The sequence below is a fragment of the Pseudorca crassidens genome, chromosome 18 (genome assembly GCF_039906515.1).
Source record: "Pseudorca crassidens isolate mPseCra1 chromosome 18, mPseCra1.hap1, whole genome shotgun sequence".
Lineage (NCBI taxonomy): Eukaryota > Metazoa > Chordata > Mammalia > Artiodactyla > Delphinidae > Pseudorca > Pseudorca crassidens.
Window position 1 is genome coordinate 30,337,058 of NC_090313.1, and position 243,799 is coordinate 30,580,856.

Genomic DNA, 243,799 nt, shown 5'->3' on the forward strand with positions numbered 1-243,799 from the left:
AAATAATCCGTTCTTCTGCCTCACTTATTCTGCTATTGATTCCTTCTAGCGTAGTTTTTATTTCATTTATTGTGTTGTTCATCATTGTTTGTTTGCTCTTTAGTTCTTCTAGGTCCTTGTTAAACGTTTCTTGTATTTTCTCCATTCTATTTCTGAGACTTTGGATCATGTCTACTATCATTACTCTGAATTCTTTTTCAGGTAGACTGCCTATTTCCTCTTCATTTGTTTGGTGGGTTTTTACCTTGCTTTTTCATCTGCTGCATATTACTCTGTCTTCCCATTTTGTTTAACTTTTGGGTCTCCTTTTTGCAGGCTGCAGGTTCATAGTCCCTTTTACTTCTGGTGTCTGCCCCCAGTGGGTGAGGTTAATTCGGTGGCTTGTGTAGCCTTCCTGGTGGGCGAGGACTGGTGCCTGTGTTCTGGTGGGTGGGGCTGGATTTTGTCCCTCTGGTCGGCAGGACTGCATCTGGTGGTGTGTTTTGGGGTGTCTGTGACCTTAGTTTGAGTTTAGGCAGCCTGTCTGTTAATGGGTGGGATTGTGTTCCTGGTTTGCTAGTTGTTTGGCATGGTGCATCCAGCACTGGAGCTTGCTGTCCATTAGGTGGTGTTGGGTCTTAGTGTTGAGATGGAGATCTCTGGGAGAGCTCTCACTGATTAATACTACATGGGGCCAGGAGGTCTCTGGTTGTCCAAAATCCTGGACTTGGCTCTCCCACCTTGGAGGCTCAGGCCCAACATTTGGCCAGAGTACCTAGACCCTGCCAGCCACATGGCACAGAAGAAAAGGAAGAAAAAAATAAAAGAAAAAACGAACAGACAGAACCCCAAGACAAAGGGTAAAAGCAAAACGAAACAAAGTCACACAAGAAACATACGCACACTCACAAAAAGAGGGAGAAAAGGGAAAAGAGAAAGGAAGAGAGCACCAAACCAATAAACAAACCCACAAGTGAAAACAAACACTAAAAACCAAACTAAGATAAACATAAAACTCAAAACAAATCAAACACAGAAAGCAAACCCCAAGTCCACAGTTGCCCCCAAAGTCCACTGCCTCAGTTTTGGGAACACTCATTGTCTAGTCAGGTATTCCACAGATGCAGGGTTTACCAAGCTGATTGCAGGGATTTAATGCACTGCTTCTGAGGCTGTGCAGAGAAATTTCCCTTTCTCTTCTTTGCACAGCTCCTGGGGTTCAGCTTTGGATTGGCCCCACCTCTGCATGTAGGTCGCCCTCAGGCATCTGTTCCCCACCAGACAGGAGGGGGTTAAAGCAGCAGCTGATTAGGGCTCTCTTGCCCACTCAGGCTGAGGAGAGGGAAGGGTACGGTAGTCATAATTGGGATGCAGGGAGTGTCTGCAGCAGTAGAGGCCGGCGTGACATTCCAACAGCCTGAGGCACGCCGTGTGTTCTCCCGGGGAAGCTGGCCCTGGATCACAGGACCCTGGAAGTGGTGTGCTGCAAAGGCTCCTGGGAGGCTGTGGGTAGTGATCTGTGCTTGCACACAGGACCTGTGGTGGCAGTGGTGGCAGTGGTAGCAGTCCATGCCTGCCTCTGGGATCCAAGATGATAGCCACAGCTTGTGCCTGTGTCTGGAGCTTGCTTAGGCGGTGCTCTGCCATCTATGGGCACACAGAGCAGGAATTCCCTCTCCTCTTGCACCCTGAAACAATGGTCTCTTTCCTCTCCGGCAGGTCCATACTTTCCAGGACTCCCTCCCAGCTAGCTCTGGTGCACTAGCCCCCTTCAGTCTGTCTTCACACAGCCAACCCAGTCCTCTCCCTGGGGTTTGATCTCTGAAGCCCAAGCCTCAGGTCCCAGCACCCACCTGCCCCAGCAGGTGAGCAGACAAGCGCCTCAGGCTGGTGAGTGCTGGTCAGCACCCATCTTCTGTGCAGGAATCTCTCCACTTTGCCCTCTGCGCCGCTGTTGCTGTGCTCTCCTCTGTGTCTCCGAAGCTCCCCGCACCATCCCCGCCAGTGAGGGGGCTTCCTAGTGTGTGAAAACTTTTCCTCCTTCATAGCTCCCTCCCAGAGGTGCAGGTCCCATCCCTATTGCTTTGTCTCTTTTTCTTCTTTTTTTTCTTTTGCCCTACCCACTTTCATGGGGATTTTCTTGCCTTTTTGGAAGTCTGAGGTCTTCTGTCAGCGTTCAGTAGGTGTTCTGTAGCAGTTGTTCCACATGTAAATGTATTTTTGATGTATTTGTGGGGAGGAAGGTGATCTCCACGTCTTACTCCTTCACCATCTTGTAGGTCACCCTCAAATGTAGTGACTTTTATTTTAAAATAAAATTATAAAGTGAGAACATAGAATTATTCAACAGGGCACAAGAACTAACTGAGGCCCATTAAGAGTGAACTTTTTTAAATTTGTAGGTGGCAGGAACACTAGTGAGACAAGAGAATTTTCACCGCTGAAATCATCACAAAAATAGCTGTCACACTTGACATTAATGTTAATTGTGGACAAACTGAATCTTCTGACAGATTTTCTGCAGCTAATAATTTAGTAAAAGTGCTCTGCTTTGCAAAGCCAAAAATGTCAGCTAAAGGTCAGCTCCCAGGGCTTTGAAATGCCCCCTTTCTGTAATAAGAAGTTAAAATTCGACCATTTCTGCCTCAGTCTAAAATTGGAGAAAGTAAACAATAGGTACTAAGTACCCTACATTACAAAGTGTAGGGCAACACCACCTCTGCAGAGCTTCCAAAGCAAATGATAATAAATCCGTGTTGCCGTGAATCGCTCAGCAACCCTCCTGAGGATATAAAAGGATTGAGGTTTAAAGGGATTGCAAAGCAGAATTACTGCGGCCAGTTCTAGAGGACTATAATATTTTCTCTTCCCATCATAGAGGAGGGGAAGAGGGCAAGTAAGAGAAGCATCTGGTGAATGGCTCAGAGCAGTTGACCTTGACTGCCTGGCATATCTGGGGTCCAAGACTGATGTCAGAACCATGCTTGAAAAGGCCTGAGGCAAGAAGCTGAAGCCCATGGCTAAAGACGAAAGCCCTGCACTGGGAACAAACTGCAGTTCTTGGTGGGACAAATATTTCTGAGCATTTTCATTGGTGAGATGTGGACCACATGGGGAAGAAAGCTGACCTGGAGCTGCCTTAAAGTAAACTTTACTCAGGAGATGCCCTGAATGTATGATGGAACCCTAAAGAGAGACTTAGCATGAGATGGGTCACTGCATATACAAAGGCTGAGACTCAAATCATGACAATTACAATTAGAGAGCCCCAGCAGGAGTGTTTCTGTGGAAGTCACAAAAGCACCTAAAAGAAAAATAATCAGTGTTAGGGACCTGCCATAAACAGAGGGAACCAGTGCCAGAATTTCATCCCTTCTGCAGAGGCAACTACTGTTCAATATCACTGTAGATTACCTGTCCTAGAACTTTATATAAATAAATTCACATAATACGTACTCTTTCACATCTGGCTTATTTTACTCAAGGTAATGTTGTTGAGATACATCCCTGATGTTGCATGTATCAGTGAGTTATTTTTCTTCCTTTTTGCTGAGTATATTCCATTACATGAATATAGTTTGATGTGTTTATCTAGAAGCTCTACATATTTTGTTCTTTCATTTGAGTCGATCCTCCAATTTGAACTGTCTTATGTACAGTACAAAGTATGTGTTGAAGTTCTTTTTTTCCATACAGATATCCAGTTTTCCTTGCACCATTTCTTGAAAGGAGTCTCATTTACCCACTAAATTATCCAATTACTTTTGCTGCATAACAAACTACCACCAGAATGACTGGCTTAGAACAAGGATTTTACTTTGCTATTTTATGGGTCAGCAATCTGAGAAAGGCTCTGCTGGAGTTTGTTCATGGAGCTTCTCATGTGGATACGCTTAGGTGTTGCATGGGGCTGTAGAATTCTGAAGGTTCAGTTAGGCTCAGGGTCAAATATGGCTCATTCACATGACTGGCATGCTGGCTGGCTGCCAGGGGCTCAGCTGAGAGTGTCAATCAAAATATCTACACATGGGCTTCCCTGGTGGCGCAGTGGTTGAGAGTCCGCCTGCCGATGCAGGGGACGCGTGTTCGTGCCCCGGTCTGGGAGGATCCCGCGTGCCGCGGAGCGGCTGGGCTCGTGACCCATGGCCGCTGAGCCTGCGCGTCCGGAGCCTGTGCTCCGCAACGGGAGAGGCCACCACAGCAGTGAGAGGCCCGCGTACCGCAAAAAAAAAAAAAAAAAAAAATATCTACACATGACCTCTCCAGCATAGTAGCCACAGGGTAGTCAAACTTTTTACATAAGCCTGGCTTCCCACAGAAGGAGTGTCCCAAGAGAACCTGGCAGAAGGTGTTTTGCCTCCTACAACTTACTCTCAGGAATTATACAGTTTCATTTCCATCATATTCTTTTGGACAAAGTAGTCGCAGTCCCATCTAGATTCAAGGGATCCCCACATCCTGATGGGAGGTGTATCTAAGAATTTGTAGTCATCTTTAAAACCATAACAACATACACCTGTGGGTCTATTTATGGACTCTTTTATTCCATCCTATTGGCCTATTTGCCTACCCTTACATCAATAATAATGTTTGATTATAATAATTTAAGGTAAATCTTGAAATCAAGTAGTCTAAGTTCTTTATCTTTCAAATTGTTTCGGCTATTCTAAGTCCTTGGCATTTCCATATAAATCAGCTTGTCAGTTTCTATTCTTTAAAAACTGCTTGGATTTCAATTGTCATTGTCTGAATCTATAGAACAATTTGGAAAGAAATGATTTCTTAACAATATTAAATCTTGCGATCCATAAATGGTATATTTCACCATGAATTTAGGTCTTTTATTCCTTTTTGCAATCTTTTTTGGTGTTTTGTATAGAGGTCTTACACTTCTTCCGTTAAATTTATTCCTATGTATTTTATATTTTTTGATGCTATTGACAATAGAATTGACCTTTAATTTCATTTTCCAATTATTTCTTGCTTGTATATAGAGATGCAATTGTCTTTGTATATTGATCTTGAATCCTACAACCTTTCTAAATTCACTTACTAGTTCTAATACATCCAGTACAATTTTGAAAAGAAGTTTTAAGAGTGAACTTCCTTCCCCTGTTCCAAAATTTAAAGATCAAATTTAAAATTTTTGCTAATTATTTCATTCTTGTTTTTCTGCCTCAGTCTCACTCTTGCTTCTTCTGGGAACTCCAGTTACACATAAGTTAGACCGATTAATGTTGCCTCACAGATCTCTGAGACTGTTCCTTCTCTCAGGCTCTTTTCCTTTCATTCAATTTGGATAGTTTACTGATATTTTCTTCTAAAGTGTTCAATCTTCTGTTAAGCTAGTCCAGTGAATTTTTCATTTCCTTTTTTTTTTTCAGTTCTAATGCTTCATTTGCTTCTTGTTTTATAATTCCAATTTCTCTACTGAAATTATCCATCTGTTCATCACTAAGTATGACAATATTTTCCTTTAAGTTATTGAATATATTTATAATAGCTGTTCAAGTTCTTTCCTGCTAATTCCAATATCTCTGCCATCTCTGGGTCTGCTTCCATTGATCATTTTTTTTCTACAGGTATAAGGCACACTTTCCTACTTCCTTCTCTAAGGCCAGAGTAGGCCAACATCTGAGATGTGGCCTTTATGGGGTTTCAATTGAACACTTGAAGTTTCAGCAAGACCTCTCTACTTTGGTTGGTCAGAATTCTAATGCTCCCTTGAACTCTGTGATCTCAAAAATCTCAGGTCAGCTCACAGCTCCCTAAGTAACTGCTTGCTGTCAAGCCTTGCCGTGTCTCTCCCTGTACATGTCGATTAGTATTTGGCCAACGATTCGAGGGGACCCCTAGGCAGATTTCTGAAGCTTATTTTCTGACCAGCTGCCTTCTTTCAGATATCCATTCCTACAAATCCAGCCTCAGCAGCCCCAAACTCTGGCTACTCCATTCAGTGAGACTGTCATACTTTGCTAGGGTTTCAAATTCCTGTGGCATGGTCTCAAAGTGCCTTCAGTCAAAAATCTGGGGTAATCATAAGGATCATGTGTTTTCCTTTTCTAGGGATTACAGTCCATTGCTGCCTGTCGTCCATCATCTGAAAACAGCTGTTCCATATATATTTGCCTAGCTTTATAGTTGTTTACGTTGCTAGAGCTAGTCAAGTACCAATTACCATCATGGCTGGAAGGTCAATTGAAATTTTATTATCTAAGATTGCCTGGAAACATCAGTGGCTGGCTGAGATTTTATCCCAGTTACAGGAGTGAAATGTCCACAATGTTTGAGATAATGAGATAAAATTGTTTTCTACTTGCACCCTATAGTGTTCAACTAATTCAATATACCAGTTATGTTACCACTTCAAGTATATATATAAAATAAGAAATAGAGTATGTTTGTGGAGCACTGATACAGCACTTTAATTAGGGAATGGAGGAAATGGCAAGCCATGAAACATCGATTATAAAGGAGCAAATCTGGAATGGTTCAGGGTAGGGGAAGACCCGAGTTTGGACTCAGTCCCAACTCTATTCCTTATTAGTATTATTGAGCAAGTCATTTAACCTAAAGTTAAAAGTCAATGTTCCCTATAGCTGGATTGTAATACTGGCCCCTCCATTTAGTCATGAGTAGCAGATGTGAAAGTGTTTGCAAACTCTCCATGAGTGCTAGTTTTCATTGATAGAAACTTGATTTATGAGCTCTATGAGGTAGAAAAACAAAAGCTGTATCCTACAATGTTGATATAGATTCTATTCCCAAATCTGTCTTCTCTCAGCATATATAATAATACTAGCAGTCTCCCTTTGTTCAGAGCCTACTACATGCCTATAACTGTTTTGGAGATTTTAGCTTATTTATTTTTTCCAATAAACTTGAATGACAGGGATTAACATCTTGATTTTACAAATCAGGGTACTAAGACTAAGCAAAGTTAAGAAACTTGCTCAAGGTCAAATGGAAGTCAAGAAATCAAGCTCAGACTGTTGTGTCTCCAAAGCCTAAGTTTTTGCCATTACACCACTGTGACCATGGACAATCATGATTTCTCTAGGCCTCAGAACTCTCCTCCGTGAAATGAGGATTTTGAGCCACATGGTAAGTATTACTATCCCTTCTCATCTAAACATGCAAAATTGCAACATGATTTTCTAATCTTATTAAACCTGAGGCATAAAGAAGCCTAATCTAATTCTAAGTCCATATACATAGAAATGTTGAATTCTACAAGTATATTTGGTCTGATTTTCATACTCAGATTCTGATCTGCTATCAATAAAGACTGCAACCTGAACAAAGATTTTCTTATCTTATTCTAATCAATCACACAGGATTTGGTGCTCAACTTTTTTCTCCTCTATGCTGGTCATATACACAGTGCATTTCTAGCTGTCTCATCTGTCATTGCTTGTCACAGAGGAGATGTATCCTTGGTAAGTATATTTGAAGAAGAGTCCCCCAATTTATTCTGACATGCCCTCTGTCCACTGTTAATCTGAAAAATATCATTGTGCATTTGTTTGTGCACAGCTCAAGTCATATTGCAGACATATATTATTCTACCCTATGCTCATTAGTACTAAGTATCATTTTATCTCTTTGTTTTTATATCTATACACTTCATGTCAATAATGTTACTAGTTTGCAGAGCTGGCCTGAGAAGGGAGGAAAGGACAAATATTCATCTCGATGTCTGCTTTGACAAGACTTGAAATGGGTGGGAGGAAGAACACACTTCTACCTCCCATGCAGAAATAAGAGAGGCCAGCCTTTGAGACAACAAGAGGTCATTCCACAAGCATCAGTGGACAGAGGGCACATTTAAACAAGCACATCAAAACACCCATCAAAGAGACATTTACCCCCCCTTGCTGACAATCACCAAAGTCAGTGACAGTTGGTTCTGTTGGATCTGCACTGTTCATGTGAAAGACATTGAAGAAAAAAAAGCATTGAGCAGTAAGGCCAGTGAAATTGAGTTCAGGGAGAGGATGGAGTTGTTTCCAAATATTTCTGCTATATGTAGGGAGATGAAAAAGCACTGTCTCCTCACAGAACACATTCCCATTCTCCTGGCATAATCTGGAGACCCAGTGGGGTCCTAACGAACCAGGTTCTTCTGGTCCAAACAGTTCCCGATATTCTCTACCTTTATTCTCCAAAGATGATGAGAAACTGACCAGCAGTGAGGCACTATCTTGGCTCTCACCTCCAAAGCAGTAATTTCTTTCTTTGAATATCAGCCACACAGGTCACTCATAAATCATCTGGTTGAAATGCAGGCTTTTAAGGTGCTCTGCCTGCTAGAGAAATTCAGTCAATCTCTAGATCCAAGTTGACCTCCTTTTCAATCTCCCTCTTTTTCAATCTCTTGAATTTAAAATTAATGCAGCATCAGTGTTTACTGCATGATTAAAGATTCCAAACCCTGAAATGTAATAGTGTGTAAAATGTTAGCAGGGTAAAAGATCAAGGACGTGTATAAGACAATTTGACACAGGCACAGGCCAAGTCAAAAGGCCACGTCACAAAATACATTGCAACTAGCAAGGGCATGAAAGAACAGCAGGGCCATGCTTTATAAATGCATTAGCAGTGTGGGCAAAGTATAGAAGCCTCAACTATTGTGGTGAGAAGGGAAATAAAACAAGAGACAGCAGCAAAATGATGGAGTTATTAAGCATTGTCACCATCATAAGGTATATATCAAATGCCTGGAAAGTATTAGTTTAACTTCAGTTTTGAAAAAAAAAAAAAAAAAAAAGACTCCAATGATCAGAAGCCTAGTTTTTACTATACTTGAAAGAAAAAGAAAAGTCAGCCTGATTAGAAAGTAATTTATCAACTGCTTACTGGACATTTCTAAATGTCTCAGTCACTGAAACTCTACATACACACACACAAAAAAATCATCACATTTCCATCAAAAATTATTCTTCTCCTGGAATCTGGAACAAAATGGTGGTGCAGGAATATCCTGAGGCTACCTCCTCCCACGGACACACCAAGTTACAACTGCTTACAGAACAGCTATATTTGAGAGTGACTTATAGACTAGCAGAAAGGATTTTCCATAACAAAAGATATAAAGAAGGAGTAACAACAAAAGGGGCGTCTAGTCTGGACCCCCGCCCCCAGCAAGGTGACCCAAAAGTGGGAGGAAAATCACAACTGCAGAGTTCTCCTAAAGGAGCCAGGAATCTGATTCCCACATCGAGCTCCCCAGCCTGGGGGTGCTGCACAGGGAAGACGAGCCCAATGTCTGGCTTTGAAAACCCGAAGGGTTAAAATCCAATTAAAAAATGGGCAGAGGACCTGAATATACATTTTCCAAAGAAGACGTACAGATGACCAACAGACACATGAAAAGATGCTCCAATATCAATAAGCCTCAGGGAAATGCAAATCAAAAACACAATGAGACATCACCTCACACCTTTCAGATGGCCATCATCAAAAGACAACAAAAGTGTTGGTGAGGATGTAAAGAAAGGGGACCCCTTCTTGCACTGTTGGTGGGATAGTAAATTGGTGCAGCCACTATGGAAAACAGTATAAAGTTTCCTCAAAAAATTAAAACTAGAACTATTATACAATCCAGAAATTCCATACCTGGGTAAATACCTGAAGAAAACAAAAATGCTAATTCAAAAAGATATATGAACCCATATGTTCATTGCAGCATTATTTGCAATAGCCAAGATACGGAAGCAGCCTAAGTGTCCAAGGATAGATTAATGGATAAAGAAGATATGGTAAATATATGCAAAGGAATATTAGTCTTTAAAAAGAATGAAAGCTTGCCAACAACATGGATGGATTTAGAAATTATTATGCTAAGTGAAATAAGTCAGACAGAGAAAGACAATTACAGTATGATTTCACTTATACGTGGAATCTAAAAACCAAAACAAACAAAACAGAAACAGGGTTAGAGATACAGAGAACAAACTGGTGGCTGCCAGAGGAGAAGGGGGTGGGGAAATGAACAAAATAGGTGAAGGGGATTAAGAGGTACAAACTTTCGTTCATGCAATAAATAAGTCATGGAGATGTAATGTACAGGATAGGGGATAGTGTCACCAATATTGTAATAGCAACTGTATGGTGACAGATGGTTTCTAACTTATTGTGGAGATCATTTGGTAATGTATAGAAATATCAAACCACTATGTTGTACACCTGAAACCAACATCGTAGGTCAACTAAATGGCAATAAAAAAACTATGCCTCTTCCAAATATTTGCTGTCACTGCCAATGGCACTACCATTTATTTTCCCAAATCTTCAAGCCTTGAAACTTTTAGGTTATCTTTGACTCACCTCCCTCCCATCTTTAATGCTTATCGTCACCAACTTTGTTTTATTTCCTTCAAAGCATCTCTTTACCTATTCCTTTCCTTTTATCTATTCACTGCTTTCTTTTGATCTTTCAACTCACAATTTAATTCTTCCATTGTCTGTACTTGTGTCTCAGGGTCCACTCATTTTATACACCACATTTATTGTGGCCGTTCTTTTCCAAAAGTACAAAAGTTCCCTCCTTTCTATCTCATCAATTCTTCACCCACCAGCATAGTTCAACACAAGATATGAAATCTTTTTTTTTTTTTTTTTTTTCGCGGTACATGGGCCTCTTACTGCTGTGGCCTCTCCCATTGCGGAGCACAGGCTCCAGACGCGCAGGCTCAGAGGCCATGGCTCATGGGCCCAGCTGCTCCGTGGCACGTGGGATCTTCCCGGACCGGGGCACGAACCCATGTCCCCTGCATCGGCTGGCAGACTCTCAACCACTGCGCCACCAGGGAAGCCCAAGTTATGAAATCTTATGTGACGTGATTTGCAACCTCTCAGAATTTACAATCCTCTTTCCCATCAAAGGCCTGCTATTTTTTTCAAGGACCCAAGCAGACACAAATGCTGACTACGAGCTTTGCTTTGACCTAGACTCAGGGAGCCTGTGCTTTAGCTCCTGGTTCTGGCATCTAAGGTCTGGTTATCATTAGGCGCTTGGACACCTTTGAGTTCTGGTATTGAAAGTAATAGGAGAGAACAGGCAGAAAATCCAGTAGCAGCACTGATACTTCAAGGAGAAGTGAGCTTGAGCCATTGGGCATGCTCTTCTTACAGAATAAATAACAGTGGCTTATATAACCAAAAGTCCACGTTCTCAGTGGCTTAACTCAACAAAAGTTCATTTCTCTCTCATGCCACAGTCCAACGTAAGTCAGTGAGGCAGGGTGAAGAGTGGAGAGCGAGAAGCAGTGAATAATAGGGGGACCCAGGCTTCCAGACTCCTTTATTCTTAAAGTACATTTACTTTAAAGTGACTTCTGGGGCTTCCCTTGTGGCTCAGTGGTTAAGAATCTGTCTGCCAATGCAGGGGACATGGGTTTGAGCCCTGGTTCAGGAAGATCCCACACAACGCAGAGCAACTAAGCCCGTGCGCCACAACTACTGAGCCTGTGCTCTAGAGCCCGTGGGCCACAACTACTGAGCCCGCGTGCCACAACTACTGAAGCCCGAGCACCTAGAGCCCGTGCTCCACAACAAGAGACGCCACCACAATGAGAAGCCCGTGCACCACAACGAAGAGTAGCCCCCGCTCGCCACAACTAGAGAAAGCCCGTGCACAGCAACAAAGACACAATGCAGCCAAAAATAAACAAATAAATAAATTTATTTTTTAAAATTTTTTAAAAATAAAGTGACTTCTGAGGATACAGCAGTACAGAAAGAAGAGATGAGGGTCATGCATAGAGCTTTTTATGAGTCAGGCAGGGAAGTGACAGGCTTCACTTTACCCATATTTCATTAGGCAGAACTTGGTCAAATGGCCCCAGAGTCACTGCTAAGGATCTGGGAAATGGAGTTCAGCTATGTGCCTGGGAAAGAGAGGAAAAACATAGATATTGAAGATGTGCAATTTCTACCCATCATCCAAGAGTCCATTCATTAAGGGCTGCCTAGAACCTAGATTTGCTGTCAAATCCATATTAACTTGTTCCCGCTTAAATCAATAATTCCTGTCAGGGACCAATCCTTTGAACCATTTTTATTGATTTTATTTGATCACATGTGTTACATTAGTCCATCTTCTGGATTTTGCCACCCGTTTGGTTTTAACTACTTTAGCTTTAGATCAATACAATGCAATGACCAGCAGGTTCTCATCCTGCCTCACACTGTAGAATACTAGACCCAGACACCGGTGGCTGATTCCCACTTCTCAAAAGGATAACAGTGATCTCAGTTAGTCCAACATTTATACTATAATTACCCACATATAGAGTTTAATAGAACAAACTTCTCAATCAATGAGACCTGGGTCCAAATCCTGCAGGGCTCTGTTACTAACTATGTGACCTCACTGGGGTATTAACCTCCCTAAGCCTCAGTTTCCTTATCTGTAAAATGGAGATAATAACATCTACTTTCAGAGTTGTTGTGAGGACTAACTAAATGAAGTATTTGTTAGACACTTAGCACAAAATTGTCACATTGTGACAATGAGGAGGTCATCTGAACATTGTCAAATTGGTGACGAATTCTTAATAACACCAAGGAAAGAATCAGTAATATTATTTTAGACAGTAGCAAGAGGCTGATGGGGGAGATATATGGAAATTAGGTAACAATCTAGAAAGATTCTGTTACAAATCACATATCTGAATCTGCTCTGTTGAGAAGAAAAAAATAATTGCTTTCATGGAGCAAATAAATATATAGCACAATGTTAGGTACTATAGATACCGTGATGGCTTTGTAACATGTCAGTTTGGCTGGGCTGAATTACATTTTCTAGAATTCCATTTCTTGTGTCTTTCTGATTAGACCACAGGAAGATTCCGGGAGATGTAGAGAGCAGAGGGAAGCAGCTGCCTATTTGTAGCTCACACCCACTGTTGCTGATCTGCTGAGATACCCCAGGGGCATAGAGCAGTAGCTGGACTGCCTTTCCCTATCCTCCTGCAGCTTCTTTAACACCTGAGCCAGTGACTCCTGGGCCAGGTGCGTGTGTTTAGCTCCCTGATGAAGTGCCTTGGCTTCTGCAGGATACCCTTGTCAGCAAGGCCAGTGGCAAAAAAAAAAAAAAAAAAAAATGGATAGTTTTATTTAGTCCATCCCCATGGTGTTCCAGGTCATGTTTGTGGGTTCCAGCCAACTCTTGATCTCCCCACTCCACATCCATCTTCCCCTCCTGACCAGATGCAAATACTATATATATATTATATCTATATAATATATATATGTAATTCTGTGCTTAAACCCTGACTGATACAGGTACCATGATTTTTTAAAAGTCAGACAAGTACATAGCAAGAGGTTATTTTAGATAGGGTAGTCAGGTAAGTCTCTTTGAGGAGGTACCATTTGATCAGAAACCTGAATGAGGTAGCAAATGAGTCCTGAGAATATCTAAAGGGAAATTATTCCAGCGGAGGGAATATCCAGGGCCCAGGGCCTTTGCACTTGCTAACTCTCTCCAGGCCCTGGGAAGAGTTAGATGAAATAGGAAATCTGCACAGGGGTTTGGACTATGTGGTATTGGTAGAAGTGATAAGAAGTGTGTAGATTCGATACATATTTTGAATGTGAAGCTGATGGGAATTGTTGATGAAATGGATGTGAGTGTGAAGAAAAAGAAAAATCAAGAATGAGTCTTGATGTTTTCCATTGAGGAAACATATGCTAAGCCTAGGAGGCTCTAAAAATAGGGCATTCACTATCCTCAAGGATTAACAGTCTGTGCCTTTTGCACAGAAACCATACTCAGCATCTCCTCCTTCTTCAAACACTCTTCCCAACTCCTCATTTGAGTAACTGCGAGTCTCCCATCTTCACTCAGTTGTGTGCTCCACAGGAGCAGGGATTAGCCTTCTTCATCTTTTTTTTTTGCCCCAGTCCATCTAGTGCAGTGATTTGTGGAGAATAGGGTTTATTTAAATTTCTTTGTGTTGACTCTTCTTGAAAAAGATTTGAAATATGCAATCAGTCATAAGCTTCCCTAATTCCTTCAAATCACATCACAATGTGGCTTTAAGGCTTCTTTATTACAAAGCCAAGATGTGGATTTGTTTGCATGTGCTGATTTTTTTTTTTTTTGGCAAATTTCAGTAATTTCATTATTTCAATAACATACCAGGAATCAAAGATTACAGAAAAGGAAATCCTTTTATTCCTGCCATTTACTTCACAAAAGAATTAGAATGTCCTTTAACAAAGAACATTTATATATTAGACAGATTTTAAGCAACTAAATTCTAATCGAGCCAACCAAAGCCAATTCAATATCTTACACATGCTGGATATTAATTAACACAGTTAATTACAGCAATTTAAAATCTCTCCTTTCCTGATTCCATTAGCATTGGCTTTTTCAACTAATAAAGAACCTTTCTTAGGTATTATGAATTGCCATGGAAATCACAAACTGCAGGGGCATTTATGAAAGAGAAATAATTTATTCATTCATTACTAAAATTCACTGACCATAAATTTGTCACTGAAATAAAACTGTGGCATTTATGCCCAGATGCACTCATAAATAACTAAATAATTAAACCCATAGCCTCAGAACAAAAGCCACACAATGGGCACAATGAACCTCAAATAAGTATCTCACAGGACAAAAATAGAACAAAAATTACGCTAATCTGCATGTGACCCTGCCAGAGATTTTGCACCAGCAGTTTACAGAAATTCTACTTCACTTTCCATGACTTACTTCCTACTCACTGTCCCTTAAGAGTGAGAAAGTATTTGGAGCACCCCAAGGCAGATGTTATCCCTGTCAACACTGTATGGGTCGTGGCAATGAGGACTGTGGTCTTCCAGCTCCCAAAGCACATCTCCCAACTTCTCATTTTACCAGCGTGGCCTAAGCCTCCTCCACTGGGCATGAAGCCAGGGGAAAGGAAGAGGGAGAGAGGAGAACCAGCATTTACTGAGCATCTAGTATTCAGTAACAACTGCCCAACGCCTGTTCCAAATACATTCACCTATGTAGCCCCACGATAATTGTCTCCTCCATTTTCAAACAACAAAAGTGATAGTGAAGGTTTAATTAGATTGCCCTGGCCACCCAGGACAAGATGCTTTGTACCCAACTCTTTCTGACTCTGAAGCCTATATTTTGCCACCTGAACTGGCTATAAGGATAGCTCTTCATGTCTGTGATGTGTACCCATGCTCTGAGGCATCCTACACAGTCAGCCCTACTGAGGTCTGCAGCTCTGCACTGGATCCACCCTGGATTGACCAGCCTGCTCCGATGACAGCAGCGACCTTTTGCATCAAGCTATGTTCCTCAGCAATTTCTTCTTGTCTTTGTAGAGCAAATCAATATATTGAAAGCAGCCCAGAGACTTCTGACAAATCAGAAGCATGTTGACTAGAGGATATTACACACACATACTGTGTTCTTTAATGTTGTACAAAAATATGGGGAAAGGGCAACCAAAGTCAGTGGAGGAGCCCTTGGATGATGAGTTAGATATGAGAAGAGAGAGTAAATCTCAAAGTAAATAGCAATTTCTGCCCCTTCCTACTCTACTAGTTTTTTACAAAAATAACTGGGCTTGGGTCCACAGAACTTCAAGTTCTTATTCTTGCTTTCCCAGTTACTCGCTGAGTTACTTTGCCCAAGACTTTTACCTCACAGAGCCTCTGTTTCCTCTTTTGCAAAATGGTGTCTAGAGTCAACTTTGAACAGTTGCTAGAGGCTCAAAAGAGATTGTGCGTATCTGAAAAGAAGTCAACAGGGTAAATGTAGCCCACGTATATGTTTCATTTGAATAGCAGAGCAGTTTTCTTTAAATGTGACTTTGAACTTGAGGGTAATGCATCTCCCAGTTGGCCACAGTCCCTACCACACCCTACTGTCTTATACCAGGCAGCACCACACATTGACGCTATCTGCCTGGCCCCTGAGGCATTTAAGTTTGCATCTTATATGTTTATATGTCTTCTGTGAACTCTCAGGAATTATATGAATATTGTAAATATTATGTGTTTCTTTGAAGACAAGAAATCATACCTCAATACCTTCATGATGTGATAATATACAACAGAATGCCAGGCAGATATTGAACTCTAAATAGAAGCATCTGGAAATGAAATCATATTGGTGGTGTCTTGATAGAAGTTGTGGCGTTCTTTATAGAGGATCTATCCTCAAAAACTCACTTATACTGCAAAACACTGGTTTCCAGGGCCCAAGATACTAATTAGCCTTCCTTTGTCTTTCCAGAGAACACTCGGATTCTTTTCAAGAAAGAATCTTAATGTGTGGCTTAGATTGAAAACCTGTATTTGTATTCTGCAGCAATGGTTCAGGTCGTGGACGTTTTACAGGAAAAGCAAATAAGTACATCAACAGTACAGAAATTGTTTACCCCCGGGCCCATATGCTACCTTGCGCTCATTACAGTACTTAATATTGCCATGATTAGTGTTTCTCCCTTGTGAATTCAAGGAATAAGAGGTATTGTGAATGTATGAAAAGTTATTATGTATTCATCTAAAAAACTTCCAAAGAATCTTTATACTGCACTGAGTATTAGGCATTGCAATGCCCTGGGCGGTTCAGCCAGACCCTGAAGCATGACTGCATGAAGCTAGCTCCCGGGAAGGGAAAATAACAAGAATAGCCATTTCAGTCCCACTGTTCCCAACTTTCTCTTGCTGGCTGGGCGCCTTTATTTCTATCTACTAGTGAAGGAATAAAATATACATAAGAAAATTGTATGTTCTAGACCTCTTACCACTAATTTACGTAAATGGAAAAAACCCACAAGTTCACATCCGTACTACTTTCTTATCCATAATTGGACAGTTTTCTCCAGTGGCTTACATAATACCCTTCAGCCAAAGCTTTCAGATTGTTCCTTCGTATTAACTTTATTCCTCTAGGTCCCCTGTGAGCTGGGTTAATAACAGGAGCATTGGAGTCTTTATGTTGCATATAAAAAGGGAGTCAAAATGATTAACCCCAAGTCCCAACCCAGCGCTAGAATCTGGACGCTCTCCCTTAGTTCTTTTTTTCTAGTCCCACACCATATTGTTGAGACACAGGCTAAAATTGCCAAGGATCACAGTCAGCAAGTTGGGTACCACCAGATGTGAATGGTGGTCAGCACAGACAGAAGTAGGAAAGAATACATTTCAGGCAAAAGTCTTTCAAGACAGTGTATCTGAGGGAGAGTTTAAACCATGCACTGTTCTTGTTTTCACTCGATAAATTAGTGATCCCAAATATGTGGACCGTGGATCACCTAGAGATTTGGAGAGCTAATATAAAGAGGGGTGGAAGAATCTGTATTTTCAAGTGTATGTCCTCAAACATTGTCTGTAGATGACATACATTTCTTGCACATATAGCTGCTACTTTTTAAAAATCTTATATAGTTTATATGTGCTGCTCTGATTTATGAAATACCATGTATATAAAAAGCTATTTATTGTGGTCTTGTAATTATGAATCACCACAATTACTATAAGATAAATTTACAAATAATATTGTGCTGAGTGTATCAGGGAAAAAATGAGCTTGGGGCATTTAAGAAGTTGGGGTCCACTATCCTCAATGATATGTTCAAGTCTATCATAAAATGCAATTAGATCCAAGGAACCCAGTTTCTTTTTGAATAATGAACACCTTGAAGCAAACTTTTCACCATTTTTAACCTTTCTACATTTACTATTTCCATTTATACCTTTATGTGCCCAATCTTTAAAAGTTTTGTTTCCCAAGAAATATCCACCAAATAATGTGGTCTTTGTGTGGTAGACATATGCTTTTCATTAGAATTTTTTAATTAAAAGTCTCTTTCCCCATTCATTATTTAGTTTAGAGACACCTGATTGAGAATTGCAGCTTTGAATTCTTTAATTTATTTTGAGTTTATTTTTATAGTGATCACAGAATTTCCAACAATGGTTTTTCTGCTTTGGAGTTCCTGATAAACATAATGTGTATCTAATCACCATATTTATTTTTATCACTTTCTGACAATGAAGAACATTCTGTATCACTTAGTTTAGAAACAGGACTATATCCAGTGAGATAGCCCTTTGTTTCGGAACTGGCTCCAAGCCAGGTAAGTATGATCGATTCTTCTGCAGAAAGGGTTTTATTTCCCAGAGTTTATTGAAGTAATCCCCAAGCAAACTTATAGGCATGATGTTGATTTCAGTATAGACTTCCCACTGGCCAATCTATTGACTCAAAAACTGCTTCCCTACATTAGGAAACCTGAGAAAAGGGCAACTGTCATTAAGGGAATTGTACTAGTCTTTTTCTATCATTGGGAAGTCTATGAGAGACTAAAAGTTTAGGGAGAGAAGAAATCATAACTCTCTTAACCTAGAAGAAAACAAAACAAAAAAAACCCTGAGGCTGATTGTGGGATTAGCAAAACTCTACCTGCAACAGCCATGTACTAGGCAGAGATGCACAACCGATGCCATTGAGATGGTTTACATAGATCATCATTTTTATTATAATCATTATTATTTTACATATAATGAAACCAAGGCTTAAAATATCACATTTTCATTGGGCTTAATTATAGACTAAAAGTCATATTTCAAATGCATTATATGCACACACACACACACACACACGGATGGCATAAATCCTTCTGAATGCCCTATCCACATATCACTTTGCTCAGATAATTGACCTTCGTAACCAGAGAAAGAGTTCTGGATCTCAATCAGGAAATAAGGGAGGCGTCTCAAGAAAAAATAAATAACAATAATGGAATGTTCCCTCCAATAAGTTATTGATCAAACTGATTATCAGAAATTACCTGGGGAATTTTTATTTTATGAATGTAGCCTTGTGGCTAAAAGTTCAACAGGCCTTAAGCAAAACCTGGGATCTGTATATTTTTTACCTCACAAAGTAACTCCAGTAATCAGCCAGGTTTGGGTACCACTTACCTGACCTTCTGTCTTGCGATGCCACGTAAAATTTCATCACCCCCTAGTATTTTCCTGAACACCCACCAGAGTCGCCGATGGCGACAGCCAATCCCAACCTTCTCTGCCCCCTGAAGTCCAGGCAAGAGCTAATTTTACCACCTCCTCCTTGTTTGCCTGCAATCAGAGAAACAGTAAAGCCCATGTTTAGGCTCACCATATCTAATATTTAATTGACACCACCTACCTACGTGAGTTGTTTATAATTATCATCTGTTCTGAGGGTCGCTGCCTGCGCCAGTCCAGGTGTTCAATATTTTCAATGTTAACACCAATACTAACAAATGAGTAAGGGACTTGGGGCCATTTTGAGTGATGGGATTGCTATTCTGCAGCAACTGTAACAGATGCAAAGAAACAAAAGAAAGGGTAAGGGAGTCTTTGCTTTCCCCCTCTTGACTGCACCCAAGGCGGTCCCCACAGTGACCCAGCAGCAGTGCTGGAAGCCTAGTGACGATCAGCTGGGAACTCTCTCTCAATTGACAGAGATGTGGCCTCTTGTTGAGTCATTTTAGTTCAAGGTGATACATAGTTCTTGTTGTTTGGTTTGTTTTTGTTTTAGAGACTAGTGCCAAAATAGTAATTTTTTTTTTTTTTTTTGCGGTACGCGGGCCTCTCACTGTTGTGGCCTCTCCCGTTGCGGAGCACAGGCTCCGGACGCGCAGGCTCAGCGGCCACGGCTCACGGGCCAAGCCGCTCCGCGGCACGTGGGATCTTCCCGGACCGGGGCACGAACTCGCGTCCCCTGCAATGGCAGGCGGACTCTCAACCACTGCGCCACCAGAGAAGCCCCCAAAATAGTAATTTTTGTTCAGCTGAGGTGCCCACTTCTTTTAGAGATCTAGATAAAATCAGCATTCTCACCATGATGCCTGAATCTTGTCAAGCTACTTTGCCTCTTCCCAGGGTTTCTGCAAGAACTCTGGTCTCAAACGTTTCATGAATTTTAGTAGAGTTTACTCAAGATGTTCGGGGTCACAGGGAGAGTCACACTGTGGAATAGAGACTTCCACCAGCTACCTTGTTCCGCTTTCATCATAGTTCCTGTCCGCCCTCTCACAACTCGGCTCTGAAGGCCAAACGGGACCAAAGTCTGGATATGAGGCAGATAGAGCAGTGGTTAAAGGCGTGACCTTCGGAGTCAGATTGCCTGGATTCAAATCCTGCCCCGGTCAGCACTCTGCCTCTGGACAAGACTACTGACCATGAGAGGTGTCATTTGTTAACCAGGAATGATAATGGTGGCTACCTCACTGGGTTTTTGAGTAAATGATACCAGACCATGGCTTAAAGCACAAAACACAGACTTGGGAACATTGTAGGTGCTCGTAAATATCCCCCAGCGGGCATACTGATGATCCCCTGAGCTACTGAAATGATGCACCTTAATCCCTGCCTCATAAATGAGGATAAGGGATGGAATCCAGCTCAGTATTAATTATTATTAACACTCAGTTAAATCCTGAGAGAAATCAAATTCCAGCGACTTCAAGGAACTTACAGTGCAGTTAGAAATATACTACCAACTCATGAACGGGGAGATCTGAGAAGCAACGTACAAGGTGACAAAATTAACAAAATGGAAACTGAAAGCTAAGCAAAGCCATGTTCAGGGTGGAGTAGTGATACTCAAGGAAAGCATTTGGAAGCAGACATTCTGAAATTGATGTTAAAATGAAAACACACACACACACACACAAAACCCCGATAGCGAGCAAGTAAGAGAGAAGGTATCTGAAATGCTGGGTGGTTTTAGGAAACATGCATTGATTTGCATAGTTGGAAGTAGCAGATCCTAAGCTAAGGTGAGAGAGGAGGGCCGGAAGGAGGACATTGATGGCTGACGGAAGACTGTGTAATGAATCCTTCAGCATTTGCCTCTATAGGATCCCAACAGAGAGCGTACAGAGCCACAAGCTGTCACCTCCTGTTGGGCACCACAAGGAGAGAGGACAGGAGGGGAGCTGGAGAAGGAAGGCCTCCAGGGATCAGGCTGTGTGGGAATGTGGAGTGTGGGCCTCAGAGCTCTGTGGGACCGATGGAAACAGAACAGGTGAATCCAATGATGTTCCAGCAATAATGTCATGATTTAACCTTTTCCACAGCGATTTCTGTGGTTTTATGAAATCAGAGTCACTCATTCAAAGAGAGAAATATTGAATATTTCCATGACATCACTGTGCCTCTGGATGACTGCAGGGCTGGATGGATCAGGCCACGTGCACACACTCATGCAGCTGTGGAAGGAGGTTAACTGTGGGAATAAAAGCAGGGTCTGGCTGAGGGGAAATCAGACCTACATCTGAATCCTAGCTTTGCCAGTTGCTGGCTGCTTGACCTTGGGCAAGCCACCTAACCTTGCTGAGATTTAGGGTCCTTCTGGGTAAAGCATGAATAATGCCCACCTTGCACAGTTTGTTGTGTGGATTACAGGTAACATGTACAACACAGCACCTTGCACACAGCAAGCACTCAATAAATGTTAGCCATTACTGCAACGTACAATACAGGCAACTAAACCCAAACAACATGGAAGGTGTAACTACAGTTGAGAGTCCTCAAACACCCTATCATAAAATCATATTATTGTACCAATTTTTTTAAACTCCTACAAATTTATTTGTATTATAACTTTTCATTGTATACTCCTGCGTGTGAGAGATATGCAAGAACTTCACGGGTTGTATTTGCCTGCCCCCTCGTGGTAAGATAAGCCCACTTCAGGTATGAGGCAAAATACCTCATTTTATTCTTTACCTAGAAACCAGAGGCTGCAGAGGTAAAGCGACCTCCCCAAGGTCACTAAGTACTAAAAGGCAGAATTGGAATCCAGGTCTCGTCACTCCTCTCCATGTTTTTTTCTATCCACCGCAGGGCTGGAGAGGGCTGAGGGAAGTTTAAGCTGGACGTTTAATGAATACAACATAGTGGTCTCCCTTCGCTTTACCTCTCTTAGGCAATAAGGCTATTTTCCTTTGGTAATGAAGGGGTTTAAGTTGCCAGGCCCTCCGGCCACCTGGCTAACCTTCCATGGAGTCAGGCACGATTGTTGTTAAAAAAAAAAAAAAAAAAGGAAGCCTGCAGGGCTTCAGGTGGGGCTGGACTCCCAGGGGCAGAAGCAGCCAAGTCAAAGCATATTAAGAAAATTCTGGGCTTCCCTGGTGGCGCAGTGGTTGAGGGTCCGCCTGCCGATGCAGGGGACGCAGGTTCGTTCCCCGATCCGGGAGGATCCCACATGCCGCGGAGCGGCTGGGCCCGTGAGCCATGGCCGCTGAGCCTGTGCAAAACTTCACGTGAAATCAGCATAATTTATAGATGGGATTTACATATTTTTAAAAATATTTCAAAATTAAAATGACTAGTAACTTATCAGTGAAACTACCAAACCCACCTCCCCTTCACTCTTCACCACCAGACATCTAATAAAGTCACCATCCCAGACTCTGCCGTGTGCATCCCATGGTCTCATGTCACCCCTGTTTGGGGAAATACAACTGCCCAAGATGGGAAATCTGTCTGCCATGGCTTATTGGGTATGCTTTGGAACTCTGTTCTATTAAGGTATTCTCCCAAACAAATCCCACACTGCTGGACCTCCTTTCCCTTCAATGAACTAAGGGTAGGGCAGAGATATCTTCGCATTCTAGGAGAGGTGGGTTTTCCATGGAGTTTATGGAGCTTAAGGTTCAGGACCCTTACTTGTACAGTAATGTGTCAATGTCGTCATAAGATTTGTAAAGCTTGCAAAAGAAAAATCGTTCAACCCCAATCAGTTAAGGCCTCTGTCTCCTTTCCAGTCCTAATTTCCCTCTGATACATCTCCCCTCTTGTCAGAGGGCAGTGGCGTGGCCGTGGGCATTTGGGGTCTGGCTAAGGGGAGGTGGATCGAAGGGCATGTGACCTGTGTGAGGTGTATCCCTGCGGCTTGCAGTCACTTCTGTGCGTGGTAGTTGCTGTGGTTCACGAAGGGCTTCCAGGAAATGCCCAGCCCTCTCCACGCTGACCCACCCTCCAGCGTCGGGGTGTGAAGACGGGAGGGCAAAAGTCCAACGAGATATGCATGTGGTTCCACAGCAACCAGTTTTTAAAGTATTCATAGTGGAAATGAACAAAACCAGCATTTTCTCTGTGGAAAATTCTTCCAAATCTTAAAGTTCATATTCCAAAGAAATTTTTGAGATTTTTTCAACTCTGAGAATCTTGAAAATTTACATGGCATAACCAAAAAGAACCAAAAAGAAATTTATAAACTGTCAATAATATTCTGCTCAACGATGTTAAAGGAAAGACTAAATTATCTATTATCTCTATAAAAATATATTATACCACCAGAGTCGTATGAAGAAGTAATCAAAGAGTATGTAGCCAAAACTACAGGAAAAAACTATTTCATAGGTGTGTCGGGCAGTTAATGATGTCTTTATTGGACTTTGATGCTTACACAATTTGTCAACTTTTACAATTTTGTCATTTCTTGGGATTTTTATTCACATATTCACTTTTGTATCTAATTTTATATTCTCTCTTAAAGCGGGTGGCTAATTTTCATAAACTTCAGACCCCATCAGTCTGCATCTGCCCCTGATTGTCTCAGTGTCTTATCACCCAATTTCCTCAGAGCATTTATATGCCCTTTCCTCTGGAATAGTCTTACCCTAGAACGTTGCCTGTTTCACTCCCTCACTTCATTCATATCTCAGCTGCTCGAGCTGCTATAACAGAATAACATAGGCTGGTGACTTCTAGTCAACAGAAACTTATTGTTCACAGTTCTGGAAGCTGAGAAATCCAAGATCAAGGTGCTAGTAGATTTGGTGTCTGGGGAGGACCCACTTCCTGGTTCTTACATGGCCGTCTTTTCACTGTGTCCTCACATGGTAGAAAAGACAAGGGATCTCTACGGAGTCTCTTTTATAAGGGCATTAATTCCATTCGTGGGGGGCTCCACTCTCACGACATAATTACCTCCCAAAAGCCCCATCTCCAAATATCATGACGTCGGGCATTAGGATTTAACATAATGAATTTGGGGGAGACAGGAACAATCTATGGTAATTCAGGTGCTTGCTCAGACGTCACCACACTCAGGAATCCTTTCCGGGCCACCGTACCTAAAATAGAATCCCCTTCATTTCCCACCTCTCTCTATCACTTCACACCACTTATTTCACAGCACTTACCACCTGCCACATTTGTGTGTAGGATAATAAAGCGCCACAAGAGGGCTGACATGTGTTTCGTTCACTGCTTTATCTGCATTGTTGATATCAGTGCTGTGGATGAAAAATGTCACCTGCCATATCAATAAACAAAGGATGTTGTGGTCATCAAGCAAGCAGCCACTGCAGTCACCACCAATTGTGCACCCGGAGGGGATTCTGGATGGAGAAAAGCAGGCTACTGGCCCTAGTAGTTAGGGTGCATATCAAAGGGATGATTTCAGTGAGCCCAAACTCTTGCATCTTCCCATCCAGAGAAAAGCACTAAATTCATTAACTTAAGATGTCTGGTTTTCCTTCAATTAACAGTAATCTTGCTTTTTTTTTTTCTTTTTTTTGGTCATGCTGCACGTCTTGCAGGATCTCAGTTCCCTGACCAGGGATTGAACCCAGGCCACCATGGCAGTGAAAGCCCAGAATCCTAACGTCTAGGCCACCAGGGAGCTCACAATCTTCTGATGTTCTGACTACTTGGTTTTTGTGGCAACACTTCTGTAACCCTGGCTCCTCCCTTACCTCTTCAGAGAAATCCCTCAGAGCTATCTGAGAGGCTGCCATCCAGGGTTAAGTCCTCAATTTTGTCCACCAAATAAAACAATTCTCACCTTTTAGGTCATATACTGCTTTTCAGTAAACAACGCCTAGCTCATAGTGGGCAATCAAAACATATGTGTGGGTTGAATGAATAAAAATTGTGTGTGTGTGTGGATATAAAGACAGAGATATATGCCCAAATCCACTAAAGAGTTCATCTGCCTGATGGGAAATCTTTGGGCTCAATTAACATTGTAAAAATCCAATTCAAAGGAGGAAGAGGAATCCTCATCTTTCTGTGGGCCCCATGCCTTTGCCCAGTTGTGTCAGTTGCTTTTTTTTTTTTTCCATTTTAACAGGTGATAATCTACCTTCACCCTTCTCAGAGAAGCTCCAGGTGAAAAATCTTAAAACAATAAGAGAATTATTTTAAAAACTGGTAATTTTTAAAGGCAAGACCCAAATGTCTTGGCAGTCACTCGCCTCTCCCACAAAGAGAGTCAGTAATCGTTGCAACGAAATCCCCCAGGCAGATAGTAGGTGGCTCATTAGCTGAGGAAACGTGGAGATGCCTGAGACAGGACAGCTTCTCTAAGCGGGCAGCGCAATCCGGGACAGTCTCCAGGCCGCCGGTTAGTGAGCTGAAGCGTTCCTAAATCTACTCCCGCGCAGAAAAAAAAGCCCTAAAATAGGGTGTAATCATCTGATAGAGAAATAAGGACCTAGATTCTCCACATGGCAACAGCCCGGATTTTCTCCTTATGAAGCAATGATCATTTAAATTTCCTGTTAATCCTTCAGCCGCTCTCCTGTTGGACTTAGCATTGGGGTGTGCCCAGACTGCTAATACTGGACTGATCGGTGATTTAAAAATTAATCAGAAAGTTATCAAACATGAAGGGGAAAGAAAAAAACAAAACAAAAAAACCTGGTGGATTTTTTTTTCCCCATCTTGTGCCAACACTGCCACCTATTGTTAAAAATACATAAAAGGAACGCTGCAAGTAAATCCTTCCAAAGAAATGGGGAATTAGGAACATAGTTGCACTCTCAGCTGTTATTTATTGTTGATTTTCTAAAATTGTGTCAACCCTGTATCATCTCAAAAGCCGAAATCGAGTTTTTAGAAGATTGATTATTTATTCTTTCTTCCAACACTCAGCGTTTGCCATTCAGCTGAAGAGCTAACGTGCATTATCTGTTTCTATTGGCAAAAGCCACTTTCCTAAGGGCATTACGTGAATTGACTTGGGACTGTTCTTGGTCACAAGAAGCTCATGAGATATAGATTATTAGTAATACCCATATTAACTTTGTTTTACACATAACTGAGGCACGGAGAGGGAAAGTAAGTCACTCAAGGTTACACCTCTGGTAAGCAGGGAGCCACAGACCCTGTGACTCGGCACTGTTGTTTTAACCATCACAGCGTCCTGCCCCTCATTCTAAGTGCTAATTGCCATGAAGGTGATACAAAATATTTAGAACACTTGGATCCAACCATCAACAAGTTGGAGGACAAGTAAATACAGCTCTTAATGGAAAAATGCAAAATTCAGGATGAGACCGAGCGCTTTATTTGATCACTAAAGGCTTTTCACAGGGAGATTTGTGTCTCTGAAAGTTCAAGTTTCTACCCCATGTGTATTATAACCAAACAATAGAGTGAGTCCCACTGCTAATGCTCCAATTCTCCAACAGATGTGTGTTTTAGTGCAATTCCCTTCACCTGGAGTAATTTTAAAAATGCATTTAATGTAAAATAGATAGCTAGTGGGAAGCAGCCACATAGCACAGGGAGATCTGTGCTTTGTGACCACCTAGAGGGGTGGGATAGGGCGGGTGGGAGGGAGATGCAAGAGGGAGGAGATATGGGGATGTATGTATATGTATAACTGATTCACTTTGTTATACAGCAGAAACTAACACAGCATTGTAAAGCAGTTACGCTCCAATAAAGATGTTTAAAAAAAAAAGATTTAACATGGGAAAACCCCAAACAGGACAAGACCTAAGTTCCAGTTCTGGTCTGAGATACTTTACTTCTTTCGGTTTTAGTTGCCAGAACTGTAAACATGTTTATTTTATTTTATTTATTTTTAAATAAATTTAGCTAGTTTTGGCTACGTTGGGTCTTCGTTGCTGCACAAAAATAAAGCCTTTCCTCCCTCAAAATGTTTATTTTTCTAGATATTTTTATGAACACAATATGACTGAATATTCTGATCTTACAAAATATCTTGATTGGTGATACAAAGATTGGAAGATTTTGTTGTGGACTAATGTACAGGCATCCTTGGTGTGCATGGCTGGCACAAAGGGACGGGGTGGAAGGAGTTTGACCTTGGCTGGTTTACTGAGTCACACTAAGCAGCTACTCATTGCTCAATGGCATCTACCATTTAGGCAGACGTTTTGTTAAAGATGAGCTTGGGGCTTCCCTGGTGGCGCAGTGGTTGAGAATCTGCCTGCCAATGCAGGGGACACGGGTTCGAGTCCTAGTCTAGGAGGATCCCACGTGCCGCGGAGCAACTAGGCTCGTGCGCCATAGCTACTGAGCCTGTGCGTCTGGAGCCTGTGCTCCGCAATGAGAGGCCGCGACAGAGTGGCCCCTGCTCACTGCAACCAGAGAAAGCCCTCGCACAGAAACAAAGACCCAACACAGTGGGAAAAAAAAAAAAAAAAAAAAAAATATATATATATATATATATATTTTTTTTTTTTTTGCGGTACTTGGGCCTCTCACTGTTGTGGCCCCTCCCGCTGCGGAGCACAGGCTCCAGACGCGCAGGCTCAGCGGCCATGGCCTACGGGCCCAGCCACAGCAAAAAAAAAAAAAAAAAAAGATGAGCTAGTTAATTTCCATCCCACTACTTCCACTCACTGAGTCCTCTGCCTTTTGTGTATATTTAAACAAATTGGTTCAAATTCTGCTAAAAATATATCACTTGAAAATACTGTTAAACATTTTAGTTTCTGATGAGAAATGTGTGTAATATTTAGGGGTTTTTTTTGCAACAAAACCATATAATAATGGAAACTTTTTACACATTTAATTTTCAAACTGTTCTCTCATAGCATATGTTTCTTTCAAAAGGGGTTATGCATTGTATTTGTTTTTATCACCTTTATTGTACAAGAAGATTATTAAGCTTGTTTTTGTATTTTAAATATATACTAGGAAAACTACCGGCAGCCACCTTGGGAAAAGGTCAACAAATTTGAAACCCCCCCCTTTTTTTTTTTTGCAAAGGAAAATCTGCAGAATATCTTCAACCACTGCCGAAGTAATGAAAACAAAGCCATCAAACGTTGTTGCCATCAAGTAGCAAAAAAATATTTTCATGGTCATTCCCTATCTCATTACAAAATGTTATTTTATTCTAGTAAAGATCTTGTTCTGTTTTTTTTTTTTTTTTAACAAGTCTTTAATTAAAAAGCTCAACAAGGGGCTTCCCTGGTGGCGCAGTGGTTGAGAGTCCGCCTGCCGATGCAGGGGACACGGGTTCGTGCCCCGGTCCGGGAAGATCCCACATGCCGCGGAGCGGCTGGGCCCGTGAGCCACGGTCGCTGGGCCTGCGCGTCCGGAGCCTGTGCTCCGCAACGGGAGAGGCCACAGCAGTGAGAGGTCCGCGTACCGCAAAAAAAAAAAAAAAAAAGCTCAACAAAAATATATAATCAAGCATTTTACATAATGCATACATTCTTAATATCTGCAGGTAAGATAAATAACAGAAGGCAAAAACAGATATACTGATTGTATTGCTTCTCTTTGGCAAGTCACCAATATTATCCCCTGCAGAAACATAGGATATGTGTAAAAAATAAACAAAAAGCAAAAATACCCACTACAGTCATAAAATAATTGTCCCTTAGTAGAAACAACAAAATATTTAGCAATAATGCAGTAGACAGATTTTTCAAATTGACTAAAATTTATTGTAATACTTTATTTATACCACAGGGGTAAAAGTAGCCAGCTGCTTTCCAAAATTAAGGCCCACAAGCAGTAGTTAGGGAAAAAAAAAAAAAAAAAGACACCCTTTTTTCCTGGTTGTATCCTGGCTACTTTTCATTTAATAATGTCACATTCAAATTCTACCTCTCAGCTGCCACTCCTAAGGAAAACAAAATCCTTCCCTAGACAAAAGCTGTTTTACTTGAAGGTCAGTTGTCTGACCACCCCCCAACCAAATACACATTTTGTTATGAGGCATTCAGCTTTCTTAAGTCAGTATTTGCCATCTAACTCAGTGTCCCAGAATGAAAACATTCCTTCCACTTTACAGCAAAGATACATATTGTGGCTCTACTGAAGCAATGTATACATGTTGGAACTAAAAATTAGAAAAGCAAAAGGGTCCATTCAACACACAGCAGCTTATATCGAAATATATACATGTATGTATATGTTCTCACAGTTACATTTTAGAAAAATATTTACATTTGATATGTTCAGAAATATTTCTCCTAAGGTCTATAAATAATATTTTAAAAGCTCAACTGATGAAAATGCAATACAAGAATGTATCAAATTAAATAAATCTCCTAAACCTTGAAGTCAGTAAAGCTTGAGGTTTGTGTAAAGTGTGTTGTCAGTCCCTAATACTAGGGAAGACAGCATCCTCTAAACACGGTAGGAGAGGAACTCTAAAACTTTGCAAGGAATCGGCAGCTCCTGGACTTCTTGGGTGGGCATCACTCTTCGGATTGATATGCGACATAAATGTTGAAGGTTAGGGACTTGCCTTGGAGTGGCCCCCAAATACACACTTCCATCATGTGTCCCAGCAGCTAAAACACTGCCATCAGTAGAAAAGGCACAGCAAAGACCATTGCTCAAAGGTGTAACTTGTACTGGATAATCCTCATCAATTCTCCAGAACCTCACCATTTTATCATCAGCAAGGCTTGCAACATGCAGTCCATCATGACTAAACGAGACAGATCGTACCCATCGGTCATTTGCTCCTCCAGCAAGTATTGGAGTGGGTGGGGAAAACAGGTGCCCAAATTCCATCAGAATGTCTCCAGTGTGTGGATCCCCGATATAAACTCGAGTATCGTAAGAGGCCATAGCCAGTAATGCTCCATCAGGAGAAAAGTCACAAGCTACAACATCATGGTGATGTCCTTCTAGTTTCCGTATCATGGTATATTTATCCATATTCCAAAGGAAAACTGCCTTACTGGCTCCCACTGAACACAGCATAGAAGAGTCAGGAGAGAATGCACAGCTGTACACCCAGTTCTGATGGCCCCTCAATACTTTCATCATGTTTCCGTCATCTTTCAGGTCCCACACTCTCAGAGTTTTGTCTCTTGAAGCTGACACCAGGATCAAGCTCCCATCTGGAGCAAAAGTTAAATCTCTGACCACTTCAGTATGACCTACCAAGTTAAGGAGGAGTTTTCCTGTATATACATCCCATATTTTGATACACCCATTGTTTAACCCTGTGGCAAGGAGTAGCTGATCTTGTCCAAATCTGAATCGATGCCATTCTATGTTTACACAGCGACTCTGTTTTTCTGGAACTGAAGATCCAAAAGCAAGACTCCAGACTATATCGCCACAGTCTATAATATGTTCACGAGGCTTATTTTTTTGACCACCATCACTGTTTTGTCCTGACAATCTTAAGCTGCTTGAATTGGTGATATTCTTGGTGCCATGCAAGAGAAAGTTCTTAAGGCAAAAGCAACAGTCCAATTTTCACGACCACATTTCTTGTCAAAAGGAGCTGCAGGAGCTAAGAGTTCACCTGTAGTACGTGATCTCACGACCTCTTACTCGTTGACCATCGGGGGAAAGCTGGCAATCTATGGGGCACCGTCTGATTCCGGGGGCGCGATGCGGCGTGACGCGGGCTGGGTCCCTCCCGGTCCCGGGGACGGAGGGGAGGGGCGGGGCGGGGCGGTCGCGGCGTTTTCTGCTGACCGCCCCGGGAAAGCTCCGGGAGGCCTAGGACCAAACTACGGAGTCAAACACAGACAATAGATGCTGTTCCCTTCCTCGCGCCTACGGACCAAGACGCTTCCCTCCACACAACCGACTGCAGACGAGACACTGGAGCAAGATCTTGTTTTTAAAGAGTAGAAAAGTGGTTGCCCAGGGCTGTGGGTGGAGGAAATAGGGAGATGTTGGTAAAAGGGTATAAATTTTCAATTATAAGATGAGTAAGGTCTGAGGATCTAATGTATAATATAGTGACTATAGTTGATAACACTGTATTGTATAGTTGAGATTTGCTAAGGGAGTAGAACTTAAATGTTCTCACCAAATAAAAAGGATAACTGTGTGAGGTGATGGAGGTGTTAATTGACTCCATGGGGGAAATCCTTTCACAATGTACATGTGTATCAAATCAGCCCGTTGTATACTTTAAATATCTGGCAATTTTATGCGTCAATTATACCTCAATAAAGCTGAAAAAAAAATCCTGTTTTTTATAAAATGAACCACATTTGCTAATTTCTGACTACAATTTGAGACTAAAACTTGCAATAAATGATGCAGTAAAAATAATATAGTAATATTATAGAGACTCTGTAACTATATTCTGGAATCTCTTTTTTATTCCAAAATAGTCATTCCATCAATGGGTAAATGTACCCAGTTTTACCATAAATTGTTTTTAAATTTATTTATTTTTATTTATTTATTTTTGGCTGCATTGTGTCTTCGTTACTGCACGCGGGCTTTCTCTAGTTGCGGCACACCGGGTCTAGGCACTCGGGCTTCAGTAGCTGTGGCTCGTGGGCTCTAGAGCGCAGGCTCAGTAGTTGTGGCGTATGGGCTTAGTTGCTCCACGGCATGTGGGATCTTCCCAGACCAGGGCTCGAACCCGTGTCCCCTGCATTGGCAGGCGGATTCTTAACCACTGTGCCACCAGGGAAGTCCCTTGTTTTTAATAAACAAGTAACTTACTGTTGAGTATCGGTCTCCTAAAACATTTTACTGGCTCATAAATAGTTCTTTTTGTATTTCATCATTGAAACAATTTAGCAAATATCATAAGCTGAGATATGATGGAGACACCTGTATTATGGAGCAAACGTCTCACACCGAATTATTTGTTCTCATTCTTGTTTCTTCTCTACTTCGGTGATGTTTTCTGTGCCTCTTCCAGCAATATTTGCTGACAAAGGAATATACTTGTGTCAGTTTCCATGTTATTTCCAGTATTTTATTTCAGCCATTTTAACCTCAGTAAGAAGAGCAAGGGGATTTGCCGTTATATGCATCTGCTATTATGTAAGCTCAGAAGATGCTTGTAAACATTTATTACTGTATGTAGTATGTCAAGGAGAGATTAAATCTTACTTGACTTTAAGCATCACTGGAAAATTTGTAGATGTTCTTCTTCGTGTTCCTCATGTTTCTAAAAATCTTGCTTGCAAAGTGATGACATAAATAAATTGTAATATATCACAACATGCCAAATGAAGAAACCATTGCGGGGTGGGGTGCTCATTCAGCCCTCAGGACATCTACGTACTACACTACGCGTTCTGCACTGCATGTGACTAACAGCCATAACGACAAGCGGGTCTGTGCCAACCCTTCTATGAAATACCAGAAATGCTTAAAATGTTTCTTTTCAAATATAAAAACACATACAAATAAATTTTCTAATATGTTCTTCATACAGCACAATGGATCATCTTGCCCATCATTGTAGAGACTGCTCCCAAAGAAATGAGGCAAAACGGGCAACGCAGAGGTCACTGGAACCACCACTATCCCACTGAAAATTAAGCCTACTGAGTCGACAAATGTCATTTTATTACACCTTTTAGTGATGAGCACACATTTATAAATATTATTTGAGAAAAAACTTTAACATTTTTAGTCAGAATCATCCTAATGATCTCTTTTTAAATAGTGGCAAAAGGGGAGAATACTAACTCCTGGTTTTAGTTGGTAAATATCAAAGTGACTGTGGTATGCCAAATAATGTTCCCATCCTAATCCCTGGAAGCTGTATGTTTCCTTATGTGAAAGAGGGACTTTGCAGATTTGATTCAGGATCTAGGGGCAGAGAGGACCTTTGGTTGACAGAGCAGACCTGTTGACCCAAAGAGATGACCTGCCTGAGATGAAGGGATGAGGGCTGAAGCTGAACACTGGGTGACCTGTGCTGCATGGTCCTTCAAGCCATGGATCAGGTGGGAAAGTTGACACCCCAGTGGATGCCATCGTGAAGGGCTAACCAGGTAGAAAGACCAGACAGGATGCTAGGTGCTGCAGTGATCACTGGCATAGCAACGAGGTGCATAGAACAAGGTGCTTCCACAGGTCCACCACGGGGCCATGACTCTGTCACCATGTAAACCAAGCCAAGGTCAGATAACAACTGTGGGGCAGAAGAGGGGTTAGGGAATATCCTGATTTGATTGGACTTAAATCTGAAAAAGCTGGAGAGAAGAAATGGGCAAGATTAGATTTAAGTTTTCTTGCCTTCAGGTGGAATGGGGCTCTAAGTATATATTAATTTTGACGATAAAATTGTTTGTAAATAAGTTTAATTATAAAAATGTTAATTTTCATAGCTGAATTCATAGTTATTTTATAGTATGAAAATACCACACTTGTACCGTGTCCCTAATACACCTGGCACACAATGAATACTCAATAAAGACTTGTTAAGGTGAACTCAGGTCAGGGAGAGGCTCTTTCTTGGTTTCTCTCTGCACTTCCATTGGCCTCCTCTTCAGCTGTGAGCTATATTCCTGACCCTAGAACTTAAATGTATTCAGAAAGAAGGCAACATGGATATCCTAAACCTCATTATACATCCGAACTTGAAACTGACACAAAGTCAGTATTTTACGACTAAGGGCTCCCAGGAAGCTAGTCTGATTTGGAGGTAGAAATGGATTTAAGAACACAGAGGACTTGCAAGCTTGACCCAGGAGCTCTCTTGGCCATCTGTGATGGATGTTTTCCTGCTGCCGTAGAACAGGTTGAAAGGGCAAATGAGCTTCTGACAAATGTAAGAAGAACTCTCTATTTAGCCTGAAATGGCAACAGGCAGACCAACGCTTCCCATGCAGGTCTGTGACAATGAATTCATTACAGATCTAACAAAGCACTTTAGCTATCAAAAATACAAAAAAAAAAATTTAAGTAACAGCAAGTAGCACACAAAAATATGTGAGTTAAAAGCCTGGATGTAACCTAGAAAGCACTGCTCCATCCTTTTCCTGATTCTAATAGGTCTCTCCTAGGGAATTTTCAATAAATCCTATTTTCCCCAATCTAATTTTAACAGCAAGGAGTTTTGATAATCTTTCACAGGATTGTGTTATAAAACTGGTGTTGAAAAATACTCTCCATGACGAGCTTTGAGGATCTTTACAGTGTAAGCATTAAAGAGCTTCACACAGAATCGTCAAACAGAATCATCAAGAGAATTACTGGGTCACCTAAATGTATTAAACGATCTCATGGGATTACAGTACCTAAAACCCACAATCTTAAGTTTCAAATTTAATCATAAGAAGATGAGCATTGAACCCACCATTCCCTTTCATGAATTTTTACAGAAAAAACCTGAAAAAGTATGAGACTATTTTTCACACTTTATATTCATAAAGTAGTCACAAGTATTTACAAATTATCCAGGTTACCAATTTTTCACCTCATCACCACCATGATCTCTTCATGATTGCTTGAACAGAACAAATTTTCTCAAGTACTCTCTCACATGATCCTTGGTGGCTACGACAGAGGAAATATTCTTGTCCTCTCCCCTGTGCTCTCTATATCGTTCCTTAAGAAACTCGCCGACTTACAAGGTTCTAATTTTGAAAGACAGGGTCTCACATCATATTGATACAAGTAAGCAATTTTTAAGAGAATTCATAAAGGTTAACTATGGTACATGTTGGGGTTAACCCCCAACATTTACTCCACCAAACTCCCATCAGTCAGCATCACCAGGTGATTCTCACTTAAGGGGGCCCCCTGGTTCAAAACTAGGCAAATAACCCAAGGCTGGCCTATGAGAAGACAGAAGTTTGGCCAATGGCTTCTGGAAAAGGTCCCTTATACGCTGAAGAGCAAATGAGGGCTCAGCATCTCTTCCAGTGAATATGAAAAAAGAAGCATGGAGCCTGTCTGCCATCTTGCAACCGTGGTAATAAGCAGCCTTAGGAGCAGCCAGTGTTGTGATGGCCAAACAGCCCGAGATGAATGATAGGGGCCTTTGATGACATTATTAAACTGCTGGATGAACTGACCTTCTCGACTTTCTCTCAGGTGAGGAAATAAACTTATATCTAAGTCAATTTGAGCTTGCAAATGAACCAACTCTAATGGATGTCATTTCTTTCTAGTTAAACCCAAACCCCTATTTCCAGCTACCTTCACCTACTTCTTCTCTATGTATGTCAACCCTGTAGTACTGTGGCATGTCCAAAACAGAACTCATTTCCTTTTTCAACAATATCAGTCTCTACACTACCCAGGCTTGGGGTCCTACAGTTATTCTTTTGCTTCTCTTTAGGTTGTGTCATGTCTTTGAGTCATGATCTCTCATCCATTGAACTTATTCCTTTTTGCGGTCTCACCACCCTACGTCAGATCTTCACCACTCCATGGAGACATGATCCCACATAGTGTAACTAGGGATCTCCTCATTCCTCTGCGAAAGAGGCCCAAGTGTGTATGCTTTTGATCGAATACAACGTAAGGGAGGCACTTCTGGGGATTTGATCCCAACTCAGAAATGGTATTTTGTTCCTTCTGCATGCTCTATCTGCTAAGATTATGTCTGCTCTTAAAGATGTAGTTCAAATATCAACTTGGCTGTGAAGTTGCTTCACAACTGAGTAAATGTAAATGGAAATGTCTCATGGATTCTCACACACTGGATTTCTCTCATAGCCCTGGTCTTTACTACCAGGCACTAGAATCCTTTGGGTATGTGCCTTTCCCCTCCATGAGAATAAGGATTGCTTTGTATTCATCAAATATTCCCTCCATGTTTTATAACATTAATCTGAAAATGGCTTTTTTCCTGTCCTGTACACATGGATTTTAAACACATACTAGGGTTTTTAAATGCCATTTTTAACGTCTTTATTGGAGTATAATTGCTTCACAATATTGCATTAGTTTCTGCTGTATAACAAAGTGATTCAGCTATATGTATACATATATCCCCATATCCCCTCCCTTTTGCGTCTCCCTCCCTCCCACCCTCCCTATCCCACCCCTCTAGGTGGTCACAAATCACCAAGCTGATCTCCCTGTGTTACGCGGCTGCTTCCCACTAGCTGTCTATTTTACATTTGGTAGTGCATATATGTCCACGCCACTCTCTCACTTCGTCCCAGCTTACCCTTCCCCCTCCCCGTGTCCTCAAGTCCATTCTCTACATCTGCATCTTTATTCCTGTCCTGCTCCTAGGTTCATTAGAACCGCTTTTTTTTTAGATTCCATATATATGTGTTAGCAGACGGTATTTGTTTTTCTCTTTCTGACTTACTTCACTCTGTATGACAGACTCTAGGTCCATCCACCTCACTACAAACAGTTCAAATTCTTTTTATGCCATTTTTACTGGTATAAACTGGGACTTGCATTAGCATACCTTAACACCTCTTCCAGATTGCAAGGATTGATGTTAGAGCAGTAAATAAAATGAGTAAACTCCCAGCCCTGGCCTATACACTATTAGAGATGTCTCTCAACTAACAATCAGGCAGTAGTTTTTATTCCAGGCCTATTCCTTGGAACCCAGCTAGTTTCTTTCTTTCTTTCTTTCTTTTTTTTTTTTTTTTGCTACTTCTCACACCGTGATAGAAATGAAAATTAAGTATTGAATAAAATGCCTAGATTACATTCTTGAATAGAACAAATTTAATTTTCACGCTACTTTCCTTTCTGAATCTAGCACTGCAGAGGCTCCGGGTTTTAATGACTACAGGGGATAAAAGCATCCTCTTCCCTCCTCTACCAGTCATGCCTACCCATAAAATAAAAACTTTTGATTTCTCAAAAATATTGAAGAAATCATCCCTTCCTTCTACTCCTCTCACTCACTCACTCCTCCCCACTACCTCTTTGGGACAGACTGGATGTTAGAATTAGCCACTCACAAATGGCCTGGCCCTTCAATCCTTTATTGGCCTTGTCTTATGAAGCTGCCTGTCCACAGGCCATGTGCCGTCTTCTCCCCCCATGTCGTTCTCCCACAAACACAGAGGACAGAGAGCTCTCCTCTTGGCTACTCAATTGCTAAGCTCAATTCAAGTAGGAGGAAGCAGGAAGTGTGCCAGCAGAAATGACGGTGATATTTTTTGATCCCTGCCTCTTATAAAGATTCCCAATGGACCCAGCACTCTGATTATTCCTCCCCATACACACACAGATAATTCTCATGTGTAAACAAAACAAATGAAAGGCTAGAGAATACACATGTACCTACTGCCTCTTTAAGTCAAGATTATAAAGGGTAACTTTAAAGAATATTTACGAAATTTTAAAACGTAGAACTTTCTTATGTCTTAATATGGCATCTAGGACTTCCCTGGTGGCACAGTGGTTAAGAATCCGCCTGCCAATGCAGGGGACACGGGTTTGAGCCCTGGTCCAGGATGATCCCATGTGCTGCGGAGCAACTAAGCCCATGCGCCACAGCTACTGAACCTGTGCTCCAGAGCCCGCGAGCCACAACTACTGAGCCGGCGTGCCACAACTACTGAAGCCGGTGCGCCTAGAGCCCGTGCTCCGCAACGAGAAGCCACCATAATGAGAAACACGCACGCCACAAAGAAGAGTAGCCCCCGCTCACCATAACTAGAGAAAGCCTGTGCGCAGCGATGAAGACCCAATGCAGCCAAAAATTAATTAATTAAAAAAATATATGGCCCCTAGACGGCAGTTTCTGACTTGGCCTCTCCCTGCTTCCCACAAAGCACACATGGAGACATTGAAAGTGATGAAAAGCCTTAACACTGAGATCTACCACTGGCAATGCTAGACTCCGGGGGTGGAAGGGTACAGAATTTCAATCAACTACCATGAAACTCAACTGTGAATCATAATTTAAGGACCAAAGCTTGTCTGTAGCTTGAAGTAAGGCAGAGCGACCAAGTCCGGGGCCTCAGCCGAGAGACCCAAAGTTTGCGTCTCAGAACACCGCAGAACAGAACCCAGCTGGCTGTCTCTGCCTCTGGAAGCAGCCAATGCACTCCAACCCCAGTACCTCTGTTTCCAGGACATTCTGAGAGTCCCCCAAAACTACAGGGCAAGTGGTGAAGGGGAAGCAGCACACGTGTCAAGGGAACTCACTCACAGCACACTGGGAAGTGCAGCTCTGATTCCTAACATATCATGGGCGCGGGGCGGGCGGTACAGACAGAACGTGGCCTGGAGATGGCTTTCCAAGCTCTCCCTCAGTTCATCTCACTGGGTAAATAGACAACACATCAGGACATTCAGAGGTTGCTAGGCACTGGAAATTGGGCTGGGTGCTGTGTACGTGAAAGACCGCCCAACTGAACATCTGAGGTGGTCAATCCACGAACACCAAAATGTACATGATCTCCAGTCATCGACTGGGTTCTCATCTTACTGCATCACTGGGTAGCCTTTGACACAGCAGGTCCCTTCCGCCTTGAAATATGCTATTGACTTGATTTCCAGAACACCAGTGTGTGGGTTCTTCTCCTGCCTCTGCATCTCTGATCTCCAATGCTGGAGGACCCCAGGAATTGGTCCTTCTGAGATATTCTTTGCTCTAATTACAGTCAGAATCCAGGTGATATCCTCTTGATTCTCAGCTTAAATTCCATCCATATACTGATGACCCTACACTTACATCCCCAGCCTGGACTTCTGCCTTGAACTCCAGATTTGCACAGCCAGCTGCCCACTCGACACTGTCATTTAGTTTATCTAATACTGTTCAGACCTTACCATGTTTAAAATCCAAACCCTGATCTCCCTGCCCCACCAACCCCAACTGGGCTCCACCTACCACCTTATCCATTTTAGAAAGTGGTGGTTCCATGTTCAGCTCCTTAAGACAACACTTGAGACTTGGACTCTTCCCTTCCTCTTATGCTACATCCAACCCATCCCCAAAATCTGTCACTTCATCTTCGAGATACATATGCACACTGTGTAATCTGTCACCTCCTTCCTCATCACCTCCCCTGCTCCCGCCCTGCTGAAGAGAACATCTTTCACCTGGACAATTTCAATAGATTACGAACTCGCCTCCCTGCTTTTACCTTTACTCTTCTGCAACCTATTGTTTATGTGGTGGTCTGCAGTCATTTTAAAACATAAGTCAGTTCATTTCACGCCTCAGCTCAACCCTCCAATATCTCTGTCCTGCTCAGCAGACCTGCGTCTTCCTGCCCACACCTCCTTGCTCACATCACTCTCACTTGATCCGTCCTAACCACATGGTCGCTTTCTGAGCACACCATATATTCTCCTGCCTCAGGACACTTGAACTTGCTATTCTCTATATCCGGAATGCATTCCCCTCAGATATCTGTAAGGTCTGCTCCCTCAATCCTTCAGGCTTTGGCTCAAATATCAGAGAGGATGTCTCTACAACCCATATAAAAAGGCACCACGGAACTTTCACTTCCAACACTCATGGAGCCTCCTCGCCCCGCTCATTTGTGCTTCAACACCCTTATCTCCACATGCATGTTACATTTTATTGCGTTTATCACTGTCTCCCCCAACTGGAAATCTAAGCCCAGTAAGAGACAAGACTTTGTATTTCTTCATTGCACTATCTACAGTGCCTAAAACTATGCCTGGCGCATACCGCTTGAATAAAGAATGTTGAATGACTGAATCTTTCCTTGTTCCTAAATGAAGTTACAAATTCTCATGGACATATACAAAGGTGCTATAACACCGGTGTCTCAGAAGAAAATCTCTGAAAGCTGTCCTAACAACTTGTACTAACAAAATTATTATCACTTAACAAGATAATATGAGAGATGAGGAAAAAAGTCATAAGAATGTACAGAGAAGAAGAAAAACAGTATACAAGGTTAAGATGAAAAGATACAGGATTTAGATGAAAAGGAGTACTGATCAGTAGAGATGTTGGATGAGAAAACTAAAACTGTGAGGTAAGAAATAAAGCTTGTACTAGAGGTAGGAACAAGCAGAATTAACAAGACAGAAATTGGAGCAGTGGTTTATTTATTGATTTATTCAGCTACTGCATACTGAGGGCTACTATATGTCAGGCAGAGAACAAGGCAACGGAAATTCCTGTGTGGTGCTACTGGGAGTCTAAGTTGGTAGCATCTTTCTGGAAACCACCGTGGCAATATGCATCGTGACAGCCTTAAGATGCATAACTTCTGAGCCAATAATCTCATGTCTATGAAAATAATATAAAGAAATAGATATGATCATGGAGAGTCCATCACAGACTTTATACTAGAAATATATGCATACATATAGTATATATAACCATGTTATATATATCACAGGGAGCTCAGCTCGGTGCTCTGTGGTGACCTAGACGGGAGGGGGAGGGGGGAGGGAGGTCCAAGAGGGAGGGTATACAGGTATACAGACAGCTGACTCACTTCATTGTACAGCAGAAACTAACACAACATTGTAAAGCAATTTTACTCCAATAAAAGATAAAAATAATGGGGAAAAAATAAAAGTAACTTATATCACTTTAAAGAGAATAAAATCTATTTGTTTCAAAAAAGTGTTAAATATTAGAAACAATTGAGATGCACGCAGTAGAGGAACTATCAGGTAAGTATTAACAGCACCAAACAATGGAGCATTATGCAACCATTAATAAAAATATATAGAAATGGTTTTAAGAACATGGAAAACTCACAAGCCAATGCTAACCAGGAACACAGGATAATAACTGTGTACGGACTGAGTTTAAACACAGAGCTCTTGTCTTCGAAGTTTGGAATTTTGGAATTCCAAAGTTTGGACATTGGAAGTTTGGAATTCCTTACGCTTTAGGTACTTGATAAATTTTCATCAAAAAACACACATTACTCTAATAATCAGAAATAAAGAATACTAAACAAAAATAAAAACTGGAACTAAATTTTTTATGTTCTCCCACATTACAGCTTCTTATATACTTCTAACCTATCCCAGTACAGTTCTCATATCCTAGAATTAACCACTCCAGTTTCCTTATTATAAAGGATTCAAGCAAGCTTATATTTTTGCTCAAAACATGCTAAAGTCTTGCGTTCTTGCACTCTCACTCCAGATTTCTAAAACATTATAGATTTTTTTATCCTATAGATTTTCTAAACTTATCACTGAGGAAGTAAAAGAATATGTAAAGATTCTATGCACATCATCCAACAATTCACCATTCACTTCACCTCTCACCATAAAAACGTATTGCATTCAAAAACAACTTTCCATCAAAAATAAAGTTTCTTGTTAAAATTTTTCAGGAAAAATGATATCAAGATTGCAGTCATAGTTTCATAGGTATATACACATGTCAAAACCTGTCACTGTACAGTTTAAATATGTGCATTTTATTGTATGTCAATTTATTCCTCAGTAAATATGCTAAATAAAACATAGTATCAAGAAAAGCCACACACTGAAACATAATTAAAAGGCTTGGAAGGCAGACAAACACAGACACACACAGAAGAAAAAGAACCACTCTTTAAATGCATCAGCAAGTTTATTTACAAATGCAGTTGAACAGAAAGGCTCACTAGTTTCTGGAGAAAACTTCTGGCATACAAACCATGATGATTTTCCATGAATGAAAAGAAGCAATTTCTACTGGGAATTGCTTAGTGACAATTCTGGTGAAGAAAATAGAGCTCCCCTCATCAAGCAAATAAAATGTCATATAAGCTAAAAAAAAATTTAATAATATTACATAAATGAAAAGAAGGATACAGAAAGCAAATTTGGGGGTGGATTTTAGTGAAATTTTCCGTATTGTTCTGCATTAATTTAGAATACATTATAATAAACGGAGCAAATGCAATTACATATTTATATTAACTATTTGAAATAATGTTTCCAAAACTTAAAAAAAAAAACAATAAAATAACCCTCCTCAAAACACCATTAGAAAGTCAAACTAGATCATTATCAGCATCAAAAAAATATTTTGAAGTTCTTATTTTTCCCCTGTGCTTTTATAATGCTGAATTCAAAAAGGAAATACTGCACTTTTCCCCACACATAATTACCTTCTTATAAATAAACAACAAAAATACAGGTTCTACCAAGACTATAATGCTCTGATGTAATCTAAAGAGGCCAGAAAAAGTATTATTCTTTTTAAAAAAGAGAGCAAAAGGACATACAACGTGTATTTATAGATCTATACCAGCAGCAACCACCTCTTCTTCTATCTGCAACAGTGCTTTCGTGTGGAGGCTTACATCACATGGCGGTTGGCCGTCCAGCTGATCAGGCAAGGAGAGAAGAAAGAAAAGCGCTTAGATTCAGAGACACTCGAATATCGCCACCTGGGATACATAGCAGGAATCGTTCAGAGAATGACCCCATGAGGTAGAAAGAGTTACCCTGTTACTCACTTAGGATAAAGCTGGGCAAATCACACCTCTGGGTTCTACAAGTCTTTCTTTGCAAAAAAAATGGAGTAAAAATTAACTGCTGATATAGAAACAAGTTACACTCAACTCTCTATTATTTGTACTGGAGGAGAGAAAAGGCATGGGCAATTTTTCCATGATGATTCCAAAAATCAATTATATTTGGCTTTGGAATTTTGACTAAAGAGAGAAAAGCTCACACACATACACACACTCCCTCCCCATTCCATGCCCAGCCTTGACACTCTCCCACCTCAGTGCTGGCATCCAGGAAAGGTCTGGACCAACGGGGTGAGAAGGCTCAAAACACGGTGACAGATAAGAGAGAGTTGACTGGGCTGAAGCCATTTCCAAAGCACTCTTCACATAAAGGCCATATAAATACCTCAGAGCTCAAAAGCATATGGTTTGGCTGATACCACTTGTAACAAACACCCTTTCACAATAAGGAAGAAACACATGTTACCAGCAACAAGGCTCAAAATATAAAAAGGAGGAATGGTTGTCTTTATGTAGCTATAAACGATATGCAATCTACTTACGCTACCCTATGTTTATAACACACTTACAGGCAAAAACAGGCTTAGACACAGAATAGCATGTGAAGTTTTCGAAAAACGCAATTTTTCCAAAAATGACACTGAAACACTATGTCATCAGAATTAATGCTTAAATTATTGTATAATTTGATAGCATATGATTATAGAGTAACAAAGCATACGCTGACTATTCTTTATTACCTTTTTAAACCACAGTTTTTAAAGTTGGTCATATTCTAAATCACATAATCAGACCCCATTAGTAAATAATAGAAATCAGCTAAAATGATGAGAGTTTCTTAGCCAAGAAACTGATGAGAGTCTATACAGAAGATTCATTTTGACTGTTGGTCTTGGTTGGTTTTTATGCTTGAGTCATCAGAAGTTTCTCCAGACTCAGCAGACTGCACAGCACACGGTCCTGACTCCTGGCACGCATCCCTCTCTGGTTCCTTGGTCCTACACCCACCCTTGTGCGGTTGGAATCCTGAGCACTGACCCACTGACCCGCTCACCGGACCCTCTTTGAAGGGGATACTCTGAGATTCCTGAAGCCTGGAGCTCTGGGGCAGGGAGCTTGAAGGGGAGCTGGTGGCAGGTTCAGGGAAATGCATGGGAACCCGTGGTCTCCGTAAAAGACAAGAAATTTTCTCCCTGATTTGCTCTCTTACATTTGAATCTGAGATAGCAGTCGTTGCAATACAGTTGGTTGTTTCGGATTCTGACTTCGGTTCCTGAGGAAGAGCCTCCGAGGTCACGATCACAGGCCACACACTGGGAGACAAACAAAAAAAAGCAAAAACAGGAAACGTCCACACTTAGCTCAAGAAAGCTTGGGGCACTCCCAGAAAAAAAAAAAAAAAAAAAAAATTTGAGCAAAACGCAGCTTCTAAGCTCTTAGATACATTTCAGCAAAGGAAGAAAAAAAAAAAAAAGGCCCAAAGATAATTAGATGAAAAGGAAACCTGCCAGATGAGACATTAAAGAATTCATAAAGCCAATTTTAAGAGCCAAGATATCATTCTAAATATACCAAAAGAATGGAAATGATTCGTTGATTGGTTTAAAGAAATTGCATCTTCCTTTCTCCCAGCGGAATGGAGAGGATAAAGCACCACAGGAAGGAACGGGTGAAGGGCACCAAGACTGGGTGCCTGGCTCTCTGCCCTGGGGTGGGTCACCACAGGCATTCCCCCCAGCACCAATTCGGTGAGGTTCACTCACAGTGCTTTCCCTTCAAGGCTGGGTATTTTGGTTCCCTGTGCTCAAACACTAATAATTTTGACTCATTCTGCTATGCCTAGGAACAACCCAAGCCAGAGATAGACAAGCTTAAACAAGCTGAGCTCTAAAGGACTCCAGGATCAACCACCGGAATCTCTCTCTCTGGCCCAACGCAAGTTCAAGAATCAAACAGATGTGTCTCTAAAGACATACTGCAAACTAAGGGAGTCATAGAGCCCTACTTCTTTCTTATGTGCAAGAGCCCCTTAGGTACAAGCAGACTGTGCAACTGTAAAAATACATTATTTTTCCTTTCATACTCTCCCTGTTCAAAGCTAGGGTTTGGACACTGTTATAATTCATGTCCCCATGCTGTTAATAACCGTGGCAGCATGTCAGAGAAAGCATTTACGCACGGTAAATTTTACTTATAGAATCTTAGATTGGAAATAGGAAGTGCATAGTGCTTCCGGCTTTAAGTTTTGAAGCCAGGTTCAAGGTTTGAGAACCTAGTAGCAGTAGCAGGCCATTTGTGATTCAAAGTGCAGCACAGACCAACCAACAGAGGCAGCACCTAGCTTGTTAGTGGCAGGTCCACACCCAGCGCTGCAAGAAGCCATGCTCTCTCCAAGCAAAGCAATGCGGGCCTGTAGGCTGTCTGGCTCAGTCTCACCTTAAAACAATGCAAATGATAACAAAGACCCAGGGACTCGATGATCATGGCGGCTCCTTTGCCCAGAATGTTATGACAATAGGAGCACATGCGCTTCCCACTGACCGACCTAGACGTAGAACGAGAATGGAAGGGTGGCTTTCATCCGAGTAGCTCAAAGCTCTTATCTAAAAATCACACTCTGGTATTAACGTGAATCATAGTTTACGAAGCTCTTTATTTTATAAACCTGTGGCAGGAAAACGTTCACCAGCCAACCAAAGTATGCCTTGATTATACTGTACCTTGATGGACCTCCACGACGGCTCTGGAACCCTTGACACCTAGTCACATACATGAAGGATTTCCGTGTAACCAGTCCATGCTGCACTTCGCGGTGCTATCACCCTCAGACCACATCTGTACTCGGCAACAGTCCCCCCTCCTCTAATGCAGCCGACATCATCTTGCCAGGTAAACCCTCCAAGGCACAGCTCTAATCATGTCTTCTGCTCGTCGAACACCGAAAGGGCAGCCCCGCTTCGGAGAGGTGTTGCAAGTCTATTCAACCTACCGCCTCAACCTTATTTTCTCAACCTCTTTCTCATTCACCCGATATTCTAGGTCAACAGAAGTATCAGTGCTTTCCTGACTGTACCTCTGGTTTACAGGGCTGCCTCTGCGGAGAATGACATGAAAACTGCCTGACAGCTACCATTTAGATAGGTAAGGCAAGTTTCTACTTCGCTTTATTTACAAGGCTTATCTCTTCTCCCAGGCCGAAAGGTGAAGGCTACTTCTTATCTTTGCATCCCACTGGACTGGCACAGCACTTCAGTGACATTGGAAAGGGCATAGCTGTTGAGTGCCTCACGTTAGAGCACCACGTGCTCTAGATAGAGACCTTTTCAGGGCAGAGAAGTCCACAGCCCCGTCTCCTTTCTGCTTTCCGAGGGCAGGGTTCTCAGTAAGGAAACAGGTACTCTCTCCTCTGGCTTCTCCCCGACTCTGCAGTCCCTATCTTCCCTCCAAATTTACCAAAAATCCTCATCTCTTCTTCTCTTAATTTAAGCTCCCTGATACACATTTTATAAATCCTGGCACAAGCAACATTTTTAGCTAGATAAAAATATCTTCTCCGAATGAAATCCTTTAGTTGATAGCTTAAAAAAAAATCCCAATATTAATCATTGTGTTTCTACTTTTCAGTATTTCAATAGTGATGAAAAGTAGCATAGGCCAGTAGCACTCCCTTCAGGTCTCAACAGAAACCCTGCTGTATGTGGCTTTGTGAAGCATCAGTGATCTGTGGAGAAGCTACACAGATATAGCACCCCAACACAGGCTGATAATCTGAGCTTTAACCCATACCAAAAGGCAAGTGCCAAGACCCACCATTATAACTCTCACACAGTTCCCGCAGCATATGACCTGCAGAATTCAGTTGATGTAGTCTGAGTAAGACGTCGGAAAACCAGATAAGAGACAAGCAATGGTCTTGGAAATCAAAAACCCAAAATGCCATATCTAACTTAGGGATTTTTTAAGCCAGCTTGTTCAAAGTTCCACAGACGATGGGTCTGGGTTATAATGATTTCCTTTCATGCTCAGTTCCTATAAAATGAGTTTATATTACAGTCTCATCAAAACAGTCAAACATTTTACAATACTGCTTTTACTCATCAATTTGTCATGCATTCTTGAGCTACTGTATATTTTTATGATTCCACAGTGAGAACTGTTCAGGTCCGTCTGCATCTAAGACACTGACCACAGGCCCAAGTAAACGAGGCAGTGGCAGTGAAGTCAACATTTTAAAGGCCTCCAATGGCTTCATAAGACATCCATAAATGCCCTTGGGTTGGCATGGAAAGATAGCAAGGAACTGATTTGGGAAAGGAACACTGAAACTGACACACTCAAAAAGGCTTGTTTTTCTTTTTTCATTGGAAACCTTGGACAAGATTTTGGGAAATTTTTAATGAAAAACAACCCCTTGAGACGAAGGGAAGAAGAGGGAAAACCCAAAGGGCCTCACCTGTTGCGTGGCTGGGAGCCGGGCTGCGGAACCGCAGGGGAATGGCTGCGCAGTATGGGGGACGGGGTGGTGGTCTTCCCGGAACCCGCTGAGGGAGGGGGTACGCCGGAGGAGGGGTTCCGCATGTAGGCACGGTTCGAAGTGGACAGCAGCTGAGGTGGGGGGCGACTGAAGTCTTGGACAGAGGAAGTGGCATAGACTCCTGAAGGCTGGTTGAGCCAAGGGGGCTGTCGCCAAGAACTGGCTCTCGGGGAATCCAGGTTATCTAGAGATTCACCTCTGAAACATGGAAAGGGTTCATCCAAGTTATAGAACACATTCAACTAGAAATCCACTTAACACCATTACAGTCATTAAAATATCCATGTATTTTATAAGCAGGTATGAATCTAACAAGGCCAGTTACATATAAAATTACCTTTAACAGCTAAAGTTCCTTTTCATCAAAGGCATCATGATGTTTCATATTCAATTAACCTTCATTTACTTTTTTTAAATTTTTTAAATTTTTATTGGAGTAGAGTTGCTTTACAATGTTGTGTTAGTTTCTACTGTACAGCAATGTAAATCAGCTATACGTATGCATATATCCCCTCTTTTTTGGATTTCCTTCCCATTTAGGTCACTACAGGGCAAGAGTTCCCTGTGCTATACAGTAGGTTCTCATTAGTTATCTATTTTATACACAGTATCAATTGTGTTTATATGTCAGTCTCAGTCTCCCAATTCATTCCACATCCCCTTCCCCTTTGGTATCCATACGTTTGTTCTCTACGTCTGTGTCTCTATTTCTGCTTTGTAAATAAGATCGTTATGTACTTGACATTAATTCTGACCTACAAAGATTGACTCCAAATTATGAGGATTTTTTCCTACCTGGTCAATTTTGTTGTTATGACTTTTAAAACTTTCTCTCTTATCCCAAGTTTGAAATATGTATTTTTTTCAAATTATAAAAGTATTATATCATCATGATGAGAAAGACCCAAGCAATCCAGCAGGGTATATACACCTTTACTTACAATTTACCTGCCTAATCCCCAGAGGTAACCACTGTTGACGGTGTATCCTTCTAGACTCCTTCCTCACACATGCAAGTATACATTGACATACATATACAAATTTACATATGTACGGATAACCACGTCTATATACATATGTAATGTGTTCATATGTTTAACATGCTTAAACAAATGGGATTATTCTACAACTCATATTCTTCATAACTTGCTTTATTGCATGTAATATGCCTTTTCTTAGAACTATCTTCATGTCAGTTCAGGTGATAGAAGGTACTTTGGTGGCCCCCAGTGAATCACCTTCCTGGTATCCACATCCTTGTGTGGTCCCCTCCCACTGATTCTGGGCTTAGCCATGCGACATGTTGGTCAATGGGACATTAGCAGACATGAGACAAATGGAGGTTTGATAAGCACTTGCACATTAGGGCTTATACCTCTTGCAAGGTTTCCTCTTTAAATCCAGGTGCCAGGTTATGAGGCAACCCAAGCAGCTATGTGGGGAGGCCTATTTGGAGAACAGCAGCTCCCAACCAATAGCTCCAGCTGAGCTCTCACTGGAGTATCAGAGGTCAGCAAGTTATAGCCCACTGCCAGGATACGAAAAATGCATGAGCTAAGGGTATTTTATCTTTTCAAACAGTCATTAAAAAAAACAACAAAAAATACATGACGCAGACTTGGGTGGCCTACCAAGCCTAAATTATTTACAATCTGGTCCTGCGAGCAAAACAGATTGCCAACCGCAGCTCTAAATGACTACAGCTGCCAAGTGCCCCAACCAATACATGCAAAGACCTGCCCAGCCAACGCTCAGAATTCTGAGAGTAGTGAATTGTTATTTTAACCCACTCACTGTTGAGGTGGCATATTATAGAGTGATGTCTCTTTCACTCTTTAATAGTTGTATAGTATTCTACTTATCAGGGTGCCACTATTTATTTAATGAGCACCAAGTACACTCTTATTTGTACATATTCTGATTATTTCTCTTTTTTGCTACTGCCAACACTATCTTTGCATACTTATCCAAATATACCCAGAAGATAAAGTGTCGGAAACTCAAGTGCTCACGGGGTATACGCAAAAACTTTTGCTTAATAAACACTGAAAAAACTGCCCACCCGGTTGGGAACAAGAATTCCTGTTTCCTTATACAATTGTCAATACTAGATTTAATCAATACTAGATTCAATCAATACTAGATTTAAGTTAATTTAATCAATACTAGATTTAATCAACCTTTTAACTCTACAAATCCCACCAGCGAGGCATACCACTGTTGTTTTAGGAGAAGTGTTGATCTGTCATATGCTTACTGACTTTGTTTCTTTTTCTATGAACTATCTGTTCATATCACTTGTTTATGTTTCTATAAAGTTTTCGGGGTTTATTTACTGATTTTCAAGCGTTACTTTTACACTGAGGTAATTAGCCCTTGGTCTGTAATGTGTTGTCAGTAATTTTCCTCGGTTGGTCAGCTGTGGAAATACTAAATAGAAGTAGCTTCAGTATTCACTTACCCAGGATACATCTGTTTAGTTCATCCTCTCATCTCCAATTAATTTATATCTCTGTATTTTCCTTTAAGTTACAAAAATTAGGTGTCCACACTTTGTGAACACTACTTTCATGATTCCAATCTAACCATTATCTCATTATAAACAGAGGTTTAATTTTTTTTTTTTTTTGTGGTTCAGCGTCATCCACAGAAGCACTAAGAGCACATCAATTATTTAAGTACCTGAATCACACATCAGAGCTCCACAGGCAGCCTGGCAACCTATTAGCCGTGTGGTTTTGTCCGAGCGCATTGCTTGCTCTAGTCACAGCCTCTTCGTATGGAAAAGCAGAATTACTACCCCTGCCTCAAGACATTCCTTCCAGATTAAGTGAGATGATGTAGACAAAGCACCTGGCACGTGTCTGGCACTAATCAGTGCTCTGTGACAAGTGCCCAATGACATCTGCTCTCCTTCTCTTTCCCCCACTAAATCTTACATAAGAAAAGAAATGATGACATCTCTTCTGTCCAAAGCAGCCAGCACGTCTAGAAATTAAATATCTGCACCTCAGGACAGAAGGAGAAATAATTCCGAAGATGTCTCTCACCTTCTCATAATCCCAGGCAGACAAATAGGCTCTTTATTGACACTGGAACTGCGCTGTCGGATCCAGCTGTTGTCATCATAAAGGGACGTTCTCTTCCTCATTTCTTGAAGGATTTGCTGTCTCTCCAACTCCGCTCCTGATGGGACTTGTTCCTTCTTGGAGCTTTTCTGCGATGAGCTACTGCTCCCAGTTCGGTCTAAATATCTATTGCTTCCTAAATTAAAAACATCAAAAGCTCTGGGATTAGCACATTAAAAAAAGGCATAGTGGATAAATCTCCAAATACAGTGGAGCAAAAAAAAAAAAAAAAAAAGTGACATTGGGCACATATGCTCACATTATCAATTCTCAATGAGACTGCTGCCTCAGAACATAAAGGAACAGTCTCCTGTCCCTAGAAATTCCAATTCCACACCCAGAGGCATTCCAGAGGGCTGCCTAAAAAGGAGACAACCAGCCTTGATTTCAGCAGTATTACATTACAAACTGCTCATCTAGAAAGTTTCTCTTCCACTATTTCCTTCCTTCCTAAATTAAAATCAGTCAAGCACCTGCTCACTGAATGCTTGCTGTGACAACTCTGCAAGGGAACAGGGCACTCTGTTCTTTCAAAAAACGTACACTCCCCGTGCGGAGAGAGCGAAGACAGAAACGCATGCATCTCCAGCTAACATGGCTCGAGTCTTCACGGTATAAGTCACAGAATAAGTCATGACCAAATCATAGGAATGAGAGCATATTCAATGACCGAAATGGCTTTTGTGAAATTGAAAACTAGCCAAGTAATCCAAATGATAAGCAAGGAATGTTATCAGACTTGTATCTCCTGTAAAGGAACTGACAGAACTATAATTTGGATGAGTGACAATTAAGTCAGGTTTTATCCTGAAGGCGTTGTCTCCTTGGATTTGCTGATTAATTCCTGATATGGGTAAAACATCCCTAACTTTGATGTATCCTCCCCATCTCAATTTGGATTAGAAAATTTCATCTAAGGATTTATTTTCTTTTGCTCTCCAGATTCACTGCTATTGTCTTTCTTTCAAAATTCATTCTGCCTTAGTTTATCTTCCAGTAAGCAATGAACAAGGCCACCAAAGGTTTCTTATACACGCCTATGTTTACATTGGTGTATGCACACAGCTTATCAATTTGGTCAGATTTGGAATAAAATGTTTTCTATTTTAAAGATGCCTTACTGGCATAGCCAAGTTTTTCAATAAGATATTTAATAACGTCTACCGTGTGCTATACAAGAGCTTACAGTTAGTAAAGGGGAGAAAACATACATAGAAAAATAGCCAGATTAATAACACTAGTCACAAATATTAACAAAACTATTTCTGAGAGTCACACTTGTTATTACTAACAGGTCCCGTGTTTACGTTCAAGAGAGAATATGATCACTGCAGGTTAAAGATGTTTCATGGCAGATTCAAGTACTTAAACATTAATTTTAATGGTGGCTTAGGGGCAAATTCAGGGGAGAAGAAACTGGAAATCCAAACAGGTGAGAGCAGAGGAACTAGATCAGAAAGCATCTGATAAGTTGGAAAATGAGAGAGAGAACAATTTGGTTATAGTTAAGGGCCCCTAATGGGGAAAACAGCAAAATACGCTGGAAAGTTAAACTAGGACCAGACGATGGAAGGTCCTCTGTGTTAAGGGGAAAGGGGTGATTACAGAACCTATTAGAAACTGTAAATTCTACAAGCTTTAACCAGAGCTGCCATCAGATCATTGGGGCCTGTGGATGTTGTTTTGTTCACAGAGGGCTGTAAATTTTTTTTCATGGCTCACAGGCCCAGCCGCTCCGCGGCATGTGGGATCTTCCCGGACCGGGTCACGAACCCGCGTCCCCTGCAACGGCAGGTGGACTCTCAACCACTGTGCCACCAGGGAAGCCCCATTTTGAATTTTTTGAATCTTGTCATTTAAATGTCCAATTTCAGGTTTATATGCAATTTCGGGTTTATATACAATTTCCCTGGTACTCTGCAGAAAACTTTTCTGTCCCAATTCTTTGGAGGCAAGATGAAATTCACTATACAAAATCGTATCAGCATCACTTTGCAAAATTTCCACAGATTTCCTTAGCTATTTATAATCATTTTAATCTTGCAGTACTCCCTCCATCATAAAATAAAGCCAAATGAAGCACAAGATAATTTTGTTCTTATACACAAATGGGAAGGGGTGCTAAAAATCTGTTGTATTTTAAATATGTAATCTTAATCAACCTGAAATACCTTGACCTTAAAAATACTGATCATAGGGTGTGATAGCATAACTAAGCAATTGCGCGGAAGAATTCTGAAAAAAATTCACATTTACCATTTTTGTTTGTGGGGTAATCATCCAGTTCAGTAGTGGATCTGGATTTATTCCTAAAACACAGAACAGATTACATACATCTCATTAAGAACATCCTTTTCATATTTATGAAGCAAGAACCCCCAAAAGATTACTTTTTAAAGCAGCTGATTTATTTCCCATGTCTGTTGAGAGCCATATGTACTTTCATATGAAGGCATTTTTCATGTTGCACAAAGTAGCAGAAAACAAGACATCTCTAAAGAGAAAAGAGCTTGATGCTAGGAACAGAAGCATGTGAAAATCCTCTCTAAGTTGATGTCAGTTAAAGCCTATGATTTTCTGACCAGCTTGAATACTTTGACTCTCTTCTCTTCCAGACATCAATCTTCCCAGGCTGTACAAAGCATCTGTCATCAGATCACCTAACATCAGACTGACAGAACTGTCAGCACTTCGTTCACGCTGCCCGAGGGTCAAGAAGTCATCTTTGGGGGCATTAGGGTCCTACTCTGAAACAGCAACTCACCAAATGTTATCCTAGCATTCCAAAGAGGTACTGGAGCACACTGGCATAGGCAACTTCTGAAAAGGCCTAAACCTTGGGGCCATATACCAATCCATGCTCATCTCTTTCTCACTCTCCTAGGCACAATAACTTCAAATACTAGTAATAATAATGAATAATAATATATTATATAATAATAATATTCATACATAGGTATATGCAGACGTTTATATCAATACAACATATAATTATGTGTAACACACAATATATCACAACTGTTAGCAACATCCATGAATGGTTTCATTTGTATTAAGGTAGAAGAAAATATTTTTAATGCATGATGCCTAGCTACGCTCCTTAATGCCTCTAGGGCATGCTTTATCACAACTACCTACGAGCGTTTCATACTTTCCAGGATTCCTTAAGTTTCCTTTCCCTAAAATCTACTTATTTTCTCAAGGTAATGAACCACATACATCAAGCTTATTTCTATATATATAAATAAATCACAGCTTTAAAAAAGAGAGAGACACATTTTAATGATCTAAAGTTACCCAGAAACATTCACTATAAATAAGGTTATCCATCACTAGAATTTTTTGTCTAGCTTAATGTCAGCCCATTAGTACCTTTATGTATGTTGTTTTTCTTTTCCCTATCTACTCTGAGCCCTATTTAGTCATCCTGATTGCCTACAGAGATGAGCCCTTCCTTATTTCTAAGGTGAACTTCCTAAAGGAGAAATTTTAGCTGTGAAAACACAGATTAATGGTCATACACTGGGTATATATATAGACAGACTTTTCAGAAGTCCTTAGTGATTTCAAGAGTGCAAAGCATTTTTAAAATTCTTTTAAAATATTAAATTTAATGTTTTAGGAAATATATAACTTGTCAGGTATCTGAAATCCTATCTTCATTCCCTGAAACTGACTAGTAGTTCTAATCAAACTAAGAGGAAGGCTACAATTCTCATTTCAGATGTCCGCATGGAACTTTTGGTAAGCTTATGCCATTGCTTATAACTTCTTTAAAATAAAGCTTCAGGTAGATCGCAAAAATGAACACAAGTCTTATTCTGTGTCCATTACCCTTGCACTGTGGCTCCTCCCACAAAGAGAGAGGGTTTTTCTCCTCTCCGTGAACTCGCGCTGGCCTTGTGACTTTAGATAACAGAATGTGGCAGAAGCAACGGTGCACCAGGTCAGACCTTAGACTGCAAGGTGCCTCACACGCTTTCTCTCTTTAATTCTCTCTCTTTTCTCTGTCCAGCCACCATGTACAGAAGACTGCACTGGCTTGCTGGATGTTGAAAGACACATGGCTTAGTTGTTCTCACTGTCCCTGCTGACGGCCAGTCAACTCCCCAAAGCAGAATTGCTTAGTAAACTGGTGGTAGATGCACTAGGGACCCAATCAATTAAAAGAACCACCAGTTGAGTTTAGTCTAAAATGCTGACCCACGAAATCGTAAGTCAAGTCACTAAGTTTAGGGGCAGTTGGTTACACGGCAAAAGCCAGTTGATACAAACATCAACCAGCAGGATATCTTTGTATCCCACAAAAGAGCAGGCGCTAAAGCAGTCCTACGAAACATCTAGGCAAGACCTCAAATATTCTTCAGAGGCCAATTACTCCAACCAAATTACAATTAAAGCGCTACACACCTGTCACTAGGAAGCAAACCTGAAGATTCTTCTTCTCTCTTTGGTATGTCATAGGAATCAACCGGCCTAAAAGATGGAAAAAGAGTTTATGCTCAAAGTATTAGACTTTAATGCCTGCCCAGAGTTTAAGAAATGGATATCAAAGTAATGTTATTCCAGCCTCTTTATGAGAATGGTCTCTGAGTTGAAAACTAAACATACAGAAGTATTTCAATCCATCCCTACAGAAAACAGACCTACTACCGCCAACAGACATTTGCAATTCATTCATTCCACAAACATACACTGAGTGCCTGCTGTGTTCTGGTACTATTCCAGGGCTGGGCTACCGAAGCAAACAAACAAACTTACTGGCCTCATAATACATTTTAGTGGGATGGGGCAGGTTAACAGACAAGCAAATAAATGCATAATGTAAAGCAGGCGAGTGCACACTAGAGAGAAAGGGTGGGGGGAAGAGACGTGTTTCTGATGAGGTATTCTGCAAAGTCTGAGAAGGTGACATTGGAGCAGAGACTTAAAGAAAATGAGTAAGCCACACAAACACGTGAGGGAAGTCTTCTCCAGGTACAGGGACTAGAAAATGCAAAAGTCCCGGGGCAGAGTCAGTTGGACATTTTCATGGAAGGAAAAGGAGGCCAGTGTGACTGTAAGCGATCAAGTGAGGGGAAGAGTGGTTGGAAGCCGGGTGGACAAGAAGGCCGAGCTGCATTCATTCAAGCCATCGGGGCCACGGCGAGAACTCTGGATGATGTTGTAACGCGACAGGGAGCCATGTGGGAACTTTGAGGAGGGAAGTTAGGTGACAGGATCACTGACAGTGAAAAAGGTTCACCTCTGCTTGTGTGGCCCTGCGTGGAGGACGGATAGCAGGGAGCAGGGGGACCAGTTAGCTGTATCCATTCCCCACTTCAGAGGCACCCAAGTCAGATCAACTGAAAAAGCACACGCGCCCTTCGGCCGTGGGGACAGACCTTCTGTACTGGTATATTTGGATAGAAGTTTCCCTCTCTCTCTCCGCCTGGCGCTTCTGCTCGTCTGCCTCTGCCTCTGCCTGGCGCTGCTTCTGCTCCTGGTCTTTCTCTTGCTGCTGCTCCTGCCTCGTTTCCTCCTCTGCTGGGGTTCCTTCGCTGTCAGGTGCCTTGGACTCTTCGCCCCGGGTGGCCACAGCAGGCTCCCGTGTGGTCAGAGAAATGCTGTTTGAGTTTAGGACCATTAGCTCCTACGCGACCAGGGAGAAAAGAAACCCATCTGAATCTGTGCATTTCTGTACTATGCACAGATACGTCTATACTCAGTTTTAAATGATACTTATTGTAGTTGGCCCAGAATTCCACTTGAAATAACGTTAAAAGTTTTATCACTAACAAAAATCACACATGGGTGGTGGAGCTGTAACACAGAAGAGGAAGATGCACTTCGAGCCTAGCGATAGGATTATTTAGTGATACAGTAGAGAAGCTAGGAGAAAGGCTGAAACGTCACAGTGAAATTGACAAACCAGAGCTGGTATGTTCAGAGAACTACACAGTGAATGTGTGACAAAAGCCAGGTGAAACGGGGTAGCTTCCAGCTTACAGCGAATTTCACCAACAAGGTAGAGAAGTTAGAAGAGGGCGTGGGCCAACACTACCTCATTCAAGTACTTGGAATTCTCTCTCTCAGCCTCCTGCTTAGCCCTCTGCCACTCTTCCCTTAGCTTCTCCTGTTCACGTTGATATTTTTCCTACAAGATGAGATGGCATATTAATTAGTTAATAGGTTAATGATGTTAATCTCTCATTTGCATTTTGCCAGTTCTACCCTCGACCTCCATCTTTAAAGACAGAGATATTGGTTTAACCAATCAGATTTGCACCCCTAAAGTAGATCATAGCTTATACTGAGCTAAAATGCAGACTTGGGAAAGGGCAGACATTCAGAATTGAACCCATATCCACTCTTTACTGTGGCTGTAATTCATCGACGCCCCTAGCTAACTGGAAGGGGCACTGAATTACGGCGCAATGGACCAAGCACACAGTTTATGCAGGTGGAGGTCCTGACAAATCTCTACACCTCTCATGCATAAGAAAATCCATAAAACGATGGTGCCACATACTCTAAAAATATACAAAGGGTCTAATAAATAATTTTAAAAGGAGGACTCTGGAAATTTTCAAAATGGAAAAGTATTTCATAAAAAATGTGCTACAGGGGCTTCCCTGGTGGAGCAGTGGTTAAGAATACGCCTGCCAATGCAGGGGACACGGGTTCGAGCCCTGGTCCGGGAAGATCCCACATGCCGCGGAGCGACTAAGCCCCTGCGCCACAACTACTGAGCCTGCGCTCTAGAGCCCGCAAGCCACAACTACTGAGCCCACATGCCACAACTACTGAAGCCCGCACGCCTAGAGCCCGTGCTCTGCAACAAGAGAAGCCACCGCAACGAGAAGGCCGCGCACTGCGACAAAGAAGTGGCCCCCGCTCGCCGCAACTAGAGAAAGCCCGTGCGCAGCAACGAAGACCCATCGCAGCCATAAATAAATAAATAAATTTATTTATTTTTAAAAAATGTGCTACATATCAAAAGGTTTGTTAATTATGAGGTTATTGGCTTTTAATTTTTTTTAAGTTGCTTCTTAATGTAGGTTGACACTGAGCAGGAAAAGCTGTTAAAGCAAACTGTGTTCCTGCTGACCCACATTACCCTGCTTTACCTGCAGCAGGCGGTCCTGCTCTTTCTGCCACCTCTCCTGCCGCTTCCGCTCCCCTTCCTGATCCCACGTCCAGCGACTCGGGGCACTGATGGTCGGGACTGGAAGCTGCCGAGTTACAAGAGAAAAGGTGCAAAGCAGAGAAGAATATGTTACTTCATTAAGTCATCTACTGAAGTACTTTTTTTTTTTTGCGGTACGTGGGCCTCTCACTGTTGTGGCCTCTCCCGCTGCGGAGCACAGGCTCCGGACGCACAAGCTCAGCGGCCACGGCTCACGGGCCCAGCCGCTCCGCGGCATGTGGGATCTTCCCGGACCGGGGCACGAACCCGTGTCCCCTGCATCTGCAGGCGGACTCTCAACCACTGCGCCACCAGGGAAGCCCTACTGAAGTACTTTTGCATACATAAATTATTCATATCACCCTTGGCCTTTAGTAAAAGGAGGGTGGGCTTTATATATCAAAATAGGTCTCTTACACAAATGAACTTATCTACAAAACAGAAACAGAGACTCACAAACATGGAGAACAGACTCGTGGTTGCCAAGGGGGAAGGGGGCAAGGGGCAGGGGAGGGTTGTATTGGGAGTTTGGGATGAGCAGATGCAAACTATTTTATATAGAATGGATAAACAACAAGGTCCCATTGTATAGCACAGGGAACTACTGATATATCCAATATCCTGTTATAAACCATAATGGAAAAAATATGAAAAACAATATGTGTGTATATATATATATATATGTATATATATATATATATATATGTATATATATATATATAAAACTGAATCACTTTGTTGTACACCAGAAACTAACACAACATTGTAAATCAACTATACTTCAATTAAAAAAAAATAGGTCTCTTTATCTTGGAAAGATACTCCTGGATAAACTCTCATGCAGCTTAAAATAACGGTAAGTGATGCTACTGTGTGCTAATTCAGTCCCACCCAGGCCTCCTTGTTTATTCCAAAACCAAATGAATACTACTTACATCAGGCACCACAGAATCGGAACTTCCTATATTACAGCATGTGGGCAAGGAAAGAAAAAGAAAACAATATAAATTTTCATTTCTATGAAATAATTCCTTTCAGAAAGTTGTATCACTAACTGTCTCTATGCCAATATACTAAGTGACATGAGTTTTTTCAAACAACAGTACATTTCTCTCTTTAGTTCCATCTGTTTGTTACTCATCTTCCAAATTCAAAGTCAGTAAAAAGAAGAGAAACAGTGGATGCCAAAGTTTCATCTTATCTCTAGGTGCTAGAGCTGAGATACTGGTGTACTTATTTCTAAGGGTTCAGGGTTCTTTTATTAATAAAGTGGATAGTATTCTCATAACTTGGCCTAATAGAAGAAAAATTGAATTTCAAATATTACAACATCTACCAAACCCAATTTTTTTACTTGCTGCTATTCAATTACATTGTGACAGGTGTAAGTCACATTTTTCAGGCCTTATTGCTAAGGAGCTACTTTTCTGAAATAAGCCACCAACAAACATATTCAAGAAACATTTCCCTTTCCACTCCTATTATTTGAAACACAAAATATTCAGACTTCATGTGTAACCCTATGGGCAGAACGTTATTCTTTTTATTCTTATGGGGCCTACATAATTGTGTGTGCCTGTATGTAGTACAATGATTATAAACATGCAAGCAAATTTCATAAAAAACACTACCGTGCTGTATTTTTAAATTTTCCTGAAACCTCAGCTGTCAAATAAATTATTCACTTACACAATCAAATTTTTAAGAAAACTGCTTTGAGATTTAAGAAAATATTCTTCCCTAAAATAGTCTGTTGAAGAAAAGTGCGTGAAAATGGAGAAAGAAAAGGAATGGCTTTATTTTAGCCAATTTGAGCTAGGCGTATCACACAGTTTCAATTAAATTACCATAGAATAACAAGAGTTGAACAAAAATTATCAAAAACACAAAGGACACTGACACAAATGGACCCTTGTACATGCAGAACTGGTAAGCTACTTCTATTTACAGTCAAAAAGAAATCTTAATTCACCAAAAAAGACTACGAATAGATTAACACAAAATACACAAATCCAGTAAGTACCATGTTATAAGGCAAGTTTGGAAATATTTTTGATAATCTTAAAAGTAAGAAATAATAACATTTTAGACACCAACAGCACACCCCCTACTGACTGTGCCATTGCATCTCAAATGTTGGATATTACTTTTAAGCTCTTGACTGCAAAGCACAGAGTTCAAACTGCATTCATGAGACAGAGCATTAGACAAACGTGAAAAGGGAGGAAATGCCACATGCACGGCACATTGTAACGCAGCACTGCCCGACTACACCAACAAAGAGAATCTCAAAATGTACTTGTTTACAGATGTGACCAAATTTACAGAGTGGTCCTATTAACACTCCAAAGCCATCATCCCAATAGCAATCAACAACTCTGTTCTTTATTCAGAGCATTTTTCAAAACCCAAAATTTGACTCTAAAAGTTGGCCAATTGTATGTTGGTGTAATCTACTATTATGCAATTTGTAGGAAGCAGTAAGGCATAAATGAAATTCCTCATTTCTTACTGTCACCCAGTGGCAAGTAGTGTGTGTTTAAACAGCATCTCAATGTTTTTAATTAAAAAAAAAACAAAAACTTCAGAGGTATACAAAGGACACACAAAGACCCATTACCACAGAGGTAGACCCATGAACTGTAAGAAAAGCCTGATGACCCTAGGGAAAGAATGGAAATGGGTTATGTTGCTTGGTCATAATGATGGCCAAATAGAAGAGGCTCAGTGCCCAGCACCACAGACTATCAGGAAAAGAGTGGAGAGTGGGAACAATTCCATGAAAGTACATGAATTGTTAGCTTGGCAGTTTACCTTGTTCAAAAAATTGTGATCGCCTTTTTAAGTTTTTCAAAGAAATAGGTTCAGAGGCTAGTTGAAAAATACAAACACAAAAAAAAACACATCAATACCATGTCATTCATTTTACTCTCTCACCACTGGAAAACTAAACGATACTTGATACATCTTTCCATTCTGTAGCAATATTATTTTTAAAATGATAAAACTGATTGCCGTAGAAGATAGGGATTATTTCAATGCACAAAGACACACATAGTTTTAGTAGTCTATACTACATTCAAATTAGTAAAAGGAACTAATATTTTGATTAATAAATTTCAGCAGGTAGCATCACAGTTTCAAAGTAGCTGAAGTAACATCTTCCGTGCTAGATTACACCCCTTTAGGGAAGTGGAAATTAAAATGTTTTTGCTTAGGTTAATCAATTCAAAATCTTTTCTAGTACAGGAAGAATTGTTTGTAACTAAGATTTTTCATAGTACTAGTAAGTAAAAAAGGAACTAAAAATAATGGGGAGGAGGACAAGAAAATAAATATCCAGAGAACAATTCTAAAAAAAACCCAAATGCTAAAATTAAAATATTCTTCTAACTAGACTATTTTGCCCTAGTCTCCAAGATCTTATAGCCCCTAACTTTACATAAAGCAAATAGAGTTCAATCAGATAAAAAAGAAAATATTCTGACTTCTACAGATCTGTCACAAGATTATGGCAAATGATTATGATACTTCAGTTTATTCATAAAATGTAAATGTAATTATTATTTGACACTAGTTGATATTTACTTATCTAAACAAAACCCTCAAATGACAGGGCCCGTGTATCACCCCATAGTCACTAACAAGTGCTCTGCTGAGTCAGACAGAACGGGACCTGCACATCTTAGATTAAAATATCATGAAGAAAAAAGCAGTCAAAGAATGCAATATCAAACAATTAAAATATAGTCACATGATTATCAGAAATTAAATACATAAATAATCAATAAAGGAAGGGAAATTTATAAATTTGGTTTGATTTTGACGTAAGGTATTATGAACTGACAAATGCAGATTCAAAACCACCAAACCACTGAGAAAACCCAGACCTGTGCCTGGCAGTCTAGTTTCATGCTAAGAGAAGCTTCATCCTCTTTGGGTTTCTTTCCCTGCCTATGTGGACCAGATCTTTCTTATTTATTTTGTGTGCCTAAGCTATAGCACACAGCATGTGGTAGCTCAATTATTTGTAGATAGACAGCAGAAGGAAGGGAGTGATGACTCCATAATGCAAAATTTCCCTAGATGCTATGTCTGCTTTTTCATTACAGATGGGCACTTCTGCTAACAACTGTTACTGCCACTGGCATTTCCTTATTACTAGCTGCTTCCAGGCTTGTCCCTTTCACAACATAAAAGGGAGAAAGGAAACCTCGTATTTAACTAAGATTCCCTTTGCCAGCACACCATAGCGAGAAGGCTGATGGCCTCGGGAAAACCAGTCTTTCTTATTTGGATTAGACACACAGGCACTCAAAGCTCCTGGACAGGCTGCCAAAGCTTTGTTTGCAGTTCCTGGACTCTTCAACACTGGAACTGAATGCCCTTCCACCTGGCTGCAATTGGATCTATGCGCTAACCTCTGAGTTTCAACTTGCAGTAGATCGGTTTTGCTTTCACTCACAGATATTAATTTTTATAGTAGCAGAACTTGAGTGCAATGACTTCTCCTATATTATAAATGTAAGCTATTATGGTAATGTTTACCTTTTGATTCAAAAGTATTGCTTTCATCACGAATTCCATTAATTTCCTTTGATTCAGTATTCTAGAAAGGATAAAAATGCCAGTTAACAACATTCTCTCCAGTTGGACTTCAAGCTTAAATAATGCATTTCTCATTAGTGAAAATATCTTCTAATGACATGAATTTTTCACAGTATTAATATATTCTTTACAGCCTTTCACATATAATAGAAACATAATTTTTTCATTGTTCTTCAATATTTGTGGAAGAATTAATGACCAACTGTAAGCATGAATAGCTTTAAGTTCAATCAGTCATTAATTTTCCAAGAAACATGATGGGCCAAATAATCATTGGTCCATTCGGTTTATATTTATGAGTAAGCAACACAGTCATATAGGATTCTCTAACATTTAAACTTTTCTTATACAAGGTAGCAGGATCTCCTTATTACATGAAAGGGAGCATCTTGGGATAACAGCCATTATATCTAGGGAGTCAATATAAACACATTTATTTGCAAATTTAAATTTAACTATTACTTTGATAATTAGAAATTTTCTACATTATAATTATTTTAAATCAATTAATGTAACTGTGTATCTCTTAACCACATATGTAAATCTACCCATCACATTCATCCACACAAGGACTAAAACTGCTTCATGAGGTTTTAAAACTGCACACAATTACTATATCTATTTTACCAGTAAAGACTAAGGAAAGCATAGAAGTTATAGTGTATAATTTTACATAATTAACTACTTCACATTCACAAAGATCTGAGAGAGGGGTATAATGATGAAGGATTGGTAAGAAACACCTGCAGGGACTTTCCTGGTGGTCCAGTGGTTAAGAATCCACCTTCTAGTGCAGGGGATGTGGGTTCGATCCCTGGTCAGGTTACTAAGATCCCACAGGCCACGGGGCAACTGAGCCTGCCCATCACAACTACAGAACCCACGCGCTGCAACAAAGAGCCCACCCGCTGCAACTAAGACCTGACACAGCCATAAATAAATAAATAAATAATAAATAAATAAATGTATGTTTAAAAAAAAAAACCCTACAAAACATCACTATGGGGTCTTTTGATTTTTTTCATTATATAACTATTACTCTAAATTATTAATGAGTAGTGCCTTACGATTTTCAAAAATATATTTTATTCTCATTACTATAAATTACCTTATTCAATTATCTGTTTTTAAAACAGCATCAAAATTGTTCAAAGAAAGCAGATTCTTTCCCCCCACAAACACACTTCCTATAGTTGCTCTGCTCTACCCAAATACTCCCACTTCTCGAAATACTTACAGAATTCTGAAGGCTTTCTGAGAAATCAGCTGTTATTGATAGATTTGAAGATTTGTCTGAGCTGTAAATTCCAGAAGTTGCATCAATCCACTTTGTTTCAGGTGAACCTATAATTTTGGTAGCCATACTGGTGAGATTGAGGGTTTTATGCCGTGTAAATGGCAGGGAAGGCTGGTCTTTGCCCCAGTCTGATTGGCACACGAAGATCAAGAAATGAGTACACGTAAATGTTGAAGTTGAAAGAACGAAGTACTGAATGTACATATACAAAATACACACACAGAGGACAAACACGTCAGATAGTGTGTGAAAGAAATGAAGAGTTTAGGCCTTTTACCAACAGATCACCTTCCAAAAACAGAGGGTTAGAGCATGTTAATAGTGAAAAGATTGGCAAATTTGCTGAATCTTTCTGTAAACCAGGACTGGGTATTATATTTTGATATCATAAGTTGGTAGGTCTGGAAGGCTTAACGCCCTTCCCCATCTAACCTCAACAATTAAGCAACACAATAATGAAATGTACATCGAAAGTTCTTCGCGAATGAACAACTGGGATATTGACCTACTGTGCTCTCTCTTATACCAGTTACAGTCATGATGCTGCAGAGGAAGTGAAACCATGGTGTAATTCTTAATATTCAACATCATCATATGACTTCCAAATGCAGATATAATTACAAGAGCCTTCAGCTGATATGTGCATTCAAAGCCAGTCCAGCATATAAATCAGTCAATAAATAATGCAGAATTCAGTAAATTTGCTAGTGAAAAGCTTTCAGACAGAACATCCAAAGAAGCATCATTCAAGACTTGTCTCGACATAACCACAAAACATCTTTAAGCCAAAAAATAAAAAAGTGAAACGAAGAGAGAAGAAAACATTATTGAAGCGAGCTGTTATAACCACTTGCCAAAGACCAGTTCCCAATTTAGCAAGCCAAACACGGTGGTATAACCAACTCACCAGACTTTCCATAGCGCCTGATATCCATTACTAGGTTTCCAGTTTCCTGAGCATTAGCCATGGTTTCCTCCCACTCTTTTGTGTCCTTATGTGAAAACTTAGTGTTGTTGATAGCAATAATTTCATCATCTACCTGTAGCTGAGAAAATTCTGCTGGGCTACCTAAATAAAGCAAAATAAATTAAACTACCAATAAAAAATAAAAACATGTCCTACTAGTCACTGCTTATTTAAATTAAGAGAAAAAATGACTTCTTAATCTCACCTAATCACTTCTCATATTCTTTTCAGGTGCAGATGAGTCACAAAATTTCTTAAAGTTATCAAATATTTGAGTAGCTACAACATTACAAAGCAACCAAAGGCATTTTTAATCCTATAGAATGTATCTTCCTTAACGTTTAAAGGGAAATGATAAACCCATCTGTTCAATAAAATTTCTTTATTAACCCCCTAGGAAGAAAATTTTAAATTATTTTTAAATTAAAAATGTGAAATATATATTCCGCTTTAGCTGAGCTTCCAAAGCCAGATGCACTCTAGAATGGAGAAAAAAACAGAGCCGCTTAAAATGGCTTAAAATTACTACTTACCATTACCTAATTAAAGCAGCCCTGAAATTTCAAAGAAATAACCAAAGTTCACATGCATTTTTATATAGCTAAAATATGTAAATGAGGAACTCCTCATAAATACAATAGCTTTCGTTTTCATTTTAGGGCTTGTACTATTTTGCTAAGAGTTTCTGGGCTTGATTTGGTGGAGGAGGGGCAGTGCTTTTGTAAAAGTCCCAAAGCATCCTCAGGAGTCCTTGGGCAATAGATACATTAGGACGCTCCGAAAACATTGATTATACAGCACCTATGTATCCATCACAAACACAAATGATCAGGGCAAGTTCTTTCTGGCTCCTCAATTTAGCGTTGTTTGTTAGTATTTCCAAATATTAAGCCTAAAGTTTTGATAATTGAAGTCTGTAAAAGTCACAAAATTACGACCCTTCAAAACTAAAATTAACGAGGCAAGATCAAACAATATGTAATTTGTAACTCCAACTATCAGTCTCTGGGAAGAGGATGCGCCTCTTCACTTTACTGCTGCATTTTTCACATGTGTTTTCTCTTCCTCTATCAAATAAACTAATTTCTCTGGGGGCTTTTTGAACAGCACAGGACAACAAAGGAGAAGAAACTTCAGGAGAGCTCAATCTATGATTTACCTGGTTCGACTGATGCTACGAAGATCCTGGAAAAATCCCATTTTACTGTAAATCCAAAGTCAAGGCTGTTCCCAGGCGTCTGGTTTATGCTGATTCTCATATCACTGAACTGATCCTGAAAACAAACATGAAACGGTGGGATCAAGTGTCCCTGGCACCCACGTGGAGGAAAGTCTATCCGTGAAAGAAGGGAGGCTGCACGCAAGGTACACTTGAATTATTTCATGATAAACCGGAAGCTTCATTCTTTTCCCTTTGGGTTTGGTAAAACCTTCACTTACATAAATATCTCTGAGTTTATTATTTTGCTGCTAAAATCAGGGAAATCGTCATAGCCATAGATATTTTTCTTCACGTGCATACTATAAATCAGTTGATTTATATTGATAAAGCTTAGGCTTTTGCCCACCATACAGCTGGGTCTAAGTTACAGACCATTTTTTATAACCCAGGAATGAAGCTGAGTGAGATGTGTGTGTGTGTGTGTGTGTGTGTGTGTGTGTATACACACACACACACACACAATGGAATTCAGCCATGAGAAAAAGGACATCCTGCCATCTGTGACAACATGGATGAACCTTGAGCACATTATGCTAAGTGAGGTAAGTCAGACAGAGGAAGACAAGTACGTATGATATCACTTATACGTGTAGTCTAAAAGCCAAACTCATAAAACAGAGAGTAAAGTGGTGGTTACCAGGGGATGGGTGTGAGGGGACAGGGCAGATGTTGTTTAAGGGTACAAACTTCCAGTGAATAGTAAATGAGCCCTAGAGATCTAATACACAGTACTGTGAGTACAAACAATATCTTATTATGATGAAATTTGCTAAGAGACTAGAACTTCCAACCACTAAAAAGAAAGGATAATTATGTAATGTGAGAGATGTTAATTATCACTACAACAGCAGTCACATAACAATATATAAGTGTATCAAATTAACATGCTGTACCTTTAAAATTTACACATATCTCAAATACATTGCGATAAAATGGCATCTTTGAAAATGCAAAAAAAGATTTAAATCATTTATTTTTAAAATGTCACAATACTTAAACTACCTCCAACATTCAATATATGTAGCCAAATAATTTTGAGGGGTTCATAGACACAAAATTCAGCTACCAGAATCACTCATCTAGGACTGGTACCACCCCCGAATGGGTATGTGAAAGTTTGGCAAGGCATTTTTGCTTGTCCTACTGCTGCATGAAGGTCGAGCGGTAAAGGCAGAGCTGCTACATTTGCTACAAAATGCAGAACTGGGTCATGCCTGAGGAACCACCAGTAAGATGCCAAGAGGGCCCCAGTGAGACACCATGAGCTCCAGGCCACAACCTCCTTGAAGTAACAACAGCCCGCAGGCCCCAGAACTTGGACAACAGGCAGACCTCTACTTTCATCTCCATCCCTACAGTCCACAGCCACAAATTCTCAGTTTCACGGACTTTCTTAGGCCATTTTCCAAAACAAATATTTTAAGTTTTACACTCTAGTATACTAGGTCTGTGAAAATTTTAATTAACTTCCATAATTTACATTTTTTGTTTTGGGTAAACAGCAGACATAAAATTCAGCATGTGTTTCCCAGACTAGTGTTTCCAGTTCTTTGATTCATAATTATCAAGAACTTAGACTTAACTGTTTAAAAAGAAAAATTCTTCCTAAAGCCACTTTATTTTCCAGAAAAAGGCCTATAACTCCTCTATTTTAATTTAGCAGTTAAGTCCAGCCCTAGGACCAACAGGGCAATTCATGAGTTTTTCTACCTTTAGAACAAGTTTGAAATCTAAGTGACTATATTCTAAGAAACACTGTGATATTATATAAGAATTAGAAGACAAGGAAGGCATTGAATGAAGGATCAAGAACTTACTGTATTGTATGGAGATGAGTAATTAGTGTTGTAACAATACACACTTGCTCATTTGTTCAACGTACATTTATTGTGCATCTATTCTGCATAAAACACTTGGGAAATAAAGATGAATTAGGCATGGTCCTTGCTCTCAAGAAACAATTACTGACTCTTCAAAGTGGGTATGGAATTTTTTAAGAAAAAAATTGTAGCTAGTAATATAGAAACGTTTTCATCAGACATCATGTAAAGCAGTTGAAATATGGGAACCCAGATGTAGACAGTGAGAACAGTCATTAATGATCAGTCTGATGGATACCAATCTCCAGAGTATATCAAAACTCTGCTATGAATAGAAAAAATTACTGGTTAGTTCTACTCCTTAACCAAAACCACCACACACTTAAATTAGAGATGACTCAATGAAAATAAACAGTCGTCTTCACCACTTTTACCCCACTCTACTCCCCCCGCCAAATTCTGACCTAAAGCCAATTAGAGTGCAGAATCTATTGCTATATAAGGGCACAGAGACAAATGATGGGTTAGAAATTCCAAGACACTAATTGAGGTTTTTTTATCTTGAAGAATAAGAGACAGGATGGAGTTTTAATAAATAGTTTCAAACTACAATAAAGAATACTTTGTGGGAGAGAGCAAGTGAACATTACCCTTTTCCACCAAACATAGGATAAAAGAGAATGAGCTTAAGCTCTAGATGGCAGAGTGTCACAATTGTATTAGACCAGAAGAACTGTCCTCCAAAGGACTGCTCTTACCTTGGAGATAAATCTCTACTTGAACATAATAAAAAGGCAAATAACCACCTCTCTGAAATAGTTAATAGAGGAGGTCAGCCTTACTGTGGCTACAGCCTGGCAGCCTGTTACGTGGGTCCTGGGAGTGCACACACAGGCAAAGGAGAGAGAATCATGTGAGCACTTACAGGACTATTTCTGTCAATGGCCAGGTGGCCTCAGGCATGTCACTGAGTCTTCCAGAGAATTTTCTCTCACAATGACATTAATTTTAAAGCTTTCTCTTTTCAAAACCCTATCTTCCAATGCAGACCATCTCCCTCCCACATCACAGAAAGGATTAAAGTAGGTGGTGGCAGTTCAGGGAAAGGGCCCCAGAGGCCCCTCTTGCATGGCCTCCCCACCATGACAGTCTCTCTGGCATCTCTGTGGAATCCTGGGTTCTTGAATTAAATTATCCTTGAGACTTTTTGCAGGTGAATATATCTATAATTATAGTCAAGCATAAACTATTCAACAATGATTAGGATTTCTACTTCCTTATTTTTCTTTGCAAGATATATGCCATGTGAGTATTCTACAAAGGGTCCGTGTTTCAGAAGATGACACTGTGGGAATTTCCTTTTGAACTGGATGGAACCAGGAATATAAATTATTGGGAGAAATCTAGATTCTTGATGACTGATAAAGAACTATCCCAAGTGGTTACAGTTGCCTATTCTGGGAAAGATAAAATACAGTCACCAACATATCAGCATCTAAAATAAAAATAACTTCCCTTAATTTAGGTACAATTTCAACAGAAATATACACTTAAATCTGAGATTTTAAAATAATGACATGGTGATCTGGCATAGCAATGGTAAGATTTATTTTTATGAGATCTGATGAATTAAGATTCTCATATCAACACAGATGGGAATCAATAAACAACAGGGTCAATCAGATGGCCATTCTCCTCAAACTTTTTCAATTAGATAAACATGTTCCCTTAAAGAAAGCCTACTTAAGTTGATAAAACCAAATAACACTGAAAGTAGATTCAGGCTATAAAATCACAAATAACAGAGGAAATACATAATCTTTGATTTTTGTTACACGGCTCTTCAGTTTCTTTTTTCAGGGTCTTAGTGGAACGAGAACATAGTGAGTAGCCCTCAACTCATGGTGCAGCTCTGGCACTGGAGCTACTCTCCTTCACCAAAGATGCGTCTATACCTACTTGTTCCCCCTCTCCATTATCCGTTCCAAAGAAGCAGGTGGTGTTTCCAGCTCTACCACTTGAGTCAACCCATTCCCCAGCTTAGCTCTTACCTACCAAATCCATCTTCGGCCCTCATGCCATCAGGCACTACAAACTATTCTTGCTTACGGGAAACGGTCTTCCAAGTCACCCATTATTCCATTTTCTCCTGCCTTTTTCCTCTATCCCTCTGGCCACCTCTCAGCTTCATTAGTGTGTTCCTCTTTATTCTATTTTCTCTTTGTTGCTCTTCTTCACCCCTAGTCAGTCTCCCACCTTCCTGACCACATGTTTTCCTGAGTCAACCTCATGCATTGTCATCAACTACTATCTACGCCCAACATACTCAGAATTAAATTCATTATCTTCCCCCCCAAACCTGCTCTTCCACCTCTTGCTTTTCACATGTTGGTTAATCACATCACTGTCTAACCAGATACCCAAGCTAGAAACATCAGGTTCTTTCTGGGCCTCTTTCCCCTTCCTTCCCCTAAGTGCTCCCCACACAACCTCTACACAATGGTCTCCCAAGCACCACCACACACATGCACTTAATAAAGTGTCAGCAAGTCCACAAGCCATAAATCCATCTGGAACCATCCCATCCTTCCATTCTCCTTCAGGCTCTCATCTGAACTCAGGTCACGGTTTCCCCTCTAAATTGCTGTGGGTCACCTCCTAACTGGCTCTCTTGCCTCCAGCACTTCTTTCCCCCCATCTTGCTCACATCTGCCAGAACTTTAGTTATAGAAAATACCAATTATTATATCATACCCTGTTTTAAAATTGCTGGTAGCTCCTTATTGCCAGCTGGGTAGAGTTTGAAGTCTGCACCTCAGAATTAGATTCAGTTCGGGTGAGTTTTGATAAATATCTACCTTTCCTCAAAATAATTTTAAGAATGATTTTCTCTTTATGAACCAGAAGATATTTCAGTCCATATTGGCTCTAAAATTCTAGAGACATGGCCAAGTTAAATTAAGTCAACATTTGGTGTTTTAAGGCAGTTCTCAAATTTAAGCATGTCACATTTCAAAAAAAAATCGGGGTCGGAGAAGTTGCAAATGTGGCCTAAGCATTTAACTAGCCTAGGGTGTGTTACATAACTTTCAACTCTCAAGTATTTCACTGGTGAAAGTGAGTATAATACCACCTACTTTGCTAGGTTATTGAGAGAATTAAATGAAACATTTTAAAAGGTGCCAAGCCACATGGTTGATGGCCAGTAATTATCTTCTTTTTCCCATGGAAACAATGTTATACATGTAATATATGCTGGTTAGGCAGTTTCCAGATCAACTAAAGAAAATCCTATTTAACTCTCACACATGTAGCTCTAAAGCTAATAGAACTCGGTCAGCATTCAACGTATAATTACAGATCCAGGCACCGTACTAACAGTGAGCACAACAGGCTTGCTTCCTACCCTTAGATAGGGTAGGGGTCTAGTGAAGGTGACAAGCAGGTAAAATGCACAGGAGGTAGATGTGATAAGGTAAACCCTGGGTACTCTTAAAAGAGGTGCTCTCGTAGACTTGGGCATTAGGAAGTGTAAAAATCTTCCTTCCTTCCACATGTATCATCCTATTTCTGGGTTCTGATTTAAAAATCTGGGGCAAAGGTCCTGAAATGTGGATTTGGATGAGATTTGGGGGCAGAAGGCTTGGACAAGACAAAACAAAACAAAACCCTGTATGCAACACCAATTTGGGGGAAAAGCCACATCTGTGAGGCAGCTGGAGCGGGACGGAGGACTCTGGGAGTCCCACTGCCTCCCCTTGTTCGGGTGCCCCAAGAATTGCCCTGGCAGCCCAGTCTGGCAGGGGAGGCTGGAAAAGAAGCAGTACCATAAGAGAAGTCTGTGAGAAAAGGGAAGAGAGAGAAACAGAACTCCAGACTAGCAATGGAGGTGAGAAAGAAACTCCTGGGCAGATTTTAAACGAGGTCATTTAAGTTCTTCCCTCATTAAGTCTTTGCTTCTTTATGCCATGAACTCCCTTCTTACCACAGTTCTGTGAGAGGCTCCTAGCCCATCTCTGCCCCCAGATTTCGCCTCCTTCAAATAATTCTATATAGCATCACAGTGCTCACATTCCTAAAACACTCCTTAATCTTAAAGAACCTATAAAGACCTAAATTACCTGCTGAATCAAGTTCATACTTCAGTCTAGTAATCAAGGCCTTGAATGTAATTCAAGTCAATAAATACTTAAGTGCCAACTATGGGTAAAGGCTATGGAGGGTATAAACAATACCAGAGAAGGAGAAACGAACATATGGAAAAGGAAGCATTCAGTGAATGAAACTTGCAAGGGTAGGAAGTTCAGTTCCAACAAGGGGGAGGCGATCTCTTGATCCATGAAGGAACCGAGCTTCCTGTGCTTTGAAGGAACAGGAGAACTTCAAAACACAGAGATGGGTGAAATGAACATTTTTAAATAGGGCAACAATAAGAATAAAAATATATATGATGTGTTCATGAAAGTATAGGGTATGTTCCAGAAATATCAAGCAGACTCATGTGGCTAGATATCACCTACTTCCGCTCTCTTTCTCACAACACAGGGCAGTGAAGGCAATCTTGAGACAAACTAACTGAGTTCAAATCCTGACTCCACCACTCGCTATGCTGCATGGCCTTGGGCAAGTAACATGACCACTTCATGCCTCCATTTTCATGGCTACAAAACAGCAATAAGAGGGTCACTGTGAGGATTAAATAAAACAATGCCTTGCGAAGCCTGGTCGGCATAGCAGCTACTCAGTAAACATTAGCCGTTTCGGCACTACAAAGGGAGTTTGGGAACAGTCATGAGAGACCTCGGTGTTCCCCTGAGTGCTTTGAACTTCACTGAACAGACCACAGCATGCCACTGGGGGCTTTGAAGCAGAGAAATTACCCAGTCCAGCCCGGCATCATGCAAATTAACCTGGTGCCAGCCTTGTGTAGAACGCACAAAGATGTGACTATTTACTAAGTGTTTGTACGGATGAGGGAAAGGGCTGGAATTAGGGTAGCGGAAGCAGGGATAGAAAAGGGTAACAACATCAAGGGAGATGCTGTAGGAAGAAATGAAAGGACACTGCCAGCACAAGTGTGAGTAAGGAAGAGGACCTGAAGAACACTCTCCTACAAAGCTACCAAGACGTCTACCTGAAACTAATATAATATTGTAAATCAAGTACGCTTCAATTAAAAGAGAAAGACATCGGGCTTCTCTGGTGGCGTAGTGGTTGAGAGTCCGCCTGCCGATGCAGGGGACACGGGTTCGTGCTCCGGTCCGGGAAGATCCCACATGCCGCGGAGCAGCTGGGCCCGTGAGCCATGGCCACTGAGCCTGCGCTCCGCAACGGGAGAGGCCACAACAGTGAGAGGCCCGCGTACCAAAAAAAAAAAAAGAGAAAGACATCTAGATGTTCAGCCAGACACCATGTTTTATTTTTCTGAACTCCTAGAACTAGGTAGTTTGGAGGAGTGTTGCGTATGCCCTGGCCATACTGGTCCTAGGCTGTTTTGTGCATTCCCAGCCCTTTTCCCAAGTCAGTCAGCTCCTTCTCAGTGACAAGAGCAGGGTGATGCTACATAAGCTACTTTCCTCAGAGTGCAGACGTGGACACACCAAGCATCTCAGGGATAGGCAAGTCACCATACGATATATACATTTGTTCAAGAATTCCGATTGCTCCACTTATTAAGTCAAGCCTAATTTTGCCCGGTAGCATTCCATTTCAAGTTGGGTGACTAAAGAGCATAAATCCACTAATGATAAAACCTGAAACCACACCATGTTAACTCACATTCCTCTGAACTGCTCTAACCTGGAAGCCACACCCACCCTCTTTTTCTTAATCCACTGATGCAGCTAGTCAACTGCCACCCTGAAGGAGTTACCACCACTGAGCACACAGTACAATAATCAGGCTGTTGCGTGGGATTTGCTGTTTGAAAAGGCGAAGGCAAACAGGCAAGTCCATAAAACAGAAGACACCTTGCTTCTCTCTTTGTTATTCATCCATGGTACCTTATGTTCCCCAAGCATAACAGAGGCTACAGTCCTCATCCACTGAGACTGATGATGCTAATTACGTATTCCCAATTCTTTAAAAGTGAAGTTAAAAAAATAATTTACAACCAATGATTTTAGCAACCTGGAGAGACTGGATTTAGATATCTTTGTAAATATACATGGGAAAACTGAAAGAACTATATCTAAATGCTACAGAGTATCTCTAATGATGGGATTACCAAGTCATTTTTCTTATGTATGTTTTCCTGCATTTCCAAGTTTTCTCAAGCACAGAGTACTTCATAATCGCAACGAAAAAAAGCTTACTTTAAACTTGTAAAGCTTTCCTGTACTAATAAAAACTAACGATACTAAAATATGCTGATCATATTTGACACAGAGATATTTCATTAATATAACTTGGGCCAAGTTATATACTTGATGTTGTGCCTTGGGAAAAAAATACACTTTAGTAAGGCATCAGAAAATGCTGGACTAAGCCACAGAACCATAAAAGCATCTCCACACTAAGGGGTTCATACAACTATCAAACTGCTTATTGAAGGTTTTTCTCTAAAAGAGAAAAGTTTCTTTCTCTTCTCTAGACAAGCAACAACTCTTTAGCCTATGTGTAAAACATAACTAAAAGAACATTCATTACCTAATAATTCTCTTAAAGTCATCTGTGGGATTTTCAGTAGGAAAAACTACAAATGCCCCCAGTCCTTCTTCATCTGATGGTATATTTTATTTGGACTCCAAATGTTAAAGGACGCAATTGTCATACTGTAACTAAGCCTCAATATTCCCCTTAAAAGAAAAGGAGTGGTACAAAATTCTAGGCTTCCCAAAGTATAAATTAGTATCGAAAGTCACTAGGATTTTTCATATGGTAGAGAAAGAAGTTCCCCTCTCATGTGTACCAGTTTCTCCTTGTGGTCAGTTCACTTCCCTGAGAAGGGGCTTTTATTACCCATTTTCTATTAGACCTGCATCTAAAACCTCCTGAGTGACTCCTGCACCCAAACCCGGACTACTGAGTGCTAACGGTGCAAGGCAACAGCTGCTGAAATGGGGAGTAGAGAGCAAAGCCAGCCAACTCCAGGGAGACTGGTCCAAAAAGTCTCCATACACCCATATCACAAGGGTCATCTGGATCCATCAACTCAGAGTTGGAAGAGATCTACTTCCGCCAAGATCTGTTACAAATAAAATGCAATGTCATTTCCTACATTATCAGCCCAGACTGTAGTGCCTAGAGGTTAGAAACGTGGTTTCCTGATTTAATTACTTATGTTTCTGGGCAGCAGGTGATTGAAAAGCCTTCCCAAACCCACCTGTGATCTTGAGACCTCTGTCTGTGGTGAGCTTCTCCCTTCTCCAAGCTCAGACGTTAAATCAGGGCTAGATGTTAAAGATAACGTGTCTTTCGAAGTGGCAGCCTGGCCCTGGGAAGGAGATGAGAAGGTGGGTGTAGGAGAGAGCAGCCTCATCACACTTTCTCTGGGTGCTGATGCCTCTGTTTCGCTGGATGACCTGGACGCAAGCTGGCTCGTGTCAGGTCTTTGCACAGAGATGCTGACCGAGCTGCTTTGGGTTCTCTTAATGCCTTCTACGTCTCCATTATACTTCCAAGAATCATCCATCTAAATAGGAAACATCATTTTAAACTTCGTATTCTGTTAGATTTCTATTTAAAAAGCATATACATTAAATTAATACTTTAAAGTAATGAAAGTAATATATACCTCCCTCAGCAAAGTAACTCCTACTAAAAGCTTGGCGCATGGTTTCACACTAACAGATCCGTACATATGAAGTGGTAGGAGTAGTTATTTTTTACAAAAGTGTTTATTTTATAAACAGACCTCTGAAACTTGCTTTGACCATCTACATCACTCCAGGTCAACAGACAGAAATCTAAACTAGATCAACTGAATACTTCACACTATGGATCTCTACAATTTATTCATTTGATATGCATTCAATGTCATTTAAAGTATACCAAAAATATTGCACAGAATATTTTTATAGCACAGATTCCCAAAAGTAGACTTGCTGGACGAAAGAATATTTTATGTATGTAGTATAAAATATTATTTATATATATATATATATGTATATCTTTAAAAATTGTAGCAATGCACTCCCAAAGTAATGTATAAGAATGTCTCTGTCCCTGCATCCTTGCCAACACTAGACGTTTTGAATGTTTTAAATCTTTGTCAGTCTCATGGGTGAAAAGTTGTACAGCTCATTCTTGCTCTAATGAGACTGAACACGCTTCTATGTACTTTATGTTACCAACCATTTAAATTCCCTCTCCCTTGAACTATTCATTTCTATATTCACTTTTCTACTGTTTATCTTTCCTTATCAATTTGCATTTTAAATCTCAGGGATAGTAAACCTATATATAAAATACATTTTACTAATATTTTTCTGAGCCTATATAAATTGTCTTTTGGACTACATTAATGGTGTCTACCATATAAATTTAATTTTTATGTTGTCAAATATGCCTGTATTTACTTAATATAATGGTCAGCGGTTTTTCTGGCTAGTTTAGGCAGGCTTCCCTCATCTTGAATTTTTTTAATCAAATTTTTTCTATTTTCGAATTTTAGCATTCCTCATTGGCAGAGGGAAAAGGAATTTGAACACCAACGTGCTCAAGACTGTATTGCTTCCTTTTAAATAATTCAAAATAATACACTCACTTTCAGCCCTGCTTCATTCTCAGGGCAAATGAGTCTATATCCTTTAAAACCCCAATAAAAATATGTATTTTTTGAACCATGAGATACATTTTAATAACTATAATCAAATATATCAAGTTCTAATGAAGTGGGAAATCAGGAAAAATAGAACTTTGTGCATAATCACCTGAAAATATTTAGGTTAAACCACATGAAATTGCTGTTTTGTAGGTCAAAAAGAACTGACTATTGGCAACTTCATACAGTGCAACCTAATACTTTACAAAAGCTATATTTGAGAAAATATGACACTAAAAAATAAATGCTCTGCCTTAGAACGTAGATTACTTATTTTTTAAAATGTATCAGCTCGACTTTCATTGAATTTAAAGTTTAATCAGTTCTGCATCGTTGCTATATTTTAAGCATTAAATGTCTATTGAATCTAAATTGGTAAAAATACAATTGCTTTATATACAAGTTATATACATTTTACCCATCAAGTATCTGTAACTCAAACCTCTGCACAAGTTCACCGGTATTTTGCGCTGGCGAACAGACTAAGTGAAGTAGAAACACGTTTACCGTGTAGGATCTCGGGAGTGATGAGATTCCCCTTGACTGAGATCCAAAAGGTCTTGGTGTGACCACAGACGTTAACCTGGCCGCATCAGTTTTCTGGTAACTTCTAGGGAGAGCAGCTGAAACTCGAGTTGACTCCATTTGTCGTGAATGCTGAGAAGACAAAGAGGCTGGGCGTTGTTCTTCCACGGGGCTTTTCGAAGGAAGCTGAATTTCAGCTGTGATAGTAGCCTCCCTTTTTGCAAAAGCTGTAGAATCTTGCTTAGGCATTTCCGTCGGATAAGTGGTTCCCTTCTCTTCTACTCTCTCACTCTGGGAACTTACTTCTGACATAGTCAGCATAGGGGGAAGTTTTTCTTCATTCACTCCATCATCAGAAGAATACAGTTTCCTCCTCGATGTCACTGTAGACATCTGATTTGGGGATTCCCTTAGCAGAAAGAAACACCAAAACCACAAAGTTAGGCATTTGACACACAGAGGTGGAGAGACAGATGTTATTTTGGTCATTAACATTAAAAAATGGGTGGGAACAAAAAGACTACTGACTTCATATCATAACACAATATTAAGAGAATGTGGGAATAAATACATGCAAATTTTTTAATGTCACACTAAGAAAGATTAAGAGCTTGACTTTTTTTTCTTAAAGAGGTTAAAAAAAAGTCCCTGAAGTATATGCAATTGTAAAGAAACTTTAATAAGAAAACTTTAATAAGGGATTATTCAAAATTTCATCCACAAGTGTATAACGCTTCCAAAATTAACACACTATAACGATAACTAATTGACGACCAATTTGAACCCTCCAAAGATGTGGATTTCTTAACAGGGTTGAGAGTTTTCTTGTACACAATTTATAATAGCTTCGTAAAAACAGAAGACCACAAAAGACTCAGACTTTCATTAAGATCAAGTTGGTCTATAATTTCACACAGCTTGATAGAATTTCCATGGAAAATTATTGCAGATTAAAAGTCACCATTCCTGTCTATAGAGAGGCTGATGAAACAGTCTCACGGCTACCATTTAGTAAGGAGTACCTCTCAAGCCAACTGCATTGCGTTTAAGTGAATGAAACTGTGTTTACCACTGGCTTCTAGGGGACAAAGGAGCTTTGCTTAATTTCACCTGACAGCACATTTCCTTTTTGACATTATCCTTAAAGACTATTTGCCTTCTCCCTGACCTGTAAATATCTCAAGGTTTCACATAGTAACTGCTCCACAGGCAAGTAAAAATTGGACCTTTATCCTGTTATGTTGCAATGAAAAAAAATAAACCCTCACACTGATGTTTATATAGTCTTCCTTTAAAAATACAATTTTAATTGCACCACGAAGACATGAAAAAGAACTTTGCTATACTTTTACACAATTTAGTTAAGAGTAAGAGCTGGTTTTATCCGACCATTCCATTCCTAAATTTACTTTAAAAGGAGAAAAAGTTGTTTATTTTCTGCATATATAGCCAATCCTGCATGTGAATATACAATGTAAAATGAAGAAATTACGTACACCACCCTTAAGGACTCATTTCTTTCATTAATCCAAGTCACTACTTATTACAGCAATACTCTGCTTTTTCACTGCAGAGCAAAATGCTCGAAGGTTATGCACATTTAATGACAGTTTAATATCGGTGCACATGTACATCCCACTACACTTACACAAAATATCTATTTCTAACACTGGTATCTCCAACCCTGAGATGCATTCAGCCTCATTACCTGTCCTGCAGCATTTCGTTAAATGTCTTAGATCTTCTCTCAGACTTCTCAAGCGACTGCTTCTCAATCTCTTCCCTCTCTTCTTTTTTCTTCTGCAAATCTGAAGTGTAGCTTTTCCGACGATCTTTCCATTTTGCAAGGTCCTGACAGAAGAAAATCACATCAGCACAGGCACACCTGAATTCCTACACACCCTCTCCAGCAGTGAGAGCGCGCCAGAGGATCCCATTACATCGCTGAAACTATTCACTACAACTTTGATGCCAAGGTGCCCTAATTTTGCTTTTTATAGCCAGCGTTTCTGTACCAAGCCTTTTATCTCATGTATCTGTCTAAAAGCCCTGACCTAATAAGATAGGCCCCATTTTTGTTTTCCCAGGTAGCCTGCCTCACTTGCCCATTTCACCAAGAATGCTAAATGCTTGTAATTAGATGCCAGGTCAGAGAAGATCAGGAACTGTTTCAAATTCATTTCCATCTCACTCCAATAATCTGACTCTTACACAAAATGACATGTTTCACTAGTCAGACTGGAAGAGAAACGCGACTGTAAAATGGCTAAACGTAGAAGCATACATTTAACAAATACTGAGTTCAATCCCTACTTTGAGACAAGGGGGCCACAAACACAGATGAATAAGGTGCACTTCCCCTCAAGGAACTCTCAGTCTAGAGGGAAAGACAGACAGGTAAATAAAGTTCAACAATGAGTGTGATAGGATTGTGTGAGAGAGCAGGGATCCAAAGGAGAAAGTGATCACTTCTATCCCAGGCAGGGGAAGGCGGAGTTTGGAAAGGCTTTAATGGGGAAGCCAGCCTCAAGTATGTGATTTCAAAGCGGGTCAACTCCTCATAAAGACAGGGCAGTAAGGAGGATTACACGGGAACAAGTGGACATCTGCTTTCCATACATCCAGGAACCTAAGTCTCACCCAGCTGGGTGACCCCAGGACAATCAACCTAATTCTCCTTTAAAATTAGTCCTAGCAGCCTAAGCTGGTTCTGACACCCAGGGGTTAAGACAGTTTGGATGGTACCAACTTTTCTATGTCATCAAAACAGAGAAATCCCATGCTTCCTAGTGGCACTGCAGCCCCAACAGAAGCTCATGTAAGCTTCTCAAACTGAGAGGAAACTCATCCCCAGGGCACATATATACCCTTTGGGAGCAGACAGGGCCATTCCTGCTTCAAAAAACAGCCTGAAATCCATATGAACTATTTTCAGAAAGAACAAAAGCAGTGCACATTAGTCCTACAAGGTAACCAGCGTGAATTTTCGTCTGACTTAACCTAAGGGATAAACCCTCCATACCTCTCATTTTCAGCCTCAGTCATCATGCATTTTGGCAAACTGACACTGAATTTCTGTTTCTTGACAATTAAAATGCGTTCCCAAATAAAAGAGGAACTGGAATTTAGAAACATGGCCAAGGCAGAGGTTTCATCTGTATTATGTAATCTTTAACTCCTTGGAAAATTAAGATTTACTATCTCTAGCCCTTTTGTTTATGCTACCACTCAACCCTCTTACCAAAAGGTTGTCCTCAGACTTCTTTGGGTCTGCTCTGTGTAGTTTATCTATCGTATTTCTTTACACTCCTTTGGTGTAAAACAATTAACGCTTTTTCAAAGGGTAGAGTTCCCTTCTGCCGGGGACAAAACTAAAGGTTAAATCTTTATCCAAATGTCAGCGCTGTAAAAACACCTAATTTTGATTCACATTAGATAACTGCTTTTTCAACCAAAATATTACTGAGTTATAATTCGTATTTCTCCCCAAACCTCCTCTATTAACTCTAAGAACCCTTTCCTCTCTCCCTGCTGATACCCAGTGTCTGGGCTGGACCCTCTGCTCCCCTGTTCTCCCTAAACCTTGAGCAAAGTGTTTCCTTTCATGAGCATCGGTAACAGTCATACGCCAAGTTCAACCACCAAAGCAAGTAAACAAGTTACCTATACTGCACGGAAGCAGCTTCTCATTTTTGAGAACTCACAGAAAATATTAGAAGACAAACAGCTTCCGTTTTATACAATGGCCTTTAAGATATGTAGCAGTAATAGACCAAAATGGTTAAAACATCACATTTTCTACAGAACTGAAATCTGGAATAGCAAGGAAAATCGTCCCTTGAGTATACTGACTCTCTTTTTAAAGAAGGAAGAGTCAAACAAATACATCCTCCCTGCCTCCCCACCTCCCAATAAAAATAATACTCACATCCTGCCATTTCTGATCTTGTTCTTTTAACTGTGACTTTATTTTCTGCATCTCCTCGTAACGCAGCTGACGCAAGTTCTGAGCATCCTCTGCGCTGACATCACTCATGGACTTGCTCCTACGACAAAAATACCCATGGTAACCAAGGTTCATGTGACCGGATTTAAGGTAAAACTGGAAGGTTGGGCTTATATTTGGAAATTCCATCTAAAAGTCTGCAGTACTACCTAGATGCTTTCGTGATAATATCACAGAAATAGCACTACAGAGATAAATGGTGTTTTTCCAAAACGCAGAAACAAGAGCCTAGCACTCAAGTCAAGCATGAATTCTTTCACAAAATGGCTAAATGAACCCTGAACAAGTCTGAAAAAAATAATCCAATGTTCATATTTAGGTAGTCGATGCAGAAAAAGATTACTTTAGGAAAAAAATAATTATTAGTCCCTAGAATCACCTGTCTTTATTTTTCTATCTCCCCCAGAGATAATCTTTTAAGGTTTGGCTGCCTTTTCTGAGCACTTATTAAATAATTTAACGATTACCTGATATTTTCTCCTCAAGTTCAATACCAGAATAAATGTGCCACTGCTTCTCAAAGATTCTATAACATCCGCCCCACTACTGCACTGGGCTTGGTCTCAAAGACCACAGGTGGTTTTTCCAATAGCCAGTGACAATGTAACCTCTATTATAATCCTCTCTTTTGTTAAGGCAGCTTTCGTTTTGTCCATGTGTGACCCCTGCCGTGAGGACGTACTGCGGGTTAGGTGTCAAAGAGTTCAAGCTAGGGTAGTTTGAGGAGAGTGGGGTGCCGCCCATGAGGCACGTGTGCTGTACACGCACACAGAAGGGTATGGTGAGCTACACCAGAGAAGGGAGACTGAGGGAGGCCTCCAGGAAAGAGAGGTGTCAGATCTGAATACTGAGTAGCAGCTAGGAGGAACGAGAGAAGAAGAGAGAGACACAGAGCTTTCAAACGTGGGGTGCCCAAAATGTTCTTTCCTATCAATCTTTCTAAATTTTTATTTCATTGTAACTGACTCCACTTTTAGTTATTTAAGTAACTCTCCCTCTCTTTCTTGAGCCCCTAAGTTTGCCTTCCCCAAGACTTTGCCATCACCACATTTTTTGAATAACATGCTTGCCCTTAGCCAGCTCAGGAATTCAATTACATTCTCTATGTAAATGACTCCCCCAAATCCACGGCCTAGGCCCAGTCTGAGTCAATTCCAATTGCTCGTTAAATAAACATCTCTGCACGGCCACCGTAAAAGGATAATGGAAATAATACCTAGAAAGGATTTTGTAAATGGTAACTTACTAAACACATGATTATTGTTGATGTAGCCAAACTCAATTTTGTCTCCAAACCTGCTTTTCCTCTTATCAGTGATGCTACCTGCCCCCAATTACCCACATTTGAAACCGAAGAACCATTTTTCACCTTTCTCTCTCCCTTCTCCCTAGTTATCAAGTCCTCTTATTCAGTGTCTTTTTCTTTCCATTTCTATTGCCAACACCCTAGATCAGAGCACAGTCAACTCTTACCTAGACTTTTTTAAAAGCTTCTTAAATTATCACCCAGGCTCCAAATCCAGTAAAGGTCTCTCCTGAACTCTTCCCTCCAACTTAGAAACCCTTCACCAGTATATATGCCTTTTTAAATGCCACTCATTCCTCAGGATCCCTGCAAGACTATAGTCTGGTTGGGTGCATGCAACTTCCTGTTCATTCTCTGCTTAGAAGTCTCATGGGCAACTCAAACTTAACTTGACAGACCAAAAACATGGTCTCACATCTTCCTCATCTCAACAAAAGCCAACTCCATCCTTTCATATTATGGGCCAAAGATCTTTTTTTGTTTGTTTGTTTTTGTTTTTTTTTTTTTGCGGTATGCGGGCCTCTCACCGCTGTGGCCTCTCCCGTTGCAGAGCACAGGCTCCAGACGTGCAGGCTCAGTGGCCATGGCTCACGGGCCCAGCCGCTCCGCGGCATGTGGGATCTTCCCGGACCGGGGCACGCACCCGTGTCCCCTTCATCGGCAGGTGGACTCTCAACCACTGCGCCAGCAGGGAAGCCCTGGGCCAAAGATCTTTAAGTCATGCCAGATTCCTCATTCTCTTATACATAACTGATCCCATCAGGAAATCCTGTCCCTCTACCTTCTAAATATATCTAGGGGCAACCACTTCTCACCACCTCCACCACTGCCATCCTGATCCAGGCCCTCCTATCTCCTGCCCGGATTATTACAATAATCAGTCTCCCTGCTTCCACCACTTTCTGCACAACAGCGTATTCTCAACATAGCAGCCAGAAGGACCTTTTTGAAATTGCACTCAGGTCGTGACAGAACTCCACTCAGCACCCACCAGTTTCTTCCCATCTCACCTGAGTTAAAAGCAGGTTCTTCCAAGACCTTCAATGTCTGCCACCACCTGGCCCCTTGCCTACCTCTCTGCTCTTGTCCCCACTGAGCTCCCCTTCACACACTCTGTTCCAGCCAACTGGCTTCCCTGCTCAGGCCCAACCTCTTCCCTCCCTGCTCTTAATCTGCCTGGAATGCTCTTCAACCGAATATGCACATGGTTTATCTCTCACTTCCCGTCAGCTGCTTAAATGTTACCTCAGGGGTTTCCTCCCCTGACCACCCTACAAGACGAGCTAATGCCCCTCTCCCCTGACTCACATTATCCCTCGTTTTCTCCATAGCGTTTATCACCATCTGAATTGTATGGTTATTTACACATCACCTGCCTCGCCCTGTAAGATTATACAGCAGGAATTTTGTCTGACTTGTTTGCTGCTGTATCACCAGCGCCTAAAAGAGTGCCCAGCCCCTGGTAGGTGCTCGTAAATGTCCTAATGACCTAGATAATCTTCTCCCACTTTGATAAAGTCTTCCTGCAAAAAGCGATGCTTTAGTTATACCATTCTTGTGGCACTTAACACTCAGCATTATGTCATATGTAGTGTGCAAGCATGCATGCATGTTGAGCTTTCCTCCCTCACAAGTTCACATGCTGCCTGGAAGGAAAACACATTAACAGGGCATGCAGGACACACTCATTTAACATCTGTGGTAAGAATGAGGTATGATTTAGCATAGTTAATCATGCAAAATAAACCAGCTATGAAATGTTTCTAATTTTGTAAGAAATTGTGGCTCCTCCCCAAAGTGTTATACAGAAAGCTTTATAGGATTTATTCAAGAATATTAAGGAATTACATATATGAGTACATATATGAAATTATATATTGAGCTGTTAACATCATATATAATTAACTAGGTATGACTATATAAAAATCATCATATGATTTGAGAATATAAACTCAAGTCATAACTGCAAAGAATAAGGCTATATGAACTAATACAATAACAGACTCACTAAAAAGAAAATTTTTTCAGGACGAAGGTACGAGGGGAATGTGGATGCCCAACACATGAGGTTACATAAATTCCAGAACAAAATTGGAAATGTAAATATTTTAAGTAATCTTTTGGTGGGACGAAGGCTGGACAGTCTCAACTGGCCCAGACCCTTTCAGCCCTCACCCTCCTGCACTATGAAACCTTAACATGTGTCTTTTCAGAAAACATGGTATCACCATGGGCAAAGGCTGCATCACCCTCCGGGGAGCCCAAAGCACAGAGCCTGGCACACAGGAGGTCCCCCCAATATGAACAAAGTAAGTCAAACAACGGCTAGAGTAGACAAGTCCCTGTGGAAGGCAGGAATATGAGCCCCTTGTGTTCCCTGGATCGATAAAGTTACCTCTAGAAAGCCTGGCACATTCCATACAGGTTGAGCCAGGCACCAGAATGAGACAGGAAGTAAGACCCAGCAGAGGCACCAATTTTCACCCCCACCTAACACCACTTAACTTTTCTCAGCCTCAGTTCCTTGTCTGCTAAGCCAGGAAGGAGTCATTAGGAGAAATAATGGGTCAGGTTATGTTGATGGCATTTCAATAACCATCTGGTGCTATACACCAACTATTCTTATTAAGGCAAATATGCTCATTAGAGATCTACTGAAAACTAACTCCCAAAGCAGTTTCAAATTGGAGAGGTCACCCCAGGCCACACTGATAAAATCGAGAACTTTTTGAGTGTAGGAGTCTTTCAGCCAGATCATGAAGAATTCTTTCCTTCCTTATCAGAGTTAACAGCATAATATTAAACTTCTGAGGGCTTACTGTGTGCCAACAACAACCGCCGAGCAGTCTCCATGGATTACCTCATTGTACGAAACCCTAGTCTGATTCTAGCAACTCAGGAGCTGCAGGTCCTTGGGAAAGCTGTGGCATCTGTTTCTCTTTCTCCACATCTCTAAAATGCACATAACGCCTACCTGTCTACCTCTGCAAACTGAGATACTATTTACTAGCAAATAATTCCCTTGCAGTTCATTTACCCTTGTATTTCCTTATTTGCAAAAGCTCCAATTTAAAACTGCATTTGGATTTTTCCAAAAAAATACAGGTCTATTATGTTGCATTTTCAGTTGAATAGAATTTTTTTAAATAGCATGTAGGGTGAAGAGAGAAAGAAGGGGAAGTTTAAGAAAAAGGGAGTAGATTATAAAACAAGATCACTAAAATCTTATTTTCTTTTCCCACAGTGCAGGGACTAGTGTTACGATATTTTTTTAGAACACAATCTCAGGAAATTTATAGATGAATATCTAGGAACTAAGGGATCAAAAAGGAACAACATGCAGCAAAATTTCCTAAATATAAAATCACCGATAACCTTATATGGCAAACAGAAATTCCATGATGCTAAGTTTGGGGTCCCCACCTTTCAAGGGAAGATAAGAATATACCTATTTATGCACCTCTAAATATATTTCCATTAGGTGTTGTAGGAATTCTCTGAAGAGTAATTAATGCTAAAACCAGGGTCAGAGGCTTTAGAATTACCATAAATTATAATGATAAGATAACATAAGAGACTTTTCCTTTATAGGTTTAGAGTCTAAATCAGTGTTTCTCTAGAGCTGCATTATTGACATTTTGGGGCCCCAAAATTATTTATTGTAGGGGGCAATCTTGTGTACTGTAGGACATGTAGCAGTATCTTTGGCTATAAAAGCACTAAATACCAGTAGCAACGCTCCCCTCAACCCACCCAATGTGACAATCAAAAATGTCTACAAACATTGCTGAATGTCCCCTGGGGGCAAAATCTTCAGAAAGAAACTCACATCAACTTTGTTTTTCCTTCCTTCTTGTTGTCTTACGTGTCTTAGAGTTCTACAGAATTTTTTGGCCAAAACCCCATAAGTAAAATATACGTGTCTTAGTTGTCTTTGATTACAACTTCACCTTGAATCAATGTTCATTTCCTGTTGCTACTGGCAGTAGACTCAATGGCTTAATCATATTACAAAATTATAGCTATATACCATTACAAATTCTTTGCCATTAACAGCTTCTGCCAAGAGGCATCATAACCAAATTTTCAAATGTCACAGGACCATAAGACAAATCATGCAACACAAAAGCACATGTGAGAAAATGACTGCCACATACAAAGCGTCTTACTAAAAATAAAGTGAGAAGTATTAAATGCCAAATAAAAAGCAAGCCAGAAATGAACAATCAAAGCCTGCAAAAGGTGATGTACATTTCTCTTTAACCTGGTTCTTACCAAAAAGAAAGCATTCATGTTATAGGCAGTTATTTTTCCATCACAGGATGTTGAGCAATAATGATTTTTCCAGGTAAGTGTTCCAAGCTTGACAACATACACGATGTCCAGAGGAATACCACCCAGAAATATCACTTGTTTCATGTTTATAATCATTTACAAACCCGTTTATAAACATGAGATGAACTCTAGATTAAATGTCTATACTCAATCCAATTTAAATCTTTTTTTGTTTTCACTGCAGATCAATTTAAGAAAAACATTGGTAACTGAGAGAATTTTTTTTAATCCCAAATAATATATTTTAATTGCAAGTGGTCTAAAATGCACTTCAGTTTTCTGAAGATATATCTGTATGACTTTCCATTATTTGACAAGTCATGCATTATTCATCAGTCTGCATTTACAGACAACCTTGCTTTATTTGTGTTACCTTGGCAGTAAACGGCATGGGGAACAGCCTTTAAAACAAATAGTGTACTATGCAAGCAGCAATCTTGAAACGGTCTACAGAAGGCATTTGCTGCTGCTGGCTCTGGCCCAGGAAAACCCTTAGCTTGCTGAGCCTCAGCATTTTGGGTTTTTCTCTTCTTTCCTTAACCCAGTCATACAGTGTGTTCCTAAGAGGGAACAGGTAGAGCCATTGGAATAGCTGTACAGGTTTACATTCGCGTGAAGCACTGGTACTCAGTGTATACGTATCCCCGTCAAGAAAAACAACCTGCTTACATTATAAAGCCTTATTTACCAAAGAAAATTCCTCTGAAACTTATCATTCAAAATGTTTGATACTGCAAAGATTTGTTTATCAAGTTAAAACAGCTTTCCCATGATGAATTGAGATTAGCAGATGCTTAAGTGTCATGCTAAAAATTGCCTTGTTCACCTTCCCTGATGTTAACGCTTTAAGCACACATGAGAAACTGGATAGGAGATAATGTGCCTTTGCAAGGCACACTTAAAGCATGCTGGGAGCCTGATTTTTAAAATCAATGGCTGAGAAGTACTTGAAATTAGGTGCCCATCGCTCCTTTACATCTTTGACATCTAGAATGGCTATATTGCTTTAAATAGTAATTTTTAGTACCTTCCAAGATCTCCACATTATCAAAATTATCCAAAGCTATCAAAATCAGAGAACCTGGGACTACCCTGGTGGCACAGTGGTTAAGAATCCACCTGCCAAACAGGGTACACGGGTTCGAGCCCTGGTCCAGGAAGATCCCACATGCCGGGAGCAGGTAGACCCGTGCACCACAACTACTGAGCCTGTGCTCCAGAGCCCGCGAGCCACAACTACTGAGCCCGCGAGCCACAACTGCTGCAGCCCGCGCAACCCTAGAGCCCATGCTCCGCAACAGGAGAAGCCACAGCAATGAGAGGCCTGCACACCACAATGAGGAGTGGCCCCGCCCCCTCGCCATAGCTGGAGAAGGCCCGTGCGTAGCAGCGAGGACCCAACGCAGCCAAAAATTAATTAATTAATTAATTAATTAATTTAAAATTAGAGAACCTTAGAGATGAAAAGGCTTAGGCAGATTAAAATATTTGACATACTTAAATTTTCTTCTCGATCAAAAAGTATTAGCAGTTAGGTTCACAAAGTTACAGAAAGTTTGATATAAAATATTAAGATGTAGCCAGCTGGTTATTCTGCACTAAGAATGACTAAGTCTACATAGTTAGTGTGTACTAAAAGTAAAGAAGTATTTATTTTAACTCAGTTATTCTAGAAAGGGAAAATATTTCCAGAGAATTATTTTTATCATATTTTATGTCTACCGGGTGACTAGAATTAAACAACAGGACAGTCGCCCCTCCGTGACCGAGGGGGATTGGCTCCAGGATCTGCATCCTCAGATACAGAGGACCAATGTAGACAAAAACTGGGAATTAGTTCTAAATATAGTTCTTGCAGCTATATTGGAAACTACCAATATTTTAATTTTTTTGCAGTTTTGGAAGTCTGATTTGCCTTTATAATACAGCCATGTTATAAAATCTTACCCTAATCAGGAATCTTGAAAGTGTTTCCAAATCCTACCAAGGGAAGACTAATGCCACTCACCATCCCAACTAACAAAGCTCCCCTTGAACTGAGAGTACACAGATAATGCCAACTGCATGCGTTCCAACCTCAAAGTAAATGCTAATACTCTTTTTCCATCATAGATATTCTAAAACATAGTTATTTGGGCTTCAACACCCAGAAATGAGAGGTTTGGTCTATGCAGCAATCAGATACCAAAATAAATACACCTAATCTCAGGCACGTGTTTTTGTGACTTTTCATCAACTCCTTAAGGAAAAAAAAAAAAAGGGCCTGAATTTTCGACTTCTAATAAAACAAACTGTTGCTGTCCTATAGGACTTCACGCACTGGGCACTCAGACAGAAATATTACCATTTGGTTGCAGAATTAAGAAAGATTTCCCATGTTTTAAGTCTCATGCACAGCACAGAGCACCCCCATTTAGTGGCATGCCAGGATAGAAGTGCAAGGACGTATTACAAAAAGGACAAAGAAAATGCAGATTTTTTTTTTACTGTGAACCACAGAACTTACCCGTTTTCACCATAAATCTTTTGAAAGAGTCTAAGAAATCAGAAAACCAAAAATTAAAAGTCATTTTTTCTAGTTGTGTTAGTTTCTAAATCAGCATCTTTAAGAGTTGAACTAGAGATGGACAAATCTCAAAAGGTTGTTTCTTCAGTCACATTCTTGATCATGTCTCAAAATCTCATTGATCTCATATCTCAAGGAATTCAGATTAAGATAAAGAATTTCCTGATTCCCTCTGAACCAACAAACCCATTTTTAAAAAAGCTTCCTGTTGCCAGGAACTAATAAGTTAGATTTAGATCTACTAATTTCATTTAACCCAATATTTGTCGATCCCAAAGTTCAACAAACTGAACAGTCATCAAAACAGCAAGTTGCATAACACGTAAATGCAGACTCATTATCAAAATGGCCATAATTACATACATGTAAAGTGTAGCAGACAGCAAATAACATTCATGCATTTTAATAATGTTTGCACTGAACTTTAAACCATAAATTTAAAAAGTCACACATCGATAGTCCAAGAAGTCTAGGTCAAAATCAAAATCAAGTTAAATGAAACTTGCAATGCCATATTTTAAGGGAAATTTTTACACAAAAATCATGTACTCTGAAATATGAGAAACATGGAAAACCAAACAACCAGACTGTTTCAGAAATGCCTGGACGTGAGAATAAAAGTCTGTAAATATAATTGGAAAACATTTTCGTGAAACGTCAATGTGGCAGAATAGTATCATAGTCATCCTTAAGGCCAAGGGCAACATTTGTGTATACACCTTCTTAAACAGGTCTCAGAGAGGGGATGTTGAGATGTGCAAATATGGAATTGCACTTTTTCCACACAAAGACTAAAGGTTTCTCAAAGCAAAATCAATGTTTTACAGGAAGCTTCCAAATGGCTCATGACATGCAGAGCTGGGCAATACGATGCCACTTTCTCACACAAGAAAAGTCACACAAGACCATCCATGACAAGCAAATCCTTGCAGAAACACACTCTGACCTCTCCACCATCAGCCGCTTCCTGTGTCTAAGCCTGCTGGCCTCCCGGATGGACTCCCACTTCTGTAAGTCGGCCTCGCTGCAGGGACCAGGGGTGAACCTGACTGGAGGCACAGTAGTTCCCAGCTTCCAAGATTGGATCTTACGAGCCAACATGTCATCTTTCTTCTGCCTCCAGGAAGGAACTAACACTCTACAGCTATTACTTTTTTCTTTAGGTGGGCATGTCCTTTCAAGTACACAGAGAAATTTTGCTTGAATTTCCGGAGGAAGAGTCCAGGGTTCGGGGAAAGGGACTGGCTGGTATCTATCTGGGGCTCCCGACAGAGGCACCTCTTTCTTCTGTGCTGGAATGCGGCGAACAATCATATCATCTTTTTCTAGGTCTGGAAGTACAAGTTCACCTTCCCTACACTGCAGTATTATATCTTGCTCTACAGGATCGTCTTGCCCAGAAAGCCTTCTTAAGTCTTCGAAAGCCCGAAGAACACATGGGTTTGCATGGAAAGCCCCAGTCTTTCTGACAAAGAAATCATCATTCTCTAAGTCAGGATCCAGGGCTGGCATCTCCAGGTCATCTGGTCTATATCCTGGGGTATAAGAGAGATTCTTTCTGCGTGTTATGAGCCTTGGGCCAGCAGTGGGATCAATTTTGATATGTGTTTCAGAAGACAAGATGTCATCAGAATATGTCTGGAGGGCCTGAAGTAATAAAAACTGACTGAAGCATAGAAAAGAAAAAGGAAGGGAGAATCTTATTAAATTTGGGGAGAAAAGGTAATTAGGTAGCAGACCAACTAGCCAGTCACTGTGGGTGAATTATTTTGGGGGGCCATGGGAGGGACTCTCGCTGGGAAGAAAGACCAGCATTTAATGCCGTAATCCATGACTTTCTTGGATACCATTTAAAGGAATAAGAGCAGAATGTATCTCTCAGTGGGCACCACTGAGGCCAAGTGATGGGGCCAGAACAGGAAGAGAGTGAAGCTCCCTGATACACACAGTGTTCCCTTCCACCCCTTCCTCATCCCATTGGCCACAACGGCCTAAGTCCCCTCCCAGAGAAGCAATGATCTTCAAGAGCTGAGCAACAAGCACTTTATGCAACAGGCACAGGTGGTCAGCAGATTAAATAAAACGCTCTGAAGCTTTATTAAAGACTCCTAGGAATCTTCTCTTTGCATTTTCCCACCAGTCTCGCCTGTCCCAGTGTCTGTCTATAAGTTATTTCCTTTCTCCACAGCTCCACACATAGCACAACTGTAAAATTAGGTCAACTGCCTAAAAAGCCTTTTCAAAACGGTTTTCCCAAGAACTGTCTATGCCACGTGTAACTATATACTCTCTTGTACGTGATTGTGCTAAAGAATATTTAATCCTATAGAATTTCAAGCTCACATGCTTGTACAGAAAGCACGATGTCATATGTTATGCTTTTATAACTAAACATTAAGTGCCTAAGTGTTCATGACTCAGCACGTCATGGTCAGAGGTTAAAGTAGCAGCAGAAGCTGGCACAGGCGTCACAGGCCAGACTCCAAGCAGGCGGGCTCATGCAGGCAGGTACACCTGGGCTCATCTGAAGCACCACTAGTTCTCCTGGCTGCATGGGTGTCCCGGGAGTTTCTGGTCCATTTCTTAGCCAGTTCCAGCAAGAGTGAACATCTTTGACAGTTGCTGTCTAGCCTATGATCTGCTTTTTGTATTCTACTAAAAATGGCGGAGCTTCTGTCAGAGCCTGAATCCTCATCGTCAGAGTCTGAATTCCCTCTACCGTGGAGTGACATAGAGAAAGGAAAGAGAAAAGAAGACAAAGAATTGGAGAACGATGCGACTAAAAATAATGTCAAGCTCTGGCTATGGAGAGGACTTTTTACGATCCAGATCCTAAAGTTTAAATTTAGACAGTAGTTTTTTCAGTTAGCAATTCTACAGATGTTGAAGGGAAATTAACCTCTCTCATGAAAAGCACACACAGAATGTACCCAGCCAGGGTACTGAGTGGACACCAGAATAAAAGAAACATGCACAGAGACAAACCTGAAGCCCTGAAATTCTTTATACCATGGTTTATAAGTTTCCCTTTTTATTCGTTTCCAGTTCACATCTTCTGGGATCCAGCATTTGGGAAGAAACTGATCAAAAGCATTCCCTGGGCTTGGCATGATGGGGCTTAGCTTTCGCACATAAAGATCATCCCTTACAGTGTTGGGTATGCTTGTCTTTTCTTCTGCCTCTTCCAAATAACAAGAGGAGTCTGAAGTTTCTTGTACTGTTGGCCAGTTCTCCACGTTTGTGCCCCAAGTTCTCCTCTCGTTACTGTTCAAAACATCCAACCAGTTAAGACACCGCGTGAGCAATTTGTGACACAGAACACAAGAGGCATGCTTTCTGTCTCACAAAGTTTACACTGTGAATGCAGCCAATTAGTTCCCATTCTCATCAGTCTCATCATTCCAGCTCCTACAACAAAGTTAAGGCATTATAATAGCATCTCATTTTAATTAGAGAAGAGCTTGACACAGAAGGGCCAAAGACAACTACAAAATGTGTTAAAAGAGAGAGACAAATTGCAAACCATCTGGGGTGTTACTTTACATATTAAAAATCAAGAGCATAATAGACATTCCAATCCAAGAGAAATTTTTCTGACCTCGTCATTCTGTATAGCTCAGTGGCTAATGGGTCAGCAGGAGAAAAGACTGGTGCACAAGACTTAGGAGAGATGCTTTTCGAGATGAAACCCTCGGGCCTCTTTTTCATTTGGAATCTACGGTTGGCTAAGTCATCCAAAACTATATCCGGCAACCTCCGTTCCTCCTCCGAGTCTGATCCACTTTCAGAACCATACACCTCCTTCTGATAGGAATCTGGATTCGAAAAATCATGCTTTGCTCTGCTGATTTGATGGGAAATAAAAGGATTCTTTTTGTGTCCACTGAGCTCAGTCAACACAGAAAAAAAATAATGGAAGAAAGTAACACAGCAGAGCTCACAATGAACAACGTAAGTCATCCAGGAAGCTGAAAGATAACCAGTGAGCTAAAGGCATGCATCTAAAAAAAGAACCGGCAAATCATACGCTGACATTCTAAAACGGAAGAAATCTCTTCAAGATACGGATGACTAAAAATATAGGTAAGTAAAAGAAATACTTCATTAATGAAGTTCTATGTTATCTGTGAAATACATTTTAAGGACCATTCCTTTTTACCAAATTTAAATATCCTGGCAAATTCACAAAGCAGACTGAATTTTAAAATTCAACAATCAGCTCGCATCCCAGTACCTTGGAAATGTTCCATCGGCTTCTATGCAGACTGGGCTTGTCCAGCTTCTTCTGTTATCCTCATTTTTGTCCAGCTTTTTCTTCCTTAAGGGCGCCGGCACATAGGATGGCTGTCTACCCTTGTTGGGTAAAAAGCGATTAAATGGTAAAGCGGACTTTGGTTCAATAGCCGAAATCCTTCGATATGACATATCATCTTTATTATGGTCCTGCATTTTGAATGTAAATTCAGAATCTGTGTCACTTTCACAACCTATTAAAAAAAAAAAAGGCACAAGAATTTGCTTTACTCTCCAGATTACTCGCCCAACTGAAACCCACACAGCATGCCTGCTTTTGTCTTTCCCTTGGAAACCCAGTGCTCTACTGCTAACTGCAGGGAATATTTTTAGAAATTTGTCATGAAGTTGTGATAAGACCCATCAGGAGGAACTTGCTTTGCATACTGGAGATGCATGCAGTACATTCTTTCACTGTTGCACATTCTAAGCAGAAAAAGTCCCGGTTTATGGCTGAACCCCTTTTCTTCCCAGTCTTCCTTGCCCTCACGATTTGTCATAAAATTTGTTGATGGAATACATGTGAATAAAATCTAGCAATCAAGTCAGAGGTGGCTAAAACGAGATCTGAATGTAGTTCGAGGGAAACTCAGTCATTGAAAATAAATCATGCAGTCACCCAAAATTTCTGTGAGGCGAGAGACAAGGGAAGACAAAGAAAGAGATGCAAAAAGCACAAAGAAGTTTGATAGATCCTTGTGAGACCCCTATGAGCAAGAATCACACATTACACATGAGGTTGGACCAAATGACTTCTAATGTCCCCCCAAAATATTAAGAGAACACAGAACTCGAGGCTTTTTCTGATGGTGGTCACGGAAATATTGGGAACCTTGTATTTTGATTCAACATCATTTACACACAAATTTGAAAGAATATACTTTGATACACCTCAAGGTCAGACAGATACAAACACTAATCTGTTCTCAAAAAAAAAAAAAGTCAGTTTGTTCTTTTAAATACATGGGAAGAAATGAGGGTACAAAACATCACAATAGATACGATATAGATACGATAGATATAAGCTTCAGCTGCCTCCCATTCTGCCCTTTTCTTCCTGCCTCTGTGTATTTGTTAAGAAACTTTGCAAATGTTGCATGCTTCCCGCCGGAGCTCTCAGAGGCTGGCTGTGCACGGTACCTGAGGACCTGGGAGCTGTGGGCTCTAGGCAGGAGCACACCTGCAGGGTAAACCTGAGCCAAAGGCAGTCTCGTCCCCTCCACCGTGCCTGGCAGGAGTCTACAGTAGTAACAGAGAAGAGGCTACAGGAAGCAGTTGAACACACAGCTAGGAGACCTTGAGACAGGAACAGGGAAAGGAGAGTCATGGAAAGAAAGGAGGAAGTATAGCAGCTATGACCAGAAGGATTAATAGTCAATAATCTCGCGCTTTGTTTTTACTGCCTCCTAAATTAGTACATTTTTTGAAAATAAGAGAGAAATGTCAAGGATTCTTGCTAAAATCTTGTACATGTGAAATTTGTACAAAAGATCCTTCTACTTCGGAATTTTTAAAGCTACTTTTTTTTTTTTTTTTAGTCCAGCACAGTATGCTGCAGAGTAGGCAAATATTCTTGATCTGGTAAGAGATATGGATGAAAAATGCCACCAGCCATATCAGTAAACAAAGGATATTGCGGCCAGCCAGCCAGCAGCCACTGCACCTGTCCCCGACTGCGCACCCTGAGGGGATTCAGGATGGAGAAAAGCAGGCTACTCGCCCCATATAGTTAAGGTGCATGTCAAAGGAATGATTTCAGTGAGCCCAGACTCTTTCATCTTTCCATACATAGGAAAGCTTGAAATTCATTAACTTGAGATGTCTGGCTTTTCTTTAATTAACAGTAATCTTTTGATGTTCTGACTACCTGAGTGAGTTGTTTTTTGTTTGTTTTTTTGTTTGTTTTGTTTTACAAAGACTCCTATTTATCCCAGCTCCACCCTCACCTCTTCAGAGCAGTCCCTCAGAACTATCTGAGACACTGTCTTCTGGGCTTAAGTCCTCAGCAAGTCTGCTGAATAAAACATAATTCTCAACCTTTAGATTGTGTTTTTGCTTTTTTTTTTTTTCAGTCAACAGAGGCTTCATATAAAACTAAGGAATATGACTTTGCAATTCTGTTAACCTAAAAATATTATCTTAACATCAGTATCATATTGATCATCAATTTGGGATTACAACCTGGTAGGTAGCAGAATTTCAACATACTGATCACAAAAATGTTTTATCATCCTGGTGGCCCCCAGGATTTTCTTTTTTTTCCCCCTTAGTTGTAATTACCAAGTCTTCACTTCCACCCTCTTCAAACATGGTCTGCAACTCCTTTCCCAAGATCAGGAAGCAGCGTGACAGTAACCCTCTGCTTTTCCTCACAAGGGCCAGGAACCCAACCCAACAAGTATCTGAGGACAGTGTTTCAAGTCACACCACTGGATCAGTGCATTTGAACTGACTGGAGTCTGTATACTCCCACGTGCCTTCAATACGGGTCCCTTTTATTTCTGTTGGTCAGATATGAATTCAAACATCACATGTGTTAGGTTCTTCAGTCAGGACAAAGTAATGTAGTGGGTTGAGAATGTCAACCTCTGCTTTTACAGCTTTAATCACTCAGATGAATTATGAACTCATTCATTTCCTTAAAACTATTATAAGAGTCATCTGGGCTATGAAAACATTAAAGCTAGACAGGAAACAGCCAACAAATACAGCACTAATTGTAAAGGTTAACGCAAATAGCCATTAACTTTTTAAACGCTTAAATGCCACGACTACTCAAAAAGCTAAAGAATTTGGGGTTTTGTTATAATGTTTGTGGATTCATTCTATTTTTGAAAAACAAATTCATTGTACATTGCTTTTATGTAAATTTACATTAAAAGAACAACAGCAAATAGGGCTTCCCTGGTGGCGCAGTGGTTGAGAGTCCGCCTGCCGATGCAGGGGACACGGGTTCGTGCCCCGGTCCGGGAAGATCCCACATGCCGTGGAGCAGCTGGGGCCCGTGAGCCATGGCCGCTGAGCCTGCGCGTCCGGAGCCTGTGCTCCGCAACGGGAGAGGCCACAACAGTGAGAGGCCCACGTACCGCAAAAAAAAACCAAAAAACAAAACAAAACAAAACAAAAAAAGAACAACAGCAAATAAATGTTGAATTCTAGCTAATGATTGCATGCTGAAGCATTTAGGACAAGTGTAATGTTCTCTGAAGTGCCTCAGAAAATAAGATGGATAATTAATGCACAGAGAATGAGAGCTTGGTATGTGATAAAGCAAGCACAGTAAAATGTTATGGTAAAACTAGGTGGCAGGTACATGGGTATTCATGTAAAATTCTTCCAACTTTGCTGATGTTTGAAATTTTTTATAATAAAAACATTAGGCCGCAAAAAAAAAACATTAGGAAAAACACTTAAAATAAAGAATAATAATCAAAATAAACAAGCAAAGTAAACTCTCTAACAATCCGGCAAAAACTCACAACCAGAACTCTCAATTTTTCATGCTGATGGTGGAAGCACAGAAATAGTTCAAGAAACTTCACTTGTGGTTTCAACCTAGTCAATTTGAATTGCGAGAGGCATACAGTCAGAAATTTCTGACACCACCCAATAGCCAGGGGAAAAAGACTTGCATTTAAATAACAGATTTGACCACAATATTGGGATTTTGAAAGAAAGTTCCTTCCCACAACAGAAACTTTCATTAACACGTTCCTTTCACACTTGTCCTGGGTTTACTCTGACCCTGACAGACGCAAAAGATGTTTTCTAACACAATGCCAGTGTTGTTACTTAATCAAAGTTTAGCATAATATTCTATCATGACAGATATCAATCATTTCTTTTCTTAGGTAGAGATAATTATTAAAATATTTTCCTGTTTTTTCTTAGAAGTTTTTTTTTTTTTTTTATCTTTTGCAGAAAAGTAAGAAAAGGAAAGAAAGCTTATTCAGGAGCTAGAACAGACTTTTATAGAATCTTATTTACTTTCTTCTTTATGTTTAGATATATCAGTTACTAGGCCTCAGAGGCAGAGATTATTAAACCCAAATCTGGAGAGAAAAGAATTAGGATAGATTATCGCTGATAAAACAGGTCATAGTTAACTGTCTCTTCCCCAAACTCCTCTAAAAACAGAAGATTAAAAGAAGTGAAACTATCACCCCTCTAGTGGCAATATAGTGAGGAAGGAACAAGAGAGACAGACAGAAAGAGAGACAGAGAGAAGGAAGGAAGGGAGGGAGGGAGGGAGGGAGGAAGGAAAGAAGGAAAGAAAAGACACCCCCAATTATATTTCCATCTCTACAAAAATATACTTCTTGGTGAAATTTTTGCCTCAATAGTTTCACTCCATTTTTCTACTCTCTCCAATTCCCAATTTTCTCTCAATACACAAAGAAATAAAAATAAACCGTCCAGTCCAAAATGTAACTCACCTTCACGTGCCCCTCTCAACGTGATATCAGAGGAGCAGCTTGTGAATGACCTAGACCCCAAAGAGTCCAAGCTTTCAAATGAATCTTCTCTCTTATAGTTGCCTGGAGGAGCAAGAAATTCTCCACGCTCAGCGCACCAGATATCACCGTAACCACTGTCTCTGCCACTCCTCTTCAGGAAGCTGGACTCTTCAAGTGCCTGAAGAACATTTTTTAAAGACTTGTAAGTTAGCATAAACTTCCAAAAGTGTAATCAGTTATCGCTTATTGATTTGCAATAGTTCAAGTTGTGCTGCATTTGATAGGTGAGGCAATGAGACTCCCCCATTAAATATCAGAAAAAATCTGATAAAAATCAGAATATACATCTGTAAATGTTTTCCCACAACTAATACTTGGCACTCATGTGACTATATGGAGGTATTCAATATTAGTTAATAAGGTAATAATAAGGGGGAACGTTTTAATAAAAGAAAAGCTAATAATTAGAGTAACATTCAAAGGCTAAAATCAATTATTATCTACAGTTTTCTGGCAATAAACATGAAAGGAGGCAATGAGAAAAGCCAACCTTAATTTTGATATCCAAAAGGAGAAAAGTTAATAAGATTATATTCAGCCTACCTCCAGGAAATATTAGGGCTCATTTTTATTAAATAAACAAAAAAGCCATAACAAAGTTCTTTAACAGAAAGAAAAGTTTTAAAAGAGAGAGGGGCAAGAATAGCAGGCGTACACTTCACAAATTCATTTATTTTCACTCAAAACCTAGATGTGAACCAAGGAAAGTAGACTTGTTTGTTGAATATAAAACATTTTCCCTGGATCTAAATGAAATACTTGTTTAGCTCATATAACAGCTATATAGAAATATGTAAATGTTATTAACCATAGGTTTGTAAATCATATAGAACTTACTAAAATAAGCATCTTTAACTAACATTCCTCTAGGAAAGTTAATAGCAAAATACAACCGGACTTTTTAAAATTAGCATGTAAGTAGAATTTATAAAGCCTTTAGCATAGTTCTAATACATAGTACTCAATGAATAGCTAGTAACTATAATTTTTTTTAATATGGTGAAGGTAATTTTGTTACTATAGTAAAAATCAGAAATGTTACTTTCAGGTGATGATACTAATATAGAGATAGGAATTCCTAGGTTCTTTTTTTTTTTTTAAAGCAGAGGGTTTTCCTTTTTTTTTTTTTCCTTTAATTTTATTTATTTTTGGATGCTTTGGGTCTTCATTGCTGTGTGCGGGCTCTCTCTAGTTGAGGTGCACGGGCTTCTTATTGTGGTGGCTTCTCTTGTTGCGGAGCAATGGCTCTAGGCACGCGGGCTTCAGTAGGTGCAGCACGCGGGCTCCAGTAGTTGCAGCACGCGAGCTCAGTAGTTGCGGCACGCAGGCTTAGCTGCTCCACAGCGTGTGGGATCTTCCCGGACCAGGGATCGAACCTGTGTCCCCTGTGTTGACAGGAGGATTCTTAACTACTGCACCACCAGGGAAGCCCAAGGAACTCCTAGGTTCTTTAACAACCAAATGTAATATGTCAACTTTCATTAAATCATTATTCAGAAAAAAAGCTATGAAAGAGAGTTGGGAGACAATTGGGATGTTCTGAATATAGACTGGATATTAACTAATGTGGAATTCATGACTGTTCTTTGGTCTAGTAGACATCACAGGTATATGGAAGAATATTCTTACTGTTAAGAGATGCATGCTGAGTATTTAGGGGTGAGTTGTCTGCAATTTACCTTGAAATGATTAATCAAAACACAGATGGATACATAAATAAAGCCAATATGGGACATGTTTAATGATTAAATCCGACGGAACACAGGTGGGTATTTGTTGTACTATTCTTTCAACTTTTAATTAGGAACATTCTCAAGATATGATAAAAAGTTGAAGAAAGAATGTTTACAATGAATAATTAGCAGCTGTCTCAGGCATACTTTTGGCTAAGACTGGATGTTAATTCGTGGTTGAATTGTTTGACAAATGCTTAAGTGCCAGTAGGGTCTAGTAGACTTATGTGAGATTTCATATATTTTGGACGCCACACACACCCTGGAATTAGAGTTGACATCCTAGCATGAAAATGAAAGTGCCTGCTTTGTACCCTATTTCCAAGCGGGTAGGGAAGCTGGGCTTAGTGCTGGTACCACCAAAATACTTCTTAAAAAATATAGGTTTTAAAATTCTAAGTAAATCTTTAGATTTACCAGGTTTCTTAGACACACACTTGTTGAAGCCTTAGAGTTCAACTCAAGGAGATGATTTTTGGCCTCGTAAGTGTTAAAGATAATGATGATGTGCCACCGTGGTTATAAAAGAACCTAAGTTTGGCCCCGTTGCCTGGTTCCTCCCCCAAACCCCCACCAAGGACTTTACTCTGACAAGTCACCTAAAATGAGTCACCTACAACTTATAGGATGACTAAGGGTCAACAGCTTACTGCAAGTATTTTTTTTAATATATATTTTGGATTGGCCATTAAGCGTTATCTAGTTAAGGGAGAAAAGTCTGATGAACACAATGATTTTGATTTTAACAGAACAGATGCAAAACAGCTCATATATTCACCCACCTCTTATGGCTCTCCACACTCCACAATAATGGAACGGAACCACAACTATAGTTTTACCTATGAAAATTTTTTTTTTTTATAAATTTATTTATTTACGGCTGCATTGGGTCTTCTGCGTGGGTCATATGGCTGTGTGGGCTTTCTCTAGCTGTGGCGAGTGGGGGCTCCTCTTTGTTGTGGTGCATGGGCTTCTCATTGCGGTGGCTTCTCTTGTTGCAGAGCATGGGCTCTAAGCACACGGGCTTCAGTAGTTGTGGCATGCGGGCTCAGTAGTTGTGGCCCACGGGCTCTAGAGCACAGGCTCAGTAGTTGTGGCGCACGGGCTTAGTTGCTCTGCAGCATGCAGGATCTTCCCAGACCAGGGCTCGAACCCGTGTCCCCTGCACTGACAGGCAGATTCTTAACCACTGCACCACCACGGAAGTCCCTGAAAATTCTTTTTCATCTACTCTGATTTTGATACTGGTGATAGGAAGCAGCCTCGAATAAAGCATTCCCAGCACAAACACTCTACTAGGATGATTCAACCTGAGTCAGACTGCCATAAAAAGAACCAAAGGCTGTAATGAGAACACTAATGCAAGAGCCAAAGTCCTATGTTATTTTTAACTGGATGTTTTCTTGGCTGAAATACCTGTAAGGCAAGGCTTTGCCCTTGCTCAAATCCCTGCCACATTCATCCTTCAGAGCCTTGCCCTCCTCCATTGCACTGACCTACCTGTTCATCTGTCTACATCAGAGGGTTGTGCTGTAAGGAAGGGTCATCAGCCTTGTATGAGTGTTTTCTCAACAACTAGTACAATGCTTGTGCATGGTATTATCTCAACTGTTATCTGAATTAACTGTTTTAAGGAATTTAAATAGGGTATTATCAACTCTTTACAATTAGAAAATAAAAATCCAGAAGGAATACCCTAACCTTCTAGACTATAATCCCATCTCCCTATAATGTATGTGGCTGGGTTCAGGCAAAACTATTTAGAGATCAGAGCAGTTATAAGGCAAAGTGATCATTTTCATCCTAAAATTTCTATCTTCCAATTATAGTAACTAACATTTATTACACCCTTACAATGTGCCAGAGGCTAATGTTAAATGCCTGATTAATCATCATAAAGACACATCAAGCAACTAATATTAATTAGATGACCATATATTATTTTGATGACATATTTTCTTCTGCACAGCAGATTCTCCTGCATAAATACCCCCACAGTGAAGTTAATTTTCCCATCTGAATATTATGAGTGAAGATTTGGCCAACTCTGGTCAGCGCTGGCACTTGAGATATAATGACTCATGGCAAGACAGTAAGATAAAGAAACGAGTAACTTCCATATATTTTAATAGCCCTGAAGCACCTCTCTATTACAGGTTAAGTTCATAATGAATATAGAAAGAGTTAGGTTATATAAAGTGCCTAAGAAAGAAAGTAAATTAGTATTTTGTTGAGTTACCTAAAATTAAGAAATAAATACATATACCTATATCATATACCCTGGAAACTGCTCTGAAATACTTACTCACTCCTTGTGGTGGCTTACAAAGCCAGCAAATGAGTAACAATCCTCTCCACCCATCCCAATCAGAGCCGCCATATATCATAGAGGGAGGAGAAGAAGGCAGAGGCCATGTGGAAAAAAGAGACGAAGGGGAAAGGGGAAGATGAGAAGTAGTACTAGTTAGAGTAGTTGTCTCATATAGATAGAGTTTCCTTACCTTAGTCAGAGCTTGCCCTAAAAGATTCTCAAATGCTTTCAAATTAAGATAGGGACCATTATAGTAGGGGTTACTTTGTGCTTTTCTTCCCAGCCAGTACAAAGTTATCAAAACCTTTAAAAAAAAAATTCCATGAAACAACAAGATCAGTCTATTTAGTAACTAATGGCAAGCTCAAATGCAAGTGAGCACTCTAGATAAAAGACAGTATCTATGGTTGAAAAGTAGATTTTCTTTTAAATTATGTAAAGGAGAAGGGTCACTAAAAATGTTAATTCTTCTTAGATTTCCATCTCTGAGCACATTCTCAGAGCAAAAGCCTAGACCCCAACAGGTATTTATACTCTACCGGTACACATGAAGAAGGAAAAAATTTACAGTAAGAAAACATAAATTAAACTTTTAAAGTAATAGTTTTCCAACAATCTTACAGACTGCACACTTAAAATCAAAAATTCTCAGCTTCCCTAATAATGATATTGAGCGCTTATGTTTTTCAATAAAGCTGTCACATTTTTAGAAATTCTTCTAATATGCAGAATATTATAGATATAAGTCTACATTGGGCAATTGCCCAGAGTCCTTAAACATTTAGCGTTTTTCCTTAAAGTCTGATTTTGGTGGTTTCTGACTTGCTCTCCTAAAAATCCTATAGCCTATTCATTTGCCTTTACCACATTACTAACATGTAAGGACCCACTCCCTAGATTTAACCCACCTTCTTATACTATGAGGTCAGAAAATACATGTTTCAACCATATTTAAACACAATTAGAATTTGTTTCTAGCAAAACTTAGAAAAAGGATAGAGAATATATCAGATATTTTTAGATCTCACTACCTTTTCACAGAACATGTAAGTAAAAAACCATTTATAATGTCCCATTAAATATATCTTACATTTTTCACTCTCCTATCAGTCTCTTCTTGCCTGTAAAGAAAAAAGAAAATATCCATTACTAATATCTGTGAACCTTAAATTGTTAATTATTAACTAGAAAAAACTCATTTGTATTCTAAAGTTCTATAAATATTAATACCACCTGGAAGTTCAGAAACCTTAGTCAGTATATTATCCATCAGAAGGATTTTTCCATATTCATTGATTTCATGAAATATAATTGTCAGTTTTCTATAAAAAGCAAGGTTGTCTTTTTTTCATTACTTTATTCATTACAGTCTGATTTTTTTTTTTTTTTTTTTGCGGTACGCGGGCCTCTCACTGTTGTGGCCTCTCCCGTTGCGGAGCACAGGCTCCGGACGCGCAGGCTCAGCGGCCATGGCTCACGGGCCTAGCCACTCCGTGGCATGTGGGATCTTCCCGGACCGGGGCACGAACCCGTGTCCCCTGCATCAGCAGGCGGACTCTCAACCACTGCGCCACCAGGGAAGCCCCAGTCTGATTTTTTAAATGTGTTATTTGCATTTATAAGTTTTCATTTTAAACAATGTTTAAACCCAATCAAAAGGGGGAAAAAATCAATGCGTGCTCACGGCAGAAAAAAAAATCAGGAAATGGGGGAAAAAAACCTTAAATAGGAAAAAACAAAAGTAATTTTGCCCTGAGTTTTCTTTTCCACTTTGCGTGAGGGATTTTTCACTCAAGTTCCCCAGAGAAAATTGCTCAGAGACCAAACCCTGCAGATGTTGAAAAGTGCAGTTTAAAACATAGCCATGAATCTCTGCCTAAAGAGATTTCACTCTATTATAAGCATCATGGGTTTTCCCCCCACCTGTAAAAGGGCATGACATTTGTGGGAAAAGTTAAAGAGGCAGATGTCACCGCAACGTTGAAGACGAAAAAACATAAGCTAATTAACAAAGCGATGGATGACCCTAAACTATTGGTGCTTTCCATCAGAGACTTAAGCAGGATCATTGCTAATTCAGAGAGATGCAGGAGCCTGAACTAGATGACCTCCAAGGTCGCTTTTCAGTCTAAGAGTCATAAGTAGTACCTTTATAAGAAAATATATATGTATACACACACATCATGTGTGTAAGACACATAAAACACACATATATAACATATATACACAGGGAGACAAAGAAAAGGGGGAGAGAATGAGCACACAAACGGAGACAAACATTTAACTTCACTTTCAAAGAATCCATGAAGACAGCTACAACCATTCCTTCCCATAAGATAAACATGAACTGAAATGAACTTAAGAACATTTGCCTCTCACCTACCCCCAAAACAGCATAACAAAAGTAAAATCCACAAACTCTCACCCTACTGTGGAACTGTAAATTGGTACAACTACTTTAATACATTCGGTAGCAACTATTCAAGCTGAATATACAGTATATGCATATTCTGTGACCTAGTATTTCCACTCCTCGATATATACCCAACAGAAATGCTTACAGATGCTCACCAAAAGTCACATGAGAACCTTTATAGAAGCACAATTCATAATAGAATAAACTGGAGCTACATCTATGTCTTTAACAGTAGAATGGATAAATTATGGAATATCCACACAATGCAATATTCCATAGCAATGAGAACAAACAACCTGCAGCTATACGGTTCAATCTGACAAACAATGGGAAGTAAAGGAAGCCAAACAGAGCACAGACTGTATTATTCATTCAAGTCGAGAACAAAAACAGGCATAACAAAGATATGATGTTAGGAGTCAGGATACCGTTCACCCTGGTGGGGGAGGATGGAAGTGACTGGAAAAAGGTGAGGGGCTTCTAGGGCGCTGAAAATTTCTTATATTTTGATCTGTAAGCTGGCTATTTAAGTGAGTTCCATCTCTAAAGTCTGTGAATTGTACACTTAAAATACACATATAGAAAAAGATACATACTTCAAAAAAGCAAATAAATTTTACAGCCCAAGTACTTAAATCACAGCTTCTCTCTTAAGTAAAAAAGAAAATCATCTTGTAAAAACAAAATCAACATTTTTCAAAGAAGTGGGGGGAAAAATCACTAGAAACTGACAATTTAAAAAAATAAGAGTTATATTGGGAATTCCCTGGTGGTCTAGTGGTTAGGATTCAGCACTTTCACTGCCATGGCCTGGGTTCAATCCCTGGTCAGGGAACTGAGATCCCGCAAGTCACACAGCATGGGCAAAAAAAAAAAAAAAGGTGATAAAATATATAGCCTCTTTTTATATTAATGACCAACAAACACACTTCAGACATTAACCAAAGCACAAAGAACCATCAATACTCAATGAAAAGGATACATTAGGCTGAAAATCACCACACTCTTAACAGTCAATGCAAACCACCCCACTTTTCTCATAAGTACACTGAGGGCCGAAAGAGGAACAGAGCTCTCTTGAATGCCTGGCCTCCTTTCCACAGCCCTCTCTAAAGGTTTCTAATCCAACACACTCATTTACTTTGTATTATGATAAAGCAATAATTGTAAACACCAGGTATGGCCTATTTTGGAATAAACACTCACAATAAGCAGTGACCTTGGCACTACAACCTTTCCCTCATTTCACAATCCCTTCTGAATATGAGCATTTATAACATGCTCTTGAACACAGTGACACACATGCCAGCCAAATTGCTGTTCTATCACTGAAATGTAATGCCAGGAATTCAAGTAGTCAATGATTTGCTGGAGTCAATAGAGGTCAACTTCTGACACACAACAAACACATCTCATTGTATGCAAGTCAGTAACCAGGCGGCTCCTTTCCCTGCTGTGGCCACAGGGCACAACCCCAAGGCCTTCCAAATAGAGCAAGCATGAGGGCAGAGGAGAAACTCATGGTATCAGTCTCTCTATGAGCCATCCAAGATATTGCCTAACCCATCAGAACCCAAAATAAGACAGTCTGATCTACAAATAGGCTAATTCCCTTACAACAGATATTTCAACAGCTGACATGGTATAATTCCCTGTTCAAAAGCATGGTCTTTGGGTCAGATGTAGGTCCCACTAGCTATGTTCATTTCGGCAATTTACTTAACTCTTGAAGCTTCCATCTCCTTCTGGAGAAACTGCAAATAATGGTCCTTATTCCAGGACATCATAAGAAAAGTACACAGGTATTTAGCAGAGTCCCTAGCCTCATGGGAAGTGCTCACCAAGCAGCAGTTATCACTAGACTGTAAGCTATGTGAGGGCAGGGCCCAACTTCTTTACCAAGCTACCCACACAGGCTTCTTAGTGACGCCATGCTGGACCCCAATATTTAAGTTGCAGCCAGCCTGCCTGACACTCCCCATCTGTCATCCCTGCTTTATTTTTGTATTTATAACCATCAACTGCATGCATTCGTTTATTATCTGTCTCTTCATAATCCAAAAGGAATTTTTGTGATTTTATTTACTGCCATATCCCAAGTGTCTTAAGACAGGGTCTACCACCTGACAAGTACGTTAAAATATTTTATTAAAAATGCCTAGCACATGGGACTTCCCTGGTGGTCCAGTGGTTAAGACTCCATGCTTCCAACGCAGGGGGCGTGGATTCGATCCCTGGTCGGGGAACTAAGATCACATGCCACTCAGCGTGGCCAAAAGCCACAAAAACCAAAACAAAACCTCTGAGTTCCTGGAGTTTTCTAAATTAATTATTTCCATAATTTTTTTAAAAAATGCCTAGCACAGTGCATGGCACACAGATGCTCACCAATACTAATCTGAACACACTTATTTAGCTTACAGAAATGTAAGTCAGCAAAAGAAATCCTGATATGATAAAAGCTCAGGAGATTCCTACGTGATGTCAAAGGACAGTTAAATTACATTAGCTTACTTAAAACATCCAATTTTGCCTCCAACTGTATTGATACTCATAACTGGGCTTCTTTTTTAAAGTTATTTTCTTTAAAATTGCAATAAAAGGAATTCTTTATAATCATAGATCAATAACCCAAAAAAGGCACAGGCTCAAAAACAAAGGGCAGCTTCAAAGTGCTGAGTACAAAGATTAAGTGATGGTCTCTGGGATAAAAAAAGCTTCCCAGCAGAGCTCTGAGAGACAAAGGCCAAAGAATCCAAACCTTCCTTGAAACCCAAATTTACCATAAAAAGGGACAGAGATGAAACATTAATAGTTTGAAAAAATGACTATGTTGAATATGTTGCTAGCCTTCTCTGTGTATTACACACTAATTTAAATATTAATATTCAAGAAATAGCAAGTATGACATAGATATCATCTTCCACTCTGTTAATGGAACAGCTCTGGTAATTCTTCACTACCTGACGAAGGACCAGAAAACATGTGCTCATCACAGAGCTCTAAACTTTCTGCCACAGGCCAGGAAGAAAAGAGCCATAAACCCTCAAGTAAGCCCATCAGTGAACAAGATCCATCAGTAACCACCTTATCCTAACTTCAAGGTATACTTACAGCCAGGAAACTCTAGGTCTGATCCTTTCTTTATTCAAAGCTGTTTTAAAATACTCGTACAAATCCTCCATCAAAGAGCACCATCTCTAAGGAAAGGACCAGGGAAATAAAATCCATGTGGCTGCTCTGGCTCTCATCGGGAGAGCCCGTTCTTCCCCGAGGCAGCAGCGTGGCTAGGAGGGCAGGCTCTGGAGTCAGACCTCCTGGGTGTGATTTCCGGCTCCACTTTTGGGAGCTGTGAGAATGTGGCAATGCTTATCTAACTCTTTGCCTCCACAGTCTCACCTGGAAACCACATACCCATTTCACTGGGCTTAAGATAGACATTTGAAAAGTACTGAACCCAAGCAGATCAAGTAAAGGAGACACTTCAAGACTATCCTCCAATTACCCATCTCAACCACACAGTATGGTGGAAGGGAAGTGGCGAGAGGACAGGCAAGTCTCCCCACACATAGTATTTTCCCCCTAGAAGAGACATTTCTGTGAAGCACAATTCAAGACACTCTTTCATGTTCTTCTTTCCTTTCCCTCTTTCTCTGAAAGGCTTTGAACAAGAAATTGTTTCTAGAATAAGGTCAAACAAAGAGCAAGGCCAACTAGTGTGGTATGACCCTTGTTGGCCAAACATCCATGTTGGTCCCAAGCCAGCCCTCCTCACCCGCCCTTTATCTACCAGGGACTGCCTAGGCCAACACCCTTCAATTTTCCAAAAGCTCAAAATCTGAGAGAAAAAAAATGTGCCTACATTGCCAAAGTCTATCTCCCTCCTATCTGACAGCATAGTTTGGGAACAGAGTGTTAAAGGATGAGATTCTAGTTTTATTATAGCTTGGTGCGGCCAGCTGTATTCTAGGGCGTCATCAAAAATATTTCCAAAAACGTTCTGTTTATCCAAAGAGCTAACCCTGGGCCCACATGCATGCACCCACCTCAGCCTCTCATAGAGTCTCTCCTGGTGGACAGCAGAGAGCTGGAACCACACCTGACTCACGACTGTACCCCTGGAGTCAACCACAGGCCTGGCTAAGAGCTGCCCAGCTTCCAGTGCTCCTATATAAGTCACCTAAAGCCACTCACAGAGCCAGTCCCGCAGATCAAGGACAAAGAGTTGGAGGAAAACTCCTCCCCAATAAGATAAAGCTTCACAGAGCTTGAAACCGACTCCCAGTTCTCTCTTTATGTTCTTCCTCCATACCTTTTTTTTTCTTCTTCTTCCATATCTTGATACACCTTTTCCTCAAGGTACCAACTTCTTCACTGACAGCACCGTAAGCTCAATCTTGTCATGTTCTGCCCTAAGATCAAAATCCCCTAGCACTGAATTCTCCGTGCTCCAAAATCATCCTTCCTCCCTAAATCCCAGCCCACACCCTGCCCAATCCAACCTCGGTTAAGATCAAATACAGTTGTCTCACTGAAGTATCATACAAGGAAGCGTGTGATGAAAAACTCATGCTGGAATTTCTGATAGAGTGGGAATATCTTTGCTCCAGATACCACGGGGGAAGACTCCCTACATCCTAACAGGAGAGATGAGACATGTGGTACCACCTGCCACTACCCCAAGCTTCTCTGGTTACAAGGAATCTGGAGTTCAATAAGAGACTCAAGTATAACTTCCTACCCCACCGGGTCTCCTCCCTGCCATACACACTCACCCCTCTTTCTATCCCTAATCCTACAGCCCCATCATCCCCTTTTCTTGGTCTCAAATAAGCTTTTACCTTTGTTCCTCAGAACAACTGCAACTCACTGGGTGATTATGTCCCCAAGCATCCACTTCCTGAGGCTACTTCCAGAGTAGAGCATGGACCCAACCCTTCCAGAGTCAGTTCTAGCCCTGCCCTGCCCTGCCCTGCCCTGGGTGGCTTCAGCTGACCGGGATGTGCTGCTTGGGAAACGGGGTTGACATTAGAGAAGCTGGGCTCACACAATACTTGGTCCTCCTCCAAGCCACTAAGTAATCCCTGCCCTCCAGTTGTTGCTTATGTAGTCTGGCCACCTGTTCACAACTTTTTAAAAAATGTCAAGAAATGAGGTCCTAGATCATGATTTCATAAGCGGTCACCAGTAGAAAAAAGTGTGTGGACCGTATCTGCTTTCAATCTGTCAGGTATGCATGAGGTTAGGGAGGAGGCATGTGTGTGGCCAGGGGAGACGGTTGAGACCATTCAAAGCAGATGCCCTTCTCATTACAGCCGCGGCATCGTTTTCTATAAGAGACAAGACAGTCTGCCTCCAAATGGGAGGAAAGGATACTGAGTGAAATTTTAAGAAGCATAGTGACATAATAATTTCTGACGCTACTGTCTCTGAGGGAAGGGCCTGTTTTTATTCCAAATGCAGGAAGTGAAGAAGGAATTTAGGAATCCATCAGGTAACGGCTCCTTTTTCTATTAACAGACATTATTCATGGAAGCTCTTCCATTGCATTACACAAAACAGAGCAAACCTTTCTCTAATGACTGGCAAATAGAAGGAGGAAGAAATGTGTGGATAAAAGTTAAAGACGAATTCTTGGAATACTGCACTCAAAAAGTAAGCTGCATTTTAAAAAATGAAGTTGAAATTCTTCCTTTCCTCCCACCTTCATCCCTAAAAATGAAACTGTATTCCATTTGACAATCTGCCAGTAATGTGAGACACATGTGACTCATAGCTTTTAATCTGCCATTGCTACAAAATGCAGCTCTGCCTGACTGGAAATTGTAAAAATGGCACTTGAGAAAACAATACCAAATCTGGAGATAATTAATGAGCAAAAATCGATAGACGACGATTTCTGTACTTACCTATGTGAGACAAAACTCTTGGAAATTCAACAGTTTTTGCCCTAGGAACATAATGCTTATTCCAAACATGACAAATGAGTAAGTACCCTCTCGTTAAAAATCATTTCTTATTAAATTTCACACCCCACCTACACAGTACTAAGAATAGCTAAGTTTCACTTAAAGAGAAAGGAAAAAACAAACCCACATGCATTCGAAGACACCGGCACACAGTTCCACTTAAATAATGAACCTGAGGAGCTGCTGCAGGAGCTGAAAAGTGGGTTTTGTTTCTAACTCTCTCAACCACAGACTTTTTGCAAATCTTCTTTTCTACTTTTTGGAGTATGTTTGCTATCACATAAAACTGATTTCACAATTTGAGACTCACACATGTATATCCCCTGTTAGATGGTAACCCAGAAACAGACAATTCCTGAACACAGAATTTAATATCCATGATATATGCTCCGTGTACTAAATGGAGTTATGACCTTCAATTATATAAAATGTGCTGGGGAGAGACTACAGGGGGTGTCAATTACAGGCCTACCCATCATTTTACTTCTGTAGGTAACAATGCCAGGTAGCAGCAGCAATGGGAAGAGTGGGCTTGGTTTTAGACATGGGAAGTTTGAGACACATGACAAAGTAGAAATGTGAAGTGACTGGTAATTAGACATACAAGTAGGATGTTCAAGCTAGAAATCTAGGTTGGAGATATAATCTGGGGAGTTGTCAGCATAGAGATTAAATATAAAGTCATGAAGCTACCATGAGACCCCCTTAGAAAATAAGTGTAGATAGAGAAGAGGTCTAGGGATTGAGGGCTGGGAAACCCAACACATAAAGGCTAAGAGGTGGAGGAGAAACCAGCAAGGCAGACACAGAAGGACCAGCCAATGTGATGGGAGTGGCACGCCGGAGGGAAGGAGAGCGAGACGGAGGGACCAGTCAAAAATGTTGTTTAGAGGGGAATGAGGATGAGCGCTGAGGAATTACTGCTGTATTCTTTTCTTTTCTTTTTTCTTTCTTTTTCTTTTGCTGTACGTGGGCCTCTCACTGTTGTGGCCTCTCCCGTTGCGGAGCACAGGCTCCGGACGCACAGGCTCAGCGGCCATGGCTAACGGGCCCAGCCGCTCCGCGGCATGTGGGATCTTCCCGGACCGGGGCACGAACACGCGTCCCCTGCATCGGCAGGCGGACTCTCAAACTCTGCGCCACCAGGGAAGCCCTGTATTCTTTTCTTAACCCTTATAATATCTTACACACATGTAATACACACTCACTCAATTACTAATTACTTCTCCTCAAAGAAGAAAAAGAAAGAAGTATTAACATCAACAAAAATCTCGTCAAAACCACCGACGTTCCTAAACATACAATTTGGGAGAATACTGAGCTAGATGGCTCAGGTGCCCTTCCAGACTTCTGAGTCCACACTTAGCAAAGCCAACAAGAAATTCGACTATAGGTATAAATCTTCTAGTCTTTAGCATCATGATATTGGAATAATAATGTGCCAGGTGAGGAATTTTCCAAGTCAGTATTTGTCAAACTGTGTACCACGAAGCATGAGAAACTGGCAGATTGAATGGGGCTTAAGGTCAAAACTTTTCACAAAGTGTTGCATATTTTCTCCTTAACATATAACAGAAAATTGAAGTTGTGAAAAGCCCTACAACAAGAGATCCGTTTTACTTATACTTTGAAAAATTCACTTTCTCATAGTTTTTGGCAGAACAGTTACTAAAATCTTAAGGAATTCTGGTATCGATGAAGTATTTCCCAATTGTGTCCTGTTTAAGTCCACTTTACGCTTAATTGTATCCTGTATATTAATAATAATTACCTTTAGTAAGCACTTTATATTAATCATTACGTTGACCGTATTGCATTATTATCTCCTTTAATCCACACAACAATCTAATGATTTACAGATTAGGAAATTGGGACTCCAAAGGCTTAAAAACTTCCCCAAGGTCACAAAACTATTAAGACTTGATGTGATCCGTACTTGCCATACACTAAGAGCTATGGACTAAAACCCTGTTTTAGTATTAGTGCAGTCACTCTTTCTACCTTAATATATTTTTAATAATTTACTTCTTTCTTAATCCTGAAAAATAATTGTCTGTGCTATCCTTGAGAAGTATACATGTCTCTCAACATTCTCTCCAAGTGTTGGTTCAAAACCTATCTATGGCAACAATAATTTCCTGCCTAAATCTGTCTCCCAAAGACAATGGCAGAAGTTCCCCCCTACCTTTTCTGGCAAAATTTAGATTTGTACTGTACTATCTTGCACATACAACCCGTTATGGGATTCTGCAGATGGAAAATTGCCAAAGCATTTTTTAAAGGACTTCCTTCTAAGTAAATGAAATATATCACAATAATTCTCGTAGTGAGAGAAATCCAAGGCAGAGATTACCTGTTCTTATCACTGCAAAGCCTTTATGAGTATAGTTTCTTTAAGGCAAGTACCCATCGAATATAAATAAAAAGATTATAAATTAAACACAAACAAGATTAACTGGGAAAACATTCTGGTTAGTCTCCTGAAGGTACATTTTCTAATCTTAAAAAAAAAAAAAAAAAGAAAGCTAAATCTACCTTTAGGTTTGTGAAAATTAAAATATATTTAAAGTGCCTAGCACGTAAATATTTATTTTCTTTCTGATGACCATGAAAGCATAAGGTGTAAATTATTAGTAGTAAGTTAGTATACGATTACACCAATTCCTTAGCTGTAGTTTATATTAAATGTGCTATGTGTGAATAGTGCAAAGCTGTATTGACAAAGTAGTGCATACCAAACTATTGATTCACGTTACACATTCAGAAGGGTCCGTATTGCTTTTAAGCACATTATTCTCCCTTGCCTATAAGTGAGACTTGTTTCAAAATGTTAATTCCACCATGGGAAAAATCAGCACCACGGCCTCCTCAAAAAAATCCCTAGCCCAAGTTTTTCATAAATCATTTTTAGTCCTAAATTTTGCCTGTTCTAGATTAGCCTCTCTTATCTTAGTGTTTTTTTAAAAAAACACCAAATTTTTCACAACTATATTTAATCCAAAGGTTCATAGGGGCAATATATATTTAGAACAGAGTTTCTTGACAATATTACCATTTGAACCTTACAATTCTTCATTGCGGGGGATTACCCTGTGCATTGCAGGATGTTAAACAGACTCCTGGCCTTATTCACTAGACACCTCTCCTCACCCTAGTCAAGACAATCAGAAATGTCTCCAGACGTCACCAAATATCCCCTGGGGCACAAAATTGTCTGATGTTGAGAACCACTGTTTTAGAGGATCTAAGAATTTAATTAATTCCTCTTCATAAAGTATACTCAAGTTTCCATGGGCCTAAAATTAGCTGAAACCAAAACCAGTCTCATGAGTAGTAAATGAAGTCTGAGGAGTTGACTCACTCTCCAAGAATGACCAACTATTAAATTAAAAACATACTATGACTTATCTCCCTTGCAATTTGTATAAAGCTGCCTGTCTTTCATTAGAGAGTTAACACCACGGATCATTTAAAAATCTCCATTTACATGTACCACCTTCCATAGATGTGCCACTTCCTTCTTAGCCTTCCATATAATGCTTCAAATTTCAGAATCTTATCAAAGTATCACCAATCACTCTGTATAAGTCATTGAGAAAGAATGGACATGCTTCAAAGGAATAACATAATTGGTTTTCAAATTCAGATTAATATAACACCGCCTTCTTCAATTAACTTTCAAGTTCAATACACATTCGATCCCGATGTCCTTCAGAGTAGTTAACCTTTCTTGCAATCAATTTCAATTTTCCCATTTTCTGTGAATACCTTTTTGAAACTTCCAAGACTAATGAATCGAATGAGTTTTTTCTTCTTCTTTCTCCCCTTCACCATATTTAATCTAAACCAAATTCAAATAATACTTCCCAGGCAACTTTTCTCAGATATGCCCTTTATATTCCCACTATCAGCAGTTCAGAATTTAAATCGAATAAGTCTTCGTAAGTGCATGCACCATCTAATCCCCGAGCCTGTTCATCCTTCCACATGCTCTGCACTGGTGAAGGGCCCCAAATTTCAGAGTCAGAAAACTAAGGCCTAAGCCAAACAACATCTCCCTCGAACACTCACTTCCCCACCAAACAAGTCCTATCAATTCTAGTCCCTAAATCTCTCTGCAATTCCTTGCTTCTTTCTCAGATGTATTTCCTGTCTTCGATCTTCCCCCTGGTCCTCCTCCTCCCCAGAGATTCCTGAACAATCGTCCTAAAATGGAATCCTCTCCATGTCTCCTATCTTTTTTTTTTTAATAAATTTATTTATTTTTAATTTTTATTTTGGGCCACGTTGGGTTTTTGCTGCTGCGCGCGGGCTTTCTCTGGCTGCAGTGAGCGGGGGCTACTCTTCGTTGTGGTGCTGGGGTTTTCTCATTGCAGTGTCTTCTCTTGTCGTGGAGCATGGGCTCTAGGCGCGCGGGCTTCAGTAGTTGTGGCACACGGGCTCAGTAGTTGTGGTGCACAGGCTTAGTTGATCCGCGGCCTGTGGGGTCTTCCCGACCAGAGCTCGAACCCGTGTCCCCTGCATTGGCAGGTGGATTCTTAACCACTGTGCTACTAGGGAAGCCCCAAGTCTCCTATCTTGACATTCTTACCTCTTACGGTTTATTTCCCTCAAGTAAAGTTCAAAACATAGCATTCACATTCATCATCTGCCCACTCTCGGTCACCTCGTTTCTTGACCTGCCCCAGCATAAACCCAACACTCTTTCTATAAAACAGCTCTAGAACTCTCTCAACAGCCCTGATCTCTCCCACCTCCACATAAGAGACAACAGGAAGTTTTCTCTTCCTAGAAGGCTCTTGACTGTTCTCCCCCACTTTTGAACTGTTCATCCTTTCAGATTAAACTCAAATGTCACCAGCCTCTGAAGCCTTCCTATCTTCTAGAGGCCTCTCTCATGGGAGCCCATGGGTGCTCCGCACAGAGTGCTTTTAAAGCATTCCATTAAATTATCTTCCTAGTCTCTCCCACTGGACTGTGAACTCCATGAATTCAGAAACAGAATATTGTTCATCTCTGGCTAAGTACTTAAAATATAGGCACTAAAATATTACCAGAAAGAAGAGATTAATCTTCAGCCTCTTCTAAAAATCTATCCTACCCATCATCTAGAATCATTTTTAAGGGGCCATTTACTCCCTCTCATCCCCACTAAATCATAGGGCTCCCCATGCTTTATCTTGAACTTAATTTTAGTTACATCCCCATTTCCGTCTTTCAGCCATTTCCTGTTGCATCCCACTCTATTCTGACTTTAATCAAACAAGTCTAACACAACAGGACCTGTATACTCTCACTCCAGAGCTATATATTCCATTCCTTCAGCCTAAAATGCCCAGAATCTGTCACACATTTAACTCTTAAATGTCAATTTCCAGGAAACTCCCATAGGACATTGCCAAGTCCCTGATACACCATCACTTTAGAGTCCCAATCACTCATGCAAATATAGAGCCATACCATTATTCATCCACTTATATCCATTACTGACGTTAATAAAATACATTTTGTGTATTTGTCTCACTACCTCCAAAGGACCTTTGAGGATTATTTTCTTTCCACAAACATTATTCACTTACAGTTGACCTTTGAACAGTGCTGAACATGTAATACCATAGTACGTATTTAGTGAACAAAGTCCACGTGTAAGTGGACCCTCACAAGTTTAAACCTATGTTGTTCAAAGGTCAACTGTACTGAGGGTTTTGCTGAATATCTATACAAGATGAACTAAAAATATTCTTAGGATAATAATGTCACATACCTTCTCTTTGAGTAGTTCCCATTGATTTATCCCCTAAAACAGAGGTTCTCAAACCACGGTCTCCAGACCGTCAGTATCCACAGTACCACAGAACTTGTTAGAAATAAAAACCCTCAGACCCTACTTCATACCTCCTGAACCAGCAACTCTGGGGTTAGGAGTCCAGGAATCTGGGTCTTAGTGAGTCTTCCGGGTGACTCTGATGCATGCAAATGATTGAGAGTCAGTGCCCTAGAAACATACCAAAGTTAAAACTACAGCTTCACCGAAGCTACAGCTTCAACCACTTTAGCTACTTCTCTGAAAAAGGAAGTTAAACTGAAACATAATTCCTCTAGCCTTACCCAACTAGAATTAAAAACAAACAATAAAAAGCACAAAGAAACTCAGAGTTAAGTGAAAAGCCTGGAACTGCTGCCAATGATTTTCAAGTGTTGACTGAAAAACTTCAATGTGTTTCCCTGGGCTTGCGTGGGCTTAAGAGAGCACCATAAAAATGCACTCGATTTGCTGCTGTCGCTGTTCACTAAGCTGTCACTTAGGATGTCTTGGTCCGGGGATCTAAAGGACAGGGAAGATCACTGAGTTCACTGCTTAACACTCCAAAAGCACCAACACTCCATGGGATCCAGAAGAGAACACCCAAACATAGAAACACACCTACCATGTCCACAGAACACAATGTTTCAAGAAGGACAGAAATGATTTCTCCTATAAGTTTTCTGAAAAGCCAACCACTGTCAGCTTTAAAGGAAGGAATGCTATTCAGAAAGTTAAAGTAAGTTAATTTTGTTACAGTCATCTTATAATTTCCTCATAATATCATACATTCCTGTTATATATCTCTGAAAAAGGGTAATTGGTGAGAAACTGGCCTAGACCTATTTTTGTATTACCTAATCTCTAATTTGTTTTCCCCAGTTAAGAAGAAAGTCTGGATTAGGTAACACTGGAATAATGCATCTGGTGAAAGATTAAATGAGCATGAATCTAAGACCACGTTATCAGAAAATCCTACACACAAAATTATAACACCAAAGTAGCTTACATAAAAATAGTTGTGTATATTAGGGTTGTAAGGCACCACTAACAAACACCAACACAGACCAACTTGTTGAAAACAGGTACAAAACATGGATAAAGAAAAGTGGATAGCGGTTGCACAGACCAATCAAATTGCCATTGGTAAATTTCCTTCTTTATATTCTAAAATGTGAAATAATGTGAACATATTCAGGTCTACTGATTAAAGAAGGTGGTTGCCTTTGAAATTTAAGTATAGCCCTTATCTTATTCAAGTTACTAAATCTGAAGTAGAATAATAAACTAAAATGTAGACAAAGTATCAATATTATAGACAGTCACTCACTGAAATAAGAAAAGGTTAAAGCCAGGTGAAATTAAGTGTTATTCTTGTTCAAGTCTTCTGCTGCCCTGGCTAAGCTGGGCATAAGACACGGGGGGAAATAACTACACCCAAACCAGAAGGTGGGACTTAAGTCAGGATACATGTCTTGGCTCACGAGTGGCCTTGGAATAGCATTTTGACCTCTTCTGGGCCACATTTTCCCTCTCATGTGAAAGGAGGACTGCACTGGATGGAGCTGTCTCTTTAGTACCTTCCAGCTCCGATAGTCTGATTCTTACCTCATATAAAGGAATATTCCCACTACAATTTTTAAGTTGATATGAAAGGCAGCAGAGAGACTCCTTAGAGAGCTTTTCTGGTAAGTTCAAATAAAACAGTGAACACTCACATCAACTGCATTATGTGACTAAGCATTTTGAACTAATATAAATAAATGTTCCCATGTATTACCTTCATTACGATTGTGGGATAAACGTGCTCCAGAATTGAAGGCTGACAACTTTTGAATACAGTATTTATCTCCTCATAACTATATGCCCATTTTTAAAGGCTTATGAAATTAAAAATGCTTTTGAAATCACAAGTGAGTTAATTGATAGCAGAAAATTAATAAGTTTTCGAATTCATTCCCTGAAAGCAATTCTCAGACATGATAAAAAACAACCTTTCAAATAATGTAACCCCAAATTTTGTCTTAAACTTTCAATAGAACACAAAAAAGGGATCAAACACCAGACTGTCAAATTATTTACTTAGGAGTGAGGGAGGATGAAGAGAATCGTGAACAGTGTATTTGGGAGGGAAATGGATACATAGAAGTGTAAAAGTTTACTAAGGTAAGTTCTTACTGATTGCATCATTCTGTTTTATGAATGAACTAGTAAGACTTGAGACCTTTAGCAAAATGATTTACTACTAACTTCTTGGTGAGATAATGCCCTTCTTACTTTCATAGTTTTCTTTAACACAACTGTTAGTCAAATTAAGAGGACAAATTATCCACTTATAAGTCTTTAAGGAAAGAGTAAAAACAATCATTCCTAATAATAGAAGATTAAAGCAAGAATAAATCGTTAGCGGGCTATTCAATTATTTTTGCTTTCAACTTTTTCATCCTAAGAACACTGTTGGATATTTTCTGTTTATATAAAATAAATCCAATTGCTTATAGTTGTTATCATAGTAATCAAAATATCCAAGGACAGGGCTTCCCTGGTGGCGCAGTGGTTGAGGGTCCGCCTGCCGATGCAGGGGACGCGGGTTCGTGCCCCGGTCCGGGAAGATCCCACATGCCGCGGAGCGTCTGGGCCCGTGAGCCATGGCCGCTGAGCCTGCGCGTCCGGAGCCTGTGCTGCGCAACGGGAGAGGCCACAACAGTGAGAGGCCCGCGTACCGCAAAAAAAAAAAAAAAAAAAAAAAAAATCCAAGGACTATGGAGAGATCATCAGTTATCCCTAGATCTGTAGTCTTACATTTCTTAAGATTTAAGTTGGTAGATACTTCTCCATTTACTCTAAATATCAAAGAACAAAAAAGAAAAAGAAAAACTATCCTCTTCACACATAAGGGTAGAGTAGAGGTCCTTCCTTTCCTATTATTGTTTGTCGCACAGACTGAGTCTACAGGAATGTCACCTGGGTCACACTTTTCTCTTCTGGCAGAGGGAGTCACTCTTGTCCCTCTGCCACACCTCTCCTTTCTCCATATACACAGCTCTTTCTCCCTCCTCTATCTCCTTATATGGACAGATCCTTTATTTTCCCTTCTGCCTTATTACCCCAACGGTAAAATCATATTGCTTAGTTCATTTAAGAAACACACCCTTACAATCCTTTCTTAAGACTCACCTACTAGCGCAATGGTTAAGAATCTGCCTGGCAATGCAGGGGACACAGGTTCAAGCCCTGGTCTGGGAAGATCCCACATGCCACGGAGCAACTAAGCCCGTGCGCCACAACTACAGAGCCTGTGCTCTAGAGCCCGCAAGCTACAACTACTGAGCCCGCGTGCCACAACTACTGAGCCCATGTGCCTAGAGCCCATGCTCCGCAACAAAGACAAGCCACTGCAATGAGAAGCCCACACACCGCAATGAAAAGTAGCCCCCGCTTGCCGGCACGCAGAAACAAAGACCCAACATAACCAAAAATAAATAAATAAATTTATTAAAAAAAAAAAAATCACCTACAATTTTTAACCACAAAGTCATCTCTACTGCATCTTATTAAATGAGATATTACTGGGCATTGGAAACTAAGGTTTTAAACTGAGGAAAACATACAGAATTAAGATTACTATGAGACAGAATAATATTGTACATAGCATGTAATGTCTCATATTTTCTTTATCTATTCATCCATCGATGGACATTTAGGTTGTTTCCATATCTTGACTATTGTGAATAATGCTGCAATGAACATGGGGGTGCAGAGAGCTCCTCAAGATCCTGGCTTCAATTCTTATGGATATACACCTGGAAGTGGAAATCCTGCCATCTGCAACAACATGTATGAACCTGGAGGACATTATACCAAGTGAAATAAGCTAGTCACAGAAGGACATGGTTCCTCTTAAATGAGATATCTAAAATAGTCAACAGACATAGAAACAGACAATAGAATAGTAGTTGCCAGGGACCAGGGGAAGGGGAAACTGGGAATTGCTTTTCAGTGGGTATGTAGTGTCAGCTATAAAAGATGAATAAGTCTAGAGATCTGCTGATACATTATGCCTATAGCTAACACTGGCTTGTGTACCTAATGATCTGTCAAGAGGATAGATCTCATGTTAAGTGTTCTTGCCATAACAAAAAAGAAATTAGTATGAGAAAATTTGTAAATTAACTCATATCTAAGACAGTCAAGAAAGAAAAAAGGCAGCAACTCAGCAGTACTTTCTCTCAGCACCTTGGGTCCATCCCCTCCTCTCGAGCATTTCCTCTAAGTAGACAAGGGCAATAGACAAGGACCGTCCCTAAGTGTTCTTTGCTCCCTCCATAGGGTTCCTGTTCCTACCTGATCGTCAATCACCAAATACATTATAATTCAATCTAGCTCTCGATATATTAAAAGTTAGGAGTTTAAAAATCTACCATAAAGGTAAAAAAAAAATGGAGTAGGAAATAAAAAAAGCTATCATGTAGATCATACACACCATATTTAGAGAACACAGTAGTCTAAAATTTTACGTAAAGTATCAATAGTAGTTAACGGCCAGCGTATAATGGATGTGTGCCATGTGTCAGGCATCTAAGCTCTTCACCTTTACTCATTTAATCCTCACAATGGTCCCTGTGCAGTAGGTACTAGTGTTGTCCTCTATTTCGCAGGTAAAGAAATGGAAGGACAGAGAGGGTAAGGGAAATGAGCAAAGATTGCAGTCAGCACTGGCCGCCTGGGACTAACAACCAGGCATCTGGCTTCCTCTCTTAGTGAGGGAGGAAGGGCTTCCTGGATGAGGCAAGATGGTGCCTGGCCTGTAAGAATGGCTGTCCAGGGGAAGAGGCTGGCCCGACTGGTTGACAAAGCTTGCGTAGAAGGGAAATAAAAATGCAAGTAAATAAGCCACACATGATTAGACAGTAGAACTCCATTAAAGTCTCAAGTGTGCTTGGACTTGACCTGTGGGTAAGTGGGAGCCACGATGGGCTCATGAGTGGGAATACATGATTCAAGTACACACATGAGACTTGAGACTAACAGAAAAATATGAAATCTTTTATGAAAAGCAGGAGTCAAAATACCATAAGTAGTTAATTATCTGATCAAAGCAAGCTTCCTTGAATTCAAACCATATAAAATCTTAAAACAAAAACTGAACCCTTAATTCATTTGCGAGGGTGAAACCTAAATGCAAAGACACAAGCCCTGCCAGCCAGCAGGCTGCCAGATGGGAGTCAGGTGCAGAGGAGGGGAAGCCTCGTGTGCAGACGCACCCCAAACTGCAGCCCGACCTTCAGAGGTTAATGGGCCTCCTTTCTGATGCTTCACTTTAAAATACACTAAAGCTTCAAATCAGTGAGCTTGTTTTAGGAGAAAAGTTTACCAAAACTCTTTATGATTCTAATAAAATGTAACATTAATCCCAATAGCTAGTTTTATTAGTACCTTTAAATCTACTGCATGTAGAATTTTATCTAAAACTATGCTTAAAATATCATATCAAAACGAACCTTCCTGACGTGCTCCCTCCACCCGATTTATTTTGTTTCAGAGTCCTATCACCACCTCCCATCATTTTATATTTTTATTCATTATTGTCCTCCCTAGTAGCATGTATGCCTAAGAATGGCAAGGCTTTGTCCTTTTCACCACAAAACTGGATCCCCAATCCCTAGAACAGTGCCATGCACAGAGTAAGAACACAATAAATATTTGTTAAACTCATTCATTTATCCATCCATCTAGTTATTGAATCAAATTCCCTGGTGTTACACCTGCCCTAAAATACTGTTATTTTTCCAACCTTGATGAACAGAAGTGGAAGCAGTTTTGGTTTATAAAATTCCATCAGGCTGAATGAGATGTTTTGCAGACTCCATAGTTTTGTTTTTCAATGCTGTTGTTTGGGAGTAAGGTTTTCATGGGTGGGAGAAAAAAACAAGGAGATAAGTCCATTTTGTTGTACGAATTTGGACACAATGTGGTTGAAATGGTCTATTCTATGGGGGGTTGTACATATTCTTGTCTGGAGCAGTTGCTGACAAGAGACGCAGAGTTTAGATTTAAAAGATGTTGACAGAAAGACAAGGGACAACTTTTCTCAGGTTGTAGGAGAAAATACAAAGCAAGTGAGTGGGGTTAGTACGGCCAACACTGGTCCAGATGGTGGCTACCACGCAAACAGGGGTATTTATGATTTAAGGACCCCAAGGCTAGGACACACAGTGATGTTGGATTCGCTAAACTGATCTGAATATCCACCTGAGCCCAGAGGCCAAGCCCACAGTGTTTCCTGTGAGGGCATGACATTCCCACTGCCCTTACTCCGAAAGCAAAGTAGTTCCTAGGACAAGAAATCCGGCCTAACACTTCCAGAAGGCGCTACAGAAAAGAGATTTGGGACTCAAATAATAATTCCTTCTTTTCGTTGGCATTTAAAAGAAGGAAAAAAGACCATAATTTCTGATTAAATGCATTAACAACTCCTACATTTCCATTTGGATACTCTACTGTCATGTCCAGTGCAGTGTGTTAAGATCTCATTTCTATCTTGCCCCCAAACTGGCTACCTTTCCCGTTTCTGCTAATAGTTGCACAAGCTCAAAAGCTGGCCCTTCTTGCTCTTTCATTCTAATCAACCCCCATCATGTCTACTTCAAATATCTTCTCCTCTTTTACATTTTTACTGCTTTCAGCAGTTTGCATCCTTATCAAAACATCCATGAACTGCAACCATTTCCCAACACCTGTGCCAGCCTCCAAGCTAGTTCTCAGTCAATCCATTTTATATACTACTTCATTACCCCATCTTTCGAAATCTCTGATTTTAACATTGTAACCTTCTGCACCAAGCTTTCGGTAGTAATCCCACTACCTAAGAGATAGCTCAAACTCCCCCAGCCAGGATACTCAAGGTACCACTCAAGCTGGTCCCAACCTACCTGTCATCCTGCCTCTAATCTGCCAACCTAGACTAGAAACTTGCATACGTACCCTTCTCCGCAAATAAGTTCAGGCCTCAAGAGCGGAGATCTTACTTAACTTTACTCATTGCTTTGCATCTAAAGGGCTCTCTAAAATGATTGATTAGAACTTCTCACCTCTGTGCCTCTGGATGTGCCAGTCTTCCTGTAGTATTCTCCCACCTCACTCAAATCCAACTTATCTTCCAGATCCACACTAAAGCCTTACATCTGTCCCAATATCTTTATTAAACCCTCACTCCAGTATGCGATCACTATCATTAATTGCCTAAATACATGTAACTCAGAGCGTGGTGCTCATCGGCACAGCCTGGGAGCTTGCTAGAAATACAGAATCCCAGCCCTGTCCAGACCTAATGAATCAGAATCTGCATTTGAATCAGAGCCCAAGGTGTTTTACGTGCACATTGAAGTTTGAGAAGCACTTGTTTAAAGCACTCTCACTCTCAGTAAAGTCTGGGTAATTTCTCACCCACAGCTTCTAGAAATTACAAATTCTTCTGTATCTCCAAAACTTCCCTCCTATCCAACCAACTTCATGGAGCTCGTGTCTGACAGATACACGTTAACACGTTCAAAATTCCTTTGTTTGACCTTCCTGTCTTTCGTTAGGATACACTTGAAAGCAGAATTATTATAATGGAGAGAAACTGGGTTTGGAGTCCTAATGAGGGTTCCCACTTGTGTTAGGCACATGACCTTGAGTGAGAGGCCAAACCTCTCAGCTTCCATACCTGTATACTCAAGCAGCCACTCTTTCTAACAAAGAGGGTGTAAGATTATACAAGGCATTAAGCAAAGCATTCAAATGTTACTTTCTTTCCACTCTCCTCCACTCCGTCTCTCAAAAGCAGTACTTTTCCTCCTTTTACATATTCAACAGCCTTAAAACAAGTGTTTTCTATTACTGCATCTAACCCATCCCACTAGTTATTTAAAAGGAAATTTTTCCTTCTTTGTATTCTTCTCTTATACGTGTATCTTAGGCTACTGTTAGTTTCAACTATCTTTGGCTTTCTAAAAACATCACATTCACAACATAAAAGTTTAATATTTTTTCCTATGAATGAAAGATTTACATTCAACAACTAGCAAGAAATAACTTCTAATGACTTGGTAGAAGAAGTGATCACTCCACTTGTCATAAGTCTTAGTAAAGGAATTCTTAAAGTGTCTCTGTGCTTGAGTCATTTCTTGGACTTTGCTTTTCTGAGTCACTATCTGATCCCCCAGGAGTTTCATCTTACCGAAATTAGACAGTGTTATTTACTGTTACACTTGGTGCTTTGTACTCACCACCTGTTTCAAACCCTCCAATGGCTACACTGATAGCAGGACTTGCAGTGATGTACTGAAGTAATTCTTCTTCTTTAATTCAATAAGCTAGGTAATATGACTATAATTTATCTTCTTGCTTTTAGTTTGAGCTTTCAGACAGGACTTCAAATTATCAAGCATTAAGGTTCTACATAAGATTTAATACACAATAACCTAAACTGAAATGAAAATATTATATATATATATTTATATTATATGTATATATATAAATAATTTATAAGCATTTATTCCCAGCCAAGGATGTTTGGAGGAGGGAGTCATGGTTTAGTCGTTTTTTTTTAAGATAAGTTAATTTTTAATTTTTTTAAGTTTTTAAGGATAAATTTATTTTTAATTTGTTTGTATTTTAAAATTTAATACATTAATAAAAACACAGTATTATATTTCATATTTGTGTTTCAGAACTATTTTGACAACCATGTTTCAATGTAATTGGTTTCTCTTGTGATTCTGTGTATTTTATTTTATTTTATCTTTTATTGGGGTATAGTTCTTTTACAATGTTGTGCTAGTTTCTACTGTACAGTGAAGTGGAGTTCCCTGTGCCATATAGCAGGTTCTCATTAGTTGTCTATTTTATACATAGTAGTGTATATATGTTAATCCCAATCTCCCAATTCATCTCACCCCTCTTTCCTCCCTTGGTGTCCATATGCTTGTTCTCTACATCTGTGTCTCTATTTCTGCCTTGCAAACCGGTTCCTCTGTACCATTTTTCTAGATTCCAAAAATATGCGTTAATATACGATATTTGTTTTTCTCTTTCTGACTTACTTCACTCTGTATGACAGTCTCTAGGTCCATCCACGTCTCTACAAATGACCCAATTTCGTTCCTTTTTATGGCGGAGTAATATGCCATTGTGTATGTGTATCACATCTTCTTTATCCATTCCTCTGTCGATGGACACTTAGGTTGCTTCCATGACCTGGCTATTGTACACAGTGTCGCAATGAACATTGGGGTGCGTGTGTCTTTTTGAATTATGGTTTTCTCTGGGTATATGCCCAGTAGTGGGATTGCTGGGTCATATGGTAATTCTATTTTTAGTTTTTTAAGGAACCTCCATACTGTTCTCCATAGTGGCTGTATCAATTTATATTCCCCCCAACAGTGCAAGAGGGTTCCCTTTTCTCCACACGCTCTCCAGCATTTGTTGTTTGTAGATTTTCTGATGATGCCCATTCTAACTGGTGAGAGGTGATACCTCATTGTAGTTTTGACTTGCACTTGTCTAATAATTAGTGATGCTGAGCAGCTTTTCATGTGTTTTTTGGCCATCTGTATGTGTTCTTTGGAGAAACATCTATTTAGGTCTTCTGCCCATTTTTTGATTGGGTTGTTTGTTTTATTGATATTGAGTTGCTTGAGCTGTTTATATATATTGGAGAGTAATCCTTTGTCCATTGATTCATTTGCAAATATTTTCTCCCATTCTGAGGGCTGTCTTTTCGTCTTGTTTATGGTTTCCTTTGCTGTGCAAAAGCTTTTAAGTTTCATTAGTTTCCATTTGTTTATTTTTGTTTTTATTTCCATTACTCTAGGAGGTGGATCAAAAAATATCTTGCTGTGATTTATGCCCAAGGGTGTTCTTCTTATGTTTTCCTCTAAGAGTTTTATAGTGTCGGGTCTTACTTTTAGGCCTTTAATCCATTTTGAGTTTACTTTTGTGTATGGTGTTAGGGAGTGTTCTAATTTCATTCTTTTACATGTAGCTGTCCAGTTTTCCCAGCACCACTTATTGAAGAGACTGTCTTTTCTCCATTGTATATCCTTGCCTCCTTTGTCACAGATTAGTTGACCATAGGTGTGTGGGTTTATCTCTGGGCTTTCTATCCTGTTCCATTGATCTATATTTCTGTTTTTGTGCCAGTACCATACTGTCTTGATTACTGTACCTTTGTAGTATAGTCTGAAGTCAGGCAGTCTGATTCCTCAAGCTCTGTTTTTTTTTTCCTCAAGATTGCTTTGGCTATTCGGGTCTTTTGTGTCTCCAAACAAATTTTAAGATTTTTTTGTTCTAGTTCTGTGAAAAATGCCATTGGTACTTTGATAGGGATTGCATTGAATCTGTAGATTGCTTTGGGTAGTAGAGTCATTTTCACAATATTGATTCTTCCAATCCAAGAACATGGTTTATCTCTCCATCTGTTGGTACCATCTTTAATTTCTTTCATAGTGTCTTATAGTTTTCTGCATACAGGTCTTTTGTCTCCCTAGGTAAATTTATTCCTAGGTATTTTATTCTTTTTGTTGCAATGGTAAATGGGAGTGTTTCCTTAATTTCTCTTTCAGATTTTTCATCATTAGGATATAGGAATGCAAGAGATTTCTGTGCATTAATTTGTATCCTGCAACTTTACCAAATTCATTGATTAGCTCTAGTAGTTTTCAGGTGGCATCTTTAGGATTCTCTATGTATAGTATCATGTCATCTGCAAACAGTGACAGTTTTACTTCTTTTCCAATTTGTATTCCTTTTAATTCTTTTTCTTCTCTGATTGCCATGGCTAGGACTTCCAAAACTATGTTGAATAATAGTGGCGGGAGTGGACATCCTTGTCTTGTTCCTGATCTTAGAGGAAATGCTTTCATTTCTTCACCACTGAGAATAATGTTGGCTGTGGTTTTGTCCTATATGGGCTTTATTATGTTGAGGTAGGTTCCCTCTATGCCCACTTTCTGGAGAGTTTTTTGGTTTGGTTTTAACAAGTAAAATGAAGCATCAAAAATTGGTAAATTAATAACTTATTTAGAATAATTTCCTGCCAGTTCTGTTTTTAAATATACGTTTCATGCCAATGCTGTAAAGGTCAAAGTGTGGTAGTATGATCCTGAGCAATTTAGATTAGTAAGGTTTTACAATCCACAGCCTCTAACAGGAATGTTCGATTAGAATGGCAAATACAACTGAACATTCATAACTATCTGTGTAAAGGTCATAAAACCTACAAAGGCCTTTATGTGTGCATATCAGTAAAATCCAAATACTCTATTTACTAGACAGGGAGAAAAGACCACACATGTAGCATACTTCTTCTATTCTAAGGTACACATGTGTCTATTTAACATTTCTAAAATAAGGAGATCTTAAAAGCACTGATCTTAGATTTAATGGCACATAGTAATATTGTATCTATTTGAAGTTACTTAGCTCACAAACTAGGGGGAAATTTTAATTATAATATAAAGATATTGGCCATGTATCAAATGAGGTAATATCAGTCATACACACAAATCCATCTGGGCTATAGCTGGCCTGGTTAAGCAGCAACTCAGACAATTTCAGTCCCATAGCACTAGAAAGAATATTAGCAAGTTTTTAAAGTCTGTTCAAGTCTGTTTAGACAATACAGTGGAAGCAATCCAAGCTTTGAAGGCTAAGACACCCCCTGAATTTAAATCCTAGCTCTGTTATTTGCCCAAGATAAACTAAACAAGTTACTCTTCTCTCTGACTCCCTTCATTTCATGCATTGGAAGCAAAATGGCTGGCTGGGCTGTTACTAGGTTAGAAATAACTAATGTAAAACACCTGACAGATAGCTAGCTGTCTGTCAGGTGTCTAAACCTGATGGAGTAGTTATGAAATATTCCGGACACTGTAGTACAGTGATGCCCTCACCTAGTTGATATTCATCAGTCCAAATCCATCGTTCCCTTAAAGTTGTAAACTGTAAATCACTGCAATGCTCTTTAAGACACAAAAGCAAACATTAAGACTGAAGAATGCTTTTTTCATCTTCCCCATTTATGGTTTTAAGAACAAGGTAGAGAAAGAGTAGGTTTTTTTTCTCTTCTACCCACCCAGGATTCAGGGTCTGTACACAGCACATATTAAATATTCAATGGCTGCGGCTGACAAGCCACAAGATAAAAGGTGTACAGATGAGAGAACTCAGTACCCCTAGGCTAAGCCTCATGTACCTGTCCACCCTCCCTCTTCAGCCCATCAGGACTGTGCTGCTTCTAGATACCCCAGCAGCAGTAATCTCTGGCTCTAGCAGCTCAAGGCTTACATCAATGGATATCAGTCTTTACGGGAATTTTTTACCCTGACTCTTTCTTGTAAGCAGAATGAAAAAGAGAATGAAAAATATGAGAAAGGACATAGAGCTCTATTTCTTAATCTGGGATGGGCATGCTTTAGACACCAATATTTAATCATACTATTCCTATTTCTCCTCCAAGACAGGGACCAAGCCCTTCTGGTGAAATGAATTCTTCACTAAAATAAAAAAGGATCTAGGGACCCTCAGGGTCTGGTGCCTCACTCTTTGAAGCCTTTTACAAATTTTCACATATGTTCTTAGTGTGTGTACACGTATGTGCTCTACTGCACACTTTTGAGATGAATACACATTATACACAAAATAAAGTCTGAGCTCCCCACTTAGCAGAGAATTTTTCTTCTCAATATTAAGTCAAAAGAAGCCTAGTAACATGTCAGCCAAATTGTCTACCCAGACATAGATTCTTTTGAAGATTATTTCCGTTTATCTCAGTAAAAGTGAAAGAAAAAATACAGAACAAAAGCATTTTACAAAGTCTAGCAGCCATCAATGTTATTATAATGTAATGAAATGGTGAAATGTAATAACAGTGATACTTGATATCTAGGGATTTCTCCCCAAAGTGCTCAAAATACACAGCACAAACCCTTCTTAAATTTATGGTGGTTAATGCAAACAGAGCTTAATTCAAAGCAGCTGCTTTTTCCAGGCCACCAAGATCCCCCACTTTTTCCTTTTTTAACTTAAGAAAAACTGGCTTACCTGAAGTGTGTTCATTCAAGTATGTTTTTAACCTACTTATTTTTGAATGGAATTTTATTACACTATCATATGCATTTAATGTGGCAAGTATCCTTAATTTATACAGCAGGTGTACACTTTTCCTTAAAATTAAAGGTTTCTCAGTAACACTTTTGGAGCATGTTTTCTTAAGTTTACTGTGTATATTTTGGTCAGTAGTATCTGAAGCAATGCTTTTAAGCTCTTAAGAAAAAGTGACCATCACCCTGCCTCTCACTTCAGTAGGGATACGCAGAAGGTATGTCTCTGAAAAACGGAGAATCAGTCCATCAGCAGCCTATCCCACCTGGAAGGGCTGCTCAGCATGACAAATTATACCAGGGCAATTACCCCTAAAATATAACTACTCCACTAACCTAGACTCTTTAAAATAACCAATAAATGATCAATATACAACTTTTATACCTATTCAACATTTGATAGTGAGTCTCTTCATTTTAAAAGAACCAAGCTATAATGTTATGTCAAAGCATCAACATGAAAGTATACTTCCTAGTTTCTTGACGTGTTTCACCACGTACAACTGGAAGTAAATAAGAACCAAGGCTTATGACCTCACAAACAGTGCCTATTGCTAGTTATGACTGTTTATGTCCAGAGTTAAAACTACAAATATTTTAGAGAATATAATCAAGACCTTTATGCTACCAGTACAGTAGCCTTTTGATGGACAGCACAGATGGGAGATATCCAAAAGGAGCAGCTAAGTTTTCTGTCTGGGGGACAACATAGCTGCAGTGTGCATTTGAATTCTGTAAACATTATGAACACTTATCCGCCCCCCAAAAAAAAAATTCATAAGGCCTACAAAAGCCTTTTAGAGAACAGCATCTGATCTGATCTTGCCTATCCAAAGGATAACCACCTCTCCTCTCCTAATGACCAAAACGATAAGAATTTTCACAGAAGAGAAAAAATGGGATGAAAGAATTAAACCAATCACCAAAGTAAAGTTTTGAATTTGGATTTGTGTTGTGGACTGCTTGTGGTTTCATGTCTTTTTTTTTTTTTTGCTTTTTTAAATATGGAAATAGAAACTTTTTAAGGAAATAAATCCAAATCAAACTACAATATTTCTAACATTTCATAAAATACACAGAAAATTGAGGTCTCAAAAAGTTAATAAAATTATGTTGGTCCCACATAAACAGGAGGAAGAGTAAATAACTTAGATATATGTTCTCTGGTTTCCAGCTTTGCTATTCTAATGAAACAGATACACTGTAAAAAGCTGACTAAACATACATGTCAGAAAAACATCTGTTTTAATATCTGCTCCTAATTGAAAGAAGAGATAAGTCTAAAATGGCTAAAATTCTCATAAAAAAGCAAAGAGCCTATAGCCAATCATCACAATTTAAGCAGCTGGGGGCCAAATTTTTCCCTCCATGTTCTTCTACAGAGCACACGTATCTTCACTTCATAGGGTCAAGAATCTGGATATATGTATATGTACAGCTGATTCACTTTGTTATAAAGCAGAAACTAACACACCATTGTAAAGCAATTATACTCCAATAAAGATGTTAAAAAAAATAAAATAAATGATCACAATTGATAATTCAGTACCACTTACTGAGCACTACTATATGTCAAGCACTATACACTTTACATACATGACTTTATGAAAATCCGTACAATATCCTTGCGGGGTAGGGCTATCCCCCAAATGGTAATATTTGCTAAGCTCCAGGATATTAGCCATTCCATCTCTCTTGTTCACTGAGCAGTAAAGTGATCACAGGGAGGAAAACTAACCTGTCTAAGGTCATTCAGCCACCAGGTGACTGAATGGGATGGGATTAAACCCATGTCAGGCACCTAAAGTCCCTGCTATTGTTAGGATGATTGTCTATTCATGACAATTGATGCACATCAACTGAAATTCTATTCCATCCTGGGTGAGAAAGAAACCCAGCCTGGGGTATACTAGAAACAATTCAAATGAGCTGCTAAGAAATCTTCATGTTTCTGTGCGCTCATATTCTTCAAATAGTTTTTATCATGCCAAAGTCAAAGGCAATTTGTGACTTTTTTCAAATTGGCTTTGGTGTTTAATGCTAGGCAAAGGTAAGAGGTACCAAGGCAGATAGCTTGACTTTGGAAGAAACAAGGCTTACTGTAAACTTGTTGGTAAAACTTCTTATTAAAGTAACTTTAATGACTTCCCGTTAAGTTACCTCCACTCTTGATTCCTGCTTTTAAAATTTTCTGTCCCTTGCCCTTGAGCTTCTACAAGATATTCCAACTACCTACGTAACAACTATACTTTTCCACCCAAGCCTCAAGCATACATTTAGATTGGTGATGGTATGAGAACATTAAAATGTTTCTAAAGCTTCATATAAATATAAGCATGTAACAACATCCCTCAAATGTCAGTTAAAACAATACTAGCATTTATCATTGGACATCAGCATAAGGATTAAAACTTCCACCAAATACTTTGGAAAGTACATGGCCCAACATTCCAATTTTAGTTTTACCCACACAACTGAGAGGAAACACACATTCTTCTTTTAAACTGTATAAGTTTCAGATTGTGTTGCAATATTCTGAAATGATAAGTAAAAGTCTCACCCAGCAAACCAAAAGTTTAGTGACTGCTTTCCCAGATCTGCTTTGCAATTTTGAAAAGATGAGGAAGAAAGATAGGAGCACTTAGCAAAGAAATATTCAGTTCTCATCTTCGAAGCCTGGTTTTAAGATTTCCATATCTTCATAATTAAAATCTGATTTTCAAATAAGTATTTAACACGTAAGGTGTCAGGAGGAGATTAAATGCATTAACTCTGCCCTCAGATAGCTTCAAGTCTAGGGAAAAATTAGATGTAGGTAAAAACAAGAAATGCTTTGAAAGCCCAGAAGAGAGACCAACGTCACCTTCAATTAGAAGTGTTTCCTGATTAAAAAGCTGAAATGACTGTTCATCTCTATAGTCCCAGAGAGCCCTGTGCATTTAACACAATGTGTTCTAACTTATGAGGACATTTCCTCAATTATAATGTGAACCCCTCTAACGGCAGGACTCCATCTTATTTATGTCTGTATAAGTACCGGCCACAGAGAAGATGCTGAATCAATGCTTGCTGTATGATTGGCAAGTGAATGAAACCAAAATTTCCCCATAGCTGGATTAACTGCCACTTTCTACTCTGTAGCTCCAGAAACAGATGTAAGCACACGCACCTCACATGTATACCCTTCACTCAAACAATCAGTTAAATCAGACCAGAATATAGCATGAAATTCAGGGGAAAACAATGCTTAACATCTCCAGTGACCGGTGAAGCTCTCATTTTCAAAAACGACTGACAGGACTACAGATATTACAGTGCATGTAACTGTAAAAGTTTGATTAATTCAACATAGGCAGCCCTACAGATAATTAGGTGAAAAAAGAATCTCTTCAACAAAAATATCTCTTTGGTTTAACCCTTTGAAGGACCACGTTATAAAACAAATGCTATCTGATAGGCGAAGCAAATTCTACCACCTTCCCATGAACTGATTCATGACAATTGCTAATCAAATGAGCCACCAAGTGAGATTCTTTGGAGCAATGAAGTTAGGATGGGTTACTTTTGTAGATAAAGATCCTGGCCATCAAAGTCTATAACATGAAGTCTCACCCAGCAAACCAAGACAAAATCAGACCCCATGGCTCTTTGGATTTGAGGGAGTGGGGAGCTGAGGAAGGAGACTTGGCATCCAGAAAGTGTCGATCTATCGAAGAAATAAATTAAGAACTAGAAATGGAGCGAAATAAATGCCAGGTAAAACTGCTAGTTATTCTACAGTTTGTCCCTGCAGCTCATATCCCACCACCTTCTCTGCAGTTGAGCAGACTCTTAGAAATTCAAACTTTGCAATTAAAGATCATTTGAAAAATGTGACCATATATTTTTGCTGCTGGCCTTAAACAGGACTTCTGCAACCCAAAAGAATTAATGTCCCCCTTTCAGTAACTACCTAACACCAGAGAATGAATGGGATAGAGATATATGTGATGCAGTAAACTTCCTTTCTCTTTTATTCTGTTCTAATTACTTGGTAGGAAGGGAGGGAACATTTTAAAATAGCAACATGAATTGACAGGTGGAACTCCCCATACTCAAGTTACAGATCCAAGTTTGGATATCATTAAGGTTGCTTTTTTCCTTTTCGTTTTTTTTAAACAGATTAAGACATTGAGAAACTCATTTGAAAGACACATCTGGAAAAAAAAAAGTAGTATAATCAGGTTTAAATGAGAGAAAGTTGAAAATTATCCAATTCAAAGTAGGTATATTTTTACTTACATGAATAACAACGTTAAAAAAATACACATACACATTCATATCTCAAGTCAAATTTGGCAGACTGTAAAAGAGAGCCATCTGGGAACTTAATTCCTAAGACATGACTTTACAGTATTGCTGCAAAATCAAGCACCTTTTGAAGCTTTAGAGATCAGCTAAATCCTTAAAATATCATTTTGAGCCTCCGTTATTTTCACAAGGGAAATACGTGAACATTAATTTCGCTTCCAACTACTGTTCCTTTGGTAACTAGTACATGTAAAAATAACAGATTCTTGATTTCTCCACCCTCCATTTGATAAACAGACCTTTTAAAAAAACTCAGTCAATAATATCTCAAGTCACATTTTAGAACTAAAATATTAATATCGTAAATAACAAAAGAGTAAGTGTACACTAAAAAATACTTTTTCTTTGCATGACAAATATTGTGTTCAAAAGCATCGCCATCCTATAATTGTATTATGAACAGAATGCATCTAAGGAAGTGCGAAAAACTGGATTGGAATGGTAAGGGGGTGGAAACAGAAAACATGTTTATAATCTGTTCAAATTCTCAGCTTAAAAATTTCAATGTATAATTTGGTTTAGAGCAATGGTTTAAATGCAGGACTTAGTCTGAGTCAAAATGCTAGACACAAAATTAAAACCTTTAATGTTCAACTCTACCTTTCTGTCAACTTCAATCCTCCAATACAGGACGTCTGGGCTGCTCTGTTGAGTTGCTTTCCACAACGAGTCATTGTTCTGTGCCTCTTGATGACCAGATGCCACCAAAGACCATGACACTTGCTGTAGGAGCTCTGCAGTGTGCTGTGGTTGCTCTCCCACAGGCCTTTTAGAGAAAGTGTGCAGAGATGGCCCTGTGGGAGTCACACCCCCTCTTCTCTGCAGATTGTGTGTGTTTCTAAGCTCAGTATGGATATTTGGTAAATGGTTAATAATACGGTGCAGTTAATCATTGGTGCAGAAGCTAAATTTCATGGCCTCAGTAAACATCTCAACTAGGATAGGTTCAATCTCAATCTACCATTCATGGAGCCTAAGTCCGCAGTTTGCTTACTACCCTTTTGGGAAGAAAAGGAGTAAAGATACACCCTGTCCATCAAAGTCAGGAATGTCAAAATTAAAAGTATCAACTGACTTTTGCATATATGTAGTCCCAAAATAAGTGGAATAATTCAAATATATTTGGAAAAGTTCAAACTATTACTTCCTTCAAATAAAATAATTCAGTTAGAAAATTAATATGTATAATTACAGAAATATAAAGAGTACCCTAGCTTGTTTGACTAGCGAAAATTGTTACAAAGTAAATGGTAAATCTCAAACTACTGGAAAATAAGATTTGTACTTAGGGTCTAGATTAGTGAAGTGATTCAACAGCAGTGGGTCTTTATATTAATTGCTTCTGCTCTTGCCACTCATTCTCACCACACACAACTCTCCTAGGCTCTGTGTGTCATCTATGCTTTTAATAACATAGATAGTGGACTGTCGTCCACTAACAAAAAGAAATACCTCACATTTGCCAACATGTAGTTCTTTGCTCTCAGTATGTTCTGCAAACGTGTATCTTAGATTACATGTGCAGGAAGACCAACAACAGGTCTGTGAACTGTTAATGCAGTATCTTAGGGGTTGAATTTTGATAGAGCATTTAAAATAATAAATAGTTTGCCACACTTCTGCTAATTTTTTTTTTTTTTTCGGTACGCAGGCCTCTCACTGTTGTGGCCTCTCCCATTGCGGAGCACAGGCTCCGGCCACGCAGGCTCCGTGGCCATGGCTCACAGGCCCAGTCGCTCCGCGGCATGTGGGATCTTCCTGGACCGGGGCACAAACCCATGTCCCCTGCATTGGCAGGCGGACTCTCAACTACTGTGCCACCAGGGAAGACCCCTGAGCTTTTTTTTTTTTTTTTTTTTTTTTTACTTTTGCTAATTTTAATGTACATGGATGGGCACGGTAATGACCAAGTACTCACACCTTACTGCACGCTCCAAATACAATGAGCCTTTCCGTAAAACGAACAAACATACTAACACAGAAATACATGTTATTATATTAGTAAGTAAAAAGTCACACTTCAGCTGAAAATTTATGTCAGTATCCTCCCTTCCACACAATTATCTTGCTGGCAGAGTGGAAATCTAAAAATTTGAAGTCAAGGCCTCTCAACCTCAGCACTACTGATATCTGCGATCAGAAATTCTTTGTTACGGAGGCCGCTAAATACCCTTTGGAACTGAAGGGTACTTAGCAGCACCCCTGACCCCCAGGATGGCGGTAGCACCCCCATCCCAGCTATAACAACCAAAAGTATCTCCAGACGTTGCCAAATGCCCCCAGTTGAGAACCACCAGCCTAACCAACACCAAGGCTTTTAATCTACAATAAATATAGGACAAGATCTTTGACCTACAGAAGCCTCCACATTACACAAGAACTGAAACTAAAGAGAAATGCATTACTATTTTGTAAGGAATTATTTGCTTTCCTTCACATTTTCCCTTCCTTCTATAAAAATGCTATCTCAGGGCTTCCCTGTGGCGCAGTGGTTAAGAATCCGCCTGCCAATGCAGGGGACACGGGTTCGAGCCCTGGTCCGGGAAGATCCCACATGCCGCGGAGCAACTTAAGCCCTTACGCCACAACTACTGAGCCTGCGCTCTAGAGCCCGCGAGCCACAACTACAGAAGCCCACGTGCCACAACTACTGAAGCCCGCGTGCCACAACTACTGAAGCCCACGTGCCACAACTACTGAAGCCCACGTGCCACAACTACTGAAGCCCACGCTCTACAGCCCGTGCTCCGCAACAAGATAAACCACCGCAATAAGAAGCCTGCGCACCGTAACGAAGAGTAGCCCCTGCTCGCCGCAACTAAAGAAAGCCTGTGCACAGCAATGAAGACCCAACGCAGCCAAAAATAAATAAATAATTTTTTTTTAAAAAAATGCTATCTCAGGGCAGAGGAGCTCTGGCCAATCATTTAAAGAAGCTGTCTGCCAGCTTTCTCACTCTCCACCCTCCACTTCCTTTGCAGCAGTTCCACGATCGACCCCTGTGCTCTTTGGTCCAACAAGACGGAGCTGTCGGGGCGATGCTCTTAATTAAGAGTGTCAAGGTCCTCATGCAGATGTTCTCACTAGGACTGCTTGGACACATCTTGCTTTTATGGACTTGTGGTTTCCACTGAAACAAGTTGTTCTGCATACTTCCTACTACGGCTGTAACTACGTGACCTCCTGGTTTCGGTTTGTCACTAACTTAGTTTCATTGAAGGCTGAGCCCAGATACTGATTTTTCCTGAACACTTTAGACCCAGTGTCTCATGAAACAGGCTCCAGGCAAGTTTCACTCAGGACACTCTTGTTATTAGAAGCCAACAAACATGTTTTATTAAGTTCATAGCCTCCTTGAACATCGGCTACAGAGTTTCAAAACAGTATGATTTTAAGGGGAAAAGACATTTCTTCTTAATAGACAGCAACAACTGAAGAAAAACACTTTGAAAGTTAAAAATTTCTTTGCCCATCAGATAGGTCATATGAGAGAATGCTGATTAGGAAAAATAAATTCATCCATAGTTATTTTTCATGGAAATTAAACATGACCTCGAATACTGCAGAAGTAAACATGCCATTTTGGTGATGAAACTTAGCATCTCTCAACAATCTTCCAATTAATCAGAAATGCTAACAGACCCATCCCTGCTATGCACGTATCACTGCTGTGTCGTTTAGAAATGCTTGTTCAACAGAACTAGAAGCATATAGATATGAAATGGCTTGTTCATTTAAAAATATATCATTGCTTTTAAAAGATTAATCCTACCCAGGTTTTTAGGTTATATGGCTAAAGACAATGTTTACTATAAAAAATATTTATAGACAGGGTTATTCTTCTTTAGAAAAAAATCTTGACCATATTTAAGATTTTACAGTCATTTTTTAATGACTTTAAAGCTATTACAAAAGAGATATTAACTCTTCAAACTTAGTCTTTGAATTGGTAAAAGCTAATTTTTTCATTTCTATTATTTCTATAGATAGAATAAGGTGTTTATTTTTTTCCAAAGGAAAAATGCTAATTATGTTTAAGAGCCATGATAAGGAGGAAGTCATTATTACAAAATTAAATCATTTTCCTGTCACACTGAGCTGGTAACATGAGTTTATTCTGATTCACTGAAAGCAAATTTAGATTTATAAGAGAAAAATCTTACAAGAGTTTAAAACCAGATTTCCTGAAACCATATACTCAAACACAAACAGCATTTTCCATCTAAAACACAACATAAACACCTGCGCACATGTTTTCACACACCCCCCCCACACTTTCACTTTCTCATCCATACTATTAAAAGAGTGAAAAACAGTTCATTTTTAGAAATCAGCCAGTTGACAAAAGTCATTAGCGGTACATGTTGGTCCCAAGCACCGCTGCTTTCCAAATATTAAGTCTCTTTTATCACTGTCCCACTCTCATTTTTATGTTAGCAATCATGTCTTAATTTCAAATAATTTTTACTCTGTAAGCTAAAATATAACCTTCTCCATTTTCTTTATAAATATAATGAGCATCGTCACCATTAGCAACCAAACACTATGATGTTGGACAAGCATTAAAATATAAACCACCATTTTGGCTAATACAGGAATCTAAAATAATAAGATACCATGGTCTCAGTTACAGACAGCTTCACACTCACAATCCCTAAACTATTTCTTAAATGGTCTGTTTTGGAATGCAAACAGAGGAAGACAGAGGGACAATTTTCCTGTAATCAGAGCTCTCAGAAATTATTTACACTTAAGCCACAAGCCCTAAGTTTAAAAAAACATGTAACAAACCAGTGAAACTTACTTGACAGTGACTCGATTTGATAAATCCTGTAGATCCCCAGGATGGAAAAGCTGGGCTTCTTTCAATCCAATCTGTTCACAAGCTTTCAAAAAAACGTTTATATTATCCTGTGAAAAGAAGTGGAAAGTGATTGCTTAGCCGAGCTCTCTCTCAGACAAAGGTTACCAATTTTTATGATATAACTTCCAAGCTTCAAAGTCCAATTACAGCCAGCCAAAAAGGAGGAAGCAAGACCAAGCCACTCATGTATGTAAAAAAAAATAATATTAATACATGTGCACGTATAGCCTTTCAGTTTTCCAGAGCATAAACGGCAGTGCTCTCTCATGCCAGGCATATGCTGTTCCTGTGATCTTTGTGACTGACACGTTAAACATTACCTGTTATAGGACAAGTGCCTGGCCACTGAGCAGTAATCTACACTTGGATGTCAGCTCTGCTCTGCAAACAAACGCCCTCTTCCCAGCTTTGCACGACAAGCCTCACCTCTCCTCTTTAAAAATAACTCCAGCTACTGACATTCACCCACCCAGAAACTGTTGGCAGGGAAGAAAGAAGAGGAGGAACATTCTGTTTCTATGATTACAAATTACAGAACGACTGTGGAATACCACACCTGGAATCTGGTTTGGTTGCTAACCCGGCTCCTGACAGACAGGGAAACCACACGGTAGGACCCAGGAGAAGCCCAGTGATCATTGGCTGAGCCGCAGAGCTGAGGTGTGGTCGTTACTCATGCCCTGCACCTGCCTCAGGAAGGGCCTCCACAACGTGAAAATCTAGGTTGCCCTCCTATCTAACTTCAAAACCCAAATCCTCCATTCACAAACCAAGGCTCTTCATTCACGTCAACAGCTGCACCAACACTGACAATAGTAGAGACACACTGGGTGAGCAAAATTAGCTGGAGCTTCTATCTTTACTCCACTTCAAAAAAGAAAATCCTTTATGGGCTTGAGCTTGTGCAGATGCCATGCGACTCTTCACCTTCCACGTTGTTAGGTTCTCAGGCAAGAGAATGGCCTCCTCACATGCCAGCACAGGCTGGTCCCCTCACACCTGCTGGCAACGCCACATCTGAGGGGTGAGCTGCTCAGGGCCCCTGAAAGCTCACCTCACTCCCTAACAGGTGGCCGCGAGGGTCCTCTCTGCCACGTGGAGAGAGGCAGTTACCCTTTTCCCATGCTGGGAAGCTCATCTCCACAGGAAGAAAAGGCAGGCTGCGATGGCAACGTGGGAGGGAATGATCGAAAGGGAAATGAAGTAAGGTGAAGAGGCTAAATTCAACAGTTTGGGTTCTTGGTGCGTGAGAGGACTTAGGGAAAGGGGAAGCAAATGTATGGCAGAGAAAAACAATGCTGTTAGGGAGCCCAGGGACATTTAAAGAAAACCTGTTTGTAGCAGTAGGATGTTAGTCTAGTGTACGTACTATCAGGAAAAGGCAGCGCGAACTACCTAGCTGAAAGCTGCCATCCATGATTCATTTTATTCATTTTGAACAGAGGTCAAAGATTAAAGGAACTTAAGTCAAAAGTTGAACAGCTCAATGGAAGGCATTCAATCTGAGCAGCAGTAGGCTCCTCAGGTGCGGTGCCTTAGAAACAGCCCTTGAATAGCTCTCTCAACTTGAGTGCCAGTGAACTGAAGCAACAAGTTACCTGCCCCAGACACCCAACATACAATGGTGCGACAGGTGTAGGGTAACCAATAGACACACTCCAGTTCAATGTGTGCAGAAAGGAAAGGTCACTGATTCTGAAGTCCTGCAAAGCATAGGTTGGCAGGTCCTTCATCAGGATTCAAGGCCAGGGAACACCTCCTTCGTGGTTTTCTGCTTCACTCTCCGGACACTTGGCTCCGCCTTAAAAATTATCTTTCCATTTCCTTGGAAAGTAGCTTGTGTTTGCAGATGTGTACCTTTCTCAGTCTGCTTCCTGGCTGAAGAAGTTTGGAGGACTAAAGGTCTTTTTATTTTGTAATCCTCTTTCCCTTTCAGTCTAAGTTTACAAAGTTTCTGCAAATATGATTCCCTCAAAGTTTCTGCAAATACAATTCTCTCAAAAATACCATATGTCTTCTGTGAATCTTATTGGACTTCACTCCCTTAGACAAAAGCCACAACCACAAATTCCTTCAAGACAAGCCCTTCTCTTCATGTGCTGAGATGACTGAGAGACACCACCCTTAAGCTTCTTAGAAGCCCTATTGCTAGACCAGACAGATTTCCAAGGTACCACTTTGTATCTTTCTAAGATCTTAAGCGATTATACAACCACACCCTCAGCTTCATCGTTAGACCATCTTGTTTTCCTGCAAGCGCTCTGAATTTGATCGCTGCCAAAAACCCATTTCTCAATTCTCTTGATTTTTTTCAGAAAAAAAATTAATCATTTATTAACATAAAGAGACTGATAATTCCCAAAACCAGCAATTCCTGTGACCCCTTGTGTTTACTATTCTACCTGTCACTTCACCTTTCGCATTTTACTATAATCATCAAGAGGAAGCCAGGAAGCACATTAACACTCCACCAGGAAATCATTTCAGCTAGAGCATCTAGTTAATTAGGTACAATTTATAGGTATAAGGGAGTGACTATCACGTGAGAATCACTGGGACCACTTTAGAAGCTGGCTACAATACTTGTACAACAAAGAACAGAGCCTGAACCAAGATGGCGGAGCAGAAGGACGTGCTCTCACTCCCTCTTGCGAGAACACCAGAATCACAACTAACTGCTGAACAATCAAGGACAGGAAGACACTGGAACTCACCAAAAAAGATACCCCACATCCAAAGACAAAGGAGAAGCCACAATGAGATGGTAGGAGGGGCACAATCACAATAAATCAAATCCCATAACTGCTGGGTGGGTGACTCACAAACTGGAGAACACTTACACCACAGAAGTCCACCCACTGGAGTGAAGGTTCTGAGCCGCACGTCAGGCCTCTGAACCTGGGGGTCCGGCAACGGGAGGAGGAATTCCTAGAGAATCAGACTTTGAAGGCTAGCGGGATTTGATTGCAGGACTCTGACAGGACTTCGGGAAACAGAGACTCCACTCTTGGAGGGCACACACAAAGTAGTGTGCGCATCAGGACCCAGGGGAGACTGAACCAGATCTACCTGCTGGTGTTGGAGGGTCTCCTGCAGAGGCAGGGTGTGGCTGTGGCTCACCGTGGGGAAGGGGACACTGGTGGCAGAAGTTCTGGAAGGTACTCATTGGCCTGAGCCCTCCCAGAGCCTGCCATGGGTCCCACCAAAAAGCCTGCAGGCTCCAGTGTTGGGTCACCTCTCGTCAAAACAGGGAGGGAACCCAGACCCACCCAACAGCAGTCAAGAGGATTAAAGTTTTACTGAGCTCTGCCCACTAGAGCAACAGCTGGCTCTACCCACCACCAGTCCCTCTAATCAGGAAACTTGCACAAGCCTCTTAGATAGCCTCATCCACCAGAGGGCAGACAGCAGAAGCAAGAAGAACTACAATCCTGCAGCCAGTGGAACAAAAACCACATTCACAGAAAGACAGACAAGATGAAAAGGCAGAGGGCTATGTACCAGATGAAGGAACAAGAAAAAACCCCAGAAAAACAACTAAATTAAGTGGAGATAGGCAACCTTCCAGAATAAGAATTCAGAATAATGATAGTGAAGATGATCCAGGACCTTGGAAAAAGAATGAAGGCAAAGATCGAGAAGATGCAAGAAATGTTTAACAAAGACCTAGAAGAAATAAAGAACAAACAGAGATGAACAATACAATAACTGAAATGAAAACTACACTAGAAGGAATCAATAGCAGAATAACTGAGGCAGAAGAACGGATAAGTGACCTGGAAGACAGAATGGTGGAACTCACTGCTGCTGAACAGAATAAAGAAAAAAGAATGAGAAGAAATGAAGAGAGCGTAAGAGACCTCTGCGACATTAAACTCAACAACATTTGCATTATAGGGGTCCCAGAAGGAGAAGAGAGAGAGAAAGGACCTGCCAAAATATTTGAAGACATTATAGTCAAAAACTTCCCTAACATGGGAAAGGAAATAGCCACCCAAGTCCAGGAAGCACAGAGAGCCCCATACAGGATAAACCCAAGGAGAAACACGCCGAGACACATAATAATCAAATTGGCAAAAATTAAAGACAAAGAAAAATTATTGAGAGCAGCAAGGGAAAAATGAAAAATAACATACAAGGGAACTCCCATAAGGTTAACAGCTGATTTCTCAGCAGAAACTCTACAAGCCAGAAGGGAGTGGCATGATATACTTAAAGCCATGAACAGGAAGAACTTACAACCAAGATTACTCTACCCGGCAAGGATCTCATTCAGATGCGATGGAGAAATCAAAAGCTTTACAGACAAGCAAAAGCTAAGAGAATTCAGCACCACCAAACCAGCTCTACAACAAATGCTAAAGGAACTTCTCTAAGTCGGAAACACAAGAGAAAAAAAGGGCCCACAAAAACAAACCCAAAACAATTAAGAAAATGGTAATAGGAACATACATATCAATAATTACCTTAAAAGTGAATGGATTAAATGCTCCAACCAAAAGGCACAGACTGGCTGAATGGATACAAAAACAAGACCCGTATATATGCTGTCTACAAGAGACCCACTTCAGACCTAGGGACACATACAGACTGAAAGTGAGAGGATGGAAAAAGATATTCCATGCAGATGGAAATCAAAAAAAAGCTGCAGTAGCAGTACTCACATCAGATAAAATAGACTTTAAAATAAAGAATGTTACAAGAGACAACGACATTACATAATGATCAAGGGTTCAATCCAAGAAGAAGATGTAACAATTATAAATATATATGCAACCAACATAGGATCACCTCAATACATAAGGCAACTGCTAACAGATATAAAAGGGGAAATGGATAGTAACACAATAATAGTGGGGGACTTTAATACCTCACTTACACCAATGGACAGATCATCCAAAATGAAAATAAATAAGGAAAGAGAAGCTTTAAATGACACAATAGGCCAGACAGATTTAACTGATATTTATAGAACATTCCATGCAAAAACAGCAGATGACACTTTCTTCTCAAGTGTGCCCAGAACAGTCTCCAGGATAGATCACATTTTGGGTCACAAATCAAGCCTCAGTAAATTTAAGAAACTTGAAATCATATCAAGCATCTTTTCTGACCACAATGCTATGAGATTAGAAATCAATGACAGGCAAAAAAATGTAAAAAACAAAAACACATGGAGGCTAAACAATACATTACTAAATAGCCAAGAGATCACTGAAGAAATCAAAAAATACCTAGAGACAAATGACAATGAAAACACGGCGACCCAAAACCTATGGGATGTAGCAAAAGCAGTTGTAAGAGGGAAGTTTATAGCTATACAAGTCTACCTCAAGAAAGAAGAAAAATCTCAAATAAACGATCTAGACTTACACCTAAAGGAACTAGAGAAAGAAGAACAAACAAAACCCAAAGTTAGCAGAAGGAAAGAAATCATAAAGATCAGAGCAGAAATAAAAGAAACAGAAACAAAGAAAACAATAGCAAAGATCAATAAAACTAACAGCTGGTTCTTTGAGAAGATAAACGAAATTGATAAACCATTAGCCAGTCTCATCAAGAAAAAGAGGGAGAGGACTCAAATCAATAAAATTATCAATAAAATTAAAAATGAAAAAGGAGAAGTTACAACAGACACCGCAGAAATACAAAGCATCCTAAGGGACTACTACAAACAACTCTATGCCAATAAAATGGACAACCTGGAAGAAATGGAAATATTCTTAGAAAGGTATAACCTTCCAAGACTGAATCAGGAAGAAATAGAAAGTATGAACAGACCAATCACAAGTAATGAAATTGAAACTGTGATTAAAAATCTTCCAACAGGGCTTCCCTGGTGGCGCAGTGGTTGGGAGTCCGCCTGCCGACGCAGGGGACACGGGTTCGTGCCCCGGTCCGGGAGGATCCCGCGTGCCGCGGAGCGGCTGGGCCCGTGGGCCATGGCCGCTAAGCCTGCGCGTCCGGATGCTCCGCGGCGGGAGAGGCGACAGCAGTGAGAGGTCCGCGTACCGCAAAAAAATGAAAATTAAAAAAAATAAAGAAAATCTTCCAACAAACAAAAGTCCAGGACCAGATGTCTTCACAGGTGAATTCTATCAAACATTTAGAGAAGACCTAACACCCATCCTTCTCAAACTCTTCCAAAAAATTGCAGAGGAAGGAACATTCCCAAACTCATTCTATGAGGCCACCATCACCATGATACCAAAACCAGACAAAGATACTACAAAAAAGGAAAATTACAGACCAATATCACTGATGAATATAGATGCAAAAATCCTGAATAAAATACTAGCAAACAGAATCCAACAACACATTAAAAGGATCATACACCATGATCAAGTGGGATTTAACCGAGGCATGCAAGGATTCTTCAATATATGCAAACCAATCAATGTGATACACCATATTAACAAACCGAAGAAGAAAAACCATATGATCATCTCAATAGATGCAGAAAAAGCTTTTGACAAAAATTCAACACCCATTTATGATAAAAACTCTCCAGAAAGTGGGCATAGAGGGAACCTACCTCAACATAATAAAGGCCATATAGGACAAACCCACAGCAAACATCATTTTTAATGGTGAAAAACTGAAAGCATTTCCTCTAAGATCAGGAACAAGACAAGGATGTCCATTCCCGCCACTATTATTCAACATAGTTTTGGAAGTCCTAGCCACGGGAATCAGAGAAGACAAAGAATTAAAAGGAATACAAATTGGAAAAGAAGAAGTAAAACCGTCACTGTTTGCAGATGACATGATACTATACATAGAGAATCCTAAAGATGCCACCTGAAAACTACTAGAGCTAATCAATGAATTTGGTAAAGTTGCAGGATACAAAATTAATGCACAGAAATCTCTAGCATTCTTATAAACTAATGATGAAGAATCTGAAAGAAAAATTAAGGAAACACTCCCATTTACCATTGCAACAAAAAGAATAAAATACCTAGGAGTAAATTTATCTAGGGAGACAAAAGACCTGTATGCAGAAAACTATAAGACACTGATGAAAGAAAGTAAAGATGGTACCAACAGATGGAGAGATAAACCATGTTCTTGGATTGGAAGAATCAATATTGTGAAAATGACTCTACTACCCAAAGCAATCTACAGATTCAATGCAATCCCTATCAAATTACCAATGGCATTTTTTACAGAACTAGAACAAAAAAATCTTAAAATTTGTATGGCGACACGAAAGACCCCAAATAGCCAAAGCAGTCTTGAGGGAAAAAAGTGGAGCTGGAGCAATCAGACTTGCTGACTTCAGACTATATTACAAAGCTACAGTAATCAAGACAATATGGTACGGGCACTAAAACAGAAATATAGATCAATGGAACAGGACAGAAAGCCAAGAGATAAACCCATGCACCTATGGTCAGCTAATCTATGACAAAGGAGGCAAGGATATACAATGGAGAAAAGACAGTCTCTTCAATAAGTGGTGCTGGGAAAACTAGACAGCTACATGTAAAAGAATGAAATTAGAACACTCCCTAACACCATACACAAAAATAAATTCAAAATGGATTAGTGACCTATATGTAAGGTAAGACCGGACACTATAAAACTCTTAGAGTCAAACATAGGAAGAACACTCTTTGACATAAATCACAGCAAGATATTTTTTGATCCACCTGCTAGAGTAATGGAAATAAAAACAAAAATAAACAAATGGGACCTAATGAAACCTCAAAGCTTTTGCACAGCAAAGGAAACCATAAACAAGACGAAAAGACCCTCAGAATGGGAGAAAATATTTGCTAACGAATCAACGGACAAAGAATTACTCTCCAAAATATATAAACAGCTCATGCAGCTCAATATTAAAACAACAAACAACCCAATCCAAAAATGGGCAGAAGACCTAAATAGACATTTCTCCAAAGAAGACATACAGATGGCCAAGAAGCACGTGAAAAGCTGCTCAACATCACTAATTATTAGAGAAATGCAAATCAAAACTACAATGAGGTATCACCTCTCACCAGTTAGAATGGGCATCATTAGAAAATCTACAAACAACAAATGCTGGAGAGGGTGCGGAGAAAAGGGAACCCTCCTGCACTGTTGGTGGGAATGTAAATTGATACAGCCACTATGGAGAACAGTATGGAGGTTCCTTACAAAACTAAAAATAGAATTACCATATGATCCAGCAATCCCACTACTGGGCATATACCCAGAGAAAAGCATAATTCAAAAAGACACATGCACCCCAATGATCATGGCAGCACTATTTACAATAGCCAGGTCATGGGAGCAACCTAAATGCCCACTGACAGATGAATGGATAAAGAAGGTGTGGTACATATATACAATGGAATATTAGTCATACAAAGGAACGAAATTGGGTCATTTGTTGAGACGTGGATGGATCTAGAGACTGTCATACAGAGTGAAGTAAGTCAGAAAGAGAAAAACAAATATCGTATATTAACGCATATATGTGGAACCTAGAAAAATGGTACAGATGAACTGGTTTGCAGGGCAGAAATTGAGACACAGATATAAAGAAACAAACACCAAGGGCGGAAAGCAGCAGGGGGTGGTGGTGGTGGTGTGATGAATTGGGATATCGGGATTGACACATATGTATACAATGATGTGTTATTGCATTACTGTCAACAAACTATTTTCTCTTACATGCTGAATCATTTTGTTACACAAAGTCTAAATCCTCATTAAAGTGTATACTCCACCTCCCTAGGCTCTCACCTGCCCAAAGCCACTTTCATTCTTACTTAGAGGACCTTTTCTTATTTAAGTATCTTTTTTTTTTTTTTTTTTTTTTTTGGGCAGTACGTGGGCCTCTCACTGTTGTGGCCTCTCCCGTTGCGGAACACAGGCTCCGGACGCGTAGGTTCAGCGGCCATGGCTCATGCGCCCAGCTGCTCCGTGGCATGTGGGATCTTTCTGGACCGGGGCACGAACCCGTGTCCCCTGCATCGGCAGGTGGACTCTCAACCACTGCGCCACCAGGGAAGCCCCTTTAAGTATCATTAATGATAAAATTTCAAGTGTGATGACTTCCAACATGTAGAGGGAATACTTTGAATGATGAAACCTTAATGCCACAACAGATGGGGAACTGTCTGCTCTTAAGATCAAACCAGTTAGACCCACCTCTGCAGAAATTTCCTGAGTGTACAGGGTCAAGAGCTGTCATACACAAAAATGGGTTCTTTAAATAAAGACAAGACTAATAAAGAGATTTATTACAGAATTCCTGAATAAGATGAAAATCCTAACTAATTCTAAAGAAGAGTGAAGCTGTGCTCAGGCCTGTGACCTGAGGGCCATACCAGCAACATCTTAAACCAAAGCTCCCAGAATGGCGTCACTTGGCAGTGTTTCCCATCAATGAACCAAGCGATCTTCCCATGCTCAGTCTGACCTTTTTTCCCAGTACAGCTCTATGCCTACTTTAAGCAAGATTCTTCCATTTTCAAAAGAGCCTGTTATCCAATTCCTCTGAACATGAGGACAGGATGGTGCCGGTCAATTTATCCTAAGGCCAAGAGGCTTGGTGACCTCAACTCCTTTTCTATTAATGACATGGCCCCTATTTCCTCTGCCTTGGGAATTGACAGTGCCAGAAAGTTAGCAGGTACGTGCCAGCAAGCAAGAGGGTGTAAGCACTGCTGGAGGCGGAGAAACTAAGTCCATGCTTTAGAGTGACAGTCTCCTGTCAGCCACATCAGAATGACCAAAGGGGCACGCAGTACTGCCGCTCAGGCGATGCTGATGGGGATCAAACTGGAGAACAGCTGACCTAGCCTCTTGCTACTCAACGTGTGGTCCACACACCATCAGCACTGGCATCACCTGGGAACTGTCAGAAATGCAGAAGCTGCAGCTCCACCCCAGACCTACTGAATCGCAATGTGCATCCTAAGATACTCCTGCAGGTGATTAGAGTCTTTGTAGACAAGTTCTCTGACAAATAACAAAATAAGGACACTCTTTCCAAATATGAACTAAAGCAGTGTTTCTCGTTAGCGTAAACACGAAACACCTAGGTATTATAGAACTCACATTGGACCATGACTAAAAGTGAATTGAATTCCATTCTTATGATACACTAATTGTGGTCATTCAAAATGATTTTAAAGCAACTCCCAAGCAACAATGACAATATATCCAAATTTGCCTTTTAAGTATATCATTTCCATTAAGAAAGCAGCTTAGTCACAGTTTTGATCAGCTAGCCCTAGCTCTTTTTGTTTTGGAAAGTTCATCCTGTTTTACGGCTTAGTTAATAAATGTAAGCTGTGAAGTAGCACACCTACAATCTGTGATTCTAATATGTAGGTAAACACACAAGAGATTCGACTTCCATCCTTATTTGTGAAGAAAATAAGCAGCTCGTCTTTTTTTTTTTTTTTTTTTTGCAGCTCGTCTTTAAGTTGTCCTTGGGTGCTTACTTCTCTACAAAGAAAAAGGCTCGGTCACTTGCCGGTAAGAAAGGAATTGAGGACAAGGAGAGCAGTAAAGTTCTGTCACATGTGAAAATAGGACCCAACCAGAAATGCTTAAAAGGAATCGCCAGGTGACACGGAGGGCCTGGGGCTTATACATGATAACTGTGCCAGCAGCTTGGTGGTTTGATTTTGCCCCAGCACTGTCTGATGGGGCAAGAGCAAAGCCAGACCAAGAGAGAGAGACTGAGAGCTGGCAGGTTAGGGCAGCAGCAGGTCAGAGGGATGGAGGGCTGAGTGCTCCCGTAAAAGGCTAGTTATTCTCTACACCTGCTTCCTTCTTCCTGTCCTGCCCCTAGGTTCTTCAGAACCTTTTTTTTTTTTTTTCCTCTTTCTGACTTACTTCACTCTGTATGACAGACTCTAGGTCCATCCACCTCACTCCAGGACGAAGTGAGAGAGTGGCATGGACATATATACATTATCAAATGTAAAACTGATAGCTAGTGGGAAGCAGCTGCATAGCACAGGGAGCTCAGCTCGGTGCTTTGTGACCACCTAGAGGGGTGGGATAGGGAGGGTGGGAGGGAGACGCAAGGGGGAGGAGATATGGGGATATATGTATACGTATAGCTGATTCACTTAGTGATACAGCAGAAACTAACACAACATTGTAAAGCAATTATACTCCAATAAAGATGTTAAAAACAACAACAACAAAAAAAGGCTAGTTATTGACATGCTTAATCAACTCGGGTTACAATTAACTACACAGGAGCCATAACAGCCTTTGTCAAACTGCAGCATGAAGTCAGGTACGGTCTTACATATTATATCGATTAAACTTTACATCAGAAAGGAAGTAATTCTAAAACTTACCTACTCTGTTAAAAAAAGAAAAAAAAGGTGCCAACATAGATTCTTAAGAAGTTCTGTCAGAGAACAGATTGGTTGGTTGCCAGAGGTGGGGGGACGGGACAAAATGGGAAGAAAAGAAAACAAAGTTCTGTCCTCAAATTATCCATGTTGTATGTTCCAAAGTGAAACATGTAATTGCTTAGATCAACGTGTCATAATGATGCTAAAATGCATGTCTTATGAATCAATAAAGCATGTTTAATGAAGGAAAACTACACAGTAAAACTTTGGAGATGGTTGGGAATTCGTGTTCCTTCAGTGCCCCCACCCCACCCCCTTCAGAGACTCTTTTACAGGTAATATGTCTGGATCATCAGCCCTTTTGTAAGTCTTTCCAACCCCAGGGACTCCTTGCTTTATGAGGCTGACTCACTTTTAGTCATTTCTATGTCAAAAAAGTCCAAAGGGGCTTCCCTGGTGGTGCAGTGGTTGAGAATCTGCCTGCTAATGCAGGGGACACGGGTTCGAGCCCTGGTCTGGGAGGATCCCACATGCCGCAGAGCAACTAGGCCCGTGCGCCACAACTACTGAGCCTGCGTGTCTGGAGCCTGTGTTCCACAACAAGAGAGGCTGCGATAGTGAGAGGCCCGCGCACCGCGATAAAGAGTGGGCCCCGCTCCCCGCAACTAGAGAGAGCCCTTGCACAGAAATAAAGACCCAACACAGCCAAAAATAAATAAATTAATTTAAAAAAAGTCCAAAGACTTCTCACTGTAATTATAAAATATTGATCCTATCCCTGCCTACTTAATGCAAAATGAATCTCATCTTTCTCCCACAGGAGAGCCCCTGAGCTTTCCTACTTCGTACACTCCATGTGTTTCCCCCACCTCACAGCTTCTCCTGGTTTCCTCAACATCTCTGGTCGCTCATGTGACATTTTTCCATTCTCTTATTATCCCAACTGGCTCTCCATAGAATAGCTAATTTTCCCAATAATCTCAACTTCCCATGAAAAGAAGCTTACAAAGTCTAACTGTTCCCATTTTACACACGGTGAAACTGAGGCCTAAGAGGTATGTGACTTGCCTAAGGTCACCCAGTAAGTAGTGAAGCTAGGATTCAAACCAAACAGTTCAACTCAAGTGTGTGCTCTTAACCACTGTATTAATTTCCCATTTCTGCTGTCACAAATTACAGTTTAGTGGCTTAACACAAGATAAGTTTATGATTTTACAGTTCTGGAGGTTAGAAGTTCAAAATCAGTCTCGCTGGGCTAAAATCAAGGCGTCGGCAGGGCTTTATTCCTTCTGGAGGCTCTGGAAGAAAATCGATTTTCTTTTCCTTCCTGAGGCTTCTTTCGCTCCATCTTCAAAACCAGCAGCATCGGGCTGAGTCTCTGTTCCACTACCATCTATCTGGTTCTCGCTCCCTCTTCCACTTATCAGGACCCTTGTGATTATATTGGGCCCCCCTGGCTAATCCAGGCTCCTCTCCTCCAACCCGAATTCCACCTGCAACCTAAGCCCCCCTTGCCTTGCAACATATCCACAGGTTCAATGGGCTAGAGTGTAAACATCTTTGGGAGATGTTCTGCCTACAGCTACCAAGCCTCCTTAAAAACAGGTTCCTGGGGCCTCCCTGGTGGCGCAGTGGTTGAGAGTCCGCCTGCCGATGCAGGGGACACAGGTTCGTGCCCCGGTCCGGGAAGATCCCACATGCCGCGGAGCGGCTGGGCCCATGAGCCATGGCCGCTGAGCCTGCGCATCGGGAGCCTGTGCTCCGCAACGGGAGAGGCCGCAACAGTGAGAGGCCTGCGTACCGCAAAAAAAAAAAAAAAAAAAAAAAAAGACAGGTTCCTGTGTGCTATTGCCTTCTCAGAGTGAAGCATCTGTAACTCAAGACAGGACTCCAAGTGTGGTTAATTATCACAAAAAACCATCACTGTAAAGGTAATTAATAATGGTCATCTTGTAAAATGAGGATAATGGGGTGATTGTGAGGATGGAATGAGGAAATAGATATGTGACTGGCACAGTTTCTAGCATATAGTAAGTAATCAGTAAATGGAGAGAATTTACCCAACTTCTCTTGTTGCAGACCACAGGTACTTTGTATTGTGGCGTCTATATTATACCATCAGCTGAGCTCACATACAGTGGTGTAGTCACCTCCTATGAATTGACATCACAGTTCATAGGAAGAAGACCTGTTAGTTTTAACAGACCAGGAAGCTAGTCAAATTTAGAATAAAAATAAGGTGGATATAAAGAATCTGAATTGAATGTCATGTGATGCTATTAGTGAGGTATCACAGAAAAAGGCATAAAATGCATGATTCCATTTGTAGCCAATATAAAATCACAGAATTCATGTGATTGATTTTTTTTCAGTAGAATACAGTAGAAATATATTCCTGATGAATATCCTTTTGGAGACTGAGGCCCATTCGGATCGTTTTTAGTTTCAGTTTTTGATATCCAGTACATGAGCTATGCGTGATTGCTCCAACATCTATAAACTAGACTAAGTAAATTTCCCATGTTTTCATCCCACCTTTTTTTTTTTTTTTTTAAATAAAATTAGGGCAAGTACAAGCCCTAAGGCAAACTGCCAGAAACCTCTCTCCAAGTTTACATGGATTTACATTCAGGTCCTTAAAACTGAGCATTTTTTCTCAATTATTTAAGATTTCGCCTACAGACATTATTCTGGTCCGCTTTTCCATCTCAACTACCAAGGCTACAACAACAGACACATTACAGGAATTAAGACAGATGCCTAAAAGGCCAAGGATGGTCATATGAATAAATCAAATACAAATGAATAAAACGGGCATAATGTCAAAGAGATGGCAAAAGAGAACAAAGAAACCAGAGGCTCCCATCCTGTCTATGGGACACCCCATATAATGGTTGCCTTGGGGGAATACAGGCCTGCTGTTACCAGATTCATTGCAAAGCTAGAGATGAAGATTTTATCTAAAATATGACGGTATGCAAATGTTGATTTAAATTTTGAAGACAAGCAAAACCTGTGTGAGTCAAGCAAAATCCATTGTGGGCCATTTCATGACCTCTAGTAGGTCTCCTGGACTCTCCATGGGACCAGCCCAGTGATCTGTTGCTTTAGAGCATTTGTGGTGGACAAGGCTGGCTTCTAGTGATTATTTTCCTTCTTGTTAAATAATCACAAACCATCCCTTTAATCATCTTTTCCATGATGTTGTTAGGGAATAACATCTAAAATCAACATTGACCACTTTTTTGGACATTTGCAAATCTGCCACCTTATGCAAATCGCCTCATCCTCCACAGGGTCTCTTGACTCTCCCCTCCCCTCCACCAACCCTCTGCTCCATATGTATTATGTCAATAAACTACTAATACAAAAACCCTGGCTTCTCTATCAACCCATAAGTAAATCCTACACACTTTTTCCATCAAAACATTTGGAAACTCTGACAGCTTCTCACCATTCCCAATATTGCCACCACATTCTCTTGCCTGAACTACTGTATTAGTCAAAAAGAGAACCAACAGGATACATATATAAAAGAGATTTATAAAAAGGAATTGACTCATACAATTATGGAGGCTACGTCCACAGTTATGGAGGCTAAGTCCCACAATCTGCCCATCTATAAGCTGGACACCCAGGAGAGCTGATGGCATAGTTCCAGTTCGTGGGCAGAGCCTGAGAACCAGGAGAGTCAGTGGGATGGTATAACTACAAGTTCAAAAGCTAGCAGCCTTGAAATTCAGGAAGAGCCAATGTTTCAGTTCTGGTCTGTCTGAAGGCAGGAAAAGACCAATGTCCTAGCTCATGCACTGAGGCAGGAGTAGCTTCCTCTTACTCACAGGAGGGTTGAACTTTTTGTTCTAGGCAGGCCTTCAACTTATTAGATGAGGCCCACTCTCAGTAGAAAGGGCAATCTGCTTTACTCAGTCTACCAATTCAAATGTTAATCTCATCCAAAACACCCTCACAGACACACCTAGGATAATATAATAATGTCTGACCAAATATCTGGACACCCCATAGCACAGTCAGGTTGACACATAAAATGAATCATCACAATTACTGAAGCTGTTCCTTAACTGACTTTTCTGCTTCTCAGTTTCCTTCAGTCCACTCTTCAAATACCAATCTATGATCTCTTTTTAAGTTTTATTGAGACATTAATTCACATACTATACAATTCATCCAAAGGACACAAATCAATGGGTTTCAGTGTATTCACAAATACGTGCATCCTTTATCACAGACAACCAATAATTTCTAACAACAAATTAAATTACTCTCAAAAGTCCCCAACGGCTTCTCATCCCCAGTGGCTTAGGGTAAAATGCAGTCTACTCACCAAAGCCCACAAAGCCCTATACAACCTTGCTGGCCTACCTCTTTGCCTCACTCAGTTCCAGACGCAGAGTCCTCCTTAATGGTCCGGTTTGGTCCTGCCTTGACCCCACCCCTCTTTTCCTTCTCTATGGAAAACTCCCACCCATCCTCATATCTTCCCACTCCCTCCTTTCATTCACGTCCCTGATCAAACGCCAGCCCCTGAAATAAGACGCTCCTGAGCCCCTTCTCCGTAATACTTCTCATGCATGCACTCAATCATTCTCTACCCATTCACTTTATTTTTTCAGTATAATTAAGGTAATTGGCAAGGTATTATAGATTCTTCACAGTAATCATTGGCACCTGACAGGTTATTATCGACTTACTGCCTATGTTCCATTAGGGAGCAATGTTCTCTGCCTTACTTGTGGTTGTGTCCCAAGTTCTTAGAACAGTACCTGGCACAGAGTAGGTGTTCAGTACTTTTAGGAAAGGAGGGATAGTCGTGGGCCTAAACCCCATCAAGCAACCAATGCCCTGACACCAGTCTTACACCTGGGTTCTATTTCATATTAACGTCATCTGCTCTTCCATTTCCAATTTCTACATTAAAAAGATGCTTAAAGAGAGATTGTTCAAAGTGTCTTTGTATCTGAATAAAACTGTCATGTATGACATAATCTTACTCTGAATCAATTTTTTTTTTTTTTTTTTTTTTTGTGGTACGCGGGCCTCTCACTGTTGTGGCCTCTCCCGCCGCGGAGCACAGGCTCCGGACGCGCAGGCCCAGCGGCCATGGCCCACGGGCCCAGCCGCTCTGAGGCATGTGGGATCTTCCCAGACCGGGGCACAAACCCGTGTCCCCTGCATCCGCAGGTGGACTCTCAACCACTGCGCCACCAGGGAAGCCCTCATTAATGTTTTGAAAAAAGTTGCCCTCAAGGCTGAAAGTTGGCACATAAATGTTCATCTTAGATTTAAAAACGAGTAAGTTTTGAAACCATAGGGAAGTGTTCCTAAACTTGTGCCAATGCCATGACTAAGAGATTATGGCTAGAAATAAAACCGGAGTTTCCTGATTTACAGTGCTGCATCATTATAAGGGCATTGTAACCAATTTCAATGTTGACACTAAGTTTCTACTCTTGGTGATACTTAATTTCAGTTGAGAGTTGGAGAAAAATAGGGTGACAAGAAAACTTGAGGAGATCTCCTAAAAATACTTTATATAAATAACTCAGTCATCATTGACTTATTTATATGCCATTTACATGGAGGTATTAAGGCATTTGGATATTTAATATCTAATATTTGTTACCTTGAAGACATCCAATGCACATCAGTCTGTTTCCTCAGACTTGATTACTGGATAATCCCAAACCATTTCAAAGTACAGATGGTGATCCACAGAAATTCCAATAAAAGATACATTAGAAAAAAGTTATTTACATTAAAATACAACCATGGAAAATGTCATTTCAAATGCACAAAGTGATCTTTTTTTATAGTACTGGCTAACTTTTATGCTATGATTTCTTACACCAGTGCAATAGTACACTAAAAATGGTAACATTATAGTACTCTTCTATGTCTTTATTAAGAAGTAAGAAAAAGTACTCCGTATTTGTGTTATTGGTGTTTTGTTTTCAAAGAAAATAATGAGATTGGCATGCTAGTAAAATAAGAATAGTTTAAATGTTAGTGTTACACAGCTTGTAACAGTGGTTCACCTTCCCTTTGTAATAAAAACATTTCTTTAATAGAGTTTTAATCATGAGACCAAGATGGAGCAGTTTTAATCAAGTGTATTGATATAGTTTAACCTTCACTGTCTCATTAGGAAATGAAAGAAAAGAAAAAAATCTTTTAACTCAAAACTCCAAGGTCTGACCCAACATATATGAAATTATTCCAATACAGTAAGAGGTGAGAAATGGTAATTTATAGAAACATTTAGCCTTTGTTATTTATCAACTGTGAGGAAATAAAGAACATGAAAACTAAGAGTTGAGGCAAGAGTAGGGTTATGGGAGGGGACCTCCATGTTGACCCCCATCCATCTAAAGATGGGGGGCAGGGCAGTCAGAATCAGCTCAGTACGAAAATCCTGCTCTTATTGGCTAAATAATCGAATTGGCAAGGATGAGTGAACCAAAAAGAATTTGCTTGGTGGAAGCCTCTCCCAAATTTACTAGGTGGAAGATCTCCTTCAACAAATCTACGAAGTCAGCAATAAAATTCAAGACCAGAAAATAGGGCTTCCCTGGTGGCGCAGTGGTTGAGAGTCCACCTGCTGATGCAGGGGACACGGGTTCGTGCCCCGGTCTGGGAAGATCCCACATGCCGCGGAGCGGCTGGGCCCGTGAGCCATGGCCGCTGAGCCTGCGCGTCCGGAGCCTGTGCTCCGCAACGGGAGAGGCCGCAACAGTGAGAGGCCCGCGTACCGCAAAAAAAAAAAAAAAAAAAAAAAAAAAAAAAAAAAAGACCAGAAAATAGACACTACTGATCTTACCATTAAATGGTTATTTTAAACTAGCTGTACACCATTTTCCCCTCTCTTCTCATGCCGCAGCTTGTTATCAGTGTTTTGCATATATTAACATCCAAATATTTTCACAAATGCATCTTGCTTATTACCAACTAGAGAGATATTCCCTCTGAGACACACATTGGGTTTGACCTAGTACAGAGCAACTCTCAATCACCACTCTTTCAAGCAAGGCATATATTCATACTGGCTGCTCATCCAAGCCACATTCTAATATTCCTTGAGTACTTTCTCTTCAACCATACAAAATTCATTCCTGCCTCTTACCCAGAAAAGTACCACCCTTGAATGAAACTAGTAATTATATTTGTACTTCTTACATTATTTCAACTTGGAAGAGAAAGGAAACAGAAGAAAGTTTTTTTCTCCTGAAAACAGTCTGTCTTGAGGTCTCACATTTTGATTTTACTTGTAGAAAGAACTCGCAAACTCAGCATTTCATAAACCTCCCCTCTCCCAACCCCTGGGCTTATTTTACTAAGAAAAAATTTTTAATGGGATAAATATAGTCATTGCTTAAGAGTAGTTTTCAGAAAAGTACATGACAAAACCTGTATCAGAATATTTAAATTTTATAGCTGATTCCTCAGGTGAATTTTCTACTACAGCGGAAGGGAACAACTAGATGTTTCAACAGTGACCTTGGCATAGACTAGGTTGCACTACTTTGCTGACACCCAAGTGTAGAGGTGAGTGAAGATGAATGAATCAGAAGTAATTTTACACAGGTACAAGAACACTGACCACTAATAACCTTCTGAAAAATGGCAGACCCATAGACTTGCTTTATTTCTTAAAATAACCATTATGAAGGCAGGAGAAAATGACACATCTAACAGCTTAAGCTAGCTGGCATCTTTGCCCATGTCCTACATTCTACAGCATTCCTGAATGAGAAGACAACTTTCCCAGCCTCTGTAGTCAACCTTACACATTCCACTCTTAAAGGAATCTGAAAGAATAACACTTTAGAGCAAAGATGTTCAAATTGAGCCCATATTTTTCATGCAAGTCCGGATATACCAAGGATTTTTCTACTAAGCCCACTGACAGACACAAACATTCAAACAAACAAATGATTCAAACTAAATTTTCTAGGATACCATTGCTTTTCAAAGGGAAATCGCAATTGAAATGCCAAGCATGAGAACAATGAAATCTGTAGTCAGTCAGCAAACTAGCCCATATAAAAGGGTAGCGTTTACTTTCTTGATTCTTTAGCTCAGTGGTTCTCAACCAGGGATGATTTTATGCCATAGGGGTTATTGGCAATGTCAGGAGACATTTTTAGTTGTCACAAGGCGGGGATGGAGGGCACACTGCTACTTGCATCTATTGAGTAGAGGCCAGGGATGCTCCTCAACGTTCTACAATGCACAGGACAGACTCCCGCAACAAAGAATTATCCAGTCCAAAATGTCAATAGTGCCAAGGTTGAGAAACCTTGCTTTAGAAAATACAAATAGACCATTAGGGGTCCAAGATGACTATAAGTCTTACGGTTAATAACTTCCTTGATGTTTTCTACACATATTGTATCTCATGCACATTAATGCAGATGGTAAATAATATTCTGGTTCAACGGCTCTTTTTACCATCAGAATATCTTGCCTGTTTCTCAGGGGTTTGTTTTGAGGTTGAGTTTTTTAATTCTCAAAGTTTTGGTTTTGAGTTTCAGTGATTTGAACATACCCACATTTAACACCAGCTAATTTTTGGAAGACTCAAACTCTTGCGTTAGAATTTTTAAGCATGGCTTTATAAAGAACAAAAAGAATTTAAAGGATAGGGGAAAATGTATTTCTTTACAAAACTCAATCAAGCAAGGAAAGCTGTATCTCTAGAAGACCTATGAGAACATGATTACTGCCTTCCTAAAGAAAAAAGTAATCATATAATCATATGAATGTTTTAAGCAAAGCATTCAATATACTTCTGAATCATCTTAACATCTCCCTCTGTGTTGTCATTGCTCAGGGGATATTCCAAGTGTTTCACACAGGTCCATCTGCCATGGGTAAATCCACAGCCTTGGCTTCAAAGCTAAATACACATGGGAGTGGACATGAAACAGATAAAAGTCATAACTGAAGAAGAGAGTAAAAAAGAGAGGAATGCAAGAGGGGGCTTGGAGCATTACACTCACATAGCTTAACAAACCCTTACACAGAAATTGTGTAATTACTGCTGTATTTGACCTAACTTGGTATCTACCCCAAACAAACTTCATTCATGAAACAACTTCAACTCACACACCAGAACTGAACAAACTAAAGGAAATGAATACTCCTGACCACAGCCCAGTCAGCCAAGACCACTCTCTCCCTTAAGGAACTCACCTACTAGCTGGCCACTGACCCACGAGATCTGTAGCCTGGAAAGAAAAAGGTAATCTCAGACTCACAGATCTCGAAATCAAACTTATGGTTAGCAAAGGGGAAACCTGGGGGGAAGGGATAAATTAGGAGGTTGGGATTATCATATATACCCTACTATATATAAAATAGATAACTAATAGGGACCTACTGTATAGCACAGGGAACTCTACTCAATATTCTGTAACAACCTATATGGGAAAAGAATCTGAAAAGGAGTGGATGTATGTGTACGTATAACTGATGCACTTTGCTGTACAGCTGAAACTAACACAACATTACACAACACTGTAAATCAACTATACTCCAATTTAACAAAAAAAAAAAAGAAAAGGTAATCTGATCCATTCAGATTCCTCTCTTGGGAAACGCAACTAAGGGATGCCATTTCCTGTTAGAAATGGGACAGAAAAAAGTAGTCATGTTGAACCCAGCTGCCATGTTTATGCCTGAGCACTAGATTAACGAGAGTCCTCTGGAAAATCCTTACAATAAAACACTCTTCACCTCACGTAGCTTGAAAGCATCTTTGCTCTTTGTTACCATTAACTACATGTAAAACTGGTGGATCTGACTAAAGTCTTTGAATGTACCAGTGTGAATTCCTGGTTTCAATATTGTACCAGAGTTATACGAGATGTTACAATGCGGGAAACTGGGGTGAAAGGCACAGAGGAACTCCGTGTACTGCTTTTTTTGCAACTTCCTCTGAATCTACATTTCAAAATAAAAAGTTTTTTAAAAGGCAAGTATTAACTGAAACATTTACCTATCTGTATTAGTTTCCGAGGGCTGCCATGACAAAGTACCACAAACCAAGTGGCTTAAAGCAACAGAGATGTATTGTCTCACAGTTCTGGAGACAAGAAGTCCAACATCAAGGTATGCACGAAGCCATGCTCCCATGAAACCTGTAGAAGAATCCTTCCTTGCCTCTTCCAGTTTCTGGTGGTTTGCTGGCAATCTCTGCTCCTCCTTGGCCTGAGGATGCATCGCGCCAATTCTCAGTTGTCACATGGCTTTCTTCCTGTGTGTACCTGCCTTCATAAGGCCATCTTCTTATAAGGATGCCAATCATATTAGATTAGGGTGCCTACCCTACTCCATTATGGCCTCTGTTCCCATACTCCATGTGACAACCCTCTTCCCAAATAAGATCACATTCTGAGGTACTGCAGTTTAGGACTTCGGTATATAGGCATACCTCAGAGATATTGTGGGTTGGGTTCCAGACCACCACCATAAAGCAAGTCACATGAATTTTTTTTGTCTCCCAGTGCATATAAAAGTTATGTTTATACTAACTGTAGTCTATCAAGTGTGCAGTAGCATTATGTCTAATGAAGCAACACACATACCTTAGTTAACAAATACTGTATTGCTAAAACATACTAACCATCATCTGAGCCTTCAGAGTCATAGAAGTGACATCAGAGAACACTGGTCATGGATCACCACAACGAATATAATAATAATGAAAAAGTTTGAAATACTGCAAGAATTACCCAAATATGACCCAGAGACATGGGGTGAAAAAATGCTGTTAGAAAAATGGCACTGATAAAACTTGTTCGATGCAGGGTTGCCACAAACCTTCAATTTATAAAAAATGCAATATCTGCAAAGTGCACTAAAGCGAAGCACAATAAATTGAGGTATGCCTGCATTGTATCATTTTTTTGAGGGGCAGGACACAATTCAACCTATAACACTGAGAATAACTCAAGCCATCTGAAAAACAGAGTACTTTCAATACAATTCATACTTTTAATTTTCACAGAAGTTATTTCGTAAAAGTTATTTTCATATAAAACATATTTATTCTATTAAATTGAATGTTTCTTCCTAGGAAGACTTCAAAAACAAAAGTTCTTTAACTTTATTCCTTAAATAACACCTCTGACTCCTATATTGCTAGAAGTAATTCATACATATATGTACATTGCAATACATGCATATATATGAAAGTTTTTTACCCAACCAAGTTTGAGACCAATGAAAATATCACGTCAGTTGCTTAGTCATGACAGAAATAGAACAGATGTAACTTGGTAAGAAGGAAGGAATTAATATTTGAGCCCAACTGCTCTGGAACTTTATATATAGACAGTTGACCCTTGAACAACAAAAGTTTGAACTGCACAGGTCCATTTATACGTAGATATTTTTTCAAGAAATATATTGGAAAATTTTTTGGACATTTGTGACAATTTGAAAAAACTCACAGATGAACCATGTAGCCTAGAAATATCGAAAAAATTAAGAAAAAGTTAGTATATATCGTGAATGCATAAAATATATGTAGATAACCTTTACACAGGCATAAGGTGAGTGATATTTAATATAAAATTATTTGTTAGTTTTCTTACTGTTTTATAACTTTGCTTTCAAGGAATTACATTACAGTACAATATGCCTCTCTCTCTCTCATGATTGGAGAAACTGCATATCAGACTATCATCACGGGTAAGTGGGTTTTTCAATGTAACAATGTTTCTAATACTGTATTATAAATATGACTGTAATACTGTACGCCACAAAAATCATATAATGGTTCATTTATTAGTGTATAGGCTTGGTAACCATGAAGCAATCATAGTGTTGTTTCTTTGTTATCAATGCATGAATCATTATACCTTTAAATAAATATGAATTTCTTTTTCACATTACCTTTTCAATTTTATGACTACTGTTAGTAATATGTATAACAGCTATAGTGTTTTGTATCATATGAGACAATATTGATGTTGGTATTGACAGACAGATGATTCATCTTGTAAACAGACAATGTAAACTTATGGTTTCAATAAATACAGTACAGTACTGTAAATGTATTTTCTCTTCCTTAGGATTTTCTTAACACATTCTTTTATCTAACTTACTTTATTATAACAATACAGTATATATTGATATAACATACAAAATATGGGTTAATCGACTATTTATGTTATCAATAAGGCTTCTGGTCAATAGTAAGCTATTAGCAGTTAAGTTTGGTGGGGGAGTCAGAAGTTACACACAGATTTTCAAGTGCGCAGGAGGTTGGTGCTCCTAACTCTCACTTTGCTCAAGGGTCCACTGCATTCTATATTTCAAAAGAAAATAGTAATTTTCTGATCTTTCAAAGAGAAAACTGTAAAAACTCTTCTTTCCTTCTCTCCTAGACAGGTATTTTCTAATAATAAACACTCTGCCACCAACTTATTCCTGTCAAAATTCTGATGACACCTTCATGCCAGCTGCAAACCCAGAAATTTTAGTACTGCTACCTTTAATCCGTCATGCCTCTAACACCTGCAAACACATGCATGGCCAAGCAGAAGGTTCCTGAATGTATTATAAGCAGCTTGACTATTCCAAAGATAAAATATTAACAATATTTTATTTACATTCCAGTTATTAGCTGTCTTAAACTTGAGTGTTTTGTAAAATTAATTTTTTACCTGACTCCCATCATCAGCCTTGATTCTTAGGGAAGGCTAACTATTTTTTTTTTTTTTTTTTGCGGTACACGGGCCTCTCACTGCTGTGGCCTCTCCCGTTGCGGAGCACAGGCTCCGGACGCACAGGCTCAGCGGCCATGGCTCACGAGCCTAGCCGCTCCACGGCATGTGGGATCTTCCCAGACCGGGGCATGAACCGTGTCCCCTGCATCGGCAGGCTGACTCTCAACCACTACGCCACCAGGGAAGCCCCGGGAATGCTAACATTTTGAAAATTATCCATCATTTGTAATTATAAATTATTTATTTCCAAAGATATGGTCCCACATTATTATTGATCTCTCTAGGGTCTTGATACAGCAGAGAATCTATATAATGATAGTATGGGGTGTTTTTCATACACAAAACTCCGGATTTAAAGCTAGAATGAATCTAGAGAGTCATCCATAGTCATCTTATGGAAAAGGTTACTGAGGCAAAGTAGAAGACAGAGACTTGCCCAACATCACACAGGATGTTGGTAGGAAACCAAAAGAGGTGACAGGTCTTAAGTATGTTGCAAATACACTCCAAAACCTGCATGCTGAGCAAGGGCAATGTATAAGCACGAAGCACCTGAAATGTAACAACTCATCAGCTTTGGCCAGTTTCCATAAACTGTGGTCAACTAGCAACCAATACACGGAGGACTGAGTTTCGGAAAGACCGTGATCCTAAACAAATGCAATTTGTGGAAGAAATGGGCCAAAAGGGGGGATATAGGCAGTTTGAGGGCACAAGAAGCAAAACAAACAAAAAATTAAATAAATAGAATAAAAGCCTCCAGGCAGAATGGAAACAGAAGGAGGAACTAAAGATATAAGGACAAGATCACAAGAAATACTTTTCTTGAGAAAAAAAGACCCCAAACCTAATATCTATGATAATTCCAGATAAGAGAACGTGTTTATGCCCATCTTTTTACATTTCAGAAACAAGTATAATTTTGAAGATAATTTATTACTTACCAAACCTGCTATTGGTGTGGACAGTCTATTTATCTTCTTAATGACACCAGGTTTAAGCTTATTAATCAAACTGAAAGTAAATAAAGAAACAACGTATGCAGTTACAAGAATGCCAATATTAGTTTAGTGTTCTTTTTAACATCCTCAAAAATCATACATGTCATTCATCCACCCCAATATTTTCTTCAGGTCCAAGAGCACAACAGAAAGCAAACAACTAAGAAAATAAGTCAAGAAACAGAGACCAGCAATGCCAACAACAGTGACACGGGCCTCTTAGAACATACAGACACACTTCTACATTCAAAGACATGTCCTTTAAAAATAGTTCCACATTTGTTAAAGTAAGGTAATATTTGATTCTGTTTCAACAGTTAGTTTAAGAATCTCTTTCATTGTAATATAGTTCTCTTCAACCTAAGAATACTTTTTTCTTAATCATTTTTACTGATTTTTTTTTCTCAAACTGATCCATGTTTTAAAAAGGTAGATTCAAACCATATTTTTTTCTTTGCCATATGTAAAGGGTGCAGTGGAACTCATCCAAATAACAACTATTTCCCATTGGTAACTCATTCAACTCTATGATTGCTTTGTTATCACTGCGGAATGACTGGGTAAAAATTTAAATGCACCAGAACTCCCCAAAATAGGCTAACAGTCACTTCAGAATCTAACACTGAACAAAAGTTTATGTTGTTATTACAGAATCTGCAAGGATATTTGTAAGTCTCTAGATTCTAAAACACTTTTAGAGCCCAGCTTTGACACCTGAAACTTAAGAGTACAATTTTTGGTTCTAAATCTAGATTATGGTGAATTCTATATTTTTGTTGCTGTGCACTGATAATAGTGCCAAGCCATGTAGAAATTTAATATTATAATAATGTTTTTCTAGTAAAGCTAGCCTCATTAATTAATCATTAATCACTGCCAGAAAACTATAATTTGAAACAATGATTTTCCTATTCAGTAATGCTTCCACAAAAAAACAATTCTTTATTCTGTAACAGAGTTCCAAAAGGAAAGCAAATATAGGAGAAAGAATCAAACATTCTTAATTTACTGGTCTCCCCTTCACAATGGGCAACAGAAAAAAAAAAAAATCTGACACTTGTGGAATGTCACTCCTTCAACATTCCAGAGATTTATATATACACTTGAGTGTGCTAAAAATAAAGAAGACAAAAGTCTCAACTTAATAAGCTTCAGAATGTTGTTAACAGGATTCAAAATTACCAAACAGTGGCTTATGAAGATTTAGTCTGGTGAACAAAAGCTGTTTTTCTGTTTTCATAGTTTCTTCACACAAAGATCTTTAGATAACATAGATGACAGAACCACCCCTCGACTTTAAGCATTTCCAAGAACTGTTACTCTTTGACTCCTAATTTCTTATTTGTGCACTGAAAATCACGTAGGAAGGAAGGCTTTCTCCCTCATGGTCACAATACTTTTCTTTAATCACTAGCTGAAGAGCTAGCAAAGAATTGAGCAGGTTTATAAGAAATGACATTTCCAATTTAATTGTTCTAGTTGTTCCCTATTAAGCAAGTATTTCTTGAATTCTATTACTGGTGGCTTCTTGCAACGCACAGTACAAATAACTGAAACATTACTTAACAGAAACATAATTCTAACATAGCGTCAACCAAGAAATTCATAGCAGTTGTTGACCACTAGTTTGACAGTGACTTTCCTACGGAACTTGAACCTTAAAATGTAATCTTTCTGTGATATTAAAAGTTAGACATAGGGGTTTCCCTGGTGGCGCAGTGGTTGAGAGTCCGCCTGCCGATGCAGGGGACACGGGTTCATGCCCCGGTCCGGGAGGATCCCACATGCCGCGGAGCGCCTGGGCCCATGAGCCTGCGCGTCCGGAGCCTGTGCTCCGCAGCGGGAGGGGCCCGCGTACCGCAAAAAAAAAAAAAAGTTAGACATCAATATGAGCTGGGGCATCTTATAAAATGTCAGGGAAATCTGACATCAGTTGTCCTTATTAAAAGAAGTGTGTCATAAATTCCGCCTCCACCCACTTGAGTCACCGGTAACTTTGGCCAGATCATTCAATTTATCTGTTTACTTCGCTTACCATTTTTGTATTACAGCGTTAGTAATAGAGAATTTTTTTTTTTTCTTTTTTTTTTTGCGGTACTTGGGCCTCTCACTGTTGTGGCCTCTCCCGCTGCGGAGCACAGCCTCCGGACGCGCAGGCTCAGTGGCCATGGCTCACAAGCCCAGCTGCTCCGCGGCATGTGGGATCTTCCCGGGCCAAGGCACGAACCCGTGTCCCCTGCATCGGCAGGCAGACTCTCAACCACTGCGCCACCAGGGAAGCCCGAGAATTTTTTTTTAATACAGTTTCTGGAATGGATAATAACACAGCCTACTCTCAATTAAGTCAGCCAAAGGAGGCAAGGGATAGAGGTAAAGCAAACAGCACAGATAAATGACATCTCCCAATAGTGAGTTAATGGACTCCTCCCTCATCAGAAAGTTTCAGAGCTATTACTTAGAAGCAACATACACCCAATGGATTGGCATCCATTCCTGAACCTCCTCGTATGTGTACAAACATGGAAATAACCACAAGGAACAACAACACTCTGGATAACATGCAAACTACCCTCTAAAAGAAGCAGTGTGACTAGAGGAAAATGCTGTTTTATTTTGTCAACTGTTAAAATGGTATCAGTTCTAAGCACTAGAATATGGAGAAAATGCTCATATAGTTTTGGCAAATAGTGAACATCCAATCTGATTATGAACCATGAGTAATTATTTTCAGATACAATTAAAGAAAGACTAGGATGTTTCTTCTGGGGAGAAAAACAGGTTTCATAAAATCTAAAATTCTGTGAAATTTAAGTCTATCTAAAGGAATAGGGCATAGTCTTATGTCAAATAAAATACAAGTGCCACACAAGAGAGATACTACTCTCTTTTACAAATGGAACTTCTTTGCATAGTAAGTATTCTTCAATTATACATGTGGAATTCCTAAAGGCAACACTGGCTTCAGGTCACTGGCTCTATTTAAGAACCATATAACATGCTAACTTTCCAGATACCTCTGTACACAAGGAACTAGAGGCAGTCAAGGGACCACTTTGTCTGCCTGCATCCCTTTGCCCCACCCCTCTAATCCTATATAGAATCATACCTCGACTCCCCCAAGCTTTCCCTCATGGCCATGTGCTTTGCTAGCATACCAGGGGTGTGCTCTTTTAGTAAGATGAAAACCAGAACAGGAAACACCTAGTCACTTGCTATCTCCCATGGTAGAGCACCCCCGCAAAAAGGACTACAACCCCTCTCCTTCATCTCTTTCCTCCAGTTTTATCTATTTCCTCTTCTTCTCCTCCCCAAAATGTATTGCCCCTCCCTCCAAGGGAGTTGAGTTACATAACAGATGCTAGGAAGTTGTCTCTGTTCAGAAATCTCATCACCAGTGAATGTGACCTGACTTTAAATATAAGTCAGAGGCAACACTCCAAGAAAACTGCACATAGAGCTCAATGTGGCGTCTGGCTCAGTTATAAAAGGCTTTAATGAGAACTAGAATGTGATGCTCTGTCTCTTGGTCTCCAGGAACTAGTTCCAAAGGCCAAATCTCATTTCCCCTTTATCAGAAAGCTCTTCAGCAGACGTAGAAAATCGAGAGACATCTTTTGACTTCCTATTTCCAAAGATTTTTTCCAAATGTACCACAAAGACTGACATCAAAGAGTATATCAATGCAATGAGAGTGAACTTTTTCACCTATAAGTATTTGGTTAGTCATTCACACATACATATTTTTAATATCTTTCTTTCGGCTGCATTTTCTAAACATATATCCCCACATTAGTCAAACTTTTCCTATCAGTAAGCTAAATATTTGTTTAAAAGATATACTAAAGATATTACACATTTCCTTACAAATTAAGGAGCAATGCCTTGTTTTATCTGTTACTCGACACAATCATTTGTCTAGGTTTCTTCGAGATGCAGACTCTGCTCAACAAACAGATGTCAAGTAAAGACAGAGCACTGCACTGGGACCAGCCACAGAGCAACCAGCCAGTGAAGGTGCTAAGTGCAAGGATGTTCTCTCATTCCAAACACATCTCCTAGCACTTATCGAAGGATCTGGCATATCAAATATTTTATAAACCCACTAACTTCTAACGCAGAAATTTTTCTGTGAATGATTCAAAATCTCTATCTTCTTTGTAGAAATAAATTTAGAAGAACTTTTTTAGTTTCACTCAAATGCTAGACATGATTTTGTGCTATTCCCCTTTGTCATCTTTTGTTACCAAACAAGTCAATCTTCAGTGTTCTCTCTTGATTGTCAAATGCTGATCAAGAGAGTAAGCTCTCTAGGGACCTCCCTGGTGGTCCAGTGGGTAATACTCCACGCTTCCAATGCAGGGGACCCAGGTTCGATGCCTGGTCAGGGAACTAGATCCCGCGTGCATGCCGCAACTAAGAAGCCCGCATGCCCAACAAAGATCCCAAGGGCCACAACAAAGACCCGGCGCAGCCTAAATAAATAAATAAATAATAAGTAAATAAATATTTTTTGAAAAAAGAGAGAGTAAGCTCTCTACCAGATATATTAATTTAGGGTGGTTATCATAAGTACATGTTTTACTAATATTTTTAATTAATTATCTACAGCTAAATTCGTAAGTTGTAATATTTTAAAAATAAAAACCATCTTGAGTAGTGACCACACATCCATGGATAAAGTAATAAGCATATGTAATTTAAAATTTTAAAGTTTAAAAACATTCAAGGGGCTTCCCTGGTGGCGCAGTGGTTCAGAATCTGCCTGCTAATGCAGGAGACACAGGTTCGAGCCCTGGTCTGGGAGGATCCCACATGCCGCGGAGCAACTAGGCCCGTGAGCCACAACTACTGAGCCTGCGTGTCTGGAGCCTGTGCTCCGCAACAAGAGAGGCCGCCATAGTGAGAGGCCCGCGCACGGCGATGAAGAGTGGCCCCCCGCTTGCCACAACTAGAGAAAGCCCTCGCACAGAAACGAAGATGCAACACAGCAAAACTTAATTAATTAATTAATAAACTCCTACCCCCCAACATCTTCTAAAAAAAAAAAAATTCAATACAGAATTTTATGATTACTTCAGTATTAATATTTTTAAAGACTGGTAGTAAAATTCATATAAGTTTGATTTCTAGAATTCCTGTGGCAGTAATCTTGAATACTGCTGAATTAGGATACAACACAAATAAATGGTTAACAAGACATGCTAAGATGGGAAAGTAAGTGAAGCGGCAACAAGTCAGTACCAATGCATTGATAATCATCATTTCATGATGATAGGACTTTCTGTTTAGCTTCACTGTTACGCCTGAAGCATCCTCCAGTGAGTCCAGCAAAGCTCAAGTGGTCTGACAGCAGAGTCCTCTTATTCTAGGCAACATCAACAATTATGGCACTAATGGATCTTGCTGAGTAACAGGACATTTCCCAATACAACATCGATAGCCATACGTGTTAGCAGGAGGACTCTGGTTTCCTGTCCTGGTTCTGCTCTTTACTATTAAGTAACATCGCAACTTCTGCTCCATCCCTTCATATAAATCAGAGGATTCTCACAGTCGAACTTAGGTTCTTCCCAACTTTTGCCACTGTAAAAATGCTTGGATGCATGTCTGTGTGTATATCTTTGACCATGCTCCTTATCATTTCTTATATTCTATTTCTAGAAATAAAACCATCAGTGACAAGCTCTTGGTACTTGTCTGGAAAGGAACCTGGCAATATGAACCAATTTACTTTTGCATCAGCTGGTGTCATTCCTGTGTCTACCTCATGGTATGATAAAACAGCGACACTGTTTCCCTCTGCCTGTCAGCCCTACTGCGTGATCTCCCTAGTGCTGCAGCCTTTATAAGCACTGCTTGAAAAGGATATAAAAAATTTTACCAATGTTTTATGTATCACATGTTAGATAGTTAAGCTCTTTTTAATATTTTCCACTATGAAGAGGCTTTATGCATACCTTTTTCCCATTCTGTAGTCTTTTCTTAGAGTCCAAAACAAAAGAATTATTGGGGAAAGTCTTATAACCTTTATGATAAGTAAATATATGTTTATATTAATAAATAAACTAGCATATAATTACTTGATAGATACTGCCAAATTGCTGTTCAGCACTGTACCAGCTTATACTCAACTGGTCATTTTGAGAATATCATAGACTACTTTGCCATAATACGGCCATCAATTTTTTTAACAGATTTTAAATTATTTACTAGTTCAATTTAAAAATCGTATCTGATTTTAACATAATTATTTCTTACTACTGAAGGTAGAGATTTTACTATTTATTTCCAGTAGTATTTCTTCATTTGTGAAGTATTTGGTCACATCCTTTGCTCATTTGTCTATTGAGATTTTCAAACGTGTACCTTACCAGTTTATTTGAACTCTAGATAATATTTAAGCCAATTCTGCATAAAATATTTTTCCCAGAATGTTATTTGCCAGAGTTATCTATTTCATAAAACTTCAAGTCTATTTTTTCTGGGTTTTTTCTATTCCTTCAAAGCTTAGAATCTTAAACTGCCTCCAAAATTTTTTTAATTCTTCTATTTTATTTTCTCAGTTTTTTATTATTTTAATCCAGGCTATATTCTAGTATACATAAGGTTTGGGTTTGGTTTTTTTTTACTGAAGCATAATTGACCTACAACACTATGTTAGTTCCAGGTACATAACATAGTGATCCAATATTTCTATACATTACAAAATGATCACCATGATAAATCTAGTTACCATCTGTCACCATACAAAGATATTACAATATTATTGACTATACTCCCGTGATTCACTTATTTTATAACTGAAGTTTGTACCTCTTAATCTCTCTCATCTATTTCACTTATTCCCCATCCCCCCGCTCTGGCAACCACCTATTTGTTCTCTATGACTGTGTTTCCGGTTTTTTTGTATGTGTTCACTTGTTTTCGTTTTTAGATTCCATATTTAAGTGAGTCATGGTATTTGTCTTTCTCTGTCTGACATTTCGCTTAGCATAATACCCTCGAATTCCACCTATGTTGTCACAAATGGCAAGATTTCGTTCTTTTTATGGCAGAGTCATATTCTACTGTGCATATATACCACCTCCTCTTCATCCCTTCATCTCTTAATGGGTGCTTAGGTTGCTTCCATATCTTGGCTACTGTAAATAATGATGCAATGAACTTAAGGGTGCACATATCTTTTTGAATTAGTGTTTTCGTTTTCTTGGGGAAAATAACCAGAAGTGGAATTGCTGGATTAAATGGTAATTCTATTCTTAATTTTTAGAGGAAGCTCCATACTGTTCTCCATAGTGGCTGCACCAATTTACATTCCCCCCAACAGTGCACGAGGGTTCCCTTTTCTCCACATCCTCGCCAACGCTTTTTATTTGTTGTCTTTTTGATAATAGTCATTCTGACAGGTGTGAGATAGTATCTCACTGAGATTTTGATTTGCATTTCGCTGATGATTAGCGATGTTAAGCATGTGTCTATTGGCCATCTGCGTGTCTTCTTTGGAAAAATGTCTATTCAGGTCCTTTGTTCATTTTTTTATCAGGTTTTTGTTTTCATTTGTTCGTTTGTTTTGTTTTTTTGCGGTACGCGGGCCTCTCACTGTTGTGGCCTCTCCCGTTGCGGAGCGCAGGCTCCGGACGCTCAGGCTCAGCGGCCATGGCTCACGGGCCCAGCCGCTCCACGGCATGTGGGATCTTCCTGGACCGGGGCACGAACCCGTGTCCCCTGCATCGGCAGGCGGACTCTCAACCACTGCACCACCAGGGAAGCCCGGTTGTTTGTTTTTTTGATGTTGAGTTGTGGTATATGCTGAGTTTGTAAATTAATTTTCTTAGCCAATTATGTACCCCAATACAAATAATCGAGTGACTCATCTCTTCTCCATTCTCTCATCTGTCCTTTATCACAACTTCCTATGCATAAGAATGTATTTTGGACCTTCCAATTACATTAATATGTACATTTATAAAGCAATCCATAATTTTTTAATTACTGTGCTTTCTCAAGTCTGTCATTTGTTCTAATATTGAGACAGTATCATTCCACAGAAATTTTTAATTTTAGGATTTTTCCTCTTCTCACCTGTTTATTCTTCCCTATGAATGTTAAAATCCTATTTATTCTAAGAAAAGTCTGACTAGATTTAACATGGGTATTGGCTTAAAATTATAAACAAATTGACAACTATTGGAAATACAGTTTTTCATTCCATTTCTTAAGGCATATAGTTTACCATTACATTTCAACATACAAAATATGTCTCACACATTTCTCTAAAGTAAACAGTAAACTGTGTTCTAAACTTTTTCACTATTGCCTTTTATCCCTTAGATCTCATCTGACTTTCTGACTGATGATTGTTGGTAAGTAAAAATTCTAGAGATTAAGTCTCTCATATAAGGCAATTACTCTACTTTTAATTGATGTGATATCATTATATATTTGTCCTTTTTGCAATATTCATTTCCCTTTCTTAATACTTCTCGTTGCACTGACTAGAATTCCTATACGTTCACCATTTCCTGGCCAACACGTGGTTTTCCATTACCTACCTGAGAGCCTTCATGACATCAAGAAACTACTTCAAAAATAACTTTTTTCTGATCAACTTTAATATAAATTGTTTATATTACACACATTTAGCACATACATTACTCCTATTTATTTTTAGTAGAACACCATTCTCATTTTTTTTTCCTCAGAGACCCTAGCACTGAAATGTTGTGTGCCCTCCTCTCAGTAATTTATATTTAGGATGAGAAAGCCCTGTAGATGGTACCAGCAAGTTCACGAGACAGGACCAAAGCTTTCTACCTTCAAGTCTGAGGCCACAATGTAAAAAAAACCTCTGCAAAATTTGCAATGAGTCTGTATAACATGACTACCATTACAGAAGTGAATTTTTTAATTGATGTTTGCCAAGCTGACCTTCAACTTGAAAAACTACTTTTAAAAAAATGACGTTTTGCTATATGTGGATATAAAATTACAGAAAAAATTGACTGTGAAGGTTAAAAAGACAGCATACAGATGGCAACCATAAAACACTGCCATGAAGAGAAAGCAGTTTTAAAAATTTTAATTATCTTTATGAACTTGAACACGTGCATCTTTGCAAACTACTGGATTATCAAATAATATAGAAACTTCAAGGTCTGTACCACTTTAAGTGAAGAAAAATAGTTCTTATTACTTAAATTTTAAATGGCTATAATATGGGATCAGGGTCAATTGATAGTGCTGGTGAGCTGTATGAACGCACCTGTCCTCAGGAAATTCAAAACCAGTAAGAGCTCTAAGAAAAAAGCCTTCATCCTTACAGAAGGACCTCTGAGCTTTACACGGAGCTCTGCATAGAAGCCCCAAGAATCCACTGATGTCGCTGTCACTCAGTGTGTGAAAGTCTCCAACTCTAACAAAGGACAGAGCCCTCTCGCATGAATGAGAAGTGGCAAGGTCTCTATCTTGTCTGATGTCTTAAAACAATCACTCGAGTATCCCATAGTAAATTAACAGGAGTATTTTTTAATAATTTTTTTCTTTTTTTGAATGCACCTTTAACAAAATACTACAGTCGTTTCAGGAAGACAGTATAGTATTCACATAGTTTCTATAAATAGAAACAGGTTTTCTCAAACCAGTAGGTGAATGTTTATTTGCTCCACTCTTTCCAAGCTGCAAGCCATGGAAAGGAAGGCCTGGTGCCAGTGTGAGAAGAGTTTCCTCAAAAATGTGAGCTGTGAGTTCAAAAAGGCATAAACGTCTGCATGGCTGACTTGGGACAGAGCAAAGACTTGGCATTATTCCAGGGATGGGAAGTACTGACTGACTAACCAGAGACACACCCAATAAGATTACCTTCAAATACATCTTCTTACTTCATAAAGATAATAAACAATGTTTCCATTTAAATATTTCCAAGATTGCTATCATAAGATGAGTAACTATGAAATTACTAATCACTAGCTGGATATGCTCCAACTAAATATATTTAAAGAGATATAATTCTGCAGAACCACAGAGCAAGAGAGGACTGCAGATACTTATGTAGTGGCAAATCTCTTATATTTTTAAATATATAGTAAGGGAGTCTTCAGGAACCCTAATAAACACTGAAGATAGGAGACAGATGAATGAATACTATTAATAAAATTCATAGAAAATTATAACCAGGAGTTGAAATCACCTTATAGACTCCTGTCAATCCTTTTACTAATTAGAAAAAAAAACCAAATTAGATTTCGTTCACATTTCACTGTTTAATAAAGCCAAGAGAGACTGCATGTCTAAGGTATACAGTAAAATAATTACTACAACAGACTTTAACTGGGGGAGTATTCTTTAGCCCTCAACTGATTGGATCCCACAGTCAATCAAACTAAATGATACTAAAATGATTTACAGCAGATACTAACTTCAGATTAAAAGGCAATAAATGCACATAACTACCCTCATTATTCAGATGTGTATCTTGTCTGAAACCTCAGTGCAGAGTTTACACCCAATTTAAACTATCTGAAATGTCAGTACAGTGCCAGTTGGGAAAAGCTATAATGAGCTCATTTCCTCCAACTCTTGACTTTGATATTCCAGAATGCCAGTTCAAAAAGGATAAACTCCTACTAAAGCATAAAAGACTGCTGAAATTACTAAATAAAATAATAAGAAAACTGTTTAATGGTGATAATGAACTAGGATGCCTAGAGATTTTTAAAAGGCAATAAGCAGACCCTATATTTCACAAGAATTGGTCATTTTTATGGCAGTGAACCAAAGAGAAGTCAGCCTTTTCCTATAGAATATTATAAAATCTGAATTTATTTTTAAGTCATAATTCAGCTAAAACTTGAGACCTCAGATGGGCAAGATATTCTCGAAGACAGACAGCTTACTATATTTACCACTAATTTAAAAGTCAGGGTTTACAATACCAGGCTTCTGAACAGCAGGTTTTGCTTTCCTCTTAGACATAATAACTACTCAGGCATATGTGATCAAACAATGATGCTTAATCATTTTGTAGACCAACCAGCTAGGCTTTTCTTTAGCTATAAATTTACACAGAATATAGTTACCTGGACTTTTTTCCAACACTACATCTATTAGATTAAAATGCCTTCATTAACCAGTGGCTAAAAATAATGCAATTCACCATTAAGAAATTTTTTTAATACAAACATCATGCGGTACTTTGGGATCCCATCATAAACTAAAATTACTGATTACCACAGCTTAATATTTACTGACACTACTTTTGGGAAACATTCATTTAAAGAATACTGGGTGGACTTCCCTGGTGGTGCAGTGGTTAAGAATTCGCCTGCCAATGCAGAGGACATGGGTTCAAGCCCTGGTCCGGGAAGATCCCACATGCTGCGGAGCAACTAAGCCCGTGCGCCACAACTACTGAGCCTGAGCTTTAGAGCCTGTGAACCACAACTACTGAGCCTGCATGCCACAACTACTGAAGCCCATGCGCCTAGAGCCTGTGCTCTGCAACGAGAAGCCCGCGCACCGCAACGAAGAGTAGCCCCCACTCACCCCAACTAGAGAAAGTCCGCGCGCAGCGGACAAAGACCCAACACAGCCAAAGATAAATAAATTTAAAAACTAAAAATAAAGAATACTGGGTACTAAATAGATTGATTAGACTTAGCTGGTAATGCACAAAACCCCAAATTGGTGTTATTTCAATAAGGAAACAATCTAAGAATGAGCTTCTGGAAGTTGTGAATTTAAATGACATTTAGAAAAAACTAATATATCTCTAAACATGCATCTAAATGTTTGCTGTGACCATTAAGGTAGAACTTATAATATTTAATCTAACAGTACTGCCTGTGATCAAAACAGTTTTTTATCAACTCTGAATATCCTCCTGGTAACAATATACTCAGGTTGGATATAGTTTTTGGAAATCATCTCAAGTAATTTAGGCTGCTGCATAAATTGCGTTTTAAATAAAACACTAAGTGTCACTCTCAAGTATGTTTAATGACCTAGTTATGGAGGCTATGTCCCCAAAAGGGGGATCCCTACAACTATTTTGAGTAATAGTTCATCACTGGAACTATATAACCACTAAGTGAGTTCTTAAAAAGATCACCTATTTGGGTTGCATGCTTTCATATGTCTAAAAACAACTCTGTGCTCCACAGGCCCACTGCCTACATAAGCCCACCTAACTCCTATCCTGACTTATGGGACTTAAAACTGACATCAAAGTTATTTGCATCAAAGCTCTAAATAGTCTACACTCATAGCTAAGGTTCTTTTCAGATCACATGTGTCTAACAACCATTTTTCCCCCCATCTTCTGAACACATTAGACTATATAAAACATATAATTTGCAAACCAAGATAATTTCCTATCAGTGACCAATTGAGCTAGCCACGTGACCTACTAATATTAGTTTAAACACTATTTGGCAACAACAACTCTGAACGTGGCATCAGAAAAGGACAAGAAACATCCCTTAAACTTTACTTGTGACCCTTATTCATATGCCTGTCCTACTACATATTGGTAGAATCACATGAAATTGACATTTCTGTAGGTCACACGTAGTTGAATATCAACACTTCATATGATTCGACTTAATAACACTGCTCTAAGACAAAGAAGTGTGAACACCCATCAACAGAACTGATGAGATAAAGACTTATCTTCATGGCCGTCTTCCTAGCAACAACTTGTATTCATACAAAGTTTGATAGTTTATGGAAACCTTAATATACGTATTATAGAACTTTGCACCTTTGTGAATTAGGCAGATCAGATACCCTGATCTCCACTTTACAGATGAGAAAATAAGGCTCAGATGTTAAGTCACTTGCTCAAATGTCCAAAAGTATGAAGCAAGCAATCAAACCTAAGCCCTCTGACTCCGGATCTTTGCTGCAAACAACCTTCCTTTAAAAGGATAATCAAAATCATCTAAGTATGAGCACATACACTCCCAGTGGTTGCTTGTGGACAGATTCCATAAATACTTATGTGATAAGTGTCTAGATTGGAATACTTAAGTGGTTTCAAAAATGTGGGTACATACACAAGTACATTCTTATACTTTATTTGCTCACGTCTGCAACCTGGACCCTCACCCAGGACTGCATTCTTCTGTTCCATAGACTGTCTGCCCCTCACCCCCAAAGGTCACCACCCGGCTAACTGTACTCTGCATCCAGTGGGGAACAAAACATCACACTAAACATACACTGTAGGTCCCACACCATCAATCGTGGCACAAGCCTATCTGACTTAGGATAACCAAAGCCTCAGATGTGATTCTCAGCAATATCATATTAATTGAATGAATGGCTGGCCTGTGACTCAAATTGATTGTGGTAATGTAATGACTCCACTTAAAGGTTCAAAGAAATATTTGCTGCAGCCTAAATTTGTTCTACAATCATCACTGTTTACTGACGAAGGAAACAAGCTTTATATTAACTTATACACCAGGCAACTCCATACATTAGAATTTCCACAGCAAGTGAGAGCTGGTGCTATGCGATAGGGCTTGCTTCTCAACCACCCACCCCTACTGGCCCATCAATCAATAACAGAATCTTTCTTGTTTACTAATTTAAAATAATATATATTTCACCAATGTTATCTTTAGATACAGAGACCGATAACCCCTTCCTACTGTCTGGTACTGTCAGGGTGTCAATTTGCAGGGATCAAATCTCACTTGTTACCAAGAAGACATATCAGTGACTATGGTGGCCATGTGGGGTGGGGGTGGATGAAGACACCTCATAACAGGCACGCGCACGCGCACACGCACACACACGCCCCTTTGCTTTTGAATTATTTTTTTAATGCTTTAAATACTTACTCACACAACAGAACGCCATTCTCCAGGGAGGCTCGAAAATCCTTTGTCTCAAAATTCTTCTCTGTCACTGCCTGAAAGACATATTTGGGTATTAGTTTTCTCTAAATCAGGGATTATACACAAGTCAAATCCAGTATCAGATTAATTAACATGCCTCTAATATCATACTTGGAGAACGTGCATGTATCACCAAAAGTTGTTCCATACAGGAAATTCTATGCACTGTTCTACGTTATAAAGAGAAAGGTTAACCATTTTAGTATGAACAAATCTAAACAGAAAAACCCACAACAAGTGGTTTCTATGATGCAACCATTTTATGGAGGGTAAACAAAAGTTAGAAGCTTAATTTCGAGCATATTTTCTATTTAAAAAAGAAGCCCTATGGGCAATCTACTCTACTAAGAGTAAATAAAACCAGATTAAGATATAAACTTGAAATACCAACTGTATACGCACATCGTTAATTTCAATTCCACCCTTAAATTCCTCAAGTTTCATTACAAAGCTAAATAGCAGAGGGCATGACTCTCCCTAAACATATTCATGAAATGGCCCTGATTTGTGTAAAGAGCTATTTACTGCAATAGGAAGAAAAAGATTAAATCCTGACATTGAGAGAGAAAAGACAGAGAGGGAAGATGGTACACACTCTAAACAGACAATTCCCCACTTAAGGCTTTTACATATGAACAGCCCATCTACCATTACCGCCACCAATGTTCTTAGTGAAACTGCTGAAAAAATGTCTACCAGTTCTGTCTTCCTCTGTCTTCTGACGGTGGAGTGGTTGGGAGGAAAGTGGATTCCATAGGGACAAGAGTAGCAGAGAAAATGGAGGCCATGTAGGGAAAAGGTGCTCCAGGAATACCCTGGGACTGAGTCCCCAGCCAAGGGTGTGGACAGGTGTACCACAACAGCTGGGACAGCAGCCGCCCTAGAGATGGACCCACCACCCATAAGCAGAGGCCTTGCTCCACCTGCCACTTCAGGGAGAAATCTGATCTCGGAAACCTGATTGGGAAGTCACTAATCTTAAACCCTAGGTGAGCTACAAAGCTCCTGCTGTCCTTACTCACCACTGTGACCTTTACTGTCCACCTAGAGCCCCTGTATGTCTTCTGCATCTTTTCCACAACACCCAACAGTGCCACAGGTACACATAATAATGGGTCACTGACAAAACAATGGCTATTTCTAGAATTAAAGTTGGTTTCTCATAAGCTGGTTCTATAAACAGGGACAGGAACCTGTGTCAGGAGGTGACACACTCAAAAGCAGGAAGAAGTAGCAGATCCTTTCCTACAAAGGTCATTAATCTACAGAAGGGCTATGTTGCTGCATGAATTAAACATCTGCTAAGTGTCTCCGTTACGTGCACTTACTTGGATACTGGGTGTAGATCTAAAAAAAAAATGCAAGGAGCTCACAGCCACGTAAGTAAAACACAGAGTTTAAGAGTTCAGTAAAACATCCAAATGGAATGGTATATTCCTTCAGGGGTAACCTTGAGTGGCCCATGTATTATCCCAGGTAACCTATGCAGCACAAACTCTCTTGAATTTTCCCCAAATAAATCCAAAACAAACTCAAGGTGAGCACTAATCCCAGCTAGTGAAAACACAGTAGCATCTCATTTATCTGGGAACTCCTACCCAAAGCTAAAAAGCACGAGAAAGTCCCAGGAACGGCCAAAGCAGATGTCAAAGCCCATTCTCTCTAGTCATTAGGAAAGCCACTCAGAGCCACCAATACTCAATTACCCACCACTGAAACAATCTAGGGATTATGTTCCCAAATCAAGGTAGATTAGAAGCAGTGAGTTAGAAGGAAGAAGGGCTGTGACCCCACAGACACATGGAGAGCAGTAAAGAGTGACAGTCAACAGCACTGGATGGGCCAGTTGAGAGGCAGTGTAGCAAGTGACAAAATGGAAGGAGAAAGGGCGCAAGTCAGACAAAAATATATTCAAATCCCACTTTCATTATCTAGTAGCTGTGTGACCTTAAGCAAGTTGAATAGCTTCCATGAACCCCAGTCTGCTCATCTGAAACAGGGTAAATATCACCGACTTATTAGCTTATAATGGCCAAGATGCAGTGCAATCAGGTACCTGAGGGTAGCTCGCAGAGGTATATGCTTAACCTCAATACACACATCAACCTTCAAGTAACATGCTGACAACACATCACAAGAATTAGCCCTCAAAAGAATACCTCTAGGGGCTTCCCTGGTGGCGCAGTGGTTGAGAATCGACCTGCCAATGCAGGGGACATGGGTTAGAGCCCTGGAGCAACTAAGGGCTGCTTAGTTGCACATGCCGCGGAGCAACTAAGCCCAGGCGCCACAACTACTGAGCCTGCGCTCTAGAGCCCATGAGCCACAACTACTGAGCCTGTGTGCCACGACTACTTAAGCCCGTGTGCCTAGAGCCCATGCTCTGCAACAGAAGCCACCGCAATGAGAAGCCTGCCCACAGCAACGAAGAGTAGCCCCCGCTCGCTGCAACTAGAGAAAGCCCACGCGCAGCAACGAAGACTCAACATAGCCAAAAATAAATAAATATTTTTTTAAGTTAAAAAAAAAAGAATACCTCTGCACCATATAGACAAAAAAGCTGAGTTAGATTCAGAATATTAACAAAGTAGAAATAATGGAATAGAGATAGATATTTAGAAAACCCAACTATCCAGAATGGTTCATTTCTCCAAAAAGACTACAGAAAGGCAAAATCATCGTATGTAGCGGATTTCAGACCACCTCCCTCCATATGTCAAAATATGAATGCACTCTTGTACATATACACTTATCAAAATCTAAATAATGATGATATAAGACCAGACTCCATTTATACTGTATTTACAAAGACAGAATGTAAAACTAAACAGATTCTTAAATGAGAGTCTATATTTTGAAGACATGGGAATCTGGCATGCTCTGTACACTATTAAAGATAATATAAAATGACACTACCATTGCTGAAGGCAATTTGTAAAATGTGTCTGACATCTCTCTTTTTTTTTTTTTTCGGTACGCGGGCCTCTCACTGTTGTGGCCTCTCCCGTTGCGGAGCACAGGCTCCGGACGCGCAGGCTCAGCGGCCATGGCTCACGGGCCCAGCCGCTCCGTGGCATGTGGGATCTTCCCGGACCGGGGCACGAACCCGTGTCCCCTGCATCGGCAGGCGGACTCTCAACCACTGCGCCACCAGGGAAGCCCGTGTCTGACACCTTAAACACACATTCTCTTGGGCACACTATGTGCAGATCTAGGAATTTATATTAAGTCAACAGGACAAGAACTCAGAGACATCAGTAGAAGAACTGCTTCACAGCATTACACATAATAGCAACAACTTAAAACACCCTGAATGCTCAACAATAAGAAATCAGATAAATTATAATATAACCATAAAACAGAAAACTTCATGAAATTACAATTCATGTCAGAAAAGTAGATTTATCACTTGTAGAGAACACTGAACATATTAATTATAAAGCAATTTGTCAAAAAGTACATGGAGTATGATCCCAATTTCTATAACTCTATGCATCATATAAATATGCATATATAAGTATGCATTATATAAATAAATATAGAATAACTATATTAACAGTAATTATTTCTAAGTGGTAGAATTATAGCTGATTTTAGTATTTTTTTGCTTATGTATATTCTGTAGTAACCACAGGTGTTTCTTGTGCAATAGATATATAAATTAATATATTTTTAAAAACATTCAAAAGAATGTTTTGACTTCTTTTGAATGTTTTTAAAAATATATTAATTATAAATATATTAATTATAAAATATATTAATATATATTTTTAAAAATATATTAATTTATATTTTTATATATTTAATTTATAGTTCATCAGATTTAGGTCAATTTCCTGTGTCTCCTACATTTAAAGGATAAAGGAAGAGAAGGACACCAGTTTTCATGTAGGTAATTTTTCTCATCTATGAAATGCACACATCCTCAAGTTTAATAATCCTTATTATTCCCCCTTTCACTAGTACGAAGGTTGAGGTTCAGAAAGTTTAACTTTCTAGAAAGTTATAGAATCATCCACATGGAACAGATACCAAAAACCTACAGCATTTTACAAGCACTCAGTAAGAGAATGTTTCAAATGCATCAGACACAAAGTGTTTCTAAACTAAAAAAAAAAAATTAAGTTGTCTTCCATCTGTGTTTAGACTTTTTTAATTTAAATTAATGTATTTTACCATGCAATGTGCCTTCAAAAATAATCCTCCACTGTTAAGGGTATTAAAAAGGTAACTCTGTAAATAAAAAATGTTGAATTAACTTTTTTTCAATGTTCCTGAAAAAAAACAGACTTGTGTCTTAACACATAATGACTGTGTGTGTGTATGTGTGTGTGTGTGTGCGATAAAGTGGCATTCTAAATGCTAATAAAATGAAAACTCATCTGTTAATGGTTTCAGCATTTCTCTTGACATTTTCATGAACATTACAAAATGTTCATACTGTATATACTATCAGTTCATACTGTATATACTATATATATACTGTATATACTATCTACCTCAAGCTCAACAAGGAAAACCATCTGATTAATTAAAAATTAAAATTTTTAATTAGCAATTTATATATCCATATAAATATAAACTCATCTAAGACCTCTCCTAAGAAATTAAAACAAAAAAGTTTTCCCAAGAGTTTTAAACTAAAAAGAGAACATAAATTCATAGCAGGGATTTTCAGTCTATAGCAGCTGCCTGGGCCACGTTCCTTAAGAAACACACAGCAACACACAGCACAGCACCTACCATGGCCAGGTGAGGCCAGGGTGGGGCTCTAGAGCCTGTGAATCCTTGCCCCACTATTTCCTACCTATAACCCTGGACAGGGTGCTTAACCTCTTTGTTTTCTCAGGGATGCAACAGAGATGTAGTACCTACGTCACAGGGCTGCACAGAGTATTAAATGGGATACTGCATATGAAGCCCTCAGCACTTGCCTGATTCAGAAAAAGCATTCACAAATGTTAGCACAATTAGCTATTACTATCCCTCTATAGAATGAAAATAAAAGTTTCATCTTAGCAAAGAGAAAGTCCATGTTGCCAGAAGTAACATCTTTTACTTAAAAGGAAGAAACTGAGTTACATTATAAAACTCCACTAGACTACCTTCCATATCCTGGAAACTGTAAAAAAAAAAAAAAAAAACAATTATAGAGATCTAGAAAGGACCTCAAAATAGAGTGAAGGCTGTTTTGTTCAAAAAAATGAAATCATACTTTAAAATGTGAATGCATCTGTATTTGAAGAATTCAGTACGCTAAAAGAAATTCCAGAATTTTGAAAGAAAAATTGTTTGGTAGTTCTAATCTAACAATTACTCATTGTGATTTTCAATAATTTTCAACCTCACTCATTAGCAAGCTATTTGAGGTGTGATACATTTTATGTAATGAGGCTGTGATTCACAGGAACTAAATAGAGACCACGTGTTTCCCACTGAGTTATCAAAAGTCAACACAAACAGGAGTAATCACTATGTCGTCAAACGGCCACACCTTGCCTTCTGTAAAAACTTGTTTTCTTCCCTCTTCCTTGTCCCTTTCCATATTTTCCTAATGCAGTTGAATAAAATCAGTACCACTTGAAATAACCTAAGACGTACATCAGATTTCATCTGGGGTTTGATCCTGGACCCATCTCACTCTACACACTTCTATTAAGTTACTGATTTTCAAAGGGAAAGAAGTATTTGCCATATCTACTTCACAGCCCACAAATGATATTTGAAAATATTTGATATCTTCAAAAAGAAAAGTAAAAAAAAAAAAAAGACTACACACTGTAGTCGAGGCCACTGCATCTTCCAGCCATGTGTCCCTGCGTGCTGAGCAGCCATCTTGTTGGAAAGAAGCTAAGAAGCAACAGGGCCAAGTGTGAGGCTCTTGGGTGAGATGCTTCCTGTGAAGTTATAATTACTCCCCTGAGCAAGTTAAGGGTGGAGCAGCGCGCCAAAAGTACACACCGCACAAACACTGCCGTCAAACCCGTCCTACCACCTGTAGCCTCCAAAGATGCCCTTGATACAAAGCTTTCAAAGGGCATATGTTGTGGAATAAAATACCTACCAACCGAATACACCCTCAATAAGTGCCAACCTGGCAAATTTCAAAAAAACCCATTTCTTTTGTTATGAAATATATTAACTTAATATATCAATGGGAATTATCCTCATACCCTTTACTGTTTGGTTCACAGCTTTATTTAAATCCTCTCACTGGAGGAGATTTCCCACCAATCTAAGCAACAAGTTTCTCTAAAACTTCACATCTCAGCTCCAATTCTGGCCAAGAAACCACATGACCTAAATCCCAAACATTCTGGGAACTTGTCAAAGACCACTTTATACCAGACTGTTATCAGCAAAACACTCACTAATGCAAGTCAGCAGGCCCTCATCCCGTTTAAATTTTTCAGTTCCTTTTAAGCAGCCATTTAAAAGATGTTTAGAATCCCAAAAGCACTCTCCACCATACTTCTGTGTGAATCACAGTGCAAAAACACAGTGCCCATTTGAGCTTGTTTTAAAAGAGGGAAAGGGGGCTTCCCTAGTGGCGCAGTGGTTGGGAGTCTGCCTGCTGATGCAGGGGACACAGGTTCGTGCCCCGGTCTGGGAAGGTCCCACATGCCGCAGAGTGGCTGGGCCCTTGAGCCATGGTCGCTGAGCCTGCGCTCCGCAACAGGAGAAGCCACAACAGTGAGAGGCCCGCGCACCGCAAAAAAAAAAAAAAAAAAAGAGGGAAAGGGATGTTTGCTGCCAAAAAACTAGATGATGAGCTTCAACTGGGCTCATAGTTGATTCCAAATTAAGTTACTAATTGACTGATCAGCTACTACATCAGGACATTTAAGATACACACAGGAGATCATCATGCCAATCACTTCAACCAAAGTCATGCCAAAAAAAAAAAAAAACCCCAAGGAATATTTGCCCTCAGAAAGCACTGGGGAACACAGGAACCACATCATGAAGCAATTCACAAACAATGGGTGTGCTTTAACATTTTCATTCAGAAACATAACCTAGTATATCCCACCTTCCAACGAGAGAGCCCTTATAGGCCATGGTTTCCACAGAGAGACTCCCCCCCAGGCCGGCACACATCAAGGAGCTGTCGTGTTTTCAGTCTCTAAGAAGCCACCAAAGAATTAAAAACACCCTTCTCTCCTTTCTTCCATCAAACTTCATTTTTTGCAGCATCCCATGATGCCGCAAAACAGGTCCAATTTTTATGATGAATTCCATGAGACGTATAAATTAGTCAAGATTTGACAAATCTCATTGGTCACACATACTAAAAACCTATAATGCAAGGACTGTGGCACACAGTCGAAAATATTAGGTAAAAACTAAACATAATTTAAATATAAAAAGTCTACCTTCTAGCTCTTTCCTTGCCCAGAGTAAAATTACTGAAAAGGTTATTCACAATTTTAGAGAAACCAATTCTTCCAAAAAGGGTGGGGCTCTATCCTTTTAATCTTATTTTTTTTTAATTTTATTGGAGTATAGTTGATTTACAATGTTGTGTTAGTTTCAGGTGTACAGCAAAGTGATTCAGTATACATATATTGAATACATGTATGCATTCTTTTTCAGATATTTTTCCCATATAGCTTATTGCAGAATATTGAGTAGAGTTCCCTGTGCTATATACAGTAGGTCTTTGTTGGTTATCTATTTTATACATAGTAGTGTGTGTATGTTCATCCCAAGCTCTCCCCCCACCCCACCCCCGACGTATCTCCTTTGGTAACCATAAGTTTGGTTTCAATACCTGGGAGTCTGGGTAGTGGCCTTTTTAAACTAATAAAAATTTGAAGTCAGAGAAGCTGAGATGGAGTCTCAGACTCCTTTGTATAATGAAGTCTCCCAATTTCCCCAGGCCTCAGTCTTCTCAGCTAGAAAAGGGGTTCCAGGATTGACAGCTAACCCTTACTCTGTTTACTTCGTGCACGATCTCCCTTAATCTTCACAGCAACCCTGTGTGGTGGACACTCTTACCCCATCTAGACATGAGGAAACTGAGTAAAACTATGCTTGCTTGAGTTGAGACCTAGGTCAGTCCCTACATAACAGGCAGTGAGCATCCAGTGAGAGTGTCTATGGAAGCGCTGAGTGAACTTGACAATGTAATTAGGAACCTATTCCCAGCCATCCCAGCCTATTCTGCACACTCTCAAGGGCAGAACTGTCTTACCCAACTTCTCATTGGTTGAAATATGGCTTACACATACTTGTCACTTATGTTAAATCTAATTACTCTTCTGATGAATATTTGCACAAGTATTTGAAGCAAGAAAGAACAAGACCCCCAAAAAAGCAAAACTGCTAGTTAAATTTCAAGTGTATGGGGGGTAGGGAGGGTGGAGATTGGTTGTGTTTTAGAAGAAGAACCTGCCTCAGTTCCCCAAAATCACTCACCCTAGTTTTGTCACTAGCTCAAGAACAAACACATACAAGAGTCTATGGAAACATATCACTCTAGTGACATACCTTTTTAAAAGGGAATATTCTTAGATGAAAACCTCAGTTGAGAGCATTTCACCACTGATTTGCTACATAAATTTTTTCCAGACCGAAGAATACATTAGAATTCAATTTTCCATTTAAATAATCTTTCTTAATTTTAACTAAGATACTAAGAAAGTATTTGGTTATTCACTCATTCAAAAATCACGTAATGGCAATTGCTATGCACGTACCTGGCACGGTGCTTGGCGCTAGGAATATAAAAAGATGAAGCAATTCTTGGAAATTCCTCTTTAAAAGTCTAATAACCCTGTTTTGAAATATGTGGTCAAAATGGCATTTTAAGCCTAGGCATCTCTCTAAAATGTGGTTAAGCCTCTGAATTACAGCATGTTCTTCGTTAACTTATATTGTATACTCAGCACTGCTTTAAGTGACATAATTCTCAAGTCACTGGCCTCTCTTAAGACTTGGCATTGTACTACATAATATCCCGGCATATACCAGGACTATTTTTGCCAATGCTAATATCACTTGATAGCAAACCCAAAGCCAACGCACAGTCTTCCAAAATCGTGGTATTAGAATTGCACAGATCACTGAATTCTAAATGGAATCCGAAAGTCTCTTAGTGGTCAAAAATCTAAACATTTTCTACCCCACTGCCCATGGTAAGCCCTTGGTCTTAGCGGCTAGTGTAAATTACACCTCCCCACTTCCCCTTCTCTTGGGAAGGCTCCTAAGTCTTCACGCAGCCGGGAAGGGAAGACTAACAGCAAAGTACACAGCTCCCAGTGTGTTCTGGATAATTAAAAGCCAACTGTCTTTATAAACCCTCCAAATTCTTAATCATCATTAGGCCAAATGCCAGCTACACTCAGATATTTGGGGGGGTGGTGGGAAAGAATGAGTTTAAACATAATTTCTGCTCCAGAAGAAGTGGCCACTTCCTGATACCAACTTTTAGCTTAGAGTCTCCGATTATTTTTGCTGAACCACTACTATTAATAAGCCACAACTGGAAAGAACTATATAAAACCAAGGGAAGAACGATGTGCTCCAGGGCTGACAATTTACGTACCAGGTTTCATCTAGATACGAAATCCAAGACAACCTGAACCCTACTGGCAGCTAGTTAAATTCACCAGAAACATCACACACGAAAATGTGCTCGAGCTCTACAGCTATACTTTGTTCTGCGAAGGATCACAAAACTACTTCTAAAGAATAAAGTATAAAGTACATGTTGTCTATAAATACAAGTTCAGACTCCAAATTTATGCTGCTGCAGAAAACAGGTAAAATACTGCAAAGGAAAAAAAGTCCACCAAAAGCCTAGTCTAGCGCATAAATTATTGTTTGCTCCTCGATCAAGGAGTTTTTTTAAACAAATAGCACACAAGGCACATGTAGACGTGAATATCCATTATCAGGATAGTTTAAGTAGAGTTCAAACGCTTAATATAATCATTGGTTCTCAAGAGACATCATTGTTTCGTGCAGAAATGTCACACACACACATCAGCAAGTCTCAACAATTAACCTGCTTACCTCCCGGTGAATTACTATGAGAGTCATCACTGTGGGAAACATTCATCGTAGGAAATAGTGTATCTGTATTACAGGTGACAGTCACTACTTATTTTACATGAACTTCAAATGGATAGTCACACCCCTAGGATATGCTTTACTCTCCAGTGTAAGTTTGGCATTATGGGACGAACTTGAGGCGACCTGTGACACAGGAGCTGCCTAAATGATTCTTGATGGATTCCTACTGCAAGCTAACAATGTCGTCCTTCTGGTACACAGTCGTCAGCCTTCCTTCCATTCAACAGTGAATTTCTAGGAAGCAAAGAGATAATTACACTCCTATTCCTAGGTACATGCCCAAGAGAAATAAAAACACATGTTCACACAAAAACCTGTATATGAGTTTTCATAGCAGTATTACTTGTGTTAGCCAAAAACCTGAAAATACCCATCGATCCATCAACTGATGAATGAATAAACAGAAGATGGTATAACCATACAATGGAATATCATACAGCCATAAAATGGAATGGAGTACTGATACATCTACATCGTGGACAAACCTAGAAAACATGAGGCTAAGTGAAAGAAACCAGGCACAGAGGACTACATATGATGATTCATTTCTGTGACATGCCCGGAGAAGGCAAAACCATAGCAACAGAGAGTAGATTAGTGGTTGCCAGGGACTAAGGGAAGGGAAGAATGGGTGAGTGCTAATGGGTATAGGGTGTCTCCGGGCGTGATGAAAACATTTTGAAATTAGGCTGGGGTGAGGGTTGCACAATCCTGAGAATACACTAAAGCCCAATGAACTGTACGCTTCAAAAGGGTGAACTGTATGGTTTGTGAATTGTATCTCAATAAACATGTTCTAAAAAAGCTCAATGAATTGCACACTTAAAAATTTGTGCATTTTATTCAAGTTCAATAAAGAAGACTTTTTAAAAGGCGTTCAATACCATCTCATACCCCATACACAAAGGAAGTTCAACATATGTTAAGCTATTAATTTGTTTACTATCTCCTAAACGTCTATCCCCCTAAAAAACTTACTTATAATTTCATAGGAATAGGTCTAAATTTGCAAAGTGAAACTTCCAGCCCACTACCTCACATACAGAAATGTTTTAATCACGATATTTCCTTTTATATACTTGCATCTATCTTTTTACTTTTAAATGTGTCATCTTTGCATTATCTCTAAACAATTCTACAACCCTAAGTTTTCTCAAGTGCAGTTATGGCCTTTTTTTATAGCTCACTTTACGTATATGGTCTCAAAACAGAAAACACAGGTAAGATGGGACACAGAGGGCCATAGCACCTCCACATTAGCTCCTGTTGTGAACTAATTACCATCCCCACAACAGAATGGTTCAGAAATCAGTTTTCCTCAAACGACTTGTAGGAACAAAGTTTCCCCTAGGTTCTTTCTAGGGCCTTAATAGATCAACAAAGTTTCCAGATTATGTATCTCAAAAGTAGATATTGCTCAGGGCTCCATAACACGTCTAATTATTAGTTTAAAATATCCTTGGCTGGGTAATAATTTTAGTTTTTAGTAATAATGTCAGTAATAATTTAATTTAATAATAATTTTAATTTTGTTTCAAGACTATAAAAACGGAAAGACTGAGAGTAACTTCTTCAGCACCACAGTCGGCCCTCTGTACTGAGTGTTGGGAATGTGGAACCCACAAATACGGAGAGCCGACTGCACTAGGGCATTTTATTTGAGGGACATGAGCATCCCCGGATTTTGGTGTCCCCAAGAGGTCCTGGAACCAATTCCCCCACAGATACAGGTGTCCCCCAAGGGACACCTGTATCCTGGTATAGTGACATGTGAAAAGATTGATATGAATGTTCCATCTTAGGATAACAGAAGGAAGACTCTGCCCATACAAATGGATGAGATTGTTTCCCCCACGCCAAAAAATATATATATATATATATCGCAAACCTTGAGAGCTCAATGTCAGGATGTGTGCCTGACCCCCTCATGCAGTGCTGAGGGCTCCCTCTTCCCCCTCTGCGCCTTCAACTCCTGGCTGCCCGTGACATTCACATCACCGCAGGCACACGTGTACTCGCCTTCGTGGCTCCCCTACTGGCCTAAGTCCTTGAAGGGGCTGTCACAGCCGACAGGTTTACTCCAACCTGAACACGTTTTGTTTGGCCCACGCACAATGTTGGGCAAGAGGGAGCAAAGATCTGGGTTACCAGCTTCTCTTTAAAAAAAGAAATGGTCTGCCAACGCTGGGCATGCATTACCTGAAAAGCCACAACTGGCTGCCCTGAGGTAGTGATGGGCGGCCCTGGGGAGAACACACTCTGCAGAGAGCCACAGACCCTACCCTCCCATCTGCTACACCCACCCTTCCTCGCCCCAGCTCACCACCTGGCTGGCCCCGCAGGCATGTCAGTTTGAAAATCCACAGGGATTTTCATTGCATTCTGAAGGCCCAGCATAAATCCTGCCCTGTAGGAAGGACTCTCACTCGTTGACTCAGAATTTAGCGTGTAAAAGAATCACTTGTGACGCCTGTAAAACAATACAGGTCCCAGGCCTTTCTCTAAGCGAGCCTGAGACAGACACCTGAAGTTTAACGTTTCCAGAAGTACCCTTACGGAGTTTTGCTAAGAATGGTCTCCGATAAACACTGTTTTAGTGTTAGGTATCTAGAGCTCTGTGAGTCTTGATTTCCTTATAAGAAAAAGAATTTGGAGTAAATCATCACTACAGCTCACAACTCTAAATGCTTTCTTTGGTTCTTTATTGGAAATCGAAGGAAACCGAACAGGAAATCAGTTCCTGCTCTCTGCTACCACCTACTGGCAAGTTCCTGGTACTGCAGAGGTATAAGCTGCAGTTTAATACCTCAGTTAAGGAATTACTGTTTCCTAGTTTTCACGGCTAGATCCAAGTACATTTTTTAAAAAATTCAACAAAATAGCTTAAGAACATATCACCAAGCAACATTTGATGAAAACAAAAAAGAGAAATATCTTACAGTTTGATTTGTCAATTATACCTCAATACGGCTGAAAAAAATTAATATAAACACCACTAATCTGTCTCCTTTATTCATTCTATAAGAGCTTTTGATGTGTTTCTACCAAATTGATTTTGAAACACACAATAGATTTTGAGACTTCTGTAGAAAAATTTGCACGTTAAGATATACAGTCTGTTTAAATGGTAGACCTGGGACCCAACTACATGGAACAACTTTCTACCATAATAAAATTCTCCAATGTGGAATGATCTGCATTTTTGCAGAAAGTAAACTCCTGTTATAAAAAATGTTCGAACATATGGGTGAGATTTCTAAGATTCCTCTCAGGACCGTGGATGATTTCTCTCTCATCCAGTAAAGCATCAGGGAAGCTCACAGATCTGGGTTCTATGAGGCTTAGGTTTGTACGTGGATTCTGCTCTCCGAGCCTAGAACTATGCTTTAAAAGGGAGATAATACGGGCAGGCAACCAAGCACAACAAACTGAAGATGCGTCTGAATGTTCAGGCAAAACCGAGAAGGATCCCTGGCAGAGGGCAGCTGGGTGTGACAGAATGTGTGCAAGGCAGGAGGGTATGGGTTAGTCCGGAAAACTTCTCCAGGGTAATTACTTCACCCTCCTCCAAACCGTGAAGCTTAACCTGCCAACCACGCCCTCCAAATTCTTCAGTTCACCTGCTCAGTGGCCTTCCTCCACCTTCTAAACTCTGTTCGTTCAATTACAAACGCCAAGCAGGTAGCCCTGAACTTGCAACCCTTGTCCTTCCCCTGAAGCGCCCCTCCAGCCTCATATTCACACCTCCCCGCTGAGCATCTCCTCTTGAGCACCCAGACATCACCACAGAGCCCACATGTAAGACAGGCCTCACCCTCTCACCCAGGACTGAACCGCCACACCCCACTTCTCTACTGAAGTCATGATACCAACACCCTCCCAGCTGCCCAGACTCAAAACACGAGCATGAACCTTCCTGTCCCTCCAAATCCACGTCATTCTCTCCACCCCAGTTCTCGGCTTCTCCTCTGGCAGATGTAACATTTCAACAACCTACTGATCACCTTGCCTTAATCTCCCTTTTCTACTCTGTACTTCAAAGGCTACCTATCATTCCTTAAAAATCAAAAACCACTGCTCAAAATCTTCCAAAGGTCCATTTGCCCTTAGGGTAAGGCTTCCCTCCCTCCCTCCAGGTCTTTCACCCCTGGATTCTCACACGTGATTCCTTGATTCTGTGTAAACACAAGCAATCAGTATCCTCCAGGGCCTTCACCCCTCCATCTCAACATCTCAAAGTGTACCCTCCACTGTTTTCCCCGAACACCACTGCCCCCAAAAGAGTCCTTCTCCCTCTACATCTTCTGTGAGACGGATTTTCTGAGCCACTAGTTCAGTAGACACCCCGTTCTGCCTTATGTCACCATCAAGTGGCCGTGTCTGCTCTTCTGTCCAACACTGAAACTTTCTGGAGCTCAGGAACCTCCGTCAAGGTTACACATCTTCTCCTGCCCTCCCCCACTGCGTAACATACACAACAACAAACATCTGTAAGAAAAAAAATATCTTAATTCACTTCTCCTAAAGGCCAAAAGGAGAAAAAGAGAAACTGCTGTGTGAGATATACAGAGAAGGTTTAATTCAGATTCAGAGACTAAAAGAACACAGCTCAGGAAAAAGAAAAGGCAGCAGTGGAAAGTGGGAGGGGATGGGAGAGCAAACCAGCCTCCCTACCTCTCAGGCCGTGATCCAGGAACAAGAGTCCTGGATCAGACAGATGGTACCTACACTGGGGAAAAACACCTGAGAGGTTCTGGCAGCACATGAAAGCCCTAACTAATGTCTTGGGGGAAAAGGAAAAGCCGAAAACCAGCGTGAACTAATATTTTCCTCCCCTAACAGAGAATAATGACAGACGTCCTACATCCTGGAACAGAGAATGAAGTCAGAAGACAGAAAAGCAGGAGGAGAAGGAAAACAGATTGGGTATCGGCAGGGACGGGGACCCTGAGTGCCGCATGAAATAATGATCGCCGCACCTAAAGCAGAGCCAGATGGCAGCCACAGACAATGGAGACCCATGCAGGCCACATGAAATTTTGATGAATTCCTTAATGGCCACACCACGAAAGCCATATTCCAGAAAGAGGCTAATAATAGAACAAACGTCAGTGCAGAACAAAAAGACTTAAAACCGCCTGCATTCGTTATTCAACTACATTTGGACAGTTTTCAAAATGTGGTTGTTTAATAAGTGCTTTCACTGGTGACGATGATCACCGTTTATGCCACGAATGCTGTTATTTTTTGAACCCTAAGCTGATGCTCCAGGCCACTGTGGTAACTGCATTACAACAAAAGGCTGGGTCACACACCTACACACACACTTGACCCAAAATGATCACGAGAGTCGTGGACTGGGGAGAACCATACACTTCCACGCCACTTCCCCACATCTCAACGTGAGAAATCAAGCCAAGTTACAGCTTCTATAACAACATACTCTTAATCCTCAAAATGAGCAGACTAATTTACACAAGCATATATGCACAGTGCCTTACGAACTCTAGCCTGTCTACACAAGGCAAGATGCTTCTGAATTGCATCCAGTCAAAGTCGAAAGTCGAAATAAGACTGAAGGTGAGTGAAGTAAGTCAGAAAGAGAAAGACAAATACCGTATGCTAACACATATATATGGAATTTAAGAAAAAAAAATGTCAAGAAGAACCTAGGGGTAAGACAGGAATAAAGACACAGACCTACTAGAGAACGGACTTGAGGATATGGGGAGGGGGAAGGGTAAGCTGTGACAAAGCGAGAGAGGCATGGACATATATACACTACCAAACGTAAAATAGATAGCCAGTGGGAAGCAGCCGCATAGCACAGGGAGATCAGCTAGGTGCTTTGTGACCATCTAGAGGGGTGGGATATGGAGGGTGGGAGGGAGGGAGATGCAAGAGGGAAGAGATATGGGAACATATGTATATGTATAACTGATTCACTTTGTTATAAAGCCGAAACTAACACACCATTGTAAAGCAATTATACTCCAATAAAGATGTTAAAAAAAATAAAATAAAATAAAAAATAAAATAAAAAATGACTGAAGGTGACTGGTCTTATGTGCCTTCTACAAAAGTCTTGATGGAATGAGTTAAATCTTCCTGGAGTTAGACCTCCAGGAAGACGCTGTGGGAGAAGGCAGAGCCATCTGATAACTGGTATGAAGTGATGCTTCAGGTTGAAAGAGCTAAAACTGGACTGGATAACCCAGAAGGAACGTGAATAGCTGTACACATGCGTGAAGGATCTGGAGATAACTAGAAAAGAGCTGAGGGAACTGCAGCCCTCCTGCAGGTCCTGGGTAAATAACCTCTTAATTAAGAGACACTGAGTAGGAATGTGAATTGGTTCAGCCACTATGGAGAACAGTATGGAGGTTCCTTAAAAAACTACAAATAGAACTACCATATGACCCAGCAATCCCACTACTGGGCATATACCCTGAGAAAACCAAAATTCAAAAAGAGTCATGTACCAAAATGTTCATTGCAGCTCTATTTACAATAGCCCGGAGATGGAAACAACCTAAGTGCCCATCATCGGATGAATGGATAAAGAAGATGTGGCACATATATACAATGGAATATTACTCAGCCATAAAAAGAAACAAAATTGAGCTATTTGTAATGAGGTGGATAGACCTAGAGTCTGTCATACAGAGTGAAGTAAGTCAGAAAGACAAAGACAAATACTGTATGCTAACACATATATATGGAATTTAAGAAAAAAAATGTCATGAAGAACCTAGGGGTAAAGCAGGAATAAAGACGCAGACCTCCTAGAGAACGGACTTGAGGTTATGGGGAGGGGGAAGGGTGAGCTGTGACAGGGCGAGAGAGAGTCATGGGCATATACACACTAACAAATGTAGTAAGGTAGATAGCTAGTGGGAAGCAGCCGCATGGCACAGGGATATTGGCTCGGTGCTTTGTGACAGCCTGGAGGGGTGGGATAAGGAGGGTGGGAGGGAGGGAGACGCAAGAGGGAAGACATATGGGAACATACGTTTATGTATGACTGATTCACTTTGTTATAAAGCAGAAACTAACACACCATTGTAAAGCAATTATACCCCAATAAAGATGTTAAAAAAAATTAAAAAAAAAAAAAAAAAAAAGAGACACTGAGTAGACCAAGGATTCTGAAACTAGCTGGGATCTGTTGGGACCCGCTCCACACAAGTAGGGTCGGGGCAACCTGGAGTTCGTGCAGATCAAGACTACCTGAGCAGGCCGTCAGCAGTTGGGTTTTCCCAGGTAGATGCGAGAGGACAAGAGAGCCAGTTTGAAGACAATCTCAAGAAAGTGGCTTAGTGTCAGACCGTGCAGACTACACTAAGCAGGGAGGGAAGTAGAGACAGGCAGCTGGTAAGAAGAAAGAAAGTAAAGGGGCTTTGACTAAGCATGTTTAGTTGAAGCTGCTGAGTAAGCTGTAGAGTAAGATGCTGCGATTTTTTTTTTTTTTTTTTCAGTACGTGGGCCTCTCACTGTTGTGGCCTCTCCCATTGCAGAGCACAGGCTCCGGACGCGCAGGCTCAGCGGCCATGGCTCATGGGCCTAGCCGCTCCGCGGCATGTGGGATCTTCCCGGACTGGGGCACAAACCCGTGTCCCCTGCACCAGCAGGCGGACTCTCAACCACTGCGCCACCAGGGAAGCCCAGATGCTGGGATTTAATAATGCAGAAGTGCAGCCCTTCCAGGAAATAACTAAATCCATGATTAGGGCGTCAAAGAAAGTGCCTGGAGTAGGAAAGGATATCGTGGATTGGGAAGTGAGAGAACCTGATGCACCCTTCCGGTCTACACTGCGTTACCCAGGGTGATGGCAGGTCAGAGCAGGAGGGATGCATGAGTCAGGTGCTCAAGTCTTCACTGAATAAAAAGGAGCAAGTGAGAGGTCAGAGGTCAGCAGCAGTGAGGAAGAAGGATATTGGACAGTCTAACCAACTGGTCTAAGACATAGATACTGCTGTGTGAACATTTCAGGCTAACTCTCTGGAAGTGGCCACTTCTTCCAGCCCTGAAGTGGGCGAGAGATGGCAAACTCCACTGGAGAAGGCAACAGGAAAAAAGGAGGACTGGCTTTCTCTTAAGGCAAAGAGGTAAAGAGAAGGTTTAGGGGAGGGGTAAATGTTGGAGTGTTCACCATAAAATTGTTCCAGGGGACAGAGTGGAAAGCTCTGGGAGGAAGCAGGTCACTGGACCAAGAAGCCAAGCGTTGAGCACCATGACCGAAGCTCTTCCATCTTGGTGGGACAAAGGCTGACTGACAGCAAGGATACAAGAGGTTAGGCGGCTACAGGGAAGACCTCGGTGTGGTTTAAACATTTCCGTATTACATTTAACAGTCAGTAACCTGTGACTCTAAGTCAAGCCAAGACCACACAGATCCTGCATTTTTTTCTTATGATAAACCATCCTGCGTTTTGAAACTACACTGAAAAAACATCGTCTACTCAACACACACCCAGGAGACTGACGGGATGAATAATACTTCAAACATTAAGCCACTTGTCTATAAACAGAGAGATATTTTGGCTATATTCACATTACCTGAAGCAAAACTAATTTTGTTAAAGCTTTTTAAAAACATTCTTCTCGGTCACAGTTTGGTTTAGGAAAACCTTTCAGTTTTGCTTAGACTACACACTCCAAAGGCACTTATCAAAACTTTTCATTTACTAAAATCAAATCTCCAGTTTTTAACTGTAAATTAAATATTTACAAATACAACACATAGACGATCGCTTACGTATTTTCTGAGAACTTCATTGAAGCATTGCCAGAAAAAGTAGTTATAATTATTATTCAGCCATTGGGAATAACTCTTCATCACTGAACAAAGAACGTTCAAAGTACATCAGAGTATATTCAACAAAATCAATGTACTTTATGCATTTGCTTGGTACTATGTTAAAGCAACATGGGAGACAAAATAACTTATTAACCTAATTTATTGAAAACCACATCTTAAACCAGGGGTGGGCAAACTAGGGCCTATGGGCCAAACCCAGGCCCGCCAACTGTTTTTATAAATAAAAGTTTATTGGAACCCAAACTCCAATCGATTGCAATGAGATCTCTCACTACAATGGGCAGAGAGAGTTGAGTAGTCCTAACAAAGATCCATTGCCCATAAAGCCTAACACAAAATTAAATATGGGCTTGGGCTCCTGGTGACAGTTCCAGAGGATCTGTCAGGAGGCCCAGCATGGGCAGATTAGGCCAGAGAAGACCCCAGCCAGGTCCATATTTTCCTTGGAAGGGGCAGCTCAGCACCTTCCCAAGCTCTTTGGTGGGAAAGGGGTTTTCTGTCCCATCAAAGTGAGGGGGTAAGGATGCTTCCCATTGAGAAAATGGACTATGTTTATAATCAGTGAATCCTGGAAAACACTTACAGTGCATGAAAATGTCAACAGACTAGAAATCCTACCTGGGACCTGGCCGTTGAGTGTTATGCCCAGGAGGGGATTCTTCCCACATTGGGATTATAGTGAGGCTCTGCCCCAGAACCTGCAGGCTTCCAGGTGTGCAGCCAGCAGGAGAAGGTGTACCTTTCTAAGAGCTACTCTCTTAAAGACTTGAACTTCAGGAAAAGACAGGGCGTGGGCTGCTTCCTCCTGGCCTACGTGATGTTGCACTGAACTCTGCCGATGAAGCCTGAACCCACAGGAAGAGAAAGGTCAGATAATGAGAGAAACAAATCTCAGATTTCTCTTAGATAGACCAAAAACTGAAACAGAGCCACATGTAAGTGCACACAAAGTGTGCCTTTCTGGAATTCCCTTAAATATGTGGAATAAATTTCAAGAATTGCATAAAAAGCATTCCAAACATGAAACCCTGACCTCAAGCCTGGGAAGCGGAAGCGGGGTGGAAAGAAACTCTCCAGAAAAGATAAATCGAAGAATGAAGGGGCACCTTGTCAGAAACAATCTTTAAATAAAGCCCAGTGGAAGGAACGTATTCAGTATTTTGGAGTCAGGGATAGGTTTGAAAAAAGAAAAAGAAATGATAAGTCAGGCCTTCAAGAGCATAGACCAGGCTGTGGACAACTGCAAAATGGAGAAAGCTGAGAACTCAGCAACCAAATGGCCACAGGAGAGCTTATTGTAAAACTATCAGAGCCGCTGAAAGCCCCAACTCTGTAAAAGCCAAAAAAGATACTGCAAATTCACAGGTTGCTTGAGAAAAGAATAAACTTGTATGGGGGTCTGAAGCAAAGAATAGATCGGAAACTCAAACAATATGAGACATATGTCACTTGGCCAGTATCCTTCACTACATGTGTGAGGTGCACATGCTCAATTTACTGAAAAGATTTCCATGCTTGTGTTAAATGTGTCAGGAAATTGACAGAAGTAGAAAAAATAAGCATAAATTTTGAGAGCTTACAATAATGAAATGAAGCTTTCTGTTATCTGTATAAGAATTTAGAATGTTTAACACTTATATATCCCTAGAGTGTAAAATCCATTTTAGTTTTCATCTATTTGTTATAGCATAGTCGACGAGCTTCCTATATTCGAATTCAGTTTAATGATACTTATTCTGAAATTTTAAGATTGCTATTTGTTTATAACGGATTAGTTATAACTGGATGAGTCTCAATTGATATTGTCTTTGTAAATGACTTTAATTACTTTAATGTTATAAAAGTAACGATTAAATTTTTATTGGGAAGGTGCAGTTAATTCTTCACAGTCGCATGGTAAAAGAAATTAATTTTTATGTTCCTTCAAATAAAATATTTCAGTAAAAAAAGAAAAATATAATAAGTGCTATATAGAGATATATACTGAAAGCTGTGGAATAACTCTGCTTGGGGAGAAAGAAAAACATGGAGAGACCAAAAAATGACATATTGCTTGGAGTTATCCAAGGTGGATGGGATGAGCATAAAATCAGTACAAAGTTGACTTCACTCCAGGGTCTGCCCCCCTTTCACACAGTCCTCAGTGGTACTTTGAAAATGCAGACTTCAGAAAATAGTTGTTGAATGCATGCTGCCCTCTGGTGGCCCAGAAGTGCTATCCCCTACCACAGCTTTCTCCCAAATTACTCGTACTGTGTTCTGGAGCTTTCCCAAGTCCTTTTCCTTCAAACAGTTACGCATCCTTTATTCCAGTGACTTAAGACTTCAATCTCACATGACAGCCGAATATTTCTGACCAAACAAATCCTAATACAGTCATGGTTTAGCCCTTCCATATAACCGGTAGTCACTTTATAGAAACACATTCTGGAAAGAGTCACTAATAACAAGTCCAGAACAGGGAGAACAGCCTTCATGCAGGCAGACCCTGTAGAGGGTCTCTCATTCCCCATGGGATGACCAATTGCACGTGTAATCCGCTTTCTCCTAATGTTCCGCCAGTTCTTTCACTGTAAGGATTTATTTTCGGGTGTTGTTTCCACAAACCTTGCCTAGAGACACTTCTGCACACATTCCATTAGTCTGTCATAGCTAAGCCCCCTCTCACAAAGCCAGTGTCAACATATTTTACCCCTTGTAAAAAAAAAGGGGGGAGGGGGGGGTAAAAAAAAAAAAAGGTAAGAGGGAAATCTTGGATGCCGGGGCCTCCTTTCGCAGTAAATTGGTATAACTGAAGTAGCCACTTTCTCCCTCTTCATCACCCCTTATTTCATATACATAATTACGGCTGATAAAAAATGGAGGCCAAGGGCTTCCCTGGTGCGCAGTGGTTGAGAGTCTGCCTGCCGATGCAGGGGACACGGATTCGTGCCCCGGTCCGGGAAGATCCCACATGCCACGGAGCGGCTGGGCCCATGAGCCATGGCCGCTGAGCCTGCGTGTCCGGAGCCTGTGCTCTGCAACGGGAGAGGCCACAACAGTGAGAGGCCCGCGTACCGCAAAAAAAAAAAAAAAAAAAAAAAAAAATTGAGGCCACTCCAGTGGACCGGCCCACATCACAAACCTAAGTCAGCCTACACTCACGGAAAACTGCCAAGGACACCTAACATACACGGACCCCAATCTTCCAGCTCGGCTCACCTCACGCTAGAAAACGCTAGACCTGTTAGCCTTCCCAGGATACTCCTGGCCTCCTGGTCAATCATGCAATGTCCATGTTGCTGCCTTGAAGGCTCTGTCAACTCGCTTTTGCCCAAATCCCTCAGAAACAGTACTCCCCCCCATCCATGAATTATCTTCCCTTGAATAAAGGACCGTCAAACTTGCTACTAAATTGTATCATTTTTTTGTCATTTGTCACAACCCGTAGATACTTCCTCTGTATGCAGGCTTCCTCCAACTTCTCTCACTGTTGAATGTTTGTGTCTGTCAGCCACCACTGCAGGCCTCACAGAGCTTTGCACTCAAAGGTCGGCCAGAAAGCATGGCTTTCATTTCAACATGTTCTTTGTGAGCTGTTTCGGTGCAAACCCTGAGCAGCTGAGTTCTGAGTTAGTTTCCATAGGACAAATCCAAGTAACTGTTCCACAGGCTCTACTGCTTCCTCTCCTCCACAGAGCCTGCAGGCCACCCAGAACAGGCAGAAGATTAAAATGCATTGCCAGGCTTTCTTCTTTTAATTGGTCTCTTTCTTTGGCGTGCTTTTGGAAGACAATAGCGTGGGATGAGGCTTTAGTTTCCTTCAACTTTACACAAACATGAGTCAACTCTAGCCAGAAGGGGGAAAGAACATAAATCTGTGGTGTGGCAGCCTAGTTCCCAGCGGCCAGCGGGGTTCACAGAAACTGCAAACGCAGGTTACTCCAAGTTCAAGTCTGCATTTACAGGACGTTTAGTAAATCTATGCAAAATGAAATGGAGGCAAATTCCGTGGAAAATCTAAACCAAAGGATACTCAAAGGCAAAACCTTTTTTCATAATCTAACAAGCTCTGGGAAAATTACCTGTGGGCTAACGAACTGGAAAGTTACAGAAAACATGCTTAAATTTTCCAATATCACTGCTTTTACGCAATAACTTACAAATAGCTGAAGATGGGTGGAATTTACCAGAATTAATCCGATAAATCACAATGTCATAGATGATCCAACCTTGAAGGGGCCTCTAAGATTACTCAATAGCTGTCAACCAAAGCTCTCTGTAAACTGTACATCACAATACATAAGAGGAAAAAACTAAGGCTCTTTACTGAAACGGACAAAGAAGAGTAAAATGGTTAGTGAAGAATGGACAGTGCATAGTAACAAGCACAAACTTTGGGTCAGACACCTGCTGCCCCATTCAGGCTCTGACACTCTCTAGCTAAGTTACAGAATTGCTAAGCCTCTATTTTTTTCTCTTACTGAACCAAATTTTCGTAAGAAGTTTGGCCAACTCCTATGCCCTTCCCATAAGACTTTCTGCCTTGGATGACAAAAATTGTAAAAAGAAAAAAATGACTATGAAATGTCAAAGTGACAAAATTTGGATACACAGAAAATACTCTTTCCCACTACGCCATACTGCCAGTGGATATATTTGATATGTTTGTGGGCTTAAAAGTACTAGAGAAGAATGGCACAGCTGAATAGGAATCTGTGAAGAAAAACAGAAATACACGATTGCATTAAATAAGGATGACAATAATTAGTGCTGGGACACAAATTCTACTCTTTGAAAGACACTAAAAAAAAAAATCAAACCACTGGGAGAATTTCTGCAAAACACAATGATAAACGACTTGCATCCAGAATACAGAACTCTAGAAAACAAATAACCCAATTTAAAAGATGGGCAAATTATCTGAACAAACACTTCATCAAAGAAGGTATACGAATGGCAACTAAGCACACAAAAAATGCTCAACATCACTTGCGTAATAAAGAGAAAGACTCAATGTGGAAAAGTCTGTCCATTTCTGATAAAGTTAAACAGACACTTACAAGAAGACCCATCAATCCCATGCCTCAGCATTTACTCAAGTGAAATAAAAAGCCTGTCATGAATGTTCTCAGTGGCTTCATAATTGCCCAAAACTAAAAGCAACCCAAATATACTTCAAATGGGAATTGATAAACTGAGGTACATCTGTTCCAGGAATACCACTCAGTGATGAAAAGGAATGAAGTACTGATACAAACATGAATGAGTCTCAGATGCATTACGCTAAGTGAAAGAAGGCTACAATAGTATGATTCCATTTATATGATATTCTCAAAATGACAAAACCACAAGGACAGAAAACAGATCAGCGGTTGCCAGGGACAGGGGCTAAAAAAGGAAGGATCTTCTACAAAAGGTGCACAAGGAAATTTGGGGGAGGGGGGCGGGGGGATGAAACTGCTGTAACTCGATCGAGGTGGCAGTCACACAACTGTCTGCGTTTTGTCAGATCTCAATTCACTACCAAGGGTGAATTTCACTGTAAATTATACCTCAATTTTAAAAAAAGGTATGAGACACGTGATGTGAAACAGCTATCAGAAATGTTGCCATTCTCTGAGCTGATATGAAACGAGGTTTAAGATAGTGATACTTAAACTTGAGTCAGTGGGTCCAGGCTGGGAGCTGGGAATCTGTAGCTTTAAAAAGCATTCTAGGGTTTCCCTGGTGGCGCAGTGGTTAGGAATCTGCCTGCCAATGTAGGGGACACGCATTCGAGCCCTGGTCTGGGAAGATCCCACATGCCGCGGAGCAGCTAGGCCCGTGAGGCACAACTACCGAGCCTGCGCGTGTAGAGCCTGTGCTCCGCAACAAGTGAAGCCACTGCAATGAGAAGCCTGCGCACCGCGATGAAGAGTGGCCCCTGCAACTGGAGAAAGCCCGCGCACAGAAACGAAGACCCGACACAGCCAAGAATAACTAAATAAATTTATAAAAAAAAATAAAAGCATTCTAGATTATTTTGATGCAGGTGGTCCAAAGACTACACTTTAAAGTTGTTACACAGCATGATCATGGCAAAAGCTGATACAAATACCCTCTCATCATTTCTTCATCTGAGGGAGTGAGCAGAAAAAACATGATCAAATGCCAGATTATGTATAAGGTCTTTTCCAAACTTTCATCTAAGAGAGCTGTGGATTTCAGATAATCATCTGTTTAGTGTCCTGAACAGTTTTACCAAGCTGGAAAGACAAGAAAGTAGTTAAATTCATAGATGAACACAGAATAATATGGCAACAAAGGTTAATCATAGAATATCTAAACCACTGTTGTCTAAGGCAAATTTCAAACAAAAAGATAATTCTCCGTTTTCCAACACTCACCCACTCCATTTATAAGCGAAAGTAGATCGCTCCTTTTTAAAGAAATAGTATACTGAATTCCCATGTGTAAACCAATAGGCGTAGAGCTGGTCTAATAAAAAAGGGGTGTGGGAAAAAAAAAAAAGGGGTGTGGGGGGCAGAAGATTCTGAGCATCACTGAAGAGCCATACACACTAGTCTATAAATCTCATCCCCACCCCATCTTCCAAAGGTCACCATGGAAACTCTGCTCTGCGGAGCCCCATTAGAAAATATTCCTTAAAAACTAAGGTTGCAGGGATAAATGCACAGCCTATTGGGTTGGCCAGAAAGTTCGCTCAGGCTTTCAAGAAATCTAGCTGACTTCTACTATAAGGGTTTCAGTAAAGTCAGTATATTTGGCTGAATTATGTAATAAAATTAACACAGTTATTCCGTATGTTTGTCTGGTTTCTTCACTAATATATCCCAAATACCTACAAAGTCACTAGCCCATAGTAGGTACTCCTATTTATTGAATGAGTATCTAAATATAAAGCAGCTTATAAACTTCAATACAAAACATATCCCCAGCGAGTCAAACTCTGATTGCAGATACTGGTAAAACTGGATGATAATTGTTAATTCTCCCAGAAAAGAACTGCAATTTTAAAGAACCATTAAGTAAATTAATCTCTAATTAGTCAAAAGTATTAGTGTAGATTTTTGTAGAGAGGACTTGCCGAGGTCTATATCTCCCACCAGTGTCCAGGCCATTCCTCCAAATATGCAGGTTTTATTAGTGTTTAATGTAGGTAGGATTATAGCTATGTCACTTCTGAATTAAACAAAATCATGGAAAACAATCCAGGAAAAAAAAATACTTGGGCTCATTCTATACCATAAACAAAGCCTTAAAAACCTCTCTAAAAAAGAAAGATAGGTTGCTCTTATCTTGGGCACAAAATAAAAGCTGAGCTACCAGAATTTGATCCAAAAGTAAAACTTCATAGCTTTCGTATTAAAAGCTTCAATTGTAGACTGAAAGTAATAAGTTCAATTTACAATTTTAAACACTTCATAGGTTAAGAGCCCTTGAAAAAGGCCTTAGGTGTAATCATCAAAGAATTGCCACCTTATTACAGAAAAGTATTACCCCTGAATAGTTGTTTCTGTTTTAAAAACAACGAAGGGGGCGGGGTTGTCTTCAACTTACGTACCTAACACCCCTCTTATTGGCTAAAAGCTTTAATAATGCAATGTCTTCTCATCTTTGTTAGCTAGTGAAACAAGGTTTAAGTTTCACATTCAGTTGGTAGCTGCTGTGGAATGCATTAAATAAGGAATGTTTTATCCAGAGGAGAACAAACCTAATCTTCAGGTGTGGATTGATACAAAGAGAGGGACATTCACGGAATTCAAGAGAATCAACACCTCACAAATTCTTGCTCCCCCGCCCTGGTGTTACATTACCTGCTACACTGCCTCAGGTTCACGGCCCCCCTGCAGTCAAAGACACTGAGAAGGTATCCATATTAATGTAAAGAAACCAGCTTCCAGCGCTTGGCTTCTCTGTGTACAACTTAGATGCAGCAGGGTAAACTCTGAAAAATCTGTTTCTGTTAACTATAATTCCGTTAGCAATCACAGAGATCAGTGAGTAGCCACAGTCACTGTTTCATCAAGTCAGTCAAATATTCAGTCTGGAGAAAGTCACATAATTAATATGCTGTACTTGACAGCGTAATTTTATTCATCCATTCCATTAACATTTACGGATGGTCTACTCTGCTCCACAGAGAATGCTAAGGATGCTTTAAACAAGAAGGTGGCTACATTTTATATTTGCAATCTTCTAAAAATATATGTAGTTTTAGGGGAAACTTTCCAAATTTTCCCCTGTATTTTAATTATTACTTTGCTTCTTCGAAGAGGCACCGTGTAAATGACATCTGTGTGTGTGTGTGTGTGTGTGTGTGTGTGTGTGTTTCACAAGGAGGAGACATTTACGAAGAGGGAGACAATTGATAAAATGTTCTCCCTGGTGGCACAGGGGTTAAGAATCTGCCTGCCAATGCAGGGGACATGGGTTCAATCCCTGGTCCGGGAAGATCCCACATGCTGCGGAGCAACTAAGCCCATGCGCCACAACTACTGAACCTGTGCTCTAGAGCCCGCGAGCCACAACTACCAAGCCTGCGTGCCACAACTACTGAAGCCTGCACGCCTAGAGCCCATGCTCCACAACAAAGATGAGCCACCGCAATGAGAAACCCATGCACCGCAACGAAGAGTAGCCCCCGCTCGCCGCAACTAAAGACCGCGTACAGCAACGAAGACCCAACACAGCCAAAAATAAATCTTAAAAAAAAATGTTCTTCAATTTTCTGTTACAAGCATCATGTCTCATTGACCACCTTCTTCAGCTAAGTGAATAACTCATTCTTTGTTTAAAGAATAGCATTCCAGCAATGAGTGGTTGGGTAACTAAATTAGATACAGAGCTCCCTCTGAGAAAGCTCACCCACCACCTCCAGAGCTTGCCTCTAGCGACAGAGATGTCTCCGGATTTGTCTCGTTGGTTCAGACTTCCATCAACACCATAGAGGAGAGAATGTATTCCAAAAAAGTGTGTTTAAGTTTATTTTTGGAACTGAAACAAATGCTAAGATTGGGGGGGGGGGGAGGATGTATCAACCTTAAAAAAAAATAAAGCTCAATTTCCTAAATAAGTCTGTTTAAACATTGTTTCATGAAAACATTTGTTTTACAACTGTGGAACCTAACTTAAATCTGGTTTAGAAAAGACTTTAACTGAAAGGAAATACAGGGTACAAATATGTTTGAACATTCTTCTGTTATAATCTAACCTGAAAATGAAATTATAAACAGCAGGGATGGGGAGTTGAAATTGACTCTGAAACCATATATTCGCCACAACTATTTGCTGTTGCTGGCAGATTCGATCCAGTAATTTCAATAAATTATTACTTGTATTTCCTTTATAATTCAATCTCTAGTTTTTAAATATTGGATACTATTTATTTCATTACTCTAATCAGGATATTGTCTGTAAGCTGAAACCAAATAGATCACATCCTTTGAGCAGATTTTCTCTACCTTTCAAAAACCAGGCTACAACCCAGTGAGAAAAACAACACATTTGATTTGAGATGCCTTCGTATTTCATTGTAGTTTTGTGAATACCCCAATTCTTGTGTCCAATTTGGGGAAGGCCAATATATTATGAATAAAAGCTAAGAAGTCGGTCCTTCTGTTTAGTTGCATTCTTCCATTGTATTTCACCCTCTGCTTTTTTTTTTTTTTTCTGTACGCGGGCCTCTCACTGTTGTGAGAGCCTCTCCCGTTGCGGAGCACAAGCTCCGGACGCGCAGGCTCAGCGGCCATGGCTCACGGGCCCAGCCGCTCCGCGGCATGTGGGATCTTCCCGGACCAGGGCACGAACCCATGTCCCCTGCATCGGCAGGCGGACTCTCAACCACTGCGCCACCAGGGAAGCCCTCACCCTCTGCTTTGAGTTTGCCAACATACACATACACAGAAGCACTCTGACTTCTGCTGCCAGAGATTGGAATTTTTTCCACAAGTGTTTTATTTCAGTTACATTTTTCTGTAAAGTTCTTAGTATCCATCCTCAAAGTGTAATCCACGATCATTTCCCTGATGGCCTACAAATGCTGGCCACCTGTACCTTCTACCCTCACCTAGGCAGGAAAAGAGGGAAAGGATAAAACCAAAGGGTTATGCTATCAGCCTGTCCCTCTTTGTCACCCAGGCAATAGCTCTCCTGGAAGCTCCACCCTATAGTCACCTGTGACACATGGACACTCTCAGCACAAGGGTGTCTAAGAAGACAAATCTTTTCATCTGGATTTACTAACATTCTCATAAATGTCACTGTTCAAAGGGTGACGAGAGAAGAATGGATATCAGATAGACAACTTGTAATGTCTGCCATAGGTAGATCACATTAAAAAAAAAAAAAAAGAGGTGAATTCACCTGGGTAGCCATCTGAGGGAAAAAGAAAGTTAGATCCATAGCTCATGCCTTAGAGTAAGCTAATTCCTGATAGATCAATGATTTTAAAGTATAAAAGATGAATCTACAAAATAACCTAAAGAAACTAGGAGATTTTGGTACTCTAGGAATGAGAAAGGTCCCTATGATACAAAACCCAGAAACCACAAAAGAAAAGATTAATAAACTCAACTACGTACTAAGATAGTTTCTTCATAGGAAAACAGTCAAAACACAAACCAACGTGCACACACACACACACACACACACACACACACACAATAAAAACTCTTGCAGCTCACATCCTAGACAGAGCCAATTTCCTTAATAAATAAAGAGCTCTTACAAAAAGGAGAAAGCAATATAGTTAACAGAAAAGAAACAAATTACCCTTAAACATATTAAGAGATGGTCAATCTCATAAATAAGATTAATACAAAATCAAAACTACAAGATACCATCTTCATCTTTCTGACAAAGAATAAGAATAGGGGTTAACAGACCCTCTCCTACGTGGCTGGTGGGAGTGTAAACTGGCAGACCCTCTAGAGAGGAAAACAACAATTCAGCTGCTGGGATTCATCCTACAGTTATAACCGCACACACGCAAAATGACGTACGCCCGATGTCATTCGCAAAAGCGTTGCTTATAATTATAAAAATCAGGAAAAAATTAAGTATCTGTCAAAAGGGGACAGGTTAAATAAATTCTAGTTCATCCAGTCAATAAAATACAGTAATTACAAATATTAGATTTTGCAACTGTCAAAAAAATTTTAAAGCCCTTTATGTGCCAATATATAAGGGCAGTCGAGCTATCCTGTTAAGTACCAAAATCATGGAACGGAATAGTGTGTGTACTACGTTTCCATTTGTACTTTTAGAAATTAAGCAGTGAACAGAATATGCAGATTATCCAAAGCATTCAGGCTTCTCAGAAGCCCTGTGAATACTTTTTCCACTTTCTGTGCGCACTTGCCCTGCACTTTCTCACCAAGCAGTGACAACTCAAGGTGATACACAGCTTTCACAGAGGTGAGGAGGGCAGTGCGTTGGCTCTGGAGCTGGAACTTCTAAACTGATTTGATATATTTTATTCTTTGTCTAAGAGTCTAAGAAGGGTAGGGTCCAAAATGTCTTTACCACAAATTTATCCAACTATAGATTCATTTCTTAACAAGTTTCTAGTATAAGAATTGAATGTTGAGAAACTTCCCTGGCGGTCCAGTGGTTAAGACTCCACACTTCCAAGGCAGGGGGCACAGGTTCGATCCCTGGTTGGGGAACTAAGGTCCCACATGCCCTGCAGCGCAGCCAAAAACTAAATAAATAAATTTAAAAAAAAAAGAATTGAATGTTGCTGGAGAATTAGCTCTCATCTAATCTTTGATCAATTATTTTCACCATTATCTGATATTAGAAGTACAGTGACACTGCACGGCTTCATTAGGGCTGGAAGTAACAAGAATTGGTGTTAAGGTAGCTGGCTCGGGTGAGGAGGGGACACAGGCAGGCTGGAAAGTGTTCTACTTCTCAGCAACAGAAAATACAACAAGCAATAGGCATGAGCCACAATAGGTATTCTGCAGATTTCCTTTAATTGAAGGATATCAGGATGAGTTCAGAAAGCTACAGAATCTCAGTTTCCCTAGTTCAGCCTACTTTTCTGATTCCCATAGTAGTTCAGCCTAGTGTCTTCCCATCTAATCGCACTTCTCTCTTAAGAAAAGAAGTCCAAAGGTGGGGGGAAAGGAGCATGGGCGGGGGGGATATATTCCATACTTCCCTACTTCTCCTGGACAACGTTTTGAAAGCCTTTCCCTATTCTAAGGGCTTACGACAGGGAAACCTTCATACATAGCAACCTGGAATCCCCCCAGAGACCTGAGAGCATCCATGGAGAGCTGTAAGGGAAACCATGCACCAGAGATGTTCTCTACACCCTTGGCACTGGGACCACTGTTTCCACCGGATCATGGACCTATCCCATATCCTGAAACTGACGCCACTGACATTAAGCCTTTACTATATGCAGAGTAAAATAAAATGTGCTATAGGGGAAGAACACCAAACTAAAGAGAAAAATAAACTGTCATCATCATGGCGCTCGTAACATCTTTGGGATCAAAAGCTATGAGTGCGGGCATGCCGGCCCACACAAGCAGTCTCCAGAGTTTGACAGCAGAGCAGCTTTCACAAACTAAAAATCTCAGGACATAAGCACAAAGGGGATAGTGTGGCAAGGGCCCTGCGACACATGAGGCCAGGCGGGGCATTGCTAGGCTTTTCTTAATCTTACTCCCCTCTATCAGGCAATCTCTCCTCCGCTTACCATCCACACTTCCTGCAGGAGAATTTTATACTCCCTGCCCTTAGCTCTGCATCTTCATCTCCGATTCACTTCTCAGTGAAGTCTAATTTGTCTTCCACCTGCACCCTGAAATCGCTCTCAGCCACTAGTGAGCTCCAAATTTGTAGATTAAATAGACACTCTCCAGTCATTTTTCTGAACTTTAATTTGACACTGTTTATTTTTTAATTTATTTTTTATTGGAGTATAGTTGATTTACAATATTGTGTTGATTTCTGCTGTACAGCAAAGTGATTCAGTTACACACATATATACATTCTTATGTATATTCTTTTCCATTATGGTTTATCCCAGGACATTAAACATAATTCCCTGTGCCATACAGTAGGACTTTGTTGTTTATCCATTCTATATGTAATAGCTTGCATCTACTAACCCCAAACTCCCAATCCATCTGTTCCCCAGCCCCCTCTCCCCTGACAATCACAAGTCTGTTCTCTGACTGTGAGTCTGTTTCTGTTTCATAGATAGGTTCATTTGTGTCATATTTTAGATTCCACATATAAGTGATATCATGTGGTATTTGTCTATCTCTTTCTGACTTATTTCACTTAGTATGATAATCTCTAGTTCCATCCATGTTGCTGTAAATGGCATTATTTGGTTCTTTTTTATGACTGAGTAATATTTCATTGTATATATGTGCCACATCTTCTTTATCCATTCATCTGTCAATGGACATTTAGGTTGTTTCCATGTCTTGGCTATTGTGAATAGTGTTGCTATGAACATAGGGGTGCATGTATATTTTTGAATTATAGTTTTGTCTGGATATATGCCCAGGAGTGGGATTGCTGGATCATATGGTAATTCTATTTTTAGTTTTCTGAGGAAGCTCCATTCTGTTTTCCATAGTGTCTGCACCAACTTACATTCCCACCAACAGTGTAGAAGGGTTCCCTTTTCTCCACACCCTCTCCAGCATTTATTATTTGTTAACTTTTTAATGATAGCCATTCTAACTAGTGTGAGATGGTACCTCACTGTAGTTTTGATTTGCATTTCTCTACCAATTAGCAATGTTGAGCATCTTTTCGTGTGCTTTTTGGTCACCTGTATGTCTTCTTTACAAAAATGTCTAGGTCTTCTGCCCATTTTTTGATTGGGTTGTTTTGATACTGTTTATTTCAACATTTAACTATTTGTAGGTCACAAACCTTCCTGGAAATCTGATGAATGGTATGAACCCTTTCTCCAGAAAAATCCTACACATACACACGCTGCAGAGAGTTCAGAAACCCCCTGAAACTTAATCCTAAACCAACCGGGTCAAGAGATCCCAGGTTAAGAACTGCTGATCACGAGCTTGGTTTCTTTAACAACTTTCCCTTACAAATTACAGTTGACTTTTTGATCAATTAGGGGATTAGGGGTGCCCTCCAGGCAGTTGAAAATCCGAGTATAACTTTACAGTTGACCCTCTGTATACACAGTTCCACGAATTCAGCAAATGGCTGGCGGATCATGTAGTACTGTAGTGCACAATCGATGACAAAAAAAATCCATGTATAAGTGGACCCGTGCAATTCAAACTCATGTTGTTCAAGGGTCCACTGTACTCCACTTCCACTTTGAATCTCCTTCCTGGGTTCCTCGTCCTATTCCTTCCTACCTCTTAAACACGGCTGTTCCCCAGAGGTATGAATTCAGGTCAGTCCTCTGGTTCAAAACATTCCTCGTTGCTCATCCACTCTCATGATCTCGGTCATCACTGGCATGTTTAGAAGTCCTACATCTGTACCTCCAGCCCAAACCACACCTCTAAGTGTCACACTTCCATAACTACCACTTGGTGGATAACTCTACTTTGGTTAACATCATACTCAGCACGACCAGAATCAAATCCATCCTGCTCCTCTCACCTCCCACTTAATTAGACTGTCTTTCTATAATCTCTCTTTCTTGGTAAATAATACCAATACAATACCATAATTCCACCTCTGGGACGGCCAAATAACTCCCATCAGGCCAACTCTCACACAGATAAGAACTATAAACCTAGGACTAATACATTAAAAAAAAAAAGAGAAAATTTCTGAAGGCCCTGGAGGAAGAAATGAAAACAAGCAATGCCTGGAGGTGAGCTGACATGTGAAAGAATGAACGAACTACGCTAGATGAGGACAGGCCCCAGTCTGTACCATGCAAGTGGCTAAAATTCTGGTAGAAATCTCACAGTCTCACTGGGCTTCAGAACTAGAGGACGGAGCCCAGGAAAACCACAGTCACCAGAAGATGAGAGGGAAATTCCAGGCCAGAGAGGGTTAGAGAAAGGAAGCATAAAAACTCCTCCCAAGGGCTTCCCTGGTGGCGCAGTGCTTGAGAGTCCGCCTGCCGATGCAGGGGACACGGGTTCGTGCCCCGGTCCAGGAAGATCCCACATGCCGCGGAGCGGCTGGGCCCGTGAGCTATGACCACTGAGCCTGCGCGTCCGGAACCTGTGCTCCACAACGGGAGAGGCCACAGCAGTGAGAGGCCCGCGTACCACAACAAAACAAAACAAAACAAAACAAACTCCTCCCAGATCTCTGAAGGCCCCCAAACCACAGATGTGCAGGCAGATTCCAAGCACCAGACTAAGGGAAAAAGAGCTGAACTGAGACTTAAGCTGCCACCACCACAGGTAAAACAGAATTTACAGTTTGAATCCAGGCAAATGAAGTACCTGCTTTAACCAAAAACAAAACCAAAAAAAATAAATAAAAATACCACTTCTTGGCAAAATGTAACAGAATTGTGAGTTCCCACAACTCATCATTTATAACGTCCAGGATACTGTCCAAATAAGTTGACATAAAAGAACCAGGAAACAGGATCTCATTCCCAAGGGAAAAGTCTATCAAGGGAGATCCTAAGATGTTTCAGATGTTCTAATTAGCAAGCATTTTAGGTACAATACTCGGGTATAGAGAGGAAAAATGCTAATAATGAAAGACAATCTCAGCAGAGAAACATAAACTATAAAACTGAATAACAGTAGCAACAAAAAACAAATTAAAATTCAAGAAATGAAAAATAAAATTTCTGAAATAAAAACTTCACTGGACGAGATTAACAGCAGAAGGAAGATGATAAAGAGTCAGCGAACCCTTTGAAGATACTGAAGATATGCTGAAGATAGATCAATGCAAATTACTCAATCTGAAGAAAAGAAAGATAGAGGGTTGAAAAAAGTGAATCTTAGGGACATGAGGGACACTGTTAAAATGTCCAACATAATAGCATAACAACTGTCATTGATGTCCCAGAAAAAAAGAATGGCAGGAAAACATAATCTGAGATAAGCAGGGGCTTCCCTGGTGACGCAGTGGTTGAGAGTCCGCCTGCCGATGCAGGGGACAAGCGTTCGTGCCCCGGTCCGGGAGGATCCCACATGCCGCGGAGCGGCTGGGCCCGTGGGCCATGGCCGCTAGGCCTGCGCGTCCGGAGCCTGTGCTCCACAACGGGAGAGGCCACAGCAGTGAGAGGCCCGCGTACCGCAAAAAAAAAAAAAAAAGATAAGCAAATACCAAGCAGGATAAATTCAAAGAAAATAATTCCTTGACACGTCAGAATCAAACTGCTAAAAACTAAGTATAACCAGAAAATCCTGAAAGCAAGTTGAGAAAAGTGACACTTTGCTTACAGGAGTACAATGATTTGAATTCCAGCTTACTTCTAATCAGAGGCAACAGAAGCCAGAAAACAGAGGAACATACCTATAAAATGCTGGGGAGAAGAAAAACAAACAAACCTGTCCACTCAGTTTATCATACCACTGGCTGCCAGCATCCCACATCAAAAACCTGGGAGTGAGCTGAACTTCTTCCTCACAGCCAAACCCTCCCAGAGCCACTGATTCTACCCCCTTTTTGGTCTCCCCATTTGCACCACCATGTCTATCCCACCAAAAGTAGCTCAAACCCTCACATCTCTCCGGAATGACAGCAATAGCTGTTGAACAGTCTCTCTGCCTCAGGCTGGCCCCTAGGCACTTTGTGTTTCTATCAGCACCCCTGCTCTCTAAGAACATTGAACACGTCACACTCTTGCAAAAGTTACCTGATGACTCCCTACCACACTCAAGATAAAATCCAAACTCTTTAAAAGGGCATTCTCTGATTTTTGGATCCCTTTACACTCTTAAAAATTACTGAAGGCCCCAAAGAACGTTTGTTTATGTGGGCTTATCTATCAATATTTACTGTTTTAGAAATTTAAAGTGAGAAATTTTTTTAAAGCACAAGAATCCACAAGCACACATCCTGTTAAACAAGAGAACAATGATATCATCATACACAGGGCAGCATCTAGAAAATTCTTAGCATACTCTTGAGAGAATTAGGGTGAAAGGGGCAAATGAAATCTTAGTATTGTTTTATAAATAAAAGGATCTCACAGGGGTCTCAACCCACACCTTGAAAACTGCTACCTTAGATGGTTCCCTCTGGAGTCCAGCTGCCCCTGGAAGCTCCAGCTACCCCCAACCTTCAGGGAATTCCCTGAGCACGTCACTCTCTCTCATGTGCTGCACACCCTGTTCCCTCTCCTTAGAAGAAAAGCCTTTCAGTTTCACGTATTCCAGCTAACACCTACCCATGGCCACAACTCTGATTAAGTATTGCCTCTTCGGAAAGCATTTCCTAATCTTTCCCCTACAGTCTGATTCTGGTGTGCTCTATCCTCCCCCATAGCTCCCTCTGCCTATCTGCCTGATGACACTTATCAGACAACTAAACCAAGAAATATAATGTAGGCTACTCATTTCTGTATCCCCAGAATAAGGCCCAGAATTTCACTCATGCATTGAATACACACACACACACACACACACACACACACACACACACACACACTCACAATCCTTAATAGATACTAATTTAATGAAGAAGTAAATTCAATCATTCTCCCAGTTAGAAATATCAACACATGGGTTGACAACCTGGCCTACTAGGATATGAGCAAGTTATTCATCCTACTTCCCAACGTCAAAATTATTAGGAGGTTCTCCTTTATAGTAGAATCTCAATTACCTAAGTATTTCAGACCTCTCAACATTCAAATAAAGTGAAGAAAAGGAATTTGGGGACAGATGTGATGGGTGACAGGAATCATTTCTGATGGTGGAGAAATAACACTCAAAATACCCAGTAACCATGTTGGGTGACCAGGAAAAAATTCTAAGATGACAGGCGAAGAGCTAAGATGGTCTAGCTCTCATAGAGAAATGAAAAAGCACTCTGACTGGCTATGTTTTTCAGATTAAGTTTACAAAGTAAACAATGAGAAATACTGAAGAAGGAAGAAAATGGGAGGGACCAGCAGCAGAGTGACAAGTCAGGTCACAAAGGGCTAATCGTACCAGGCCGCTTTATACAAGGGACTTGGGCGTGCGTGGATTTGGGTATGGGGGCCTGCGGTGCTGGAACCAATCTGTATCACACTCTTGCTTGTCAAGGAGGGCAGACGCAGAGGGGAACAGTCCCCAGACCTGGTAAGTTAAACAGCCTACACGTGAGTCCTCTCTTACCAGCCTAGGACTACTTACTGGATGTGAATGGATGTGAATACAGGGAGAGAATGAAAGGACCAGTGTGCTGCCTTTCCATCCCTGCAGAAGGCTGGAATGGCCTTAGGAACACAGTAAGGTCCCAGGGCAGCAGCAACTCTACACCATTCTAAGTGATCAAGAATATTAAATGCCTCATCCTAGAGCTAATGGAGCAGTAATGAAAACACTTTAGGAAGATTTCCACTTTTTAAAGTTTCAAAATTCTGACACAAAGAATTAAGAAATGGGAAAACTTCATTTTCAAAAAAAGATTACAATTACAAAATTAAACAGTCACCATAATATCCGTCTGCCAAATAGAAGCCAGTTTATTGTCAATTTTTAAAAGGCATTTCGGTGTAAGTTGTAAGCATGATTTATATCAATACAAATAACCCCCCAAGACATTACCAAATTAAAAGCAAAAGCTTGCTTTGACTCCAACTGATATCAGAAACACACTATAATATTCTTACACCAAAAATTATTGGGAAAAAATCCTAATACTTTATGATACATCATCTAACTATCCTCTCACAATTTTCTTTTCATAACGCAGAAAATAGGATCTTAAATAGAAAATATACATTTAATTGAGTAACTACCAAAGCTTGTAAAAATCCCTACTTTATTAACAATATTAGCCTTCAACAATGAATAGTTACAAAACATATAAAATGTAGGCCAAGTAGATACAAATTGCCCCTTGAATTAGAAATCTATCAAGTTAATTACTCCACTCAGACTAAAATTTTATTAACTTACAAAATAAGAATCCAAAAGTAAATCTGATCTTTTCTCATATAAAGTTTATAAAATAAATGACTACTTCTAAACATGCAGAATATATTTTAAAAAAACAATTATTATACTACAGAAAAAAGGAAACTGTCAGAACATATTTCCTTCTGAACTCTAATTGCTTCTAAAATTTACCTCAATCAAAAAATTGAAAGTTTTCTGAAAGCCGTAAATTTCTAAAGAAATTACTAAAAAATCTAATAGGTTATTCCACCGAAGGATAAGAGCATGAAAGAAATTTTTAAACTACTATGAAGCATTTAGTATAATTCAGAGTAGCCATTTTATTTCCTCAAAAGTAAAAAATACTAAAACAATTTTATTCCATACACATATCTGACCCTCTGCCGTTGTGCTAATTTAAACTCAGCAAGAGACAGTTCATTTTTACCAGCTTTAGGGCCCCAAAGAATACTCATGTAAATAAGACTTACCATGTTGGCTACAGAAATACTACCTTACTGTGATTTTGTACTATGAATGCAGAATGTGTAAAAAACGGCGATGATGAGATCAAGAAAGACATAATCCATGTAACATATTTCTGAATGTTTGGATATATATAAAAGTGTACTTAAAGGACTAGAAAACACTTCTTTGTTATGTCCACGGTCAGCAAGAAGCCCAGCTTGAGAAGAGGTCACATTCCTGTGTTCTCTTAGCCAACTGGAACAGTAAAGTTTAAATTGAAGCAACATTTTAGATTTAAAAGCAATATTTAAGAATATTTATCGGGGCTTCCCTGGTGACGCAGTGGTTGAGAATCTGCCTGCTAATGCAGGGGACACGAGTTCGAGCGCTGGTCTGGGAGGATCCCACATGCCGCAGAGCAACTAGGCCCGTGAGCCACAACTACTGAGCCTGCGCGTCTGAAGCCTGTGCTCCGCAACAAGAGAGACCGCGATAGTGAGAGGCCCCTGCACCGCGATGAAGAGCGGCCCCGGCTCTCCACAACTAGAGAAAGCCCTCGCACAGAAACGAAGACCCAACACAGCAAAAATTAATTAACTAATTAATTAATTAATAAACTCCTACCCCCAACATCAAAAAAAAAAAAGAATATTTATCGACAGACTTCCTACATTCACCTTTGTCTATCCCCAAATCCCATTTACCAAATATAAAAACCGAGAAAAAAATCAGAGTCACCACTGCAGAGCAAAGAGAAAATACCACAGAAAAAAAGCACTGATAAAAGCATCTTGACATAGGGAAGAAAATCAAGGGAATTTCTAGAAAGAAGACTAGATTTTTAAAAATGTGTAGGAAATAGTCAAACCTAAAGAACAGACGTATATTTTCAAAGGAGATAAACCACATTTTATCTATCAGTTGTATATAATTCAGTAAGAATTAAATCATCAATTACTTTCAGATTTTTAAAATAACTAAACACAAAAGCAGTACATAAATGCTTCTTCTAATTGAAAACAAAATTTTTCAGCTATCAATTTCAACCATGAAACATAAATTTTTTCCCCAAAAAACTATGAGCAGAAACACATATATCTATTGTTGCCTTCCAAAGATATTTAGAAATATCCTTTCAAGGACCAGGAGTTATCTAAATTAAAATCAACCCTGTCATTGGATTCCACATGTACCTTGCAGTTGGTAAAAAGAAAATCAAACTTTTCATTTGGTAAATGTTAAGATCTAGATGGAATACATGAAGACAAAGATATTAATTACTAATATTAATTATTCCCTAGTCATTATATTACTTGACTTATATAAAAAATCATATTCACGTAAATGTTTCTAATTTTATGAGAAGCAATACATAAGTGTTTTGTATCTTAAACATCGGACATAAAAACCAGAAATGGCCCCCAAACTAAAATATACCAGTATTCACCATCAGTACCGATTCATCACAAGATTTTGAAACTTAAAAAGGTTTTATTTAAGCATTTAGAAGTCCTATTTTGATTCTTAAAGACAAAATAAGCAATAACTAAAGTTGTAGTACAATGAATTTTATGTTACTTTTTTGCATTACACCCCAGGAAGAAGAATTTTTGTTGTTGTTTTTACCTTTCAACAGAATGCAATGTCTTTATCCTGTGTTCCTCAGCATAACAATTTGTAAATGATTAGCTTAAAGACAATTAAAGGTAAATCTAAACCCATTTTACTTTACAGTTAGCATTTGACCCCAACCATGCTAAAACTGGTAGGACTAGCCCTACTAAAACATTAACCCAGGGAGGTAAATAAAAACATCAGCACTTTATTTTAGTAACTTCAGTATTATTATGTATACTGTTTTAAATTCATATTTCTTAAACTGATAGCTTAAAACATATTAAAACTTCAAAATCTTAATTCAAAATTTTATTTAAAATTATATGGATTAAAGAAGCATGTGATATGAAAAGGAATAAAAATTATGCCAGAGGGCTTTCCTGGTGGCGCAGTGGTTGAGAGTCCACCTGCCAATGCAGGGGACACGGGTTCGTGCCCCGGTCCGGGAAGATCCCACATGCCGCGGAGCGGCTGGGCCCGTGAGCCATGGCTACTGAGCCTTGCGCATCCGAAGCCTGTGCTCCGCAACGGGAGAGGCCACAGCAGTGAGAGGCCCGTGTACCGCAAAAAAAAAAAAATTATGCCTGAACTTTTAAAAAAAGTATGACTAAATATTTTACAAATCTAAATTTAAAATACAGATATCTCAGAGAAAATCCTTAGATATAGAAGTCTTATACTTAGCGATTAAAACAGATTTATTACCTTTGCTATGATCAGGTAAATCATATACACAGTCATGAAGGACATCTCAAAAGCTCACTAGCAATCATCAATATTCTTGTCCCCTACATAACAAGTCATCTCAGTTACCATCAGCCTTAAAAGCAAATGAGAAACTCAGTGTGTTGGTCCCTTCAAAGACATTATTTAGCTTAAGGATGCTACAAGTGCTCCTTTAAACTCTCAGCATTAATCAAAGTCAGAAAACGTCCAAAAGGAATAAAAGGTTGGTGGGATAATTAAAGGGAATTAATAAGAGGTCCCCTCCTCTGTGAACAGGGTCAGGGCTTGGTTTTATTCCCCAAGGCCAGCTGCTTTCCTCATAGGGATGTATTGGTCTTCTTTTTCCTAGGCACATACCAGGAAATCAACAATACTCAGTGAGTTAAAATTGAATATTTAAAAACTTTACTTCTACTTTTAATTAACTAGAATAATCCACAGGAAAATATTCTCAATCCACAAATGATATTAGGATTAAAATCAGAGGCCCTCAGTTCCACCATTTGGAAGCTGTGTATTAAGTTCTTAAGTGTGCTTCAGTTTTCTCACCTGTAAAATGGGAACTTCATCTGCCACTCTTCCCTAGCATCAATATGAGAGATGAGAACCTGGGACACTGAAATCAACATCTTTGCTCACACAGTCCTCCTTCAGGGGTTAATCATTACCTCCTCGGGGTAACTGTAAAAAACTGTCTAATACTTCAAGTATGTAAAGATAAATGAGAAAGCCAAAAAGCAGCTGAAAGTTACAGTCCTTGTGAAATGATCAGTTTCTAAAAATTCCATGAGTACCACAGAGAGGAACTCTGGGAACATTAAGAAATTTAGTTTAACACATGATTAAGGGTGAGTTAAGGTCAGGCTTGAGTAGCCATTCAGTTAAACGCATTACTTGTCACGTAAAAAAAGAATTTGAAAACCCAAAGAAGAAAATTTAAATTGGCAGGTAAATGAGAATCTAAGGTTATAAATTCCACATACAAAACATTTGTAATTTACAATTTCTAGTAGTAAAGCACACCCATTTAAAAAAAAAAAAAGATTGTTCAGCTGTAAAGGTAACCCTATGTAGTGACAACAATTTCATAGGGTAGGGGGGATGCTTAAGAATCTTTAATAAAGCACAGGATTTTATGGGATGTAAATTATAGCTCAATAAAGTTGCTAAAATATAAATAAAATAAAAATAAAGCACAGGGCACAGACGCACTCTGAACGTGACAGTGCTGGCACAGGGGCATCTTTCATGCCTCCTGGACTCCCCAGCAAGCGGACAAAGGGAAACTAGAAACAGGAGGCAGGGGTTGGAAGTCAGTCCTGGTTCAGAGTCACTGTTTATCCCTTTGTGTGCTCCCAGTGTCTTGGTTACCTTTTCTGGAATTTGGCCCTTTTCGTTACTTCTGGTGTCCATGTCTTCTGCATTCCTTAAAAACTCCAGTTGAAATAGCTTTGTACTTGTGTCATTTCATCCTCCAAACCCCATGAAGCAGGTTTGACCACCGTTTTGCAATAAGAAAACTAAAGCACAGAGAAGTTCAGTCACTTTCTCATGGTCTCACTTAGCAGTTTACAAAGCACATGTAAAATTCATGTACATGAATTTTATTCTTGGCCATCCAATGTCAAGAAGCTACCTTTTCTGTCTAAAACTAGTATGTGACAATATTTAATTTAATAACACCTCAGCCTTTTTTTGGCACATACTATATATATATGTATATATATACACACACACACAGTATTATGGGAAACACAAAGATGAAAAAAACAGGGCCTCAGCCCTTCAAGTGTTCCCACATTAGGATGGGAGACGAAGCCAAGCAAAAATCACTATTTTAAAAGAGATGGCTATCTCAAGACATGGAAGCAACCTATATGTCTATCAACAGATGAATGGATAAAGAAGATGTGAGATATATATATATATATATATACACACACACACACACACACGATGGAATATTACTCAGCCATTGGACCTAGAGATTATCATACTAAGTGAAGTTAAGCCAAAGAAAGCCAAATATCAAATGAAATAAGTTACACGTGGAATCTTAAAAAAATACAAATGAACTTATGTACAAAACAGACTCACAGACATAAAAAACAAACTTATGGTTACCGAAGGGGAAAGGGGTGGGGGGGGAGGGATAAAGTAGGAGTTTGGGATTAACATATACACACTACTGTATGTAAAATAGATAACCTACAAGGACCTACTATATAGCACAGGGAACTCTACTCAATTTTTTGTAATAACTTATAAGGGAAAAGAATCTGAAAAAGAATATATATATTATATAGGAATATATAATATATATGTATAACTCACTCATTTTGCTATACTTCAACTTAAAAAAACGCTAAAAGATATGGCTATCTACACTAGAGGTAAAAATAAAGTAGGAGAATAACATGTAGGAGGAAGAATTACTGCTGGAGAGAATAATCAAAACTTCTTAGAATAAGGGATTTGAAGTAAACAGTGAGAAGATTAAACGTCAAAATACAAGTTTGCAAAACTATCTGTGGCCTTGCATTATTAACTAACTGCGCTCCTGGAGACCCCATACTCCCTTACTGACATTCTAAATTCCATTGACAAAGTACCTGTTATCAGCCAACCCTGCTCCGCCCCTGAAAATCCTGACGAGGCATAAGGCATCTCTTCTACTACTCAGGAGGGAGACTCAAATAAAATTTCGAAAACTCCAGGGAATGGGTTTCTAAGGAATCATGACAAACGAATGGAATAATATTTAGGAAACAAAGGTACCTTCTCCTCATGGCACAGCATGTGGCTAACTCGACAACCTCGGGAGACCGAGGTGCCCCTCTCCCACTGGCAAGCAGACAGCTCTGAAGCAAAGCAAAAGTAGTAAAGACAAGACCCTGAGACTAGAAAAGGGGTAAGACAGCAATCACTCGGACTCCCAGGGCAATAACTGAAGGCACCGTGCCCCATGAGCTGGGAATTTAAGAAGTTGGAAAAAGCAAGAAAGCCAAGAAACAAGAAGTAAGATTGATATTAAAGAGAAGGGCAGAAACAATGAAATAGGAATCCCATCCCCTGCATGCATACCAAAATTAGAAGTAAATAAAATCAAAATTGGTTCTTGAAAACGATCAATAAGGTACACATACCTCTGGATAGTGTGGTGGGATTTAAAATTTTCTTTTTAGAAAGGATAAACTACAATGAGCAAAAAACAGACTAAAATGGAGCAATAAACAAAACTTTAATACAACGTCAGCTCGTTTATTTTTTATCTCCCCCACCAAAATGTAAGTAAGCCCCACGAGGCTACGGACTTATACCTACTTGTTTGTTGCTGTGTCCCATTAATTATATCACGTGGAACACAGTAAGTGTTCGATAAACATTTTTTCAGTAAATACATAAAGTTTTTTATAAGAATATTACAAACTATTAACTACAATTTGAAAATCTAAAGAGAATGGATATATTCCTGGATTCTCCTGGAAACTTATGAAATGCCAAAATAAAATGCAAGGGCTTCCCTGGTGGCGCAGTGGTTGAGAGTCCACCTGCCGATGCAGGGGATGCGGGTTCGTGCCCCGGTCCGGGAAGATCCCACATGCGGCGGAGCGGCTAGGCCCGTGAGCCATGTCCGCTGAGCCTGTGCGTCCGGAGCCTGTGCTCTGAGGCGGGAGAGGCCACAACAGTGAGAGGCCTGCGTACCACCAAAAAAAAAAAAAAAAAAAATGCAAGAAGAAATGAATTTTTAATCAGTCCCTCCCTAAAATGGGCCCATTCTTAAATGGTTCAAAATAGAACAGAAAAATGTACTACAGGAACAAAATATAATGACCATGAAAAATTTAAGACAAAACTGAAGCTCACTAACGTTTATTTTTAAATGGCACTTAATAATCAAGGTTACTTGTGGGTGACAAAAACTTTAGTAATAATTTCTATCCCCAATGATGAGCTCCTATGAATTCGATATTAATTTTACTTTTTTTTAAATATAAAATTATACCTGCCTACCAATACTATTTGAAATCAGCACAGGACGAGTTTGTTTTTCTCACAAAAGGTGACAGAAGAGTAATTTGAAACAATCGTATCAAATCTCCCTCAAGAAGGGAAGGGAAAGAAGGGTCCTAAAGTCTAATCTTCTTCACAGGGCAGCCCTTAGAAAGGCTGCCAGTGTGCCAGACCTGAACTAAGCTTTTTCATAGCCAACAGAATTGATGCAACCTTTCCAAGAGCCACAGATTTTACATCCAAATGAAAATTGTTGTCTAGGATTTCTCTCCACTGACTACAAACGTTCTAAAGTCTACTAACCACAGGCTAAACATGGCATCTCTGAAACCATAACTATGACAACCAGTTAGTATACAAAATCTGCCTGCATTCACTCCAAAGTCATAATTTAAGAGAAAATGTTACAGTCCAGATTTTGAAATGCAAAAACATCTTTATGCACTAAAACACTCTGAAGTTAAACTTTTAAACATACTGCAAAGGTGAATAACCACTCTGAATTGCTGAATAGATGGTCAAAAACATGATAAATATTAATAATGTATCTATAGAAAGCCTAAGAGATTTTTTTTTTTTTTTTTTTTTTTTGGCCGTACACGGGCCTCTCACTGTTGTGGCCTCTCACTGTTGTGGCCTCTCCCGTTGCGGAGCACAGACTCCGGACGCACAGGTTCAGCGGCCATGGCTCATGGGCCCAGGCGCTCTGCGGCATGTGGGATCTTCCCGGACCGGGGCACGAACCCGTGTCCCCTGCATCGGCAGGCGGACTTTCAACCACTGCGCCACCAGGGAAGCTCAAGAGATTTTTAAATACAGTGGAGGTGGTAGCATATTAAATATGTACAGCCTTTTTCCCTCTCCTAACTTCAAATCTAAGCCATACATTTCCCCTGGACCCACAGCTCCAGGCAAGATACCGGGCCCCCAACAAGTAAACAAGGAGTTGTTGCAGGACTGTCTCCCCTTCAGCATGAGAGAATTGGGGGACCAAAAGTGGAAGACCCCAGGGTAAACCTCTGACCAGAGTGGCTCCCAGGGAGAAGTGACCCACAGACAGACCTGAATCCTTAAGGGAACACGGTCAATTTCCACAGGCCCCGGGATGAGAGCAGACAGGGATGTATCCAGACAAGGGTAGAAGAGCATAAAAACACATAAGAGCACAGGAGTTTCTTGCTGGTGTCTCAAGATAGACAGACCAAGGACCCATCAACAGATTCATTGCCCACCACGTGGATAGAAACCACCAAGCCTCCATCATACAAGGAAGCCCAGAAGCTGGACCTGAACTGCAATGAGGAGACAAGGCAAAATAACTACATATCTACGGGGGCCCAGCAGCCAAAGGAAGAATAAACAAGAAAAATCTTCCCAACTCCTAATGAAACAGAGCTACCGCCAGGCTCAGATGACAACCTGAGCAAAAAACGAGCACTTCAGGAAATTCAAGTCAACACCAAAAAATAATAACCATCCTTTTTGTAACCTAAAAAATGTATAATCCATAAGCTAAAAAAATTAGCGGGTGAATTGAAACGTCAGCACTCCCAAGAGCAGAGGCCTCAAAGAAATGTCTACCACAGAGCAAAATTACAAACAGAGATCATGAGTAGACTTCTGGGAGAGCTGTTGGAGACCTAAATACCAACAAAAGGAGGTGACTAAAGATGGGAGCGATAATTAAACAAATGGAATAAAATTTCACTGAGTTGAATAAAATCTGATATTTTCGGATCAAAATATTACACGAAAAAATATAACAAGCTTCCAGATAAGAACTAGTTACAAAAACTTCTCCCCGACCACATTAGAAATGAGAGGCCTGTGGAACATCTCTACAGACTTCAGAAGTATGAAGCCTGCAATCTAAAACTCTAGCCAGACAAGAATCATTCATCCATGAGGTAACAGAAAGACATTTCCAGATATGCAAAGCTTCAGAAACGTTTTTACCCAAAATAGGACCTAAGGAAAATATTTGAGAAATAAGTATATCTAAGCATGTATCAGAGGTCTTGAGATGAAAAAAGAAGAAACAACGGTAGACCAAGATCCTGAGTAATGAGACTGGAATGTATAATAATGTTCAACGAGGACCCTTAAGATCAAAAGCCTACAAGGAAAATTCTCAGTCCAGACCTAAAATTGGGCTACACTAAAAGAAAGAGATGGGAATGGGTGAAATCTATGCTGGTTAGTTTGTTTGCTCTCACCTCCACCCCAATCTATTCTCTAGCTCCCCCCCACCCCGATCTGATTACACCCCCCTCCTGTCCCCCCTGAGGACTGCATCATCTTGGTTATTTAGCCAACTGGCCTCTGACTGGATTTGTCCGACGAGAAGTGTCAGATGTAGGTGACAAAGAATAACAGAACGATCAGGGTATTATTTTCCCCTGTTCCTTTCCACTGCCTCTCAAGAAACTTCACAACTAAAACTCAAACCTGCCTGTCCTCCTCAATGGCCCCAGATTTGTTTCTTATTGGTTCCCTTACCTCTTTGTACACATTCGTAAGACCTTGCCTTCTTTGAATCATGTGAGTTGTGGTCTGTTTCCTGCTTAGGATCCTGATATACATTCCAAATTTCTTCTTTGGGGAAAGGGTAGAGGATAGTGTATTCATGATAAAAATGAGAAAGGGGTATTTTTCATATGAAAAAAAAAAAACCCCCAGGATCCTGTGTTGTCTTATGATTCTATTACATTCGCCATAGAGAGACCCACCATGGTTGCAAAGAAAAGAAAAAGTACAAAATGAATTTAAATTATTTATTTGCTAACTTTAAGATCACTGTGCATTATGTGATTAGTAAAATCTAATCTAAGTTTATGTTTTATAGAGTATTTTATAAACATCTCTAATAATCCTCAGGTCAAGTTGTGAATTATTTATTGACTAACGATGCCAGAATTACAGGTGTAAATTCACTAGAGTAACAGAAAACTATTTATTGGGCTCTGTCATCAGAGACTTGGAGTACACTCCCTTTAACCACAAAATACCAGCACCATTACACACTGTTTCCAGTGGTACTGATAGCTTTCCTTCTCTGCCCCAGCATTTCTTTCCTCCAGAGGTTACACGTCTAAGTCACCAAGTCGCAGGTCTCATTCAGTAAGGATTTATAGTACCAGTATTATGTGCAAAGCACTAAATTTATTCAACACTTTTTTCTTTCAAGAAAATTCTACTGAGCCATCCTTAAGGGTCCAGGTACTGTACTTGGGCCCTAGGTGGTTTGGCAACTCCTCTCAAGAAGCTTGCAGCATAGTGTACAGCATGGTGACTACACTTAACAATACTGTTTTGTATATTTGAAAGTTGCTAAGACAGTAGATCTCAAAGTTCTCCTCACAAGAAAAAATATCTGTACCTGTGTGAGGTGATGGATGTTAACTAAACTTACTGTGTTGATCATTTCATAAAATATACTTAAATCATTGTGTTGTGCTCTTTAAAGTAATACAAAGTTATATGTTAATTATATCTCAATAAAACTAGGAACAGGGCTTCCCTGGTGGCGCAATGGTTGGGAGTCCGCCTGCCGATGCAGGAGACACGGGTTCGTGCCCCGGTCCGGGAGGATCCCACCCACGGAGTGGCTGGGCCCATGAGCCATAGCCGCTGGGCCTTCGCGTCCGGAGCCTGTGCTCAGCGATGGGAGAGGCCACAACAGTGAGAGGCCAGCGTACAGAAAAAAAAAAAAAAACTGGGAACAAATAAAATAAATATTAAATCTTTGGTAAAAAAAGAGGAAGAAGCTTGTAGCAAAGACAAACAACTAATTATAACAAGTGAAGTGCCGTTCTCATTTAGGGAAACATTCACAGACGGGGTGTCACTGGAAGCAACTGTGAAGTCGCAGACAGGACAGCAGGACTGAAGCCAGGATTGGAGGTATGGCTTGCTCTTCCTTGGGCAGGTTACTCAGGCTCTCTGATCTTCTGTCCTCTTCTTTGTAGGATGCAGTTATTTGAAGTGACTAGAACCTAGATACTCATGTCAACTTCCTTTTTTTCCCTTAAAGGGCCAAGTTTCCTCAGAGGTGAGTGAAAGAGTGTGCATAAAAGCCAGGCTGTGAAAGGCACGGATGGGGTCAAGATTCTGTCTCTGAACTGAACTAACTGCTACAAAGATGAAGTTTATGACCTATTACTAGCACAGGTATTAGAAAACATAGCAGAAACTGCAACTCATCTGTGGCTTTAGTTTCTTTCTTATGCTCATTTTCTGCTTGTCCTGCATTCACTATCCCTTTATTTGTGATTTAAATTTTGCCTCATTACAGTGTATGTATTTAAGATTTATACAAGCCCCCTCAATTTAATTTTACAATAAGATAGGATTCTTTAAAAATTTATATAAGGTGGCATTTATTTTACTAGTATGAAATTCACCTAGGCAATAATTATAACCGTCATTCAACCCACGTTTTTCTACTCTTTTATTCTATTGTAGAGACACACACACACACACACACACACACACACTGGCCTGGACACAATGAACTGGCTACACATTTCTCTCCATTGCCTCCCAAAACCTCACCAAAATGACAGCACAGAAATTTAAGGCATTAATCCACAAAGACAAAGGGAATTCAAAAAGAGACAACAGTAGAAGAAAACTGTGAACAAACATTTGGACGTGGAAAGTAGATGGAGGAGTGGTACCCAACCAAACAGAATGGAGGAAATTCCAACTTCAGGACATGCAAAGGCATAGTGCAGAACCAAAGCAGGCAAGTTCCTCCAGAAAAGAATCAGAGTCTAGAGGCAACGGGTCCTCCGGGTAGGGAGGGTAGTGAGGAACATGGCCCCATATACAGAAACTGACAGAAAACCTAAAGAGCAGTTAGACAATGATCATCAGAGGTTTAAGAGAAACTTCCAATTTAAAAGAGACCAAAGCCAAAAGGGAAAAAACAGAAAAGGAGCTCGGAAGATACAGACAATGCAGGGAGTAAAGGGGAAAAAAAAATTATAATACCTTCAAAGAGCTAAGACACTAGATTGCAATCATAATAAAGCAAAATGCTACAAAAAAAGGAACAATCAGAAAATAAGTATGGCAGAGATTTCATTGTCAACCTCTTCCTCCTTAGTAATGAAACCGCCATATTGTTGGGAGCAGTTACGTGTCCAGCTACATTTTTCAGACTATTTTGCAGAAAAGGTTGACTGATGAAAAGTTAAGTAGAAACATTCAGGTGGGCTTCCAAGAAAATTCTCCTTTATGACACCAGCAGAACTTCCTATGGGTCTTCAACTTGATCTCCTTAAGGCACATCATAAGCTTGTGCCCCAAAATGGCCCACCCAAATGTAATTTTTCCCCAAAATGCTTCAGTTGTGCAAAGGATTTTAACATCACATTGGCCATTACAAGCACAGAGACGGTGGCTGTACCTAAACTGAATAATGAAACCTTAATTTTAAATGACTTGGTAATAATCAAAAAGCCAGAAACTCATCTGGAGTTTATCAAGCCAAGAAGATTCATTTCCTTACACAAAAAGGATTACTGCACATTGCAGTGTGCTGTCAACCACATTCTTTTCCCAGAAATGAGGCCAAATTTCAAAAGGATCAGCTATTTGGCAAGTGATACCTTTCAGGACTTACAAGCATTTTCCAAGTCTAAATATGTTTGCAAATTGGCTTAAAAACAAGCAGTTGTATAATGTTATCCTTTGAATAAAACACCTAAAAATGCATTTCCTTTCTTCATGGAAACGGTAAAAGCTTCTCTTTTCTAAAATAGCTCATTAGGCTCATTCTTAGGATGACATCAAAAAGTGTCTTTATTGGAAGGATCTTACAATTGCCTCTTCCAAACTGAATACAGCAGAAAAGCGAAATTAATGAGATGGTTCAAAGACACACACAAAACATGAAAAGTAACTTAAAGGATAAAAAAGACGCATGAAGAACAAAGAATAACTGAAATAACAGTAATGCATAGAGACTTGAAAAAAACAATTTATGTTAAAAGAATCTTAATGCACCTAATCTACATACCCTTCTCTCTGATCTGAAACTAGTAGCTGAACGGAAAGCAGCAGTGAGGATAGAATATATGGCAGTGTTTTCAACAGTGCAATAAATATGGAATTCTCTTCCCTCAACTTAAAAGGTCTCAGGCAGGTCGACTAGCCTTAGATTTATACTGTAGGTCCACTGACAGGAAAGAATCAATAGCAAAGATGTGCTAAAATGAACTTGAGGGTCCCTAGAGAGATGACGATGACAGACGTATCATCAAGAAAGAGAATTCAGGGAATTCTCTGTGGTCCAGTGGTTGGGACTCTGTACTTTCACTTCCAAACCCACCAGGGTTCGATCCCTAGGTGGGGAACTGGGATCCCACAGGCTGTGCAGCACAGCCGAAAAAAAAAAAAGTAAAAACAAACAAAAAAAAGAAACAGAATTCACTACTCATAAGGCAGTTGTTCATTCTAACTTCAAGTCCTTATAAATGAAAGGATTTTTTATCACAGCTTAAGAACAATACAGAAGAACTTAATAAAGACCCATGTTTGAAAACCAGAGGTTAGAATACACAGCAAGTTATCTAAGTGTATTTTGAGATACACACACAGGCACACATGCGCTCACGTACACACACATCCATAAAAATTAGCCATTCCAGGGAAAACCAAAAAAGTCATCAATTAATCATCTGTTTTCTGACTGTATACAGATGCAAGTAGAATACTACTACTAACATGGACACTTTGCTGAGTAACCTACACGTCTCCCAAATTTCTTTTCTTTTTAAACCTTATCACCACCTTGCAACCCTCACTTTACAGTGAGAATTTAGGCCTAGGAATGCTACGTGTCTTGTCCATGTCACACCTTTTACTCTGGGACCTGCCATGTACGAGCTATGCCTATGAAGTACTACCTCAAACCCTGCCACTCTCGCCACTATACCACACTAAACACAGAAAAGAAACAGACCCAACAGGCCAAAAATGTACACCTTCGTGGCAACGATGTGCATCGATATTTAAAAGTTTTAAACGTTTTATTTCTTTTATTACCATCTGTTTTCTGGTTAATATGACCTTAAGCTTCTTACCGTCACTAAATCAAAACTATTTATATTTATTCTATGGATAAAGAAGATGTGGCACATATATACAATGGAATATTACTCATCCATAAAAAGAAACAAAATAGAGTTATTTGCAGTGAGGTGAATGGACCTAGAGACTGTCATACAGAGTGAAGTAAGTCAGAAAGAGAGAAACAAATACCGTATGCTAACACATATTTATGGAATCTAAAAATTTAAAAAAAAAGGTTCTCATGAACCTAGGGGCAGGACAGGAATAAAAGACGCGGAGAATGTAGAGAATGGACTTGAGGACTCAGGGAGCGGTAAAGGTAAGCTGGGACGAAGTGAGAGAGTGGCATGGATATATATACACTACCAAATGTAAAATATCTACCAAATATCTACCAAAATAACTACCAAATATCTATTTTACATTTACTACCAAATGTAAAACAGATAGCTAGTGGGAAGCAGCCGCATTGCACAGGGAGATCAGCTCAGTGCTTTGTGACCACCTAGAGGGGTGGGATAGGGAGTGTGGGAGGGAGACACAAGAGGGAGGGGGTATGGGGATATATGTATACGTATAGCTGATTCACTTTGCTATACAGCAGCAACTAACACACCATTGTAAAGCAATTATACTCCGATAAAGATGTTAAAAAAAAAAAGATATACTTATTCTAAATACTGTAAACAAAGTAACTTTACCAAGTTATTATCAGCTAAAAACCCTGAGGACAAAAGAGACATTTTCCCTGCTAAGGAAACAGGAAATAAATTCAGGAGATTAAAATGATCTTCAGCACGTGAGGGGCACAGATGTCTAAAAGAGAACAGTGTGCTTCAACTTTAGTACTTCACGTAGAGACCACAATGATGCCTTCGGACCTGTCGTCCTAGAGTGTACTTCCCGTAAGTATGAACGGTTTGAACATTTAGTATATGTAAGCTGGGGGTAAGGAGAGGATTTGTTAACACAAGTAAAGAGAATCTAGATTTCTTGAATAGCTCTCCTTACCTCTTCTCTCAGGGCACTCGCACGCCTATACTGAGACTTCCCAGCAGGATTTCCTGAGGCTTCATTTGGCTCTCACACTAACAAGCCAAAGCTCTATTTTCAACAAGCGAGAGACGTCTCTTGCCAAATTCAATGGCCTTTTTCCATTTTCTTTTCCCTTGATCACTTCTTTTAGTCCTGAACACTGCTGACCATCCTCTTCCTTTCTACCTTTCACGGAACCAACACTCCCTTAGGGTCCCTGACACCCTCCTAGTTTTCTGCCTTGCATTTGGACCACAACCTCTCTTTGCTCTTCCTTTCCTCTTAACAAAAGACACTGACTCCCAAGGCAAGCACCTTGATCTTCTAGGTGATACGGTCTTTCCCCTCCACCGTCCCATTCTGTCCCATGGGTTCCAACATCACCTGACATGACATTCACAGGAAAAAAAAAATTAACTTCTTTATCCACAATTTGGGCTTGAAATTCTCACTACCTTCAAATAAGCACCTTCCACGCTAAGTAGACTATGAGCTTCTCTGTCCTGCCAACAGAGCAATCCAAGAGGCCCTTGCTCATGCCAGTGACACCGCTACCCAACTCAACTGCCCTGCACACTGTGTTCCATCGTCTTTCTGGTCCAGCTCCAGAAGGACCTTCTCTAAGAGCCTCCAAATGCTTCTCCCATCTCCCCAGAGATATGCTCTCCAACACGTTCACACTTATCCCCATGCTGCCCTGGGACTGTCTCTTCCCTGCCAGGACAAGCCCCAGGAAGAACCACCAAAGCCAGTGCCCAAGTCTCCCCTTCCTCAATACACACACACGCACACACACATGCTGTCTCTAGGCCCGTCTCATCCCAACGGCAGGAAGTTATTCAACAGTATCTACTTACATCTTAGTGTGAATTCACATCACATTTATATTAAGTCTAAGCACTTTCTTATGCTTTTTAATTGTGAAATAAGAAAAAAAGAGAGACAGAGGCAGACATATGGAACAGTACAACACAGCGTGTACGTGCCAAAAAAGCAGGTACAGTAATAAAAGAGGAAGAGAAACAGAGGAAGGTGAATGAAATGGTTGAGAGCTTGAGTTCTTCTGATAGAAAAATATAACTTCAAACACTTGTTCTAACAGTATCAGCAGTGCTGGGAAAGAAACTCTACTTCTCTGAGCCGCTCTTTTCTCATCTGTAAAGAAATTATATTTAACAGATGGTAACTAGACTTGTGCTGCCGATCACTTTGCAGTGTATACAGATGTCGAATTATAATGCTGTCCACCTGAAACTTACAGAATAAAAAATTCTATTTATGAAAAGGGAGCTATCATCACTTAATCCATATGACAGCTAGGAGGAATAATTTTTTAACTTTTTTTTTTTTTTTTTTTTGCGGTACGCGGACCTCTCACTGCTGTGGCCTCTCCCGCTGTGGAGCACAGGCTCCGGACACGCAGGCTCGGCGGCCATGGCTCACGGGACCAGCCGCTCCGCAGCATGTGGGATCTTCCCAGACCGGGGCACGAACCCACGTCCCCTGCATCGGCAGGCGGACTCTCAACCACTGCACCACCAGGGAAGCCCAGGCATAATTTTTTTAAATCACATTAAGAGAAAGTCGCTTGCATAAAAACAGACAAAAAGTTTCAGCTTCCCTTTTTCCCTCATTTCTGAATGACGCTCTTTTGGAAACCTGCGCTTCTCGGCTTTATGTGCCATCTCAGAATGATTCCTGAAAAAAGTGGTATAAAGTGCAACACTGGGAAAGCGTGAAGTAGACTCAGATGTCTGAGATGGGACAGAAGGAAGTGTTTCTGTTCTCAAATTTTTAATTATTTTCTTTTGTTTTTGAACAAGGTAAAGCTATTTTCTTCTGCTCTGTCTCCAGTTAGCTCCTGGGGATGGTCCACGCTCAAGCTGGAGGACACCAGTCAGGGAGTTGTAAGATCTTTTTCATGACTAAAACCCAGAGTTTCATGACGATGCATTGTCCCCAGTGCAGGATATTCAGCTAAGGAGGCTCATCTTCAAATTTTCTAGGATGTTCTTCCCTTATGATACTTGCTTACCTTTGGGCATCTTTACAATTGGTTGAGCAAAGTCAGTTCTACATGGTTGAAACTTGTTTCTTAAAAACATGCTTTGAACTTGCTCAATCCAGAACGGAACTTGAACAAGAAAAACAAAACCAACAAAACCCTAATATAACAAAACCAACTTGTCTTATTGAGGGAAGCACAGCCTGAAAGTCAGTCATATCAGAGTGAGAAAGACATCAACTGTAAAGAATTAAAAGACATTTGTTCATTCATCCATTTATTGATCCATTTATTGAGTGCCTACTAAATACCTGGCACTCTTCAAGGCTTGAAAACAAATCAAAACACTCATATGCTTGTGGGAGTAACAGCCAAACCAAAAAATATATCATACAACAGCAAGTGATGATAAGTGCTATGAAATATAAGAGTATGGGGTCACAAGGCTGATTATTTTATAGAAAGGGAGACAGGGGGCTTCCCTGGTGGCGCAGTGGTTGAGAGTCCGCCTGCCGATGCAGGGGACACGGGTTCGTGCCCCGGTCCGGGAAGATCCCACATGCCGCGGAGCGGCTGCGCCCGTGAGCCATGGCCGCTGAGCCTGCACGTCCGGAGCCAGTGCTCCGCAACGGGAGGGGCCGCAACAGTGAGAGGCCCGCGTACCGCAAAAAAAAATAAAAATAAAGAAAGGGAGACAGGGAGGAGGAGGTATCATTTAAGCTGAGATCTGAATAGGTGAAGGAAATGCTTTCATGCAGAAGGAACAGCAATGCTAATGTCCTAAAATAAAAACCTTCTTTGCACATGTAAGGAATAGCAGGAAGCCAGGATGACTGAAGCATGGCAAGCAAGATGGAGAGTGGGAGCAGAGAGGAGATAGGCAAACAGGGAATAGGTCATGTGGGGACCTGGAGACCATGGGTTAAAAACTCAGATTTTATTCTCAATGTAATGGTAGCCATTGTGGAGGGAAGAGAGGGCAAGAGTTGAATGTACAATCTCTGGTTCACTTTTTTAAAGAGGAACCTGGCTGTTACTTTGGAAGCAGGGAGGTGATGATGGACATGGTAAGAGGTGGTCAGATTCTGGGTGTATCTGGAGATATAGCCACTTGGATTTCTTGACAGACTGGACGTGGGGTGTGATAAAAATAGGAGGCAACAGTGACTTCGAAGTTGGGAACCTGAGCAAGTGGGTGAACGGTGGTGCCATTTACTAAAATGGGAAACATTGAGGGGATGAGTAGGTGGGTGGGAGGGAGGGAGAGGAACTAAGAATTTTGTTTTGAACAAAGTGTGATGTGCCTATTTGACCTACAATTGGAAATCTTGAGACTGTGTGTGTGTGTATACACATACATATATGAGGGGAGTGTTAGACACAATGTCAGGGTCAGGAATATAAACGTGGAAGCTATCAGCACACAGAAGGTGTACAAAGCTATGGATCTGATAACACCCGCAAGGGAGAGGTTGTAGACAAAGAAGAGACGACATGGAAAGATGAATGAACCCCAGGGTACTCTAATATCTACCCAAATAATTAGGATTCAGCAAAGGAAAATCAGAAATATCAAGTTAAATGGGAGAAAAACCCAGAGGGCAATTGAAGGAAATGTTTCAAGAAGGAAGGTGTGGCCAACTATGTCTGACGCTACTGATAGATGGACGATATTTTTTCAGGCAATAGGGTAAAATTCCAAATTGATTAGACACCACTCAAGAAGTAAAGGTAAAATGCTTGTTTATCTTCTCCTTCCTCAGGTGGAATGAGAGACCTCAAACTCTAACGAGAAAGTTTGTAACAGGGTTGGTAACAACCACCCTTCCTTTGAATATTATGAAATGGTGATATAATAAATCAGGTATTTCCTTCCTAGCTCAGACACCTAAGTCAAATTTAAATCTAGTCAAGAATGCACAATCTTTGATCATGATCTTGGCTTCAGTCCTTACAAGTCTAAAACACTAACTAGAAAGTATCCTCATCAAAAATACGAAATATATTTCAAAGCACTATACAGTAACAGACTGTACAATTTTGGTATACCATGTACTACTTAAAATCAGGTAGTATAAGAGAAAAAATTGGGAATTTTATAAATTGTTTAGAGAAGAAACTAGTTAGATGTAATTTATCTCCTACTCTAGTACAAAGTATAACTCAGTGTCATCATATAACCATGTTTCCGTTTTGTAACACTTTCAAGGGTTTATGGAGCACTTAGATACACCAGAACATACAAACCTAAAGTCTGCAATTGCTCAAGGGTGTCTGTTAGCAACGCTGTAGCTTACATAATATTCGATCACGAGCTTTCCAGGCACTAACATCACAAGACAGAACCTGTTGTGTGTGGAGGACTTGTCATAAACAGAAAGCAGCTAATCTCACAGCTTTAGGTGGAATGAAGACTGACAGCCCATTCTCTTCCTGATTTATAAATCCTTCACCACGATTTACCGACCGGTGTCCCTCTTGGACAACAGCATATACTGATTAAGTCAGATTGCTTGGGTTCAAATCCCCAACCACCACTTACTAGTTCTAGTGTTTCCTTGAGCAAATTATTTTACCTCTCACCCTTCTTTTTCCTCATCTGGAAACACACACACACACACATATTTGGGTAATAACAGTCCTTCATTATAAGAGCATGTGGGTATGATGCTCTAGCCACATGTCTTCCACATAGTTAAAAAAAATAACTACTAGTTGCTTTAATTGTCAGTTACTTACGTACTCTTGGAAAACCTTCACTAGGCGGTAACCCACCATTCAAGTCAGTCCATTCTGGGGTAGGACAGCTCTTTATTTATAGAAGGGTCTTTAAAATACTTGAGTCAAAAGTCTCACTGTGCTCAATCAGTTATTACCAGTTCTACCCTCTAAGCCCACAGAAGACTTTTCTATTCTCTCTCCTTAAGACAATCCCCCGGGTACTTAAAGACAGATGTGATGTCTAGGGCTGCGCACTATCATCTAAACACATGTAAGCACCAAACTGAGCATCCTGTACCCGGGAATCAGAACCAGGCTTTGCGAAGCCTATCAGGGAGGATTTTACAGTCTTCGAAAAGGCTGTTTATGGGGCCGTGTGGCGATTCATCTGTAAGTGGCAGAGTGAGTGTGCTAAACCTGTTTTCAAAGCTGTGCATATATGACAGGTATCATCCTTGTTAAGAGCTTTGAGTACATCAAAAGTGTTTTTAAAGAAACATACCCGACAATTACCTTTGGAAAGAGTAAACACGGTACAACACATAGTTTATCATTTCCTCGGGCTCAGATACATTTTTGACAGTTAACAGATTTAAGGAGATCTACAGACATCAATTAAATCAGCCAACCTTTTGACTGGACACAAAACTTTCATTTGTTCAACAAGAACCTGAGAACTGTCTGTCAGGGACTGTAGAGCACAGGAACAATATGGACAATTCAATCTGCAGATAATAGATGTAATAGATGAAAGAGTTCACCGACAATCGATTTCTCCAAACTAAAAGAATCAGGTAAATGTGCTGATGTTGCTTGGTTTTTCTTAACTAACGTTGTCAAAACTAGTGCTTTTCTAAAACTCAAATGCTGTTATGTTGAGAAGTAATTTTGAAAGGAAGCAGGAGAGAAAAGGAGCCAGTTAGGGCTTCCCTGGTGGCACAGTGGTTGAGAGTCCGCCTGCTGATGCAAGGGACGCGGGTTCGTGCCCCGGTCCGGGAAGATCCCACATGCCGCAGAGCAGCTGGGCCTGTGAGCCATGGCCGCTGAGCCTGCGCGTCCGGAGCCTGTGCTCCGCAACGGGAGAGGCCACAACGGTGAGAGGCCCGCGTACCGCAAATAAAAGGAGACCAGTTAGCCTCAGTAGAAATCCCTGACCACCCAAAGCCCTCTGGGCATCCAGAGACAGAGCGCCCTGGAGCACCGCAGAGAAGGCCAAGAGCCCAACAGGTTAAACGAATCGACACTTCCTTCCACACACAGGGGAAATTCTTCCTCTCTCAGCCTCGGAGAAGCTTCAGGAATTCCTCAAAACAGCCAACTGTTCCATTCTTTATCTCATAATTGTGTTCAGAACTCAACGGGCCTATCTCCAAACAACCCAAAAGCAAAGTGAGACAACTCAGGGGACGCTTCCTCAATGGCCCGACCCTGGCCTATGAACTTAGAGACTTACGTCACCAGGCCAGGGGCCCTCTGAGCCTTTTGCGACCTCATTTAGAGGAGGTAGAACCCTCCCTGTTTCAGCTTCACCCTTCCTCACTGGAGAAAACCCAATGAGTCATCGGTTAGACAAATGTTTAACATCATTAGTGACCTAAGAAAAAGTAGAATGCACATCTTTCATCTATTTATTTAGAGGGAAAATGCAAATGACAATTTCTAATTCTGGCCAGAATAATGAGAGGCTGGGGCCCCCAGCCTCTGCTCATGGCTGCAAATTAGCACAAAGCTTTCACAGAGTGACTTGATGATGTGCATCAAGAACCAAAAAATCAGGCTTCCCTGGTGGCGCAGTGGTTGAGAGTCCACCTGCCCATGCAGGGGACACGGGTTCGTGCCCCGCTCCGGGAAGATCCCACATGCCGCGGAGCGGCTGCGCCCGTGAGCCATGGCCGCTGAGCCTGCGCGTCCGGAGCCTGTGCTCCGCAACGGGAGAGGCCACAGCAGTGAGAAGCCCGCGTACCGCAAAAAAAAAAAAAGAACCAAAAAATCATTCATTTCCTTTGGCCCAGGGATTTCATTTCTCTAGCCAGTTCAAGAACACTCTGTTTTATTAAAGGTACGAGTTCCTAGTATTTTCCCCCACTTTAAGAAGACGTCCACTTCTAGCTTTCAGTGTACCAGTACACTGGAAGGATCCAGAATGACTGACACTGCTAGAATCCTCCCACTTCCTCAGGAAATACCTTGTCATATCTGTTTACCCTTCCTGGAATCAAGCTATTCTAACAGCATCTCTGCCCTGGCTCCTCTCTGTGTGAATCAGTTCCTTCCCAAGAGAATTCTGTGAACGCCCTCATCTCTCGCCGCCCCTCCTGTCCTAGGATCCTTTCTTATTTGCTAAATAAAGAGGATGTGTTTAAGAAATAGGAAGATGCTGCATAAAGAAAAAAGAAGCAAACTGACATCAAGACACCCCTTGGCTGCTCGCAACTGCCCTGAGAAATCTATGATGCTAGAAATCTGAAGAGTGGAGAGGTAAAGACTGATGTGCCCTTCTGGAAGGAAACGTTCTTGAGTGGTAAAAATATTCAATAAGTTGATTGGGGTGCTGGGTACACGGGCCTATACATTTGACAAAAAGGTATATCCTACAACTCTACACTTAAAACCTATGCATTTCACTGCATGCAAAGGTTACCTGAACAAAAATAAACTACTCTGGGGCTTCCCTGGTGGCGCAGTGGTTAAGAATCTGCCTGCCAGTGCAAGGGACACGAGTTCGAGCCCTGTTCTGGGAAGATCCCACATGCCGCGGAGCAACAAAGCCCAAGCACCACAACTACCGAGCCTGCACTCCAGAGCCCACGAGCCACAACTACTGAGCCCATGTGCCACAACTACTGAAGCCCGCGTGCCTAGAGCCCATGCTCCGCAACAAGAGAAGCCACCGCAATGAGAAGCCTGCGCACCACAACAAAGAGTAGCCCCTGCTCGCCACAACTAGAGAAAGCCCACACACAGCAACCAGGACCCAATGCAGCCAAAAATAAATAAATTTTTTTTAAATATAAAAAATAAAAATAATAAATAAAAATAAATAAATAAACTACTCCAAGCAACTCCTGAAAGTTGTGCTGTATGCAACCTCAACACCTCTCAACAAATTACAAAGTCACAATGCTCTAGCTCAGGGGGCAAAGGTGTTAGCCCCACTCCAGCCTCGACTCAAGTGCTGCCTCCTCTGTGAGCTCAGGCGGCCTCCCAGATGCCATCACTATACACGGGGCAAAATTCCATCAGAGCAATTATCTGATGGCACTGCAGGGTCTGTTTGCATGTCTGCTCCTCACGGGGTGCACTCTGTCTGGAGGTCCTAGAAAGATACTAAAGAATTGGCAGTTGAATCAGCAAGCCCAGCAAGTGCCTGGCACAGAGTAGGCACTTCATAGGCATTTTCTGGATAACAGAACGACTGAATGTAAGTCCCCATGAGGGGAACCAGTAACTAAAAGGCAGGAGTAGAGTGACATCACTCAGGAACAGGGTTGGGGCAGAAGAGGAAATACTGCGTAAATAGGTAAGTACACACTGGCACCCAGATGAACGCGTATCTTGTAGCTGGTCCCAACCAACTGCCAAAGCAACAAGCTCAGCTTTGGACTCTGATGCACATTTCCACTGGGAGAAGGAAAGAGTCCTGGTCCTCAGGTTTCATTAAAGCTCCAGCCTTAGATTGTACATTCACTCAACAAGTGTTTACCTGGCACTGTGCCAAATCCTCAAGCAAACGACAAGCTACTGTTCCTGCCCTCAGTTAGCGCCTAGTCTAATACAGAAGAATGTTTGTAATTATACCACAGAGAGCAAAAAAGAAAAATCCATACAAGCAATAGTGATAAGGAAGGAATGGGTGGGGTGGAGGCTTGGTGGCCGAGAAAAGGCTTCACATAAAGCTTGACTGTAGAGCCCAAGCATGGAAGAATGCAGAGGAGCAACACATATTAGGTAAACAAGGAATAGCAGGCATTCCACACACAACAGCCTGGAGGTGAGAAAACAGCACCCTGTGTGGGGCGGGGAAACCCAAGCAAGGATTAGGGAGCACTAATTCCTTTACAGTCAGCATCTCATTCAACTGGCGTAAGCACCACTGGAGGCTCAAGGAAGAACACTGACTGAGGCCTACAGCATTTAAGAAGCTGAGCCAGGACTTGAACAATGATTTGATTCCAAAACGGCGCTTTGGGGTTTCTTTCAGCTTTATTGAGATTTAATTGGCACACAGCTTGGTATGAGTTAAAGGTGTACCACCTAACAATTTGACATATATTGTGAGATGTTTACCACAGTAAGCTCAGTCAACATCCGTCTCCTCATATAGTTACAAAAAACTTTTTTCCTTGTAATGAGAACTTTTAAGATTTACTCTCTTAGTAACTTTCAAATATACTGTACAGCAGTGTTAACTGCAGTCATCATGAATTGGATGAAGGTGGTCAAAAGGTACAAACTTCTAGTTATAAAGATAAATAAGTTCTGGGGATATCTGTACAAATCTGTGCTTTTAATGTCTATGCTATCTGGCAACTATGCAAATAGTAATGGAGAAAATGAGCAAAAAATAAAGATAGATATACAGACGGAGACCAGATTGTAAAGGGCTGTGAACGCTACACTTCACAGCTTAATGTAAATGCGGACTTTTAAAATCTTTTCATGGCTCCTCAGAAAACAAAAAACAAAATCAGGTTTATATTCTGAAAAACTAATTTTAATTGCAACAGCTAGTGTAAGAATTGCTTTCTAACATTTAAAATTTTAAACAAAGTTTTACCATCAGAGTCTTTTCAAGCTTAATATCTGTTGATTGAAATTATATATAATTACCAGAAATGCTTCTATGAATTCAGTAACACTTTCAAATGCATTGGTATCTTGTCTGTTTACGTCGCTCTACATCCACTTGAAAAGCAACAGTACGAATCATAAGACCCTCATTTAGTCTATTGACAACACCGGTATGCACTGAGGATTCAAGTGCACCCAGCAAACCTTTTCACGCCAGACCACAGGTTGGAAACCACCAGTAGAAGGGATGCAGTTTACAGAGAAAGAGGGAAACCACTTAGGGGAATTTTGTAAATATCAATGGGGGACCCACAGAGTGCGATTCTTTAAAAATTTAGCACTAAACGCAAACAAAAGTGATGACCAGCACACAACTCCCAAAGGACAAAAATGGGGCAGGTGGAGAAACAGACCAGTTGGAAGTAACTGGGGAAGGATTCATATTCTGGTGCCAGGCATGGCAATGAGCTCAAGTTGGCATCCCTTTGGTCCTTCTACAGGGTGACAGTGATACTGAAAACTTCGAACACAGAGATAACAGGACGGGCAGGTGAGCAGGAAGGTGTTGAATTAAGTTAGCCTGATCCGCTCCAGTCATAAAAATTACTACTGTGTTTAAACCTCAACCTAGATAGGAACATTAAGTCACAGACTGGAATGGGTGACCAACCAATGCAATGAGCAATATACTCAGTTTTCAATTTCATTGGTATCTTGTCTGTTTATCACAGGTTTTTAAATACTCCATAAACAGAGGGACAGAGGCAACTATTAGGTACAGAAAATTAAAAGGTGCTGAAGAAAAGGACTAAAATTAGAGGGTCCAGGCTGCATTTTCTACCAGTTCCTCTCCCACTCCATGACCTTGCTAGAATCAAGCTTCCCCTCTGCCTCTGCCTTCAAACCATTACATTATTTGGCTTTCAACCCGTGTTTAATCATAAACTAGCTCAATACATTATTAATATTCCAAACCACATTTCCAACCAGATAATAATCCAATATCATGATGTTGAATTACCTTAAAAGGTTATGTTCCTACATTTGTTTTGATTTCAAATATGAAACTAACCAGAAGTATATGTACACTTTTAAATATCGAAGAACACTTTGAAATAAACAAAAAGAGTCATGAAATGACAATAATTGGCAGAATAACAAGCACTAGCCCTCACCTTACCCTTTCTCCTCCTCCCAGAACAAAACAAATTTAAGACTTGAACTTTGGTTGTGGGAATAATACATTAGTTATTTAAAATCGCTGACGGAGAATGGAAATGGCAAAGACATACGGCCATGGACTCTGGTCATCTTTCAAAGATGTACAAGGTTATCGGGGTTTTCTGACCTTGGGTTGGTCAAAGCTGCAGCTGAGAATAAAGGTAGCAGATTATATTATATGCATATTACATACAATACGTATAATATGTATATTATATATATAATATATTAATGTATTTATTTGTGTTATATGTATATATATAAATACATATATATGAATGATATAATTCACATAATACATATATGTTTATATATGTGTACTGTGTATATATAAAAATATATATATGAATGAACCACTTATGCTTCAATGTATGTAGGAGAAAATATGATAGAAATGGAAAAATGGAGCAAAACTATTAGTAAGCAGAAGAAAGATTTACACTATAATCTTCCTTGCTTTCCAAAGTAGTTTATAAAAACACTTTGGACTCAATATTTTATCCTCAAATTAGGGGTTCTCAGGGTTAAGTGGTTGTGGAATGAGACACTCATTCACTCTGCTTCTTTTGGCAAGAGCGATATTTTAAAATATGTGCTCTGGTTATAAAGGCAAAGCTAAGGAGACAGATAAATTTGGACACTAACTGGAGAAATAACATAAACCTAACAGTGAACACAATGCTGTCACTTCAATGTCCCAAGTATACCAACAGTATATGTGAATATGTAAATTATTCACATATCTTCAATGAACGTACTGCCTCGCTCCCTGTGGCACTAGGGGAAAAAAGTCACTTGATTTTAATTTCATGAGAGTTAACCATATCAAAATTATATGGCAAAGCCTTTAGAAAGATTTGGCTTTCTGCTAATGATGAACAAAGCACTCTACAGAGTTGCCAAATCGTTGCTGACAAACACTTTTAGGTGGAGTGGGATGGTGGTGGGAAGAAGAGCACATTTACCGCGCACACGGGGTATCTTTTATCACAACACACCTCCCCAGAGTTTATTAGATACAAATTTCTCACAGAAGTCTCCAATTATAAGCAAGCTATCACACACAAAACAATGTTTAGATTTCAAATATCTGTATACTGAAAAAGGAAAGGATGTGAAATCATCCATATTCACAGATTCCCTGAAGCAAATACAGAACCTGCAGATACAAACTCCACACAGGAGCCCTGTATGGCCAAAAAAGTATCCCCATATTTCTTCCCTTCTCCCTCTCTCCATCTCAACATTCAGACACAGAAGGGCAAGTTTGATTTCTAAAATTATGCAGTGTACATACTGCTAATGGAAAATTACCTTTGGAAGCCTTGACTTTTCAAGGTTTATGAATGGGGGAAGTTATTTCCCTTAACTACATTGCTGGAATTTTTCCACTCTCATTTCAATTCAGAATACAGTGTTTATTCTTCTCCCAACCTCCCCACGCGCTCCCCTCACCCCGTTCTAAGTCACCTTCAAACCAGCTCAAGTTTCAGTACAAAAAGACGGCAAAGCTAATTTCTTAGCCGCCCCCCATCTCCATCTCCCGCCACTGTCTAGTGGGTAATGATACATTCACTTTCCTTTAGCGTGAAAAACATAACATTTAAAGTTTATCTTTTTTTTCCCCACATACATAATTTACTTCTTTAAGGAGAAATGAATTGTTTTAAAGTACTGTTTGCTTTGGGATTCTTGAATATTTTGTTTTTCCATGGAATAACCTTTAATCCTAATTTGAATTTTTAAATACGCTGAGTAAACCAGCACGTGGCATCAATAACCCTTAAATGACTGCAAGGCTGGTAAAGGCAATACTTTTGGTTCCTGATTCACATCTGCTCCGAAGACTTCTTTAGCATCATTATAAAAGTCATCTTTTTCATCCAATAATAAAACGGCTAGAAGTCCTGGTGTTAACTTTCTACAGACAAACGTAACCCTAATGCGTTGATCAAGGAACTTCCAAGAGACCATCTCCTTTTTAACGGCAAAGAGGGGAATGGAAGATCTCCTCCCTGAGGCACAGCTGGGAAACTAACAACCCTTGAGTAAGTGATTTCAGGATATCTTAGTCTTATCAATGCCGACTTTGGAAAACGTACGCGACTTGATTCACACACCCTGGGCTCCAGAAGCTGCCTCGGAGAAAGCATCTCTCCAGGTGCGCCACAGGTGTCTAACCTCCTCCATCCGCCCTCCCACACAACACACAATACGCTGCCCAAGCAAGTATGTTTCAGGCATTTCCACTTCTAGCCACCCCAAAGAAACGCTCCCGAGGACCCTGGGCCGTCTCTGCCCAGCAGGTACATCCCAGGCGTCCTGGCGCGGACGTGGGCTGCTCCACAGAGATGCGCGGTCCCCAAACCCGCGGGGCCAAACTCTCGACTCTGTCCTGGCAGAGGAGATCCGGGGAAGCCAGCAAGACCGTCGGCGGGGAGGGCAGCGCTAAGCTTCGCTGGACGTTAAATCATAGGAGGCGCAGAACTTGCAAAGTCCCCCAAACTGCTGAGCGAACCAGCCTGAGGCGCTGCGCAAGCTAAGGTCCGGGAGGCGGCTGAAAGCAGAGTGGCGGGAGCGGCCGCAAGGCCGCCAACTCTTGCGGAAAGAAGAGGAGTAAAGGCACTCACCTCCACCCATCTCTGGGCCTCGGCGAACGCTAGGGCGCAGTCGGCCTCCGCCTCCTCCATCACTTCCAGAACTAGGGGGAGAGGGGGAGAGAGAGACATAGTGGGTGCGCGGAAAGGCGGGAGTGCCGCGCGCGTCCGGCCCGCTGCTCCGGCCTCTCTCCGGCTGCAAGACGCCCGGACTCTCTGACCCTTTGTTGCACCCTGCAGTTCGGTAAAGTTTCGAACCCACGAGAACTTGAAGCCGGGGCTTTCTCTAAACTCCTGAAAACGCCGCGGAGACCCAGGCAGAGCGCGGGAGGCGGAGAGGGCTACCAGAGGCGGCGCGCAGTACCAACCCAGAGGACTGTTTGGACTTCAAAAGTGGCTGCGCGGCCGCCGCCCTCCCGGAATGCCCCGCCCCCGCGCACCCCCGCCGGCCACCCCCGGCCGGCCAGCCGCCGCTTCCGTCCTCCCCACCCTACCCCCCGCCGCGCCCGGGGGCTCCCGGCCGCAGCGGCCTTTGTGGTCGGACAGTCTGGCCCAGGGGATGCCACAGTCCGCCAGGAGGCCGTGGCCCGGGCCACGCACCCGCTCCCGCGCCACCCGCCGGACCGCGGCCCCGCCCGGAGGAGATGCGCCCCCGCGCCCGCATCCTGTCCGCATCCTTCCCGCCTCCGGC

General features: G+C 40.3%; 1 protein-coding gene and 2 pseudogenes across 12 annotated transcripts; 1 reads left to right on the forward strand and 2 right to left on the reverse strand.

Moving 5' to 3' along the window:
* Positions 1 to 28,410: 28,410 nt before the first annotated feature.
* Positions 28,411 to 30,149, reverse strand: LOC137210879 (WD repeat and SOCS box-containing protein 1 pseudogene; annotated as a pseudogene).
* Positions 30,150 to 41,391: 11,242 nt separating this feature from the next.
* Positions 41,392 to 243,520, reverse strand: LMO7 (LIM domain 7). Of its 12 annotated transcripts, XM_067713919.1 has the most exons (35): positions 243,371 to 243,520; positions 243,142 to 243,212; positions 176,865 to 176,935; positions 162,964 to 163,033; positions 137,890 to 137,996; positions 102,493 to 102,523; positions 101,593 to 101,706; positions 97,278 to 97,476; positions 93,982 to 94,137; positions 92,783 to 93,035; positions 92,147 to 92,392; positions 91,534 to 91,812; positions 91,063 to 91,263; positions 89,495 to 90,214; positions 88,489 to 88,518; positions 80,264 to 80,381; positions 78,044 to 78,186; positions 76,318 to 76,744; positions 74,371 to 74,679; positions 65,164 to 65,278; positions 63,945 to 64,106; positions 62,978 to 63,165; positions 61,681 to 61,741; positions 59,947 to 60,003; positions 58,068 to 58,093; positions 57,074 to 57,178; positions 56,008 to 56,100; positions 55,349 to 55,596; positions 54,375 to 54,440; positions 52,221 to 52,273; positions 49,887 to 50,100; positions 46,756 to 47,034; positions 44,739 to 44,847; positions 43,513 to 43,615; positions 41,392 to 42,152 (listed from the first exon to the last, which is right to left on the reverse strand). In XM_067713919.1, exons 2-35 carry the CDS (start codon positions 243,199 to 243,201, stop codon positions 42,130 to 42,132), a joined length of 5,436 nt encoding a protein of 1,811 aa, XP_067570020.1. In that variant the 5' UTR covers positions 243,202 to 243,212; positions 243,371 to 243,520; the 3' UTR covers positions 41,392 to 42,129. The 12 variants fall into 12 exon arrangements, with proteins under 12 accessions (XP_067570020.1, XP_067570021.1, XP_067570023.1 ...); XM_067713920.1 differs by lacking the exon at positions 93,982 to 94,137 and having other exon boundaries at positions 243,142 to 243,509; XM_067713922.1 differs by lacking the exon at positions 92,147 to 92,392 and having other exon boundaries at positions 243,142 to 243,509.
* On the forward strand, positions 196,699 to 197,260 carry LOC137211441 (protein FAM204A pseudogene; annotated as a pseudogene).
* Positions 243,521 to 243,799: the final 279 nt, after the last annotated feature.

Coding starts and splice junctions, on each gene's coding strand:
- LMO7 (XM_067713919.1), bottom strand. CDS start 243,201: ATGGAGGAGGCGGAGGCCGACTGCGCCCTAGCGTTCGCCGAGGCCCAG. Junction 163,034..176,864: donor AATGGCGTTCTGTTGTGTGA/GTAAGTATTTAA, acceptor ATTTACTTTCAG/TTTGATTAATAAGCTTAAAC. Junction 91,264..91,533: donor AAAGAATTTCAGGGCTTCAG/GTTTGTCTCTGT, acceptor ACTCCACGGTAG/AGGGAATTCAGACTCTGACG.